Below are 288358 nucleotides of genomic sequence, written 5' to 3' on the forward strand. Positions count from 1 at the left end.
CTGTCGAGCTTGACTCAAGTCAGAACCGAGAGCGTTGCCGAGGGCGAAAGGCTACCCTGCCACTCTCCACATGCCCGCTTGGACTATTGAGCGGACTCGAAATAGAACAAGGGTGTTGGTGATCGGAGGAGGGCCCCTCTGTGTACAGGCTCTCCATACATAGGCCGAACCGTCGAGGATAATAACATCATATCTAAGGAGAAAAACTTAAAATTCGGCATGACTTAGCTCTCTCGTCGCCGCCTAGGCGTCCTTCGCTCCAACGGGCAGCGCTGCTTTCTCCGCAGGAGCTGTGACGATGATGAACTGCTAGGCCTTCCACTGGACCCGATTCTCACAATTGCGCCCCCTACCTGGCGCGCCAAAGATGTCGCTGGGAAACGACACCTATGGGATCATTGGAATCCCTACTACGGTTGCGGGGCGCGGGGATCGTGAGAAGAAAAGGACTAGGAGATAGCACCAAGGGGATTTACCCAGGTTCGGGCCGCAAAGATGTGTAAAACCCTATGATCCTACTTTGGTGGATATATTTAGTGTTCTGGAGATCTTGAACTAGCTCTAGGTGCTGCTAGGTTCGAAAGAGCCGAATCCTTCTCCAGTGCGCCATGGGCCTCCTTTTATAGACGAAAGGGGCTGCCACAGTGGCACACAGGAGGTAGAAAGTGCTACAGTGCTATGAGCTTATCGCTGGTATTACAGGACAAAGTGCATTTAATGTGAGGCTTAGGTGTCCCTTCACTTTATCAGGGATGGGAGCGAGGCCTGTCCCATCTGTCACCGCTCCTCCTTGCTTCGACACGCGCCCTGGCCAGCGATGCATGCGGTGCCATGTAAGCAGGCCAGCAGTTGAGGTGGCGCGATGGTGGAGCCTCCATGAAGGGTTGCATGTTGCCACGCAGGTGCCTTCCCAGTTGGTTGGGTCTGCAGCTGCATGCGAATGGCGACGGAGACTTGGCTGGCGCGGGCCTGGCAGTGGCCCTGCTGGCGCGCTTGGCGAGGGCCTTGCCAGGTGGCCCGGCAAGGCCCTTGCCATGGTGCACTGGCATCCCCGGCAAGGATCTTGCAGGGGGTCTTGTGTGTTCCTTCGGTGAGGATCTTGGTGAGGATTGTTGCCTTCCTATCCTCATTTGATCTTGACTATTCTATGTCTTCACAAAGATCTGCATGCCACCACGGAGGTGCCTCCCGAGCCTTGTCCCAATGCGTTTGTCCAGCATTGGGGGGCTCAAAGGTGGCTCACTCAGCTGGTGTGGGCGAGCTGCCCCGGCAAGGGTCTTGCCGGGGTAGCTGAGGCTTCCCCGGCAAGGGTCCTTGCCGAGGGAACCTGCTTCATCCATCTGATCTTTGTGGCCTTGTTCCCTGTCGTTGTTTTGTTTGTCTTATGCCTTCAGCTTCTCTCGGGCTTCCCTTTCCTTCCCTAATATGCGTAGTTGTGGCGGGTGGCTCTGACTTCCCGTGCACAAGTAAAGGGGTCAAAAGGAGAGCCCCTACTTTTGTACACCAACAAACTGTTATACACTACATTCTTCAGATGAGTTATTTGACTCCAACTATAATCTATTTAAGAATCAGAATTGTCAAGTATTTGCTAGATTTGTTGGTACTAACTACATGATTGGTCCTCCAGTGAAGAAAATCTGGGTGCCTAAAAGTGTTTATCTTCAGGTGAATGTCCTCATGACACCACTGAAGAAAAGGAACAACCCCTGGGCAAATTCTTCACCTAGATCAAAGTCGTCAAATGGATGCAGACCAACTCATGCTCGTACTAACACTTTGTTGCAGGGAAACAAACAACGTTCCGATGAATATCTGCATTATTCCTCAAATGACTATGTGCACAAAACTGCTAAGAATTTATGTGCATATTCTTATGAGTACTATACTCCTACTGTGAAGACAAATGCATATTCTTCAACGCCTAAGTTCTCTAGCAATGCTTTGTGCTACATTGCTCTAACCACCCATTCAGATGTGGGTGGTCAAGAAGAAGACCTAGTCTCTTCTACAGGGTCAGGTCTTTAGACATAATGAATGTCTGATGAATTTGCTAAAGACCTGACATAATGCTTGTTGGGATGCAAGATAATCATGATGAAATGAATTCTTCATTTCACACATCCCTATGCCGCTTGTTATATGCTTATTGATGAAATTCATTGACGAAATTGATCATCATATTCTTCAACTGACGTGTATGAATTTGTAAGTTAAACTAATTCTTCTGTAGGATGATTCTCCAAAAGCTACTGAATGGGTTCTAGAGAGTGGTTGCACCAATCACATGACTGGTGACACCAATGCTCCCCTTACCCTGTCTCATCTCGAGCATATTATCACCTACACTAACAAAGGAAAAAAGCAAGTTACTGGGTCTAGGTAAGGTCGCTATCTCAAAGGATTGACACATGGAAAAGGTGATGCTTGTCGAGCACCTAGGATACAACCTCATGTGTGTCTCAATGCTTTGTGATCTTGATATGATTGCCATCTTTCGCAAATATAGATGCATTGTGCTAATGGAATCTGACAAGTCCAAAGTCTTCGAAGGCTTTTGGAGAGATGATTTGTATATTGTAGATTTCTCTCTAGGTCCTCAACCGGCCACATGTCTATTGGAAAAAGCTTCAGAGTGCTGGCTATGGCATCGATGACTTGGACATGCTGGCATGAGGTATTTGATCACACTCACAAGAAGAAGCATATCATTGGCGTCGAGGGCATCAAATTCGTTAAAGATCACTTTTGAAGTACTTGTGAGGCTGGAAAGGTAACTAGATCGAAGCAATCCGCAAAAGACAATCATGACCACTACTCATCCCTTTGAATTACTTTATATGGATCTCTTTGGTCCGACTCATTATACCATGCTAACCAATGCAGCATCATTCTACAGATTCATCATAGTTAATGATTATTCTCGTTACACCTGGGTGCATATCATTACCTTCAAGACTGAAGTGCAGGGTGTCTTCAATTGGTTCACAAATTGAGCCATGACGAATGATGATCTCAAGATCAAGCACATCATAAGCGACAATGGCACCAAGTTCAAGAACACAGGCCTCGATGACTATCTTGACAAACTTTGTATCACTCATGAGCTATCTGCTCCATGTACTCCTCAGTGGAATGGAATTGTTGAGCGCAAGAACATGTCAGTCATTTAGATGGCTCTCACTATGCTTGATGAATACAAGACTTCTCGTTGATGGTGGCCTGAAGCAATTGACACTACTTGTCACATCACCAATCAGGTATATCTTCACAAATTCCTCAAGAAGACTTCATATGAGCTCCTCACTGATAAGAAACCCAATGTAAGTTATTTCAAATTCTTCGATGCTAAATGCTGGATTAGAGATCCACATCACAACTCCAAATTTGCACCAAAAGCACATGATGGTTTTATGCTTGGTTACGTAAAGGACTCTTACACCTACAGAGTCTTCAACACCTATCACAACAAGGTTGTTGAAACTTTAGATGTGCAGTTCGATGAAACTAATGGCTCACAAAGAGAGCACCTGCCTCCCGTGATAGATGACATGCTTCCCGAGGAATCCATCAAGCTGATGGGCACTAATGAAATTGTGCCAAGTGAAGAAATAGCTGAAGAAGAAGTGATCATTTCCTCTCATGAAGAAACTGTTGATCCTGGAGAAAATGACTCTTCAGGCAAATGCTCAACCTCAACAAGTCCCTCGTCCAGCCCATCCACTAGTAGCGAGTAAAGTGCAGATTGAGAAGATCCTTGACAACATCAATGCACCTGGTCCTCTCACTCACTCAAGAGCTTCACATTTAGCTAACTTTTGTGGGCATTTTGCATTTGTCGCTATCATAGAGCCCACCAAAGTTGACGAACCATTTCTGGAGCCTGAATGGATTCAAGTAATGTAAGAAGAATTGCAACAATTCGAGCTCGACAATGTGTAGGAGCTTGTGAATCATCCTGATCCACGCAAGCACAATGTCGTCGGCACTAAGTGGATCTACCGCAACAAGCAAGACAAAAATGGCCAAGTCATAAGGAATAAGGCCCATATTGTAGCACAAGGCTACAAACAGGTTGAAGGTATTGATTTTGATGAAACATATGCACCTCTTGCTAGGCTTGAAGCTATTCGTATATTGCTTGCATATGCTAAGGATCACAATATTCTCTTATATCCAATGGATGTGAAAAGTGCATTCCTCAATGGTAAGCTTGAGGAAGAAGTATATGTTGCTCAACCACCAGGTTTTGAGGATCCAAAGCATCCTGTCATCGTCTTCAGAGTGAACAAGGCTCTCTATGGACTCAAGCAAGCCCCATGGTCTCGGTATGATACTCTAAAGGAATTCCTGAAGAAAAATGTTTCAAACCCGGTTCACTTGACCCTACTCTTTTCACATAGTCTTATTTAACTATGTGTATCTAGGCCAGATATTATGCTCAACATTTGCATGTGTGCCCGATTTGAAGCGACATCGAAGGAATCACACCCACCAGGTTGTGAAATGAATTCTTTGATATTTACCTCACACACCAACGCTTGGATTATGGTATCCCAAGGGCTCATCTTTTGATCTAGCTGGATTTTCTAATTATGATTACGCCGGAGATCATGTGGATCGCAAGCCTACATCAGGCACATGCCATTTCCTCGGACGATCTCTTGTGTGTTGGTCCTCAAAGAAGCAGACCACTGTTGCTCTTTCCATAGACAAGGCTAAGTACATTGCTGCTAGCGCCTACTGCTCATAGTTGCTATGGATGAAGCAAACCCTCAAGGATTATGGTGTCAACGTGAAGAAATTCCTTCCCTTCTGTGATAGTGTGAGTGCTATCAAGATCGCCCACAACCTAGTGGAACATTGCAAGATGAAGCATATTTAGATTCGTCATCACTTTCTTCATGATCATGTGCTGAAGGGAGACATTGGCATCGACCACATGAAGACTAAAGACCTACTTGCCAATATCTTCTTTAAGCCCTTGGATGCAAAAATACTCTGCAAGTTGCGATTTGAGCTAAACATCCTAGAATTTTCAAATGTCCTCTAAAGTGGACACACATCCTAACGCTTATGCATGTTTGATGACTTTGATGCGCAACACACGAAGTAACATTTTTCTTCAGTCAATGAAGACTAACCATCTAAGTGTGAAGAAATTAATGAAGAACTTGACTCTCAAAACCCTATGACAATAATACGCGGTGTTTGTAGTCATCGTAGTTCTTATACGGTGGGTAACGCCACCACCTCTTTATGACATTCTTCAAATTTGAGTTTTTCGTCATTTTCTATTTCGTCAAACTTTTCAAATTCGTCATTTGAGGTTATTCTTCACTACCATTTATTTGTGTTTCGGTTTGAGCTTTTCAAGTCCTCAACAACATCGACATATTGCTAATTCTTCAATTTGATTTCTTCATCTATGTGGATGTGATCGGACCCTCTCCCCTCTATGTTAAGCTCAACCCACTTTGTTCACAAATTCTTCACTATGTCCTTGACAGCTAAAGAAATTGTGAACACATTTTAAAATCTCAAAAAGTTTTTTGGCGGTTGCCATGGTAACTTCATCTCGTGCTTCACACGCGTAGATAAGTGTGTGAAAATACATGTGTGATTCATGTCACCGAGATGTGAATAGTCAGGGGCTTATCCATCCAAATTCTAAATCTTCGGACCACTCAGTTTTCACTGCGGCCATAAATAACTATGACCCCGTCAACACTACTTTGCTTCACCTCTCAGCTCTCGTCACTCTCAAACCTCAAACCCTAGCGCCACCGCTGGATCTCATTGCTACCGGAGAAGAAGAGCTTCACTGCCTCGATTTCTTTGTTGCCGTACTCACACCGGACGCAGATTTCTTCACCTCTGTCGCCGCCGTAGACGTCTTCCGTCTCCAAGTTAGGGCACAAAAGATCTGAACTAATGATTTCCTTCGTCTCGTCGTCCAATTCAACGAGTTCATCACTAGGGTAATTAAATGCTAATTTTACCACCCCATTTGTTCTTCACTCTACTCAAAAATCTTCAAGTGCTATTTTCTTACCAGTCTTTCAATTCTTCAGCATTTTCCATTTGGCCAGTCCTATGTATTTCTACTAACTTATCACTACTACAAAAAATGTTGTTACGGGCGCACCTATTTTTGCTATTAATGGCGCACCCATGGTGCGCCACTATTATCATGCCACTAGTAACAAATAGTAATGGCGCACCTCTGGTGCGCCATTAGTAATCCAGATAGTAGTGGCGCACCACCTGGTGCGCCATTACTAACCATACATGTGCGCCACTGGTATGATGAACAAGTGCGCTACTGGTAAGATGAATAGGTGCGCCACTAGTAAGATGAACAAGTGCGCCACTGCTAAAATTTTGAAATCTAGATCTAGATTTGGGCTGGGTTTTTTTGCAATGTTTTTCGAATTTTGTTCTGGATCTGGTACGTTCTTTGTGCCAGGGAGCTCCACATGTGGCTGGAAGTAGAGGAGGGAGGAGAGAGGATAGGAGGAAAGGAGGAAGGAGGAGGGAGGAGAGAGGAGAGAGGGAGGGGGAGGAGGAGGGGGGAGAGACCGTGAGGAGGAGGGAGGAGGGAGGAGGAGGAGGAGGTCGTCGGAGAGCTTTGAGGAGGAGGAGGAGGTCACCGGAGAGGAGGAGGAGGAGGAGGTCGCCGGAGAGCCGTGAGGAGGAGGGAGGAGGAGGTCGTCAGAGAGCTGTGAGGTGGAGGGAGGGGTATGGAGGAGGGGAGGAGGAATAAGAGGTACATAGAAAAGGGAAGAAGTGATGGAGGGGAGGAGGAAGAGGAAGAAGAGGTAATATATATAGTGGTTGTGGCGTTACAGACTTAGTAGTGGCGCACCATGGGTGTGGTGCGCCATTACTAGTTTTGAAATTTCAAAACTAGTAATGGCGCACCACACCCATGGTGCGCCACTACTAACTTTGTTTATTTTTTTGAATTTGGAAGGCAGGAAAATTACTAATGGCACACCACACCTACGGTGCGCCACAACTAAATTTTTTTCGATTTTTTTGCCTCCAGATCTTAAAACAATCGTAACTTTTTTTTCTGTTATGTTTTTGAGGATTCTAGAAAATCGATAATGAGCCGTGCCCGTCAAATTCGGATGTAACTTTTTGAGTAGATGATTTTTCATATAAAAAACTTTTTAATCAGAGGTCGTATGCAAAAGTTACGGCCATTTTACCGAAACACGGCGGCCTTTTGCAAAAAAAATCGAAATTCATGTTTGTTAATTTTCCTAACAACTAGAACACATAACACATGGGCATCTATTTTTTTGATTTTTTTGGAATATTTTATCATTTTCTTTTTTTTTCAAAACCTAAAAGGCGAGCCACAGGGGGGGTTGTGTTATTGTGTGTCCGACGTTAGTAATGGCACACCCTCCCTGGTGCGCCATTACTAACCTCACACACACACGCAGGCACACCCCCACCAGACATAGCAATGCCGCAGCACACCTAGGTGCGCCACTCCTATGTAGCATAGCAGTGGTGCACCTAGGTGTGGTGCGCCATTGCTATGTCTGGTGGGGGAGGGATGGACCCAAAAAAAATAGCAATGGCGCACTGCTCATGTGGTGCGCCATTAGTAAAAACATAGCAATGGTGCACCTGATTCTGGTGCGCCACTGCTATATAGCAGTGGCACACCCCCATCATGGTGCGCCATTAATGTCCATATTAGCTATAGCCGTTTTTCCAGTAGTGTATGCTCAACTACTAGATTCCTCAATTGTGCAATTGCTTCAATCTTTACAACTCTGAAACATAGGTCAAGAACACTTAGTGAATTACATCAAGATGATAAGGGTCAATTTCCTCAACTGGTATATTTTTTGAAGTACCTGAGAACGCATGTGACTCTTCCCTATTTCCTCGCAACTATACTCTATTCACAGGTACATGCCGACAAATCTCTAGGTTCTCATCAAATTAATTCATTTGTAGCATTGCTTGAGAAAAACCTTCAAAGATCTTCAGAGTCCTTACGTGTTCAAAACCCTCAGTTCAAGAAAATGGTTGAAGGAAAGGGGCCTCAGAAAGGAGGCAAGATGAAAGAGGAACACAATGCTTTCGAGATTCTTGATGAATTATATGCAGGGTACTGCATACCAGATGAAAATATTCATGGCCCTGAGACTAAGAAGCAGCGCAAAACAGGAACACAGAAAATCAAGAGATACTGGATGTACGAGTGGAGAGATTACAGATATTTCAGTTCCAAATACATGAAGGTTATTTCTATCAAACCTCTATGCAAGAGGCCACCGCTTGCTGAAGGACAGGTTGCTGATCGCACAAGTGTGTGCAAGGGTGAAGAACTCCCCCCAGGAATGGGCCAAGTATCAAGCTAAACTGGCTAAGCAGGTCTAGAAAGACGTTGAATAATTCAACAAAGCTATAAAGGCTTCAAATGAAGCTGCTGCTAGTAGTAGTGGCAGTGCAAGTGCTCCCAAGCAGGCTATGCAAAAGAAGCCTGCTACAAAGCACAAGCCATCTGTTCCAAAGCCTCAGTGACCCAGCCGACAGCCTCAAAGGTCTCAGCACCCAAGATTGCAAAATCTTCAGTGCCTCCTCCTGCTTCAAGTTCCCCAATGGCAGCAGCAAGAGATTCAACATCGGTAGTGCACACATGTTGCTAGTGCACTGAGGGCTTTTCAACAACCTCAATTGCTGCATCAAGTGCCTCAGCTAGTGCGTAACCATCTTCCTGAATGCCCAAGATGAAGCAAAAGTTTACTGCTTGTCGTGGAACTAGGACAAGCCCCAAAATCAAGGCCATTGTGCCTCAGGTTGACAAACTAGGGCTGGCTGACGAAGATGAGCTCGCGGAGTTCCTTAGAAGGAAACAAGAGCAAGCTGCAGTTGCTAAAAATTCTTTAGTTCCAATGTAGTTGGACCCAAGAAGCTCGTGGATTTCATTGACATCTGGTGCACCAAGCCAGATACTCCACTTGATGATTTTAATTTGCCTTCGGGCCCAAGCCATGTGCTTTCTCCATTTGTCTTGGATGAGAAGCACAAAATTGCACAAGCAAAGCTAGTGAGGAAACAACAAATCTAAAAAGAGAAGTAGTTGTGTAAGAACATGCTCTCTATAACTTCTCAACAGCTTGTGACTTCATAGTCCGAGATTCAGCACCTGTCTGAAGAGTTTCAATGACAGTCAAATCACTTCTGTGGTGTGCGTGACAGGTTCATCACTGCAACCAACAAGGTTGTTGAAGAGCACAATCAGTGTGAGGTAGCCAATTTTGGCATGCCACCACCCTTGAGTTCTTCAGCTCCTCGTCCCTCTACTACACAGACTAGTGAGATTGCACCTTCATATCCTCCACAAGAGACTGCCAGACCAACTAAAGAAGTTGTGCCTGAAGAAACTGCCAGGGCGACTGCATCAGTCGTTCCTAAAGAAATTGAACCATCAAGTTCCACAGCAGCAGCGCCACCAATGACTTTATCTTTGAAAATAATCACCCTTTCTTCTACATCAGAAGTGAAGAAGACCAATGCTGCTGAGAAAGAAGCTAGAAAGAGAAAAGCTTGCTGCCTGTTACTCCAGCTAAACTGCCTGCCTTGTAAAGGTAGCTCAATCAAACCCAAATGACTGATAGCCTCATTGGAAATCAACATCTCATTGGCATCCCCTCCTAGTCTACTTCTATTAGAAGGAACCCTGATCAAGTTGAAATCACCCATAATAGTCAAGTCTATATCTACATGCATGTGAATGTTGTAAAAACCAATTGATGAACTCCAGTTTATCTTCATGCACAGAAGGACCATATATGTTGGAAAGAATCGAAGATTAATTAGACTGTAAGCTAGTGAACTGTAGTGAAAGTGAGAATCTGTTTTGGGAGATCACTTCCCCCTCACAAAGGAAACCATTCCGAGCCACAAGTAATCAACCAGAGGACCCAACAGAAGGGAGGAAAGAAAATTTATTTATTCTAGGAGGACCAAACTTTCTGATATAAGCAATATCAAATATGTGTCTTTTTATCTCTTGCAAATATAAAATTGAACATGCACTCTCCTCAATTTTCTGTCCTAGTGCAGGCCATTTATCTTCAGAATTGATTACTCTATTACTCTAGTTCAGTATATTCCATTTTTATTTGTGTTATTCATAGAAAAACATGAGCAGAAACAACTCCTGGCTAGGTTCCATCACCTGACTCCCATGTATGTGACATAACAAGTAGCATAAGTAAGACTCATCATTATCCAACATGGTCCAGTAATAGACATCCATCATATAACAGTGCTTACAAAATATAGAGTACCAAGCATTACAGAGCATACCATTACAAGCAGAAGATTTGTAGCATGGGTTACACTTAGAAGTGCTCCTCCCTAAAACATGGAGATGGCATGCACTACAAGAAAAACCACTTATGTGATAATATGTGTTTGTCATAGTAGGTCATGTTTTCTGTCATGCATGTACATCCATGACGATTTTACGACAGGAGCAAGATAATCATACATGTGCTGTCGTAGAAGTGTTCAGTGACAATACCAAAATTATCATCACGAAAGTGTCCACTTCCATGACGATAAATGGCACGTCATGGAAGTGCTTTCGTCAAGGGTAACCGACACGTGGCATCCATCGTAACGGGTCACAAGCTATCAGGTTCCGGTTTGGATCCGATAAACTGTTAACAGCCCGGACCAGTGGGGATTTTCCACATGTAAAATTCCCAATAGCCAGAGGAACCATGCGTCGGCACAGAGTTGGGACAAATGCCATCCACTCATTGGACGGGAGGCGCCTATGATATGTCAACAGATTGGATGGGCCAGCAGAGGCCCATTCAAGTAAAAAGGCTGGGCCGTTTGACTTGCTCAAAAGGTAGTGGCCGGCCCACAAAAGCGTGTTAACGGCCTATTCGCATATAGCCCATTTACATCCCGTTATGACCTATCAGAATTAGGCCCAGTAGCATTACCTGGGCCGTCTAATATGATTCGAGCCCATTGTAACTTCCGGCCCATGTATGGCCCATGACGTCTTTCAGCCCAAAAGAGGCCCTTTGTAACTCTGGGCCCATTAAAGCCCAGTGGTGAAACTGGCCCATAATGAATATTGTATCGCTTTTATACCCATTAACGGCCCATTATTCCGTTTGGGCCATTTCTAGCCCGTGTTACCCACTACTGCAAGATGTTGCTAACGCGACACTAGGATCAGAGACCCTTCGAGAAACTGTGTGCGATGCAATAATCACAAACGATGGTGTAAGAGAACCATCTAAAATGTGCAAAATGTTTGTGATGACGGATGCATCAAACACGGTTCAGATTTTAGTTGTGTGTGTGATGAAGGGCATACAGTTGATCCAGCAGAACTGTTTGCGATGAGGAAGAACAACAGAAATGGGCATCCATATCAATGTGTGTGCAATATATGGCATATAGTTCCCTCCGATGAACTGTGTGCTATTAGGGAATGCAACAGAAACGGTCAGCCAGATCAAGGTCCGTGTGATATATGGCATATGGTTCACTCGGACAAACTGTTTTCGATTAGGCAAGAGAACGGAAATGGTTCATCTTAACAAGAACTGTGTGATATGCAACATTTGCAATCAGCCAAAAGAACACAAACGATTTGTGTGAACTAGATGTGTGTGATACGCATCAAACAGCCCACTCGGATGAACTGATTAGGATGAGAAATTATAACACAGACGGTTACTAAAGTATGTTTGTGTGTGATTCTGTTCATACAAAAAACTTTGAATAATGTAAACTATTTGCTTGCGGTGGCTAGGAGTATCACACACGATGCGTCTGCGAGTAATCGTGTGCAATGATTAGTAAGTTACAGATAATGAACAGTCGCAAGGGTGATATGCTGATCATGGAGTCCGAGAAGACCGTCATCGGAAGGCCGTCGGCTCAACTTTTTAGCATATATTTTATTATAATTGTATGCATAAGTAGGCCGTCAGTGTTTTGTGCATTGCCGCATGCAGCATTTTAAATTATCCTGAACATGTAAGACATTTATTAACCGTTGCAATTGTAAACTTGCCTCAACGGTGAGTAGAGCGCACACCGGGACGCCACGGACCCGCAAAAAAATAAAAAAAAAACAGGGACGCCACGGCGAGCAACCACGTGGTCAACCTTGTGGCACCCCGTGGGAGACGCGATGGTGCATCCATAGGACACGATGGTGATATCATGACCGTGTGTGATAGTGGGCAGACATGTACACGTACATCATAGAACAAGGGCTCAAGTTTCGGGCTTCCGATGCATGGCATACGGTTGATCCAAAGGAACTGTTTGCGATGAGACAGAACAACAGAAACGGGGCTTTGTGGGCCGAGAACCATCAATAAATTTTGACTTTGTTTCTCCTAACATTGCAAATTACAACGCAATAAGTAATTGCAAATCTGTTCACACAGATCCAACTAATATGTGTTCACACTGATAAAACTAATACATGTTCACATTTAGTACTGGGCTACAAAACTACCCACTCAAAAATTACTTCACAGTTCCTATCCTCATCACCTACAAAACTGGTCTTTCCTGTCAAGTTGTGCCGCCATGACCAGTAGGAGGAGTTTTGGGTGGGCATATAACCAGGTAGCAAAGACTAAGGCTGCGGAAGCACTAGAGAAGTCCCGCCACGAAGCGGCAACCGCAGCAGAGATGTCCCGGCACGCCGCGGAGCCCTCGAATGAGCTCTCACGGGCACGCGAGGGCTCTCACAAGCGCACTCGCCGCATCAGCGATCACGATGAGCTGGCGTTGCTGAAGTCCTTGGCCGGCGACGATGACATTCTCGCTGGCCTCATTAAGTAGCAGGAGCTGGTTGACAGCTTGACGAAGCTGCTCGAGATCAGCGATGTCTCGGTTGACAAGGAGACCAGCCTCGTCAAGCAACTCATGGGTGACAATGCGAAGCTCCTCAAGGCACTCACCAAGAAGGAGGAGGAGGCCGCCGGCTGGAAGATGCTGCATGAGCAGAGCAGTGCCTCGGGGATGACGCTAATAGCTGTCGTCGAGGAACTGATGGGTGACTTGAGGAAGATCCGGATCGAGCGCGATCTAGAGGTAGAGGAATTCGTGGCTTCTTTCAAGAAAGGCGTGAGGAACTAAGGAAGGAGCTGGAGGATGTCATCACCCGACGATCCATTGAAGAGTAGATACAGTAGCGATCTAGATTGTTGTCTATGATTTCCTTCTTCTCTTGCCCCCGTGTCTTCCGAACTTTGCCGCATGTGGCATTTAAAATTATCTAGAATATGTAAGAAAATTATTATCTGCGCCATTGTAAATTTGTCGTTGTGCTATCTGTTTCCATTTTATTTGTCATCGTATTATCCGTTGCCCTGTGTGGCAATTTAAATTAGGCCGGAATATGGGTTGAAAACACGAACAACGCAAGTGTTGCCATGGGATCACAACCAAACACCCTCCGTCCACCCCTAAAAAAACCTCCGTCCAGGCGCTTTAATTAACCCATTAATGGCGAAGTTTTGAGCAAGGCAGGCTACGGATGTTGCATGGAGGTCAAAGTGCTCGCTTCCCGGTGAGAATGGCGGCCTTGCTGGTCACACGTGTCCTGTCGAGCCTTCAAAGTGGACAGGATGCATGCATCCTCTCGAGCCTGCACGATGGACTACTCGCACGCGTCCCGTCGAGCCTGCACGGCGGACTTCTCGTGCCCACCCCGTCTAATCAAACAGCGGCACGCACGCCATTGAGTATGGTTAAAAATTGACATGGTTCATATGATACAACCGTTTGTGATATTAGCGTGTTAGCTTATTGTTTGAAAAAGGACTTCGTTGGCTACTACTGTGCGCACCTCTTCTCAAACTGAACGATTTTTTTACCATGGCATATATGTGCCATGTCATGAAACCATGCCAAGTTGCATGTTTTTTGGGTGAGTTTTTGATTTACTAGGATTTAAAAACCGAGATTCTCAATGTTTCAGGACGACAACAAGTTTGTAATTCATTCCCATTCCTTAAATGAGACCTAAGCAAGCAAGCAATGACACATGTACGATTTCCCACCCATTTTGTGCTTGGAGTTCAAATTTGAATTATGGACTACATTTAATGCGTACAAATCTTAATTAGTAAAATATACAATGGCCAAACGAACCCTAAACATGCACCCCAAGGACACATGTATGTGTTTTCTAGCCATTTTGGTGCATTGGAGCATGTATTTGTAGTTCGAGTTTGAATTATGGACATTAAATGCCTAGAAAACTCAACTAATGAATAAAAAGGGTTAAAGGAACCTCGAATAATTACAACGTTCAGCGCGAATCTCCCGTTGTTCAATACGTGTTACATATAGAAAAAAATATGAGTCTAGAAGAGGGAGCGATTATCGTTCGGCCCACAAGGGGACACGTTTCCCTATCCAAACCACGAGGGTTCTTGCGACAGGCTCCGGTTTGTAAGAGGTTTGTAATAAAGCTTGGCCCAAATTGGCAATGTTTTTATCACGACATATATGTGCCATGACGTTGCACCATGCCACCTTTATTGACTTTCTGGTGAGTTTTAGATTTATGGGGATTTATAAACCGAGATTCCAAATGTTTGAGGACGATCCAAGACGCCGGTCAGGTTGTAATTCGTTCACATTCCTTGCATGGGACCTAAACATGCACCCAAGGACACATGCATGTATAACTGTTCAAGCCATTTTGGTGAACTGGAGCATGTATTTGTACTTCAGATTTGAATTATGGACATTAAATGCCTAGGAAACTCAATTAGTGTATAAACAGGCCAAACAAACTCTGAATAATTTTAAATTTCAGCATGGATATCATGTCATTCCATGTTGCCCATAAAAGAAAATACAAGGCGAAAAGAGGGAGCGACTACGTTTCACCACAAGGGGAAAACATTTCCCTATCGGAACCATCAGGCTTCCTTGAGAAGCTCCGGTTTGTAATAAAGCTTGGCCCAAATTGGCAATGTTTTTACCATGACATATATGTGCCATGACGTGACACCATGCCAACTTTGATGCCTTTCTGGTGAGTTTTGGATATTATGGGGATTTAAAACCCGATATTCCAAATGTTTGAGGACGAGCCAGGACGCAGATACGACTGTAATTCGTTCCCTTTCCTGGCATGGGACGTAATTAAACATGCACCCAAGGACACATGCATGTACAATTTTTCTAGCCATTTTGGTGGACTTGAGCATGTATTTGTAGTTCAGATTTGAATTATGGACATTGAATGCCTAGGAAACTCAATTAGTGTATAAAAAGGCCAAATGAACTCTGAATAAGTTTAAATTTCAGCATGGATATCATGTAGTTCCATGTTGCCCGTAGAAGAAAATACAAGGCGAAAAGAGGCCGTGATTATGTTTTGACAAGAAGGGGAACATGTTTCCCTATCAGAACCACAAGGCTTGTTGTTGAGAGAAGCTCCGTTTTGTAAGAGGTTTGTAATAAACCTTGGCCCAAATTGGCAATGTTTTTACCACGACATATATATGCCATGACGTGCCACCATGCCACGTTTGATGACTTTCTGGTGAGTTTTGGATTTTATGGGGATTTAAAACCCGAGAATCCAAATGTTTGAGGACAAGCCAAGATGCTGGCACGGTTGTAATTCGTTCCCATTCCTTGCATGAGACCTATTTTTGTAGCCATTTTCGTGAACTTGAGCATGTATTTGTAGTTCAGATTTAAATTATGGACATTAAATGCCTAGGAAACCCAATTAGTGTATAAGAAAGCCAAACGAACCATGAATAAGTTTAAATTTCAGCATGGATATCATGTAGTTCCATGTTACCAGTAGAAGAAAATACAAGGCGAAAAGAGGTCGTGATTACGTTTCGAAAACAAGGGGAACACGTTTCCCTATCGGCACCACAAGGCTTCTTGTTGAGAGAAGCTCTGATTTGTAAGAGGTTTGTAATAAACCTTGGCCCAAACTGGCAATGTTTTTACCATGACATATACGTGGCATGACGTGACACCATGCCACCTTTGATGACTTTCTGCTGAGTTTTGGATTTTATGGGGATTTAAAACCCGAGATTTCAAATGTTTGAGGATGAGCCAGGAGGCTGGTACGGTTGTAATTCGTTCCCATTCCTGGCATGGGACCTATTTTTCTAGCCATTTTGGTGAACTTGAGCATGTATTTGAAGTTCATATTTGAATTATGGACATTAAATGCCTAGGAAACTCAATTAGTGTAAAAAAAGGCCAAACAAACCATGAATAAGTTTAAATTTCAGCATGGATATCATGTAGTTCCATGTTTCCCGTAGAAGAAAATACAAGGTGAAAGGAGGCCGTGATTACGTTTCGACAAGAAGGGCAACACGTTTCCCTATCGGAACCACAAGGCCTCTTGTTGAGAGAAGCTCCGGTTTGTAAGAGGTTTGTAATTAAGGTTGGCCCAAATTGGAAATGTTTTTACCATGACATATATGTGCCATGATGTGACACCATGCCACCTTTGATGACTTTCTGGCGAGTTTTGGATTTTATGGGGATTTAAAACCCAAGTTTCCAAATGTTTGAGGACGAGCCAGGACACCGATCGGTTGTAATTCGTTCCCATTCCTGGCATGGGACCTAATGAAACATGCACCCAAGGACACACGCATGTACAATTTTCTTGCCATTTTGGTGAACTTGAGCATGTATTTGTAGTTTAGATTTAGTTTATGGACATTAAATGCCTAGGAAACGAAATTAGTGTATAAAAAGGCCAAACAAACACTGAATAATTTTAAATTTTAGCATGGATATCATGTCATTCCATGTTGCCCATAAAAGAAAATACAAGGCAAAAAGAGGGAGCGACTACGTTTCACCACAAGGGGAAAACATTTCCCTATCAGAACCATCAGGCTTCCTTGAGAAGCTCCGGTTTGTAATAAAGCTTGGCCCAAATTGGCAATGTTTTTACCATGACATATATGTGCCATGACGTGACACCATGCCACCTTTGATGACTTTCTGGTGAGTTTTGGATTTTATGGGGATTTAAAACCCAGTATTCCAAATGTTTGAGGACGAGCCAGGACGCAGATACGACTGTAATTCGTTCCCTTTCCTGGCATGGGACGTAATTAAACATGCACCCAAGGACACATGCATGTACAATTTTTCTAGCCATTTTGGTGGACTTGAGCATGTATTTGTAGTTGAGATTTGAATTATGGACATTAAATGCCTAGGAAACTCAATTAGTGTATAAAAAGGCCAAATGAACTCTGAATAAGTTTAAATTTCAGCATGGATATCATGTAGTTCCATGTTGCCCGTACAAGAAAATAAAAGGCGAAAAGAGGCCGTGATTACGTTTTGACAAGAAGGGGCACATGTTTCCCTCTCAGAACCACAAGGCTTGTTGTTGAGAGAAGCTCTGGTTTGTAAGAGGTTTGTAATAAACCTTGGCCCAAATTGGCAATGTTTTTACCACGACATATATATGCCATGACATGCCACCATGCCACCTTTGATGACTTTCTGGTGAGTTTTGGATTTTATGGGGATTTAAAACCCGAGAATCCAAATGTTTGAGGACAAGCCAAGATGCTGGCACGGTTGTAATTCGTTCCCATTCCTTGCATGAGACCTATTTTTGTAGCCATTTTCGTGAACTTGAGCATGTATTTGTAGTTCAGATTTAAATTATGGACATTAAATGCCTAGGAAACCCAATTAGTCTATAAGAAGGCCAAACGAACCATGAACAAGTTTAAATTTCAGCATGGATATCATGTAGTTCCATGTTACTCGTAGAAGAAAATACAAGGCGAAAAGAGGTCGTGATTACGTTTCGAAAACAAGGGGAACACGTTTCCCTATCGGCACCACAAGGCTTCTTGTTGAGAGAAGCTCTGATTTGTAAGAGGTTTGTAATAAACCTTGGCCCAAACTGGCAATGTTTTTACCATGACATATATGTGGCATGACGTGACACCATGCCACCTTTGATGACTTTCTGCTGAGTTTTGGATTTTATGGGGATTTAAAATCCGAGATTTCAAATGTTTGAGGATGAGCCAGGAGGCCGGTACGGTTGTAATTCGTTCCCATTCCTGGCATGGGACCTATTTTTCTAGCCATTTTGGTGAACTTGAGCATGTATTTGTAGTTCATATTTGAATTATGGACATTAAATGCCTAGGAAACTCAATTAGTGTATAAAAAGGCCAAACAAACCATGAATAAGTTTAAATTTCAGCATGGATATCATGTAGTTCCATGTTTCCCGTAGAAGAAAATACAAGGTGAAAGGAGGCCGTGATTATGTTTCGACAAGAAGGGGAACACGTTTCCCTATCGGAACCACAAGGCCTCTTGTTGAGTGAAGCTCCGGTTTATAAGAGGTTTGTAATTAAGGTTGGCCCAAATTGGCAATGTTTTTACCATGACATATATGTGCCATGACGTGACACCATGCCACCTTTGATGACTTTCTGGTGAGTTTTGGATTTTATGGGGATTTAAAACCCAAGTTTTCAAATGTTTGAGGACGAGCCAGGACACCGATACGGTTGTAATTCGTTCCCATTCCTGGCATGGGACCTAATGAAACATGCACCCAAGGACACACGCATGTACAATTTTCTAGCCATTTTGGTGAACTTGAGCATGTATTTGTAGTTTAGATTTGGTTTATGGACATTGAATGCCTAGGAAATGAAATTAGTGTATCAAAAGGCCAAACAAACACTGAATAAGTTTAAAATTCATCATGGATACCATGTAGTTCCATGTTTCCCATAGAAGAAAATACAAGGCGAAAAGAGGCCGTGATTACGTTTCGACAACAAGGGGAACACGTTTCCCTATCGAAACCACAAATCTTCTTGTTGGGAGAAGCTCCAATTTGTAAGAGGTTCGTAATAAAGCTTGGCCCAAATTGGACAAGTTTTTACAACGACATATATATGCCATGACGTGACACCATGCCTTCGAAAGAGATTGTCCATTTTGCACAGAAGTGCATCCGGTTTTTGCCTTAACCCTCTCAACTTTTTAGAACATGCGATGCGGGTGAAATGATGATATCATGCCAACTTTCAACCTTTTCAGAGTTCATTTGAAGTGCTTTTCAATTTCTGGGTCATTTAGCTCAAAAAATCAGTAAATGCATGAAAAATACCAAATGAAGTCAGAAAGGGTCGAAAATTGATGATGTGGCTTTGAATGGTGCATTTTGAACACACAAAAAGTCTGGAGGTCAAATAAGTTCAAAAAAGTGAAATCCCTTTATAACAGATGAATTTTCGTTCGAAACCCTGATACTTCAAAAGAGATTGTCCATTTTGCACATGAAGTGCATCTAGTTTTTGTCGTAACCCTCTCAACTTTTTAGAACATGCTATGTGGGTGAAATGATGATACCATGCCAACTTTCTATCTTTTCAAAGTTCATTTGAGGTCTGTACTAAAGCTTGGCCCAAATTGGGAAATGTTTTTACCATGACAAATATGCGCCATGACGTGACACCATGCCAACTTTCATGACGTGACACCATGCCAACTTTCATGTATAATTTTTCTAGCCATTTTGGTGAACTGGAGCATGTATTTGAAGTTCAGATTTGAATTATGGACATTAAATGCCTAGGAAACTCAATTAGTGTATAAAAAGGCCAAATGAAAGCCGTGTGCCTACCAAACCGTGGCCAATGCCGCCCGCGGTCTGAGTCGTGCATTCTGATTGGCCAGAACACAAACCCCACGGATCGTACGTCTGCACCGTTGGATGCTCCCAGATCAAACGGGAACCTTCAACCCTTTTGACAGCACATGTAATACATGGGTAAGCACTATGCGCATGTGTCATCTAGATCACGCTTCCGTCTCTTGTACGTTTTCTAAATAGGCTACCATTTCCTGCCACACCTCTCATCGGTTTTCCGCCTCTTCTCCCATCGGTTTCCCGCTACCAGTGTCAGTGCTCATTGAAGGCTAGGCGATGACACACCAGCCATCGCAGACAGTTTCTAAAAGAAAAAATGTGCATGATAGGAGTGAGTAGGTCCCATAGGGTGACCAACATGAGCAAAATGGTGCAGGTACGGGCTTAACCGTGTGCGATGCAAGTGCACTATAAAATCAGCACGACTGCGCAAGCGCGAGAAAATGGTGGAGGTACTGGTATAACCGTGTGTGATGCAAGTGCAGTGTGAAATCACCACAACTGCGCAAGTGCGAGCAAAATGGTGCATGTACTGGCTTAACCGTGTGGGATGCAAGTGCGCTGTAAAATCACCAGGACTGCACAAGCGCGAGCAAAATGGTGCATGTACTGGCTTAACCGTGTGCGATGCAAGTGCGCTGTAAAATAACCATGACTGCGCAAGTGCGAGAAAATGGTGGAGGTACTGGTTTAACCGTGTGCGATGCAAGTGCAGTGTGAAATCACCACGACTGTGCGACCGCGAGCAAAATGGTGCAGGTACTGGCTTAACAGTGTGCGATGCAAGTGCGCTGTAAAGTCACCATGACTGGGCAAGCTAAAGGAGGGTGAGTTTATTTAGAAATTAGGACGAACTGTGTGCGATAGACCAGCTATCTAGAAATATAAAAACAAACTACCCACGTTGAGTGTTACAAAAAATGGCGGTTCTGCCACTTTTTGTTATTATCATACATGAATATTCTTATTGGACCGTGTGTGATCTTGGCCACTCCTGCCCCGCATCAATTCCTTTACCCAAATTTTAGTAGCCGCAGTACATCAACCGTCACCCACACTCCTCCAGCACCGACCTTATAGTAAAATTGCAGTAGTCGAGGCATTTGAACCGTCACCCTCCCTCGTCCACCACCATCTTCGCCCACCTTTACTAAAAAAATTAGTAGCCACGGCGTTTCCTCAAAAACCACAACCCCCACCACCACAGTCCCCCACCTGCCCCCCTCCCCATGAAACCCTAGCTTGCGGCCACCGCCGGCGCCGCCGCCAACCCATGTCAATCTGTCGTTCCTCCTAGCTTAGATAATAAAGTTCAGGTTACCTAGCGATTTCCATACCATCGCCCCACTCCCCAGAGTTTTTAGATGAGGCATGCGGTGTCCCTTCCCGCCAGATCCACATCCCCTACTCAAGAATCTGATAGCCTAAGCTCGACCACGTATCCTGGGGCGCCCAACAAGCATTCGGCCAAGAAGTGGTTTATCATGGACTCTTTGTCGGACGTTTGCGAGGTGGCCGTCGTTCGCCCCGACCTGTCGATCCCGGAGCAACACGTCACCGTGGAAGCCAGCGAAGACGTTGACTACATTGCCATTTCAAAGGCTTCATGTCAGCGGGCTTGCCTATTACAGTATCTCGAGAAAGCTGGCTACGACATCAAGCTCGTCGACAGCGACGGCTTCACGCGGGCCATGTCACAGGTTACGTGGTCCATCCCAAACCCCTCTAGTTCAATCGCAGTCGATCTCTTCGACGGCCCTGCCGCTGATCTCCTCCGCCAAGCGATCAAGGATTTGCGATCCATATACGCCATTGAGCCCATTTTGTCATTTCTGAAGGACACATTCTACGGCGGCGGCTTGGAATCCTCAATTGCCAAGTTAGATCTCATCGACGACGACCACGACCATGAGGAGGGCACCCACAAAGCTTCTTCCACCATGGGTCTGTGCTCTTCCAACTGGAAGGATCCTATCCATGAAATGTCAGTCAACATCCTATCAGGAAATCTTACCTTTTCTAGCTTACCAACCTGTAACCTTTGTTGTAGTAGCATTTGCCGTGCGGTGCTATAACTGTGCCGTGTTTAATTATTTCAGTTATGCAAAAATGTATTGTTCAATAGGGCTATGTGATGTTTAAGTATGAATTGTCCACTTTAGTTTCATGAATGGCTACATTTGGTTCTTTATAGTGAGTAGATGCCTTGTTTATCTGTGTTAGGTTGTTTGGTTGGTTGAAGTGAGCATTTTTCCAGTTATCGAGCCGATGCCTTGTTTATATGTATTTTGTCTTAGTTTGGTTGGAGTGAGCATTTGTCCAGTTATCATGAAAATGCCTTGTATATTGGTTGTTAGGTTGGTTTTTTAGCATTTGTCCAGTTTTCAAGAAGATGCATTGTTTATCTGTATTTGCTTGATAGGTTAGTTCAGTGAGCATTTGTCCAGTTTTCAAGCATATGCCCTGTTTATCTATATTTGCTTGTTAGGTTGGTTCTAGTGAGACTCTGTTCAGTTTTCAATGGCTATATTTGGTTGATATACTAATCATTTATGCCTTGTTTATTTCAGTCATTCACAATGTGTTGTTCGTTATGTGCAAGTCGGAACTGTGCCGCTCGACTGCATAAAAACTAGTTTGAATGGCTATATTTGGTTCCAGTTATGCCTGGTGTAGTTAACACATGCCCTTTCTTTCAATTTTACACATTTATCCAGTGATGTTTAATCATTACCTATGTTCTATTCATTTTCAACAATACCAGTTTAATTGCAATATTTGATGGCTGTTAAGCCTGCTGTCGGTAACATTGCCTTCCATTTTATATATGCTTTAATAGCATGCTGAAACCAAGACATTCAAGCTATCATTTGGAGATGATATTGTTTACCTTTGCTATATTTGTTTGATGTTAAGGTTGACGTACTTATCATGCCTTTCCACTACTTATGCAGGACAACAACGGGAGTGGCCTCCATTTTAGGCCGAGGTTAGCTTCATCCCTCGCTTGTACTCCCCTGTCGTTCCATAATGTAGTGCATATAGATCCAGGCCTGGACACTTGTTAGTTTCTGATATTGACTTGTTGCTTGTAGGTACATATGCCCTTGGCAAGGATCCACGCATAGACCCTTTTTGCGTATGGGGCAATGAGATATTCATGAACAAGCATCAAGTGAGGAAATTGATAAGGATTATTAGCAAAAAGATATGAATGGTGGCAAGAAAAATATTTGTTTATGCTCTATCCAACACAACAGTGAGCTATAGGATCGTAACCAGAAACTCTGCAGCCTTCTCTTTTTACTGCACATAATAGTTGTTAGACAACAATGTCTGAATCTTTTTCGTTCACAGTGGTTCCTGAAGCAGTTCACTCAAGATTACCTCGCAAAGTACATGATTGGTAGACACACAATGAAGATTAAAGTCGTAATGAACACAGTGAAGGATGGACGGGCAGCCATGACAAGGGGTGGGCCTAGAGTCGTGCGCGCATTACACATGGAGGAGGGAACAATATGGGCATTCTGCTTCCGCTTCTCCAGCAACCAGAATGTCTTTCGCCTCTCTCTTTATAGTCTTTAATACAATCGTGGTTCATCATTCTTTACTTGGTGCTTCTGTAGTTCTTCAGTATATGTACATGTGCATTGAATTATGCATTCGTGGTTGAACCAATATATGTAATAGACCTGGTTGGATATGAAATAAGTGATTGCCTACTTTAAAATTCAAAAGGTGATTTTAAATTAGGTATTGACTAGGGATTAATTATGGATTACACTGCACACGGTTTGCAAAAGTGAAACATCTGCGATAGATGTGGAGATTAGACACGTTTCTAGGATCCACTACATGTGCACTCAGTCTCCACCACACACACGATCAGCCAGGAAAAAACATGTGCGATCAATCTCCACTACACACACGATCAGCCAAGAAAAAACGTGTGCAATTAACAATAGCATCGCACACAGTTCTTTCTTATTAATTGTTTGCGATAGTCACCTTATCACACACGCTTCAAAATTATTGACTGTTTGTGATGTTGTGCGCATCGCAAACGTTTGGTACTTCTTGGATTAACTATGTGGGTTGTACATACTAACAAAAACGTATTCCTTGGATGGACTATGTGGAATGTAGATAAGAATGGAAACATTTAGCGGGGGCTGACTGTGTGGGATGTACTTATGACCAGAAAGATTTTGCCTGTATAATTGTATTTTTTGTTAGCACTACTGTACGTATAACCGTATTTGCTCGCTCGCCAGACGCACACGACCTCATTTTGCCGAGCATGTGTGCCAGGAGGGCAAATCCCCGACGGTTTCTGGGTCGTGTGGGAAGGGGCCCCCTATCGCCCACACTCACTTGGCGACCGTTCCAAATGCCACCGCGGGAAGGGGCTTAAAACCATTGTATAGCACCGACGCGTACTAGTGACCTTTCGGCCTTATGAGGGCCCATTTATTCTTGGGCCCATTTCCAGCATTTGATTACTTATGGTCCGTTACTAGCCTATTCCGCTTGTGGGCGAAAATCAGCCCGTAGTTACAGTCGACTGTTTGTGGCCTGTTAACCTTTCGGGATGTTTGCATAGCGTCGTCAAATACGGCCCATTAACGACCCGTGATGCCTATCGATAGAATTAAGCCTGCTATACATTTCAGCCTATTAACGACATGTTATGGTCGGAACATAAACAGACAATTTCCACTCTAGCCCGTTTATGACCCATTTTGCGGACCATTATTGGTCTACGAATAGTACGGCCCATGTTTGGCCAATCGCTCAGACGGTCCGTAGAAGGCCCATTGACTATACGACCCGTAGAAGGCCCATTGATTATACAACCCGTAGAAGGCCCATGGATCCTACGGCCCGTAGGAGGCCCGTGGTCACTACAGCAGGTAGAAGGACCATGGTTTGCCCATGGTTATTGTGGCCTAGTCATAAAAAATAGGTTATAATGGCCACTAGAAACACGGAAAAAGAACTACAGTGACTACAAGCAAACAACTAAACAAGACAATAAGGAAATAAATAAGCAAGCAACTAACGCTAGGCTATTATGGCTATTACATGTATTACATCCACTAGTCATCAATGTTCACAACCAGTGCAAATATAGGGAACAAAGCAGCATATTACATACACAGGTCGTCTGAATTGGCCACCAGTGCAAATAAACACTACAACAAGACAATTCCATAACTGAAACAACTTCAGAAGAGCTCAAGAAACGTTATCCTGGTTACCCACCATGCTAGCAATAAGCTTAGCAAGTTTATTAGCTTTCTCCTGTTTGGCGCTAAAATCTTCCAATGCTTGCTGTGGCACCCGAAAGTATGGATCTGAATTCTCTAGGGACTTCCGCGGTCCTTCGACTTCTTGTCGCAGCACAACTGATCGATGTCTTTCAGCTTGTAGTCGAGACTCAAGAAACTGAACTGATTCAGACAGTGAGTTCTAAGAGCTTGTGCCAAAAGTATGGCCAGTAACTCGAACACTACACCAAGACAGGACTTTGGGGTTGTCTCACTGTCTTCAAGATAGTTTTCCTTAGCAGTTTTATCAGTTATGTTGGATACCAACAAGGATGTCTCACTATCTTGAACCTTATCTGCATTACTTCCTTTACCATTGCTTGATAAGGTACTCTTCCCCAATATTCTGCCAGCATTCTAAAAGAAGAAACAAGCAGACACATAACAGGTTTAGCATGTAGTATATGAAACTCCTTTTGGTGAACTAGTTCAGTAGTAAGGTGGACATAATTAAATTACCAAGTCTTCTATTGCCAAGTAGTACATAATAAAATCATCAAACAACCATATATCTATGTCCTATGGTCACTGCATTGTCTTGCCAAATAAAAATAGAGACACGGTTCAAATCATATCAATTCAAGAAAAAGCAACATTGAAAGAATACAAAGTGTGGGAAACTATACGGCACAACAAGATTTTAGATGGGTACCACGGGTATACATGTCAACAACACTATTGGCTCTGTTGTGATGCCAGTAATGTGCATGATATGAGCAGTCAACTGTATACACAATTGAAATTAAACTCAACATAGCTATTTAGAAGAGCAAACCTGTTAAAGAAACATGCTTAAACATACATATTGGGCCATTGGAGTTTTGATTGGATCCTTCAATTTAACAATAAGTCTGTATGAGTAAATACAATGATACAAGAGCAAAGTAGTATGCACCATAGCAACGGAATCTTAAATGAGAACAGTTGTTCTTCAGGTTTAAGCACTTGTTCTACATGAATAGAGTACATTAAGACATAGGCATATAATACTTAAAATAAAAAATGAGCTCATAGACCTTACAACATTCTTGGTTCGGGACCAGTACAAAACAAGGCTTTCCCAGTCATCATCAGTAAATGTGTCTCAGGAGAACGTAAAGGAATTTGATGAGTTTCTTTGCCAGTGAAGTATGTTTTCTTTAGGTAATTTCGATACTTCCACCAAGCATTCGTGAAGATAGTAGAGGTATTAGCACAGGTTACCTCATCCTCAGTCCCCAAATCGGTCCTTCTCTATAGAGAAAAATGGGAACATTTGATGTATTATAACCAGCATGGAGGTAGAATGTATGGGACAAAGCAAAGTAATTTCCATGAATAACATTACTTACACATAACTCCTGGATGAACACCTGCAACTGGCATTTTCCTTCATCTTCAGTATAATATTTCCATGATGGGAAGATATGCACATAGGATTTAAGATGAAATGCTATAGATGCTAAACTATGAATGGCTGGTTGTGCTTCATCCACAGGAATAGGTGTACTGATTTGTGGAGTTGGGGTTCGCCGTGGTAGTACTGACGCTTTGGGCACTGGAGCTGCCTTACTAACTGCTCTTGTTTGGGAGCTCTGTGGTGGAAATGGTGCTGTGTCAACTGGAACTGGGTTACTATCTGCTGGGGTTGGGGTTAGATTGGGTAAAGCTGGTTCTTTGTCCATCACAGTAGGGGTGCAATTTGCAGGAGTCTGGCTTATGTGTGGTAGGGATGGTTCTCGTGCATGTACAACCAGGGTGCTATCTCCACCAGGAGGTAGCACTGTTTTATTTGAAGACCGTGTTTCTACTATGCTAGATACTGCCATCACCCGCTCCAGTTTGAATGGCCGATAAACAAGAAAAGTAGTTGAATGTACAGACCTTGTATGAGAGACAGATGCAATGTGGAAAAAAGAGGGCATGAAATGGTTCAATGTATATTGTTTAACTAAAGAGGATAGCATGACATAATTTCACATATATGATGTCTATCTAAACTGGATATCATAGCATGACATAATTCAAAGATATGATGACTAACTAAACAGGATGGCATGAGATAATTATATAATATATTTAGTAAACATGTTTGCATGACATAATTCACATACATGTTATCTAAGTAATCAGGAACACATGATTTAATTCACATATGTGATTTATATACTAAGCAAAGGGCATTCACATATATGATGTCTGAACTAAGAATATGGTGTTGAATATTGTGTATATGATGTCTAAACTATGTAATGCAAGACACGATATGGATGATATGAGTAGTATAACCATGCCAAGTTAGAGCATACACCTTGCTGGGGGAATAGGACTGGTCATCTGTCTCTGAATCCATCTCTGAGGAGCTATTAGGACCCAGCAAGAGATCTGCTTCGACAGGTAGCACTATTTGCTCTAAAGACCTTGTTTTCACTCCAGATTTGTCAATCACCCACTCAAATGGCTGATTCACAGGAAGAGTAGTTAAATGTACAAACATTGTCAACAAATGGAAATGTAATGAAGAAAAAGATTGGCACTATATCATTCAAATATATGATGCCTGGTTAAACAGGATTGGCATTGCATATTTCACATATATTTTGGCTGTCTAAAAGAGATGAGATTGCATAATTCACATATATGATATAGAAACTAAACATGTGGCACTAGAGAATATATCTAAACTAAGTAGATGACATATATGATGTCGAAAGTAGGCACTGCAAGGCAACATATGCATGATATGACCAACATCATCATGCCAAGTTAGTGTTCTTGCACACACACACACCCTCAACACCCAAGCCCTTCCTGTACCTACCCACGGAACACCTCATCTACAAGGCTGCAGCATGTGTCCCCTCTCCCACCAGTGCCTACATGCCCAGCACGAAGCCGAAGCCGCCATGGCCGAAAGCTCCCGAGCTACCGGGCCTTGCTCATGCCGCCGTTGCTGCACCCACGCGCGCAAGCACCCAGCCAGTTTCTACACCCCGCCGCATCTTTGCATCCACAAGGTCGCTGCCTTACTGATCACACATCAACGGCGGCGAGTAGCACCATTCATTCATTGAAAAAAAGGATTTGCCGTTCATTCTGTTCAAATCGAGCAGACCCGCTACTTTGTCACAGACACTACATCTTCAATCCCTACACCAATGAATTCATCCTGGTGTATCTCGATGATATCCTGGTTTTTCTCCAAGAATAGAGAGGATCATGCTAAACATTTGCGATTGGTGCTCGACAAGCTCACAGAGCATCAATTCTACGCAAAATTCTCTATGTTTGAATTCTGGCTTGATGAAGTTCTTTACATTGGATCACAATCATGCCATCTAACTGCTAATTTTATATCCATGCCATGATATGTTTTGTAGTGAGTGAAACAATCTTGCAAACATGCCTACTCAAATATGTTTTGCCATGCCTTGTTATTTCACCAAGTCTGAAACTGCTTATATGACTTTCCATTTTTCTTCGATGCTATCAACTTATCTCTGTGTTTCTAGAACATGTTAAGTGAGGGAGTTTTGTCAAGTGCATCTAGTACAAGCCTGCATGCTCATATTTGCCATGAAAAGTTCTTGTTCCATGTAGTTTGCTAGCTCTAAACATTGCATCATGAATCTGTTTCCTGTCATGTCCAGTATTTTTATTAAGTTTGTAAAACTGTTATCATTTGCCTTTTTGCCATGCTGTTTTGATGATGATCTAGTGAGTTTTAGAAATATATCAATAATCATGTTTTGTAATCCATGTTATGGACTCCTATTGCATGTTTAAGTTGTGCATCATAACTAAGTGTTGCATCTAAAGTACCATGTTGTTGTTATGGTCAGTTTTGCATTGCATATTGTTTTGCTCACTGTGTGAGTTCCGTGCATACGTCTTCGATGATCTTTATATAGATTTAAACCAAAATCTTCCAATCTTTCCAGTGGAATGTTTGGTTTACCAAGATTCTACCCATATCCATTTTGTCTTCACTGTTTCCTTCCCGTTGACGTATCCCTTGTTCCGGTAGGACCGTAGCTCTGTGCATAACGATACTCATATGCATTCATGATAGAGTTGCATGAAGTATATGTTCTTGCCATAACTTGTTTCTTTATTGTAAGCTTGTGCTTCTTTTGGGTAGTTTCAAGAGACGAGTTTGGGTCCGAGGCCCTTGTCGAGTATGTTCACGAGGACCAAGGTTTCAATACCTTTGAGGACAATCCTGGCAAGATGACCATTACCCCCGATATCACTACTATCTTTTCTTGCTAGTTGTTCATTGCTATCGCTATGTCGCGCTACTCGCCACTTGTTTATCAAGCCCCCCATGTTGCCATGAAAAACCTCTAACCCACCTTCATGGATTTCTTTGCCTCTTGCATATCTTCTGGACTGAGAAATAGAACACCGCTTTTCTTTGGAGTTGTTTTAGGAGTTGGCTTAGGAAGTGTCCAATTGTTATCATTAGTCAACATATTATTCAATAGCAATTTATCTTGATCGACTGTTCTTTCCCTGAAAACACAAACAACACAACTATCCAAGTGGTCCTTGGAAGCATCGGTTAGTCCATTATAAAAGATATCAAGTATTTCACTTTTCTTAAGAGGATGATCAGGCAAAGCATTAAGTAATCGGAGAAGCCTCCCCCAAGCTTGTGGGAGACTCTCTTCTTCAATTTGCACAAAATTATATATTTCCCTCAAGGAAGCTTGTTTCTTACGAGCATGGAAATATTTAGCAGAGAAGTAATAAGTCATATCCTGGGGACTACGCACACAACCAGGATCAAGAGAATTAAACCAAGTTTTAGCATCACCCTTTGGCCAGAACGGAAATATCTTAAGGATATAGTAGTAGCGAGATTTCTCATCATTGGTGAACAGGGTGGCTATATCATTTAACTTAGTACGATGTGCCAACACAGTTTCAGATTCACAGCCATAGAAAGGATCAGATTCAACCAAAGTAATTCAGGATCGACAGAGAAAATTATAATCCTTATCAGTAAGAAAGATAGGTGAAGTAGCAAAAGGAGGGTCATATTTCATTCAAGCATTCAGAGATTTCTGTTTTAGTTTAGCCAATAACTTCTTAAGATCAGATCTATCATTGCAAGCAAGAAAATCTATAGCAGTTTCTTCAGCCATAACATAACCCTCAGGAACAACAGGCAATTCATATTTAGGGGGAGAACCTTCATCATCACTATTTTCAATAATATCAGTTTCAAGAATTTCATTCTCTCTAACCCTAGCAAGTTGTTCATCAAGATATTCACCTAATGGCACAGTAATACCAAGCATAGAAGTAGTTTCATCATAAGTATCATGCATACTAGAACTGGCATCATCAATAACATGCGACATATCAGAATTAATGGCAGAAGCAGGTTTAGGTGTCGCAAGTTTACTCAAAACATAAGGAGAATCAAGTGCAGAGCTAGATGGCAGTTCCTTACCTCCCCCACATAGTTGAGGGATAAATCTTAGTTATTTCATCTTTCAAGTTCTTCATAGTGACCTACAGATATAAATCCCAAGTGGCTCAACGAATAGAGCTATGCTCCCCGGCAACGGCGCCAGAAAATAGTCTTGATAACCCACAAGTATAGAGGATCGCAACAGTTTTCAAGGGTAGAGTATTCAACCCAAATTTATTGATTCGACACAATGGGAGCCAAAGAATATTCTCAAGTATTAGGAGTTGAGTTGTGAATTCAACCACACCTGGATAACTTAGTATCTGCAGCAAAGTATTTAGTAGCAAAGTAATATGGAAGTAATGATAAAAGTAGCAAAAGTAATAGTAGCAGTTTTGTAGTAATTGTAACAGCAGCAACGGTAAAGTAACTAAGCAAAGATCAATATGTGAAAAGCTCGTAGGCATTGGATCAGTGATGGATAATTATGTCGGATGCGATTCCTCGTGTTATAGTTATAACATAGGGTGACACAAAACTAGCTCCAGTTCATCAATGTAATGTAGGCATTTATTCCGAATATAGTCAAACGTGCTTATGGAAAAGAACATGCATGACATCTTTTGTCCTACCCTCCCGTGGCAGTGGGGTCCTAATGGAAACTAAGGGATATTAAGGCCTCCTTTTAATAGAGTACCGGACCAAAGCATTAACACTTAGTGAATACATGAACTCCTCAAACTACGGTCATCACCGAGAAGTATCCCGATTATTGTCACTTCGGGGTTGTCGGATCATAACACATAATAGGAGACTGTACACTTGCAAGATAGGATCAAGAACTCACATATATTCATGAAAACATAATAGGTTCAGATATGAAATCATGGCACTCGGGCCCTAGTGACAAGCATTAAGCATAGCAAAGTCATAGCAACATCAATCTCAGAACATGTGGATACTAGGGATCAAACCCTAACAAAACAAACTTGATTACATGGTAAATCTCATCCAACCCATCACCGTCCAGCAAGCCTACGATGGAATTACTCATGCATGGAGGTGAGCATCATGAAATTGGTGATGGAGGATGGTTGATGATGACGACGACAGCGAATCCCCCTCTCCAGAGCCCTGAACGGACTCCAGATCAGCCCTCCCGAGAGAGTTTAGGGCTTGGCAGCGGCTTCGTATCTTAAAACATGATGAATCTTTCTCTCTGATTTTTTCTCCACGAGCGTGAATATATGGAGTTGGAGTTGAGGTCGGTGGAGGTCCAGGGGGCCCTCGAGGCAGGGGCGCGCCCCCCACCACCATGGATAGGGTGTGGGCCCCCCTAGTGCTGATTCTTTCGCCAGTGTTTTTATTAATTCCAAAAAGTTGCTCCGTGGATTTTCAGGTCATTCCGAGAACTTTTATTTCTGCACAAAAATAACACCATGGTAGTTCTGCTGAAAACAACGTCAGTCCGGGTTAGTTCCATTTAAATCATGCAAGTTAGAGTCCAAAACAAGGGCAAAAGTGTTTGGAAAAGTAGATACGACGGAGACGTATCAACTCACCCAAGCTTAAACCTTTGCTTGTCCTCAAGCAATTCAGTTGACAAACTGAAAGTGATAAAGAAAAACTTTTACAAACTTTGTTTGCTCTTGTTGTTGTAAATGTGTAAAGCCAGCATTCAAGTTTTCAGCAAAGATTATGAACTAACCATATTCACAATAACACTTAGGTCTCATGTTTACTCATATCAATGGCATAATCAACTAGCGAGCAATAATAATAGAACTCAGATGACAACACTTTCTCAAAACAATCATAATATGATACAACAAGATGTTATCTCACTAGCCCTTTCCGAGACTGCAAAACATAAATGCAAAGCACCTTTAAAGATCAAGGACTGACTAAACATTGTAATTCATCGTAAAAGAGATCCAGTCATAGTCATACCCAATATAAATTATTAGTAATGCATGCAAATGACAGCGGTGCTCTCCAGCGGGTGCTTTTTAATAACAAGGCGATGACTCAACATAAAAGTAAATAGATAGGCCCTTCGCAGAGGGAAGAAGGGATTTTTAGAGGTGCTAGATCTCGATTTTGAAATAGAGATAAATAACATTTTGAGCGGTATACTTTCACTGTCAACATAACAACTAAGAGATCTCGATATCTTCCATGCTACACACATTATAGGCGGTTCCCAAACAGAATGGTAAAGTATATACTCCCCCATCACCAACGAACATCAACCCATGGCTTGCCCGAAACAACGGGTGCCCCCAACTAACAACAATCCTGGGGGAGTTTTGTTTGCAATTATTTTGATTTGATTTGAGCATGGGACTGGGCATCTCGGTAACCAGCCATTTTCTCTTGAATGAGGAGCAGAGTCCACTCCTCTTGAGAATAACCCGCCTAACATGGAAGATATAGACAGCCCTAGTTGATACATGAGCTGTTCGAGCATACAAAACAGAATTTCATTTGAAGGTTTAGAGTTTGGCACATACAAATTTACTTGGAACGACAGGTAGATACTGCATATATGAAGGTATGGTGGACTCATATGGAATAAATTTGGGGTTTATGGAGTCTGGATGCACTAGCAATATTCCTGCTTAGTACAGGTGAAGGCTAGTAAGAGACTGGGGAGCGACCAACTAGAGAGCGACAACAGTCATGAACATGTATTAAAATTGATCAACACTGAGTGCAAGCATGAGTAGGATATAATCCACCATGAACATAAATATCGTGAAGGCTATGTTGATTTTGTTTCAACTACATGCGTGAACATGTGCCAAGTCAAGTCACTCGAATCATTAAAAGGAGGATACCACCCTATCATACCACATCACAACCATTTTAATAGCATGTTGGCACGCAAGGTAAACCATTATAAGCTCCTAGCTAATTAAGCATGGCATAAGCAACTATAATCTCTAATTGTCATTGCAAACATGTTCATTCATAATAGGCTGAATCAGGAACGATGAACTAATCATATTTACAAAAACAAGAGAGATTTGGTTCATACCAGCTTATGTCATCTCAATCAGTCTATCATATATCGTCATTATTGCCTTTCACATGCATGACCGAACGGTGTGGATAATAATAATAGTGCACATGCATTGGACTAAGCTAGAATCTGCAAGCATTCAATTCAAGGGAGAAGACAAGGTAATATGGTCTTCTCCTCTCGACCCCCAAAGGAAAGAAAAGAAATAAAACTATTTACACGGGAAAGCTCCCAACAAGCAAAAGAACGAGAAATCTTTTTTGGTTTTCTTTTAATTACTACTACTACAGGCATGAAAAGTAAACTAGCTAAAAGCTACAGCTAATTTTTTCTTTTTTCTTAAGGTTATTCAAACACACAAGAAGAAAGCTAGAAAAAGAAAATAAACTAGCATGGATAGTACAATAAAAAAGTATGAGCACCGACAACTAGAATGAGTGTGTGAACATGAATGTAATGTCGGTGAGAAATACGTACTCCCCCACCCTTAGGCTTTTGGCCTAAGTTGGTCTATGCCCATGGATGGCCTGGCGGATACCCGAAGTTGTAACTGGGGTCGTACTGAGATGCAGCAGCCATTGCATCATGAACTGCAGCTTGGAGGCGAGCTGCCTCCGTCCTCCTCTCGTACTCGTTCGCCTCCTCCCTGGTTATAATGTATCTTCTTTTTGCCTGATAGTAAAAGAAAGTAGGAGCAGGGAGAGTGATATGGACAGCGCGACGTCTATCAAAAATTAGTTGATACTGGAGGATTTGTTCATTCCTCTCAAGAAAATGATGGTTGACCATGGCATTGTAATCTAAATAAGCGGGAGGCAACTCCCTATCATTTTCATGTGCGGGTATACCAAGATAATTAGCCACACGGGTCGCATAAATCCCTCCAAACAAGTCTCCATCTAAACCATTATTATGCAACCTACGTGTAACAATTGCCCCCAAGTTATATTGTATATCACCTAATACAATACTCTTGAGAAGACAAAGATCCGGAACACACATGTGACAAGCTTCATCTTTACCGTTAATGCATCTACCTATGAAGGGAGAAAAATAATGTATAGCAGGAAAATGAATGCTCCCTATGGTAGGTTGTGCTATTTCTCTAGATTCTCCCACAGTGATACTAGCAAGAAAGTCTTTATATTCAGATTTACGAGGTTCATTAACACTGCCCCACTACGGGAGTTTACAAGCGGTAGTAAAATATTCTAGGTCCATGGTATATGATTTATCATAAAGATCAAACATGACATTTTGAGAATTGCGTGAAGATGTAAATTTAAACCTTCTCACAAAGGAATCAGTTAAACGGTAGTATTGAGGGCACTTATCTTGCATGAAGTCCTCAAGATCGGCATTACGCACATATGGATCAAATTCATCCTTGATGCCTTCTCTGACCATAAACTCCTATGACGGCCATTCACAAGGCTGCACGTGAGCTTCCCTCGGTGGTTCATCGTCCTGCTCACGTATTGCGAGCCTAGGTGCTTGCTTACTTGAAGAACCACCTTGGTACATTTTCCTGGACATATTTCTTCCTCTGAAAAATTTCTGAAATTTTTACTAACTCAAAATAAACGTGAACCAAACTCAAAAAAATTGATACTAACTACTCCTACAAGTGCCTAGGGACTATATCATGCATCAGAACTACTTGGGACCATATAAATTTGACATGCAAGCTCAAGAACAGGGTCACCTAGGCAGCAAAAATTTGCAATGAATAAAGAACTAGAACAAAAACTAATTGGACCATTGGAGGAGTCACATACCAAAGAACAATCCCCCAAAACAGTTTTGTGAATGGAGCTTTGAGCAAGGAGATCGAAAATGGAAACAAAATGAGCTAGAACTCCTGCTTGAGCTGGATAGTGATTTTTTGGGAGGAAGAAGAAGTGCATGGGCGCAGGAATAAGTGGAGGGGGGCCACCATGGGCCCGCGAGGCAGGGGGCCGCGCCCAGGGGTGTAGGGCGCGCGCCTGACCCTCGTGGCCAGGTGCCAGCTCCCTCTGATGTGTTCACAGTGCCAGATATTCTCAAATATTCCAAAAAAACATACTAAATTTTCAGGGCATTTGGAGAACTTGTATTTTTGGGATATTTTTTTATTGCATGGATAATTCAGTAAACAGACATAAAATACTATTTTTACTTTAATTAATATAAATAACAAAAAGTAAAAGGAGGTTACAGAAGGTTGTGTCTTCTAACTTCATCCATCTCATGCTCATCAAAAGGAATCCACTAACAAGGTTGATCAAGTCTTGTTAACAAACTCATTCCGAATAACATTGAACCGGAGAAATTTCGAATAACACTATGTTACCTCAACGGGGATATGCACATCTGCAATAATAGGAATATCATATTTCTTCTTGACAGTAGGAAGAGGAAATTCAAAACCTCCAATGATAATTGATGGAATTTTTCCAATAGAATTGATACTATGAACTTGAGGTTGTTTCCTCAGAAAGTGTATCGTATGCTCATTACCATTAACATGAAAAGTGACATTGCCTTTGTTGCAATCAATAACAGCCCCTACAGTATTTAAAAAGGGTCTACCTGTCAGGAACCCGATCCTATGCCACACTGATCTAGCATGTAACACCTCATATCACTTTGCGGCCTCACGCACGGTATTCCCACGGGTGTCGTCTTACCAGGCCCGGGACCGTTTGCGCCTTTTGGCTCACGTATATGATAGTGTCGCTAGCATCCATATGACAAAGAACCCGGCCTGACATGGCTAGTCGTAAACCCAAGGTGGAACTAACTTACAAGGACAGACATACATGACCTAGCAACAAACGTGTCGGTCATCAGTGAGTGAATCCAGGCTGTAGCAACTAGGTTAGCAGGACTCCGGTAAACCGGCTGTAGCAGGCTAACAGGACTTAGGTAGACACCACGTGACATTTCCCCGAAGGAACAGACACAGGAACAAAGAAGGACACATGTCGGCCAGCCTATGTGTTCCGGAGCAGTAGCAAGCTACCAAGGCTCAATGGAAGCACTAGGAGACATTTCCCGGTAAGAGAGGCTACTAAGGATAAACAACTAGATAGTCAGATCCCACACATACCAAGCATTTCAATAACATACACACAATATGCTCGATATGTGCAAATACAACATGGCATCACAACATGACTCTACAACTCAAGTATTTTATTCAATAGGCTCCGAGGAGAGAGATATTACAAACATGGGTCTCATGACCTAACATTCAGAGCATAAAAGTCAAAGCACAAACGGAAGCTCAACATGTCTGAGTACAGACATCTTCAAATGAAAAAGGCTGAGAAGCCTGACTATCTACCGGATCCTGCCGAGGGCACAAGATCGTAGTTGAGGTAACAAGCTAAACGCCGAAGTCCACGCGGAACTACTAGTGAGATTGAAGTCTCTCTGCAAAAACATAAAATAGGCAAACGTGAGTACAAATGTACCCAACAAGACTTACATCAGAACTAACTACATATGCATCATTATCAACAAACGGGATGGTGGAGTTTAACTGCAGCAAGCCAGCTTTGACTCGGTGGCTATCCTGAACTATGACTGCATGTAACTCTTTTGAGGTGGCGCACACGAGTCCACATATTCACCATAGCAATACACCACTATGGACCCGCTCCCGTCTTCCTATGAGAAAGCCATCCATAGGACTCACGCTTATGTTGCGTATTTTAGAGTATCCACTTTCACTTGTCTATGAACTGCATAGGCAACCCAGAGGTCCTTTACCACGGATGCGGCTATTCGAATAGATTATTTACAACCCTACATGGGTGTACTTCTTCACACATGCTCTCACTACTTACCGTCGTTTACACGACATGTACTCGGCAACCTTCAAGCGGAAGCTCAACGAGGGTGTCGGCCACGGCCTACCTAAACACTCAAGTCTCTAGTCCAGGTATATCGCCTATTCAGGTTCCATCCGCAAGGAGTTCGGCCGAGGTTTCCACATACGGCCCCGAACAATGTGTGCAGGGTTCCCGAGACACCAAACGGGCGCCCGGTACACCGTGCCACGTGCCTACGGCATCACAGCCCACCCCTCGGGTCAGCGCTGCACACGGCCTCCACCATACTACAAACACCAGAAACTACTTGCAACACCTGGATAGAGGACAAGGGTGGTTAAGAAGCTGAGAGGGTTAATTACGGATCCTAATGAGTGGTAGTAGCTATTCATGGATCACAAAAACAGAACTCAGTTCCTGAGGACGGCTTCAACGAGACAACCCACCATGTACTCCTACATGGCCTCTCACCGCTACCTTTACCAAATTGTGTTCACACACTTAGCTCACATAGTAAGACATGTTCATCACTGTTCCAATTCATTCCCGATGAATCAGACCTGACTCAACTCTAAGCAGTAGTAGGCATGACAACAAGCATGAATGAGTAGGCACATCAGGGTTCAAACAACTCCTACTCATGCTAGTGGGTTTCATCTATTTACTGTGGCAATGACAGGTCATGCAGAGGAAAAGGGGTTCATCTACCGCAACAAGTAATACATGAGTCGTTGTTGTCCTAATGCAGTAAAAGAGAGCAGGAGCGAGGGAGTGGATTGTATCGAAATGAACAAGGGAGTTTTGCTTGCCTGGCACTTTTGATGATATTATAGTTCTTCATCGGTGTCATTGATCACATCATCGAAACATACGTCTACTGAAGGGGAACAACCGCCGGCAAACAAGAGAGAACACAATGAATGCAATGCGACAATATGATGCATGATCATGACATGGCAATATGCTATGATTTGAGCTAATGCAACTAAAACCAGAAGGGTTAGAGTTATTTTGAACCCAAGGTTCAAGTTCAAAATCAAATGATGAACTTATAAAGTGTATTATCATGTTTTGACCTAAACAGCAAGGTTAAATTGCTTTATCATGCATGAAACAAGTATAGATGGATATAGGATTTTTCTGGTCATTTTTCATATACAAATTATTTCATTTTGAGTTATAGATTAATTTCTATGAATTTTTGAAGTTTTGGGCATTTTCTGGAATTTCCTGAGTTAAGTTAAATCAAGAAAATGACTTACTGTGTCATCCTTGCATCAGCAGGTCAACAGGTTCTTGACTTGGGAGGTGGCCTTGTTAATATTTTGTTGCCAATTGGGCTTGTATGCTACCTGAGTTGGCTGCCGGGTATGAGCCTTCTGCACTGGCTGCATTTCCTTTCTGGGCTCAAACTTGCGCTTGTGATCGTTATGGGCAGACTTATTATCTGATACAAGCTTGTGTTCCCTTTCAGCAATGAAAGCCTTGTTCACCAGGGTTTGGAAATCTGGGAAATCGAACACACTGAGAGCACAAAGAAGTTGCGGGTTTAATCCACCAAGAAACATGTCCATCTTTCTTTCCTCAGTGGCCACGTCATATTGAGAGTAACATGACAGGTGATTGAATTTCTGCAAATATTCTCCCACAGACTGACTTCCTTGGAGGAGCGCGAGAAATTCACGCTTATTAGTCTTCATAATTCCCGTAGGGATGTGATATTTTCGGAATCGCTCCTTGAATCTTGACCAGGTAATTTCTTCATTAGCAGTCCCCGTGGCTCTTTCATTTTTGCACCATATGGCAGCAGCGCCTTCAAGATACTGTGTTTCAAATGGAACCTTATCCCCTTCATCAGTTCGAGCAACCTCAAGCTTCTTTTCCATAGTTCTCAGCCAATCATCTGCATCCAAGGGATCAATGGTCTGACTGAAACTGGGAGCCTTAGTCCTTTGAAAATCAGATAATTTGGAGTGATGGCCGGGCTGATTTCCATTCTGTCCAACTATAGCTTGAATACTTCTGAATATTTCCATCAGATCATTATTTCGTCTTTCCTCGAACATACGCATAATTTGCTCGATGGAGGGCGGATTTGCCGGTGGAGGCGGTGGTGGAATGTACGGCTCGGGTGACTATCCTGCCTGTTGTGCGGAACGCCGAATAGGAGAACCCTCGCGAACGTTGCTACTGCAGCCTCCCCGCGTCATCCTAATATGATTTTTCCCAAGTCAACGCAACCAAGGTGAGAAGCATACAAAATAAACTGGGGAGAAGCCAGCAACAAAAATCCGAGTAAAACCTAAAAGGCAAAGAAAATACGGTGAATAAAATAAAGTCCAGCATAATTATACATAGACTCTTACGTGAAATATAACAACATGCCAGGTCCAACTACCCTCATACATGAAACGAAACATCATGACTCGTACGACTACAGCCATACTCCATCCTGACGACTGCGAATACTTGGAAGATCTCCTCCTGTGCTGGTGCTGCGGGGTCCTCTACTAAAGCGGACTCGGATCCTGAATTGACGGGGTTAACTGAGACCTCCGGGTTAAAAGTGACACGACGATGCTGCCTCGAGGGCTCTCCCTCTGGGGCAGGTGGAGGGTGAATCATCGGGGCTACAGGAGTGGCGAGGAGTGAAACCCACTCAGGAGGAGCTCTAAGTGGACTCAAAGTTGCGGTGCCCCGAGCTACTCGGAGGAGTAACTGGGGAAACAGGGGATCTAGAACTAGCAGGAATATAGGGAGTAAATCCTACAGATGGTGGAGTAGTGGCTGATCTAGCAGAGACTAAAGCAGAGGCTAAAGCGGTACGGGCACGACTCAGCTCATGAGCCAGCTCGTAGATCAGAAGATAGCTAGCAGTGATATAGCGAGAAAGGTGTCTAGCAACACTATAAGACTTTGGATCAATGACAGGGAAACGGACACGACGATTATCGTGGAGAGAAGGATAGTAATGGAAACCTGGGTGGTTCTGCATCCGGTTCTTGTTGTAGCGGAGCTCAACAAGTACCTCGAATGCAGCAAACTGGACAGCCTAAGAAGTGGTAGAAGCATAGCCGCTTCGAGAGGTATGAGTGTAAGAGCTGGAATCGAAACTGGTGCACAGAGTAACCACGGCGTGATACTCATACACTGAGTCAGCTAGGCGCTCCCGGTACACACCATAGGCTAGATCGTCTCCGTGGGGGTACAGCTGACGCCACATGTTACGAAGGAGATGCGGTGACGTGTACGGCATCAGCTGCAACTGGCACGGATACAGCACCGGAGCCATCTACATTCATAACCATTAGCAAGTTAGCATAAAAATGAAATCAATGCATGCAATGCAACAACCATCTACAAAAGTTACCAGCTCTTAGCTACAACTCGTATCTAATGTCTAGTTAACTTGGCTTAGTCTAGCGTGGCCTGCAGTCAGCGCGGCTCTGATACCAAGCATTGTGGCACCCTGGCTCAGAGCGACCGGTTTACCTTGCATTGCCAGCCCAGAGACCATGTCTCTAGCAACACACAACAACTTGGTAGAGAAAAACAACCGCTTTATTCATGCTAGCGGAGCATAGTTTATATTACAACAGTTAGCGAGGCCAAGCGGCACACACTGTGCGGCTGAACAATATGTACATTATTTAGTGAACATAAAGGGGGCCTTGATCATCACAACTACGCGGCAGCGGAACAACGTCGTAGCGGAACTCCATAGCATAGGGACACCGATGTGGACACGATCTAGACTCGGACAGCACTCCTTTCCAATGGGACTTTCCTGAAATCTGGCATGACACGCCAAGCCAGTACATTGAATGTACTTGCAAGCTCACAACAAGCATAAACATAATGACAAACGATATCATGATATTTAACAAATTAATAACAATGCAACAGTATATCCAACATGCTGTGAATATGCTCAACTGGTACTCGTCCCATGGACTGGCTTACCGAACATGATCATTTCCAGACCACAAACATGATAATCTCATAAGAAACTCGTGATCCTTACGGTGATCACAACCCGACCAATACATGGCCCATGATCCTTACGGTGATCACAACCCGACCAACACGTGGCCCGTGATCCTTACGGCGATCACAACCCGACCAATACATGGCCCGTGATCCTTACGGCGATCACAACCCGACCAACACATGGCCTAACTCAACACGATGGCCTTACTGTCATCCTGAGTTCAAACTTAGTGTGCAAATTTATTAAGTGTTGCCCCATGGTGTACCCTACTTTCGAGCGTGTCCGTAACCATGGACTCGGCTATCAATAGATTAATACACTCTATACATGTTAGTACACTGTACCCACACTATGGAACCCCATGGCCTCGCACTCCCATTTGGGTGGACCAACGGCATTCTGACGAAACTATTTCATTGTCATGACACTCTCCCGGCCACTCCGACTCAGTCCGCATCGGGCTAGTCCTGGGTGGCCCTATGTCTACCTCCAGACACCTCGACCACCGTCGTGACCATGATCCACTCGGGGACCCGGTACCAAAACTTAACTTCACAACGGGCTCACAAGGTTATGCCTGCCTACCGGGCCAGGGTACAGCATGCCCATAACCTTCCCTAGATGGAGGCACCGACCAGAGGCACGACAATGAAACGCAATAAGGCCGTCCCATACCGGCAAATGTGGTTGCATCGGAAAAGACTTGTTTCAGCGGCACCATGACCCGGTCAACAACATATTCAAGTTGAGTTACTTATCAGGTTCAACTTAAAGTGAAAATAACCGGTGTCATAATGCCATGCTATGCATCACTTAACACATGCATCACATAACCATGCAAATAACTAAATCCACTACGCTCCCATGGAGCCATCATCAACTCAAAATACTTCTCTGGTTAAGATCAAACCTCACTTAAACCAGAATTATTTCTAGCAATCTCATCATTTTTCATCATGCAAGAATAATAATTAAACTAATTATTAAACTCCATGACCATATCATTTATTCATTACTCACAACTAAGTTCTTCTTAGCTTATCAACAAGATTTACTTCAAACTTTCTGTAAATCAAGCATTTTAACATGAAAATCATCTAACAGAATATAATTATCATATAAATAATTTAAATGCATGAATAATCATAAGTTCAAGTAGGAAAAACACAAATATAGAAACGGCACTATGAAAATGTTGTTGTGGCTTGCCTTACTGCTGATGAGGTTCAGAAAGCTCCTGGTGATCCTCAAGACAAGCTTGCTCTTCTGAAAATAATCAAAACCACAAAAATAAAACATCAAGAAACCTTCTGAAAATTACCAGAAAATCTATACAGCAAGGAAAAATCCCATCTTTTGGTTGTTGTTAGAGTTTTGGACAAAGAACACAATGCAAAAAGAATCAATGCATTTGGACTTATAGATAAAAAGTTATGTCCATTTGAAGTTTCCTTGATTTTAAATGAATTTGAAATAAAAATAATCAAACTGGGGGGTGACGTCGAAGGCGTAAACACGCAGGGCGCCACCACTCATACCGCTTCGCGCACGTAATGAGTGGCTGACTAGCCCTGATAGTCAGGCCAGAGGGAGGGGAGAGGGAAACAGAGGGAGGCAGCGCTTCGCCTGAGCACACGCCGGCGACGAGGCTTATTGGGGTCAAACGAGAGGGGGGAATCGAAGGAGAAGAAGGTTGCGCACCTGCCCGTACCTATAGCGTAGCTAGAGGTGACCGAACGGCGTCAGAATTGTTTCTCCAGTGGAGGTAGAGGGCGGAGGTCGCCGGAGATGAAGACGACGGCGGCTCGGGGCGGCTCCAGGGGCTCCAGTGGGGTGGGATGGCCCCACCGAAGAGTGGCGGAGGCCCTGGTAGGGTTGCCCTGGCCTGGCAGGAGTCAGTGCTGCGGGGACAACCCGGGGGGGATCGCCGGCGAGCTCGGCTTCGGGATGGCAGCCCGCGGCCTGCCCGGCCGGGCTGCGGCTTCTACGGGCTCATGGAGGGTGTGGGAGTGGCTGCGGGTGCTCCAATAGGCTGGGGGTGGCCTCTTTTATTGGCGGGCGGCAAGGAGGGTTCGGGCTCCGCCGGAGGACACCTGTCCACAGTGCCCGGTGACGAAGGGCGCCAGAGAGAGAGGGAAGACGGCGGAGGTCACGCAGGAACTGTTGGCAGGCGCGGACGAGCACAAGAGCGAGGGGGAAAGCGACGAGCACAGTGCGCCGCACACTGTGCCGTTGGCCGGACCATGCCCTTGCTCGCTGCGGCGAGCTCCGGCATCGGCGAGCGCCAGGGGGAGTTAAGGGGGTGGAGACGAGGATGGTGGCGAGGCGTGGCATGCTTAGGCCGACTGGGCAGCGAGCACTCCCTCAACAGAGTGCTGGGCGGCACGCAGAGCGCGTGTTTTGCATGCAGCACGCCCGGATGAACGCGGTCACCACATGAACCGTGACATCAGGACACCCTAAGCGCTAACCAAGATGTCTGGCGTGTAGTCCTTAGTAGATTGAAGTCTTACCACGGTTTGGCTTGGATCCAGGTGCAGTAGTAATGAATTTGTACTACTGGCAAGTTTATGGACAGTAACTTTGGAGTTTTACTGTGGTCAAACCATTGGGAGTTAAGGGCTGAGCTTTGGGGTTTTACTTACACTTACTAAGATAAATAGGCACGGGAAAAACCAGCTACAATGGAGATAGTAAAAAGGTAGTTGCTGTAGAAACTACCATTTCTGTCCAGAAATGATTTTATTTTCTGTAGACAAAATATTCCAAAGAGTGGTGCAATATTTTTGCTCAGAAAGGTGACCTAGGGTCCAAAGAATAATTGGGATTTTTCTCAGGATTTTTGGGGCAAGAAAAATTAGGGTTGCTTTGGAGCATAAAGGGCTAGCTAGGGTTTTAGAGGGAAAAATGAATATTTTTCATTTAAGAAAAATATTCCAAGCAATATTTTGAGATGATCCCGAGGTGAAATGATGGTGTTCAGGAGGAGAGGGAACACTTGGGTGAAAATCAAGGGGTACCCAAGTGGTTAAGTCCAAATGAAATGATTCAAAACTTCAAATTCAAAACTAACTCAACTGAAAACCAGGGAAAGAAAAGAGGGCAAAAACCAGGCTGTCACACCACCTCCTGGCTGCCCTCTCTCTTTGCCACTAAGGCCCGTGAGGCCCAATAGCTTCGGGGGGGGGGGTCTGGTAACCACCGGTACTCTGGTTATATCCGAAACTTCTCCGGAACACTTCCGGTCTCCGAATATAGTCATCCAATATATCAATATTTATGTCCCGACCATTTCGAGACTCCTCGTCATGTGTGTGATCATATCCGGGACTCCGAACAATCTTCGGTACAACATATCACATAAACTCATAATACCAATCGTCATCGAACGTTAAGCATGCGGACCCTACGGGTTTGATAACTATGTAGACATGACCGAGACACGTCTCCGGTCAATAACCAACGGCGGAACCTAGATGATCATATCGGTTCCTACATATTCTATGAAGATCTTTACCGGTCAAACCGCATAACAACATACATTGTTCCCTTTGTCATCGGTATGTTACATGCCCGAGATTCGATCGTCGGTATCTCAATACCTAGTTCAATCTCATTACCGGCAAGTCTCTTTAATCGTTCCATAATACTTCATCCCGCAACTAACTCATTAGTCACAATTCTTGCAAGGCTTATAGTGATGAGTATTACCGAGAGGGCCCAGAGATACCTCTCCTAAACACAGAGTGACAAATCCTAATCTCGATCTATGCCAACCCAACAAACACCTTCGGAGACACCTATAGAGAACCTTTATAATCACCCATTTACATTGTGATGTTTGGTAGCACACAAAGTGTTCCTCCGATATTTGGGAGTTGCATAATCTCATAGTCTGAGGAACTTTGTATAAGTCATGAAGAAAGTAGTAGCAATGAAACTAATATGATCATAATGCTAATCTAACGGATGGGTCATGTCCATCACATCATTCTCCTAATGATGTTATCCCGTTCATCAAATGACAACACATGTCTATGGTTAGGAAACATAACCATCTTTGATTAACGAGCTAGTCAAGTAGAGGCATACTAGGGACTATATGTTTTGTCTATGTATTCACACTAGCACTAAGTTTCCGGTTAATACAATTCTAGCATGAATAATAAAAAATTATCATGAATTAAGGAAATAAATAATAACTTTATTATTGCCTCTAGGGCATATTTCCTTCAAAGTGAATAGAGTAACTGACATTGGTTGCAAACCAAGCAGTTAACTAAACACGTCACAGTAACAAGTAGTTCAAAGGCAGGAGGAGTAAGGACTTACAACATCGGCTTGATCTGGTGTGCTCATGCCCTTCATCTTGCTGGTGTGGCAATCCTAGAAGATTTTCACTGCATTCGGTTCAGGTACTTTTTGGTCTGCACGGGCTTTCATGTGTATTTGGAACAAGTCAATATAGACGATAATATGTCACAGAAAAAAGAAGGAAGTAGCAGCCATTTACAAGAGCCTCGTAGTGTGTAATATAGCTAGGAGATCCTATTGTCTGTTGGAATTTCACTTTAGAACGGTTGGTCTTGTTATTCAAACAGTTAGCCTAGAAGAAGAAACACTTGTAAGGCACATACGTAAATACAAGTTCAGTATGTGATCTGATCAAATACATATACCGTACCTAATACTTTGGATCAGACCAGTGTTTAACAAGGGTTGTCCAGCCTTCGTCTGTAATATATTCCACTCGAGATGTTTGGGTGATTTCATTGTTAGCCTTGCCTTCAAAGTGAGTTTTTCTAAGGTGATACTGATACTGTCGCAGAGCAGACTGAAAAACACGAGTGCATGCTTATTTAGTTGCATCATCTTTCGGATCCAACTTGAACCTCATCTGTTGAAAAAAGAATGTGAGTCTTGTTAGGAAGAAGCTAGAAAGTATGGGACAGAGCAAGACAATATTACAAATTGTGATGAATAACATTACTTACGGATAAATGGTCAAGGAAGGTGTTCAACTCGGTATCGTCTTTCTCATTCCTGTACTAGATTCACGCTCGAAGGATACGTGCATGACACCTAACGACAACAGCTGCCTCTGATACTAACTTGGCTGACTATGTAGCATCACGTGGCCTTTTTAAACATGCCTCAAATGGATCTCTATTATTCCTCCTTTAGATTTTGTTAATCTGTCAAGCATTATCCCTGATGTCTGTTTCCGCTTGCGCCGTGGTGCTAGTTCAACAATGAATATGGAAAGTCTAAGTGCATATCAAATTGTGAGAGTACATATAAAGGAGCATGCAACTGCAACTTGACTCAGTCAGGTACCGTCTTGGTGTTGATGCTCATGAGATTCATCTGATCTTGCCAAGTCCTGTTGTGTCAGCAGTGCTTTGGAAGTAGTGTTGGGTGTGAAGGCAGCTTGGAAACTGGCCATTTGCGGAGCAAACAAACGAGTAACTCATTGAGATGCTGGTACAGTTGAAGTGGATGCTGCAGCTGGTGGAGCGGGTGATACTTTGTTTGTAGATTTAGCCGGTGGACTTGGAGCTTCTACTGCACTATAAGTACCAGCAGAATCTCGAGGGCATATCCTTTTCTGTTGCACCTAATGAGTAACAGCATTCCCTACTATATTGTTTTCCTTGCTCTTTTTGACTTTGCCATGTCAAGCCGTACCCACAACACAAAAGAATAAAATCGCTCTTCAGAACTCATTGATGCATGATACAGAAAAGCAATACTTTGATGTAAGACAACCGTATGAGGATGGAATGTAAGAAAAACAGGACGGTGTGACATATTCACAGCTACGATGTGTAAACTAAGCGGAAGGATTTTCAAGAAAAAAGAATTTATGCAAGCTAGACACCATATGAAAGATGCAACTAATATCACTCTGCCAGGTTAAAAGTGTCTTGTCATAAGTGGCATTTCAAAAAATTAGAAGCAGTACAACCTAAAAATCAGTGCAAGATGCAACCACTATCAAACTGCCATGTTAAAAGCATCCGATCATGAGTGACTGATGCGGGATACACAACAACAGTACTTTGATGTAAGAACATGGTATGATAGATAGATGCAGTGTATTCTAGACACAGAAAGGCATGTCATATGCACATGTATAACGTATATACTCAGCATGTGCAATTTAATCAAAATTGAAGAAATACAGGCTAGACAACATATGCAACATGAAACCAATTATCACACTGTCAACTTAGAGCAAGCACCTGCGATGGTGGAGTATGGGAGATGGACTCATCATGTAGACTTGGGACTTCAAGTGCATTAGCAGTAGAAGTGGCAAATCTAGAGAGTCTCTATTTGCGTCGGTCCGGAGGGCCACCTACATCCCCTAACTTACTCTTTTCCTTCCTCTTTTCTAATATTGCCTTATGAAGTCAAAACCACAAGAATATGAATAAAATTAGCTCTGCAAAACTGGTTGATGCATGATACAAATGGACACTACTTTGATGTAAGGCAAGCGTAGGATAGGAGGATGGAATATATAGAAAAAAAGACAGCATTGCATATTCACAGGTATGATAGGAGGACGAAATATATTCACAGGTAGGATAGGAGGATGGAATATATGAAAAATAGTAAGTAGGAGGCATTTCAACAAAATTAGAAGAAATGAAAGCTAGGCACCATATGAACATGCAACCAATATCACCCTATCAGGTAAAAAGTGTCTCGTCGTAAGTGGCATTTCAAGAAATTAGAAGCAGTACAAGCTAGAAGACAATGCAAGATGCAACCTACATCACACTCCCAAGTTAAATGTGTCTTATGGGTAAGTGATTGTTGCAGGTATAAGTTGTAAGCTACGCAGATGCAATTCAACAAAATCAGAAGCAATACAAACTAGATATCAAACGGAACACGCAACCACATATAATAGTTCCAAGTTAGAGCAGGGTAAATGTTTTCATTAAGTCATGCTTCACTTATAGCCATTATTTTTTACCTTTGAATATATCATTGTGATTGAAGTGACCAAGCCAAGAAAAGGAAAACCGGCGAGTCATTTGCTTCCCCAACTGTTAATGAGAGCCAAAATCTTCCATAGGGTAACCCAGAAATTCCAATTTCTCAAACAAATTTGGATGACCCACAGCCGGCTCAGGAGCCAATTTTAACTGATAAGCCGCCAATGGTTGAAGAAAATCTTATTGGTGATCAAGCCCGGCAAGACGAGCCAGCGGACCATCTTCAGCCGCCAAGCCTGACTCATGCTTCAAGTACTCATCAAGAAGCTGAAAATGTTGACCAGGCGATAGTTGATACTAAAGTGGTTATTACTGGACTAGGTCACGGTAGTACAGATACCTCAACTAGTTTGACCAAGATCCCAACCAAGGATGAGTCGGCTTGTGAAGACAAGGGTAAATCAAAACTGGAGTTGCATGGCTTTGAATCTATGACCAGTGAAGAGCTTCATCATGAGTTCTTGACCCGGCTATCTGAAAGTCGTGACATGGAAGCAAACATAGTCAATATGTTGAACAAAAAGCATGAGGTATGAACTGAACTCTCCATGGTCATACTTATATGCATGTATGCTTAGCCCCAAAGTGTTACACATAGTTATTCATAAGCATATTTAAGACCTATATGTAAAATCTTACAAACTTGGATGTGTAGCCCCCAAGGGTCGGGTTATCATATGAATGATAAGTTGGTTTTTCCAAATATAAGTCCTTAGTGATGTTGAATAGAAGAAATACCATGTAGCCCCCAAGGGCCGGCTGGACTTCATCAGATGAGTCAGGTCTTCCAAAGAGATACATTTTTTTTGAAAAAAGCGAGCTGTAGCCCCCAAGGGCCGGCTCATCTTCATGAGAGGAGTCGGTTCTCTGAATATATCCTTTGAAGAATTTTTTTTGATACGCATTAGCCCCCAAGGGTCAAGTAGTTTGCTTGCAGCTGCTTGAGACTTTAGATTAGGTTTAATTGGCCTTCCATAGCCCCTAAGTGTCGAGTTGTGCATCTTGACAGCTCTAGACTTTAGTGTCTTGTATCTGAATAACTTATCTTTTTTTTATGAGACTTTGAATACAACTGAGTCCCGGTTAACTGGCTTGAGATTTTTTTGGATGTAGAACAAACTTTGTGGATCAAGGCAGAGTCAAGCCTGCAATCATGTGTGTAAGAGTTGGAAGAGGTAAAGGCGGCTTTTGAAAAGGAAAGAGCCACCTTCGAGACCGAAAAATCCGCCTTGCTCAAGCATGCTAAGGATGCTGAAGGCAAATGGAAACCAGTGGGTGAAGTTTAAAGCGCCATATTTCACAAATGATTGAAGGCATATTTGGTGAGTTACTTCGTCAAGATAACTTTGTGAACCAGGAAAACAAACTTCCTGACGACTCATACTTATGAATAACCCTCTTGACTTCTTGTGGTTTGAAATATTTTTAGGTAACAGGAGTCACAACCTTCGTCAAAATAACTGGGTGAAGCTGAAGGCCATTTATCCATTCCTAGAAAAACTATATTCTGGATTTTTTTACTATAATAGCTGTGACAGGTGGAGAAGAGCTGCCACGATTCATAAGAGATGTATTGAAGATGTTGTCCAATGTCCCAAAGCAAACTGAAGAACTGAAGTGTCGGCATTCTGAGATCGGGGTACCCAGATCTGCCTGCCTGCGGCCCATAGCATGGCTTCCTCAATGGCCCGGTACGGCCTCGTGGCCCCGGCCTCATGAGCGGGACGGCGTCAAGTCCTCCAAAGGAGCAGCCTCCCCAAGTTTCCTCTCGATGAGCGGATATTTCTATGCACGTACCCAGCCTGACGAGGCTGCGATGACGTGAGCCATGACGACAAAGGCCAGGCGGGCGCCAGCGGGTGCAGAGGAGGTAGATTCCCATTCGGTGCTAAGGAAGAAAGGACAAACGTAGGTTCCCGAGGAATCTCCCAAAGATTTCCATTCTGGTGCAACAAGGACAAGACCACAAGCTCAGTAGGGCAGATGTCACCGTCGACCCCACCGCGGCATCATGACCAGGAGCTTTGCAGGCGAAGACCACCTTTTGTCAGGATTAGATGTCCTTCTTGTCCCCTTTCAAATTGGCTGATTGTGGGATCCCTTCCCACCTAAGTTTTGAGGGAAGAGGACCGAGACAACTATAAATATAGGTTAGCCACCATTGTAGGGAGGGTTGTTCCACTATCACAACTAGAGCCCTCGTGAGGTAGCTCATACACTATACAAGTTCATCCTCAGCCTCCTCGTGAGGCCAATCCACCACAAAGCATGAGTAGGGTTTTGCACCGCGAGGTGGCTTGAACCTGGGTAAACTACCGTGTTCATCTTATTTCCCGCTTGCACAAGCTCGACAATGCTAGGCTGTGGGGTGGTGGCGAGCTTGAGACTTGAGGTAGTTGAGGTTTTTGCACATGCCCCAGAGTTTGAACCTTCTTCAGTCTGCGGAGCCCTGAAACCGACATTTGGCGCGCCAAGTAGGGGCGTGTCGAAGCTTCGTATCTCCAATGACCGTCCTCTGCCCTCACCTCGTGGTTCCCATGGCGGACGCCGTTCCACCGACTTGGCCGTCGGACACCTACGGGTGTGTCGCGGGTCATCTGGCATTCACCCCCAGCCTGCGCCAGGTGTAGTGGCCGGAGAGGTTCAGGCCGGCACTGCCCCCACCATACACGGTGCTGCGGACCCCAAGGAGTTTCTCCAGCTGTATGCGCAGGCCATCCAAGCGGCAGGTGGCGACGCCAAGGCCATGGTGAACTGGCTCCCAAAAGCCCTCATGGAGATGCTGCGCTCCTGGTTACGCGGCCTCCCGGAGGCCTTGGTGTCTTCCTAGGAGGAGCTTCGCAGCCGATTCATCAAGCGCTTTGCGGCACCGACGCCCCACGAAGTCACGTGCATCATTGGCAGGTCACGAGCGCTTGCTTCTGGCCACCACATCAAGCACCACTTCCGTTGGGCAGGCTCTACTCGACTGCAGCATTAGGCTCCTCAAGGTCATGCGAGAGCAGTGTCCGACATTACCTTCGACTTCAGAGATCATCCCAAGACCACTATGGCCGCGGGAGCGCTTCCTATGCTATGCACGCCCACCATCAGCAACGTCGCGGTCACCAAGACCCTCATCAACGGTGGCACCGGCCTAAACGTCCTCTCCGTGGAGATGTTTGACCTACGACCAGCTCGCGCCCACCAAGCCCTTCTTGGTGGTGGTCAAGGGCTCAGCCACTCCCCTAGGGAAGATACGCTTCCCTGTCACCTTCGGCAAGCGTGACAATTACCGCATCGAGCTCATCGACTTTGACTTCGTCCGCATCGGCCTCCCGTACAATGCCATCTTGGGGTATCCAGTCCTCGCCAAGTTCATGGCGGCGACCCAATTGGGCTACAACGTCATCAAGATGCCGGGCAGCGGAGGCATCATCACGGTGGTCGGAGACACAAAGGACGCGCTCCGGGCCCTCAAGCTCGCCTACAAGGCTACGGCGGCTTGGTGCCTTGACGCCCGGGATGCCCTGGCATGTTTGGAGGCCGCTCCCGCGGAGAAAAAACAGTGGTCTATCAAGATTGGGCCGAGACAAAGCAGGTGCATGTCGATGGCGGGGCTTGGGCCCCACCTTCACCATAGGCGCATGCCTCCCCCGAGACTAGGATGAGGCGTTGGTTGGCTTCCTGAGGGCCAACAGAGACGTATTTGCATGGGAACCATCCGACTTGGTTGGTGTCTTGAGGGAGGTGATTAAGCACCACTTGATGGTATGCCCTGGTGCGTGCTCGATGAAGCAAAATGCACGACGTCAAGCATAAGAGAAGCAAGCGTTCATCATCCAAGAGGTCTGCAGGCTGCAAGAGGCCAGTGTAATTCGGGAAGTACGACTCCCGGATTGATTGGCGAACCCAATGGTCGTTCCCAAGAAGGGGGGGAGGAGTGCATGTGCGTCGACTTTACGAGCCTCAACAAGACCTGCCCTCAGGACCCCTTCCCTCTCCCGCACATTGACCAGACCGTGGACTCCACCGCCGAGGGCGATCTATTGTGGTTCTTGGATGCTTTTTTGGGATATCATGAAATCAAGATGGCGATAGGGGACTTCGGGCAGACAACCTTCATCTCCCCATGCGGCGTGTACTGCTACACCTGCATGCCCTTCGGGCTGCGGAATGCCGGGATGACCTTCCAATGGCTGATACGAATCGCGTTGGCAGCTGGGGAGAAATGCGAAGGCCTACGTCGACAACATCGTGTTCTCGCCCGAGAGGCGAGGACCCTGATCGAAGACCTGGAGGAGACGTTCGCCAACCTGGACAAGGTGAACCTAAGGCTCAATCCGGAGAAATGCGTATTTGGGGTTCCATCCGGCAAGCTGCTGGGTTTCTTGGTGTCGCACATGGGAATTCAGACTAACCCCGAGAAAATCAAGGCAATAGAAAGGATGAGCCTGCCTTAGACCCTCAAAGAGATGCAGAAGCTCGCGGATTGCGTGACCTCCTTGGGGCGCTTTATCTCAAAGCTTGGCAAACACACCCTCCCTTTCTTAAAGTTGATGAAGAGGAAGGACCCTTTTGAGTGGACCTCAGAAGCTGAAGTGGCCTTCGAAGACCTCAAGAGATTCCTCATGGGCCCGCCTGTCATGGTGGCACCTTGTCATCGTGAGCCACTAGTGCTCTACCTAGTAGTTATCCCCCACCCAGCTAGCACATTAGTCGTGGCGGTCCGAGAGGAGCACGCCGGTGCGAGCGCGAAGCAGGGCAACCTGCGAGGGGTCACACAACCTTCGCTGCCTCAGGACAGTGCTCCTCAAGATCTCGCTGCTCCAGCAGCCTGCGGGTCTCCCGAGTCCCTCGCGCCCCACGCAGAGCAAGGCATCATCGACGCCTCGTCCCTCGTCGAGCGTCTGGTGTAATTCGTCAGCACAGTGCTGTGGGATGCGCGTGCGCTATCCCATGCAGCAGAAGCTCCTTCTCGCGCTCCTCGTCGCCTCAAGAAAGTTGCGTCATTATTTTTAGGGGCACTCCATCAGGGCTGTCTCTGTGTACCCCCTGGAGAAGGTGCTATGCAGCTCCAACGCCAATGGGAGGGTTGCAGAGTGGAACATCAAGCTACATGCCTTCCAGCTGGAGTTTAGCACAACCAGGGTCATCAAGGGTGCGGCCCTTGCTGATTTTGTGGCGGAATGGAGGGACGCTCCCGACTGGGGGCTTGATGAGGGACAATCCTCAAGCCTGGCGATAAGTCACCCAATGGTTGGATCATGCACTTCAACGGTGCCTTCGCGCGGCAGGGCACGGGGGCTAGAGTCATACTCATCTCACCAACCAAGGACAAGCTCTACTATGCCGTGCAACTTTGCTTCTAGCATGGCGAGAAGGTCTTCAACAACATCACAGAGTACGAAGTCTTAATTGCTCGTCTTAGGGCCGCGGCCACCCTAGGGGTCAAGCGCCTCACCATCAAGGGCGATTCCTAGCTCCTTGTCAACTTCTCCAACAAGGAGTAAAAGCCAAAGGACGAGCACATGGAGGCTTACCTGGAAGAGGTATGTAAAATCAAAAAACACTTCCTAAGCTTGGAATTGCAGATGTCCCACGCGACACGAACAAGGAAGCAAACAACATTGCCAATAGGGTGCCGCAAGCCTCAGAAGCGTGGCGTATTAGAGGAAAGGCTCTTCAAGCCATCAGCGGCACCTTCAGCCGCAGGCCCGGTGCTGCTTTGAGAGTAGCAGCCACCGGCCCCGCCCTCAGGTGCTCCAGCCTGTGGCCCGACCTCCGGAGCACGCCTGCTTTTGGCGCTGGAACCTCAAGCAGGCTGCTCGACTGAGGAGTTCAAGGCGTACTTGCTCCGCGGAGCCTTACCAGAGAAGGAGGAGGACGCAGAACGTGTGGTTCGTCAGGCCACCACTTATTTCTTATAGGACGGTGAGCTATAACGAATGCGCCCCAACGATGTCTCGATGCAGTGCATATCCGAGGAGCAAGTGCGCGAGCTGCTGGCCGACATCCACAGTGGAGATTGCAGAAGCCACTCCTCGTCGCGCACCCTCATGGGCAAGGTGTTCCACAGCGGTTCCTACTGGCCTATGGTGCTCAACGACGCCACCGAGCTGCTGCGATCCTGTGAGGCCTGCCAGTTCCACACCAAGTAGATTCACCAGGCCGCGCAAGGTCTCCAGAACATCCTGCTTTCATGGCCCTTTGCGGTCTAGGTGTTGGATATCCTGGGCCCGTTTCCTCACACAGCCCGTGGATACCGCTACCTCTACATCACCTTAGACAAGTTCACCAAGTGGGCGGAGGGGGAGCCTGTGCGCACCATCCCTGTTGGCTCAGTCATGAAGTTCATCAAGGGCCTCGTGAGATGTTTTGGTGTCCCCAACCATATCATTACTAACAATGGCTCCTAGTTCAAAAGCAACCTTTTCAGGACATATTGTACCAACCTTGGAACGCAGATATGCTATGCTTCTATGGTGCACCCATGGAGCAATGGCCAGGCTGAGCGCGCCAACGCGGAGGTCCTGAGGGGCCTCAAGACAAGGAGCTTCAAGAAGAAGCTTGAAGCTTGTGGAACGGTTTGGGTCGATGAGCTTCAGTCGGTGTTGTGGTCCATCCGCACCACCACGACTAAGCCCACCGGCGAGACCCCGTTCTTCCTCGTCTACGGGGCTGAGGCGGTCCTCCCGCATGAGATCAAGCATCGCTCCCTACGATTCATGGCATTTGATGAGGCGCGTCAGGATGCCTCACTGGGGACATATCTCGTGCTCGGGGAGGAGGCATGCTGCCGAGCCTCGCCGCGTGGCAAGGTACCAGCAGGCGCTGCGGTGTTACCATTGTCGCAACTTCCGCTCCCGGACTCTCAAGGTGGGAGACCTCATCTTGTGGTGGGTCCTCTCCAGGGAGGGCCTCCACAAGATCTCGCCCATGTGGGAGGGCCTGTTCAGGATCGACCGCGTCTCCAGGACCGGCGCCGTACTCCTGGAGACGCAGTACGGGGTCCTCATCCAGAATGCCTGGAACATCCAGCATCTCCGCAAGTTCTACCCATGACACTCTCACGTAATATTGAGTGGGGCTGTAGACGCCCCGGAGTCTCCTGGTGCGTCGCTCCTCGACCCCACGAGGGCTCCCACATGATACGTCTCCAACGTATCTATAATTTTTGATTGTGTCATTCTATTATATTATCTGTTTTGGATGGTTTGTATGCATTATTATGCTATTTTATTTTTGGGACTAACTTATTAACTTAGAGCCTAGTGCGAGTTTGTATTTTTCCTTGTTTTTGAGTTTCACAGAAAAGGAATACCAGACGGAGCCCAAACGGAATAAAACTTCATGATGATTTCTCGTAGACCCGAAGACACCCAGAGGACTTGGAGCCGAAGCCCGAAGAGCCACGAGGCAGCAGCAAGGGTGGAGGGCGCGCCCTAGGGGGGCACCCCTGCATTTTGGCCCCCTCGGGGATCCCCTGACCTACCTCTTCGTCCTATATATTCACATATATTCTAGAACCCTCTGAAGCATCCACAAAAATACTTTTCACCTCCGCAGGTCTCTGACCTTGTTAGATCCCATTTGGAGGCTTTTCCGGTACTCTGCCGGAGGGGGATTCGATCATGGAGGGCTTCTACATCAACTCTAATACCCTACCGATGAAGAGTGAGTAGTTTACCTCAGACCTACGGGTCCATAGCTAGTAGCTAGATGGCTTCTTCTCTCTCTTTGATTCTCAATACCACATTCTCCTTGATGTTCTTGGAGATCTATCCAATGTAATATTCTTTTGCGGTATGTTTGTCAAGATCCGATGAATTGTGGATTTATGATCAGATTATCTATGAATATTATTTGTACCTTTTCTGCATTCTTATATGCATGATTTGATATCTTTGTATTTCTCTTTGAATTATCGATTTGATTTGGCCAACTAGATTGGTTTTTCTCGCAATGGGAGAGGTGCTTAGCTTTGGGTTCAATCTTGCGTGATTTCACCCAGTGACAAAGTAGGGGTAGCGAGACACGTATTGAATTGTTACCATCGAGGATTAATTGATGAGTTTTCATCATATTGCTTGAGTTAATTCATCTACATCATGTCATCTTACTTAAGGCGTTACTCTATTCTTTATGAACTTAATACTCTAGATGCATGCTGGATAGCGGTCGATGTGTGGAGTAATAGAAGTAGATGCAGGCAGGAGTCGGTCTACTTGACACGAATGTGATGCCTATATTTCATAATCATTGCCTTGGATATCATCATAACTTTGTACTTATCTATAAATTGCTCAGCAGTAATTTTTTCACTCATCATATTATTTGCCTTCATGAGAGAAGCCTCTACTGAAACCTATGGCCCCCAGGTCTATTTTCCATCATACTTGTTTCCGATCTACTATTTTGCAATATTTTATTTTCACATCTATAAACCAAAAAACCCCAAATATTTACTTACCTTTTTATTTCTATCTATCTCTATCAGATTTCACCTTTGCAATTGACCATGAAGGGATTGAAAAAACCTTTATCACGTTGGGTGCAAGTGTTTGATTGTTTGTGCAGGTGCATCGATTGGGGACTTGCTTGTACCTCCTACTGGATTGATACCTTGGTTCTCTAACCGAGGGAAATACTTATCTCTACTTTGCTGCATCACCCTTTCCTCTTCAAGGGAAAAACCAACCAACCTCAAGAAGTAGAAGGAAAAATTTCTGGCGCCGTTGCCGGTGAGGTCTACATCAAGCCTACCAAGTACCCATCATAAATTCTCATCTCTTGCATTACATTATTCGCCATTTGCCTCTTGTTTTCCTCTCTCCCACTTATAAAACGATTTTAAAAAAGACAAAAAGATTTGGCTTTTAATTCATCCTTTTTCCGTTCATCTTTTTGTTCGCCTTTTGTTTGCTCGCAGGTTAGATTGCTTTCTTTGTCACGATGACTTAAGCAAACACCAAGTTCTGTGAGTTTTCCAATACCAATAACAATGATTTTATTAGTACTCCGATTGCTCCTGCCACTAGTGCGGAGTCTTATGAAATTAATGCCACTTTGTTGAATCTTGTTACGAAAGAACAATTTTCTGGCGTTCATAGTGAAGATGCCGCATCCCAACTAAACACTTTCATTGAATTGTGATAAGACACTAAGTACCAAAAGTTGCAGTTTTTAACTTCTTTAAGTTGGAGTGGAGTTTAGGCACAAGTTTATCAATTGCAATACATATCAAGGAAGCATGCAAAGAGTATATGAGCAGAGGAAAGTAAAGCATGCAACTTGCAAGAATGTAAAGGGAAGGGACTGGAGGATTCAAACACAATTTGGAGACATGGTGGTTTTTGAGCCGTGGTTCCGATAGGTGGTGCTATCGTACATCCACGTTGATGGAGACTCCAACCCACGAAGGAAAGGTTGCGCGAGTCCACGGAGGGCTCCACCCACGGTCCACGAAGAAGCAACCTTGTCTATCCCACCATGGTCGTCGCCCACGAAGGACTTGCCTCACTAGCGGTAGATCTTCACGAAGTAGGCGATCTCCTTGACCTTACAAACTCCTTGGTTCAACTCCACAATCTTGTTGGAGGCTCCCAAGTGACACCTAGCCAATCTAGGAGACACCACTCTCCAAGAAGTAACAAATGGTGTGTTGATGATGAACTCCTTGCTCTTGTGCTTCAAATGATAGTCTCCCCAATACTCAACTCTCTCTCACAGGATTTGGATTTGGTGGAAAGAAGATTTGAGTGGAAAGCAACTTGGGGAAGGCTAGAGATCAAGATTCATATGGTAGGAATGGAATATCTTGGCCTCAACTCATGAGTACGTGGTTCTCTCTCAGAAAATGGATGCTGGAAGTGTAGGTTCGTTCTGATGGCTCTCTCCACGAATGAAGAGGAGGTGGAGGGGTATATATAGCCTCCACACAAAATCTAACCGTTACACACAACTTGCCAAACTCGGTGGGACCGAATTGGTAAAATCGGTCAGACCGATTCAGCAAATCTAGTGACCATTAGGATTTTTGGTGGGATCGATATGCAACTTAGTAGGAACGATATGGTTAGGGTTAGGTCTTAACGTAATCTCGGTGAGACCGATTACACAAACTCGGTGGGACCAATTTTTGTAATAAGCTAACCAGAGAGTTGGTTAGGCAAACTCGGTGAGACCGATTACACAAACTCGGTAGGACCAATTTTGGTAATAAGTTAACCAGAGAGTTTGCATTGTAATCTCGGTAGTACCGATTACTCAAACTCGGTGGAACCGATTTTGGTAATGGACATACACAGAGAGATTACAATCCCATCTCGGTGAGACTGAGATCCCTATCGGTGTAACCGATTTGCCTAGGGTTTGTGGCCGTAGCTAAGACATCTGAACTCGGTGGTGCCGGATGGAAAGAATCAGTGGGGCCGAGTTAGACTTTGGGTTTAGAACATATGTGGATGTGAGAAGATAGTTGAAGGCTTTGGAGCATATCATTAAGCACTTGAGCAAGCAAGCCATTAAGCAACACCTCATCCCCTCTTGATAGTATTGGCTTTTCCTATAGACTCAATGTGATCTTGGATCACTAAAATAGAAAATGCGGAGTCTTGATCTTGGAGCTTGAGCCAATCCTTTGTCCTTAGCATCTTGAAGAGGTTCCACATCCTCTAGTCCATGCCACTCCATTGTTGAACTTGTCTAAAACATACTAGGTAAAAGTGTTAGTCCAACAAGGGATATGTTGACATTAATTACCAAAATCACCCAGGGAGCACTTGTGCTTTCAATCTCCACCTTTTGGTAATTGATGACAACATACATCAAAGCTTTAGATAAAGATATAGAGAATAGTGAGTAAAGCTTTGGAAAGACATGTAACAAGCATAGGCTCCCCCTACATGTATACAATCATGTGAATATGGAATATAGAAGCATGTGAGAACATAACCATGACAGAGTAGGCAATGTGTTACATGTATCTTGGCTATATGCATCAGAGCAAATGATGTGAATATGGAAAATGTACCTTCATGCTCATGAGTCCTTCTTGCAAACAATATGTACATCAACAAGAATTCCTCATACACGTGATTGTGATGCATATACTTACCTTTTGGTCTTGAGTTGGCTTAGGATGGAATGAACCTGCGTAAACAACTTTAGATAACACAGATACACCTACTAGCCAGAGCAAACAGAAGAAACCACAAGAGTACCAAGACTGGGATGGCATGTAGAGAGTGAGTACTGAGTACCACATTGGATATAGACATGTCCCCAAAGGTAAAGATGTGCAATGAATTTAAAGAACTTCTTTCCCTTAGATGTCTTGCTCCCCCTGAATCTAGCATGGGATACTGGGAGAAGATAGGGAACGAAAAATCAGAGCAAAATGCAAAATCAGAGCTCAAAGAAACAAATGAACAAAGCTAATGCAAATGAGCACATATGAACATGTCTTTCCCCTCAATAAGACATGTGGCATCTCTCCTCATGAACACCAAGCATCTGGGATCCTTGAGGATTACTCTCTTGTTGAGTATTCTCTCCTCTTGGAGATATCTCTCCCCCTGTTGAAGTATATCTCTCTCCCCCTATTGAAGTGATTAAGCTTTGATGTGATCTCTCGCTCCCCCTTTGACATCAATTTCCAAGAAGGGCCTTCTGGAATTTGTCGTGAATGGGTTTGGTCCTTGAGTCATAGCACAAAGCAATGATAAAAATGTGATGCTTGTAGAGGACAAGATTCATTGAGTGGAGCTGGATCAAAAGTAATGCAGGAATAAATGGAAAAGTGTTTTTCCTGTTGTGAAATCGGTGGCACCGAGTTGGATGCTTTGGTTGCACCGAATGATTTCGGTTGGACCGAAGACAAGAAACCGGTGTGACCGAGTTCATCACAGAGAGAACACTTGTCACCTCAGCTCACTAGACAAGTAAGATCTCACAAGGATTTCCAAGAAATTAACTGAAAGATTTGCAATGAATTGGATGCAGGGAATGCAGAACAAATAGAAAAGAAAAGAAATCTAGACGAAGTTTTTTTTGAAAGGGGAAACAAATATGCATGAGACAAATGCAAGAGCACAGAAAAGAACACGAGAGAACTTCATCTAGAATTGGTCGGCGACAAGGTCACCTATGTTAGAGTATATTGACTTAGGAGTCAAGTGAGATCACTTGATCATAGGTCATACTCATCGTTTAAGCTCAAAATGGGGTTACCATTTTTCGTTTAAGCATCTTGATGTATTCACATCTTGTCGAGTTGCTTTGACTCATGACTTGGAGTAAAGCTTCTCTAAGATGGAATAACATACCTTGGGTGGTGGTGTTGATCGTGATCATGTAGTTGAACTTGTGTGGGTTGCTCAAGGTTGATGTAGCTCATCAAGAGTTGGGAGCACCATTTGGAATTTGAGTTAATCTACCTACATGGGTTAGTTTTTGCAAGGAAGAGCACTTGTGTATCCAAAATGACAATCATGAAACCCAACATAGAATTTGTCAAAGGATATGTTTGAATGGTTCCGTGCTTCCTTGTCTTCAACCACCATTGTGTAGAGACTTGGTGATGTAGAGATTGCTCAAGATGTGAGTGAGTTGCAATCTCATGGAATTAGATTCATCCAAGTACCTACATGGGTTAGATAACATGAAACATGCAAATATATCCAAGACATAAGAGTTTTCATCGTAAAAGAAATATCAAGGATTAGTCATAAGATCATGTCTTGCATGTATCCAATGGAGTTCCTACTCCAAGTTTGAAGCATCAATGATGTTCAATTCACCTCTTAACCTGCAAAACACTCTCTCATCAAGTGGTTTAGTGAATATATCCGCTAATTGCTTTTCGGTGCGAACATGCTTAAGATTAATGTCACCCTTAGTAACATGATCTCGAATGAAATGATGACGAACTTCAATATGCTTAGTTCGAGAGTGTTGCTCGGGATTGTGAGCAATCTTGATAGCACTTTCATTGTCACAAAGTAATGGAACATGTTTCACATATATCCCATAGTCTTTAAGATTTTGGGTCATCCAAAGTAATTGAGCACAACATGAACCAGCGGTAATGTATTCTGCTTCGGCGGTGGATAAGGATACCGAGTTTTGTTTCTTGGAAGACCAAGACACAAGAGATCTACCAAGAAATTGACAAGTACCTGAAGTGGATTTTCTATCAACCTTGTCACCGGCATAGTCCGAGTTGGAGTAGCCAACAAGATTTAAAGAGGCCCTCTTAGGATACCAAATGCCAAAATTTGGTGTATGGATTAAGTATCTCACTATCCTTTTCATGGCCTTAAGATGACATTCTCTAGGAGCAGCTTGATATCGAGCACACATGCACACACTTAGCATGATATCGGGATGTGAAGCACATAGATACAACAATGAACCAATCATAGAGCGATAAACCTTTTGATCGACCGGTTCACCATCTTTGGTCAAATCAAGATGTCCACTAGTAGGCATGGGTGTAGTCATACCTTTGCATTCTTGCATATTGAACTTATTGAATAAGTCCTTTGTGTACTTCGTTTGAGAGACAAAGGTACCTTCCTTAGTTTGCTTGATTTGCAAACCAAGAAAGAATTTGAGTTCACTCATCATAGACATCTCAAACTTCTCCGACATTAGCTTTCCAAACTTTTCACTAGAATGAGGGTTAGTAGAACCAAATATAATATCATCAACATAGATTTGGCACACAAATAGTTCTCCATTAACCCTTTTAGTAAAAAGAGTAGAATCTATTTTTCCAATTTCAAAGCCTTTTTCAATAAGGAACTTGGTCAAGCATTTATACCACGCTCTAGGAGCTTGTTTAAGACCATAAAGAGCTTTGTGAAGTTTGTAAACATGATTAGGTTTCTTAGGATTAACAAAGCCAGGAGGTTGTTTAACATAAACTTCCTCCTCTATTTCACCATTTAGAAAAGCACTTTTAATGTCCATTTGGTACAAGGTGATATCATGGTGATTAGCATAGGCAAGTAGGATGCGAATGGACTCAAATCTAGCAACGGGAGCATAAGTCTCACCATAGTCCATATCTTCGACTTGTGTGTAGCCTTGGGCGACGAGACATGCTTTGTTGCGAACTACTTGTCCATGTTCATCTTGCTCGTTGCGAAACACCCATTTGGTACCGATGATGTTGTGGTTGTTGTCAGGCTTCTCAACCAATGTCCACACTTGATTTCTCTCAAAGTTGTGTAGCTCTTCATGCTTCTTCAACCTTCATAGGTTCAATGCTAGAGATGAATGAATAGTGTTCACAAAAGTTAGCTAAACGAGTTTTAGAGCGAGTGATTCTCCCGGTTTGGATATCATTGTAAATTTGCTCGACGGGATGATATTTAGCAATTCTTGCTCGAACTCGTGTCAGCTTTTTCTTGGGTCTTGGTTGAGCATCTTCTTCATCTTGTTCTTCTTCTTGGCCTTCTTCATTGTTGGCGTTGTCGTTCTCTTGTCGTGGTGGAGAAGGAGGTTGTTAACGTTCATCTTGGTGCACTTCCTCGTTTTCTTCATCTTGGTGTGTCCCACTTGTGGATGCTTCCGTATCAACTCTTGGTTCACCTTGTCTTGAGGTAGAAGCTTCCACTTGGATGGACGAGGTACTATCCTTCACCTCCGTTGGACGAATCTTGCCAATATACAAGTCTTGGATTGCTTCCCAGGGGTCTTTGTCTCCTACATCAATTGGAAATTGCTCTAATTGCGAGCCATTAGATTCATCAAACTTCACATCTACCGTCTCTTCAACCTTTCGGGTGAAATTGTTGTAGACACGGTATGTGTGAGAGTTTGAGCCATAACCAAGTAGGAAACCCTCGTGAGACTTAGGAGAAAAGTTAGAACGATGATGCTTATCAAGAATGTAGCACTTTGAGCCGAATACTCGAAAGTATCCAACTTGGGGTTTGTTACCGGTTAGAAGTTCATATGCCGTCTTGGCGAGTAGCTTGTGAAGATACAAGCAATTTGTTGAATGACAAGCTGTCTCAACCGCTTTCGCCCAAAAGTGCTTCGGCGTATTGTACTCATCAAGCATCATTCTCGCCATTTCGATGAGCGTCCGGTTCTTCCTCTCAACAAATCCATTTTGTTGAGGTGTGTACGTAGCCGAGAACTCGTGTGAAATCCCTTCTTCGTCAAGAAAGGTGTCCACATTTGAGTTCTTGAACTCCGTTTCGTTGTCGCTGCGAACCATCTTGATCTTCACTTCAAATTGATTTTGGGCCTTCCTAGCGAAGTTTTTGAAGATCTTTTGGACCTACGATTTATTATTGAGAAAGAACACCCACGTAAATCTTGAAAAATCATCAACTATAACTAGACCAAAAGAATTTCCACCGAGACTCTTGTAGGCGTTGGGACCAAAGAGATCCATGTGAAGTAGCTCGAGTGGCCTCCTTGTGGTCATGATGTTCTTCACGGGATGCCTTCCTCCAACCTGTTTACCTGCCTGACAAGCGCTGCAAAGTCTATCCTTATCAAATATGACATCATTAACTCCAAGGATATGATTTCCTTTAATAAGCTTGTCAAGGTTTCACATGCCAACATGACCTAATCGTCTATGCCATAACCAACCTTTAGAGGATTTAGCAATAAAGAAAGTTCTAGGTTGAGCCTTTTTAGTGAAATCAACAATGTATAGATCACCTCTATGCACACCGATAAAGACCATTTTATGATTATCTCTATGAAACACTTGGCAATCTACTTCAGTAAATAGGACATTGAAACTGAAATCAGCAAGTCTAGATACTGAAAGTAAGTTGTAGCCAAGAGATTCAACGAGCATGACATTTTGTATGGAGTTATCATGTGATAAGGCCACCTTACCGAGACCAACCACCTTACCCATTGAGTTTTCACTGAAGGTGACATACTTTCAAGGACCATCGTTTTTAGCAAGCTCATGAAACATGTCTTTATCTCCGGTCATGTGATCGGTATATCCACTATCAAGAACCCATTCCTTTCCTCCGGCCATATATCCCCGAAGATTTGCCATAAGACCAAAGTGTCTCATTGCATCATCAAGATCGAAGTCACTATCATCATCCTCATCATAGTATCCATGTTCAACATCGTCATGTGGTGGATCAAATCCTAGAGAGGGTGATTCGTTAGAGTGAGTTTTACAATGATCTTGCTTATGAATTTTTATAGCTTCGGAAATAATATCACTAATAATTCCAACATCTCCTTTGACACGCATAAGGTTGGTAAGCTCAAATAGACAATCACCGAAAATAGGATCACTAGAATTCATCTTACTCAAGGCAATAGACTTATGGAGAATTTCATCAAGATTTTTCAAGGAATAATTTGGAAAGCGTTCCTCAAGAAATTTCCATATGGTGTAGGCACACTTAAGAGTAGGCAAACATCCAATCAAGTTTCTAGGCAATCTTCTAATGATAAGTTCAACAGTTCTAAGATTGCAAATCATGTCAATTGACTCATCAAGGGTAGGATGCATAGGATCAACATGAGGTGCACAAGGGCTAGCAATGTACTTGTTCAAATGATATTGATTGAAAATCACAAGCATCTCATTTTTCCACTCATGAATATACTCTCCATCAAGTACAGGCACTCTATGTCTAAGACTCCCAATAGTGGGCTCATCCATCTTCCTCCAATGGTGTTTAAAGCAAAGCAATGGAGACCAAAATCTCTGATACCAATTGAAAGGATCGAGAAGAGGTGTCTAGAGGGGGGGGTGATTAGACACTAAGTACCAAAAGTTGCAGTTTTTAACTTCTTTAAGTTGGAGTGGAGTTTAGGCACAAGTTTATCAATTACAATACTTATCAAGCAAGCATGCAAAGAGTATATGAGCAACGGAAAGTAAAGCATGCAACTTGCAAGAATGTAAAGGGAAGGGATTGGAGGATTCAAACGCAATTTGGAGACACGGTGATTTTTGAGCCATGGTTCCGATAGGTGGTGCTATCGTACATCCACGTTGATGGAGACTTCAACCCACAAAGGGTAACGGTTGCGCGAGTCCACGGAGGGCTCCACCCACGAAGGGTCCACGAAGAAGCAACCTTGTTTATCCCACCATGGCTGTCGGCCATGAAGGACTTGCCTCACTAGCGGTAGATCTTAACGAGGTAGGCGATCTCCTTGCCCTTACAAACTCCTTGGTTCAACTCCACAATCTTGTTGGAGGCTCGCAAGTGACACCTAGCCAATCTAGGAGACACCACTCTCCAAGAAGTAAAAAATGGTGTGTTGATGATGAACTCCTTGCTCTTGTGCTTCAAATGATAGTCTCCCGAACACTCAACTCTATCTCACAGGATGTGGATTTGGTGGAAAGAAGATTTGAGTGGAAATCAACTTGGGGAAGGCTAGAGATCAAGATTCATATGGTAGGAATGGAATATCTTGGCCTCAACACATGAGTAGGTGGTTCTATCTCAGAAAATGGATGCTGGAAGTGTAGGTTCGTTCTGATGGCTCTCTCCACGAATGAATAGGAGGTGGAGGGGTATATATAGCCTCCACACAAAATCTAACCGTTACACACAACTTGCCAAACTCGGTGGGACCGAATTGGTAAACTCGGTCAGACCGATTCAGCAAATCTAGTGACCGTTAGGATTTTCAGTGGGACCGACATGCAACTCGGTTGGACCGATATGGTTAGGGTTAGGGATTAACTAATCTCGGTGAGACCTATTACACAAACTAGGTGGGACCGATTTTGGTAATAAGCTAACCAGAGAGTTGGTCAGGCAAACTCGGTGAGACCGATTACACAAACTCTATAGGACCGATTTTGCTAATAAGTTAACCAGAGAGTTTGCATTGTAATCTCGGTAGTACCGATTACTCAAACTCGGTGGAACCGATTTTGGTAATGGACATACACAGAGAGATTACAATCCCATCTCGGTGAGACCGAGATCCCTATTGGTGTAACCGATTTGCCTAGGGTTTGTGGCAGTGGCTAAGACATCTGAAGTCGGTGGCCCCGGATGGAAAGAATCGGTGGGGCCGAGTTAGACTTTGGGTTTAGAACATATGTGGATGTGAGAAGGTAGTTGAAGAACTTGAGCAAGCAAGCCATTAAGCAACACCTCATCCCCTCTTGATAGTATTGGCTTTTCCTATAGACTCAATGTGATCTTGGATCACTAAAATAGAAAATGCAGAGTCTTGATCTTGGAGCTTGAGCCAATCCTTTGTCCTTAGCATCTTGAAGAGGTTCCACATCCTCTAGTCCATGCCACTCCATTGTTGAACTTGTCTGAAACATACTAGGTAAAAGTGTTAGTCCAACAAGAGATATGTTGACATTAATTACCAAAAGCACCCAGGGAGCACTTGTTCTTTCAGATGTGGATAATGATATTGTTAAATTGAAGTTATTTCTGTTTTCACTACGAGATCGTGCTAAAACTTGGTTTTCATCTTTGCCTAAAAATAGTATTGATTCATGGAATAAGTGTAAAGATGCTTTTATTTCCAAGTATTTTGCTCCCTCTAAGATCATCTCCCTTTGGAACGATATAATAAATTTCAAGCAACTTTATCATGAACATGTTGCACATTCTTGGGAGTGGAAGAAATTGATGATAAGGGTTAAGTTTATTGATGATTATACAAAACAATTATGCCGGATTGAATTTTGCTTCTAGAAATCTTTTAGATTCAACCGTGGGAGGCACTTTTATGGAAATCACATTAGGAGAAGTTACTAAACTCCTAGATAGTATTATGGCTAATTATTCTCAATGGCACACCGAAAGATCTTCTACTAGTAAAAAAGTGCATGCGATTGAAGAAATTAATGTTTTGAGTGGAAAGATAGATGAGCTTATGAAATTCTTTGCTAATAAGAGTGCTCCTATTGATCCTAATGATATGCCTTTGTCCACTTTGATTGAGAATAATAATGAATCTATGGATGTGAATTTTGTTTGTAGGAACAATTTTGGTAATAACTCCTATAGAGGTAATTTCAACTCTAGGTCGTTTCGTAGCAATTCCCCTAATAATTATGGTAATTCCTACAACATTTTTTATGGAAATTATAATAAGATTTGCTCTGATATTGAGAACAATATTAAAGAATTTATTAGTTCGCAAAAGAATTTCAATGCTATGGTTGAAGAAAAAATACTTAAGGTTGTTGATTTGGCTAGGAACATGATAGAATTTCTCTTGAGATTGATTCTTTGAAAGTTAGATCTATTCCACACAAGCATGATATTAATGAGTCTCTAAAATCTATAAGAACTTCTCTTGATTAATGTAAAGAAAGAACCTCTAGGATGCGTGCGAAGAGAGATTGGTTTCTAAAAGCGTGTTCTTCTAGTTTTTGTGAAAATAATGGCGAACATATTAACGTTATTGATGTGACTCCTATTGAATCTTTGTTTTATAATATAAGATAAAGACGGGACTGGAGATGAGTCAACTTTAGTTAAAAGGCATTCCAATGATTCAGAGTTTATAGATCTTGATGCAAAAATTGATAAAAGTGGGATTGGAGAGGTCAAAAGTTTAAGTAGGAATGAACCCACTCTTTTGGATTTCAAGGATTTTAATTATGATAATTGTTCTTTGATAGATTGTATTTCCTTGTTGTAATCCATGTTGAATTCTCCTCATGCTTATAATCAAAATAAAGCTTTTATAAACATATTGTTGATGCTATGATGAAATCTTTTGAAGAAAAACATGAGTTGGAAGTTTCTATTCCTAGAAAGCTTTATAATGAGTGGGAACTTACTATTAAGATTAAGCAAAGTAAAAAAACAAGCAAAAACAGCAACTGGCACTGGGCACTATGTCAATAGGTTAGTCCCAAAAAATGATATAAAGTTGCTATAAACTGATTGTAAAACATCCAAGAATGATAATATAACAACATGGAACAATCAAAATTAAATATACGTTGGAGACGTATCAGTATCCCCAAGCTTAATTCATGCTCGTCCTCAACTAGGTAAATGATAAAAACAATTTTTTTCTGATCTGGAATGTTGACTATCATGTTCATCACATATTCTTTTCTTTTGTAGCATGGACATTTGGACTTTTATATGATTCGAAGAAATAGTCTAGTTTTGACAAGAAGATTTCAATACTCAAGCATATCAACAAGCAACCATGTCTTTCCAAATATCAACACTAAAGAAAGTTATCCCTGACCCATTATGCTCAATCATTGATCCATTCATGAAACACACTCGCATATTAGCTACACCCAATGCTCAAGTACCATCATAGTGCCCCTTAATTGGTGATCTATAAGAGAAGATGGAGACTCAAATAAAAACTAAAAAATGCATAAAGTAAATAGAAATACCCTTTGCAGAAAGAAGTAGGGATTTGTAGAGGTGCCAGAGCTCAAAGCGAAAAAGATAGAGGATAAAACATTTTGGGTGGCATGCTTTTCCCGTCAACGAAAACGATCGAGTAGTTCCCAATACTTTCCATGCTAGATATATCACAGGCAGTTCCCAAACAGAAAATAAATTTTATTCGTTTTTCCACCATACTTTCACATTTCACGGCTAGCCGTATCCACGGGTGCCTTCCATACCAACACTTTCCATGGAATTTATTATTTGACAACATAAAGTAAATTCATTTTTCATTTCGGGACTTTGCATACCTAATACCTTTGTCTTACTCTCGTGCAATTACAAGTAAATAAACAATCATCTCGAGAATAAATATCTAGCTTGAAAAAATATCAGCCACCCCCTACTGTTTCATGAGCGGTACGAGCACACAAAAAGGAATTTTATTTTGAAAATTAGAGATGGCACATACAAATTTGCTTAGAACGACTCGGAAATACCGCATATAGGTAGGTATGGTGGGCAGATGGCACAAGTGGGTTTAAGGATTTTGGATGCAGAAGTAATAATCATATTTAGTACAAGTGAAGGCTAGCAAAAATTGAGAAGCAACCAACCAAGAAACGAAAAATCTCATAAGCGAGCATTAAGCATAACTAACACCGAATAATGCACCACAAGTAGGATGTAATTTCATTGCATAACTCTTGACTTTCGTGCTTGCATAGGGAATCACAAACCTTAACACCAATATTCTTACTAAAGCATAATTACTGATCAACATGACTCACATATCACTATCATCATATCTCAAAACTATTACAAAAAATAAAGTTTATTTTGTCCAATGATCTTCATGAAAGTTTTTATTATATCCCTCTTGAATATCTATCACTTTGGGACTAATTTCATATGTTGCTTTTGATAGCTCAAACAAATCTAAGTGTAGAACATGAGCATAACAAATTTCTTCTCTCAAAATAATATAAGTGAAGCATGAGAGAATTTCTTCAAAAATTACTAACTCTCAAATAAATATAAGTGAATTATGAGAGCATTTCTTCAAAAATAATAAAGCACACCGTGCTCAAAAAGATATAAGTGAAGCACTAGAGTAATTGCATAGCACAAAATTTTTAAGTGAAGCATACAGAGCAATTCTAACAAATCATAGAATAATTTTGGATCTCTCAAATAGGTGTGTTAAGCAAGGAAACATGAAACAAAGAAAAACAAGCAATGACTAATACAAGACGCTCCAAGAAAAACTCATGATATGTGATGAATAAAAATATAACTCCAAGTAAAATACCGATGGTCGTTAGAAGAAAGAGGGGATGCCACTCGGGGCATCCCCAAGCTTAGTTGCTTGATCCTCTTTAGATAATAATTTGGGGTGCCATGGGGCATCCCCAAGCTTAGGCTCTTCTTACTCCTTATTCTTCATCCATCGTGATCTCACCCAAAACTTGAAAACTCCAATCACACGAAACTCAACAAAACCTTTGTGAGATCTATTAGTATAACAAAGAAAATCACTACTCTAAGTACTGTTGCAAGCTCATTCACATTTTATTTTTGCATTATATCTACTATATTCCAACTTTACCATGGCTTATACCCTCCAATACAAACCATAAATTCATCAAAATAAGCACAACGCAAAGAAAACATAATTCGTCCAGAACAGAACAGTTTGTAGCAATCTGAAAACTTCGAATACTTTTGTAACTCCGAAAATTCTAAAACATTAGGACAACGTGGGAAATTTGTATATCAATCTTGTGTAAAAAATTCAGGACTTCATCGCTCTTCTATGATTTTTTATAATTCTATGACTGGCACACAAAGTTTCTGTTTTTCAACAAGATCAAATCAACTATCACCCAACATGATCCCAAAGGCTTTGCTTGGCACTAACACTAATTAAAACATTAAAAACACAATCATAATGGTAGAATAATTGTTCAAACACTCAAGAACAAGAAAAATACAAAAATAAATTTTATTCATTAGGTTGCCTCCCAACAAGCGTTATCGTTTTATGCCCCTAGCTAGGCATAATGCATAGATTCAAGTGTTGTCATTTGAAGTTCTAGTTCCATAGGATGCCCTCATGATTGATTCATATGGTGACATAATTCTTGTTCTAGGGAATTGTTCAATACCCTTGTAGCGCCCAAGATGCGATTATATCCCAATCACGTGATGAACTCATGATTGGGGCATAACCGCATTTCGAGCGCATAGCAAGGTGGATATCATTACAACATACTATGTATTGAATAGATGAGAATACAAGATAAAGGATTACACTCGCCACAAGCTACAACATGAATACAACAGTTCATCAATACATAGCAATCATCATACAAAAGAACAGGATCCGTGTAACATCCCAAATTTTCAATTTGGAATGTTATACACTAGATCATCATTGCATATCATATTTTTATTTGCTTTTGGCCTGATCCTAGAAATTCTACACAACTCAAGGACCCTCGGAGAGAGTTGGGGATTTCGTTATTTCCATATTTGAGTTTTTCTCAAATTTTGAGAATAGGATCATTTGATTTTATTTATTTTATCTTCAATTATTTCTATTATAAAAATATGAGAGAGGGAATAAAATGACTTCCCAAAAATAAAGAAATATTGAGGATTCAATAAAAAAATTAAATAAGATTTTATTTCGGAGTTTTTGGCTATTTTATTTGAATTTAGGAAAAAATGCACGTTTTCCAAAATTGCATTTTAGGGCCAAGAAAATGTTCATCTCGTTCTAAATATTTTATTTAGACGGTGAAAATTTATTTTGGCATTTTTAGATTTCTATTTATTTTTCTAGGATTTATTTTCTATTCGGCGGAATTGTTTGAAAAAAAACTACTGCGCGCACGACTGGGCCGAAGGCCCAGCCGAGCCGGCCCAGCCGCCGCCGTCTCCCGCTCCGGATCGGGACCGAAGTCCCGATCGCCGCCGCCGCCCAGTCCGGGAGGGCCACGCCGCAACCGCCCCCTCCCGCAAGGCACCGCCGCCCCCCCTTTAAATACCGACCCGGGCCCCCCCAGGAGCCCCACAACTGGAGCCGTCGCCACCGCAAGCCGCCTGCCCCGCCGCCATCGCCAGGAGCCACCGTCGCCCCCAGTCGCCGCCCCCGCCGCCGCCAGTCGCCGCCGCCCCGCCACCCCACGCCGCCCGCCGCCACCCGAAGCCCCGCTGGAGCCGCCGGACTTCGCCGGAGCCCCAATGAGGTAGCCTCCCACCGTCGCCCCGGTTTTCTAAGAAAACCGATTCAGTTTATTTTAGAAAACCCTAGGTTTTATTTTTTTAGATTGGTTTATTTTTATTTTTTTTGGTATATTTATTTAGCAAGCATTCGCTCATTCGTTCGTTACGGACGAGTTCACCGTTTAGTTTCAGTTAACGAATGTCCGTTCATTAAACTGTTCGTTAGTTTTTCTTTTTCTCAGATTTTCTGCGATTATTTCTGATTGCGATTTCTGATTCGATTTTCGTTCTAGTATAACTTTACGCTCATTTATCGGAATCAGGCGATTCAAGAGCCTAGAGTTTTGTCTCGAAACCCTCTTTCTGTTTAACCAACTCAAACAAGTTTTTGCTTCTGTAAAATTTGACTTAGGTCCAGATTAGTAAACGATGCTTGTTTCTTTCGCCGTTTGACTTTCGTTGCTTCGTTTGATTTGATTCTTTTTGCAAACCAGAGTTCTTAAGTTGAACTTTCTGGTTAGTTATCTTATTTGAGTTTTACTCGTGCATTAGATGAGTACTTATTGTATGCTTGTTTGTTTGCGATAGAGTACTCAGAGTGCACCGCTTGCTACTTTGAATCTCTAGGTTTCACGGATCATCAGCAAGGCAAGTAACATTTTGATCATACCTCTTTACTACCCAGTTTTATTGCATTAGATCAAATCCTCAAACAATTGCATGATTAGGATCTGATTAATATGTGGGTTTTGGGAAGTAGATGAGGTAGTACCTATTACCTGTTTTATTATCAAACCCTTGGGAGTTACTTCTACGTTTGCTTATTATGCCATGCTATGCTAGTAGACGTGGATTGGGTGAGTGTATCCATGACAGATGTGAGATTGTTATTTAATGGTTTACTTAAGGTGGCAACTTAAACACACATCTGGGTGGATTGAGGCACTTGGGTATTCCAGCGATTGCCTGTTTTTCTTTATGGACCGCCACCCAGGCTCAAAGGGATCATGAGATTTTTCATGCTAGAAACTTCCGTGTGCAGCCACAAGCTACTATGGGCTCTTGAATAGTTGATTAAGTCGTGTGAACTCTTACAGTGGTAGACTAGCAGATGTAGGGGATGTAGGTTGGTACTGTCTACCCGATCATAAGGTGCAAACGCTTCTGAAAGACTATGTCTCGGTCATCCGTTTTTCAAACACCATGTAGTGCGAGAAATCCAACGGAGGAGATCGAGTCTTGTGGGGAGAAGTGTGCAAACCTCTGCAGAGTGTATAAACTAATCATGGTTAGTCGTGTCCCCGGTTATGGACGTTTTGAGTATCTAGTACTTGGATTATCATGTGAATCTCATTATGTTACTTCAATTAATTTTGTTGGGTTTAATGATGATGTTTAATTAGGATTGAGAGGATGTCTATCTTCTTAATGTTTAACAACCACCATGATAGTTAAATAAAATTTATTCCTTTGCAGTAGGGAAAGATTGGCTTTCTGCAAAACTGTAACCATAGAGCTTTCCACCAGCCATATATGCATGTAGTATAGCATATTATTTCATTACTCTCTATGTGTTACATTGCCAGCATATTCCATGTGCTGACCCGTTTCGGGCTGCAACATTCATGTTGCAGACTTTTCAGACGATGAGTAAGGAGCCTTAGGTCGTGGTCTTATACTCAGTGATGCCGTTGGAGTTGATGGACTCACTTATCTTCCAAGCCTTCCGATGCTATCGTTATTAGATGGCCTTAAGCCATTTTTATTGTAATAAGTTCTCTTTTGAGACATTCGATGTAATAAGTGTGTGATTGCTACTCTGTTATAAATCCTTCAAGTATTGTGCGTGTCAGCATTACTGATCCAGGGATGACACTAAAGCACAGAGATCAGACTGTTTGAGGTCTGGTCGCTACAAGATGTTATCAGAGCACACGCTGACTGTAGGACACGACCACTAAGCTAAAAGTCCTAGATCACTACTCACTCTTCTCATTTCTGACTCCTCATCTTTTCTACTCTTTTAGGATGGCGGATGCAAGGAACAAGTTCACGCAACCGGATGAATATACACCCTTTGGACACCACCTGAAGGAAGTCACTAGGTACCGGAACATCAGAGTACCAAGCTTCACCGGGACCTACATCGCCACTTTACCAGAAGAGGAGTGTTGGATGATTCAAGTTCAAGTTCCAGGAAGGACGTTCATGGTCGTCACTGAGCCCATAGAGTTTTCCTTTGATGCACCAACCTGGAGTCTAGGAAAGAGCATGGCAGCCCACATCACCATGGGACGCATTGGAGAAGTTTACCAAAAGGATCTCAAGGATACTATCTACCAGATTTGTGGGCGCCGAGATGAGCAATGGGAGATGATCAGTACCAGGAAGGATAGATCAATTGCAGCTTTCATCCAGGAGTTAAACCAGCACATTCGACGCCAGGAGAACCAGATGTGCGCATGCATGATAGATCTGAAGAAGGCTATGACCAAGATCATGGAACTGGAGGAAGAACTCAAGTCTACACGCGATGGATATGAGGAGGAAATAGCAATTTCATGGAGAAGAACGATGATCTGAAGAAGAAGCTGAAGGTATTCATGGGATTCCCCGCGACTGGAGGAGAAGACGATGATTGCACTTGTCCAAAGAACTACATCATCATCGACGACACTGACTCAGACCCAGACGATAGCGACGATCACTATGTTGATGAAGCTGAAGCAGATATCATGGAGTCTTCATCGGAGCAGTTTTTCTAAACGACCACCATAACAGTAGTAGTATTCCCCCATGTATCTAGCATAGTCCGAGCACTTTTATATCGATAGTTAGACCGTTGTATGCCCTTGTTTGATTGAATGAAGTGATTTTGTTTGCATTTGTCTCATGTGCATATGGGTAGTGTTTTCTCTCTGGACCTCATTCTATTCTATTTTCTCATCTTTTCTAAACCCTCAGATGCCTCCGAGACGTGATAATAGATTTGCTTTTCCACCGGAGCTCACTTAGTTGATCCAGCAGCAGAATGCGTTGATGCAGTTACTAGTCCAGAATCAGAATCAGGGGAACAACAACAACAACAACAACAACAACAATCCACCACCTCCACCACCTGTCGATCACCTAACCTGTTTCCTCAGACTGAATCTGCCGGTGTTCTCCAGTAGCACCAAGCCGATAGTTGCAGATGATCGGCTCCGCAAAACAGGAAGGGAGTTGACCACTGCAGGATGCACAGATGCGGAAAAGGTGCGTTTTTCCGCACATCAGCTTGATGGACCTCTAGCATCATGGTGGGAGAATTTCACAGCCACTTATCCTATCGACACTGTCACATGGGATCAGTTTCAGCAGGCTTTCCGTACTACCCATGTTTTAGCAGGAGCTATGGCCATGAAGAAGCGTGAGTTTCGCAATTTGCGCCAAGGAGGATGTACAGTAGGCCAGTATGTGGATGACTTTAGTAAGTTAGCACGTTATGCCCCAGATGACGTTGCTACAGATGTAGCTAAGCAGGAGAAGTTTCTGGAAGGATTGAATGATGAGCTGAGCATGCAGTTGATGGTAGCAACCTTCAACAACTACTAGGAGTTGGTAGATCATGCTCTCATGATTGAAGGGAAGCAGCAACAGATTGAAAACCGCAAGAGGAAGTATGGACAAGGGAAGTACAATTCTGGAGCTCAGCTGAAGCCATGTTTTACCCTGAAATCGGGAGGACATTTTTAGCATACCCATGGAGGAGGGAGTTCGCACAATCATAATGGCCCCAAGAATGGTAATGGGAATGGAGGAAGCAACGGCCAGAACCGTACCACCCCATCAACCCCAGCCAAGAGAAGACCTGAGCCAAGTCACTTGCTATAAGTGTCAGAAGACTGGACATTATGCCAATGAATGTCCTGAAGCCCAGAATGGAAATGGCAATGGAAGCTCTGGGAAGAAGCCGAACCCTTTCAATAGGGGACAGGTGAACCACGTTAACGTGGTGGAGGTTGAAGCCCAGCAAGATGCAGTAATAGGTAAGTTTTTGGTTAAGTCATTTACTGCACTCATTCTTTTTTATACTAGTGCATCGCATTCATACATATCAAGGGGATTTGTGGATAAGTATAAACTGCCAACCCAAGCCCTTAGGTCAGCCATGTTAGTAACCTCGCCTGGAGCGGAGTATATGGCTAGTTTATGGTGTGATCAGTTACCATTAAGGATTGGTAACTACGTGTTTCCCTCGGACCTAATAGTATTGGAATCGCAAGGATTGGATGTGATATTAGGCATGGATTGCTTATCGAATTATGGAGGGAACATTGAATGCGCCAGTAAGTCGATTTTGCTTACCACCCCAGAAGGAAGAAGGATCAAGTATGTATCCCACATGTACCGAAGAGGACTCAAGTAAATTCCTTATCAGGAGTTGTACAGGAGGAAGTACCCGTGGTGAAGGATTTCCCTGACGTATTTCCAGAGGAGTTGCCAGGCATGCTACCGGATAGACACATTGAGTTTTTGATTGAGCTTTTGCCAGGCACAGGGCCAATATCTAAGAGACCATACAGGATGCCCGCAGAAGATTTGGAGGAGATTAAGAAGCAGATTAAGGAGTTACTGTATAAAGGCTATATTCGCCCAAGTTCTTCACATTAGGGATCACCAGTGCTTCTAGTGGAGAAGAAGGATGGATCATTGAGGATGGTTGTTGATTATCGAGGATTGAATGAAGTGACCATCAAGAACAAGTACCCACTACCGATGATGAATGATCTGTTTGATCGATTGCAAGGAGCTAAGGTATTTTCCAAGATCGATTTGCGATCAGGATACCATCAATTGAAGATTCGAGAGCAGGATATACCTAATACGGCTTTTACCACCAGGTATGGGTTGTACGAGTATACTGTTATGTCATTTGGTCTGACTAACGCACCTGCATATTTCATGAACATGATGAACAAGGTGTTTATGGAGTTTCTGGATAAGTTCGTTGTGGTGTTCATTGATGATATTTTGGTCTACTCAAAGAATGAAGAAGAGCATAAGGAGCATTTGTGTTTGGTATTGGAGAAGCTCAGAGAACATCAGTTATACGCCAAGTTTAGCAAATGTGAGTTTTGGTTGAAGGAAGTTGGATTCCTCGGACACGTTATATCCGGAGAAGGAATAGCAGTAGACCCCACCAAGGTTGTCACTGTGACAAACTGGGAAGCCCCAACAACAGTTGGAGAGATCCGGAGTTTTCTTGGACTCGCAGGATACAACCGGAGATTCATTGAAAATTTCTCGAAAATTGAGAAGCCCATGACGGAGTTGTTGAAGAAGGATACCAAGTTCAAATGGACTAAAGAATGTGAGGCCAGTTTCCAGGAGTTGAAGAAACATTTGGTTACATCGCTAGTGTTGATTCTGCCAGATCAGCGCAAGGATTATGAGGTGTATTGTGACGCTTCACGTCGAGGACTTGGAGTAGTGCTTATGTAGGAGGGAAGAGTTGTTTCGTATGCCTCACGACGGCTTAAGCCCCATGAGTTGAATTATGCTACACATGATTTGGAGTTATCAGCCGTAGTGCATGCATTGAAGACTTGGAGACATTTTCTCATTGGAGACCATTGTGAGGTGTACACGGATCACAAGAGTTTGAAGTATATTTTCAAGCAGAAGGAGCTGAATCTCAGGCAAAGGAGATGGTTGGAGCTCATCAAGGATTATGATACGAGACCGCATTATCACCCCGGAAAAGCTAATGTAGTAGCCGATGCGTTGAGCCGCAAGAGCCATGTCAACACACTCTTGACCGGAGAATTACCGAAGGACTTAGCCGAGGACCATCGTGAGCTATGTTTGGAGATAGTTCCTAGAGGCTATGTAGCATCATTGGAGATTCAGTCTACTTTGATGGATAAGATCAGAGAAGCTTAGAAGACTGACAAGGAGATTGCCTCTATAAAGGAGAAGATGAGCAAAGGAAGAGCTAAAGCATTTCATGAGGATGATCACGATACCTTATGGTTTGAGGACCGTGTTTATGTGCCTAATGACCTGGAGATCAGGAAGTTGATTCTGCAAGAGGCCCATGATTCACCGTATTCGATTCACCCAGGAAATACCAAGATGTATTTGGATTTGAAGGACACATTCTGGTGGACAGGAATGAAGAACGATATTGCGGAGTATGTAGCAGTTTGTGATGTATGTTAGAGAGTGAAAGCAGAGCATCAGAAGCCAGCATGATTGTTACAGCCATTGCCGATACCCGAATGGAAGTGGGATAAACTAGGCATGAATTTTATCACTGGATTGCCTAGAACTCGTTCAGGCTATGACTCGATTTGGGTTGTAGTCAATCATTTGATGAAGGTAGCTCATTTCATCCCCGTGAAGATCACTTACACACCAGTGCTAAGTTGGCTAAGATATACATGACCAGGATCGTATGTCTGCATGGAGTTCCGAGGAGCATTGTATCAGATAGAGGAACCCAGTTTACCTCAAAGTTTTGGAATCAGTTGCACGAAACTTTGGGTACCAGGCTAGAGTTCAGTACAGCCTTTCATCCCAGACAGATGGACAGACCGAGAGAGTCAATTAGATTTTGGAGGATATGCTGAGAGCTTGTGCGCTAGATTATGGATCTAGTTGGGACGACAATTTGCCTTATGCAGAGTTCTCTTACAACAACATTTATCAATCCAGTTTGAAGATGGCCCCTTTCGAAGCCTTGCACGGAAGGAGGTGCAGGACCCCATTGTCGTGGGATGAAGTTGGAGACCGCCAGTTGTTTGGACTAGATTTGATTAAGGAGTCTGAACAGAAGGTGAAGTTGATTCGCGATAGGCTCAAGGTAGCCCAGTCTAGGCAGAAGAGCTATGCAGATTCAAAACTCAAGGAGACAGTTTACGAAGTCGGAGACCGAGTTTATCTTCATGTGTCCCTACTTCGAGGAGTTAAGTGCTTTGGAGTTAAGGGAAAGTTAGCGCCACGTTTTGTAGGACCATACAAAGTTTTGGAGCGTATGGGAGAAGTTGCTTACAAGTTGGAATTGCCCGAAGGATTGTCGGGAGTTCACGATGTGTTCCACGTTTCCAAGTTGAAGAAGTGCCACACAGAGATGGCTAATATACCGCTGAGAGATACAATGCCGCTAGAAGCAATTCAGTTGGATAGTGATTTGACCTACGAGGAGAAACCAGTCAAGATTCTTGAGTATGCCAGCCGAGTCACCCGCAGCAAGGTTATCAAGTTTTGCAAAGTTCAATGGATCCACCATACCGATGATGAAGCCACCTGGGAGCGAGAGGAAGATCTGCTGAAGGACCACCCTCACCTATTTTCTAGCCAACCCGAATCTCGAGGGCGAGATTCATCTTAAGGGGGGTAGGTTTGTAACATCCCAAATTTTCAATTTGGAATGTTATACACTAGATCATCATTGCATATCATTTTTTTATTTGCTTTTGGCCTGATCCTAGAAATTCTACACAACTCAAGGACCCTCGGAGAGAGTTGGGATTTCGTTATTTTCATATTTGAGTTTTTCTCAAATTTTGAGAATAGGATCATTTGATTTTATTTATTTTATCTTCAATTATTTCAATTCTAAAAATATGAGAGAGGGAACAAAATGACTTTCCCAAAAATAAAGAAATATTGAGGATTTAATAAAAAAATCAAATAAGATTTTATTTCAGAGTTTTTGGCTATTTTATTTGAATTTAGGAAAAATTGCACGTTTTTCAAAACTGCATTTTAGGGCAGGGAAAATGTTCATCTCGTTCTAAATATTTTATTTAGATGGTGAAAATTTATTTTGGCATTTTTAGTTTTTTATTTATTTTTCTAGGATTTATTTTCTGTTCGGCGGAATTGTTTAAAAAAAACTACCGCGCGCCCGACTGGGCCGAAGGCCCAACCGCCGCTGGCGTCTCCTGCTCCGGATCGGGACCAGAGTCCCGATCGCCGCCGCCCCCGAGTCCGGGAGGGCCACGCCGCCACCGCCCCCTCCCGCAAGCCACCGGCGCCCCCCTTTAAATACCGACTCGGGGCCCCCCTGGGGCCCCACAGCTGGAGCCGCCGCCACCGCAAGCCACCTGCCCCGCCGCCTTGCGCCACCGCCGCCAGGAGCCACCGCCGCCGCCAGGAGCCGCCGTCGCCGACGCCCGTCGCCGCCACCCCACACCGCCCGCCTGCACCCGAAGCCCGGCCGGAGCCGCCGGACTTCGCCGGAGCCCCGACGAGGTAGCCTCCCGCCGCCGACCCGGTTTTCTAAGAAAAGCGATTCGGCTTTTTTGAAAACCCTAGGTTTTATTTTTTTAGATCAGTTTATTTTTATTTTTATCGGTATATTTATTTAGCGAGCGTTCGCTCGTTCGTTCGTTTTAACAGACGAGTTCACCGTTTAGTTTCAGTTAACGAACGTCCGCTCGTTAAACTGTTCAACAATTTTTATTTTTCTCAGATTTTCCATGATTATTTCTGATCGTGATTTCTGATCCGATTTTCGTTCTAGTATAACTTTTCGCTCGTTTATCAGAATCAGACGATTCAAGCACCTAGAGTTTCGTCTCGAAACCCTCTTTCCATTTAACCAACTGAAACAAGTTTTTGCTTCTGTAAAATTTGACTTAGGTCCATATTAGTAAACAAAGCTTGTTTCTTTCGCCGTTTGACTTTCGTTGCTTCGTTTGATTTCATTATTTTTGCAAACCGGAGTTCTTAAGTTGAACTTTCTGGTTAGTTCTCTTATTTGAGTTTTACCCGTGCATTAGATGAGTACTTATTGTATGCTTGTTTGTTTGCGATAGAGTACCCGGAGTGCGCCGCTTGCTACTTTGAATCTCTAGGTTTCACGGATCATCAGCAAGGCAAGTAACATTTTGATCATACCTCTTTACTACCCAGTTTTATTGCATTAGATCAAATCCTCAAACAATTGCATGATTAGGATCTGATTAATATGTGGATTTTGGGAAGTAGATGAGGTAGTACCTATTACCTATTTTATTATCAAACCCTTGAGAGTTACTTTTGCGTTTGCTTATTATGCCATGCTATGCTAGTAGACGTGGATTGGGTGAGTGTATCCATGACAGATGTGAGATTGTTATTTAATGGTTTACTTAAGGTGGCAACTTAAACACACATCTGGGTGGATTGAGGCACCTGGGTATTCCAGTGATTGCCTATTTTTCTTTATGGACGGCCACCCAGGCTCAAAGGGTCATGAGATTTTTCATGCTAGAAACTTCCGTGTGCAACCACAAGCTACTATGGGCTCTAGCGTAGTTGATTAAGTCGTGTGAACTCTTACAGTCGTAGACTAGTAGATGTAGGTTGGTACTGTCTACCCGATCGTAAGGTACAAACAATTCTGAAAGACTATGTCTCGGTCATCCGTTTCTCGAACACCATGTAGTGCGAGAAATCCGACAGAGGAGATCGAGTCTTGTGGGGAAAAGTGGGCAAACCTCTGCAGAGTGTATAAACTAATCATGGTTAGCCGTGCCCCGGTTATGGACGTTTTGAGTATCTAGTACTTGGATTATCATGTGAATCTCATCATGTTACTTTAATTAATTTTGTTGGGTTTAATAATGATGTTTAATTGGGATTGAGAGGATGTCTATCTTCTCAATGCTTAACAACCACCATGATAGTTAAATAAAATTTATTCCTTTGCAGTAGGGAGAAATTGGCTTTATGCAAAACTGTAACCATAGAGCTTTCCACCCGCCATATATGCATGTGGTATAGCATATTCTTTCATTACTCTCTATGTGTTACATTGCCAGCATATTCCATGTGCTGACCCGTTTTCGGGCTGCGACATTCATGTTGCAGACTTTTCAGACGACGAGTAAGGAGCCTTAGGTCGTGGTCTTATACTCAGTGATGCCGTTGGAGTTGATGGACTCACTTATCTTCCAAGCCTTCCGCTGTTATCGTTATTAGATGGCCTTAAGCCATTTTTATTGTAATAAGTTCTCTTTGGAGACATTCGATGTAATAAGTGTGTGATTGCTACTCTTTTATAAATCCTTCAAGTACTGTGCGTGTCAGCATTACTGATCCAGGGATGACACTAAAGCACAGTGATCAGACTGTTTGAGGTCTGGTCGCTACAATCCGACTACAGCTGGAAACAAACGAAAAAGAAGAATGACATCCACCCTGCTAATCCCAGGCTCCTGACTTGGAACCTATCCCTTGATCGAAGAAGAAGTAGAAGAACTCCAAAACAAGCAAGCATCGCTCTCACATCAGGTCATCACATTACCTGTACCTGCAACTATTTTTGTAGTACTCTGTGAGACACGAGGACACAACAATCCCATTACCATGGGTATCAAAACTAGCAAAGCTTAATGGGTATGAAATGGATAAGTGCTGAGGTTGCAGCAAGCACTAAGCATTGTATGGTGGCTGTCTTACGAGTACAAGAATAAGAAGAGAAACAACGCATAATTGTCGCAATCTAGTAATGATCAAGAAGTGATCATGAACTAATTATGAGTCAATCATAACCCCACTGTGTTCTCTTCTCGAACTTCCTCGAAAAGAAACAGTCACGGTTACACACTGGGTTGGTGTATTTTATTTCAGATCTGGTGTCAAGTTCTCTACAACTGGATATTATAAATTTCCAATCTGCCACATAATCACGGGCGCCACTCTTGAAGAGATTAAACTCTTTAGGGGTGCCCCAACTTAGTCCATCACAAACTCTCACGAACCGCGAGGGCAAATCTCTATCTCGGGACAACCCGATCAAACTTGGAATCCCTGTGAACAAGACATTTCGACAATGGTAAAACAAAACCAGCAAGACCTCCGACGTGCTGGCACCTTGATAGGAGTCGTGCGTACCTCGTCTTAGGCCACGATCAGATTGCCCAAACTTCCGGTAGGCTAATCCAGAGTTTCCCTGGTGGCCACCGGCGGTTGGCAGGTTTGTACCAACACTCATGAGGAGCACTGACCTGAGTTGTTGATTAAGAGTCCTCACGTGCTAGCCGGTCCCTATGCAAATTTTAGTTGTTATTAGGCAAATGGTAAAACCAAAGTTGGACCTTTCTAGAAGATTTTTATTCAAAGCAAATTGTCAAGGGGGGCCCATAAACCCCGATCGTGTAAGGAATGCAAATCAAAGAACATAACACCGGAAAGAAGCAAACAACATGGTAAACCAACAAGCATAATCATGGCATGATGCACAATCAATATGATGCATGTCATGTTTAATGATTCATGGCATGGCAAAGGGCAACAAACAATTCTACAAACTAAGTGGAGCTCAATATGCTACGAGTTGCATATTGACGAAACAACACATTCAATTATTTAGTTCACTCCCGTTTATGTTACTCATCAATATTAAACGTTAGTTAAAATGGCAAGAGGTGAAGCAAAATTAAACTACACATCTAGGCAAGTTTAACCGAGGCCGGAACAACAAACAATAATTCCGAAAAGTCCCCATATGCAATTTTTGAATTTGGTAATGTTCTGCCCTAAACCATATTTTAGAGTTGTTAAACATATAAAATAAGTGCACCATGTTAATCTATGCATTTTCTACCCCATTTACATATAAAGTTTAATTAATTTAGGGCTACGGTTATTTAGTTATGAAATAAATCATTTTAGCGTGTTATTTATGCAAGTTAAATGCAAACAACAATTTAAAAAGTTTAAACATGGATGAAAGTTGCATATAATGAAACTAGATGAAAATCTGACCAAGTTACATATAAGGTTTGTTTTAATACTATGATGCATGCAGTGGATATTTAGCAAATTCGTCCAGGAAATAATGGCAGTTTTCTGTAATTATGCATGCAATGGATATTTAGCAAATTCGTCCAGGAAAAAAACGTCCACAGGCTGAAACCTGAACTGGCCCAACAATGCATCAGAGAGAGGCAGTGGCGGGCACTAGGTCACCATGGGCCAAGGCCCGAGTCGGTGGAGAAGGCAGGCCAGTGGGGCGAGGAGGCAAGGCGCACTGGGCCAAGGGCGCGGCGCTGGGCCTTGACGGCTTGCATCCCAGGCGGTCGACGAAGGATGCAGGGGAGGTCAAGGTGTCGCTCGCTCGTTACTAAGGGCCAGTTCTTTCGACTCGATTCTGAAGAATCACTGCCTGGAAAATCACAATTGCAAAAGAACTCATCGCTTCTCCAGGAATCGTCTAGAATCACCCACAATCGGCAGTGTATTTCAGAATCGAGCAAACTTGACGATTCTGGCGATTCCCTCAAAGCAAAACGATTCAGTTTTATCAAATACCCCTATTCAATGTAGAAATTACCCCCAATATGCCACTCAGGCCAGCCGACCGACAGAGGCCCAGCCCAAAGTACTTGTCGATCCCCCCCAGTCGCTCGTCCCCGTCGCTCATCCCCATCCCCGTTCGACCTAGGGTTGGCGCCGCCAGCCGGATTCCCCGCCCCGAAATCATCAGTTCCGTTGCCGATGGTCCTCTGCAGCGCATCCCTGTCCAATCCACAGCCACCCCCGACCCCTCGGCGCCGGCAGCAGGAGGCGAACCGGCTTCCCCGCCCCGACCCAACCGCCCTGCAGTAGGAGGAGCCGGCGTCGACCGAGCCCACTTCGCCGATGTTGGTGAGCTCCTCTCTACCTTTCTCCCCTTCTCTCTGTCATATCTCTAACTCATACAACAATCACAGGTTAGAATCACAGAAAAGAACTGGGCAGACAATTCTGTGGGCAGATGATTCTCCTAGCAGTTTCCCAGAATCACGATTCTGGAGAATCATGAGGCCAAAAGAACTGGTCTTAAAGAACTGAAACAACAGCAGGTTCGATGGCGAAGCAGAAGACGGCGACACGAGAGGTTCTGGCGAAGGGGTCGGCGGGAACCGGTCGGAACGGGTGGATCGAGTCGTCCGGCGGCGAACGGAGCTCGGGCGCTAGGTTCGGCCATCCATGGCTACGGGGTCTTGTGGCAGGAGGCATGTGCAGCAACGGTGAGGCAGGGGATGGAACTGCCGGTGCAAAGGACTTGGCGCAGCGACGAGGACCTGGCGGATCCGGTGAGGAGTCGAATGAGGAGGTCGGGGATGGGGCGTCGGGGCGGGATCCAGTGTAGAGGAGGTCACAAGCGAGGCAGAGGGAGGCGGACGAAGCTGGCGTCCATGGCGGGCTCCCTGTAACAGAAAGAGCAGGAGAGATAGAGAGAGATGTGAGAGAAAGAGGGGGAAAATAGAGGAAAAGAGAGAAGGGCGGAGGGGCAGCCTGGCCTGCTGGTGGCTGCCGGCAGGCAGAGCTGAGGGGAGGTGCGGAGAGGCGGCAACGCTGCGACGTCTGGATCTCTTGTCCATGGCAGCGGTGGCAGGAACGTCACATGCAAGGAGAGGCGCTGGGGGCTGCTCTGACAAGATTTGGGAGGAGGCCGAGGAGCAACCTCCTCGCACGGCTGCGGGAGTTGGTTGCCGGCAGGGTCGATGACGGCTGGCGTTCTGGAGGCGCGGGCGACGAGGTCGAGGAGGCGAACGGTTGATGGTAGTCTTGGCGCAAGCAGAGGGCTTGGGCGATTCGGTGTGGCGTGGCTGGCTTCGGGTGCAGGAGAGGAGCAAGGCAGGCAGGGGCTTGTCGCGCAGGTGGTTGGCGAAGAAGGCAGGGAGGAGGCGTGGGCGGCAGAAATTAAGGGAGGTGGTCGGACTCGGAGGCAGGGTGGAGTGGATCGGCAGATGTGGAGAGGTGGTTGGCTCGGGATGATCCTGAGGAAGATGATGGCGGCTGCGGAATGGAAGGCTGGGACATCTCCCTAGATTTTAGGGTTTTGTCTGGTTATATAGCAGGTGAATTAGCTTAGACTAGCCACAGTGGGAGTAACTTCAGCAGTAACATCGAGTCCAACTCAGCTAATTTTCTTATGTGGCAGTGAGTTAATGAGGAGAGATGTAGTTATAGTAACTTAACTAGTTACTGTAACATCACATGTCCCAATGCAATATGAGTCTATAACCTAATAAATGAAGCTTTGCATGTTACCACACTTATGTTACTACCCATTGTGAAGGTAGTAATATAGTCTAGGAATATGTGTATGTTACTAGTGTATGTTACTCACATTGTGGCTAGTCTTAGTTGTTTTCGGTCCCTCCGATCATAATCGGACGACCCAGAATAAATAGGTTAGGAATTCCAAACAATGAACCAAAGATATTTTAGGAATGTTTAGGGATGATACGGACCTATCGGTCATGACTGGTCGGTTCGGGTTCGGGGAAGTTTCAGACGCGGTCAAGGGGTCGATGCACTGTGCAGAGAGAGTTAAACGGTCGGACAAATAAAAGAATGGTTGGTCTGAGAAAGGTCAACAAATGCGAGGAAGAAGCGGCAACTATGAACGGATGCAACTTTTGAAAACATGACGACAATGGAGTGCGATGCGATGCAAATGATGACATGATGAAATGAAACAAGAAAATAAAACACATGACGACACCGAAAACATGGAAGGCATCTGGAGCATTGGTCTCGAGCCGTCACAACACTCCTCCACTTTAAAAGAAATCTTGCCCCAGATCTAGGGATGACAAACGAAAGGGGAACAGGAGAGGTAAAACTAAGTTGCTTCTTTGACAAACTAGTAAAACCAGCAAACCTTGAGAGGTTGCAAAGAGATAAGAATAGAACGAGGAGCAAGCAGGAATTCGAAACCACTCTGGCTAAACAAAATAAACAAAGGGTAAGAGCGAAAGAATTCGGACAACACTCCGGTTGAAAAGACAAGCAAAGAAAAGAACATGAACTCGAAAATGAGATGATACTTGACAAGAGCAACAACACAATGCGTCTAGAAGAAAAGAAAGGATGGAATGAAAAGAACGAAGAAGAGAAAACCATCTCGTACAATTGAACTTAAGGAACATTACTACGAATAAGGGTTGAACAAAGTTGTTGAAAAAAATCAACAACAAAAAGAATAACTTGTTGTGGGCTTATGGAAAGCATCTCAAAATTATGAGGTGGCAACCGGCCCCTAACGGAAACAGTTGATTGGATTGAGATCAACAAGGAGATGAAAACTCCTTTTACTGAGAGAATAGGAGGAAACTTGGATTATCCATAGGCACGGCAATAGCAACATTCCTTCAGGAAGGCTTTAGGTGAAATATAACCCAAATAACTCCAACAAAGAAAGTGCTTGGATGAAAAGATCTCATGACCGAAGAGAAAATGATGGTTTTGAAATATCTCATTTCTGACAAGTTGCGAATCATGAAACACGAACGGAATTGTCAAGAATGACATAACACCACCTCAAAAGATAAGATAGAAAGAATTGCACTTTGGAATGCAAGATGAAGAATGCTTGAGATCCTCCAACAAAATCTTGAAGAACACTGCGAGAATGAATTAAATCCTTGATGAACCACCATGTAGAGCCTCCATGAAGAACTCCGGAAAAGAAAAATGAATAAATTGGGATGGAAAATTTACTTCTCATGAACAAACTCTAATGGAAGGAATTAATCACTTGGATGAAACAAGAATAAGAATTATGTTATGCGTATCCTTCATCAATTTAAATTGATGACAAGTTGCGGATGGCCAAAGGATCGATGGCCCAACTATTCGTTGGAAACCTCGCCAGCGCCAGGGACATCTTTGTTCCTTGCTAGATCTTTACGTTTGGCAGCATCACTTTACACGCTGACCTCACCGATCATTTGGACCAAGTTGAAAACCCCACCTCCGATCACGTAGCCGGTCACCAGAACTTAGAGTTCAGTGCCGGCCCTTGGTGAAGCCCTGCCCCCAAAGAACCCGCTGAGCCCGACGCGTTGACCTTGGATTCAGTGGACACAAAGGGAGCCGACGCCATTCGGGATCTTGCCTTAAAGCCGGATCCCATCGAAGTAGCTAAAGAACATCCCGCCAAATATCCAGGAGGCATGGCCCTAATAGGAATCCCTTCGGTAAACAACCAGTTGGATCGATTCCTCCCTATAGGAATCTTCGTCAGTAGGGCTACGACCTACAACTAGATTGGGCTTAAACCTGACAACAGAGGGATGCACATCCTGCGGATCACTCACCTCGTCGCTACCATCAAAGAAGGGGAAGAGGGATTGCGATCTCCAAAGTTGAAGACGGTTTATACTCGGGTCTCTATACATGAGATGGACACCCATCAACATAGGAGTTCAGACTCGTCTTGTGATACAGGATCCGACCTTGAGTCGGCCCAAACACATACAGGCATGTGTACGAACACTATGGGATCAGATCCAGACATAACCCAGGCGCAGTTCGCCGCTACCGACGCTCCGGACTCACAGCAGATGGGAATGCTAAAAATTCTCCCACCCACCTCCCATGCCGAATAATGTCCGAATTCGGGAAGACCATACGTATAGGACCTGATGTATGTCAAGCAGCAGCCCGAAGAATGGTCCATCCTTACTGGGCCAGATTTCTGTTACTCAGAAACAAGATAACGGACTAACATGACGAATAAATAATTAAAAAAATTTGGGACGCAGGAATCTTAAATGCCCTTGCCCATCGCCGCGTGCAAAACTTCGCTGAATTATTGGACATGGTACGCAAATATTTCACCCTGCAAAGCACCTGGAGGTTGCAGCAAATGTGCAAGGAGTCAATCCCTACCCCGTAGCCCAAGAAAGCACAAACAAAGCGAGCATATCCGAGACGGTCGCCCGAGGCCGAAAAGAAAAATAGACCCAGAACGGTCCTGGATGATTTGCTGGATAAACCATGCCCTATAGACTTGTCCCTGCTTAACGCAAATCCGACTCACAGGGTTCGAGCTTGTTGGGTGGTGAGGCAGGTGGCTAAAACTGGAAAAATATCCTTGGTCTCACACCCCCTGATAGATGATCTACAACGCCATCCCACGATGACAACGTACTGGAAGTTTATGAGACATTCTCTTCAAACAATCAAAGGAAAAGGACTCTTCGAGAACTGGGCCAAGTCTGCCAGGTGACAGTCGCACAGCCAATGGCGGACGTACCTATTACCTTCGAGCAGAAGGACGAGTGATACGTCTCCAACGTATCTTTAATTTTTTATTGTTCCATGCTATTATATTATCTGTTTTGGATGTGCATTATTATGCTATTTTATATTATTTTTGGGACTAACCTATTAACCAAGATCCTAGTGCCATTTTTTGGTTTTCCTTGTTTTTGAGTTTCACAGAAAAGGAATACCAAACGGAATAAAACTTCACGGTGATTTTTCTTGGAACTGAAGACACCCAGAGCACTGGAGTCTAAGCCAAAAGAGCCACGAGGTGGTGGTAAGGGTGGAGGGCGCGCCCTGGGGGGGGGGTGCCCCCTGCCTTGTGGCCTCCTCGTGGATCCCCTAACCTACCTCTTCGTCCTATATAATCACATATATTCCAGAACCCTCAGAAGCATCCACGAAAATTCTTTTCCACCGGCGCAGGTCTCTGACCTCGTTAGATCCTATCTGGAGGCCTTTTTCGGTACTCTGCCGGAAGGGGATTCGATCATGGAGGGCTTCTATATCAACTCTACTGCCCTACCAATGAAGCGTGAGTAGTTTACCTCAGACATACGGGTCCATAGCTAGTAGCTAGATGGCTTCTTCTCTCTCTCTTTAATTCTCAATACCATGTTCTCCTCGATGTTCTTGGAGATCTATCCGATGTAATATTCTTTTGCGGTGTGTTTGTCGAGATGCGATGAATTGTGGATTTATGATCAACTTATCAATGAATATTACTTGAATCTTCTCTGAATTCTTATATACATGATTTGATATCTCTGTATTTCTCTTTGAATTATCAGTTTGGTTTGGCCAACTAGATTGGTTTTTCTTTCAACGGGAGAGGTGCTTAGCTTTGGCTTCAATCTTGCGTGATTTCACCCAGTGACATAGTAGGGGTAGCGAGACACGTATTGAATTGTTTCCATCGAGGATAATATATGGGTTTTTCATCATATTGCTTGAGTTAAGTCTTCTGCATCATGTCATTTTACTTAAGGTGTGACTCCCTTCTTTATGAACTTAATACTCTAGATGCATGCTGGATAGCGGTCGATGTGTGGAGTAATAATAGTAGATGCAGGCAGGAGTCCGTCTACTTGACACAGACGTGATGCCCATATTTCATAATCATTGCCTTGGATATCATCATAACTTTGCGCTTTTCTTTTAATTGCTCAACAGTAATTTGTTCACCCACCATATTATTTGCCTTCATGGAGAAGCCTCTAGTGAAACCTATGGCCCCCGGGTCTATTTTCCATCATACTTGTTTCCGATCTACTATTTTGCAATTTTTTATTTTCAGATCTATAAACCAAAAAAAACAAAAATATTTAGTTACCTTTTTTTTATCTATCTCTATCTGATCTCACCTTTGCAATTGACCGTGAAGGGATTGACAACCCCTTTATCGCGTTGGCTGCAAGTGTTTGATTGTTTATGCAGGTGCATCGATTGGATCTTGCTTGTACCCCCTACTGGATTGATACCTTGGTTCTCTAACTAAGGTAAATACTTATCTCTACTTTGCTGCATCACTGTTTCCTCTTTAAGGGAAAAACCAACGCAAGCTCAAGAAGTAGTAGGAAGAATTTCTGGCACTGTTGCCGGAGAGGTCTATATCAAGCCTACCAAGTACCCAACATAAACTCTGATCTCTTGCATTACATTATTTGCCATTTGACTCCCGTTTTCCTCCCCCCCCCCCCACTTCTAAAACGATTTTCAGAAAAATACAGAAAGATTTGCCTTTTTTATTCACCCTTCTTTCGTTCGTCTTTTCATTTTCCTTTCGTTTCCTCGTTTGCTAGATCGGGTTGTTGTCACCATGTCTAAATCTGAGGAGTTTTTCATAGAAAAAGATAGTAGTAATCTTGAGGAAAATTTTGATGACTTTGCTAGTAATGATCCTCATGAGGAACCTACTATCATGCATACAAAAAAATTCCGCACAGGTAGCGGTAATATTATTGGAAAAGGTGTTATTCATGATTTCTTTACTTGTGTTGGCATGCTACCTACGTTAGGAGGATCTATTCTTAATAAAACTAATAGTCTTGCGGATGCTATAACTTTGCTCATAATTGAACTTGAAAGACAATTTGTTCATATGCACCCTTGCATAAAAGGATTTTTCTAGAGTTCTCTAATATTCAGCATTCTCATGTTAAGCGTGCCGCCACTATATTTTTGGCTCACGAGTTTAGATTTATCATGAAAGAGGCGAGCGAAATTTTTGCTTATTACAAAATTAATGTTGGTTGCCCTCCCATAGAGGAGATCCTTTTTAATCAAGAGAAAATAATAAGATTGCAATCTCCAGATTATGCTGCCTATAATGAAAACTTGAGAAAAAGAGTCCCTACCTAGGTTTTGGTTGATAAGATCTCTGAACTTAATGATAATTTTGCTATACAAAACAACGGTCTAGGGTTCGTGCTAGGAGATAAGCTTATGACTTTTCACCATAGGAAAGCCTATAATGTTGAGTTGATTATAAACTACAAGGGGCCGAAGGAGGATCCTATTCCTCCCAGACTCAATCTTAAGGACCCTTGTCCTATTAAATTTAGCCCTTTTGATTATTTTTTCTTGTCGCAAAGGAAACTTGCCGCTGAAAGAAGGGAGTATGGGATGAGCATGGATGATTTCCCTTATTATTATGCCAATACCTAGATCTACTTGTCGTCAACCTGTGTAGTTGCATGGGATAGCATCCTGAAACTATCGTTGTTTAATAAATAACTTTCAAGCCAAAATTGATAGAAAGTTGCTTACGAAAGAACCACAGTCGGAAAATTTGTATTTGAAGCAAGAACCAAGTGTAATATACTAATGGATTAATCACTCACTGATTTTCATACTTATCCTCCTACCAAGTGACATTTTATCCAGTGAGGTCCAATTCCTTTGCTAATATACTCAAAAAGTCAACCATGCATCATTCTTTAGGAATTCACTCTGCAGCTTCCCATGCTAGTGCAATAGTATCGAAAATCGTGAGAATGATGTGTTAAGCAAATATAAGTAACGCTTCAAAACAAACGCACATGTACACAATTGGCATTACATTACTAGTTTCAATTAATATCAAGCATTTTCTTCTTATTTATATGGATATAGTTTAGAGGCCAAGCACGGTTGATGAAAAGACATTTATCCATGTATGGATATGATGATAATTATTTATTTGCATGTTTTCATCCTCTAATTGTTATTTATTTAAATATTTATTTATTGACCTGCTCTATTTATCGTGTAGATTGATGTTGTTAATTACTAGACCACGAAAGGGTGAGAGACAAAAGTTACTTCACTTGAAGCAATACAAACTGAAAACATCTATTGTAAGTGATATTAGATGGATATTACCTTGCAGAACAATCTAACACAATGAATTTTTTTTGTTTGCATGAATGCAACCTAACCAAGAAAAACCAAGTTGTACTGAAACTTGGACATTTAGTCATCAAGCACAACTTCAAGGGTTGCATTTAAATTCAGACAACCATGTCACATAATTGGAAAAGAGAGATAATATGCATATGGGAACAAATATTACATTAGTAGGTGATGGGAAGAAACTGGGCGCTTCTTATTTCCAAGCTTAGTTATTTCTGAAATTAATTATTAAGACAATAGTTTCTTCTAGAATTTAGAAACAAAAATTTTCTGAAACAATTTTTTATTAAATGAATATCGAGCAATCGAGCAAAATGATAAGAAATGTATTATCTCTTTTTTGATAGTTTACCAATGCATTGCATAATTAATTGTACTTTTTTGCGGAGAAGAGAGTGCTAGTAAAATAAAATAAAATTACAGTAACTAAATGTGTATTACTGTAGCATTTTGATTATTTGTAATAGAAAAAATATATGTATATGCGTTCATTAATCTGCCTGAGTTCTAGAGCTTACTTTTACCAATGCGCTGTTAACGCACACCGTCGATCGAACCCATATGATATGTATAGATATAGTATGAGCTAAGGGGAGGTTGTCGTGTGATTCTGTGATATTTCTCTAGCTTACTTTTTTGGAATTGCCTCAACTGTCGTGGATGTATTAAGATTGTCAGAATCAACATTCAATTAGTAATGTATAATACAGTGTCGGAAAACATGAAACTCTAGCAATAGCTAGACTGGATCATTAAGCAATAAAGACTTGCCCCAATGGCAGTGTTAACATAAAAATAACGGAAGTTGAGAGATAAAAGCTGAGTGGTAGGACTGTCAAGAGTGGCCGCAAGTTAGCGTCTCTAGTCTTCAATTACAAAGACATACAAATCCGACCAGAGCAATATTCAGCCATGCCTCCTCTCACTACCACAATAGCTAGAAAATGTAACTTTATTTAATACTGTACATTAATAGCACAAATGCACATTTAGTATGATAGATTCCAAACGTAGTACATATTCCCCTCTCTAATTCATGTTCAAATTAAGAGATCAGATGAAACCAAGACTGTCAATTGTTCTATACCAATCAGGATACATTTATCGCTAAAAACTATATACATATAGGGGATCATGCGTCCAGACCTAGCTCTCAGCAACAATACAGTTCTCCTTTGTCCGTCACTTTCTTAAAGTTAAGCTGAATTGCTCGTTCCTATCTCTATGTCGCTACAAATGAGAAGACTCCATGTTATCTCATCTTTATCAAGTCGAAAAAGAATGCCATTTAGCATGGAAGGCAGAATCTTCTCGGCATCATTCTTGTGGACGGGTGAATTATGAAGCAAAAGATACAGACTGCAGAGGAAAACTACATGAGAAATGATCAATGGAAAACAATATAATTTGTGTACTATAAGAATTGAAAACACTAAAGAACCAATATACTTCTTATAGTAATATTTCATATCCAAAAAGTAATCGATGATGGGAGCATCCAATGATGATTTAAGAAATATGCCAAAGAATTATCCAACTAATTACTACAATGGGCTTACTGTAAGTATACATCTATATTCAGTTAGAAATTAGGGAGATCTATCGAGAATTATCTAGGTTGTATGGAGTGCATAAGTCTTACAAAGGCCAATTAATTGTCAAAGATCTTAACATCTCAAAAAGTTTAATGCTTCAAAATTCCATCCCTAGAAAGAAAATAATCACAACTTGTACTTAGTAACACACATAAAAAATACAGTCCAGTTAATTTTTCATTTTGACAGAACAATTGATGATCATGCCATTGAGTTATCATATCACTAAAAGGTAGCAGCCAATAAGACCCGCAGAAACCTGTACATCTAGAAGAAAATAGCATCCAAAATTGTATCATAGAAGGGAACTGATACCCAGGCAAAGATCAAGTCTGCCCATGGACACACATACACATGCTCATGTTATATCCATTGGATCGGAGTAGGCTAGTAATCCGGTAAACCTACCTTCTCCAGCGGTTGATGAACTCAAGCCGGAGGCCATCGTGGAGAGGGCGTTGGTGGCGACGGGGATGTGTGGGTAGTGGCGGCGGTGAAGCTTCCCATCGCTTCAGTGCCTCCCTCTGGATCGGATAGGGTTAGGAGTGGGAAACAGTGGCGGTGACGAACCTCGTACCTTGTGCCCTGGTCCCCACCTCCTCTTTATAGCACTGCGCGACAGGGGCCCAGCAGCCTTGCTTGGGCTGGACGCCCCCGATCAGGGCGTGGGTCAAGGGCCCAATGAGCCTCTGGGCCCATTGGAGGAGAGATCAATCTAACATTCTCCCCCTTGATCTCAACATATACTTTTAACTTTATACTTTGAAATAACTCTTTTCAAAGTACTCGTTCCATCACAGATTTGCATGTAGAGCATGTCTCATCATCACGGTTCATTCCCGATAGAATCAACACCTACAACACACTCCTCTGTTTTCAAATAGATTCTTTAACCTTGGGCCCTTTTATTGTCCAGAAATCTTAGAATATACCATAAAGCCCATGTCGATTGTGTGTTCTCCGAACACACTGGGCGGTAAGCCATTAATAAGCAGATCTGCAAATACTTGTCTGTTGCTTTCATGCTCCAAGCATTTCAACATAATTCCGGACTTTCTCCTTAACAACGTATAACTCTGTGTCAATGTGTTTGGCACCACACTTGACTCGTTGTCATAGGAGCGAATTACTTAATGCTTATTGTTGTTGACAACCATTATCAACTCCGGGTACATATGTCCTTAACCTTTTTGCATGTCCCTCAGCCTCATATCATGTTGTACATTATCTTTACATCATATTAACGATAATTGATTCATTCTTTAGAGTTTTTCCACACAAAAACTCCAAGTGTGGAAGTCAGCGACAATTGTGGATTTCGCTGTATATTTCACATGTTCTATTTCTGTATTCACAACCTTTCGAGAACACTTGCTCCTTTTAGCATGAGGCCAATATTTTTGACTCCATTCCAGTGATCTATATCTGGACTGGACATTACCAAAACAACCCGGTTACGTGAACTGTGTCACCGTAATGTTATACTTTTGCATTCATTAAGCTTCCAACAGCTGAAGCATATGGTATCATATTCATTTGGTCTATTTCGTATTGACTTTTGGAACACTAATGTTCCCAAAATCATTACCCTTTACTATAAGAATAAGCTTAGGTTTTCTCGCATGCATACTTTAGAAACTTCCCTTAGCATGACCATGCGACACTCCTAATACCCCTTTTATTCTTTTCTCGGTGAATCTCGATCCTTATAACGAGAGACATTCTACCCAGAACATTCTTTTGAACTTTGAGGACAAGAACTTCTTTTCCTCCTGCAGTCAAATTAACATCACTATTAACAAGTAGAATGTTATCCGCATGTACAGGATTTAGGAAATGAAATTCCCATTCTATAACTTTATACAAACACAATTGTCCTCTCATCTTCTTTAACCCAAAACAACATTTGATTGCTTTAGTCCATAAAAGACTTCTTCGGGCAGTATCCCATGTGTTCTTTACTTTCATCTGATGTAACTCAAATCATAATATCTTTCATCTGATGTAACTCAGATCATGATGTGCTACCAACACTCATTCTAATCTATTCAGTGTAAAACGCACAAAAACCTTTTGATTTTAGTCGTGTTTTACACCTTTACATATTTCCTTTGGAGTCACATTGTCCTTGTAGACTCTTTACAGCCGATTGTTTTGGCTCCATTGGAAATTACTCATGAGTCCCAAACATCATCGGGATTCACCAATTTCATTTCATCTCACATAGTCTCTTATCATTTAGACAAAGAGGTACTTCTCAAAGCTCGATTGAGCACTTTAAATGAGGTGGAATCAACCTCCATTAACATAGACTTTATAGTAATCAGAAGAATCTGAATTTTCTCATTCCTTCAGACCATCTGTGTCTCAGATACTGGCACTTCTTTCATATGGGGTTGTTGTTGCTGTGTCATTGCCAAGAGGCACATTAATTGTATAGTCTTTCATTTCCAAGAGGCAATAGGTTTTACAGGAAACTTTATCACAAGAGCCATGTTTACTCATTCCTCCTTTATAGAGCTAACAACAGGTGTTGTATAGGTCATACGACATGCTCCCCCTCAAATTACTCCATCTTCACTAAGAATGGTGTATCTTTAATCTTTATTATTTGGGTTTATTCTGTTAAAACTTTCTTCTTTATGACACTTTAAGCACCGTCTTAGTATTCCTTAGTATGCTTTCGAAGCGGAATAGAAGTATTTCTTTTCTTTAGGGGTATTATTATGACCGTTGTACTCCCCCAGACGATCACATTCTTCATTTATGGATCACTTTAGATGCATTATGTGCATCACATTATCTAAAGTATAGGGGAGTTTCATCATTCTTAGATAATCTCATATTTCTTTCTCCCCCTCGAAATGTGGCAAGAACTTTTCTGTCACAAATTCGAAAAACCATTCATAACTCTTGAATTAGGGAAACTTTGATTATCTACTTCATTTAACTGATTACTTCATATGTCATGAAGTTATCTGTTAACTGGTATGGGAGTACCTTTTCCTCATTCCATTCCAGAAACTCAATAGAGTTCTTTATCATCAGTACTTTTGCAAGTCGCACTTGCATATCATTCTTATCTTTAGGTTCGTCTGTAACTTTTATTGTCTTCGGATTTATTGAGTCCTTAATGACCGTTACACCTAAGATGTACGATCGATACTAGGAAAGCATAATAGCTACTCCATACTTTTCTCCCAGAGTGGGACACATTAAAGCACATGAGTCATCATGTCTTTCTCCTGTCATACAAGATAAGTCTGAGAAATTTCTGCCGCCATAACGGTTACACAGGGATTTTCCCAGAATTTTCCTGCCATGCGGGTTTTATCATAATCATCTTTTCCCGTCATGCGGGTAATTCCCTGTAAGGGACATAAATGCCAGAATTGGCTCTTTTAACTGAATATTCAATCATCAAATTTAGGAGTAAATCCGAATACTCTTTGACACACATGCTTGATCCGACGTTGGTCAAATTAAACACACATGTTGCTTGTTTCAACTCAAATCGTGTTGGCTGAAAAAATCTTCTTCATAGAGAGTACATGAAAGACATTCGTCAACCAAGACTCTCAATGATCTATCTCTTTTCTTTTGAGGCCATTCTTTTAGAGAGAACATACTCCCTCACGTTATGACCTTTCTTGGTCATCTTTCGGGTCACAAGTACCCAACCATTTACTTTCACGAATGAAGGCATGGAAAATTTTTAGTCTGAGAAAACTTAGCCAATAGTCAACAATAATGAGCATAAAAATAACCCTACGTTGGTCTAGTTAAAAAAATGCACATTAAACTTTTGAAACTTTCTTTTATATTCTAAATCACTGTTGTGATAGAATTAGAATAAACATCACCTTTTTACATTAATTCCACATCACCGTTGGGCAGAAATGAAAAAAAGCATATAACTCATAAATAATGTGATGATAAAATTTCTACTAAGTAACTTTGCTAAGAAAATAATCATCATTATCAACTTTATTGCAACGGAAAACTAGCAATATAAATATCCCAATCTTTATCAAATTCTCTGAAAATTGGTCATTGATACAAAATTTATCAGTGATTTGAACTTTTAACTATAAGACTCATTGAATTATAATATTGTCATCTTCAATGTTGGTCAGAAAATAACAGTACCATAATTAAACTTTAATCAAATATCTTTCTACTGTTATAGCAGAAGCTAGCTGAATTTGATTTCACCCACAAGTGAAAAAACTTCTCTCAAAAACCGTTCTTCCAATTAAATTTTCCTGTTGGTTCCAATTTAATTGGAGGACAAAACTTTTACTATTATTCAGTAGCATCACTTTATACTTTTCTACTCTCTAAACAAATTATCCCATTGGTTCAAATTTGAGTAGAGGAGCAACAATTTAAACTTTTAGTTTAGTTCTATTCACTTTTAAAAGAGCACTTTTATTTTCAATAATAAAACATGATCATGTTATTAACAATGTTGGTCATAAAAATAACATAATCATAATTACTTTAATATGCTCTTTAAATACTTAATTCTATCTAAACTTTTATTTTCTTCGTAAAAGAGTACTATTAATTATTTACGCAGCGGAAAATCATGAATAAAAATTCACCAACTTTTACTCTTTATAGAAACTGTTCTTTGACCGAATAAAAATTCATGAACTTTATATTTTCTATATAAAATTCATGGACATTTTGTTTTCAGAAACTTGTATTTTACTTTTCAGAAACTTTCTATTTTCTGAACAATCAAAAATATCAGAAACTTTTTATTTTACTTTTTAGAGACTTTTTTCTTTTCTATTTTCTATACTGAAAGAAAATAATAATAAAAAATAGTTGCAGGGGAGCCCAGCGCGTGCGGCCGCGGCCTCGGCCCAGCACACCGCACGCGCGCCTGCGGCGGCTGGCGACGGCGCAGCGGCAGCTGCCCCAGGCCTCCACTTTCAGCCCATTAAGGCCCAGCGCGAGCTAGGGTTTGCTCGGGCCGTCGGATCAGATCGGACGGCTATCCGCGATGTTCGGTCGAACAAAACCGCTGCCCCGATCGATCCGATCGTACCCTAGCCAGTTTTCCCCCACGCGCCGTTCTCTCCTCCTTGTCTCTGTCCCGCAGGGGCGAAACGGGGGCAGCGCCCCGGCCGCCCACGCCGGCCGCCGGCGACGGCGTGGACCGGCCACCGCACCGTGCCGTTGCGCTCTTTTTCCTTTCCCTTCACCCTCTTCTTCCTGTGATAGAGAGAGAGATCGGTGCAACGAGGCCTCCTCTACTCCCTCGCTCTCTGCAGTGCTCGCTCTGGCCGTCCATCCACCGCGCGAGAGCGCCGGCCGCCGGCGACGGCATCCACCACCGCGCCACGCGAGCCTGGCCACCATCTCTTCCTTTCCCCCCTCCATTTCACCCATCCCCCACCGCTTCCTGCGATAGAGAGAGACAGAGGCGCGACCTGGGTCCTCCTCTGCTGCTCTGTCAGCTCGAATGGCGGCGGGTTCGGGCTGCCCCGGCCGCCGGCGACGAGGCCAATCAGCAACCGCACCGCGAGTCCCGCCCCTTTCTTTCCAGTTCTCTGCTCACCCCCCGCAGCAATAGAGAGAGAGAGAGAGATCCAGAGACTTTCTGATGCAGCGCCCCTGCTGACCTTTTTGCTGGCGTGCGTGAGCACCTCGAAGGTCAACGCACCACCATCAAACGGCTCGCTGGTGGTGCCCTTTGCCCCATGGGGTGGTTCTTCTTCCCGGATCCTTGGCATGCCGATGCGATTCGGGATCGAGAGGAACGGCGCGGCCATGTGCGGCGGCGCAACATTTCTTTGAGATTTCTTTGCCCTGTCTAGGGTTCTGGGGGAGGGAGGGATCTTTCTTTCTCTGTTTGTTCTTTGTATCGAAAACCTTACCCTAGCCTGGCCTGATACCATTGTTATATCCATTGGATCGGAGTAGGCTAGTAATCCGGTAAACCTACCTTCTCCAGCGGTTGATGAACTCGAGCCGGAGGCCATCATGGAGAGGGCGATGGTGCCGACGGGGATGTGTGGGTAGTGGCGGCGGTGAAGCTTCCCATCGCTTCAGTGCCTCCCTCTGGATCGGATAGGGTTAGGAGTGGGAAATAGTGGCGGTGACGAACCTCGTACCCTGTGCCCTGGTCCCCACCTCCTCTTTATAGCACTGCATGACAGGGGCCCACCAGCCTTGCTTGGGCTGGACGCCCCCGATCAGGGCGTGGGTCAAGGGCCCAATGAGCCGTTGTGCCCATTGGAGGAGAGATCAATCTAACAGCTCAGTCACAAACAGAGGAGTCGGCCTGTGAGAGGAGCTCGAATACATATAGATTGTTGCAATGGAAGTCTCGGGCTCGTACAGTGGAGAAGGATGGTTTAAGTAGAGCGACAACATGTGTACAGGTCAATTACACATACAAAATAATATAGTGGTTACTTATCTAAACTCACAACATTTTACTCATGCCACAGGGAAGAAATCGTCGCATACCTATCAAATTCGGTTATTGTTTCAACTGGAAACATGCAAACAGAGTTCAGAGAAGAGGTATTGTCGCCATAATCCAAATGCATGATTAAAATAAGTGGTATGAATCTAAGATTCATGTTAACTTATAAAATCAGAATATTATTGTTGGAGTGCAACATTATTTCAGTTTACTAAAAACCCAAACATGCTTGATCATTCAGAACTTCTTTGGAATTAAGTTAAAAGTCCAAGTGGATTAATCTTCTTAGGAGATATGACCAAGTATATGTTTCTTTGGAATTAGGTTAAAAGTCCAGGTGGATTAATCTTCTTAGGAGAAATGACCAAGTATATGTGCTATATTTAGTCTTCACTTTAGGTTCTGGATTAAGCCATCTATGCAAGTGAACATACAAAAGACTGGAGAATTTCAAATCAGATACTCTAGTTATCCAAGAATAGCAAGAAATCATGGAAGAAATAACAAATATAAGAGCATGTGCATGGTAGATGGAAACAATGGATATATACATTGATTTCCCAAAAACAAATGATGTGGTTATGTGGCAATAGGAAGATGAATTCTGGGAGGTAGAAACCTATGGAGAGGTGCACAACACCATATGTACATAATCCAAAATTCAAGTCAAACCTGCAGTAGCAGGAAGAGTTATAATGTGATCAATGACACGACCATACTGAAATTGGAGGTAATAATATCATATAAGGATTATAATTCCTACTTGCAAGCTACTTAAAAATAGTATGGTAGTGATTAAGTTTTCTCACATGTTTTTTTACAGTACCTAGTCTAGAGTACTATTTGAAGAAGTAGATATAGTGTCACGCATGTACATTGAACATTCTGCTGCTCATAATGGAACACATACATCTATTAATTTCATAAAACATATTTAGCTGACAAGATTTGGATCATTATCAATGTATATACCTCCCCGCTTTAAATATGCAAATCACTAAAAGGGCATTCTAATATCTTAGGTGACAATATATATATTAGCGTATTTTGTATAAGTTAGCATCTCTAAAATCTAAACACTAGAGCTCCAAAAGAAATATCATATTATCAGGAACGAACCTAGGAAATATGGATTCCATGGTTACATTTGCAGTGAAATTTCAGATGTGTGTTTAACAATAAAAAAACATAGATTTGGATCCCCTTTCAAACATAGTACATGTATGTGCTGTAAACAGAACCTACATACCTCAACTACGCCATACATCTAGCTTAATTTTTGCATGGGCAACAATTTGAAAATCTTACTGCAGATCTGCCAAATATAGATTATACACAATATTATATATACCACTCTACCATGTAGATAACCTAACAATTAGTGTTTACTGGAAGGAATAACATACAATGTCCAAATTCATTAGATATATAGGAATCATCAACTAATTTTGTTGTCTAACAAATGGTTGCATGGGAAGACATCTGTAAAGCTTCCTGCCAACAATTAATGTAAATTGCCTGGTGGGTAGTTGATGAAGATGTAGTTTAATGGAACCTTACTGCATGGTGCCACTCTAGGCGATGCATATCACACCCTAGCTGGTTCTCCTCCGCTCACCAAAATGGATAATCTGACGCACAGAAGCGATGAAGACAGATAAGGAAAAAACTTTTGCTGCTGATGAAACATGATGTATTAAAACGACTTATTAGGGGTTCACAGATGAATTCAATGGGTGGAAGAGGAGGGATTTAACAATGCATGCTTACTTACGATGGGGTGTGGCAGGAATAATGGGAGAAGAACTTGAGTAGGGTTTGGATTGTGAGTTGTTGTGTCACTAGTCCAACGTAATTCCTCAACTTGATGGCCTCAAGTACCAATGTCGGCCTCCTTTCTTCAAACCATTATGCATACACCTGCTCATATGATGCATCAACAATCCTAGATATAAAAACTTGAAATAAGAAGAGAACTAATGCTTGGTTGGGATGTGCATTAAGGAGAGATTGGATTGTAGCACGGATCATAACATTGCAATGAAATACAGAGAAGAGGCCATGGTCTGCATAAATGGAACTCCAAGAATAACAATGCGAGTTCTACATATACACGGATAGAAAAAATACTAATGTTACAACAAGAAATCAAAAACCTATATAGAGCCCTAAAACACAAATTATTAATCCCAGCAAAAAAATACTCCCTCCGCTCGAAAATACTTGTCATCAAAATGGACAAAAAGGAATGTATCTAAAACTAAACTACATCTGGATACATCCCCTTTTATTTATTTTGATGACAAGTATTTCCGGACGAAGGGAGTACAAATTACTAATGCTCTTGTGATTCAACCTTTTCCAAATCAAAAGAACACACATGAATCTAACGGAAAATAGAAATAGACATGGCTACCTCAGATCATCACTATGGTCCTAGATTTGAGAAGTTGATATCAAAAGAGATCTAAAGATTTGGGAGGGAGCGGATTGAGAATATATTGATTGAGTTGCAGCATGAATCGCCGGCAACCTACGATGGAGAACAGAGAGGCAAATGGGGAAGGTTGGGCGTACGACGGCGGTGTACCTCAGGGCGCGGGGCTGCAACTTCTGCTTGCCGGCTATAAATGGGAGCGTCACCAGCCACTGGAGTCATCAACCTAGATAGTGAGACCACATGAATGGAGTCTTCAAGCCTAGGGCATGGAGAGCGGCACAAAGTTAGGAGCGCGTAGTTGACCTTCCGAAATACGAAGTATGTTTTACCCTAGATTAAGCATAGACGCCATATAGACTCCTAACCGTGAAAGAGTGTTTTGATGTCGATTGAATCGTGGAAGCCAAAGAGCTTAAGAATAAATCATGGAGGCTATATAGAGTCCAAGCGTGAAAGGATTATGCAAGTTTTCTAGAAAAAAAAGAAGTTTGGCTGGGTTAATCTAGACCATAAGATTCGGTCCCACCAGATAAACGGCTCGTATTTCTAATTAACGTGGTAATTTCTTGGAAGTGCCTAATTAGTATAGGTATAGATAGATTGAAATATGTCTAGCTAGGGACGTTAAACAATAGCGCTTGTTGGGAGGCAACCCAATTTTATTTTTATTCTTGCTTTTTTGCTCCTGTCTTTCAATAAATTTATCATCTAGCCTCTGGTTAGATGTGTTTTTGTGTTTAAATTAGTATTTGTGCCAAGTAAGACCTTTGGGATGGCTTACGGTGATAGTTGATTTTATCTTGCTGAAAAACAGAAACTTTTGTGTCCAGTAAAATAATTTTCATAATTCACAGAAGTGTTCTTTTGATCTGAAATTATTACACAAGATTTATATACAAAATGTCCAGGTTGTCCTAATTATTTAGAATTTTTGGAGTTAATGAAGTATACAAAGTTGTTTGATTACTATAGACTGTTCTGTTTTTGACAGATTCTGTTTTCTATGTGTTGTTTACTTATTTTGATGAATCTATGGGTAGTATCGGGGGTGTAAACCCTGGAGAAGTTGGAATACATTATATATTGCACCAATATAAATAAAGAATGAGTTCACAACAGTACCAAAAAATGGTGATTTATGTTCTTAAATAACAAATCTCATGAGTTTTCTGTTGAGTTTTGCACTACTAGGGAAAACCCTAGTAGTAGTGCGGGTTTAATGCCCACTAGTAGCGCGGGCAGCCGCACTACTAATAAGGCGGTACAGCTATTACTTAGCAGTAGCGCGTGCGACACGCGCTACTGCTAAGACACATAACGGCATCGCTTGTTCTCTCTGCTGCTAATCTAGCTAGTAGCAGCTTGTTTACTATCCATCGCTACCAGTATTCTTTTTTTATTTTTTTATTTTTAGTGTATTTATATGCCGTTATACAAATTTTGGTACAATACCAATTATGAGGTTTATATCATTATGTCCATAATAGTGTGTCAAATGAAGGTGGATTAGGTTCAAGTGGAGGCAATATGTGGTGCATGTCAAAAGTATATTACTAATCCAAACTTGATCTAGTTTGGACTAGTAGTACTTTCGATGTGCACCACATGTTGCCTCCACCTGAATCTAATCCGCCAGCACAAGCTATTTAATCATCATCATAGTCATTAGCACCAACAATATTTATTTAATCACCACTAACACTAGCTCATAATAATCATCATAGTCATTACCACCAACACTAGCTATTTAATCATCATAGTCATAGTGTAGCACGTCATCATCTTTAAACTCATTTCTAGCTAGCTAATCACTCCTGCTGCTCTCTCTCAGGTAAAATAACATAAAACATGTGTAGCTCTCCTCCTCCATCAAGTTGGAGCATGCAGATGAACTTATCTCTTAATCGTGGGTTGCGCTTCTGCTTGATGCCCTCTAGTACTTGTCTATGCTCCTCCATCACAGATTTGGTCCAGTCTTTCACTATTAAGAATTCATCGCTAATCCTGAATGCACTATAGTGATTTGTAGGATATCTTGGCTGTAAGCTAACAGTACTCATGGTACCTTTAGTCTCGATCTCATAAGGCATAACATTCATCGGGAGTCCCTGTTGAAGAACATCGTATGGTAACATACTTAGCAATGAAGTTTAGCTTAAAAAATCATGTATGGAAAAGATGCACTGAGGACAAATAGTAAAAATCTTACCGTATTTCCTAAATAGATGTGACCGTAGTTCATTATGAAAACTATTGGTCGTAAGTTTTCAGTACTAACATTTCTAAATCCAGGAAGAAAATTTGCCTAGACAGTATCAAGATTCGCAAGCCATGAAACATAATGACTTAGCTCCTCGCAGTTTAGTTCAGCCCCGGGACAGTAGTAGGTCCGGTCTACCAAGCGCTCGACATGTTTGCTTGAACGGAAATAAGTTGACAATAGAAATTAGTTGTCAACTATTTTTGAATAAACAATATCAAAGACATAAATATGGTTGAGAAACTCACATAATGGTATAACTGGAGGTGTCTGCACATCGACCCAGATGTCGGTATTACCTTCAATATCATCTTCCGGATGAATATCAAAGGTGATAACCATATCAGGCTCAAATGCATAAGTCTTGCATAGTGCTCTCCATGTTTTGCATCCAAAATAGGTGTAGTCGTCTGAATTGTATAATTTTGCTTGGAAAATATAACCATGCTCGGTCTTCAAGTAAACTTTCTTTACCTCCATAGTACGACTGAAACCTATCTTATCCAATAAAAAACTCTTGCATGGCAGGGGATACACTAGTATAATAGTAAAAAAAATATAAGTTGAAGCAAATGAAGCAGATGTCATGCTTAATTACGAAAAAAGACTTGTCGTTGTGACTTACTGTATCCACTCGAAGTTCTCGTCCAGCTTGATGCTGAAGCACCTATCATCATCTAGGAAGATTCTGTCGCACAGGCCGCGCTCGTCTTTGCAGTATTTGCAAATACCGAAATCCTTTTCGTCGTCAGACATTTCCTATGTTCATAGTTAAAACATTAAATGAAAATCAATCGAAGACAACTACCAGGATACTCAACACACAAATCTGGGGTACTCGATATTTCCTACATATTCTGGCACAAGTCATGCCAAAATTCACGGAAAAATCTGGCATGACCTTTGCTAAAATAGGACATATCGAGCGCCTGAAATTTGCCGGAACAGAAATGAATCAACACTCCGCCAAAACATAGGCCAGTCAGAGGTGTAACCTGCAAACATGACCGGCCACTTGGGCAAGCACATATCCTATTTGAGCAACACAAGATATACATTTCAAAATATCTTATAGGACTCAAATTAGCATGCATTCAATAAGCAAAAGTGAATCATCTCATGCCTCCGTACATCGTCGAATATTATCACTAATACATCTCAAACAGTATCATACATATAACATCACTAATACAACTAAAACCCTAGCGCACGACGGGTATCAGCGCGGGCGGCCGACACCCACAGAGAAGGAACCATCACGTGATCATAGCTCCAGTGAGATCCCTGGAGAACCTGCCAGGTATTGGAGAACCTGTGCTCCAACGCAAAAAGTAGCGATGGACGTGCGCGTCCTCCTCACTGACACGGTGCCGCACCACCTCTATGGGGTCCTCGAGCCTCTGGACCACCACTGGCCCACGCGACCGCCACCAAAGAAGGTTTGGGGTCAACGACAGGCTGGCTCCTCACCAACCTGCGCCCCCCGGTAGGTAGCGCCTCCCAGTACCACCCCGACAGAGCCTAGTCCCGGGCATGGCCCATCTGGTCAAGTAGGTGTCGTCCTCCGCCGACTCGACGACGAGGATGCGGGATAGGCATCGTCCACGTCGATGCTGGAAAAATTGCTTTAACTAAAAAAATAGCAACAAGTTCTTACTAACTAGTTCTATTAATTCAACTAGTTCTTACTGAAAATAAACTTACTATAAATAAAAATAAACTAGTACCTAATTAGTACCTAGTTCTTACTAACTAATTAGTACCCAGGAACTACTGCCCTAATTACCATATAAGTATCCATTTTTTAACTATGGTTCATACTACCTAATTAAATAGGGTTAATACTAATTGCAATTAACTAACTAGCACTAAAAATAGCCTAGGGTTCATACTAAATAGCACTAAATAGCTAGGGTTCATACTAACACAGAGCAGAGAAGAGGGAAGAGGAGAGTGCTTACAGAGGGCGGGGAGAGAGATGGGGTCGGGGGAGACGGCGACACCGAGGCGCGGTGAGGCGGGGTCGGGGGAGACGACGGTGAGGCGGGGTCGGGGGAGACAGCAGCGAGGCGGGTCGAGGGAGACGGTGTCGAAGAGCGAGGGCAGGGGCTCCGGCAAGGTCGAGGTCGAGGAGGAGGAGGCACAGGCGCGCGACGACGTCGAGGCCAGACTCCGGCGGAGAACGAGGGCGAGGGCGGGGGCTCCGGCAGAGGCGACGAGGGGGAGAAGAGAGAGTGGGGAATTGGGGGAGGAAGCAGAGGAGAGGGAAGCCCGCGCAGGGGGGTTAGGTGAAAATAGCTTTAACAGTAGAGTGGGTTGCAAAAATGCGCTGCTGCTAAAATCTGTAGCAGTAGGGCGCCCTCACAAACTTGCTACTGCTAAGATGGGCCCGTCATGTGGTGTGTTCAAATTTAGCAGTAGCGCCTACCTAAAAGTGCGCTTCTACTAATTTTGTAGTAGTAGCGCAGTTTGTAGAAGGGCGCTACTACTATACCTAGCACGACGGGAACGGTGTGGCAATTATAGTAGTAGTGCCTTTTGTTCATGCCGCGCTACTGCTAAGTGGATAATAGTAGCGCCCTTTATGCCAACGCGCTACTGATAACTAGCAGTAGTGCCTCATTTTAACACGCGCTACTGGTAAGATTCTGTGTATAAGGTTTTCCCTAGTAGTGTTGTGTTGTGAAGTTTTCAAATTTTGGGTAAAGATTTGATGGACTATGGAATAAGGAGAGACAAGAGCCTAAGCTTGGGGATGACCAAGGCACCCCAAGGTAATATTAAAGGACAACCAAGAGCCTAAGCTTGGGGATGCCCCAGAAGGCATCCCCTCTTTCGGTTTTGTTTATCAGTAAGTTTAATTGAGGCTATATTTTTATTCACCACATGATATGTTTTTTCCTTGGAACGTCTTGTATGATATGAGTCTTTGCTTTTTAGTTTGCCACAATCATCCTTGCTGTACACACCTTTTGAGAGGGATATGCAAGAATCATGATTTATTAGAATACTCTATGTGCTTGATACTTCTCCAACATATCTATAATTTTTGATTGCTCCATGCTACTTTATCTACTGTTTTGGACTATATTGGGCTCTATTTCCCACTTTTATATTACTTTTGGGACTAACCTATTAACCAGAGGCCCAGCCCAGAATTGCTGTTTTTTGCCTATTTCAGTGTTTCGAAGAAACGGAATATCAAACGGAGTCCAAACGGAATGAAACCTTCTGGAACGTGATTTTCCAACCGAACGTGATCCAGGAGACTTGGACCCTACTCCAAGCAGTGCCAGAGGCAGTCACGAGGGTGGAGGGCGCGCCCCACCTTGGCGCGCCCCCTACCTCGTGGGCCCCCTGATGCTCCACTGACGTACTCCTTCCTCCTATATATACCTACGTATCCCCGAACAATCAGAACAGGAGCCAAAAACCTAATTCCAGCACCGCAACCTTCTGTATCCACGAGATCCCATCTTGGGGCCTGTTCTGCAGCTCTGCCGGAGGGGGCATCCACCATGGAGGGCTTCTACATCAACACCATAGCCCCTACGATGAAGTGTGAGTAGTTTACTTCAGACCTTCGGGTCCATAGCTAGTAGCTAGATGGCTTCTTCTCTCTTTTTGGATCTCAATACAATGTTCTCCCCATCTCTTGTGGAGATCTATTCGATGTAATCTTCTTTTTGCGGTGTGTTTGTTGAGACCGATGAATTGTGGGTTTATGATCCAGTATTATCTATGGAGAATATTCGATTCTTCTCCGAATTATTTTATGTATGATTGAGTTATGTTTGCAAGTCTCTTCAAATTGTCCTTTTTGGTTTGGCCAACTAGATTGGTAGTTCTTGCAATGAGAGAAGTGCTTAGCTTTGGGTTCAATCTTGCGGTGTCCTTACCCAGTGACAGAAAGGGTTGCAAGACAGGTATTGTATTGTTGCCATCGAGGATAACAAGATGGGGTTTTTATCATATTGCATGAATTTATCCCTCTACATCATGTCATCTTGCTTAAGACGTTACTTTGTTTTTACTTAATACTCTAGATGCATGCTGGATAGCGGTCGATGAGTGGAGTAATAGTAGTAGATGCAGAATTGTTTCGATCTACTTTTTTTGGACGTGATGCCTATATACATGATCATTGCCTAGATATACTCATAACTATGCTCAATTCTGTCAATTGCTCAATAGTAATTTGTTAACCCACCGTAGAATACTTATGCTCTTGAGAGAAGCCACTAGTGAAATCTATGGCCCCCGGGTCTATTCTCATCATATCAATCTCTATCACTTTATTTACTTGCTTTGTTTTTACTTTGCCTTTTACTTTTTACTTTGCATCTATCTATCAAAAAAACCAAAAATATTATTTATCATCTCTATCAGATCTCACTATCGTAAGTGACTATGAAGGGATTGACAACCCCTAATCGCGTTGGTTGCGAGTTGCTATCGTTTTGTGTAGGTACGAGGGACTTGTGCATGGTCTCCTACTGGATTGATACCATGGTTCTCAAAAACTGAGGGAAATACTTACGCTACCTTGCTGCATCATCCTCTCCTCTTCGTGGAAAATCAACGCAGTGCTCAAGAGGTAGCAAGAAGGATTTCTAGCGCCATTGCCGGGGAGGCTCACGCAAGCAAGTCAACTATACCAAGTACCCGTCGCAATCCCTATCTCTCGCATTACATTATTTGCCATTTGCCTCTCGTTTTCCTCTCCCCCACTTCACCCTTGCCGTTTTATTTGCCCTCTCTTTCCCAATCTCCTGCTCTCTTTCCCGTTTTCCTTTTTCCTGTTGCCTTTCTGTTTGCTTGTGTGTTGGATTACTTGTTGCCATGGCGCAATATAATACCAAGTTGTGTGATTTCTCGAAGAACAATAATAATGATTTTCTTAGTACTCCTATTGCTCCTTTTAATAATGATGAGTCTTGTGAAATCAATACCGCTTTGCTGAATCTTGTTATGAAAGATCAATTTGCCGGCCTTCCTAGTGAAGATGCCGCTACTCATCTAAACAATTTTGTTGATTTATGTGATATGCAAAAGAAGAAAGATACGGGTAACAATATAGTCAAATTGAAGTAATTTCCGTTTTCACTTAGAGATCGTGCTAAAGTTTGGTTTTCATCTTTGCCTAAAAATAGTATTGATTATTGGAACAAGTGCAAATATGCTTTTATCTCTAAGTATTTTCCTCCTACTAAGATTATCACTCTTAGGAACGACATCATGAATTTTAAACAACTTGATCATGAGCATGTTGCCCAATCTTGGGAAAGAATGAAATTAATGCTTCGCAATTGCCCTACTCATGGTTTGAATTTATGGATGATTATACAAAAATTTTATGCCGGATTGAATTTTGCTTCTAGAAATCTTTTAGATTCGGCCGCGGGAGGCACTTTTATGGAAATTACGTTAGGAGATGCTACCAAATTGCTTGATAATATTATGACTAATTATTCTCAATGGCACACCGAAAGATCTTCTAGTAAAAAAGTGCATGCTATAGAAGAAATCAATGTTTTGAGTGAAAAGATGGATGAACTTATGAAGATGTTTGCTCCTAAAAATACTCCTCTTGATCCCAATGATATGCCTTTCTCTACTTTGCTTGAGAATAATAATGAATCTATGGATGTGAATTTTGTTGGTAGGAATAGTTTTGGAAACAACGCTTATAGAGGGAATTTTAATCCTAGGCCTTATCCTAGTAATCCTTCTAATAATTATGGAAATTCCTACAACAACTCTTATGGAAATTTTAATAAGATGCCCTCGGAATTTGAGAGTATTGTTAAAGAGTTTATGAATTCACAAAAAAAAATTAAGCTTTGCTTGAAGAGAAATTTCTTAAAGTTGATGATTTGGCTAGGAACGTTGATAGAATTTCTCTTGAAATTGATTCTTTAAAGCTTAGATCTATTCCTCCTAAGCATGATATCAATGAGTCTCTCAAATCCATGAGAATTTCCATTGATGAGTGCAAGGAAAGAACCGCTAGGATGCGTGCTTCCAAAGATTCCTTTATTAAAGCGTGTTCTTCCAATTCCTATGAAAATCAAGATGAAGATCTAAAAGTTATTGATGTGTCCCCCATTAAATATTTGTTTTTCAATATGAATCTTGATGATCTGAATATGATCTTCCTTTACCTAGAAGGCTTCTAAGAATTCGGAGTTTCTAGATCTTGATGATGAATTTGATGATAGTGGGATTGAAATAAATAAAAACCGTGATGTTGCTAAACCCACTATTTTGGATCTCAAGGGATTTAATTATGAAAATTGCTCTTTGGTTGGTTGTATTTCCTTGTTGCAATCCGTGCTAGATTCTCCTCATGCTTATAGTGAAAATAAGGCCTTTACCGAACACATTGTTGATGCCTTGATGCAATTTTATGAAGAAAAACTTGAGTTGAAAGTTTCTATCACTAGAAAACTCTATGATGAGTGGGAACCTACTATTACAATTAAAATTAAATATTTTGAGTTTCATGCTTTGTGTGATTTGGGTGCTAGTGTCTCTACTATTCCCAAAACTTTATGTGATTTGCTAGATTTCCGTGATTTTGATGATTGCTCTCTAAACTTGCATCTTGCGGATTCCACTATTAAAAAGCCTATGGGAAGAATTAATGATGTTCTTATTGTTGAAAATAGGAATTATGTGCCCGTAGATTTTATCGTTCTTGATATAGATTGCAATCCTTCATGTCCTATTATTCTTGCTAGACCTTTCCTTAGAACGATTGGTGCAATTATTGATATGAAGGAAGGGAATATTCGATTCCAATTTACCTTAAAGAAGGGCATGGAACACTTACCTAGAAAGAAAATAAAATTACCATATGAATCTATCATGAGAGTCACTTATGGATTGCCTACCAAAGATGGCAATACCTAAATCTATCTTTGCTTTTATGCCTAGCTAGGGGCGTTAAACGATAGCGCTTGTTGGGAGGCAACCCAATTTTATTTTGTGTTTTTTGTTTTTGCTTCTGTTTAGGAATAAATAATCCATCTAGTCTCTGTTTTTATGTGGTTTTATCTTTTAATTAGTGTTTGTGCCAAGTAGAACCTATAGGATAACCTACGATGATAGTTGATTTGATTCTGCTGAAAAACAGAAACTTTGCGCGCACGAATATAATTTTGTTAAATCACAGGAACGTGCTTTTGCGTTGATTATTTTTGATGCTATTAAATAACCAAATTTGCCAGGACTTCCTAATTTGGTAGAATTTTTAGAGTTCCATAAGTTTGCGTTAGTTACAGATTGCTACAGACTGTTCTCTTTTTGACAGATTCTGTTTTCCGCGTGTTGTTTGCTTATTTTGATGAATCTATGGCTAGTAAAATAGTTTATAAACCATAGATAAGTTGGAATACAGTAGGTTTAACACCAATATAAATAAAGAATGAGTTCATTACAGTACCTTGAAGTAGTCTTTTGTTTTCTTTCTCTAACGGAGCTCACGAGATTTCTGTTGAGTTTTGTGTTGTGAAGTTTTCAAGTTTTGGGTGAATTCTTTTGATGGATTATGGAACAAGGAGTGGCAAGAGCCTAAGCTTGGGGATGCCCATGGCACCCCCAAGATAATCCAAGGACACTAAAAAGTCAAAGCTTGGGGATGCCCCGGAAGGCATCCCCTCTTTCGTCCACTTCCATCGGTAATTTACTTGGAGCTATATTTTTATTCACCACATGATATGTGTTTTGCTTGGAGCGTCTTGTATTATTTGCGTCTTTGCTTGTTAGTTTACCACAATCATCCTTACTGTACACATCTTTTGAGAGATCCATACATGATTTGGAATTTGTTAGAATACTCTATGTGCTTCACTTATATCTTTTGAGCTTGATAGTTTTGCTCATAGTGCTTCACTTATATCTTTTGAGCATGATAATTTTTGTTCTAGTGCTTCACTTATATCTTTTAGAGCATGGTGGTGGATTTTTTTAAAAGAAACTATTGATCTCTCATGCTTCACTTATATTATTTTGAGAGTCATTAATAGCATGGTAATGTGCTTAATGTTAATATACTTAGTGTTCAAGATATGTGAAACTTTCTTTTGAGTGAATTGAATACTAAGATAAGTTTGATGCTTGATAATTGTTTTGAGATATGGAGGTGATAATATCAAAGTCGTGCTAGTTGATAATTGTGAATTTGAGAAATACTTGTGTTGAAGTTTGCAAGTCCCATAGCAGGCACGTATGGTTAAAGTTGTGTAACAAATTTGAAAGATGAAGTGTACCTGGCTTGTGCATCCTTATGAGTGGCGGTCGGGGACGAGCGATGGTCTTTTCCTACCAATCTATCCCCCTAGGAGCATGCGCATAGTACTTGATTTTTGATGGCTTCTAAATTTTTGCAATAAGTATATGAGTTCTTTTGACTAATGTTGAGTCCATGGATTATACGCACTCTCACCTTTCCGCCTTTGCTAGCCTCTTCGGTACCGTGCATTGCCCTTTCTCACATTGAGAGTTGGTGCAAACTTCGCCAGTGCATCCAAACCCCGTGATACGATACACTCTATCACACATAAACCTCCTTATATCCTCCTCAAAACAGCCACCATACCTACCTATCATGGCATTTCCATAGCCATTCCGAGATATATTGCCATGCAACTTCCATCATTATTATTATGACATACATTACTTTTGTCATATTGCCATTGCATGATCATGTAGTTGACATCGTATTTGTGGCAAAGCCACCATGCATTATTTTCCATACATGTCACTCTTGATTCATTGCACCATCCCGGTACATCGCCGGAGGCATTCATATAGAGTCATATTTTGTTCTAAGTTTTGAGTTGTAATTGTTGAGTTGCAAGAAAAATAAAAGTGTGATGATCATCATTATTAGAGCATTGTCCCAAGTGATGAAAGGATGATGGAGACTATGATTCCCCCATAAGTCGGGATGAGACTTCGGACGAAAAATAAAAAAAATAAAAAAAAGAAGAAAAAAGGAGCAAGGCCAAAGAAAAAAAAGGAAGGCCCCCAAAAAAAATGAGAGAAAAAGAGAGAAGGGACAATGCTACTATCCTTTTACCACACTTGTGCTTCAAAGTAGCACCTTGTCCTTCATGTAGTGAGTCTCATATATTGTGCTTCAAAGTAGCACCAAGATCTTCATGATAGTGAGTCTCATAAGTTGTATTTTTATACTAGTGGGAATTTTTCATTATAGAACTTGGCTTGTATATTCCAATGATGGGCTTCCTCAAAATGCCCTAGGTCTTCGTGAGCAAGCGAGTTGGATGCACACCCACTAGTTCTCTTTTGTTGAGCATTCATAGCTCTAAGTGCATCCGTTGATGGCAATCCCTACTCCTCATGTTGACATCAATTGATGGGCATCTCCATAGCCCGTTGATTAGCCTCGTCAATGTGAGACATTCTCCTTTTTTGTCTTCTCCACACAATCCCCATCATCATATTCTATTCCACCCATAGTGCTATATCCATGGCTCACGCTCATGTATTGCGTGAAGGTTGAAAAAGTTTGAGATTATTTGAGTATGAAACAATTGCTTGGCTTGTCATCGGGGGTATAGAAGTTGGGAACATCTTTATGTGACGAAAATGAAGCATAGCCTAACTATATGATTTTGTAGGGATGAACTTTCTTTTGCCATGTTATTTTGAGAAGACATGATTGCTTTGATTAGTATGCTTGAAGTATTCTTATTTTTGTGTCAATATGAACTTTTGTCTTGAATCTTTCGGATCTGAATATTCATATCACAAGTAAGAAGATTTATATTGAAATTATGCCAAAGTATCACTCCGCATCAAAACTTCTTTTTTATCATTTACCTACTCGAGGACGAGCATGAATTAAGCTTGGGGATGCCTGATACGTCTCCAACGTATCTATAGTTTTTGATTGCTCCATGCTACTTTATCTACTGTTTTGGACTATATTGGGCTTTATTTTCCACTTTTATATTACTTCTGGGACTAACCTATTAACCGGAGGCCCAGCCCAGAATTGTTGTTTTTTGCCTATTTCAGTGTTTCGAAGAAACGGAATATCAAACGGAGTCCAAACGGAATGAAACATTCGGGAACGTGATTTTCCAACCGAACGTGATCCAGGAGACTTGGACCCTACTCCAAGCAGTGCCAGAGGCGGTCACAAGGGTGGAGGGCGCTCCCCCCTGGGCGCCCCCCCCTACCTTGTGGGCCCCCTGACGCTCAACCGACGTACTACTTCCTCCTATATATACCTACGTATCCCCGAACGAAAAGAACAGTGGCCAAAAACATAATTCCACCGCTGCAACCTTCTCTATCCACGAGATCCCATCTTGGGGCCTGTTCCGGAGCTCCGCCGGAGGGGGCATCCACCATGGAGAGGTTCTACATCAACACCATAGCCCCTCCGATGAAGTGTGAGTAGTTTACTTTAGACCTTCGGGTCCATAGCTAGTAGCTAGATGGCTTCTTCTCTCTTTTTGGATCTCAATACAATGTTCTCCCCCTCTCTTGTGGAGATCTATTCGATGTAATCTTCTTTTTGCGGTGTGTTTGTTGAGACCGATGAATTGTGGGTTTATGATCCAGTATCATCTATGGAAAATATTTGATTCTTCTCTGAATTCTTTTATGTATGATTGAGTTATCTTTGCAAGTCTCTTCGAATTATAATTTTTGGTTTGGCCAACTAGATTGGTAGTTCTTGCAATGGGAGAAGTGCTTAGCTTTGGGTTCAATCTTGCGGTGTCCTTACCCAGTGACAGAAAGGGTTGCAAGGCACATATTGTATTGTTTCCATCGAGGATAACAAGATGGCTTTTTTATCATATTGCATGAATTTATCCCTCTACATCATGTCATCTTGCTTAAGGTGTTACTCTGTTTTTACTTAATACTCTAGATGCATGCTAGATAGCGGTCGATGAGTGGAGTAATAGTAGTAGATGCAGAATCGTTTCGATCTACTTGTTTTGGACATGATGCCTATATACATGATCATTGCCTAGATATACTCATAACTATGCTCAATTATGTCAATTGCTCAACAGTAATTTGTTCACCCACCGTAGAATACTTATGCTCTTGAGAGAAGCCACTAGTGAAACCTGTGGCCCCCGGGTCTATTTTCATCATATCAATCTCTATCACTTCATTTACTTGCTTTGTTTTTACTTTGCCTTCTACTTTTTACTTCGCATCTATCTATCAAAAAAACAAAAAATATTATTTATCATCTCTATCAGATCTCACTATCGCAAGTGACCGTGAAGGGATTGACAACCCTAACCGCGTTGGTTGCGAGTTGCTATCGTTTTGTGTAGGTACGAGGGACTTGTGCGTGGTATCCTACTGGATTGATACCTTGGTTCTCAAAAACTGAGGGAAATACTTACGCTACTTTGCTGCATCGTCCTCTCCTCTTCGAGGAAAATCAACGCAGTGCTCAAGAGGTAGCAGTGCTTCACTTATATCTTTTGAGCTACGCAATTTTGCTCTAGTCAGAGGTCCTCACACCATGCAAATCCCGATACCCACACTACCAAAAGATAGCATATATGGTCATTATGGCATCCCGAAAACCGCGACACTACTTTCAAGAGTGTTTGGTGATAGTGGTATCCGAGGTACCAATAAATGATATAATCAATAACAGGGACGCCACAGGCCGCATTGCCAAATGGGCTATAGAGCTCCTTCCCTTCGAGATCGTATTCAAACCATGCCTAGCTATTAAATCTCAGGTGTTGGCCGATTTTCTATCCGAATGGACCGAAGCCGAACTCCCCAGGGAATATAATACATATGCACGCTGGACAATGTACTTCGACAGCTCTAAAATGCTAACCAGACTGGGGGCTGTGGTGATCCTAATACCCCCACAGGCGACAATATCCGGTACATTCTACAGCTCATGTAAACGGATTGCAATAACGTAGACAAATATGAGGCACTATTGCATGGTATTAGGATGGCAACGTCGATGGGTGTTCAACGGCTTGAGGTACGAGGAGACTCGAACCTCGCCATCTCCCAGGTCAACGGTGAATTTGATGCCAAAGACCCCAAAATGGTGGCATACAGAAACGCTGTCCTCAAGATGTCAATCCAATTTGAGGGTCAAGAATTCCACCATGTCTCTAGGGACAGTAACCAAGCCATAGATGTCCTTGCCCGGATGGGCGCCAAGTGCGACCCAGTCCCTAAAAATACCTTCCTAGAAAGGCTCTTCAAGCCATCAGTGGTATGGTGGGACGGGGACAGTAGCACCACATGTAACACCCCATATATAACACTTCCCATTTTGGCAATGTATCCAACTTGATCTTCATCTAATTCCATGTGGGTCCTTCTTTTGTTGGCTTCATCTGCTTTGCTTTGTTGATTTACTTGTTGCATTGCCATACTCACCTTTGTCATATTGCATTAATGCCTCTTGTCATTTCGCATTTCATCATGCCCATCATGTGCATTTTCTAACTCATCTTGTTATTGCTTGCTCTATGTGTGACCCATGCATCATCGCCTTCTCCTTTCCTTCTACTTCCTTTTTTTTGCAAGTGCCACATTTCCCTTCTCTATTAATGTTTGTTCATCTTTTCCCAACAAATATTAGACCATGTCATAAACCTCTCTGCAAAATTTCATTCTATTTGGAGTTGTTTTGGTTAGGTTCAAAAATGCCTCAAGTTTGAATTTTATTCAAACTTGTTTTATTTTTCTATCTCTAAAATGTCCAAAGCAATTTTATCAAATTGTGCATATTTCCAGGAGCATGAGGGTATTTTTAAACCTTCAGAATTCTCTCCCTAGCTCCCCCTTCTTTTCCTTCTCTGAAATCTGTTTATTAATAAAAACAGAGAAAAGGGAACTCACCTTTTTTTAACTGGGCGCTGCACTAGAGCCTCACTTGCTCCAGGCGTAGCCCAACAGCGCACCCGCACCAGCCCATCACCGCCAGGCTCTGTTCATCATCCCCTTCATCTCGTATGGCAGAGCATCCACCGGAGCCATGTTGACATCCTTGATGATTTGACGGCCAAAGTAGCTCCGTACGCCCTATAAGATATGCCCCGGTTCCCTAGACCTCCTCGTCCATCCATTCCAACCCTCTCTTCCTCCTATCGCTGTCAAGGTAAGCCGCGCCAAATCCCCCACTATCTTTGCCACGCCATGGCGGAGGAGAGCTCGAGCTCCTCCCCAGCTCGATCAGCGCAATAGCCGCCTTCTTCAACCACAGGAGCGTCGTAGGCGTCCTCTTCATCGACAATCTTGCCCGTGTCCACAAAGGTCCCGGACCTCCTTCCATGATGTCCTTCATCGTCTTCGTATGCCTACTTCACGGACAACACCATCCGTGCCTTCCGTCGTCGCCTCCGCCGCTTCCCCAACCCAAACACTGATGCTTATAGTCCCACGATGGAGACTGTCATGCCCAATATGCGACCCTATCTTAAAGGAACTCGAAGGTCCCACCAAGGATAGAAGCGCATATTGGAGACGCTTTTGCAAGATGGATATCATTACATCGTACCATTACATAATAGTTGGGGATACATCCAAGGGGCATACAAAGCCACACGAATACAACATCATCATACATAAGAGCAACATCCGACTACAGATGAAACACAAACAGAAACTCAAACGACATCCACCCTGCAAGCCCAGGCTGCCGACCTGGAACCAATCCCCTGATCGAAGAAGAAGCAGAAGACGAACTCCAAAACAAGTAAACATCGCTCTCGCGTCATGATCATTGCAATACCTGTACCTGCAACTGTTGTTGTAGTAATCTGTGAGCCACGAGGACTCAGCAATCCCATTACCATGGGTATCAAAACTAGCAAAGCTTAATGGGTAAGGAAGGGGTAAAGTGGTGAGGTTGCAGCGGCGACTAAGCATGATATGGTGGCTAACATACGCAAATAAGAGCGAGAAGAGAAGCAACGGAACGGTCGTGAAGCTAGCAATGATAAAGAAGTGATCCTGAACTCCTACTTACTTCAAACATAACCCCAAAACCGTGTTCACTTTCCCGTACTCCGCTAAAAAGAGACCATCACGGCTACACACGTGGTTGCTGCGTTTTAATTTGAATCTGGTGTCAAGTTCTCTACAACCGGACATTAACAAATTCCCATCTGCCACATAACCGCGGGCACGGCTCTTGAAAGTTTATACCCTGCAGGGGTGTCCCAACTTAGCCCATCACAAGCTCTCACGGTCAACAAAGGATATTCCTTCTCCCAGGAAGACCCGATTAGTCTCGGAATCCCGGTTTACAAGACATTTCGACAATGGTAAAACAAGACCAGCAAAGCCGCCCGATGTGCCGACAAATCCCAATAGGAGTCGCACGTACCTCGTTCTCAGGGCACACTGGATAAGTCAAGCTACGAGTAAAACCAGCCCTCAAGTTTCCTCGAGGTGGCCTCGCAGGTTGCTCGGTTCGGACCAACACTTGAAGGAGCACTGGCCCGGGGGGTGGGGGGGGGGGGTAAATAAAGATGACCCTCGGGCTCCGGAAACCCAAGGGAAAAAGGCTTACGTAGGCAAATGGTAAAACCAAGGTTGGGCCTTGCTGGAGGAGTTTTATTCAAAGCGAACTGTCAAGGGGGTCCCATAAATCACCCAACCGCGTAAGGAACACAAAATCAAGGAACATAACACCGGTATGACTGAAAGTAGGGCGGCAAGAGTGGAACAAAACACCAGACATTAGGCCGAGCCTTCCACCCTTTACCAAGTATATAGGTGCATTAATTAGATAAGAGATATTGTGATATCCCAACATAATCCTGTCCATCATGGAGCAATCTTCAACTTCACCTGCAACTAACAATGCTATAAGAGGGGCCGAGCAGAGCGGTAACATAGCCAAGCAACGGTTTGCTAGGAAGGGTGAAAAGGTTAGAGGCTGACATGGCAATTGGGAGGCTTGAAGAACAAGTGATAGGTAGCACATCATAGCGATAGAACAAAGCAACTAGCATAACAATGATAGTAATGAGATCCAAGGTGACGGTCATCTTGCTTGAAACCCTGCAAGGAAGAAGAATGATTCCATGAAGAAGATGAAGCCACGAAGACGAACCAAGCATAGACGAACGTATCCTCACGATCGCAACGAAACAGGAACTAACGAGAAGGAGCACAACCGGAAAGAAGCAAACAACAAGGTAAACACACAACACATAAACATGACATGATGCACAACCAAGCATGATGCATGACAAATGCTATATGAGGCTACTCATGGCAAGAGATGATGCATACGAGAGCAACGCATCAAAGCAAGTTTAAATGAGGCCGGTAAAAAGATATAACAAATCTGGTAAGTCCTCATATGCAAATTTCGAAATTGGTCCAGACCTGAATAAACCTTATGTTCAAGTTGTTAAACAACAAGTTAAGATGCACCAAGATTATCTACACGAAATTCTAGTCAAATTACATATAAAGTTCATTTAGTTCGGAGCTACGACCATGGCATTGATGCAAAATGCATACAAACATCAAGCAAACACTCTCAAAACATGAATGCAACATGATAACATGAAACTACATGCAAATCTAAGCAAGTTTCATATAGAGCACACTCCTAACGGGGCAACGGTTCAACACATACACATGAAACAAGTTTAAAGGGCAAGCTGTCCAAAACAGCAACTAGGCATCTAGCAAGCATCAAAACAATATGCTACAACATCTCAACGGGAAAACAAAAGGCATGGACATGATATACATGTAAAGCATGACAACAAATGAACACTGAGCTATCTCCACAAATCACTAGAACAAGCTCAAAAGGACATGACAAGATTGCAAAGAATAATAGTTTCACAGACTTAGCAGAAATCACTGGACATGGCAGAAACAACATCAGGTTGCAATGTTTATAGCTATCAAACAACATGCTACAGGAACTTATCATGACAACCAAAGGCATGGAATGCTAACACTAAAGCCAAAGAACAAAACTCCCTTACTGAACTAATTCCAAAGATCAAGAGAAAACATGGTAGCATCCATGCAAACATGGCAAACGATATGACAGATTCAGACATGGCAGGAACAACGACAAGTAGGCGTGTTGGTGAGATTGTACCACTCACCACAAAGCAATACATGGCATGACAAGGTGACCAACAGTAATAAGACATATTTATGAAGCAAAGCATGGCAAGAGCAGATTCATATGGTGCATGGATCACTAGCAAAACACATGGCAAAACTGAACTTAATGTTAAAAGGCTAACATCAACATTATTTAGCAATTTGCGAGCAAGATTACAACAAGCTACAGCATCCTATAAATGCAACCATGGGCATTGATGGATAAAGATCGACATGTGTAACAAAATATCCTTAGTGAACATCTCCAGATTATGCATAAAATGACTTGTAGCAGGAAGTTTACATAGCATCATGATATAGCAGATTCAGCCTAGCAAAACACCAACATCAAGTACCCTACTTCACAAGCTTGATGCACTCACTACAAGACTCAAAAAAATACATGGATTGCACCACTGTAAAGATGGTATGATTTAGCTCAAAACTCATGTAGACATCGAGCTCATAGGATGCACACATAAAATGCAAGGAAAAAGACAACACCAAGTTCTATTAACAGACAATAGTTAACATTATTTAGCACTCTTGCAACGATGATTTGGGCATCAAGATGGATTCAAACAAGCATGGCACAATGTAATGAAATGGAGAGCTTCTCTCGATGAACATTTTTATATATTAAACACGCACAACGGAGCAGCACACATGAAGTTACAAGGTACACAAGATGCATGCATGATGCTGAAATGCACAGGGACTTGGTCATTTTCAGGGAAAAACCCAGAGCAGGCGCACAATAGTAAAAGACGGTCAGAGCGGGACTTCGCGGGTTCTCACCATGGGCTTTGGCCCGGCTTGGAGAGGACGCAGCAGGCCAGCGAGGCTTGGGCCGGAGTTGGGCCTGGGCCGCGGGAAGGTCGGGGCTGCGCTGGACGCGGGGCACACGCGGAGACCACGTGCGGTCAATGCGGCGGCGGATCGGGGCTCCTCCCGATCGGCCATGGCAGCGCCGGCAGCGGAGCTCGGTGGAGGCGGCGGAGGAGGACAGGGGCCGACCGGGGAGGGGCGGATCCGGCCGGGACAACGCGAGGGCGCCGGATCTGGTCGGAGGTTGGCTGGCGGCGAGGGGCACGGGCCGGCAGCAAGGAGCTCGGGCGGCGGACGGGCTCTGCAAGGCGGCAGAGGAGTGAGGTCGAGGCGGTGGGGGCGAATGGCAGCGCAGGGAAGGCGAGGCGGGGCTCGGAAGGAGTGGAGGGGCGACGAGCTTCGGCAACTGACGGCGGACGGACGGCGACGAAGGCGCGCCCGACGATGAGCGAAGGGAGTCGGGTAACACGGGGACTCGGGCGCCCTGGGCTGCGGCGGCGGCTCGGCTCCGGGCGGGCCCGCGATGGGCCTGGTGGGCTGCGCGGTGGCGGGGGAAGGCGCTGGTGAAGTGGCGGCGTGGGATTGGGTGCGGGCATCGGCGGAGCTAACGTGGCGCACTATGATTGGCCGGGCGACGTGGCTGGCGGCGGATGGACGCGTCCGGTGGCGCGAGGAGGAAGAGGACTAGGGTTTGGACTGCAAGATTCCGGGGGGAGGCACATATTTATAGGTAGAGGGAGCTAGGAGAGTCCAAATGAGGTGCAGTTTTCGCCCACACGATCGTGATTGAATGACCGAGAGCATGGAGGGGGTTTGGATGGGCTCATGGTCTGTGGTCAAGAGGGGCTGGGCTGCAAAGAGAGAGGGGTTTTGGGCTACGCGGTTAACCGTTGGGGCATCAAACAACCTCCAAATGGAACGAAATTTAATGGGCGGTCTACCGGTGATATACCAAGGCCACTCGGCAAATCTCGGTCCATTCCGAGAGCATTTTTCTCCCGCTCATGAAACAAGGTCTGAGAGGGCGACGGGCGCGCGCGAGTGTGGTCTGGACTCCGAACGGACCACTCCGAATCCAATTTTTAACTTGCCTCAAACATTGCATCCTGAATCTGTTTTCTGCCATGAACTGTGTTTTCCATTGCCTGAAAAACTGTTAACATTTGCCTTTTTGCCATGTTATTGTAATCATGTTCTAGTGAGTTCTACAAATGGTTTAGTGATCATGTTTCGTAGTGGATGATATGTACTTCAATGCCATGCCTTTTTTTATGCATGGGTGCGGTAGCATATTTAAACTTGCATCCAAGTTGTCATGTTGTTGTTTTCAATAGCTTGCATTGCATTTTGTTTTGTTTGTTATTTACAAACCGTGCATCCGTTTTCGATGATGTTTATATCGTTGTCAACCAAATTCTTCCAATCTATCTAGTGGCATGATTGGTTTGGCAAGAGGTTGCCTAGATCCTTCATGTCATCACCTTTGTCCTTCCATGATCATATCCCTCATACCGATAGTCCCTTAGCTCCGTTTGTCACGTTCTTCATATGCATTCATGATAGAATTGCATGTAGAATATATTCATTGCCCTGCGTTATTTGTTTATTGTATGCTTGTTCTCTCTTGTGGGTAGTACTGGGAGATGAGTTCGACTCCGAGGATGTAGCGCCCAAGATGTAATTCTATCCATGTCGAGTACGTTCACGAGGAGCAAGATTTCGACAACCCTGAGAACATTGCAAGCAAGATGATCATTACCCCTGATATCACTTCTATCTTTGCTTGCTACTTGTTCACTCTATCACTATGTCGGTCTACCTACCACTCCTTTATCAAGCCTCCCATATTGCCATGTCAAACCTCTAACCCACCTGTCCTAGCAAACCGTTGTTTGGCTATGTTACCGCTTTTGCTTAGCCCCTCTTATAGTGTTGCTACTTGCAGGTGCCTGGTAGGTTGTTCCATGTTGGAACATGGATATGTTGGGATATCACAATACCTCTTACTTAATTAATGCATCTATATACATGGTAAAGGGTGGAAGGCTTGGCCTTTTGCTTGGTGTTTTGTTCCACTCTTGCCGCCTTAGTTTCCTCATACCAGTGTTATGTTCCTTGATTTTGTGTTCCTTACGTGGTTGGGGTTATGGGACCCCCTTGACAGTTTGCTTTGAATAACTCCTCCATCAAGGCCCAACATTGGTTTTACCATTTGCTTAACATAACTAAAATTTAAATAGGGGATTTTCTCCGGACCCCTAGTTTCTTAATCAACCCCCCCCCCCCCCGCCCCCGGGCCAGTGCTCCTTCGAGTGTTGGTCTGAAACGGGAAGACCGTGGGGCCATCCCGGGGCAACTCGAGGTCTGGTTTTACTCGTAGGCTGACCTATCTATTGTGTCCTGAGAATGAGATACGTGCGGCTCCTATCGGGATTTGTCGGCACACCGGGAGGTCCTGTTGGACTTGTAACCGGGATTCCGATTCTGATCGGGTTGTTCCGGGAGAAGGAATATCCTTCGTTTATCGTGAGAGCTTGTGATGGGCTAAGTTGGGACACCCCTGCAGGGTATAAACTTTCGAGAGCCATGCCCGCGGTTATGTGGCAGATGGGAATTTGTTAATATCCGGTTGTAGAGAACTTGACACTTCACTTAATGAAAATACACCAACCGCGTGTGTAACCACGATGGTGTCTTTTCGACGAGGTTTGGGAAGAGAACATAGTGGGGTTATGTCTGAACGTAAGTAGTTCAGGATCACTTCTTGATCATTACTAATTTGCGACTGTTGCGTAGTTTCTCATCTTATTCTTGCATTCATAAGCTAGCCACCATACAATGCTTAGTGCTTGCTGCAACTCCACGATACAACCATATACCTTTCCTATGAGCTTAAATAGTCTTGCTATCACGGGTTTTGAGATTACCGAGTCCTCGTGGCTCACCAGATACTACAAACACAGTTGTAGGTACCGACCAGACTGATGCAGGTGATACCACTGAACTCAAGTGGGAGTTCGACGAAGACCTTTGCCGTTACTATGTTTCCTTTTCGGATGATCAGTAGTGGTGCCTAGTTGGGATGATCGGGATTTAGCATTTGGGGTTGCCTTCTTTTCTTTTGGATCCGTCTGCAGTCCGACCTTGTGTGTACTCTAATTGATGTATGAATTATTTGATCATTGTGTGACGTGGCGATTGTAAGCCAACTATGTACTTCCTTGTTCAGTACATGGGATTGTGTGAAGATGACCCTTCTTGAGACCATAAAAAAATGTGGTTATGCCTCTAATTCGTTCCTCGACACATGGGATATATAGCCGCATCTTGGGCCTAACAGAGGACCCTGTCGAGTATGTTCACGAGGAGGAAGGTTTTGGTACCACTGAGGACAATCTAGGCAAGATTATCATTACCCCTGATATCACTACTATCTTTGCTTGCTAGTTGCTTCTAGACATCGCTATGTCACGCTACCTACCACTTGTTTATCAAGCCTCCTAAATTTCCATGTTAAGCCTCTAACCCACCTTCCTAGCAAACTGTTATCTGGCTATGTTACCGCTTGCTCAGCCCCTCTTATATCGTTGCTAGTTGCAGGTGCAGTGCAAGTTGTTCCATATTGAGACATGGATATCTTGGATATCAAAATATCTCTTATTTAATTAATGCATCTATATACTTGGTAAAGGGTGGAAGGCTTGGCCATTTGCTCGATGTTTTGTTCCACTCTTGCCGCCTTAGTTTCCATCATACCGGTGTTATGCTCCTTGATTTTTGCATTCCTAACGCGGTTGGGATTTATGGGCCCCCCTTGACAGTTTGCTTTGAATAAAACTCTTCCAGCAAGGCCCAACTGTGGTTTTACCATTTTCCTAATAACAACTAAAATTTGCATAGGGAGTAATTAACCCGAGGATTCTTAATCAACAACCCAGGCCAGTGCTCCTCATGAGTGTTGGTCCAAAACAGAGCCACTTGCGGTGCCACCCTATCAACTGGGGTTTTTGGTTGCCGTACATAGTGTTCATCCGATCATGGCCTGAGACGAGATACGCGTGGCTCCTATCGGGGTGTCGGCACGTCGGGAGGTCTTGCTGGTTTTGTTTTACCATTGTCGAAATGTCTTGTGCACCGGGATCCTGAGCTTGATCGGGGTGTCCCGAGATGTAGAATTGCCTCCATGGATCACGAGAGCTTATCATGGGCTAAGTTCAGACACCCCTACATTGTTTAAACTTTTGAGAGCCGTGCCCGCGGTTATGTGGCAGATGGGTGTTTTTAATATCTGGTTGTAGTGAACTTGACACTATACTCATTAAAATACACCAACCGTGTGTGTAACTGTGATCATCTCTTTTCGATGAAGTTCGGGAAGAGAACATGGTGGGGTTATGTTCGAACGTTAGTAGCTCAGGATCATTTCTTGATCATTACTAGTTTGCGACCCTTTGTGTAGTTTCTCATCTTATTCTTGTATTCGTAAGTTAGCCACCATACATATGCTTAGAGCTTGCTGCAACCTCACCACTAAACCATGCCATACCTATTTTAAGCTTTGATAGTCTTGACAGAGTGGGTAATAAGATTGTTGAGTCCCTGTGGCTCATAGTATACTACAAACACAATTGCAGGTACCATTGGGTCGGACACATGAGATGCCACTAAGCTTTAGTGGGAGTTCGATGAAGAACATGGTCGGATGTACATCACTTATCCGAATGATCAGTAGTGGTACCCAATAGGGTCGACCGGGACTTACTCAAGGGTGGTTGTCTTTTATTCATTTGTATTCATCCGTAGTCGGACCGTGTGTTCATGTTGAATGATTGTATGAATGTTGCTGATGTTGTGTGATTTGTGGCGTGTGTAAGCCAACAGTTCTCTGTCTATCTTTTCAGTACATGGGTTGTGTAAAGATTAACCACTCTTGCGACCACTCCTGCATGCCTTTATGCCCCTAAGTCGTGCCCCGACATGTGAGGGATATAACTACATGTAGGGCATTACAAGTTGGTAATCAAAGCCATCCCGACATAGGATCCCCTGCTTGATCAAACCACTGACGTTGTTGAGTCTAGAAGAAAAACTATTTTGAGTCTTAGATATATATATATATATATCGGAGAGTAGAAATTCTTTTTACTCCTTATCCCTTCGTCACTCTGGTGAGGACTCCTGACGTAGATGTTTTGACTTCACTCTCCTCTTTTTCAATCAATTTTTGTTTTTGGGATCACGCGGGTATCTTGGGATTGTTGTGATATTATAGTGATGAGAACATTGTTCTTGGTTCCTCCTAACATTTAGGGGTTGTGGTAGTGTCCTGGGGAGTTGATCTCCGAGGTGTTGTCATCACAATTATATTGTTGTAGTTCCGGTATACCAGAGTGCCATGGGAAACCATGACCACGTATAGGGCGATCAGCCGCTTGTGGTTCGGCAAGGGGGATGAGCACATTGCACAAAGAGCGGAGAATGTAGCACAACATGACAGAGACCACATGGGCAATTTTACCCAGGTTCGGGCTGCCGCAAGGCGTAAAACCCTACTTCTGCTTTGGCGGATTGATGGGATGACCGTGGTGGAGATGCAACACTCTAGCCCAGCAGGGTTACCTCGGGGCGAGAGCAGCTATGCGTGTATTAGTATACAAGGTTCTGAATCCTTTCTATGGTTGCGACGGGCCTCCTTTTGTAGATGAAGGGGTCACCGCAGTGGTAGATCCGTCATTGTGCAGTGAGTAGATAGCAAATAGTGCTATCATACCTAACTCTGCAGACAGGGCAGAGTGCATTAAATGCGCCACCTAGTATCACATCATGGCATGCCCGGCAAGCGTTGACGGGCAGTTCGGCCAGCTTCTCTCCTGCGTGCATGACATGTCTCTGGACGGGTGTCATTTGGAGGTGATTCCCATAGGAAGTGGCTGCCATGTGGCAAAAAACAGCCACCTAGTCACTTGGGGGCTTGACACCGCACCGATCAATGACTTGCGTCCCCGCGAGGTGGAGCGGTGGAGCCTTGGCGGGGTAGTTTGCCTTCATGGGGGCCCAGCAGGCCTGCTGGGACAGTCTTGACACTCATCTTCAGGGTAACCTTGACCTCGCCAGGCTCGCCTGCCCGGCAAGGGAAGTTTTCCCTTGGTGGTATGTTGTTTCCTTTGGCTTGACTTGCTCTTCTTGATCTGCTCTCTGACTCCTCAAAGAGCTAATCTCTTTTGCTTGGTCTCATCTTGGATGTTGAAGTCTTGCTCTTAGGACTGTGCACAGTCTGGGCAACAGACCCAGGGTTTGTTGCACCGACATGAGCCCCCGGGCCTGGCCCGAACGCGCTGCCGGGCGTCATCGGGGTAGGCCTTATCCAGTGCACAAGCAAGATGGTAGTAGTTACTTGTACTTTGAGATCTTCTTTGCTTCTTCATTAACCCGAGCCCAGGTCAGTTTCTGGTTCCTTCATGCACCGTGTAACGCCAATTGTAGCAGGGCCACCTTTGTAATGCCCCGTGAATGACTTGAACGCACGGGTGAGTAACTGCCAATTCACTCTTCCCACCACACTCTTATCCTTGGCCACATACGTTGCATGCATTGAGTAGGGTAGGTAATGGAGGCGCATGGTGCGGGAGAGTGCCAAGGTAGGGGTCGGTCTTCATGGATCAATGGAGGATAGCGGCGGTTACCCGCCGAGGGATCAACTCCCAGCCCTAGTCTGTCTATAAAAGAAGGAGTGGGGGAGGAGTGGGAGTGTTCATCCACACACCCTCCCTCCTCCATCATCTGCTTTCTTCTGGTTATGCTGAAAGGGGGAGACCTGGGCCAGGCCCCGGTCTCTATGTTGAATGCTTGTGTCGATGCTTGGGGAGTGAGTCCGGTAAGAGCCCCGAGGATATGCGGCATGCGAGCCGCTCATAGTGCGGGAGGTATCAAGCTTTCCCATTACGGTGGAATGCTTGTTGTCGGTGTCAAAACCGGAGGATCTCAGGTAGGGGGCCTCGAACTGTGCATCTAAGGCTAATGGTAACAGGAGGCGGGGGACACAATGTTTACCCAGGTTCGGGCCCTCTCTATGGAGGTAATACCATACTTCCTACTTGATTGATCTCGATGATATGAGTATTACCAGAGTTGATCTACCATGAGATCGTAGAGGCTAAACCCTAGAAGCTAGCCTATGATTATGATTGTTCTGGTCCTACGGACTAAACCCTCCGGTTTATATAGACACCGGAGGGGGCTAAGGTTACACAGAGTCGGTTACAGAGAAGGAAATCTACATATTCGAATTGCCAAGCTTGCCTTCCACGCAAAGGAGAGTCCCACCCGGACACGGGATGAAGTCTTCAATCTTGTATCTTCATAGTCCAACAGTCCGGCATAAGTACATAGTCCGGCTGTCCGAGGACCCCCTAATCCAGGACTCCCTCAGTAGGCCCTGAATCAGGCTTCAATGACGATGAGTCCGGCGCGCTCCAAGGTAGATTTTGAACACATGAATCGTGTCCGGCTCTGCAAAACAAATTCCATGTACCACAGTAGAGAGCACAATATTCCACAAATCTAATATGCTGACAACTTTTCATAGCGTGGCATCATGCCGCGGCCCGGTCATTATACGAACCATTTTTCTCAACCTGCTGTTGCACGTGTTGCGAGGCGGTTTTATTGGCACGTCTTGTGGAAGCAGAGATCGTGTTCCCCTTATCACGGGATTCTCGTCAATATGGGCATGGGTAACCCAACCGTGCCGTTAGTATGACTCCTGGATTTAAGCAAGTTCCAAACGGCCACGCGGAGGACCTGTCCTTTTCTTTCCATGCCCGATCCTTACCTTCTCCTACCTCAAGTTCCAACACCCAAGGTTCAGTCTAAGCGCTCTGGGCCTTCAACCATGTCCGGATCCAACCTTTAAGGCCAGTGGATGGCCTCTTCCGTCACAGAGGAAGACATCAAGAAGCTTAGGGAGGCTAGGTATCTGACCGCTGAAATCCTTCACAGGTTACCTGCTCAAGGGCAGGTTATCCCCACTCCCGAACCCAACGAGAGTGTTGTATTCGTCTTCCAGTTCCTCCGAGGGATAGGCTTTAGTCTTGATCCTTTCGTTAGAGGGCTCATGTTCTATTACGGGCTAGATTTCATGATCTAGCTCCAGATTCCTTCCTTCAAATCTCGTCATTTATCGTCGTGTGTGAGGCCTTCCTCCGCATTACCCCACACTTCGGCTTATGGCTCAAGACCTTCAATGTGGAGCCGAAGATGATCGATGGGCAACATGAGGAGTGTGGAGGAGCTATAATAAGCAAAGGTGCCGACGCCTTATGGCCAAAGGGTTCCTTCCCGGAGGTGTCCGACCTATCGCAACGGGAGTGGTTTTACATCACAGCACCCCGAGGTAAAAAGTGGGCAGCTGCCCCAGCCTTCCGCTCTACCCCTCCGCCACAACTGGCATCATGGGTCAACAAGGGGCTGGACTGGGGACCAGTTAATGACGTGCTGACATTGCAAAGCCGCATCTGAGATCTCCTCAAGAGGGATATCAGTCTCGTTAAAGTAATTCAAGTAATGTTAGTTCGTCGGGTCCTGCCATGGCAACGCTGATCTCTCCGTATGCGGGAGTTCAACCCAGAAGGACAGCAAACCATTCAACACATCTTCGGTGTGACACTCGAAGGGATGTATCGATTATTCTTTGGATCACGAATAAAGTGTCCGGACACCACCAAGGATGCGGGTCTCAACTGCAACCGTCCAGATACCCAAGTAAGTAACTCCGCGACCGAACATGTTGTCATTATATTTGTCACAACATTATTCTGAAAACTCAACCTCGGCCAGGACTGGATAAGAAAGGCGGAGAGGATCAGGTGTTTGGCCCCTCTTCCCGAAGGCTCGCCGGATCCTATATTAACCAGGATGCTGGCTCGCACACCTTATCAAGTGCCCTCGCGAGAAGACGAGGGGAGGAATAGAGAAGCCAAAAGCGGGCTTCATACATTACACATCCTACCTGGGGGAATTAGTGCCTCCGTATTGGAGGATGATCAGGGAGGTGAATCTCGAATCCTCTCTCCCCACGGGAAGAAAAGGACCGACTCTGAAGACTTGGAAACAGAGGTTTCCAAACGAGGGAAGAAACCTTCACCAGGGGTCCCTGCCCCGCAGGGCATCCTTACCGCACAACGCCCACAAGGGGGCCACCCGTCAACCGAGACGTAAGTGAACAAAGGCACTTTAGTAAATATGCCCTGCTCTTTTCCTGAGAATAACAACTGAGACATATGTTTCGCAGTCCGGCTCATAGCCCTTCTCAACAATGTTCGTTTTCGGGGGATCTTCTTCCGGAGATGATGGAGAGCGAAACGCCTCCTCCTGCTTCCCTGCCTCATGAGGCGGACGACCCTGAGGTGTCATCCCAGAGGATTTCTCCTGATCCGCAAAGGCCAGAAGGTAAGTCTTCGGCCACCCGAAGTCCGGAGTTCTCGGCTCCTAAGGAGACCGACAGAAAAAACCCGGGATTGTCTAGTGTACAACCGGACACATTGATGGGTCTTCTGGAGCAAGCGGCTAACACAAAGGCACATCGTACCTTAATGGGTACGGTGGTTGAGAGGATTTCATCCGCAAAAAGCTGGTTGAATGAAGCTTTCACGAGCCTGCTAAGAGGCTTTAAGGTACGCAAAGTGATATATATACATTGAGGTGGAAAGAATGTTCTGGTCGCAGTTCAGCGCTCCAAAGTGTCCGCTGTTGTTGAATGCGCAAGTCGCCGAGTGGGCCGAGCTCCATAGGTTGACCGGTCTTGCCATGAAGGCTGTCGTGGATCATCTGTGGCCAAAGGAACCGAGCCCGAGTTGTTATTTTGGTTTGGTGCAATGATTTCTTCGTGTTGTGCTGCATATCGACGCTGTTAAGAGGTTGGCGTGCATAGAGGGTGCGCGGATGGCTCTTTCCCGTGTTAAGACATACTGGGCGAGACTGGAGGCCACCGATATTGCAACCGGGGGTCCGCCCGGGGGTCAGGACTCGCCCAAGCACTATTTTGAAGAAGTCCTAGAAGGTGCCCGTTTAATAGAGGCTCAGTTCTCAAACAATACCATGTTCAAGTGACATGTATCTTGATTGTAAAAACAATGCTTTCAACAATAAAGGCTATATTTATACTTTTGCCCGTAAAGTATTGTAGTGCCTCCTGTGCGACCGTTTGTGTATGTATGTATATAACCTGATAGTTTGCAGTCGTCGGCTTCAGCCCCCAATGATGCGGGGGTGTTTGACAAATCACGTAATCACACTTGATCCAATGTCTTGGTCCGTTAAGGAGGTGATAGCGTGGCGAACAAGGCAATCAGACTATATAGCATTAACATTTTAACTTAGCCATATGAGTTTGACGGTGGGGCTACTATATAGCCCCTGGTATGTCCACGCTTATCCGAATACGGTGCGTGTACATACTTGACCGGGAAACTGGTCCTTCGTTAATGCGAAGGAATCGCGAAGATTCCGCTGGTTCGTCGAGTGGTTGACCAGTCTCTCGCTTTATCATGACAGTCACTTTTTGGCTTTCTCTACTGAGGTGCTCATCCAGATGAACCAGGGCACAACTGCAATAGTTCTCCCGGTGCCACCTTAGCCGATAGAGCGGAATGTAAGGGAGCAAAACACGGGAGCTGGTCAAACCCAACTATTGACCAAAGACATGATTCGGAGCTGATGCATATAAGTCCAAACTCACGACGCCAAACACTCCCGAAGGTATTCGGACTTTACAACATATACTGGGCTGCGTACCGCCCTCGATAATGAACCCTGAATTAGTCTGGCATGACGAAAGAGGGGCTGTGGTGAGAGCATAGTTCTCAAAACACATTGGTTGCTGCCCTTGTAACATCTAATTTAGATCGGCGAATAATAAACTTGCCAATACCGCCAAACAAGAGGGTTTGAACCAACAAGAGATGACAAAAAAAGGTTTACACAAGGTCTTAATCTAAAAAGAAACCTTTGAATGGGGCCCTGCTGCACGTCTGCGCCTTTGTCTACGTTGTGCCATATCCTGGAAGGGTGTAACACCATGGTCATCTAAAAAGAAAAAAGGAAAAGCCCAGGTGAAAGACTCTGTTGTGGCCGTGTGGAAAGACGGTTACTCTTAATGAACCATGAGAATTCAATTTCTTGAGTGTAAATAGAATCCAACCAAACTATGGATTCTTTTCGTGCGGGCAGCCCCTAGCACCACATATGGGGGTATAGCCGTTAGTCAAGCTCAGGTTTATTTGGGCTGCTACAAATAGTGGTGCGCCGAACACGTCTAGCCGTGTCCATGGTATTCAATGACCGATTAGTTACTTGGGTTGGCGAGGCCGGTCAGTGGTTTGGCTGCTAGAGTCGCCACATATTCTTCCGCACGCAGGGAGCACTCTGTATTTCCGCTAATTGTGATGACGCCATGTGGACCGGGCATCTTAAGTTTAAGATAAGCGTAATGCAGAAGTGCATTGAAACGAGCGAAGGCCGTTCTTTCGAGTAGTGCATGGTAGCCACTTCAGAATGGAGCGATGTCGAAGATTAGTTCTTCGCTTCAGAAGTTGTCGGGAGAACCGAATACAACCTCTAGTGTTAGAGAGCCCGTGCAGCGGGCCTCTATGCCTGGTATTACTCCTTTAAAGGTAGTATTTCTTTGGCTGATTCTTGACGGGTCTATCCCCATCTTGCGGACAGTGTCCTGATATATTAGATTAAGACTACTGCCACCGTCCCTAAGGACTCGGGTGAGATGGTATCCGTCAATTATTGGGTCGAGCACCAAGGCAGCCGAACCTCCATGTCGGATACTAGTTGGATGATCCCTATGATCGAAGGTGATCGGGCAGGCCGACCATGGGTTGAATTTGGGGGCGACGGGTTCTACAGTGTATACGTCTCGGAGTGCGCGTTTGCGCTTCCTCTTTGGTATGTGGGTTGCGTAGATCATGTTTACTGTTTTGACCTCGAGTGGAAATTTTTTCTATCCCCCAGTGTTCGGCTGGCGAGGTTCATCCTCGTCTTCACTTGGCGGCTCCCTCCCCTTGTGTTCGACGTTTAGCTTGCCGGCCTGCTTGAAGACCCAGCATTCTCTGTTGGTGTGATTTACAGGTTTCTCGTGGGTGCAATGAATCTGACATGATCTGTCTAGAATTTTGTTTAGGCTGTACGATCCATCTCTCCTGCCTTTAGATGGCTTTTTCCATTAACTGGGTCGAGAGCCCCTGAATCCGGCGTTTACCGCCGTGTTGTCTAGGCTGTGTTCATTATTTCGACGCTTGTTTTTATTGCGTTGCGGCTTCCCATTGCCATCCCTGATTTCGGATGTGCCTGGGTCGTTCGTGCCGCTGCGGGCCAACCAACTATCCTCGCCCGCGCAAAAGCGGGTTATAAGGCTTGTTGGGTTGGCATTGTCCTCGGTTTTTCCTGGCCGAGGTGTCTGGCGAGCCATTCGTCCCGGACACTGTGTTTGAAAGCCGCTAAGGCTTCGGCATCCGGGCAGTCGGCAATTTGGTTCTTCTTGGTGAGAAATCTGTTGCAAAGCTTACGGCTGACTCTCCAGGTTGTTGGATTATGTGACTTAAATCATCTGCATCCGGAGGTCGGACATAGGTCCCTTGAAAATTAGCCCTGAAAGCGTCCTCAAGTTCCTCCCAACTTCCAATTGAGTTTTCGGGGAGGCTTTTCAACCAGTGCCGAGCTGGTCCTTTCAACTTGAGGGGCAGGTATTTGTGGCGTGGTGATCGTCTCTGTGAGCCATATGGATGTGAAGAATAAAGTCCTCAATCCAGACTGCAGGGTCTGTTGTTCTATTGTATGCCTCTATGTTTACGAGTTTAAATCCCTCCGGAAATTCATGATCCAGCACCTCATCGGTGAATCACAGGGGGTGCGCGGCACCCCTGTATTTGGATGTGGCGCGGCATGCTTCTGACAGATGTGGTGTTCAGTGTTGATTCCGAGCTGGTATTTGATCAGTATAGTCGTTTTGGTGGCCGTGATGCTGCGTAGGAGCATCCTTCCTGGATCCATAGATGGACTTGGCCATACCGGCTCTTTTGTCCAGGTGGTCACGTAGATCGTGTGCTGACTTGTGTGCGGCGTCATTAGCCACTCTGTCTCGGCCACGGGGTGGTCGGTCCGGCAGACCGGCTGTATTGTTTTTGGGCGGGACGGGCTCTATAGCCTCGTCGTCGAATTCGGGCAGCGGCTCGCGCTTTGGGTAGCTCTTTGTGTGGCGATCGTCACCGTATTTTTCGTCAGTGTCGAGCACTTTGTTCCATCTGTGGTTGAGCGTATCCTGCGCGACCTTAAGCCTTTGCTTCTGCTTCTTCAAGCTCCTCACGGTGGCTATAAGACTTTTGTGGAGGTTCTCTTGTTCCAAGTGCTTTTCCGGGATGATGAGTGCATCGTCGTCCGGACTGTTCTCCTCTTCGGAGACATGTTTATAAGTTTTATCTTCGACATCGCTATGATCGGACAACGGCCCTGGACTATGTTCACCGTCCCCTGGCTCATCCTGCTCCATAGCTGGGTCCATGGGGTCGTTGTTACCTTTGGAGTCGACCGAGGTATTATTCTTTGTTGTGCCATTATCGCTATTTTTGCTGTGGCGGGATTTAGAGCGGCGCCGCTGACGTCGGCGCTTTGGTTGCTTCTCAAGAGGATTATCCTCTATTGCATCCTTCCGTTCCTCACCGTTGTTTTCTTTGGGCGTGTACACCATGTATATATCATATGATGAGGTGGCTATCCAGCGCCCTGTGGGCGGTGGTTGCTGTTTTTCTCCGGCATCGTCATTCATACCGTCGATGTAATCGGAGTCGAAATCAAGCATGTCGGTTGAGTCGTCGACAGTGGCTATTAAGTGGGTGGTGGGTGGGAAACGAATTTCTTCGTTGTCCGCTTCCCACTCAAGCCAGACATAGTTCGGCCAAGAGTGTGCTGACAGGGAGAGAGATTTTAATGATCTTATCACGCCGCCCAAGGGTGAGTGCTGAAAGATATCCGTGGAGCTAAACACCATGACCGGTGCCCAGTCAGGTCCGATGGGCACGGATGCACGCGGTTCGGAGCCCCTGGCCAGAGACGAGTCCGAGGGCCCGAAGACACAGACCTCCTTAGGAGTGGGATCTGTGTTCGGCTCTATCACCGCTGAGTGTGCGGCCTCCGTGGCGGGGTCCATCCACCCGTCTTCGGATGGCACGATCTGCTCCGGATTTAAAGCCAGGGCAGCTGTAGGTGCGATCTCCTGAACACCGTTCGATGGCAGGTCTAGGTCATGCTCATCGCGGTTGTAGGGCGCACCTATGATGGGTTCGAATCCGTCGAAGATCAAGTCTCCGCGGATGTCGGCAGTATAGTTTAGGCTTCCAAACCTGACCTGATGGCGAGGGGCGTAGCTATCGATCTGCTCCAGTTGGCCAAGCGAGTTGGCCCGCAGTGCGAAGCCGCCGAATATGAAGATCTGTCCAGGGAGGAAAACCTCACCCTGGATTCCATCGTTGCGGATGATTGAAGGAGCCATCAAGCCTTACGGTGACGACACGGTGGAACTCTCAATGAAAGCACCAATGTCGGTGTCAAAACCAGAGGATCTCAGGTAGGGGATCTCGAACTGTGTGTCTAAGGCTAATGGTAACAGGAGGCGGGAGACACAATGTTTACCCAGGTTCCGGCCCTCTCTATGGAGGTAATACCCTACTTCCTTCTTGAATGATCTTGATGATATGAGTATTACAAGAGTTGATCTACCACGAGATCGTAGATGCTAAACCCTAGAAGCTAGCCCAAGATTATGATTGTTCTGGTCCTACGGACTAAATCCTCCGATTTATATAGACACCGGAGGGGGCTGGGTTACACAGAGTCGGTTACAGAGAAGGAAATCTACATATCCGAATTGCCAAGCTTGACTTCCACGCAAAGGAGAGTCCTGGACACGGGACAAAGTCTTCAATCTTGTATCTTCATAGTCCAACAGTCTGGCATAAGTACATAGTCCGGCTGTCCGAGGACCCCCTAATCCAGGACTCCCTCACTTGTCTCCTCTGCTCGGGCCGACCGTCTGGTGGGGAGTGCTGGATCTTGCTATGATCTGTTGTGACTTGGCGCCCCTATGCTGGAGACGATGCGTCCTCGGTGCCCTTCTAGGGTGCGGTGCTCGGGGCTTGTGGTAATCCCAGCATTGCTCCCTTGGGTGAAGTTGGGGCGAATGTTTAAGACAACGAAATCTCCCTGCCCCCCGAGGAGGGGAGCGATGCCCCTTGCGCATCTCGGACACTGCCATAGCCTGCTGCTTCTCCGGGGATGTGTTGACTCGCAGAGCCGGCATGCTCCCGGAATGGTGGTGACGAGGAAAAAACGAGGGAAGATGGAGAAGGCGGGTGGCAGGGCGTCAGGTCGGAGTACGATGGCACCGACGCCTTCGTCTCATATTGGCGACCTACCACCTCGTCTTTCCGCCCTTCCCCTCCCTTCCCGGCACCATCATCACCAGCCTTCGGGTTGCCAGGGAGGGGGCCGCTCTCTTGGTGCCTTCGCCCCCTCCAGCAGTCTTCCAGCTGAGCTCCTGCGGTTCTACCCAAGGTGCTCATGCAACGGCTTCTCGCTGGTCCTAGAGGCGGTGACCAGGGCACCGCTGAGCTGCTCCTTCTGCACCTCTCCTTTGCCGCATCGCCACTCTCGATCTTGTCAGGCTGCGCCTGGCAAGCCCCTGACAAGATCGGGTCGGGCGTCTGCTCAGGCACTCCTTCTGCTCTCTTCTCTTCCCACCGCAATACCCGGGGGAGGAGGAACAAGAAAGGGGGATTATGGGGCACTTATCTTTTTTAAATCTAACATGTGTAGGCACTTGCGAAACTTTAGTTCAAATTATGTAATCTCTTTTATCCATGTTTGTGTTCTGTAAGATTTGTACTTGGTGATCAACATATTTAATGAAAAAGACAAGCCTTGTCGGGTACTTGTACACATAACATGTCCATGCAGAGGTGAAATGCCTCTATACATTCAAGAAAACAAGTCTTCCCTGGTAGTCTATCCTGCCGGTACCCTCAATTTGTTGCTGCGGAGTTAGGCCTGCTGGGCACAAATCATAAATAGGGACCAGCCCTCCCCCCCCAAACCTTTCGCCAAAGGCCACTGCAACCATCCAGACAGAAGCAACGTTTGACTCAAAGGATGGGAGCACCTATGTTTCAAAGGTAGCGAGGTTTTTGTATGCACAAGTCTCTACTTACAGAACACGTATGGGTAAGTACGAATTATCTGCTTGCTTACCGGGGATTGCGATGTAGGCTCACCTTCTCTTCTCTCCTTTGGGACCAAATCCCCAGTAAGAGCCTGCAGCTTAGTGCAAATGAAAATGATGCCACATGCGATCTTATCTACATAAACATGATATGCTCAAGATATGCTTATGCAAGCATGCAATTTGTCGGGCCCCCCAGCGCTTCATTTATTTCTCTATTGCTCAGGGTCTGTGCCTGGCTTTGTACAAGGGGTTACATGCAACATCGGCAAGGCATGTACAAAAGGGTTGTTGCCGGGCACGACCCCACAGCTGCACCTTACAGGTATAACTTACGGAGATGCTCAATGTTCCATGAGTTTTGCAACTGAATGCCATCTCCGATCTCTAGACGGACTGCACCAGGTCTGGAGACTCGTACTACCCGATAAGAGCCCTCACACTTCAGCGTCAACTTGTTTGTACCCTTGGTGGACTGACACGCCTAAGGACAAGGTCACCTTCCTCAAAACTCTGGGCATGAACCCTGTGGCTATGATAGCAATGCAGGGCTTGCTGGTAGCGTGCAACACGCATAGCAGCCAGGAGATGGTTCTCCTCGAGTAGCACTGTGTCGTCACGCCGGTGCTGTTCTTGGACTACTTCAACGTACGCAAGCACTCAAGGTGACTTGTAAATGAGTTCCGTGGGGATAACTGCTTCTACCCCATAGACTAGGGAGAAGGGAGTCTGCTCGGTAGCTCGATTTGGTGTCGTTCTGAGGGACCAAAGAACCACCGCCAGCTCGTTGATCCATCGCCTGGCACACTTCTCCAGCTTATCAAATGTCCTTGTCTTGAGTCCTCACAACACTTCAGCATTCTCCCTCTCAGCTTGCCCGTTGCTCCTTGGATGAGCAACAGAGGCGAATGAGATCTTGCTTTCGAGGGCATGAATGTATAGCATGAAGGCGTGTCTCGTGAATTGGGTGCCATTGTCGGTGATGATTCGGTCAGGGACTCCGAAGCGGCACACCAACCCTTTCAAGAACTTGGTAGCTGACTGAGCAATCAACTTTCTCACGTGCTCTACTTCAAGCCACTTTGTAAACTTGTCGATTGCAATGAACAAGAATTCCCCCGGTAGCACGGGGGAAGGGGACCAAGATGTCGAGCCCCCAGGCCGAAAACGACCATGACAAAGGGATTGTCTGAAGAGCTTGGGCAGTCAGATGGATATTCTTGGAATGGAACTGGCAGGCTTCACAGTTGGTGACCAACTCAACTGCATCTTGGAGGGCTGTGGGCCAGTAAAATCCTTGCCGAAAAGCTTTTCCAACCAGAGCTCTCTATCACACTTGGTGACCGACTCAACTGCATGTTGGACGGCTGTGGGCCAGTAAAATCCTGTCGGAAAGCTTTTCCAACAAGAGCTCTCTACCCGATGTGTGAGCCGCACATCACCTTGTGTATCATTGCTAGCAGTTCTTTTCCTTCTTCCCGGCAATGCACTTCAATTTCACACCATTGTGCCTTCTTCTGTACAACGTGTCATCAATGGACTGATACATACTGGCCCTCCGGGCTACTCTTTCAGCTTCTTCTTTCTATTCGGGAAGTTCTCCAGTTTGGAGGAAATGGACTATGTGCAGGGCCCAGGTTGGAGCATGAGGCTCAACAATGAGGACTAGTAGTACCTCCTCCTTCGTGGGGGAGCACTCCTTGACCACGGGGACCGATGGTCTGGCGGGAGGGGGCATCTCAGCAACTAAAAGGGAGTTGTTCCTGCTAAGCTCTCTGCGGGGAACCTCGGGAGGTTCTACCGGGAGAGGCTTGCCGGAGTCTAGTTTCCTCCTCTTTTTGGCCATTGTTGCCAGGGATACGAAGGGCTGAGTCAGATGGAGAACAATAGTCTCAGGTTCCACATGGAGTTTTTGCGCATCACACTTTGAAAGATGATCAGCAACGCTGTTTGGTATGTGCTCTGTTTGCAAACCGTCAAAGCGCTCCTCCAACTTTCTCACTTCCTCAATGTATGCCTCCATCAATGGACTTTGGTAATACTGGTTCACTTGTCTCACCACAAGTTGTGAATCTTCGTGGATGATCAGCTTCTTGATGCCTAGTTCTGTTGCAATCCTGAGCCCGACAAAGTGCCCTTCGTACTCTGCAGTATTGTTGGTAGCCTCCTCCTGGGGAAAATGTATCTGGATGACGGACTTAAGGTGTTCCCAAGTGGGAGAAACGAGAAGCACACCATCCCCTGCAACTTGCATGGAGAAGGCACCATCGAAATACATGATCCATTCCTGTGGCGCTTCCTTGCTGGGAATAACTGTCTCCAATACTTCTTCATTAGGGTTTGGTGTCCATTCTGCAATAAACTCTGTCAGTGCTCTGCTCTGAATAGTTGATGTGCTCTCAAACTACAAACTAAAGTTGGAAAATTCCAAGGCCCACTCCACTATCATGCGGGTGACCTCGGGGTTTCTGAGTGTTCTTTGTAGAAGAAAGCAGGTGACAACTATGATCTCATGTGCTTGGAAGTAGTGGCACAGTTTCCTTGATGCCATGACGAGGCCAAAAATGAAATTTTACATGCCAAAGTACCTTGATCTATACCCCTACAATAGGGAGCTGACGAAGTACACAAGGTGATGTGCCACTTTCTTCCTTGCCGCAACCTTGGGACTGTCTCGGCTGCCTTCCTCTCCCTTGTCTTGAACTACATCTGACCTTGCCTGGGCGTGTTCGCTTTCCTCTCCAGAGGGGACAATGGTTGTGGCTGCCGCTTCATCCACTTCCCGCTGCGCCACTAGTGCTGCACTAACCACTTGATTAGTTTCCACTAAGTATAGCTACAATGGCTCTTGCGGTTTGGAGCAACCAAAGTGGGCACAGAGGAAAGATAGGTTTTCAAATCTTGTAGTGCAGCATCCGCCTCCAGGGTCCACTCCACAAGTCCCGCCTTCTTCAAGATTTTGAAGAATGGCAAAGCGCTTGGTAGACTTGGAAATAAACCTGCTAACCGCGGCAACACACAGTTAAACACCGCACATCCTTAACTATCTTGGGTGCTTGAATCTGCTCGATAGCCCTGATCTTGTCGGGGTTGGCCTCTAGTCCCCGATGGGACACAAAGAAGCCAAGTAGCTTGTCGGAAGGAATGCCAAACATGCACTTCTCTGGGTTCAGCTTCAAGTTGATCTTGAGAAAATTAGTGAAGGTTTCTTCCAAATCCTGATTGAGAGTTGATCTGTCCTTGGTCTTGACCACAATGTCATCCATGTAAGCTTCAATGTTTCTGTGTAGCTGGGACTCAAGCCAATCTGGACTGCCCTTATAAAAGTGGATCCAATGCTCATCAATCCTAAGGGCATCCGTAGAAAGCATTACGTGCCACATGGGCTGATGAACGCCGTCTTCTCTCCGTCCTCCTTAGACATAAAGATCTGATGGTATCCAGAATATGCATCCAGGAAAGAAAGCAGGTCACACCTGGAGGTGGAATCCACAAAACGGTCGATGCACGACAAGGGAATGGGTCCTTCGGGCACGCCTTGTTTTGATCTGCAAAATCTATGCAAAGCCTCCATTTCCATTAGCCTTGCATACCACCACAGGATTTGCTAACCAAATTGATGCAGTACTCCTCTGACCAGACTATCTACCTCAAGTTTCTTGATCTCCTCGGCAATGAATTGCTGCCGCTCCAAAGCTTGCTTCCAGACCTTATGTTTGACGGGTCAGGCATGTGGGTAGACAGCAAGGAGGTGCTCGATTACCTTACTATGAAAACCAATCAAGATTTGAATGGCGGCTCTCCACTCATCCATCCAATCGGTTGCTGCAGGAAATCTCAACAGCAGCTGGGCCCGCGCCATGGCCTCAAAAGCGGTGCTTGGCATGGATGATGACGTAGACTGTAACGTTAGTTGGCTCCTAATGGTGCCAGTAGTAGCTGCACCGTGTTCTCATCATCATGATCCAGCTGCCTGAATGGCGTGGTGACGAGGTGGAGGCGCTTGACGGCTAGCAGCCCCTTTGGCGCGTCAACTGTGTCAGCTCGTCCTGGGGGTGGCGCACGCCTTGCGGCAACACCCGCAGTGGGAGCGGCCGAAGAGTCGCAATTCGCCCCAGAGCGAGTGCCACCGCTACAGCTGTGCCCCACGGCCGGGCGAGGACATGCAGACGGAATGATATCTCTACCCGTACCTCATGGAGCATGGCCACTAGGACGCTGTTGGTGCTTTCCTTCTCCAGTGCCTCCCGCCCTCGCTTCGGCCGCAGGGGAGGTGGTAACGATGCTGCCTGCGTCGGCCACATCCCCTACAACGTCCATATCTCCATGCGTCCCTGCAGCCCCCGCGGTGTTGGCGGCCGCGTGCGACGGGGCCTTCGAAGTGGATGGATGGGCTGTGGCACCGGGCTTCTTCTTGGGCGCCATGGGCGATGGAGCCGTCGCTGAAGAAAACAATATGAAGATGACGCGCTGTGTTCGCTTCTCGGGTTCGTGAAAGCGCAGGCCCCTACCTGGCACACCAGAGATGTCGTGGGAAACCACGGCCACCTATGGGTCCATCAGCTCCTTGTGGTTCAGCAGGGGGGATGAGCACATTGCACAAAGAGCAGAAAAAGTAGCACAACACGACAAAGATCACACGAGTAGTTTTACCCAGGTCCTGGCCGCCGCGAGGCGTAAAACCCTACTCATGCTTTGATGGATTGATGGGAGGACCATGGTGGAGACGCGACACTCTAGTCCAGGACAGTTACCTTGGGGCAACAGCCCGACAAGGGAGGTTTTGCCTTGGTGGTATCTTGTTTCCTTTGGCTTCACTTGGTCTTCTTGATCTGCTATCTGACTCCTTGAAGAGCTGATCTCTTTTGCTTGGTCTGGTCTTGGATGTTGCTTTCTTGCTCTTAGGCCTATGCATAGTCTGGACAACTTACCCAGGGTGTGTTGCACCAACACAGAGTTCGCCGACATCGAAACGCTGCTATACTTTTCATGGTGGCAAACAGTGTCATGACTTTTCCCCAGTATTGGAGGAGATAGCATGGATGATCCTCCATGTCTTGTATCGTAGTGTGTTCGAAGGTCTGAGGTACATGATTTTCGAGGTTTTCCTGGTTATGTGTTGATGAATGGATATAGTTGGAGTGTAGGATTTGTTAGTTGTGTGCGATATTTGTGCCTCCCCATATCCCCAACACCAGATAGCGTAACCAAAATTTTTTGGGAGTTGTTATGTGGGAATTCAAATAGTTGCCTAGGATATCCTTCCAACAAATGCATGAGGGGTTATGTATTTGTTTCTGGCTGATTCTGTAAGACAAATCTTTGTTTTGTTTTGAGTTGTGGTATTCGAGTTGCTTCGATGTCAAATGTTGATCCTTCGTAAATGGTGTTATCATGTTTCTATGGGAGTGCTAATCCTTCTTGATCATCAAGATTGTCATGTCAATTTTTTCCAACCGGTGCACTTCTCTTCAAGTTATTCCATATGAGCACTATTGAGAAGCCTGAGGATTTGTTCATTCCATTCATCCCAAGTTTCCTTTGTTTTTCCCACCCTTCCACCCTTTTTCTTCTTGGAGCCGGAATTCTTAATCAAGTATGCTTTCTATTCATGCAAAGTCTCTCAATCCTTCTCCTTTAACGTTCTTATCCAGTGATTTCTCATGAAGATGCTTAGGAACTTCAAGTTCAACATTCTTTGTTCTCATTTTCTTCCCCAATCAACTAAATGCATGCTTTCAGTGTTGAGCATATCCCTTTCCTTGTTTCAAATGTTTTCTCATGCCAGTGGACCTCTTAATCATTCACCTCTCGCTTTCCATTTGTTCCGGAGTGCTGAAGATATCTCGGAAGATGCCTTTCCAAGATCGATTACAAATTATTTTCATTGTTGGCTCAACCTCTTCGCTTTTCATCCTCCCACGACGTCTAAACAATTCATGGTGGTGTTTCTCAGCGTCATTCTAAGCTTTGAAGATTGAAGAATAATTTCTCTTAAATTTTGATCGTTTCTCTTGAAGATTCATGGTTCTAGCTTCATACCATCCTCACAATTGTATTCGATTGTGGGAATTATTTTCACCCATCCGACGCATTTCAGGAGTTACTTTCCTTTCTCGATCATCCGAAGGCCATCTTTTCTGAATATTACTCATTCTCAGCTTTGAGCTCTCGTTCTCCAAATCTTATCGGTGCATTGTTCAAAGTATTCTCTAGTGAGCTGGTGATCTCTTTGTTATCTTCTATCTAAATTCCCTCAAGTAACTTCGCTCATTTTCCAATTCCTCCCGGCGATTCGTTCTCTTTTCCTCGCTTGTTCCAAATTCTTACCCATGGTTCGTTGAAAACCTTCCCAAGTTGGCGCTATATCTCTCTTTAATCTCTTCAAAGAATAAGTAGCATGCCTATCCGTTGCATGTCATCAATTTAAGTTGATGAAGGGTAAGTATGACACAATTCTTAATCTTGTTTGATGAAGGTGATTTGATTCCTTCTTATGGAGTTTGTTCAGATGAGGAAGTAATTCTCGATTACAAGTTGTTCATCTTTCCAGAGTTCTCAACTAACTCAATTATCTCGTCGGAACCTCCATCTAAATCATTGCAAGGCTTAAATCTTATTCTTTTCATCCTTCACTTCTTTCTCATCATTCTTTTATTACCGGAGTTCTCACGAAGGCTAATCATGGTGGTTCATCAAAGGTTTCATTCATCCTTGAAATGTTCGTCAAGATTTTGTTGGAGGACCTGAAGTATTTTTCATTGTGCATTCCGAAGTGCAATCCTTTCTTCCTTATCTTTTGAGGTGGTGTTATGTCATTCTTGACAATTTCCCTTCGTGTTTCAAGGTTCACAACTTGTTAAGAATGAGATATTTAAACCCATCATTTTCTCTTCTTTCAAGAGATCCTTTGCAACCTATCAATCTCTTCATTGGACTTATCTTGGGTTATATTTCACCTAAAGCCTTACCCAAGGAATGTGGCTATTATGGTGCTTATCAATGATCCAAGTTATATCTTTATCATCTTGGTGGAAGAAGTTTCTCATCTCTTTGGTGTTCTCAATCAAATTAATTGATTCCGTTAGTGGCAGGTATTCACCTCATAAGTTTGATATGTTTTCCATAAGGCCACAAGAAGCATATATTTTGCTTGTTGATTCTTCCAAAAACTCCGTCCAACCCTTTGTCGTGGGGAACCACAGCCACCTATGGGGCTACGAGCCCCTTTCTGGTTTGGCGGGGGGATGGCAGATTGCACAAAGAGCGGAGGAGCGTGAGGCAGCACGACAGAGATTACACGGGTAATTTTTACCCAGGTTCGGGCCGCCACGAGGCATAAAAACCTACCCCTGCTTTGGTGGATTGATGGTGGATGGTGGTGGAAAAGCGCATCGCAATTGCCCGGCAGGGTTGCCTTGGGACGAGAGTGACTATGTGTAACGCCCCGGATCCGATGCGCCAGGTGTCCTTCAGTTATTCGTCGTCGTTGCCATGTCATTTGCTTGCGTGTTGCATTTTTCCATGTCATCATCTGCATTTCATCTGCATGTTTTTAAAAACTTGCATCCATTCGGGTTCTCCCAGTTCTCTCCGTTGTCCGTTCGGAGTCCGGACCTCTCGCGCGCGCCCGTTGCCCCTCTCAGACCTTGTTTTCATGTGCAGGTGTTAAACGTTCTCGGAATGGACCGAGTCTTACCAAGCGGCCTTGGTATAGCACCGGTAGACCGCCTGTCAAGTTTCGTGCCATTTAGAGTTCGTTTGATACTCCAACGGTTAACCGGGTAACCGTAAAACCCCCTCTCTATTTGCAGCCCAACACCCCTTCCAAACTGGCCCAAAACCCAGCAAACTCCCCTCCATGCTGTTGGTCGTTCGATCACGATCGCGTGGCCGAAAACCGCTCCTCATTTGGACTCTCCTAGCTCCCTCTACCTATAAAAACGTCCTCCCCGTCCATTTTCGCTGATGTTTTCCCCCGAAACCCTAGCCTCCTCTTCCTTCCGCCGACGGACATGTCCAATCCGGCCGGACATGTCCACCGCCACCTCACTCCGACCAATCGGGCGTCGCCACGTCAGCCCCGCCGCCGCTCCCCTCCACTCACATTGCGCCACGTCACCGCCGCCTGCGCCCACATCACCGCCGCCGCCCGGGGCCCAGATCCGGCCCGCCCTGGGGCCGAACCGGGCTGCGCCGGGCCCGTCCTCCGCCGCCGTGCGCGCTCGGGCACCTCCCGGCTACGCTGACTTCGCGCCGTTGCCGGCGACCAGCTCCGGCGACCGGAGCGCCCCGCCGCCGCCGCTCGAGCGCCGCCCACTCCTCCGCCGCCCCGTCCCGCGCGCCGAGCGCCGACGCCCCCACCTCGCCCCGCGCCGGCGTCACTCCGCCGCCTCGCCGACCGGGACGTGCCTCCTCGACCTCCTCACCGACGAGCGCCGCCGTGCCGCGCCCGGCCTCGCCCCGAGCTCCGGCTCCTCGCCCTCGCCTTCGGTCGCCGCTCGGAACGGATCGGGAGGAGCCCCGTCCTGTTTTTTTTCAGTAAAATGACCAAGTCCCTGACATTTTCATGCCATGTTCATCGCATCATATCTCCGTGCATACTACTCCATTTCGTGCTTGTAATATGTCAAATTGTTCGACTCAATAAGTACTTCATTTGATTCCATTGCATCATGTTCATTTGAGCTCATCTTTATGCCTGAATCCTCGTTGCAAGAGTGCTTCATGATGTTGTCTGCTATCTGTTAACAGAACATGCTCATTTGTCATTTTTGCCATGATTGATGTGTGCATCCTATGAGGTTGATGTCTACATGTTTTTTGAACATGTCCTCCCGGCTGCGCCGCCATCCGCCGCCTTCGCGCCGTTGCCGGCGACCAGCTCCGGCGACCGGAGCGCCCCGCTGTCGCCGCTCGAGCGCCGCCTGCTCCTTCGCCGCCCTGTCCCGCACGCCGAGCGCCGACGCCCCCGCCTCGCCCCGCGCCGGTGTCCCTTCGCCGCTTCGCCGGCCGGGACGCGCCTCCTCGACCTCCTCGCCGGCCGGCGCCGCCGTGCCGCGCCCGGCCTCGCCCCGAGCTCCGGCTCCTCGCCCTCGCCTCCATTCGCCGCTCGGATCGTATCGGGAGGAGCCCCGATCCATCCCTCGCCCGCATGGGCCATGCCCTCCCGAGTGGGCCGGCCTCATCCGCAGCGCAGTCCAGCCGCGCCACCGTCCTGGGCTGAGCCCAATGGTGAGAGCCCGCCTAAATCCTGCCGAGCACACCCTAGTAATCTAGCGCCTGTCCTGTTTTTTTCAGTAAAATGACCAAGTCCCTGACATTTTCATGCCATGTTCATCGCATCATATATCCATGCATACTGCTCCATTTCATGCGTGTAATATGTCAAATTGTTCGTCTCAATGAGTAATTCATTTCATTCCAGTGCATCATGTTCATTTCAGCTCATCTTGATGCCTGAATCCTCGTCGCAAGAGTGCTTCATGATGTTGTCTGCTGTTTGTTAACAGAACATGCTCATTTGTCATTTTTTCCATGATTGATGTGTGCATCCTATGAGGTTGATGTCTACATGTGTTTTGAACTATGCCATGTCTTCTTTACAGAGGTGCTTACCATGTATTTTTGTGATCAATGTGGTGACTAGCACAAGCATGCAAACTAGGCTTCGTGATGTTGCTGATTTCAGTCCCTGTTCTGCTGTTATTTTCATGCCGTGTAAACTTGATGCTACAGAGAGATCCATGCTTATTTTGAGGTACTTCAGTAAGGATGTTTTGAACATATTGTTATTATTTAGCCATTCATGCCCTTGTTTGAAATTATGGAGTAGTCTAGCATGTCTTTTACTTGCTCTACTTTTGCTACAAAATGTTTCCTGGCAGATTGTTTACATGTTATTCAATTTTGCCAAGGTTGTTGTAGTTGATCCTTGCATGCTATGAACTTGTTCTTGCCTTGGTTTGTTTCATAAACATGTCTTCTTGCTGATGCTATGCTTATCTTGTCATGCAATGATTTGTGGTGAGTGAATCAAGCTTTTTAAGTAGGGTACTTGCTGTTGCTGTTTTGCTAGGCTGAATCTGTTATTTCGTGATGCTATGTAAACCTGCTTCTACAAATCATTCTATGCATAATCTGGAGATGTTCACTAAGGGTGTTTTGTTCTACATGTTATGCTCTATCCATCCATGCCCCTGCTTGCAATTATAGCCTGCTGTAGCTTGTTGTAATCTTGCTCCAAAGTTGCTAAATAATGTTGCTGTCAGCCTGTTAACATTAAGTTCAGTTGTTTCCATGATTGTTGCTAGTGATCCATGTACCCTATGAACTTGCTATTGCCATGCTTAGCTTCACAAATATGTCTTCTTACTGTTGGTTGCCTTGCCATGCCATGTATTGCTCTGTGGTGAGTGGTGCAAGCTCACCAACATGCCTACTTATTATTGTTCCTGCCATGTAAGAATCTGTATTATAACTTGCTATGTTTACATGGGTGCCATCATATCTTCTGATCCTTTTTATCTCTTGGTCAGTAAGGGACTCTTGTTCTATGCAATTAGTAGATTCATCCCATGCCTTTGTTTGCCATGATAATTTCCTGTAACATGTTGTTTGATAGCTCTAAACATTGCAACCTGATGTTATTTTCTGCAAAGTCTGAACTGTTATTATTTGCAATCTTGCCATGTGTGTTTGAGCATGTTCTAGTGATTTCTGGAGGTAGCTCAGTGTTCATGTCTTGTTATGCTTTACCTGTGCATCATGCCCATGCCTTTTGTTTTCATGTTGAGATGCTGTAGCATGCTGTTTTGATGCTTGCAATATGCCTAGTTGATGTTTTGGACAGCTTGTCCTTTAAACTTGTATAGATTTGAGTGTTCATGTCTTGTTTAAACTTGTATAAACTTGTATAAACTTGTATAGATGCTGTAGCATGTTGAACCGTTGCTCCGTTTTGAGTGTGCTCTATATGAAACTTGCTTGATTTTGCATGTAGTTTCATATTATCATGTTGCATCCATGTTTTGAGGTGTTTGCTTGATGTTTGTATGCATTGTGCATCAATGCCATGTTTAACTTGTTTCGCTCATATCTTCGAGGCCGTAGCTCCAAATCTAATGAACTTCATATGTAACTTGACTAGAATCTCGTGTAGATCATCTTGGTGCATTTTAACTTGCTGTTTAACAACTTGAACATAAGGTTTATTCAGATCTGGACCAATTTCGAAATTTGCATATGAGGACTTACCGGAATTGTTATATATTGTTCCCGGCCTCATTTAAACTTGCCTTGATGTGTTGCTCTTGTTTGTCTCATCTCTTGCCATGAGTAGCTTCATCTAGCCTTGTCATGCATCATGCTTGTTATGCATCATGCCTTGTTCATGTGTGGTGCGTTTACTATGTTGTGTGCTTCTTCTCCATAGTTCCCGTTTCGTTGCGATCGTGAGGATTCGTTCGTCTACGCTTGGTTCGTCTTCGTGGCTTCATCTTCTTCATGGACTCGTTCTTCTTCCTAGCGGGATTTCAGGCAAGATGACTGCTACCCTGGATCTCACTACTATAATTGCTATGCTATTTGCTTTGTTCTATTGCTATGTTGCGTTACCTATCTTTTGCTCATCAAGCCTCCCAAATTTCCATGAACCTCTAACCTTTGACACCCTTCCTAGCAAACCATTGCTTGGCTATGTTACCGCTTTGCTCAGCCCTCTTATAGTGTTGCTAGTTGCAGGTGAAGTTGAAGATTGCTCCATGGTGGACAGGATTATGTTGGGATATCACAATATCTCTTATTTAATTAATGCATCTATATATTTGGTAAAGGGTGGAAGGCTCGGCCTTATGCCTGGTGTTTTGTTCCACTCTTGCCGCCCTAGTTTCCGTCATACCGGTGTTATGTTCCTGGATTTTGCGTTCCTTACGCGGTTGGGTGATTTATGGGACCCCCTTGACAGTTCGCTTTGAATAAAACTCCTCCAGCAAGGCCCAACATTGGTTTTACCATTTGCCTCACCACCACCTACATTTCCCTTGGGAGTAATTAACCCGAGGGTCATCTTTATTATAGCCCCCCCGGGCCAATGCTTGTCTAAGTGTTGGTCTGAACCAGAGGCACTTGCAGCGCCACCTCGGGGAAACTCGAGGTCTGGTTTTAGTTGTACGTAGTGTTCATCCGGTGTTGCCCTGAGAACGAGATATGTGCAGCTCCTATCGGGATTGTCGGCGCATCGAGCGGTCTTGCTGGTCTTGTTTTACCATTGTCGAAATGTCTTGTAAACCGGGATTCCGAGTCTGATCGGGTCTTCCTGGGAGAAGGTATATCCTTCGTTGATCGCGAGAGCTTATCATGGGCTAAGTTGGGACACCCCTGCAGGGTATAATCTTTCGAAAGTTGTGCCTGCGGTTATAGGCAGATGGGAATTTGTTAATGTCTGGTTGTAGATAACTTGACACCAGATACGAATTAAAATGCATCAACCGCGTGTGTAGCCGTGATGGTCTCTTCTCGGCGGAGTCCGGGAAGTGAACACGGTTTCTGGGTTATGTTTGACATAAGTAGGAGTTCAGGATCACTTCTTGATCATTGCTAGCTTCACAACCGTTCCTTTTGCTCTCTTCTTGCTCTTATTTGCGTATGTTAGCCACCATATATGCTTAGTTGCTGCTGCAACCTCACCACTTTACCCCTTCCTTTCCCTTTAAGCTTTGCTATTCTTGATACCCATGGTAATGGGATTGCTGAGTCCTCGTGGCTCACAGATTACTACAACAACAGTTGCAGGTACAGGTTATGCGATGATCATGACGCAAGAGCGATGTTTGCTTGTTTTGGAGTTCTTCTTCTGCTTCTTCTTCGATCAGGGGATAGGTTCCAGGTCGGCAGCCTGGGCTAGCAGGGTGGATGTCGTTTGAATTTCTGTTTGTGTTTCATCCGTAGTCGGGTGTGGCTCTTATGTAAGATGATGTTGTATTCGTGTGGCATTGTATGCCTCTTGTATGTATCCCCATCTATTATGTAATGTTGATGTAATGATATCCACCTTGCAAAAGCATTTCAATATGCGGGTCTATCCTTGGTGGGACCATCGAGTTCCTTTTGGATAGGGTCGCATATTGGGCGTGACACTATGCGCGTACGAGTGGACAAGGTTTGAATCCTTTCTAAGGTTGCCATGGGCCTCCTTTTATAGATCAAGGGGTCACGATAGTGGCAAATCAGTCATTATGGACTGACTAGATAGCGAACTGTGCTATCATACCTAACTCTGCAGGCTGACAGAGCGCATTAATGCGCCGCTCAATGTCACATAATAGCTTGCCCGACAGGCTCTTCCGGGGTGTTTCCCAACTTGGCGCCTGCTTGCTCGATACGTCGTAGGACGGGTGTCGCTTGTAGGTATTTTCTGTAGGAGGTGGCTGCCATGTGGCATTTAGCAACCACGTAGTCACCTTGGAGCTTGACACCATACTAATCGACGACGTACGTTGTGGTGAGGTGGTGCAGTGAAGTGGTTCGTAATCGCTGGTCCCCTTAGGCCTGCCAGGATGATTCAGAGGAGGCTCGCTTCCAGGGAAAACCTTGTCTCCGCCAGGCTCGCCTGCCTGGCAGGGGAGGTTTTTCCCTTAGTAATATCTGGCCCCTCGGGCTACTCTTGGTCTTCTTGATCTTTGCTTGGATCCCTTAAGGGAATCGATCCATCTTGCTTGAGTTGGTCAGGATGTTGTGAACTTGTCCTCGTGTGTGTGCACAGTCTAGGAAACGGACCCAGGGTGTGTTGCACCGACAGAAGCCCCCGGGCCTGGCATGATCGCGCCACTAGGCTTCGTCGGGGCAGGCCCTAGCTAGTGCACATGCAAGAGTGCCGAGGCGACTTCGTTTATTGAGTTATTATTTGCTTCTTCATTATCTTGAGGCCGGGCCAGTTTCCGGTTTTTCCACATGCCATGCTGAACGTTACGAAGAAAACTAGATCATGGCTCACGGACTGCCCACGCCCCATGATCACGGGGCAAAAAACTTCCACCCACTTTCCCTTCGCCCTTTGGATGCCCACCACGTGTCCTGCAAGCATTGCGTTGGGTAGGTGGTGGATGCAGAGGGGGCGGAAATGTGTGCCATGGCCGAAGACCGGGCGCCACTCATTGGCGCAGAAGGTCGGCTCTGATTCCCTGGGCCGTTGCAGGTGCAGGGAAGCCGTATTGGAGGAGCGGGGCAGTTGCCTTCTGAAAGAAAGGCCAACCTCCCGGCCTCGCTCTGCTATTAAAGGAGATAGGAGTGATGGTCTTATTCACACACCTTGCATCTTCCTTTCTTCAAATTCTTCCCCGCTTGTCATGACGAGAGGGCGAGGGCTCGGTGGCACCCCAGTGACGGCGATGAGAGCCTCTGCTCGACATCGTCTTCCTCCTCCTTCTGAGAGTGCAGGGATGGAACCCACTGCGAGAGGAGGAGGGAGGGGACGAGGCCGAGGCCATCGGGGAGCCCGGGGAGGAGGAGGGAGGGGACGAGGCCGAAGCTGTCGAGGTGCCCGGGGAGGAGGAGGGTGAGGTGGCGCCCAGACTGCTCCTCCACCAGAGGCCCCTCCTCTGTTGGAAGGCCACGTCGAAGATCAGCCTCTGGAGTTCTTCATCAGGCTGTACAAGACCCCACATGGCCGCCTCTGTCTTCGCACTCCCTTTGGGAGGGTGATGGAACTCGAGAAACCACGCGCGTTGAAGCTGCACATGAGGGGCTGCAGGAACGACATCATTCATGTTGACGTAGACTTCCCCTCCCCTCACGTTATGTACTTTGGCCGAGGCTGGAAGACCTTTGCCCGCACCCACAGCTTGTAGGAAGGGCATGTCCTCCATTTTAAGTTAATTGAGGACGGCTTCCCACTGGTACGAGTCGATGCTATACAAACGGTTTTAAACTCCTTTCCACCACGACATTTGGACCGTCACCTAGTGAGTGTGGGCGATTAGGGGGTCCTTCCCACACGACCCAGAAACCGTCGGGGATAGGCCCTCCTGGGACACCGAATGAGTTCGTGTGCGATTGGGTGACCCACGGAAACCCAATCATTTATGCAGGTATGTACATCCCACATGACGAATCCCAGAAAACATTTTCGTAGGTATGTATATCCCACACGGTGAATCCCAGAAAAACATTTCCGTAGGTATGTATATCACACATAGTCATTCCAAGGAATACATTTCCGTTCTTATGTACATCCCACAGAGTGAATCCAAGGAAACGTTTCCATTCGTATGTACATCCCACAAAGGTTTATGTATAGGCTCATGTGTGATACATGTAACTATCACACACGCTCTGCCTTGGTTAACCGTTTGCTTTTATCAACTACATCACACATGATTTGATGAGGAAAACTATGTGGCATTGGGCTATCCATCACAAGAGTTTTTACTGCTAGAACCGTTTGCAAAGTTCCATGACCCATTTAGCAGGTTTATTAGTTTACAATTAAGAATTCTAGTATTACGCTGTCGGATTTCGGGTTTCGGCAGACCCTTGATGTTTGAACTCTGGGGTGCGCACGAAGATCTTTCCCCTACCAACTCATGTCTCGAAGCCTCGCAAGGAATCTAGGCTAGAAAGAAGAACACACAAGGGACACGATGTTTATACTAGTTAAGGCCACCATTGTGGTGTAATACCCTACTCCAGTGTGTGGTGTGGTGGATTGCCTCAGGGGCTGATGATGAACAATACAAAGGGAGAACAGCCTCACGAGGGGCTGTTCTTGGGCTGGTGCGATGAACTGCTTGGGTGAGTTCAGTCGCCTCTCTCTCTCTAGTCTACCCAAAACCTCGATGCCTACTCTGTGGTGGCTAGTTCTATTTATAGAGGGAGGCCTTGGGTCTCTTCCCAAATAATGAGCGGGAAGGGCGCCAACAATTGGCCATTTTGAAGGGGAACATCTAGTACACTTATCCTGACTAAAGTTGGTCTTCGACCGCCAAAGACTCTGATGGTGACGCCGTCCTAGGCTCCACGATGACCTCCATCCTGCCGTTCTGCTGGTCTTGGTCTTGTTGCACCGAAACGGTAACCTTTGCCTGATGCCTTGGCTTGTGCTTGCCCCCTTTGCACCAAAGGGGAAAGAAGGACACTCTGTAGGTCGGCGCCCGCCTGGTCTCGATCGTCATGGCTTGCATTAGGGCACCTCGCGAGGTACCCTGCCTTGATCTCTCTGCCTCCTTGCGAGCCTGCCTAATGAGGCTGCTCCTAAGGAAGCTTCCTGTCATCCGCCCTGTGAGGCCTAGCCCCTCACGAGGGTCTTGAGCTTGAGCTGATGAAGCTGGGCTACACTAGGCCTCCGCTTGAGCCACGCCGCAGGCCGCAGGCAGGCAAGTCTGGGGTCCCCCGTTCCCAAAACACTGACAGTAGCCCCCGGGCCCAAGGCGCGGCCAGACTTGGCCTAGCAGAGAAGCGAAGGGGCAAGTGCGAAGCGCCATGGGCCCCAATAGCCCGTGGCCTCGGGCGCCGCGTGGCGATTGATTGGACGTGGGCGTCCCCGCTTCCCCACAACGCCTCGGCAACCGCATGACTTGACAAGTCCCTGCATGCAAAAATGGGTCATGATTACCTGCGATCATGGTGACCGATGGTTGGCCTCCTCCGGCTATAAGTACGGAACGACGCGAGCCCTTCCAGTCCATCTCTCCCTACTCCGCCTCTTCTTCTTCACCTCTCCCCCTTGACTCATCGCGCCCCATGGCACCCACGAAGAGGTTTTCGACCGTGGAGAAGGGGAAGGCCCACCGGGAGGGGCCTGACTCTCCTCCAGCCAAGTGCGGCCGGGGCCGCCCCCGCAAGCATCCCGCGACTCCCCCGAAGACTACCCGAGGCCTCGGCGGAGGCCGCTTGATCGGTGGGGGGAGATGCACCATAGCCGCGCGGCCTCCCTGCACACGATTCCATTCTGCGGAGGTGCTGCCGGAGTTCGTCGTCTGGTTGGAGGATCCGGCCGGTACTTGGCTTCAGCTCCCTCGCTTCTTCGCCGGCGAGCTGCCAACTGGTGCCACGAGCGGGCTCTGGCACCAGGCGGATGGCTGCTGCAGCAGGGCCTCTTGGGTGGCGGTGGAAGTTTCCGTTGCCGGGAACATGGCGTTGACTCGCTGCTGGCAGACGTTTGTGCTGGGTGCTGCCCCGAAGGTAATGACGACGGTCGTCCGCTCATCCTCGGCGACGGCAACGGCGAAGGCGAGGTCGGGCGTGTGCTTGGCGGCACCCGCAGCTCTTCAAGCTTTGGCGACTCTGCTTCCGATGGCAGCTCCTCCAGTGGCGACCGTGACCAGACTCCGCGCTGTCGTGCTCGCTTCGAGGGGGAAGGTGGATCGTCCCACCGTCGTGCCCAGGTGAAGCTTGAAGAGGAGATCGCCTGAGCTTCGGAAGATGACACAAATCTTCTTCCTGCTGTAGACGGCCGGGCCGTGCCTATTTTGCCTTATCTGCATAGAGAGAGAAGCATGGAGCCCCGCGGGGGTATTCTAGACTATTGCTTTTCATTATCATGCTATTCCTTCTATCTTTGTGCCATGCTATGGTGCTGCATGCTCACGCGTAGGAACAACTTGGCTCGGTAGGAGGGACTCGTAGCGGCGCCAGCCTCGGGAGGCTTCAGCCGGAGGCCTTGTCACGGGTCTTTGAGGCCTGTAAGGAGAAACTTGTCGGAGGGTCAGGTTTCAGCCCCCGGCCGCGGGGAGGGCAAGCTTGAGCCCGGTGTTCGCGTCGTGATGCCCGGGGGGCATTGACTGGGAGGAGTGCTCCCTCTGCGAACCTAGGCCGAGGAACCTCGCGAAATTAAACCAGACGATGCTCGTGAGGGTGCCCGTGCAGCCTCCCTCGCGAGGGTCACGAAAGGAAAGTAGGTTCAAGCAAAGGGTAAAGACGCAAAGCACAGGCTAGGCGCCACACAACACTGAAAGCAACTCCAACTAAAGCTTCGAATAAAGAAGAACTAACCAACTGCAGAAAGCAAATGTAAAGCCGCGTCCGGCACCTAATCTAGTCTTTGACGTCTTCTCACCAGCGCGGAGCTAAGTGCTGCCACTGGGCGTGGGCGGGAGCCCCGATGCCCAGTGGAGGCACTACGGAGACTCCGGGGCATGTACGGCCCCACTCATTATTATGTGAGAGTGTAACGGGTGGCGAGCTTCATAGGCATTGGCCTTCTTCACAGGCACCGGGCCTTTTCTTGAGGGGGGAGCGAGCTTCACAGGCATTGGCCTTCTTCACAGGCACCAGGACTTTTCCCAAAAGCGGCAAGCTTCACAGGCATTGGCCTTCTTCACAGGCTCCGGGCCTTTTCGTTAGGCACTGGGCCTCTCTCAGGAGTAGAACCTCCGGAGATGTTGAATGTTCCATGCGTTCGGGATGGGCACCCCCTCCCGGGTCTCCAAGCATGCGGAGCCGGGCCTGGAAACATGAACAACCTTGAATGGGCCCTCCCACATGGGAGAGAGCTTGTGCAGCCCCTCCCTGGAGAGGACCCGTATGAGCACGAGGTCCCCTACCTCAAGAGTTCTGGGGCGGATGTTGCAGCAGTGGTATCGTCGCAGCGCCTGTTGATATCTTGCCGCCCGCAGCGCGGCCTCTCGACGGCATTACTCCCCCAGCACGAGATCCGTCCCCCGCATGGCGTCCTGCTGTACCTTGTCGAACGCCAGGACCCGCACGGAACGATGCCTGACCTTGTGAGGGAGGACTGCTTCAGCTCCCTAGATGAGGAGGAACGGGGTTTTGCCAGTCGACTTGGTTGCAGTTGTGCGGATAGACCATAGCATAGACTGGAGCTCGTCGTACCAGCCCTTGCCGCAGGCCTCCAGCTTATTCTTGAAGGTCCTAGTTTGAGGCCCTTTAGGACCTCCGTGTTGGCTTGCTCAGCCTGGCCGTTGCTCCGGGGGTGTGCTACCTAAGCGTAGCATATCTGCGTTCCAAGGTTAGCACAGTACGTTCTGAAGAGATTGCTGGTGAATTGCGAACCGTTGTCGGTGATGATGCAGTTAGGCACCCCGAATCGGCTCACGAGGCCCCTAATGAACTTGACTGCGAAGTCCGCTTGGATGGTGTGGACAGCTTCCATCTCAGCCCACTTGGTGAACTTGTCCACGACAACATAGAGGTAGCGATAGCCCCCTGGCGCCCGAGGGAATGGGCCCAGAATATCCTGCCCCCAAACCACGAATGGCCATGAGAGGGGTATGGTCTGCAGGCCCTGAGCCGGCTAATGGATCTGCTTGGCGTGGAATTGGCAGGCTTCACAAGCCTTCACCAGCACGATGGCGTCGTTGAGTGTTGTGGGCCAGTAGAACCCACTACGGAACGCCTTGCCAACGAGGGTTCGTGATGATGAGTGGTGCCCACAGTCTCCACCGTGTATGTCTGCCAACAGCTCCTTCCCTTGCTCCGTGGAAATGCAATGTGAGGACCCGTCGTTTGGTCTCTTCCAGTAGAGCTCTCCGTCCTTGATGTAGTAGGCCGTGGCCTACCGCGCCACACGCTCCGCGTCCTCCTCCTTCTCCGGCAGGGTCCCTTGCGACAAGTAGTCCTTGAACTCTGCGGTCCAACATCCTTCCTGAGGTTCAAGTGCCAGGAGCAAGCGTGCCCCTGAGGCCGGGCCGCATGCCGGGGCTCCCGAGGCAGGCAGCTGAGGGAGCTCCTCCCTAGGTTGTGCCATGCTTGATAGTGATGGTGCTGCCGAGGGTTTGAAGAGTCGCTCCTCGAAGATGCCAGGCTCTTGAGGCAGCCGCCTAGACGCCCTCTTGGTGATGTCATCAGCCTCTTGATTGGTACCGCGAGGCACATGCTACAACTCCAGCCCCCAGAACTATTTCTCCATCCTGCAAACCTCCGCGAGATAGGCCTCCATGTGCTCGTCCTTCGGCTCGTATACTTTGTTGGAGAAGTTGACGAGGAGTTGCGAATCGCCCTTGATGATGAGGTGCTTTACTCCCAAGGCGACTGCAGCTTTCAAGCCTGCTATCAGGCCTTCATATTCTGCTATGTTGTTGGAGAGCTTTTCTCCGTGCTGGAAGCAGAGTTGCACGACGTAGTAGAGCTTGTCCTGAGTAGGAGATACGAGCACTGCGCCAGCCCCCACGCCATGTCGGGAGAATGCCCCATCGAAGTACATGACCCAGCCATCCGGTGCCTCGCTTCCCGGGGAAAGCGACCGGTCCTCGCCTGCCTTGAGGCCCGGTGCCTCTGCCCATTCTGCCAAGAAATATGCAAGTGCATTTCCCTTGATGACTCTAGTCGTGCTGAATTCCAGCTGAAGCACTTGCAGTTCAATGTTCCATTCGGCGACTCTTCTAGCTGAGTTGGGGCTCCTGAGTACCCTTTCCAAGGGTTATGCTGCGACGACCTTGATGGGATGGCCTTGGAAGTAGTGCCGCAGCTTGCGCGAAGCCACCAACAGCACGAGGAGGAGTTTTTAGGGCATGGGTTACCGCGCCCTTGCGTCCCGTAGCACCGTGCTGACGATGTACACAGGGTGCTCGACGAGGTTGAGGGTGCTGGCGCAGCTCGCGTCCTCCGGAGGTTGAGGTGCCTCCTGAAACGACGGAGCCCCCAGCGCTTGGTCGCTTGGAGAGGCCTCCTCCGCTCCGGGTGTGCTCCCCTGCTGAGGTTGATCCTTTTCGGCTGCGGTCGCGGTCTTCGTGAGGCTTTCTTGGCTTTGCTCTACTTCGGCCTAGGCGGTGGCTGCGGCCTTGGTCCGGAGCTCCTCTCTAACCGCCACCAGGGCTGCGCTGGCGGAGTAGGGGGTGGCCGCAAGGTAGAGCACCAGGGGCTCCCAAGGGCGCGGAGCTACCATCACCGGAGGGCTGGTAAGGTACCTCTTGAGATCTTGGAATGCCTTGTCGGCCTCTTCAGTCCATTCGAAGGGGCCCTTCTTCTTCATCAGCTTGAAGAAGGGCAGTGCTCGCTCCCCCATCTTGGAGATGAAACGTCCTAGCACGGTTACACGCCCGGTGAGCTTCTGCATTTCTCTGAGGGTCTTCGGTGGGCTCATGTCTTCGACTGCCTTGACCTTCTCTGGGTTGGTCTCGATGCCCCTGTGGGACATGAGGAAGCCCAGGAGCTGGCCCGAGGGGACTCCGAACACGCACTTCTCCGGATTGAGCCACAAGTCCACTTCACTGAAGCTCGCGAAGGTTTCTTCCAAGTCCTGTATCAGGGTTTTTGCCTCCCGAGACTTCACCACAATGCCATCGACGTAAGCTTTAGCGTTCCTCCTGAGCTACCGGCCCAAGGCAATGTGCATCAGCCGCTGAAAGCTCGCGCCTACATTGCGCAACCCAAATGGCATGCAGGTATAGCAGTACACTCCACACGGGGTCACGAAAGCCGTTTTTTCCACGTCTTCTACTGCCGTCTTGATTTGGTGATAGCCCGAGAAGGCATCTAGGAAGCACAATAGGTCACACCCAATGGTGGAGTCGACGATCTGGTCGATGCGAGGGAGCGGAAATGGATCCTGCGGGCAGGCCATGTTGAGGTTGGTGAAGTCGACACACATGCGTTCCTTTCCTCCCTTTTTCGGCACGACAACCAGGTTAGCCAACCAATCTGGGTAGCGGACCTCGCGAATAACCCCTGCCGCCTCTAGCTTGCAGGTCTCTTGGATCATGAAAGCTTGCTTTTCAGTGGACTGCCGCCTTGCCTTCTGCTTCACGGGGCGCACGTTGGGGCACACGTTGAGATGATGCTCAAACACACCCCTTGGGACCCCTGCTAGTTGATCAGGTTCCCATGCGAACACCTTCTTGTTTGCGTGCAGGAACTTCACCAAGGCCTCCTCCTGCTCGGGTTCGAGGTTGGCACCTATGGTGAAGGTGGCGCTAGTGGATCCGTCCTCGTCGACCAGTACCTGCTTGGTCTCCGCCTTGTCTTGGGTGAATAGCTGCTTCTTCTTAGTCGGTGCAGCCCCCTTGGGCTCAAGGGCGTAGCTGGCGGGCTGCGCTACTGCGGCCGTCTTGAAAGCAAGCTTGAGCGCCTGCAGTACATCCCTCGTGTCTCCGGACACGGTAAGGACGCCGCTGCTCCCGGGCATCTTGATGAGGTTGTACGCCGGGTGAGTTGCTGCCATGAACTGGGCCAAGGCTGGGTAGCCGAGGATGGATCAGCTCCGTGCGGAAGTTGTCGTGAGTGCTGAAGGTCACTGGGAGGCGGATCTATCCCAAGGAGCCAGTGGAGCCGCCTCCGACACCCGAGAAGGGCCTGCTGGCCTGAAGCCGCTCTAGCGGCGCGTGGAGGAGGCTGAAGGCCTCCACCGAGAGCACGTTCAGGCCGGCACCACCATCGATGAGGGTTCTGGTGACGGCCACTTGGTAGATGGTGGGGGTGCATAGCATTCGGAGCGCGCTCGAACAAGCGGGGTTGGAGAGGTGATCATCCGAGCTGAATGTCAGATCGGCCTTGGGCGCCACCCTGCTCGGGGGGGGGGGGGCTTCTCGGCGCTTGAAGGCGGCACCGATCTGGCAGGCGAACGGCTTGACATGGCGGCTCAAAGGTGGTGCCTGTGAGCCGCCTAGGAGAGCTGCGACGACCGGGGGCACTGGCGCAGCATAGTGGGCGAGGAAGAGGCCGCGCAGCTCCTCCCAGGAGGCCACAGGAGCCGTTGGCAGGTGGAGCAGCCACATGCGCGGAACGCCGGTGAGGGCCATGGGGAACCAGTTAGCCTTGATCTTGTCATCGCCCCCGGCATTGAGGATGGCCTCCTCGTATGCCAGCAGGAAAGCCACGGATCCGTCGCGCTGTTGTAGCGCGACAGCATCTCTGGCTTGAACTTGCACGGCCACTGCACCTGCCGCAAGGCGGGGGCCAAGGCTCGGAGCCCCCTGGCCCTAGTGCTGGCGTCGGCAGCCGGAGCGGGCAGCGCGTTGTCCGCCATGAGGGCGAAGTGCGGTGTTGATGGCGAGCGGGTCAACGGAAGGGAGAACTTCGGCGCACCCCTACCTGGCGCGCCAAATGTCGGATTTCAGGTTCTGGCAGACCCTTGAGGTTCAAACTCTGGGGTGCACACGAAGATCTTTCCCCTACCAACTCACGTCTCAAAGCCTCGCAAGGAATCTAGGCTAGAAAGAAGAACACACAAGGGACACGAGGTTTATACTGGTTCAGGACACACTTGTGGTGTAATACCCTACTCCAGTGTGTGGTCTGGTGGATTGCCTCAGGGGCTGATGATGAACAATACAAAGGGAGAACAACCTCGCGAGGGGCTGTTCTTGGGCTGGTGCGATGTGCTGCTTGGGTGAGTTCAGTCGCCTCTCTCTCTCTAGTCTACCCAAAAACTCGATGCCTACTTTGTGGTGGCTAGCTCTATTTATAGAGGGAGGCCCTGGGCCTCTTCCCAAATAATGAGCGGGAAGGGCGCCAACAATTGGCCATTTTGAAGGGGAACATCTAGTACACTTATCCTGACTAAAGTTGGTCTTCGACCGCCAAAGACTCTGACGGTGACGCCGTCCCGGGTTCCACGATGACCTCCATCCAGCCGTTCAGCTGGTCTTGGTCTTGTTGCACCGAAACGGTAACCTTTGCGTGATGCCTTGGCCTGTGCTTGCCCCCTTTGCACTAAGGGGGAAACAAGGACACTGCGCAGGCCGGCGCTCGCCTGGCGCCCGCCTGGTCTCGATCGTCATGGCTTGCATCAGGGCACCTCGCGAGGTACACTGCCTTGATCTCTCCGCCTCCTTGCGAGCCCGCCTGATGAGGCTGCCCTTGAGGAAGCTTCCTATCATCCTCCCAACGAGGCCTGGTGTTGTAGGGTCAAACCCTAGGAAGGATCTTTTCACTCTTGGAGGGGGAAAAGGAGGAAAAACTCAAGAACACCAAGAACACCAAGAACAAAATCTCTCAAACAAACCAAGTATCACATCCACTAGAGTGGCACACATAAGATCCACATGATTACAAGATCAATACAAGGAGAGTAGCACTTGGTAAAATTCTTCCCACTATGTGAGGTCTTGATGATCTTCTCCAAGAGGAGGCCTTGATAATCATATGGATTCTTCCCAAGATGGGGGCTTGAGCTCCTAGGAGGAGGGGATACAATGAGCAAAGGCTCAAAATGTGTAGTCTAATCTTTGCTAACCTTCCAAATGACCTAGGGGTGCACTTATATAGTCTTGGGGTGAAACTAGGAAAAAAGAGGGGGATACAAGGCCAAAAAGGCCATCAACATGCGGTTGGACGAAGGGGGCCGGGCACCCGGGCAACTTGGGCCGGGCACCCAGGCTGCTCAGGGGCCGGCTGTCCTGTGGCCGGGCACCCGGGGGTGGTGCTGGAGAAGGCCGGGCGAGGCGGCCGGGCACCCGGGGGCCAAGTCCCGGGCACCCGGGGAGGGGCGCTGGAGATGGCCGGGCGGCTCGGCCGGGCACCCGGGGCCTCAAGCCCGGGCACCCGGGGAAGAGCCCAGCGGCTGGGGCAGCAATGGCCGGGCACCCAGCTAGCCTAGGCTCGGGCACCCGGGGGCGCGGCTGTAGGTGGCCAGGGGCCTCGGCACCCGGGGGCTGCAGGGGCCGGGCACCCAGGGGCTGCAGGAGCCGGGCACCCGGTGCGTCCAGGGAGTTGGCCCCTTCCCTCTTTCTTCATCCTTCTCGTTCTCTTCTTCCTTCTCTTCCTTCCCTTGCCTCGAGGTCACTTGAGTCTCCGTCCTCTCCTTCTCACCATTGTCTTCTTGGTACCTAAGCATGCACAATGTTTCCGATGACGGTAGAATCCAACTCTCATGTGAAACCGAGCAAAACTCGAAGAGGAGAGAATCAACCTCGTTCTCCATGGCACGTGCACGTGCTCGTGTCATTGGTCCACTTGGAGATTGCATTGGTGATGGAGTGTCGGTGCGACTAGTCGATGGATGCTCCGCATCATCTTCCCCCCCCCCCCTTGGGGGTGATCCGTCCACTGATCGTGCTCTTCATCACCATGGTACTTGGCCATGTCTTTGACGTTGAAGATGTCACTAACGTTGTACTTGTCGCGTGGGATGTCGACCTTGTAGGCGTTGTTGTTGTAGCGTGCGATCACCTTGAATGGGCCGTCGGCTCGTGGTAGTAGCTTGGACTTGCGTTCGTTGGGGAAGCGGTCTTTGCGGAGATGTATCCATACTTGATCACCCGGTTGGAACACCATCTGAGACTTGTTGATGTTGAGCTTGGCGGAGAGGCGTTGAACTTGGCGCTCGATCGTGGAACGTGTTTCTTCATGCATCTTCTTGAGGTAGGCGGCTCTTGTACTTGCATCCATGTTTGCTCGTTCTTGAAGCGGTAGAGGAAGGATGTCCAATGGCGACAAAGGGTTGAAACCGTAGACGACCTCGAAGGGGGACTTGCCGGTTGTAGAGTGTCTTGCACGATTGTAGGCGTACTCGGCGATTGGTAGGCACTCCTCCCACTCCTTGATGTTCTTCTTGATCAACACACGTAGGAGAGTCGCAAGCGTCCGGTTGGTGACTTTTGGCCATCGGTTTGAGGATGATATTCCGAGGAGAATAGTAGCTTGATCCCGAGCTTGGCGCATAGTGTCTTCCAAAAGTAGCTTAAGAACTTGACGTCTCGATCCGACACAATTGTCTTTGGCACGCCGTGCAACCTCAAGATTTCCCTACAAAAGAGATTGGCAACATGTGAAGCATCGTCTATCTTATTGCATGGGATAAAATGAGCCATTTTAGAGAAACGGTCCACAACAACAAAAACCGAATCCTTGCCATTTTGAGTTCTAGGTAATCCAAGCACAAAATCCATGCTAATGTCTTCCCAAGGTTGATGTGGGATAGGTAAAGGCATATGTAAACCATGGGATTGAGAGTGTGACTTAGCTTTGCAACATGTAGAGCACCGGTTGGTGAAGCGGGCAACATCGCGAAACATCTTGGGCCAATAATAGTTCTTGGAGAGCGTGGCGAAAGTCTTGTCGCGTCCAAAGTGTCCCATGAGTCCACCTCCATGAGCCTCTTGCAAAAGGAGCAAACGAAAGAGAGGACTTGGGAATGCATAGTTTGTTAGCTCTCATAAGGTAACCATCTTTGATATAATATCGTTCCCAAGAAGTATGCGTCACACACTTAGCGTAAGGAGTAGCAAAAGTCACATCACCCTCATACAAATCTTTGATATGATCAAATCCTATGACATTCAATTCAAGTTGAGTAAGTAACATGCATTTGCGGGAAAGGGCATCCGCCACCATGTTTTCTTTGCCCTTAATGTACTTGATCACATAGGGAAAAGATTCAATGAATTCACTCCATTTAGCATGCCGTTTATTCAACTTGGTTTGACCTTTGAGGTATTTAAGTGTTTCATGATCGGTATGTATGACAAACTCATGCGGTCTAAGGTAATGCTCCCACACATGTAACACACGCACTAAAGCAAACAATTCTTTGTCATAGATGGGATAGTTAAGTTGAGCACCGGAAAGTTTTTCACTAAAATAAGCAATAGCTCGTTTTTCTTGCATCAAAACTCCACCAATTCCGGTACCACTTGCATCGCAATGAACCTCAAAAGTTTTGTCAAAGTTGGGTAAAGCAAGAATCGGAGCATGTGTAAGCAAAGATTTGAGCTCATCAAAAGCGGTTGATTGCAAAGGTCCCCAAACAAAAGGAGCATTCTTCTTGCTCAAAGCGTGCAAAGGAGCGGCGATAGTGCTAAAATCTTTCACAAAGCGACGATAAAAACCCGCAAGACCAAGAAAACTTCGCACTTGTTGCAAATTGGTGGGTTGGGGCCAATTTTTAATTGCTTCAATTTTAGTTTCATCAACATGGACACCCTTGGAAGAGACAACAAAACCCAAGAAAACCACTTTGTCAACACCAAATGTGCACTTTTTCATGTTGGCATAAAGACTTTCCTTGCGAAGTGTTTGCAAAACAGCCCTAACATGATTAAGATGCTCTTTCATGGTTTTGCTAAACACAAGAATATCATCGAAGTAAACCACAACAAAGACTCCAATATAAGGGCGAAGTACATGATGCATGAGACGCACGAAAGTACCGGGAGCTTCCGATAAACCCATAGGCATGACTAACCATTCATATAAGCCAAATTTGGTTTTGAAAGCAGTTTTCCATTCATCACCCTCTTGTATGCGGATTTGATAATAGCCACTTTTAAGATCAATTTTTGAGAAAAAGTTGGCTCCACTAAGTTCATCAAGCATATCATCTAAGCGAGGAATGGGATGCCTATAGCGAACGGTAATAGCATTTATGGGTCTACAATCGGAACACAAGCGAAAACTACCATCTTGCTTGGGCACAAGTATAACGGGAACGGCACAAGGGCTTAAGCTTTCACGTACATGACCGTTGTCGATTAGTTGTTGTACTTGCCGTTGAATCTCCTTTGTCTCTTCGGGGTTGACGCGGTAGGGAGCCTTGTTTGGAAGAGGAGCTCCGGGGATGAGGTCGATTCGATGCTCAATGCCTCGAAGAGGAGGGAGACCCGGAGGTAGCTCATCGGGGAAAACATCTTGAAATTCCTGCAAAAGAGATTGAAACACCAAAGGTAGCTCATGAGCGGTGTTAGTTTTTGGTTCTCCATCCTTGCACACAAGGACAAAGTGCATCACACTCGATGGGTTCTCACACACTTCTCTCATCTCACTTTTTGTGGCAAATAGTATGAGGTTTTTCTCTCTAGGCGAAGAGGCGCTCAAGTTTGGCTTGTGGCTCTCACTCACGTTTGGGTGGCTCACTTTCTCACTCTTCTCTCCATGGTGGGTGGCTTGCTTGTCGGCTATCACTTGACTAGGAGACATAGGTCGTAGCACATATTCCTTCCCTTTCATCTTGAAGCTATAGTGATTGGTACGCCCATTGTGGATAACACCACGGTCGAATTGCCATGGTCGACCAAGAAGGAGGTGGCAAACGGTCATTGGGACCACATCACACTCCAAAGTGTCCTCATATGCACCAATTTTGAAGGAGACTTGGACCGTATGCTCAACTCGGATAGTGCCGGAGTCACTTAGCCATTGAACCTTGTAAGGGTGCGGATGCTTCCTCTTGACCAATTGAAGCTTGGAGCATAGTTCTTCACTCGCCAAATTGTGGCAACTACCTCCATCGATGATGACCTTGACGGACCTTCCATTGATGTCGGCTTTGGTGTGGAAGATGTGGCACCGTTGGTCTTCTTCTTGGTGGTGTTGAAGCGTCGAGACCTTGGAGACCACGAGAGAGGGACTTGAATCATTGTCACAAAAGACTTGGTCATCTTCATCTTCATTCACGCGCCGGTGCATGGCCACGTGCTCAATGGCTTCCATTTCTTCTTCACTCATTGAGTCATATGTGCCGTCATCGTTGAAGATCATCGTTCGCTTGTTGGTGCATTGGAAGGACTTGTGGCCTCGGCCGCCACATGTGAAGCACTTGATTGAACTTGTCTTGATGGGATCATCGGGAGGCACCAAAGATGAAGGGGTCTTGGATTTGTAGGTGCTTGCCGGAGGACGAGTCGAGGAAGGTGCCACTTGCTTGTAACTTGACTTGTCGCCGGTACTTGGTGATGCTCGAGTTGATGTAGGAGGTGCCGAAGTCGCGGGCGCTTGAGAGTTGATGTAGGTCTTGGACGAGTACTTGGCGTATTTGAAGTCATCTTGCACTTGTCGCTCGGCCTTGGTCGCTTGATGAACTAGCTCAAGAAGGTTGGAGTATGGTTGGAAGTCGGCGATCCGCTTGATTGGGTGGTTGAGGCCATTCAAGAAGCGTGCCATTGTTTGCTCGTCATCTTCCTTGACATTGGCTCGTATCATGGCAATCTCCATTTCTTGGTAGTATTCTTCCACCGTCTTGGTGCCTTGCTTGAGGAGTTGCAACTTCTTGAAAAGATCTCGAGTGTAGTGAGTAGGCACAAAGCGGGCTCTCATGACTTCCTTCATAGCTTCCCAAGTTGTGATTGGTGGTTCGCCTCTTGTATGTCGTCGCTCGATCACTTGTTCCCACCAAATGAGGACGTAGTCTTGGAACTCGAGGGAGGCCATTGCTATCTTCTTTTCTTCATCGTAGTTGTGGAGGCGAAAAATCTTGTCCACCTTCAATGCCCAAGAGAGATATTCTTCGGGATCATTGCTTCCGGAGAACTTTGGCATGGTGAACTTGAGCTTGCCGTAGCAGAGTTCTTCATCTTGATAGCGGTTGTGATATCGCTCTTGCCTTGGAAAGTCCTCAAATGCTCATTCCTCATGATGTCGCTCTTGGCGTGGAGGAGGGTCTTGAAGCACCTATTCCACTTGGTGTCACTCTTGTCTTGGAGGAGGGCGAGGAATGTGCGCTTGGTTGCGCCTTTCTTGTTGTTCTTCGCGTCGGGCGGCTTCTTCTTGTATCTCGCGTCGAAGAGCTTCCTCTTGTTCTCGCACTTGGCGGTTGCGGACTTCAACGGCTCTAGTGGCCTCGCGTAGAGCTTGTTGTGCTTCACGGTCGAGGGCTTGTGCTTCATGTTGCTCTTGTGCTTGTCGAAGTGCATCATCGTCTTGAGGGGCTTGAAGTGGTACTTGTGGAGGTATTTGCTCTTGCTCCATTGCTTCATGAGGGACTTGGTGTCGCATCCGTTCACGTGCTCGAACTCGGTCTTGTAATCCATTGCCATGGAATGGATTTTCTTGAGCTTGGTGAGCTTGATGATGATCACGTCGAGGAGGGCGAGCTCGTGGTGGACTTGCATCATAAGAGGAGTAGTCCGAAGATTGCCGACTTGTACGGTGACTTGAGTGGAGCCGTCTTGAAGAAGCCGATGAGGAAGACGGGCGTCGAACGATCATGTTGCGGAGCTCTTCCATTTGTGTGTTGAATTTGTCGTCGATGTTTTGACGAAGGTCGGAGGCGAGTTGTTCGAAGCGTTGACCCAATGCGACGTTTTCTTGATGAAGCGCTCGTTGCGCGATGAAGAAGTGGTTCTTGGAGACATATCCGGAATCATCACCTTGCTCCTCGAAAAGTGGGTTCGACGACGCGCTTGGCCTATCCATCATAACCAAGTGGGGTGAGTAGGAAAGTGAGAGAACAATACCAAAGTTACCTTCTCCGAGGATTGAAGATGTAACAAGTGTCACTCAATGTAATGCCACAATAGGAGAATTGGAACCGGGTTTGTTTCTCACACCTACAAGTAAGAGGCTTATGGAGTAGCTCGGTTAGGATGGTGGCAAAAATTTCAAGCAAATGTTAGTCAAGATATCGATAAGGTTGAGAAGGTTCACAAAAATGCAAGTAAAGCAAATAGATCAAACCCAACGGTATCACTAGGTACACACGCACGGAAGATAGATGGGATCCGCACAACCAAGGGGTGAGCTCAAAATGTGCAACCACGGAAAATGCTCTTGTTGTGCGAATGCTCGAGAGACACTAGCTCGATTGCTCAAATGGGCAAGATACGCTTGTGCACCTACCTATGAGAGAACCGTGCCGTCTTCAATCCCAACTATGGTATGTATGCGATGACCAAGATGATATAGGTATGCAAATGGCTCACTCTATTGCTTACAAGCTCTTTGTTGCTCCTCTTTTGCTTAAAAGCTTTTTTTCTTTTTTCTATGCTTGATGCTCGAGCCGAGTAAGATATGAGACAAGTATGTATGATATGCACGGGAGAGACTTATGGCACTAAGATGATAACACGATCACTACGGTGCACAATAGCGTGGCCCGACAATTCTCAACTTGCTAGTCTCAATGGGTAAGCGACGCAAAGTGGCTCGGGCTATCAATGCAAAAGCAAGGTAAGGAGTAAGTGTCGTCGAGGTTACCGTCCTTCTTACGGTTAGCGATGAAGATGACTCCGAGTCGTGATGGTGACGAAGATGTCACACGCTCCTAAGTAGCCGAAACACCTTAGGAAACGCAAATGGCAACACAAAATCGGTCAAATGCGGAAGGTGGGTATTTTTGTGATGATTTTTTGGATGGGGGTTAATGGTGGTGGTAGTGGGATGAGTGGATGGGGGATGTCAAGGGCTTCTAAACGAGCTAAAGAACACGAAAAACGGGCTTGGGAGGTGGAAGTTATGGCCAAAATGGTGTTGGTAGTGGGCTGATTTCGGGGGGTGCGGGCACCCGGGGTGTGAGGTGCGGGTGCCCGGGGGTAGCTGGGCGCGGTGCGGGTGCCCGGTGGTTCGAGGTGCGGGCACCCGGTGGTGGCCGATTTGGGCGGAAATTTTGGGGGAAAGGCCAAATTCGGTGGATTTCGTGGTGGGAAGGGTGGGGATTGTTGGGGAGGGGCTAGATCCACTTGCCAAACATCAAATCCATGGACCAAAACAACCAAATCTCACAAGATCCAACAAATTGCAAGAAAAATTTTTGGGGCTATTTTTGTGGGGATTTTCGGATTTGGACGAAAAACAACAAAATCAAGCTAGCAAATGGGGGGATGGGACTCCAAGATGTGAATAAACCTTGCTCATGATACCAAGATGTTGTAGGGTCAAACCCTAGGAAGGATCTTTTCACTCTTGGAGGGGGAAAAGGAGGAAAAACTCAAGAACACCAAGAACACCAAGAAAAAATCTCTCAAACAAACCAAGTATCACATCAACTAGAGTGGCACACATAAGATCCACATGATTACAAGATCAATACAAGGAGAGTAGCACTTGGTAAAATTCTTCCCACTATGTGAGGTCTTGATGATCTTCTCCAAGAGGAGGCCTTGATAATCCTATGGATTCTTCCCAAGATGGGGGCTTGAGCTCCTAGGAGGAGGGGATACAATGAGCAAAGGCTCAAAATGTGTAGTCTAATCTTTGCTAACCTTCCAAATGACCTAGGGGGTGCACTTATATAGTCTTGGGATGAAACTAGGCAAAAAGAGGGGGATACAAGGCCAAAAAGGCCATCAACGTGCGGTTGGACGAAGGGGGTCGGGCACCCGGGCTGCTCAGGGGCCGACTGGCCTATGGCCGGGTACCCGGGGCCCAAGTGCCCGGCACCCGGGGGTGGTGCTGGAGAAGGCCGGGCACCTGGGGGCCAAGTCCCGGGCACCCGGGGAGGGGCGCTGGAGATGGCCGAGCGGCTCGGCCGGGCACCTGGGGCCTCAAGCCCGGGCACCCGGGGAAGAGCCCGGCGGCTGGTGCAGCAAGGGCCGGGCACCCGGCCAGCCTAGGCCCGGGCACCCGGGGGCGCGGCTGTAGGTGGCCAGGGGCCTGGGAACCCGGGGGCTGTCGGGGCCAGGCACCCGGTGCATCCAGGGAGTTGGCCCCTTCTCCTGTTTCTTCATCCTTCTCATTCTCTTCTTCCTTCTCTTCCTTCCCTTGCCTCGAGGTCACTTGAGTCTCCGTCCTCTCCTTCTCACCATTGTATTCTTGGTACCTAAGCATGCACAATGTTTCCGATGATGGTAGAATCCAACTCTCATGTGAAACCGAGCGAAACTCGAAGAGGAGAGAATCAACCTCGTTCTCGATGGCGCATGCACGTGCTCGTGTCATTGGTCCACTTGGAGCTTGCGTTGGTGATGGAGTGTTGGTGCGAGTAGTCGAGGGATGCTCCGCATCACCTGGCCTCTCGCGAGGGTCTTGAGCTTGAGCTGATGAAGCTGGGCTGCACTGGGCCTCCGCTTGAGCCACGCCGCACGCAGGAAAGTCTGGGGACCCCCATTCCCAGAACGCTGACATACGCAAATTCACATTTCATATCGAACAACTGTTTGCCAATTTCATATCAGGCACATAGATATATTTTAACATCACAGTACGATAGCTACCGGAAAACAGCAATGTACAACATATAGATAGTTCAACTTCATAAGAACAATATTAGAACAATATTTTCAGTTCCCTAAACGAGATCATCCAGGCTCGTGTTATCCACCTCTGCTTTCAGTTCAATAAGAACCTGTTTTGCACTGGCCAACTAGGAAAGTGCCTCCTCCTTCACCAACACCCTCTTAGCAAAGTCTGATTTAAAAAAATCTGAGCTTCTTCTCCACCTTCCTCTTTTTATCCCGCATCTTCAAATATTCTTCAACGTTGACAACACTATCTCTAAGCCTACCTCTATTCTCTTCCTGATACATGCTCCAGAGCTTTGCTAGGCACATCCTCAAAGACCGTGGCCACTATTGATCAACCGACTCCAAGTAAGAACACTTCCATTCATCCTATAATATTTAAAACTAGGTCAGTAACAATTGTAGGGAAAATGGGTTTACAGCAACATAGAAAATCACCAACACTTATTTTGAAAAACTGAAGAAATAGGTTAATTATGACATATCTTCTCAAAAAGCTCAATGTGCAAATGAATTAATTGCTACTGACACAACAACCAAATTCTGAAACATCAGAAGCTATAATTAACTACAACAATGGTACAAGTTCTTACTCATGTACTATAAATAACAAATACATTTTAAGAGGAAGGTAAATGTAACTGCAACAACATAGCGACAGTGTTTGGATGACAGCAAATTGATACTAACAGGTGTGTACATGCACAAATTTAGTAACACGGAACTAATAGTACTAAGGCGTCCACTATGTATGCCAAAACCGGTGTAAAGACAACTGTTGCTACATCTCGCACCGGTGCCCTGCAGTGCGAGCCGATGCAGCGGAAAAAATCAAGGACCCGAATGCGGGTACCGTGACTTGCATGGAGTTAGTACAGTGGACACGTAGTACATTGGTTTTTGGAGGGGGAACTTGTGTCCGTCCGCTTCTCGTTCGACGACGAGCACCGCGCTTACAACTTGATGGGTTGCCGCGATGTATAATAGCATCGGTTCGCCCGTGTTGGGCGCGGCCAGGACCGGATTTGTTACCAGTATGGCTTTTATTTCCGCGAGTCTGGTCGTGGCGGCATCCGTCCACTCGAAGTGGTCGGTGCGCCGCAGGAGGCGATAGAGGGGTAATGCCTTTTCTCCTAAGCGGGAGATAAAGCGGCTTAGAGCCGCCATGCATCCTTTCCGTTTTTATATTTGTTTGAGGTCCTTTGGGGTATCCAATTGTGAGAGAGCTCGGATCTTGGCTGGGTTTGCTTCAATTCCTCTACCGGATACGATGAAGCCCAAGAGCTTTTCGGTTGGTACGCCGAAAACGCTTTTTTCCGGGTTGAGCTTAATGGCATATGTTCGGAGATTGTCGAACGTGAGCCTCAAGTCTTCTACTAGAGTATCGACGTGTTTTGTTTTGACGACCACATCATCTACGTATGCTTCAACTGTTTTGCCGATCTGGTTGGCCAGACATGTCTGAATCATGCGCTGATATGTTGCGCCGGCGTTTTTGAGCCCGAAGGGCATCATGTTGAAGCAAAATGTGCCGTATGGGGTGATGAATGCCGTTGCGGCTTGGTATGACTCTGGCATCTTGATTTGATGGTAGCCAGAGTATGCATCGAGGAAACAGAATGAGTCGTGCCCTGCGGTGGCGTCGATGATTTGATCATTTCGGGGGAATGGGAAAGGGTCCTTTGGACAGGCCTTGTTTAGGTCTTTGAAATCGACACATAGGTGCCAAGATTTGTCCTTCTTTGGTACCATCAACAGGTTTGCTAGCGATTCCGGATGTTTTATGTCTCTGATGAATCCGGCTTCCAGCAGTTATGCTAGCTCCTCTCCCATGGCTTGTCTCTTGGGTTCGGAAAACGTCGTAGGGTCTGCTTGACGGGTTTAAACCCTTTTAGGATGTTCAGGCTGTGCTCGGCCAGCCTGCGTGGGATTCCTGGCATATCCGAGGGGTGCTAGGCGAAAATGTCCCAATTTTCTCGCAGGAAGTCTCTGAGTGCGGCGTCTACATTGGGTTTTAATTGTGCCCTGATGGAGGCCGTTTTTGTAGGGTCCGTTGGATGGACTTGGAATTTGATTATTTCGTCCGCTGGTTTAAAAGAGGTGGACTTGGATCTCTTGTCTAGTATCACATCGTCCCTACCCACCGTAGAGCGCAACGCCGTTAATTCCTCGGCCGCTAGGGCCTCAGATAATGCCTCCAGGGCCAGTGCGGCTGTCTTGTTTTCAGCGCGGAGCGCTATGTCCGGATCACTTGTGAGAGTGATGATTCCGTTGAGTCCGGGCATTTGAGCTTCATGTACTCGTAATGGGGTATGGCTTGGAAAATTGTAAATGCTTCTCGCCCTAGCAGAGCGTGGTATCCGCTGCTGAACGGGGCCACTTGAAATGTGACCTCCTCGGATCTGTAATAGTCCGGTGTGCCGAACACCACATCCAGTGTGATTTTTCCTGAACAGCACGCTTCCGGCTTGGGATTATTCCCCTAAAAGTTGTGTTGCTTCGCTCAATGCGGCTGCAGTCAATTTCCATTTTTCGCAGGGTTTCCTCGTAGATGAGGTTGAGTCCGCTGCCACCATCCATGAGTACCTTTGTAAGTTGGAAGCCGTCCACTATCGGACTGAGGACCAATGCAGCTGGTGCTCGGGCTGTCCGGAATTTAGGTTCGTCACTGGCATTAAAGGTGATAGCCGTGTCACTCCATGGGTTTATTATTGCTACTTGGTAGACTTCGGCAAGGTTGCGGAGCATTCGTTTCCTTGCATTGTTTGATGTGAAGGTCTCAAAGACTGTCGACACCGTACTGGGGAGGTATTCTTCGGGTGCTGGAGTTAAAAGCTCCTCGCCACTTCTGGCCACCTGCCGTAGTATCCAACATGCTCTGAGGCTGTGCGTTGGTGTGGCTTTCCCTGAATTATGAATTTTACAGGGTCCATTGAGCCATCCTTCCAGTACGGTCCCGTACCATGTAGAGGGTTTTTGTTTTTCGATGTTTGGCTCAGATGCCTGGCGATAATGCGCCCCTTTGTTTCGGACTCGTGTTATATTCGGGGCCGGATTGTCCCAGAGTTTATCTTTGGTTTTCCGAACGCTTTCAGTCGCACAGTACTTTCGTACTATGGATGTCAAGTCGGCGAATCGCGTAATTTCGCGGTGACTTATGGCGTTGAGGATTCCGATGTCCGTGCAGTTGTTATAGAAGAGTGAAATTGCTTCTTTCTCACGGCAGTCCTTTATCCTGTTCATAACCAGGAGGAATCTGGCCCAGTAGTGGTGTACTGTTTCTCCGAACTCTTGCCGTATTAGGGATAAATCCCCTATAGTTGGGTGGGCGGGTGGAGTTAAATCCGGAACCCTGCCCGATGTAAGATTCAGGGGCCGAGCGGTTTCCGAATTCGGAAGCTTGCTTTCTTGGATATTATTCAATGAATCGGGCCTGCTGCCTGACTTTAGGTTCAGGCTTTGGGCGACACCCTCCCCACCGCGGGTATCCGGCTTGGAGGGATCGGGAATCCGGACGCATCTGGTCCTTAGGGCGGGCGAAGATTCGCCACATTGTTCTTCCACCACTTCGATGTGATGGGTGATCTGGGAGAGTCAATCTCTCTCTGATCGGGTTTAAGCCCAATCTGGTCGTAATCAGTAGCGATTCCCAGGGCTGCGATGCGATCCAAGAGCTCGTTCAGGGAGAAGAGCTCCATCGGATCTAACTGCTCGGCAAGCTCCGAGCTGATGTGAAGATTGCTTTCGATGGCCCGAGAGGTCATCGTTGGCGCGACGGCCGGACTGGCGGTCATCCAAAACCTGCCTAGCTGGAGAGTTTGGCCGACAGCCAAAGCTCCTTTAGCAACGACGCCGTATTTAAAGACGTGATGCGGCATCCTTCCTGATGGTGACGACACAGCGGAACTCTCAATGAAAGCACCAATGTCGGTGTCAAAACCGGCGGATCTCGGGTAGGGGGTCCCGAACTGTGCGTCTAGGCGGATGGTAACAGGAGACAAGGGACACGATGTTTTTACCCAGGTTCGAGCCCTCTCGATGGAGGTACAACCCTACTCCTGCTATATTAATATTGATGATATGGGTAGTACAAGAGTAGATCTACCACGAGATCGGAGTGGCTAAACCCTAGAAGCTAGCCTATGGTATGATTGTTGTTCGTCCTACGGACTAAAACTCTCCGGTTTATATAGACACCGGAGAGGGCTAGGGTTACACAGAGTCGGTTACAATGGGGAGGAGATCTTCGTATCGTATCGCCAAGCTTGCCTTCCACCCCAAGGAAAGTCCCATCCAGACACGGGATGGAGTCTTCAATCTTGTATCTTCATAGTCCGGGAGTCCGGCCAAAGGTCTTAGTCCGGCCATCCAGACACCCCCTAATCCAGGACTCCCTCAGTCGCACCCTTGATGTCCTTGGTGGTGTTGTACTCCAGCTGGAATGCCTGTAGCTCAATGTTCCACTCTGTGATCCTTCTTGAAGCGTTAGGGCTCTGGAGTACCCTCTCCAGTGGGTAGGCTGAGATGACCTTGATGGGGTGGCCCTGGAATTAGTGGCGCAGCTTCCGGGAGGTGATGAGGAGCGCGAGCAAGAGCTTGTGCGGCATGGGGTAGCATGCCCATGCCTCCCGTAGCACCAGGCTGACGAAGTAGACCGGATGCTCGACGAGGGAGGAGGCGTTGGCGAGGTCTTGTATCTCTTGAGAGTGCTGACCTTCAGGAGTCTTCTTGTTTGCCGCATCAGCTGCGGCCTCAGAGGCCCTGCCTACTGGGGGTCGGCTGGGGCCTAAGGAGTGATGTTGTTCGGTGGTGCAGTTGAGGCCTCAGGAGAACCATCCTGGGGCTGCAGCGGCTTGTGCGGCACTGAGGCGCCCCACCATAGGACCTCGGTTGGGCACTCTTCTCTTAGCGCCACTAGAGCGGCGCTAGCGAAGTGAGGCGTGGCAGCCAAATAGAGCACCAAGGGCTCAAGGGGGCGTGGTGCCACCATCACCGATGGGCTCATGAGGTATCTCTAGAGGTCTTGGAAAGTTGCGTCAGCTTCAGGGGTGCGCTCGAACGGCCCTTTCCTTTTACTCAACTTGAAGAATGGGTGGGCACGTTCCCCTAACTTGGAGATGATGCACCCTAGTGAGGTCACGCAGCCCGCTTGATTCTGCATCTTCATAAGGGTTTTTGGCGGGCTCATGTCTTCTATGGCCTTGACTTTCTCTGAGTTCGCCTCGAGTCCTCTATGTGACACCAGGAAACCCAGCAGCTTGCCGGAGGGGACGCGAAACACACGCTTCTCAGGGTTGAGCCACAGGTCCACCTTGCGCAGGCTGGCAAATGTTTCCTCCAGGTCCCCGACCAGGGTCCTTGCCTCCCGAGACTTTACTACTATGTCATTGATGTAAGCCTCAGCGTTCCTCCCGAGCTATTGACCTAGAGCGATATGCATTAGGCGTTGAAAGGTGGCTCCAGCATTACGCAGTCCGAACGACATGCAGGTGTAGCAGTACACCCCGCACGGGGTCAGGAACGCCGTTTTCTCCACATCTTGCACAACCATGTTGATCTGGTGGTACCCCAAGAAGGCATCCAAAAAGCACAGAAGATCACACTCGGCGGTGGAGTCGACGATCTGATCGATGCGCGGGAGCTGGAAGGCGTCCTGAGGGCAAGCCTTGTTGAGGTTGCTGAAGTCGACGCACATGCGCTCCTTCCCACCCTTCTTGGGGACAATGACCGGGTTTGCTAGCCAGTCGAGTATCACACGTCCCAAATGACACCGGCATCCTGCAGCTTGTGGGTCTCTTGGACGATGAACACTTGCTTCTCTATGGACTGCCGCCGTGCCTTCTACTTCATGGGGTGCACGTTTGGGCACACCCTCAGGTGGTGCTCGATTATCCCCCTCGGGATTCCAACCAGGTCCTTGGGCTCCCATGCGAACACATCCTTGTTGGCGCGCAAGAAGTTGACCGACGCCTTTTCCTGGTCTAGAGAGAGGCCGACACCTATGGTGAAGGTGGCGCCCGACGCTCCGTCTTCATCAACTGGTTCTTGTTTCAGCCCTGCTTGATCTTGAGAAAACAACTGCTTCTTCTTGGCCGGCGCAGCCCCCAGGGCCTCCGGGGCTCCTTTCTCACTTGACTACGTGGCCGCCGCGGTCTTGAAGGTAAGCTTGAGGCCCAGTAGTGCGTCTTTGGTGTCCCCTGCCACCGTGAGGATGCCGCTGCTCCCCGGCATCTTCATGCGGTCGTAGGCTGGGTGAGTTGCTGCCATGAACTTGGCTAGGGCTGGGTACCCGAGGATGGCATTGTACGGGAGGCCGATCCGGGTAATGCCGAAGTCGATAAGCTCGGTGCGGTAGTTGTCGCGGGTCCCAAAGGTGACAGGGAGGCGTTTTGCCCCAGGGAGCTGGTGGAGCCGTCATCGACCCGGAGAAGGGCTTGGTAGGGTGGAGCCGACCATAAGGCATGTGAAGCAGGCCGAATGCCTCCACAGAGAGCATATTGAGGCTGGCTCCTCCATCGATGCGGGTCTTGGTGACTGACACATTGCAGATGGTGGGGGTGCAGAGCATCAGGAGCGCGCCTACGCCCGCTGTGGAAGCGGGTGGTCCTACGAATCGAAGGTGAGGTCGGCCTTGTCGGCGTTATGGGAACGGGGGTCCCCAGACTTGCCTGCCCGCGGCCTGCAGCGTGGCTCACTAGCGGCCCAGTACGGCCCGTCTTCATCAACCCAAGTTCAAGACCCTCGCGAGGGGCCAAGCCTCGCGGGGCGGGCGCCACAAGGCCTCCTCGGGGGCGGCCTCACTAGGCAGGCTCACGAGGAGCCGGAGAGATCAAGGCGAGGAGTACCTCGCGAGGTGCTCATGACGCAAGCCATGACGATCAAGACCAGGCGGGCGCCAGCCACGCAGTGTCCTCATTTCCTCTTTGGTGCAAAGGGAGCAAGCGCAGGCGCGGAGTACCGAGGCATCAAGCAAAGGTTTCCATATCGGTGCAATGAGACCGAGACCAGTAGGACGACAGGATGGAGGTCACCGTGGAGCCCAAGACGGCGTCATCGCCAGTGCCTTTGGCAGTTAAGGACCACCTTTAGTCAGGATAGCTTGTACTAGCTGTCCCCTTTCAAAATGGCCATTGTTGGCTCCCTTGCCGCTCAATATTTGGGAAGAGGACCAGGGCCTCTATAAATAGAGATAGCCACCACAATAGGAAGGGATCGGATCCTGGCTAGGCCGAACATCCACGCACCACCACAAGAACACCCTTCGCGAGGCTGTTCTTCCTCTGTACTGTTCATCGTCAGCCCAAGAGGCAATCCACCACACCACACACTGGATTAGGGTATTACACCACAACAGTGGCCCGAACCAGTATAAACCTTGTGTCTCTCGTGTTGTTCATCGTGCTAGCTTAGATTCACGGCGAGGTTGTGGGCGTGCTTCGGTAGGGTGAAGATCTTCGTGCGCACCCCAGAGTTTGAACCTTAAGGGTTTTGCCGGAAACCAATATCCAAGATTTGGCGCACCAGGTAGGGGTGCACCGGAGCTCTCCCTTCCGTTGGCTCGCTCTCCACCAACACCGCGTTTCGCCCTCATGGCGGACAACGCGCCTCTGGCTCCGGCGGCCGATGCCAGCGCTGGGGCCAGGGGGCTCCGAGCCTTGGCCCCTGCCTTGCGGCAGGTGCAGTGGCCGCACAAGTTCAAGCCAGAGATGTCGCCGTGCTACGACAGCGCGTCGGATCCGCTGGCTTTCCTGATGGCATACGAGGAGGCCGTCCTCCAGGCCGGAGGCGATGACAAGGTAATGGCCAACTGGTTTCCCATGGCCCTCACCGGCGTCCCGCGCGTTTGGCTGCTCAACCTGCCGACATCTTCTGTGGCCTCCTGGTAGGAGTTGCGCAACCTCTTCCTCGCCCACTACGCTTCGTCAGCGCCCCCGGTCGTCGCAGCTCTCCTGGGTGGCTCACAAGTGCCACCCTCAGACCACAAGGCCAAGCCATTCTTCCGCCAGATCGGCGCCGCTCTCGCACAACAAGGAGCTCCTTCGGGTTGGGCGGCACCCAAAGCCGACCTGACCTTCAACTCGGACGATCACCCCGTGAACGCCGCCTGCTCGGGTGCGCTCCCAATGCTTTGCACGCCCACCATCTGCCAGTTGGCCGTGAGCAAGACCCTCATCGAGGGCGGCGCTGACCTCAACGTGCTTTCGGTGGAGGCCTTCTCAGGCGTCAGAGGCAGTTCCTCCAGCTCCCTGGGGCAGATCCGCCTTCATGTGAATTTCGGCACCCACGACAACTTCCGCACGGAGCTGGTCAACTTCAACATTGCCCACATCGGCCTCCCGTACAACGCCATCCTCTGGTACCCCGCCTTGGCTCAGTTCATGGCAGCAACCGATCCGGCCTACAACCTCATGAAGATGCCCGGGAGAAGCGGCGTCCTCACCGTAGCCGAAGATACCAAGGATGATCTGCTGGCGCTCAAGCTCGCTGTCGGTGTCAAAACTGGCGGATCTCGGGTAGGGGGTCCTAAACTGTGCGTCTAAGGCTAATGGTAATAGGAGGCGGGGGACACAATGTTTACCCAGGTTCGGACCCTCTCTATGGAGGTAATACCCTACTTCCTGCTTGATTGATCTTGATAATATGAGTATTACAAGAGTTGATCTACCACGAGATCGTAGAGGCTAAACCCTAGAAGCTAGCCTATGATTATGATTGTTCTGGTCCTACGAACTAAACCCTCCGGTTTATATAGACACCGGAGGGGGCTAGGGTTACACAGAGTCGGTTACAGAGAAGGAAATCTACATATCCGAATTGCCAAGCTTGCCTTCCATGCAAAGGAGAGTCCCACCGGGACACGGGACGAAGTCTTCAATCTTGTATCTTCATAGTCCAACAGTCCGACATAAGTACATAGTCTGGCTGTTCGAGGACCCCCTAATCCAGGACTCCCTCAGTAGCCCCTGAACTGGGCTTCATTGACGATGAGTCCGGCGCGCAAATTGTCTTCGACATTGCAAGGAGGGTTCCTTCTCCGAATACTCCAACGTAGATTTTGAACACACGAATCGTGTCTGGCTCTGCAAAACAAATTCCACGTACCACCGTAGAGAGCACAATATTCGACAAATCTAATCTGCTGACAACTTTTCATAGCGTGGCATCACGCCGCAGCCCGGTCATTATACGAACCATTTTTCTCAACCCGCTGTTGCACGTCTTGCGAGGCGGTTTTATTGGCATGTCTTGTCGAAGTAGAGATCGTGTTCCCCTTATCATGATATTCTAATCAATACGGGTGTGGGTAACCCAACCGTGCCGTTAGTATGACTCCTCGGTTTTAGGCAAGTTCCAAATGGCCACGCGGAGGATGCTTGATATTCACCCTCTTTATGAAGAGGTCAAGGCCTGTCCTTTTCTTTCCACGCCTGATCCTTACTTTCACCTACATCGAGTTCCAGCACCCAAGGTTCAGTCTAAGTGCTCCGGGCCTTCAACCATGTCTGGATCCAACCTTCAGGGCCGGTGGATGGCCTCTTCCGTCACAGAGGAGGACATCAAGAGGCTTAAGGAGGCTAGGTATCTGACCGCCAAAATCCTTCACAGGTTACCTACTCAAGGGCAGGTTATCCCCACTCCCGAACCCAACGAGAGTGTTGTATTCGTCTCCCACTTCCTCCGAGGGCTAGGCTTTCGTATTGACCCCTTCGTTAGAGGGCTCATGTTCTATTACGGGCTAGATTTTCATGATCTAGCTCCAGATTCCTTCCTTCAAATCTCATTGTTATCGTCGTGTGTGAGGACTTCCTCCGCATTACCCCACACTTCGTCTTATGGCTCAAGACCTTCAATGTGAAGCCGAAGATGATCGACGGGCAACATGCGGAGTGCGGAGGTGCTATAATAAGGAAAGGTGCCGACGCATTATGGACAAAGGGTTCCTTCCCGGAGGTGTACGACCTATGGCAATGGGAGTGGTTTTACATCACAGAACCCTGAGGTAAAAAGTGGGCAGCCTCCCCAGCCTTTCGCTCTGCCCCTCCACCACAACTGGCATCATGGTCAACAAGGGGCTGGACTAGGGACCAGTTAATGACGTGCTGACATTGCAAAGCCGCATCCGAGATCTCCTCAAGAGGGATGTTAGTCTCGTTAAAAGTAATTCAAGTAATGTTAGTTCGTGGGTCCTACCATGCCAATGTTGATCTATCCGTATGTGGGAGTTCAACCCAGAAGGACCGCGAACCATTCAACACTTCTTCAGCGTAACACTCGAAGGGATGTATCAATTATTCTTCGGATCACGAATAAAGTGTCCGGATACCACCGAGGATGCGGGTCTCAACTGCAACAGTCTAGATACCCAAGTAAATAACTCCGCGACCGAACATGCTGTCATTATATTTATCACAACATTATTCTAAAAAATCAACCTCGGCCAGGACTGGATAAGAAAGGCGGAGAGGATCAGGTGTTCTGCCCCTCTTCCCGAAGGCTCGCCGGATCCTGTACTAACCAGGATGCTGGCTCACGCACCTTATCAAGTGCCCTCAGGAGAAGACGAGGGGAGGAATAGAGAAGCCAAAAGCGGGCTTCATACGTTACGCATCCTACCCAGGGGAATTAGTGCCTCCGTATTGGAGGATGATCGGGGAGGTGAATCTAGAATCCCCTCTCCGCACGGGAAGAAAAGGACCGCCTCTGAAGACTTGGAAACGGAGGTTTCCAAACGAGGGAAGAAACCTTCACCAGGGGGCCCTGTCCCGGAGTGCATCCTTACTACACAGCGCCCAGAAGGGGGCCAGCGGTCAACCGAGCCGTAAGTGAACAAAGGTACTTTAGTAAATACGCCCTGCTCTTTTCCTGAGAATACCAACCGAGACATATGTTTTGCACTCTGGCTCATAGCCCTTCTCAACAATGTTCGTCTTCGGGGGATCTTCTTCCGGAGATGATGGAGAGCGAAATGCCTTCTCCTGCTTCCCCACCTCATGAGGCGGACGGCCATTAGGTGTCGTCACGGAGGATTTCTGTTGATCCATAAAAGCCAGAAGGTAACTCTTCAGCCGCCCGAAGTCCGGAGTTCTCGGCTCCTAAGGAGACCAACAGAAAAAACCCGGGATTGTCCGGTGTACAACCAGACATATTGATGGGTCTTCTGGAGCAAGAGGCTAACTCAGTGGCACATCGTACCTTAACGGGTAGGTGGTTGAGAGGATTTCATCCGCAAAAAGCGGGTTGAATGAAGCTTTCACGAGCCTGCTAAGAGGCTTTGAGGTAAGCAAAGTGATATTTTTTGACCATACAGCACACACAAGGTGTACTTTGTATAGATAGTATCCCCTGAGACTCTGGTTGCTGTCCAGACAACGCGAGTAGAGGATCATAGCCTTAGGTAATGATCGAGCTGTTTTTGTGCGCACGCGGCTGCAGATCCGGCGGCTGACCGGACTGCTGAATTTGCCAAATTAAGGCGGCAACTTGACGTGGCGGATGCAGACATCCCACTTGTAAACAAGCGGCTTGACGAGGCACAAGGTATGTATATTCGGGTGGTCAGCAAATATTAAGAAGAGCATGATGCTAGTATCTATAGTATGCTTTGACTGCAGATGTAGCTGCCGTCGTGGAGACCCTTCGGGCAGAACTTGCCCGAGCCAAGGAGCAAGCCAGGAGAAGTGATGCGGCTGCCTTGTAGGCAGCCGAGGAATTAAAAGCCGAACAGGCTGCTCATCGCCAAAGTGAGGATAAAATAGCCAACATGGCTATTGAGCTACAAAATGCCGCCAGCCGATATGAGCTTCTCAAAAGGGAAAAGCAAACAAAAACGGCTGACTTGGAGAAGGCCGTGCAAGAAGCAAAGGAAACTTGCTCTGAAATCAGAGGGACTCGGGAGGAGCTTCGGCAAGCCGGTGATATCGCGGGTGGGAAGCCCTTTTTATTGCGAACGAAGTTCAGCAATCTGAAAGATGCCCCTCTTGATCAATTGTGGAGCTCTGCAGACGCATACTTGGATTTAGCAAAGAGTGCTGCTGATGCGACAGAGTACTTCAAGGATCGGAAAGATCGTGAGGTGGAAAGATTGTTCTGGTCGCAGTTCAGTGCTCCAAAGCGTCCGCTGCTGTTGAATGAGCAAATCGCCGAGTGGGCCGAGCTCCATAGGTTGACCGGGCTTGCCATGACCGGCCGAAGGAACCTAGCACGGGTAGTTATTTTGGTTGGTGCAACAATTTCTTCGTGTCGTGCTGCATATCGATGCTGTTAATAGGTCGGCGTGCATAGAGGGTGCGCGGATGGCTCTCGCCCGTGTTAAGACATATTGGGCGAGGATGGAGGCCACCGATATTGCAACCAGGGGTCCACCCGGGGCTCAGGACTAGCCCGAGCACTATTTTGAAGAAGTCCTAGAAGGTGCCCATTTAATAGAGGCTCAGTGCTCAAAGAATATAATGTTCCAGTGGCATGTATCTTGATTGTAAAAACAATGCTTTTGACAATAAAGGCTATATTTATACTTTTGCCCATAGAATATTGTAGTGCCTCCGTGCGGACATTTGTGTATGTATGTATATAGCCTGAAAGTTTGCAGTCGTCGGCTTCAGCCCCCATGCATATGATGCGGGGGTGTTCGGCAAAGAGCGTAATCACACTTGTTCCAACGTCTTGGTCCGTTAAGGAGGTGATAGCGTGGTGAACAAGGCAATTGGACTATATAGCTTTAACACTTTCACTTAGCCATAAGAGTTTGGCGGTGGGGCTACTATATAGCCCCCGGTATGTCCGTGCTTATCCGAATACGGTGCGTGTACATACGTGAGCGGGAAACCGGTCCTTCATTAATGCGGAGGAATTGCGAAGATTCCGCTGGGTCGTCGAGTGGTTGACCAGTCTCTCACTTTCTCATGACAGTCAGTTTTCGGCTTTCTCTACTGAGGTGCTCATCCAGATGAACCAGGGCACAATCACAGTATTTCTCCCTGTGCCACCTTAGCCGATAGAGCGGAACACAAGGTAGCAAAACACGGGAGCCGGGCAAACCCAACTATTGACCAAAGACATGATTCGAAGCTGATGCATATAAGGCCAAACTCGCGACGCCGAACACTCCCGAAGGTATTCGGACTTTACAACATATACTGGGCTGCGTACCGCCCTCGATAATGAACCCTGAATTTCTAGGTATGTGCATTAGTCTGGCATGACGAAAGAGCGACTGTGGTGAGAGCATAGTTCTCAAAACACATTGGTTGCTGCCCTTGTAACGTCTATTTTAGATCGGCGAATAATAAACTTGCCAATAACGCCGACCAAGAGGGTTTGAACCAACAAGAGATGAAAAAAAATGTTTACATAGGCTCTTAATCTAAAAAGAAACCTTTGAACGGGGCCCTACTGCACGTCTGCGCCTTTGTCTACGTTGTGCCATATCCTAGAAGGGTGTAGCACCATGGTCATCTGAAAAGAAAAAAGGAAAAGCCCAGGTGAAAGACTCTGGTGTGACCGTGCGGAAAGTTGGTTACTCTTAAAGAACCATGAGAATTCAATTTCTTGAGTGTAAATAGAATCCAGCCGAACTATGGATTCTTTTCATGCGGGCAACCCCTAGCACCTCATATGGGGGTATAGCCGTTAGTCAAGCTCAGGTTTATCTGGGCTGGTACAAATAGTGGTGCGTGGAACATGTCTAGCCGTGTTCGTGGTCTTCGACGACCGATTAGTTACTTGGGTTGGCGAGGCCGGTCAGTGCTTCGGCTGCTAGAGCCGCCACATATTCTTCCACACGCAGGGAGCGCTCTGTATTTCTGCTAATTGTGATGACGCCACGTGGACCGGGCATCTTAAGTCTAAGATAAGCATAATGTAGAACTGCATTGAAACGAGCGAAGGTCGTTCTTCTGAGTAGTGCATGGTAGCCGCTTTGGAATGGAGCGATGTCGAAGATTAGTTCTTCGCTTCAGAAGTTGTCAGGAGAACTGAATACAACCTATAATGTTAGAGAGCCTGTGCAGCGGGCCTCTACGCCTGGTATTACTCCTATGAAGGTAGTATTGCTTTGGCTGATTCTTGACGGGTCTATCCCCATCTTGCAGACAGTGTCCTTATATATCAGATTAAGACTACTGCCACCGTCCATGAGGACTGGGGGGAGATGGTATCCGTCAATTTTTGGGTCGAGCACCAAGGCAGCTGAACCTCCATGCCGGATACTAGTCGGATGATCCCTGCAATCGAAGGTGATCGGGTAGGACGACCATGGGTTGAATTTGGGGGCGATGGGTTCTACAACATATACGTCTCGGAGTGCGCGTTTGCACTTCCTCTTTGGTATGTGGGTTGCGTAGATCATGTTCACTGTTTTGACCTCTGGTGGAAATTTTTTCTGTCCCCCAGTGTTCGGCTGGCGACGTTCGTCCTCGTCTTCACTTGGCGGCTCCCTCCCCTTGTGTTCGGCCTTTAGCTTTCCGGCCTGCTTGAAGACCCAGCATTCTCTGTTGGTGATTCGCAGGTTTCTTGGGGGTGCCATGAATCTGACATGATCTGTCTAGAATTTTGTTTAGGCTGGACGGTCCATCTCTTCTGCCTTTAGATGGCTTTTTCCGTTGACCGGGTCGAGAGCCCCTGAATCCGGTGTTTACCGCCGTGTTGTCTGGGTTGTCTTCATTATTTCGATGCTTGTTTTTATTGCGTCATGGCTTCCCAGTGCCGTCCCTGATTTCGGATGTGCCTGGGTCGCTGGTGCCGCTGCGGGCCAACCAACTGTCCTCGCCCGCGCAAAAGCGGGTCATAAGGCTTGTTAGGGCTGCCACTGTCCTCAGTTTTTCCTAGCCGAGGTGTCTAGTGAGCCATTCATCCCGGACACTTTGTTTGAAAGGCACTAAGGCTTCGGCATCTGGGCAGTCGACGATTTGGTTCTTCTTGGTGAGAAATCTGTTCCAAAGCTTACGGGCTGTCTCTCCGGGTTGTTGGATTATGTGATTTAATTTGTCTGCATCCGGAGGTCGGACATAGGTTCCTTGAAAATTAGCCCTGAAAGCATCCTCAAGTTCCTCCCAACTTCCAATTGAGTTTTCGGGGAGGCTTTTCAACCAGTGCGGAGCTGGTCCTTTCAACTTCAAGGGCAGGTATTTGATGGCGTGGAGATCGTCTCCGCGAGCCATATGGATGTGAAGAATAAAGTCCTCAATCCAGACTGCAAGGTCTGTCATTCCGTCGTATGCCTCTATGTTTACGGGTTTAAATCCCTCTGGAAATTCATGATTCAGCACCTCATCGGTGAAGCACAGGGGGTGCGCGTCACCCCTGTATTTGGATGTGGCGCAACATGCTTCCGAGGATGTGGTGTTCGGTGTTGATCTGAGCTGGTATTCGATCCAAATAGTCATTTTGGTGGCCGTGATGCTGCGTAGGAGCATGCTTCCTAGATCCATAGATGGACCTGGCCATACTGGCTCTTTTGTCCAGGTGCTCATGTAGATTGTGTGCTGACTTGTGTGCGGCATCATTAGCTGCTCTGTCTCAGCCACGGGGTGGTTGGTCCGGCAGATCGGCCATATTGTTTTTTGGCGGTATGGGCTCTATAGCCTCGTCGTAGAATTCGGGCAACAACTTGCGCTTTGGGTAGCACTTTGTGTGGCGATCACCATTGTATTTTTCGTCAGTGTCGAGCACTTTGTTCCATCTGTGGTTGAGCGTATCTGTTGCAGCCTTAAGCCTTTGTTTCTGCTTCTTCAAGCTCCTCGCGGTGGCGATAAGCCTTTTGTGGAGGTTCTCTTATTCCAAGTGCTTTTCCGGGATGATGAGTACATCGTCGTCCGGACTGTTCTCCTCTCCGGAGACAGGTTTATAAGTTTTATCTTCGGCATCGCTGTGATCGGACAGCGGCCCCGGACTATGTTTGTCGTCCCCTGGCTCATCCTGCACCATAGCTGGGTCCATGGGGTTGTCGTTACCTTTGGAGTCGACCGGGGTATTATCTTTCTTGTGTCGTTATCACTGTTTTTGCTGTGGCAGGATTTAGAGTGGCGCCGCTGATGTCGGCGCTTTGGTTGCTTCTCAAGAGGATTATCCTCTGTTGCACCCTTCCATTCCTCGCCGTTGTTTTCTTTGGGCGTGTCCACCATGTATATATCATATGATGAGGTGGCTATCCAGTGCCCTATGGGCGGTGGTTGCTGTTTTTCTCCGGCATCGTCATTCATACCGTCGATGTCTTCGGAGTCGAAATCAAGCATGTCGGTTGAGTCATCGACATTGGCTATTAAGTGGGTGGTGGGTGGGAAACGAATTTCTTCGTCGTATGCTTCCCACTCAAGCCGGACATAGTTCAGCCAAGAGTCTCTTGACAGGGAGAGAGATTTTAATGAGCTTAGCACGCCGCCCAAGGGTGAGTGCTGAAAGATATCCACGGAGCTAAACTCCATGACCGGTGCCCAGTCAGGTCCGATGGGCATGGATGCACGTGATTTGGAGCCCCTGGTTGGAGACGAGCCCAAGGGCCCAAAGACACATACCACCTTAGGAGTGGGATCTGTGTTCGGCTCTATCGCTGCTGAGTGTGCGGCCTCTGTGGAGGGGTCCATCCACCCATCCTCGGATGGCACGATCTACTCTGGATTTAAAGCTAGGACAGCTATAGGTGCGATCTCCTGAACACCGTTCGATGGCAGATCTAGGTCATGCTCATCGCGACTGTAGGGCGCACCTATGATTAGTTCGAATCCGTCGAAGATCAAGTCTCCGCGGATGTCAGCAGTGTAGTTCAGGCTTCCAAACCTGACCTGATGGCCAGGGGCGTAGCTATCGATCTGCTCCAGATGGCCAAGCAAGTTGGCCCGCAGTGCGAAGCTGCCGAATACGAAGATCTGTCCGGGGAGGAAAACCTCACCCTGGATTGCATTGTTGCGGATGATTGAAGGATCCATCAAGCCTTACAACAACGACACAGTGGAACTCTCAATGAAAGCACCAATGTCGGTGTCAAAACCGGCGGATCTCGGGTAGGGGGTCCCGAACTGTGCGTCTAAGGATAATGGTAATAGGAGCCGGGGAACACAATGTTTACCCAGGTTCGGGATCTCTCTATGGAGGTAATACCCTACTTCCTGCTTGATTGATCTTGATGATATGAGTATTACAAGAGTTGATCTATCATGAGATCGTAGAGGCTAAACCCTAGAAGCTAGCCTATGATTATGATTGTTCTGGTCCTACGGACTAAACCCTCTGGTTTATGTAGACACCGGAGGGGGATAGGGTTAAACAGAGTCGGTTACAGAGAAGGAAATCTACATATCTGAATTGCCAAGCTTGCCTTCCACGCAAAGGAGAGTCCCACCTGGACACGGGACGAAGTCTTCAATCTTGTATCTTCATAGTCCAACAGTCCGGCATAAGTACATAGTCCGGCTGTCTGAGGACCCCCTAATCCAGGACTCCGTCGCTGGCCCTCAAGACAGCCGCAACAGCGCAGCCTGCCGGCGCAGACACCCCCAAGACCAAGAAGGCCTCACAAAGACCAAGGCCTCGGCAGATGGAGACCAGCCTCAACGGAAGACGCCCCTAGGGATGAAGAGGCCACACCGGGCGGCCTGGTGCTGGAGGCTCCGTTGATTCAGGAGGAACCTAACCCTCAGGAGGGCACGGACCTCGTCAGCACACCCACCCTCGTCGATCATCCGGTGTATTTCGTCAGCAAAATGTTGTGGGATGCAAGGGCACGATACCCCATGCCTCAGAAGCTCTTGCTTGCACTGCTGGTGGCCTCGCGTAAGCTATAGCACTACTTTCAAGGTCACCCCATTAAGGTCGTCTAGGCCTACCCATTGGAAAGGGTACTCAGGAGTCCCAGCTCTGCTGCAAGGGTCGCCGAGTGGAACATTGAGCTGCAAGCGTTTCAGTTGGAATTCAACACAACCAGGGTCGTCTAGGGAGCCGTAATTGCAGATTTTGTGGCAGAATGGACAGAGGCGCCAGGGCTCGAAGCAGGCGAAGATCGGTCACTTTCCGCATGAAGTGAGGCACCAGATGGCTGGGTCATGTACTTCGACGGAGAATTCTCGCGGCACGGCACGGGGGCTGGCGCGGTGCTTTATCCCCCACTCAGGATAAGTTCTATTATGCTGTGCAGCTCTGCTTCCAGCATGGCGAGAAGGTCTCCAACAACATAGCAGAATACGAGGGCCTCATAGCAGGCTTGAAGGCCGCAACAGCTCTGGGGGTGAAGCACCTCATCATCAAGGGTGATTCATAGCTCCTCGTCAACTTCTCCAACAAGGTGTACGAGCCGAAGGACGAGCACATGGAGGTGTATCTTGCGGAGGTGCGCGGGATGGACAAGCAGTTTTGGGGGCTGGAGTTGCAGCAAGTACCCCGCGACACCAACCAGGAGGCTGATGACATCACCAAGAGGGCATCCAGACGGCTGCCGCAGGAGCCTGGCATTTTTGAGGAGCGGATCTTCAAGCCATCAGCGGCACCGTCACTGACAAGCACGGCTCAACCTCGGGAGGAACTCCCTCAGCCACCTGCCACAAGAGCCCCGACTTGTGGCCCGACCTCAGGAGCACGTTACTCTTGGTGCTGGAGCCTCAGGAGGGATGCTGGAATACAGAATTCAAGGACTACCTGATCCGAGGGATGCTACCAGAGAAAGAGGAGGACGCGGAATGCGTGGCCCGGCAGGCCACGGCCTACTGCATCCAAGACGGAGAGCTCTACCGAAAGCGGCCAAATGATGTTTGCCCGCGTTGCATCTCTAGGGAACAGGGGAAGGAGTTGCTGGCTGACATACACGGTGGAGATTGTGGACACCACTCGTCATCACGGACCCTCGTCGGCAAGGCGTTTCGTAGCGGGTTCTACTGGCCTACGGCACTCAACGACGCAATCGAGTTGGTGAAGGCCTGCGAAGCTTGCCAATTCCATGCCAAGCAGATCCACCAGCCAGCTCAGGGCCTGCTGTCACACCCTGATTTTCATGCCACAACACTTAAGCTAATAAATCATGATAAATTGTGGTTTGACAAAAACTTTTGAGTGTTTTGGTCTTTCCTTGATTTGGTTTTTGTCTGTTGTTTGCTAGTGCTCTAAAAATGAAATAAATCGTCCAACTCTTATACTCCTTCTCCTTGATCCGAAAACGTTGCCCAATGATCATGCCATGTGTGCAGGACATAAAAATGATTTCTTGTAAAAATATTTTGGCCAAATAGTATTTTCAAATATTAGTTTTTCCAAAACCCCCTGAATTGAGATTTGCACTGCAAGTACTTAATTAAGGCAGTAAAAATCTTTTCAAAAATATATTTGACTCCTATTAGATATAGGACACCCAGAAACCATAAAAATATAATTTTAAAAGTTATTTTCCTATTTTATTTAAAGGCCTTTTTCTTAAGTCCAGAAATGGTCTTTAATAGGTTAAAATTATTTTAAAGCTTCAAAAATATTTGAGAAAAATCAGGGAAACTCAGTGGACATATATTTTTCATATATAAGTGTTTCAGCACATGGTCATGTTCAAAATATTGGTCAAATCCATCAAAAACCATTTCTGGATATTTTAAGCTTTTGAAATATTTACAAAGGAAATATTCTCAAAAAATTCCAAGAAAATTCGAGCATGTCACATATGACATGTTTGATGATGTTGACAAGTATCATGTCAGGGAGAATAGCATAACCCCATGAAATCCCCTCAAAACCATTTCTGTCCATTTTGAAGTTTGAGCAACTTTACATTGCCAAACATGTCCAAATGTTCTCAAACCTTGTGAACATGCTCAAATGGTCTAATCATTCAACTAGACCAAATGGCACAAGTTGGAGAAAATGTTATATTGATCAAAGTGCCCCAAAACCCTTCCTGTCTAGAACCAAATTTGAACAACTCTACATTGGCAACTTTCTCCTTTTGATCTGAACTTTTGTTGACATGGTCAGACCCTCAAATGATGACACTACACCAAGTGGTGCATCAAGGAGACTAGATTTGCATGGCTAAATCTTGGAAAGTCCATTTCTGTTGATTTCTAGGGTTTACCAAAGTTGCATTGTCAACTTTCTTCAAATGAGCTCCAACTTGGTGATCATCCTCATTTCTATATTACACTTGATCCTGTTAATCTTCATATCATTTGGAATCCATTTGCTTGCCCAAACCACCATCAAACACCTTCTGGCAGGAACTTAAAATGCATGTTTGGTCCATTTCCACTAATCTCCATGAGCTCAACTTTTTCCCACAACCCCATCTGGTCCTCCTCTAACCCCTGCATCTTTCCCTACCCGAGGAGCCATGATGATGAGGGTGAAAAGCTCTTTTTCCCTCTCTGGACAACACCATTTCTCTCTCTCTCAACCTCCCTCCACAATCCAGTGGATCCCCAGGGCATCCAATGCCATTGTCACATTGTTTACTCCCTCCTGTAGCTGCCAGACACAAGTGGGCGTGTGAGGACGCGAGAAAAAGCCACGGGTGCCGGCCATTTGCGCGCTCTGGAGCCGGGGAAGCCATAAGAAAAAAATACTTACTGGTCATGGTGGACAAGTTCACCAAATGGATAGAAGCCAAACCAGTTAAAACGGCTGAATCCGGACTGTGATAGACTTCATATCCGGGGTCGTACACCGATACGGTGTCCCCCACAGCATCATCACTGATATTTGCTCAAAATTCACAGCTGATGAAGTGAAAACTTGGTGCAGCAAAATGGGCATTAAGCTCGACTACGCTTCCGTCTACCACCCCCAAACAAACGGCCAGGTCGAACGGGCAAACGGTCTCATCATGAGCAGCATCAAAACCAGACTAATGCGATCTTTAACAGAATCGGATACGCACTGGGTAGAGGAGCTCGACTCCGTACTCTGGGGGCTATGGACCACACCGAATCGCACCACCGGATATACACCATTTTTTATGGTGTACGGTGCGGAAGCAGTACTACCCTGCGACATAATACATGATTCACCACACGCACGCATGTATGAAGAGAAGGAAGCTGAGTTAGATCGGCAGGATAACTTGGATGCCCTGGAGGAGGAGTGCGATGTCACAAAAGCCCGTTCTGCATTGTATCAGCAGCAGGCTCGACGATATCAAAGCAGAGAAGTGCGGGCCAAAACTTACAATATTGGTGAGCTCGTTCTATGCCTATCGGAGAAGAAGAAGGACAAACTCAAACCCAAGTGGGAAGGTCCCTTCGTCATTGACAAAGTTCTCACCGGAGGAGCATACCGTTTACGTAATGCATCCGATAACAGACTCGAGACGAACCCATGGAACGGGGCCAGACTCCGGAGATTCTACGCCTAACACCGAACTCAGTGTTCGTCTCCTTACCCCTCCTTTTTAATTACGCTCCACCCTTTTTCTCTCCTTTCTCGACCCTTTTTTCTCTTCACACAAAGTATTTAATATAGTGCGGACTCCCGGATCACTCCGGCCGTACTATGCGTGGAAGCTATACCTGGGGGCTTCCTATTCGGAAGCTAGACATAATTACTTTAAATGGCTTTTTGCCCATCGCATATGCGTTATTTTCCCATATGTGCCTTTTCTTCACCATTATATGCATCGATAGGACCTAAGATGTGGCCAAGCTGGGTTGCCTGGCTCTTGTGTTTATGCCCTACGTTCCCGTTAATTCGGCTAGGGCATAGGGGGAGCACCTCTGCGATTGTTACTGCCGGTTCAGCCGGATGTGTACCTCAGACTGGGTGAAGCCGAAAGCTAGTTTCCTTAAGAGAATATTCGATCGGTGAACAAAAAAACCAAGACGTTTTGTATCCTGCGCCATCGGTCGCAGTCCGGACATGTGCTTCGACACATGCATACCCAGGGAAAGGAACCCCTAACGGAACTATTCTCCCTGGAAGATGTTTCTTGCTATCCATGTAATACAACGTAACTAGTTGGGTACTTGTCTGTTCAAGCACTTATGACCGCTACGCCTAGTCTCCACGCATACCCTGGTTTTTGTATAACTGAGCGGGTATTCGTACACACCCCGGACTGTAGGATCCGGGGGCTGAAGCGAAAAGGTCCGCCATGACAAATAATTTTAATCCGACTAGGGACTACTTATGCAAATTAAATTACACAGTCACTGGGACTGACTATATTCCTCCTCTATACCATCTAACATGCTATCTAGCCTACAATCCTATTGAGAATACTTAGCGGCTAACACTACCTAGTCATATACCAGACTCACGGGAATTTCTTGCCCATCGGGCCCCGCCGGTCCTACTTCGGCCATATGGTTTGGGTCCAGCTTGGTGTAGCGCGTCTTCACCATCGCCCAGGCTTCTCTTGAACCTTGCCGGCAGGCTGATATCTTCCACAGACAGAAGCGCCGCCAGGCTCCTTGAAGCAGGTACGTAAGCTCCCCCATGCCATTCGGCAGGAGGCTTGATGGCCACAAGGCCTGAGCAACACCATGCATCACCCGTCGAGTGCGCTCGTGCAACTGCAAAAGTTCTTGCAGCAAATCACTTGCAGATGCGGGCATCTCCTGTTCAGGGTGACCCGTTAACATTCCTGCAAGATAAATCCTTTCAACATACTTCCTCGCCGAACTATCATACAGTTCGTTTGAGCACATACCATATATGCCGTGCCGAAGCCTTTTGTTCTCCTTCACGGAGTCCGCCAGTTGAGTACGGAAGTCCTTTAATTCCACGTCCAGCCGAATATTGGCATCTTGTAGCTTGTTCTTCTCTTGCATCACTTGCGTAAGGATGCGCTCGCTAGCCTTTAGTTGCCTTTTGAGATGCGATTCGTCATCTGTTACGCCCTCCGGATTCACCCCGGGATTGTCTGCGGAATTTTCTGTTAGACTAATCACACCAGCCATTTACTAACTGGTACATCTGCGTACAATTGAGACAAATACTACCAGAGGGGAGCTTCTGGGATTCCTCTAACTGAGAAACCGCGTCCATCAGCTGGGCCTTACATGTCTCCAGCTCCCGAGCCAATTGTACATTCTTGTCCACAAGGACCTGTGCATATATTGATCCTTCAAACAGTTGTCCCAACTATTCCAAGTCTCAGGGGCTACTCCTATACATACTTATCAAAAAATTCTTACCCGTATATCTTTGGTATACTGGTTCGTCACTTGGGCAAGCCGGCCTCGAGTAGCTCGGACATATGCGTCCGCCGAACTGAAGGCATTAAAAGCCTCTTCGGAAAAGATGTTGTTCCGAAGCACGACCCTCCGACGCCGGTGATTCATGGTGCTCTACACTTCGGAGTTGGTGGCCGAACACATATCTCCATCCTCCGTCGGGGAACTATGCGGTACTAGCCCCGTGTCTGCCTCCGCCCTCGAAGCCGGTTCTGGAAACCGGCTAGTGCAGGCATGATTGGCGGGATCCCCGGATATAGTCCTGTTGTTCCTCTTCCTGCCAGACACAAAGGGCGCTGTCATATTTCAAATTCTATAATCGCAGGACATGTTATTACTTTACCTCTGCAGCGGTGTGTCAACCCTCACTGCCTTCCTCGTGAGCCTGCCCGATCCGGATGGCTGTGGTTGACGAGTCCCTAGGGGCTCGGCCCCTCGCTCCGACCATTGTCTCTGCAAATAGTACGACGCCTCGAGGGTAAATCATAATACCTGAGGTGAGTCCTCTTCGCAAGATAGGATTTTTAGTTCGGCTTACACGCGACGCAGGGAGCAGTCCAGGATAGTCGGCCATAATGGCCACTAAGGCGCCATCCCAACTCGCTTGATCAAATAGCCCGTTGACAAGCTCCACAGTGATATCTGGATCTTCTTTGAGTCCTGGATCTAGGGCCCTTCTGGGGTCCTCTGGTTGCGGGGAGGTGCTGAAGATTCCTTCTACGGCCCTCCTCAGTTCCTGCTCGGAAGCATTGATGTAAGTAATCTTAGCAGAAGGACGCTAAAGTAAGTGAAGCAGGGAAAAGAATGGCAACTTACCCACTCTGGGGGGTTGTACATGGAGAATCCGTCCCGCGTTTTAATGCGAAGGAATTCCTCCTCTTCTCCTTTGTATAAATCGGACAATATCCTTGCCAAATCATTGGCGGAGTTCGGACCCTTACGACCGCAGCGGGTGGCGTCGTCTTCCCTGTTGAAGTGCCACATGGGCTTCCCCCGATATTGAAGCGGTTGCACTCCCTGCCTTATGCATATCGCCATGACCTCGACTATTGTTAGTCCGGATTTGGCTAGTAACTTTATCTTGTTCATCAGGAAGTGTATTTCCCTCGTATCCCCTTCTTGAGGGCCCCGGGGGCGCCAGCTTAGGCGTGCCTTCGGCGGGGCGTTACTGAACTGGGGGAGACCTGTCCGGACTAGATCCGGAAGGGAAACATCATCAATGTAGAACTATTCTGAAAGCCAGTTTTCTGGTGCCTTCTCGGGAGTGCCGGACAGGTATCCGGTCTCGGCAATACGCCATACTTCGGCCCCGCCCACTTGGCATAGGGATTCTCCCTGGGCACAGGGAACAAGGCAAAACAGCGTCCTCCATAAACCGAAGTGAGGTTTGCATCCTAAAAACAGCTCGCAAAGTGCGACGTACCCCGCGATGTGGAGAATGGAGGCAGGGGTGAGGTCATGCAACTGGAGGCCGTAGAACTCCAGGAGCCCGCGAAGAAATGGGTGGATAGGAAACCCGACGCCCCTTAGTAGATGCGGGATGAGGCATACGCGCTCCTCTAGAGATGGGTTTGGGGATCCCTCCGCTTGTTCCCCTCCATCATAAGTAGCTATTCCGGCTCGGGCGGGGACCATGAACGCCGGTGGGAGAAACCCTTGGGTTTGTAGCTTTATCAAATGGCTATGAGGAACTGAACACTCTCCCCAATCCCCCGACTTAGAGCGAGGAGGGCAAGCAGAAGAGCTGCGACGCCCGACCATGTTGGAATGGTTTTTCGCGGAGCGCTCTACGGGATGCTTGCTCGGGGAGAGTGAGTGAGGTTTGGATCTGAGAATCCCCGTTGCTTCAAATAGGCGGTCAGCCCGGAGGATCGAGGGTGTCAAATGCAAAAATGCCTCGGCTCCTCACATTCGCTCGACACGTGGAGGTGGTCATTATTGAGGCACTGAATCCGAGGAGCACAACATTGATTGGAGGCTGGACACTATTCGTCGTAACATGTACTTTGGAGTATTCGGAGATGGAACCCGCCTTGCAATGCCGAAGACAATACTGCATGCCGGACTCATCGTCATTGAAGCCTGGTTTAGGGGCTACTGAGGGAGTCCTGGATTAGGGGGTATCCAGACAGTCGGACTGTGTACAACGTCCGGACTATTGAAGCGTGAAGATACAAGACTCAAGACTTCGGCCCGTGTCCAGATGGGACTCTCCTTGGCGTGGATGGCAAGCTTAGCGATCCGGATATTGTGTTTCCTTTCTTGTAACCGACTCCATGTAAACCCTAGCCGTCTCCGATGTCTATATAAACCGGAGAGGTTGGTCCTTAGAAGGCCGATCACAATTACAATCATACCATCATAGGCTAGCTTCTAGGGTTTAGCCTCTATGATTTCGTGGTAGATCTACTCTTGTACTACCCATATCGTCAATATTAATCAAGCAGGAAGTAGGGTTTACCTCCATCGAGAGGGCCCGAACCTGGGTAAACATCTGTGTCCCTTGCTTCCTGTTACCATCAGCCTTGACGCACAGATCGGGACCCCCTACCCGAGATCCGCCTGTTTTGACACCGACAGTGCGTTGTAGAAATATGCTATAGTAGATGGCTACGCAAAGTTGGTCAGGGTTATGCATGGAAAGAAACAAGTGTGGTTTGACATACTTGCAAATAGCCCCAGTGCGTGCCACTGATGCCCCTGGGAGATGATGATGAACTAGGTCACTACTTGGTGGAGAAGTAGTGTACCGAGGTTTGATAAAAGTGTTGTTTACAGAGACGGATTATATTTAAGATTTGTCGACTGTCCCAACCTTACATGCGCAACCACTCTACCCTTATATGGGAAAGGGCATTATTGATTACCTAGGCCGATACTAGCTTGGAGCCCGCATTACTAGTGAAGAGAGAGTTGTTGGTGCGCTCTCTCGGGACGGGGTCGTGCCAGGTAGCCCGGCCATGACTATTTTCACAGGGCATCGGACACACCGTTGGTACCTCGTGCTTGTGGTATGTGATGAATATGGGAGCGAGGCTCCACAACTTTATGATGTGAAATGTTAGGAACGGGGGTTACTACCAATCGAGTGGACTCCATGTTAGTGTCGTCTAGGGAAAGATAGTGATCGGGTGCTTACCCCGGGTACTTGAAGTACCGCGGGTCGTGGATGACACGGAAGTTCCCCGGATCTTGTGGGTAAAGTGTGCAACCTCTACAGAGTGTAAAACTATTCGAATAGTCGTGTCCACGGTCAAGGACAGTTGGGCGGTGCTGCTTAGACTATGTCCATATGTTTCTGACAAACAACACGGTTTGGTAAATCTGTTGATATGATTCGTGAGGAAGTCTAGATGAGCCTGATAATGAGTCGTTCATAACTCTTTCCTCGATGTTGATGTCTGTAACCTCCTGATTCTTGTTGCAGACACATTCATGTCTTTGACAAATGATGATCATACTTACATGAGAAAAACTAGCTTTCCGCAAAAATGCCAAATTAGCAGTAGAGCCTTGCATAATTGTTCTATTATCACTCTTGGGTTACTTGCGAGTACATTCAAAGTACTAATTGGCTTGCAACTGGTTATTTTATTGGCCAGGCATGAAAGAACAAGATGTGATGAAGAACACTTCGGTGACGAACATGCGAGCTAGGGCGCTTCCCAGTCAGAATGCCTGTAGGGTTAAGGCAGATGGCATGGGTCCAAGTTATCGACAAAGATTTCCGCTGCGATGATATACTCAAGACTTGACCATAATGGTCCTACTTGGGTAAAACGGTATGTATGGATGTAAGACTCTTGTTATTCAGCTTCTGTGTGTTCAGTGAGCATTGATCTTTGGGATCACTATACACGTGCATTCGGTGATTCCGACCTATGAGTCGCGGACCCCACAGAGCTGGTATTAGAGCCCTCCTGACTGTAGGAAGCCTTAGTTAGCATGGTCTTTAGTTAGGGTAAAACTATTCCAAAACTATTACTAGTTTTCAAACCCATCTATACTTCTCTTCCCTTCTCAGTTTTTCGAAAACTAAGATATACTTTCCTCTTCCCCTTCAAAATTTTAAATGGTCGCTAGAATCCTTATGCCCTGACCACGGGACTCCTTGCAATGCTCGTGGGTAAACTAGAAGGAGGACGCCTTGCCAGACACTCACCCACCTCTTCTGAACACAAGATTGGAAACACCACAGCAAGATGATGCCAACAGAAGGTACGCCCTCAAGGAATGAGGACATGAAGACCTAGAGGATGGTGACACCTTTGAAATTGCCCCAGGATTATGCAACCTTGGCCTATGATGACCAGGCCATAGGATATGCAAGGTCATGGTATACATCCCTAGTAGAGCAACCCTGTCCTTATCATTGTTGTGTCGGCAACCACCGGTGGATGAGAACCTCGCCATTTGGTCTGCCTCACTATAGTGAGGAGGAAAACGGTTCTCTTCATCCCCCGCTCTTTGTGATGATACTGGCAACAATGTGTCCGGCAGATTGGACCTCTACTATGCGTTGTTTGTGTCACTACATAAAGGATTGCCTACCTGGTACACTCGATGCCTTAGAAGGCAAGAGGGATCGTCATGATTAAGAAGACAAAAGGAGACCAAGTCAATGCCAGCTACGAGGAGCCACCGTCACCCCATCACTTCAATAGGCGAGAAGTTGTTGAAGGCTCTTCAGGCTCAACCTAGATCGTTTCATCAAGCAACTACAGGAGACGTAGCTGTTGGAAATATGCCCTAGAGGCAATAATAAAAGTGTTATTATTATATTTCTTTGTTCATGATAATAGTCTTTTATTGATGCTATAACTGTATTATCCGGAAATCGTAATACACGTGTGAATACATAGACCACAATATGTCCCTAGTGGGCCTCTAGTTGACTAGCTCGTTGTGATCAACAGATAGTCATGGTTTCCTGGCTATGGACATTGGATGTCGTTGATAACGGGATCACATCATTAGGAGAATGATGTGATGGACAAGACCCAATATTAAGCATAGCACAAGATCGTGTAGTTCGTTTTGCTAGAGCTTTTTCAATGTCAAGTATCTCTTCCTTAGACCATGAGATCGTGTAACTCCCGGATACCGTAAGAGTGCTTTGGGTGTACCAAACGTCACAACGTAACTGGGTGACTATAAAGGTGCATTACAGGTATCTCCGAAAAGTGTCTGTTGGGTTGACACGGATCGAGACTGGGATTTGTCACTCCGTATGACGGAAAGGTATCTCTGGGCCCACTCGGTAATGCATCATCATGATGAGCTCAAGGTGATCAAGTGTTTGATCACGGGATCATGCATTGCGGTACGAGTAAAGTGACTTGCCGGTAACGAGACTGAACGAGGTATTGGGATACTGACGATCGAGTCTCGGGCATGTAATGTACCGATTGACAAAGGGAATTGTATACGGGGTTTGATCGAATCCTCGACATCGTGGTTCATCCGATGACAACATCGAGGAGCATGTGGGAGCCAACATGGGTATCCAGATCCCGCTGTTGGTTATTGACCTGAGGTCGTCTCGGTCATGTCTGTATGTCTCCCGAACCCGTAGGGTCTACACACTTATGGTTCAGTGACGCTAGGGTTATCAGGAAGACAAGTATGTGATTACCGAATGTTGTTCGGAGTCCCGGATGAGATCCCGGACATCACGAGGAGTTCCGGAATGGTCCGGAGGTAAAGATTTATATAAGGAAAGTGGTTAAACGGACACCGGAAAGGTTTGCTCGCATACCGGTATTGTACCGGGGCCACCGGAAGGGTTCCGGGGGTCCACCGGGTGGGGCCACCCCTCCCGGGGGGCCACATGGGCTGTGTGGGAGAGGGAGCCAGCCCCTAGTGGGCTGGGCGCGCCTCCCCACCTAGGCCCATGCGGCTAGGGCAAGGGGAGGGGAAACCCTAAAGGGGGCGCCCCCCTAGCTTGGGGGGCAAGCCTCCCCTCTTTCCCCTCTCCCTTTGGCCGCCGCCCCCCTCTAGGGTTTCCCCTAGAGGGCCGGCCCCCCTAGCCCCTTCCCCTATATATAGAGGGGTGAGGGGAGGGCTGCTACACCCCAACTCAAGGCGCAGCCCCTCCCCTCCCCAACACCTCTCCTCCTCCGTACGTGCTCGGCGAAGCCCTGTCGGAGTACTTCTGCACCAACTACACCATGCCATCGTGCTGCCGTTGGAGCTGTCTTCCTCAACCTCTCCTTCCTCCTTGCTGGATCAAGACGGAGGAGATGTCGCCCGTACCGTACGTGTGTTGAACGCGGAGGTGGTGTCCGTTCAGCACTTGGTCATCGGTGATCCGAATCACGACGAGTACGACTCCATCATCACCATCCCCTTGAACGCTTCCGCACTTGATCTACAAGTGGTATGTAGATGCAAACTCACTCCCTTGACTCGTTGCTTAGATGAACTCATAGATGGATCTTGGTGAAACCGTAGGAAAAATTTTAATTTTCTGCAACGTTCCCCAACAGTGGCATCATGAGCTAGGTCTATGCGTAGTTCTCTTTGCACGAGTAGAACATAATTTTGTTGTGGGCGTAGATCTTGTCAACTTGCTTGCCGCTACTAGTCTTATCTTGCTTCAGCGGTATTGTGGGATGAAGCGGCCCAGACCAACCTTACACGTACGCTTACGTGAGACCGGTTCCACCGACTGACATGCACTAGTTGCATAAGGTGGCTGGCGGGTGTCTGTCTCTCCCACTTTAGTTGGAGCGGATTCGATGAAAAGGGTCCTTATGAAGGATAAATATAAGTTGACAAGATCACGTTGTGGTTATTCGTAGGTAAGAAAACGTTCTTGCTAGAACCCAATTGCAGCCACGTAAAAGATGCAACAACAATTAGAGGACGTCTAACTTGTTTTTGCAGCAATTGTCATGTGATGTGATATGGCCAGAAGTTGTGATGAATGATGAATGATATATTGTGATGTATGAGATCATGTTCTTGTAATAGGAATCACGACTTGCATGTCGATGAGTATGACAACCGGCAGGAGCCATAGGAGTTGTCTTTATTTTGTATGACCTGCGTGTCATTGAAGAACGCCATGTAAACTACTTTACTTTATTTGCTAAACGCGTTAGTCATAGAAGTAGAAGTAGTCGTTGGCGTGACAACTTCATGAAGACACGATGATGGAGATCATGATGATGGAGATCATGGTGTCATGCCGGTGACAAGATGATCATGGAGCCCCGAAGATGAAGATCAAAGGAGCTATATGATATTGGCCATATCATGTCACTACTTTATATAATTGCATGTGATGTTTATTATGTTTATGCATCTTGTTTACTTAGATCGACGGTAGTAAATAAGATGATCCCTTATAACAATTTCAAGAAAGTGTTCCCCCTAACTGTGCACCGTTGCTAAAGTTCGTCGTTTCGAAGCACCACGTGATGATCGGGTGTGATAGATCCTTACATTCACATACAACGGGTGTAAGACAGTTTTACACATGCAAAAACACTTAGGGTTAACTTGACGAGCCTAGCATGTACAGACATGGCCTCGGAACACGGAGACCGAAAGGTCGAACACGAGTCGTATGGAATATACGATCAACATGAGAATGTTCACCGACGATGACTAGTCCGTCTCACGTGATGATCGGACACGGCCTAGTCGACTCGGATCGTGTAACACTTAGATGACTAGAGGGATGTCTAATCTGAGTGGGAGTTCATTCAATAATTTGATTAGATGAACTTAATTATCATGAACTTAGTCTAAAACCTTTTGCAAATATGTCTTGTAGATCAAATGGCCAACGCTCATGTCAACTTGAACTTCAACGCGTTCCTAGAGAAAACCAAGCTGAAAGATGATGGCAGCAACTATACGGACTGGGTCCGGAACCTGAGGATCATCCTCATAGCTGCCAGGAAACAATATGTCCTAGAAGGACCGCTAGGTGACGCTCCTGTCCCAGAGAACCAAGACATTATGAATGCTTGGCAGTCTCGTGCTGATGATTACTCCCTCGTTCAGTGCGGCATGCTTTACAGCTTAGAACCGGGGCTCCAAAAGCGTTTTGAGCATCACGGAGCATATGAGATGTTCGAGGAGCTGAAACTAGTTTTCCAAGCTCATGCCCGGGTCAAGAGATATGACATCTCCGACAAGTTCTATAGTTGTAAGATGGAGGAAAATAGTTCTGTCAGTGAACACATACTCAAGATGTCTAGGTTGCACAACCGTATGACCCAGCTGAATATTAACCTCCCTGATGAGGCAGTCATTGACAGAATCCTTCAGTCGCTCCCACCAAGCTACAAGAGCTTTGTGATGAACTACAATATGCAGGGGATGGTAAAGACCATTCCTGAAGTATTTTCTATGCTGAAGTCAGCAGAGGTTGAAATCAAGAAAGAACATCAAGTGTTGATGGTCAATAAGACCACTAAGTTCAAGAAGGGCAAGGGTAATAAGAACTTCAAGAAGGACGGCAAAGAGGTTGCCGCGCCCGGTAAGCCAGTTGCCGGGAAGAAGTCAAAGAATGGACCCAAGGCTGAGACTGAGTGCTTTTATTGCAAGGAGAAGGGTCACTGGAAGCGGAACTGCCCCAAATACTTAGCGGATAAGAAGGCCGGCAACACTAAAGGTATATTTGATATACATGTAATTGATGTGTACCTTACCAGTACTCGTAGTAACTCCTGGGTATTTGATACCGGTGCCGTTGCTCATATTTGTAACTCACAGCAGGGGCTGCGGAATAAGCGGAGACTGGCAAAGGACGAGGTGACGATGCGCGTCGGGAATGGTTCCAGAGTCGATGTGATCGCCGTCGGCACGCTACCTCTACATTTACCCACGGGATTAGTTTTGAACCTTAATAATTGTTATTTAGTGCCGAGTTTGAGCATGAACATTGTATCTGGATCTCGTTTAATACGAGATGGCTACTCATTTAAGTCTGAGAATAATGGTTGTTCGATTTATATGAGAGATATGTTTTATGGTCATGCTCCGATGGTCAATGGTTTATTCTTAATGAATCTCGAGCGTAATACTACACATATTCATAGCATGAATACCAAAAGATGTAAAGTTGATAACAATAGTCCCACATACTTGTGGCACTGCCGCCTTGGTCACATTGGTGTCAAGCGCATGAAGAAGCTCCATGCTGATGGACTTTTAGAGTCTCTCGATTATGAATCATTTGACACATGCGAACCATGCCTCATGGGCAAGATGACCAAGACTCCGTTCTCCGGAACAATGGAGCGAGCAACCAACTTGTTGGAAATCATACATACCGATGTGTGCGGTCCAATGAGCGTTGAGGCTCGCGGAGGATATCGTTATGTTCTCACTCTCACTGATGACTTAAGTAGATATGGGTATGTCTACTTAATGAAACACAAGTCTGAGACCTTTGAAAAGTTCAAGGAATTTCAGAATGAGGTAGAGAATCAACGTGACCGAAAGATAAAATTCCTATGATCAGATCGTGGAGGAGAATACTTAAGTCACGAATTTGGTACACACTTAAGGAAATGTGGAATCGTTTCACAACTCACGCCACCTGGAACACCTCAGCGTAACGGTGTGTCCGAACGTCGTAATCGCACTCTATTAGATATGGTACGATCTATGATGTCTCTTACCGATTTACCACTATCATTTTGGGGATACGCTCTAGAGACAGCTACATTCACTTTAAATAGGGCACCGTCTAAATCCGTTGAGACGACACCGTATGAATTATGGTTTGGGAAGAAACCTAAGTTGTCGTTTCTAAAAGTTTGGGGATGTGATGCTTATGTCAAGAAACTTCAACCTGAAAAGCTCGAACCCAAGTCGGAAAAATGCGTGTTCATAGGATACCCTAAAGAAACCATTGGGTATACCTTCTACTTAAGATCCGAGGGCAAGATCTTTGTTGCCAAGAATGGATCCTTTCTGGAAAAAGAGTTTCTCTCGAAAGAAGTAAGTGGGAGGAAAGTAGAACTCGATGAAGTACTACCTCTTGAACCGGAAAGTAGTGTAGCCCAGGAAAATGTTCCTGTGATGCCTAAACCAACTGAAGAGGAAAATAATGATGATCAAGGTACTTCAGATCAAGTTGCTACTGAACTTCGTAGGTCCACAAGGACACGTTCTGCACCAGAGTGGTATGGCAACCCTGTCCTGGAAATCATGTTGTTAGACAACGGTGAACCTTCGAACTATGAAGAAGCGATGGCGGGCCCAGATTCCAACAAATGGCTAGAAGCCATGAAATCCGAGATAGAATCCATGTATGAAAACAAAGTATGGACTTTGACTGACTTGCCCGATGATCGGCGAGCGATAGAAAACAAATGGATCTTTAAGAAGAAGACGGACGCGGATGGTAATGTTACCATCTATAAAGCTCGACTTGTCGCTAAGGGTTATCGGCAAGTTCAAGGGATTGACTATGATGAGACTTTCTCTCCCGTGGCGAAGCTTAAGTCCGTCCGAATCATGTTAGCAATTGCCGCATACTATGATTATGAGATATGGCAGATGGACGTCAAAACGGCATTCCTTAACGGTCATCTTAAGGAAGAACTGTATATGATGCAGCCGGAGGGTTTTGTCGATCCTAAGAATGCTAACAAAGTATGCAAGCTCCAGCGATCCATTTATGGGCTGGTGCAAGCATCTCGGAGTTGGAACATTCGCTTTGATGAGATGATCAAAGCGTTTGGGTTTATGCAGACTTATGGAGAAGCCTGCGTTTACAAGAAAGTGAGTGGGAGCTCTGTAGCATTTCTCATATTATATGTAGATGACATACCTTTGATGGGAAATGATATAGAATTCTTGGACAGCATTAAGGCCTACTTGAATAAGTGTTTTTCAATGAAGGACCTTGGAGAAGCTGCTTATATATTAGGCATCAAGATCTATAGAAATAGATCGAGACGCCTCATAGGTCTTTCACAAAGCACATACCTTGATAAAATTTTGAAGAAGTTCAAAATGGATCAGTCCAAGAAGGGGTTCTTGCCTGTATTGCAAGGTGTGAGATTGAGCTCGGCTCAATGCCCGACCACGGCAAAAGATATAGAAGAGATGAGTGTCATCCCCTATGCTTCAGCCATAGGATCTATTATGTATGCCATGCTGTGTACCAGACCTGATGTAAACCTTGCCGTAAGTTTGGTAGGAAGGTACCAAAGTAATCCCGGCAAGGAACACTGGACAGCGGTCAAGAATATCCTGAAGTACCTGAAAAGGACAAAGGACATGTTTCTCGTTTATGGAGGTGACGAAGAGCTCGTCGTAAAGGGTTACGTCGACGCTAGCTTCGACACAGATCTGGATGACTCTAAGTCACAAACCGGATACGTGTATATGTTGAATGGTGGAGCAGTAAGCTGGTGCAGCTGCAAGCAGAGCGTGGTGGCGGGATCTACATGTGAAGCGGAGTACATGGCAGCCTCGGAGGCAGCACATGAAGCTATTTGGGTGAAGGAGTTCATCACCGACCTAGGAGTCATACCCAATGCGTCGGGGCTGATCAAACTTTTCTGTGACAATACTGGAGCTATTGCCCTTGCGAAGGAGCCCAGATTTCACAAGAAGACCAGGCACATCAAGCGTCGTTTCAACTCCATCCGTGAAAATGTTCAAGATGGAGACATAGAAATTTGCAAAGTACATACGGATCTGAATGTCGCAGATCCGTTGACTAAACCTCTCTCGCGAGCAAAACATGATCAGCACCAGAACTCTATGGGTGTTCGATTCATCACAATGTAACTAGATTATTGACTCTAGTGCAAGTGGGAGACTGTTGGAAATATGCCCTAGAGGCAATAATAAAAGTGTTATTATTATATTTCTTTGTTCATGATAATAGTCTTTTATTCATGCTATAACTGTATTATCCGGAAATCGTAATACACGTGTGAATACATAGACCACAATATGTCCCTAGTGAGCCTCTAGTTGACTAGCTCGTTGTGATCAACAGATAGTCATGGTTTCCTGGCTATGGACATTGGATGTCGTTGATAACGGGATCACATCATTAGGAGAATGATGTGATGGACAAGACCCAATATTAAGCATAGCACAAGATCGTGTAGTTCGTTTTGCTAGAGCTTTTTCAATGTCAAGTATCTCTTCCTTAGACCATGAGATCGTGTAACTCCCGGATACCGTAAGAGTGCTTTGGGTGTACCAAACGTCACAACGTAACTGGGTGACTATAAAGGTGCATTACAGGTATCTCCGAAAGTGTCTGTTGGGTTGACACGGATCGAGACTGGGATTTGTCACTCCGTATGACGGAGAGGTATCTCTGGGCCCACTCGGTAATGCATCATCATAATGAGCTCAAGGTGATCAAGTGTTTGATCACGGGATCATGCATTGCGGTACGAGTAAAGTGACTTGCCGGTAACGAGACTGAACGAGGTATTGGGATACCGACGATCGAGTCTCGGGCATGTAACGTACCGATTGACAAAGGGAATTGTATACGGGGTTTGATCGAATCCTCGACATCGTGGTTCATCCGATGACAACATCGAGGAGCATGTGGGAGCCAACATGGGTATCCAGATCCCGCTGTTGGTTATTGACCTGAGGTCGTCTCGGTCATGTCTGCATGTCTCCCGAACCCGTAGGGTCTACACACTTAAGGTTCGGTGACGCTAGGGTTATCAGGAAGACAAGTATGTGATTACCGAATGTTGTTCGGAGTCCCGGATGAGATCCCGGACGTCACGAGGAGTTCCGGAATGGTCCGGAGGTAAAGATTTATATAAGGAAAGTGGTTAAACACCGGAAAGTTTCGGTGGCATACCGGTATTGTACCGGGGCCACCGGAAGGGTTCCGGGGGTCCACCGGGTGGGGCCACCCCTCCCGGGGGGCCACATGGGCTGTGTGGGAGAGGGAGCCAGCCCCTAGTGGGCTGGGCGCGCCTCCCCACCTAGGCCCATGCGGCTAGGGCAAGGGGAGGGGAAACCCTAAAGGGGGGCGCCCCCTAGCTTGGGGGGCAAGCCTCCCCTCTTTCCCCTCTCCCTTTGGCCGCCGCCCCCCTCTAGGGTTTCCCCTAGAGGGCCGGCCCCCTAGCCCCTTCCCCTATATATAGAGGGGTGAGGGGAGGGCTGCTACACCCCAACTCAAGGCGCAGCCCCTCCCCTCCCCAACACCTCTCCTCCTCCGTACGTGCTCGGTGAAGCCCTGTCGGACTACTTCTGCACCAACTACACCACGCCGTCGTGCTGCCGTTGGAGCTGTCTTCCTCAACCTCTCCTTCCTCCTTGCTGGATCAAGACGGAGGAGACGTCGCCCATACCGTACGTGTGTTGAACACGGAGGTGATGTCCATTCAGCACTTGGTCATCGGTGATCCGAATCACGACGAGTACGACTCCATCATCACCATCCCCTTGAACGCTTCCACACTTGATCTACAAGTGGTATGTAGATGCAAACTAACTCCCTTGACTCGTTGCTTAGATGAACTCATAGATGGATCTTGGTGAAACCGTAGGAAACATTTTAATTTTCTGCAACGTTCCCCAACAGTAGCGACACCTGAGGAAAACCCAAAAGACTGCACAAGGCATGGAGCAAAGCACGACTACTGAATCCGAGAAACCCTAGGGTAGGATGAGTCATGTACCCGCTATGCGCAGTCGAGTCCGTACGATGGTTCGAATAGAACTATGATTGAGTGTCGATTGTTTTTATTTGTTTGTGTTTTGATATCAGTCGCCCTTTTTGCCCTAGGCAACTAGTACGCGGCTATATCACCTGCCTTATTTTATTGTTTGTGTTTGGCCCTTTCTGCACCCGTTTGTTTGCACTTGCACTATAGAACCCCCTTTAGGCATCCCCCTCCTCTATGCTACTTTTCCCTCTCATCTCTCTCATCAACTGAAGACCAGCAAGACAAGATGCACCAAGGATTCTGCCTCTGCAACCGACTAGCAATGAAGACTTCTACTACAACCTCCATGACCAAGTGCAACCCCGTAGAATTATGTTTAACCCTCCAGACTAGAAACCCATTCCTAGACCCTTCGAGACTTCACGAGATACTCCAACACGAACCCTTAATCATGTGCTTAATAACAATGCACAACAATGGGTTCATTATGGAACTAGTGGACGTAGTGAACGAGCACATTATCATCCTAAGATAGTACAAGAACTGGTGATGCCATAGGGTGGACCAAATTGAGGATATATGAACAGAGGACAAATGACTTGATGAGTTTATATCAGTGACCTTGAGGAGTTATGGAGACTTTGGTAGATCACGAGGCTTCCATGTTGGCAGATGAACTTGGTGGGATCAGTTAATAGAATAACATAACTTTCAATGCCCCTGACTAAAATGGATTTAATAGGACAATTATGATCGCAAGCTGAAATTCTTGGAAGTATAAGGATTTGACTTAGCCAGGGGATATTGATAAGAGATAGTTGATATTACGATAATGATTTGGGGAAAAGTGTAGAAATTCTCGTTGGACATGAGATTAGGATTTAATTAAGTGATTCTAGTTGAATAGTTGCTGAGTATGTCTACATGGTTCGGAGTAAATTGGATTTAGATTAATGATCTCGATCATGATACCATGTTTCTCGGTGGACTATAAAACTAGGAGATTGGATTAATTGTCGGAGTTGATTTAGGGATCTAAATACGCCTGACTTTGGAGTTTACTAGACCATGGTAATGGAAATTGGTGGACTGACTATAGTAAGGCTAGACCTTTTCAAGGATTCAATAGTTATAGGATATTAGAAGATTTTGTGGAACACCATACAGATTGAATTTGTAGAACTACCAGATCATGTAGTGATTCATGTAGTTAATGGGTTGTTGAAGTTGATTCATAGGATGGAAACAAGATCTTGGAGTGGCTTACGACGTGTTTCCTTAGGATAGAGATGCTTTATCTTAGACCTTGGAAGAATAGGTTGAGCACTTGGATTGTCACGTTCAAGCTTAGCAGCTTGTATATTCTACCCATGGATTTTTAGGGGTAGACATACATATGAGTTAGGGGGTTGTAGACATATATGATTTTGTTAGACCTCCTCTCAAGAGTCATGAGGAATAGTAATACATGAGTAATGATTGGAGCTGACCTACACAAGTTGGTACTTTCGGTGGAATAAGGTGATCTATTTGTAGGACTAGATAGAACAATTGGCATCTCAGGAACTGTGCTCAAGGATGGGATGATAAACATTCACTCGCACACTAGAATCCTTGAAACCCTTACGTCTTACCAAGCCACATCATGGTCAGATCATGACCTTGGGCTTGACTCTAGGTCGAGAAGACCCTGACCAATACTCAACCGTGACCACCACCGATACCCCAACCTATACCCTATGTACCACGTGGGCAACTCTTCACGGAGTACTCGAACCAGGTGGATGTCATCGTTATTTGATGACATACTTGTCTACCCAAAGACGGAGGAAGAACTGTTCAGCTGGTCAGGGGATTTCTGAAGACTGCCATGTCAAGGAGGAAGAACTATACCAACCACCATCATCAAGAAGTGAACTTCCTCGTCGAAGACCAAGTGTATCTCCAAGCCACTTCTCTCCAAGGAACCCATCATTTCCATGTCAAAGGGAAGCTCACACCAAGATTTATCGGCCTTCTCCAAGATCACTATAAGACGAAGAGAAAACGGCTACCAGCTAGGATTACCACCTGAGTCACCCACTGTGCACAACATTTTTCCACATGACACCACTCCGAAAATGTTTCTGACTTTCTAACTAGTCCGATCTCTACAAGGACATCGATCACCGAGCCTTCAACCTCTAGCCTGATCCAACCTGACCTAACACGAAAGACACCTTAGCAACCTGGATCAACCGAGAGCGTCATACACGAAGCTACAACACCAGGTACTTCAAGATTCAATGGAGCGCCACATGGAAGCAGGAGCATTATGAGGACATGAAGACTGCCCCGCATCTAAGTTCCTTATTCCTTTCCACGCCTAGTTTGGGAATCTCGGGGACGAGATTCTTGTAAGAGGGGGTAGGTCTGTCACACCCTGATTTTCATGCCACAACACTTAAGATAATAAATCATGATAAATTGTGGTTTGACAAAAACTTTTGAGTGTTTTGGTCTTTGCTTGATTTGATCTTTGTCTATTGTTTACTAGTTCTCTAAAAATCAAATAAATCCTCCAACTCTTATACTGCTTCTCCTTGATCCGAAAACCTTGCCCAATAATCATGCCATGTGTGTAGGACATAAAAATGATTTCTTGTAAAAATATTTTGGCCAAATAGTATTTTCAAAAATTAGTTTTTCCAAAAACCCCTGAATTGAGATTTGCACTGCAAGTACTTAATTAAGGGCAGTAAAAATCTTTCCAAAAATATATTTGACTCCTATTAGATATAGGACACCCAGAAACCATCAAAATATAATTTTAAAATTTATTTTCCTATTTTATTGAAAGGCCTTTTTCTTAAGTACAGAAATGGTCTTTAATAGGTTAAAATTATTTTAAAGCTTCAAAAATATTTGAGAAAAATCAGGGAAACTCAGTGGACTTATATTTTTTCATATATAAGAGTTTCAGCACATGGTCATGTTCAAAATATTGGTCAAATCCCTCAAAAACCATTTCTGGATATTTCAAGCTTTTGAAATATTTACAAAGGAAATATTCTCCAAAAATTCCAAGAAAATTCGAGCATGTCACATATGACATGTTTGATGATCTTGACAAGTATCATGTCATGGAGAATAGTATAACCCCATGAAATCCCCTCAAAACCATTTCTGTTCATTTTGAAGTTTGAGCAACTTTACATTGCCAAACATGTCCAAATGTTCTCAAACCTTGTGAACATGCTCAAATGGTCTAATCATTCATCTAGACCAAATGGCACAAGTTGTTGAAATGTTATATTGATCAAAGTGCCCCAAAACCCTTCGTGTCCAGAACCAAATTTGAACAACTCTACATTGGCAACTTTCTCCTTTTGATCTCAACTTTTGTGGACATGTTCAGGACCTCAAATGATGACACTACACCAAGTGGTGCATCAAGGAGAATAGATTTGCATGCCTAAATCTTGGAAAGTCCATTTCTGTTGATTTCTAGGGTTTACCAAAGTTGCATTGTCAACTTTCTTCAAATGAGCTCCAACTTGGTGATCAACCTCATTTCTATATTACACTTGATCCTGTTAATCTTCATATCATTTGGAATCCATTTTCTTTCCCAAACCACCATCAAACACCTTCTGGCAGAAACTTAAAATGCATGTTTTGTCCATTTCCACTAATCTCCATGAGCTCAACTTTTTCCCACAGCCCCATATGGTCCTCCTCTAACCCCTGCATCTTTCCCTGCCCGAGGAGCCATGACGATGGGGGGAAAAGCTCTTTTTCCCTCTCTGGACAGCACCATTTCTCTCTCTCTCAACCTCCCTCCTCACTCCGATGGATCCCCAGGGCATCCAATGCCATTGTCACATTGTTTACTCCCCCTGCAGCTGCCAAACACAAGTGGGCGCGTGAGGACGCGAGAATAAGCCGCAGGTGCCGGCCATTTGCGCGCTCTCAAGCACGTCAGCATGCTCCCGAGTGTTGACGCCACGCCCCCCACCACCTCAAACCTCACCCTCATGCCAGTCGAGGTGCCTCGATGTCCGCAACACGCCACCATGCTGGCCCCCTCCTCTCTCCCTCTCGCTCGCCTCCAGCAGCACGCGCGCCAGAGCCGCCCGAGAGCCCCAATGGGTAAGCCCACACGTGCGGTGCTCTGCCACTCCCCTGCTCTCCCTCTCCTCCTCCCTTGACTTGGACCACGCCCACGAGCGCCGTAGACAGCCCCTCCGCCTCCCTCCTGGCCTCCCGAGCCGTTGCCGTGGCCACCCGTGTGCCGCGTCCACGGTGAGCCACGAGTCGGCTACATAAGGCCACCCCGAGCCCTCTCTCTACTCCTTTGGCTATATCTCTCCCCCATCAACCTCCCGGACAAGCTCTCTCTCCCCCTAGTGCTCTCCTTGCCTCTCCATCGCCGCCATGGTCGCCGTCGGCCTCCACACGGCTTCGGCAAACCCGAAGCCTCCCCGCCCCTCCTTTGGCCACCAGTAGCACCGCAGATGACCGGCGGAGCTCTCCCCCTCCTTTTCTCCTGCTCTGGTGCCCCATTGCTCCGCAACCATCTTCCCCCAAAGCCCCGTCCACTGGCGTCAAGTCCACCATTGTCTCGGTCCTCCCCAGCCAGCGTGAGGCCCATGGATGGGTGCGTCTCGGCCTCCCAAGTCCGTCGGTATGCCGAACGTCGCCGGGGACGTCCGGAGTCACCGGGAAGAGCGGCGGCGCCGTTCGGACTTGCTCCCTCTGTCTCCCGTCGCGTTGCATGGGAGGTTGGAGATGGACCTGCAGGCAGGCCCCGCTCGTCAGTGGCCCAGCCTCCAGGCCACGCTGGCAAGTGGAAGCTTATTCCAGTAAAACCGCCTCCGATGTGGCCCTTGCGCGCATGCGGCCGAGCCACTGGGACGGCCCAGTGGCGCCCTGCTGCTAAACCTCGCCAAGTGCACGCCGCCGCCGCCCAGATCCGTCCAGTTTCGGTAAATCCTTTATCTTTTTCTTTTAAAGTGAACTTCAGAAATCCATAAACAATTAAAATAGTATCCAAATTTGATGAATCAAATTTCTACCAACTCCATAAATCAAGGTCTATTTAATGGGGCAAATTGAACATTTTTGTTGTCCTTGGTTTTCACTGGATCCTTTAAAAAGGTCATTTATCCACATAAGTCCACTTCAAAAACCCATATTATATTCATTTCAACTCCAAATCCAGTGAAACCAATTTCTAAATGTTTCTAAAATCATGCCTAATTTAATGAGTGCTTTTACTCATTTTTGTAAAAAGGCATTCTGTAGACAACTTGCAGGTCCATTAAATCCCTTGTTTCCAACATATTGAAATGTTAAGAAATATACACTTATCCAATTCCACTGAAATCACTTTGGTCATTCCCCATATGAACAAGGGCATCCTAGAAAAGTCCAACTCAAATGTTTAGAGCACTTTTATTTTCTGCCTTGTTGTGTTGCTTACTATAATTGTTTCCAACGTTAGTTGACGAAGTAGACGAAATACTTGGAGAAGGACCAGAAGATTTGAAGACTCTGATGAACCAGGCAAGCAGCCCTTTGACCATGATGAACCATTTTACATCATAATAGCATTTTCGTTCCTTCACTGAGCGCATGTTATACCTTGAATGGCAACCTTGCTAGGCTTGCCTCCGTTGCATACTCCATTGATACTTGCATAGTTCATGACTCTACCCTTGCTAGAGTTGTGTTGGTGGGTTGTAGAAATATGCTATAGTAGATGGCTACGCAAAGTGGGTCAGGGTTATGCATGGAAAGAAACAAGTGTGGTTTGACATACTTGCAAACAGCCCCAGTGGGTGCCACTGATGCCCCTGGGAGATTATGATGAACTAGGTCACTACTTGGTGGAGAAGTAGTGTAACGAGGTTTGATAAAAGTGTTGTTTACATAGACGGATTAGATTTAAGATTTGTCGACTGTCCCAACCTTACATGTGCAACCACTCTACCCTTATATGGGAAAGGGCATTATTGATTACCTAGGACAATACTAGCTTGGAGCCCGCATTACTAGCGACGGGAGAGTTGTTGGTGCGCTCTCTCGGGGGCATTATTGATTACCTAGGACGATACTAGCTTGGAGCCCGCATTACTAGCGACGGGAGAGTTGTTTGTGCGCTCTCTCGGGACGGGGTCGTGCCAGGTAGGGCGGCCATTACTGTTTTCACAGGGCACCAGACACACCGTTGGTACCCCGTGCTTGTGGTATGTGATGAATATGGGAGCGAGGCTCCACAACTTTATGATGTACAATGTTAGGCACGGGGGTTAATACTCATAGTGGACTCCATGTTAGTGTCGTCTAGGGAAAGATAGTGATCGGGTGCTTACCCCGGGTACTTGAGGTACCACGGGTCGTGGATGACACGGAAGTTCACCGGATCTTGTGGGTAAAGTGTGCAACCTCTGCAGAGTGTAAAACTATTTGAATAGCCGTGTCCACGGTCAAGGACAGTTGGGCGGTGCTGCTTAGACCATGTCCATATGTTTTTGACAAACACCACGGTTTGGTAAATATGTTGATATGATTCGTGAGGAAGTCACGATGAGCCTGATAATGAGTCGTTCATAACTCTTTCCTCGATGTTGATATCTGTAACATCCTGATTCTTGTTGAAGACACATTCATCTCGTTGACAAATGATGATCGTACTTGCATGAGAAAAACTGGCTTTCCGCGAAAATGCCAAATTAGCAGTAGAGCCTTGCATAATTATTCTGTTATCACTCTTGGGTTGCTTGCGAGTACATTCAAAGGACTCACTGGCTTGCCACTGGTTATTTTATTGGCCAGGCATGAAAGAATTGGATGTGATGAAGAACACTTCGGTGACGAACATGCGAGCTAGGACGCTTCCCAGTCAGAATGCCTCTAGGGTTAAGGCAAATGGCATGGGTCCAAGTTATCGACGAAGATTTCCGCTGCGATTATATACTCAAGACTTGACCATAATGGTCCTACTTGTGTAAAACGGTATGTATGGATGTAAGACTCTTGTTATTCAGCTTATGTCTGTTCAGTGAGCATTGATCTCTGGGATCATTGTACACGTGCATTCGGTGATTCCGACCTATGAGTCGGGGACCCCACACCTGCAGGACATCCCACTCTCGTGGTCGTTCGCGGCCTGGGGGCTGGATAGCTTGGGCCCGATCCCTCGAGCGCCTGGGGGCTACTGCTACCTCTACATTGCCATCGACAAGTTCACCAAGTGGGCGGAGGTGGAAGCCATCCACACCATCCCAGCTGGTTCTGCAGTCAAGTTCATCAAGGGCCTTGTGAGCCGATTCGGGGTCCGTAATCGCATCATCACCGACAACCGTTCGCAGTTCACCAGCAATCTCTTCAAAACATATTACGCTAACCTTGCAACATAGATATGCTACGCTTCGGTGGCACACCCCCGGAGTAACCGCCAGGCCGAACGTGCCAATGCAGAGGTCCTGAAAGGCCTCAAAACCAGGACCTTCAAGAAAAAGCTGGAGGCCTGTGGCAGGGGCTGGTACGATGAGCTCCAGTCCCTGCTGTGGTCCATCCACACTACCACCACCAAGTCGACTGGCGAGACCCCGCTCTTCCTCTTATACGGAGCAGAGGCGGTCCTCCCACACGAGGTCAGGCGTCGCTTCGGGCAGGTCCTAGCGTTTGATGAAGAGCAATAAGACACCATGCGGGGGACGGACCTCATGCCGGGGGAGGAGAACCGTCGAGAAGCCGCACTACGAGCAGCAAGATACCAGCAGGCGCTGCGGTGGTATCATTGCCGCAACATCCGACCCAGGACTCTCAAGGTATGTGACCTCGTACTCAGGCGGGTGCTCTCCAGGGAAGGGCTGCATAAGCTCTCGCCCATGTAGGAGGGCCCGTTCAAGGTTGTCCATGTTTCCATACCTGGCGCCGCGCGCCTGGAGACTCAGGAGGGGGTGCCCATACAAAACGCTTGGAACATTCAGCACCTCCGGAAGTTCTACCCTTGAAAAAAGGCCCAGTGCCTGTGAAGAAGGCCTGGTGCCCGTGAAGCTCGCCACCCCAACAAAGGCCCGGTGCCTATGAAGAAGGCCCAGTTCCTGTGAAGCTCGCCGCCCATGACACTCTCACGTAATAATGAGTTGGGGCTGTACACGTTCCGGAGTCTCCGGAGTGCCGCCCTTGGGCCTCAGGGGCTCCCGCCCACGCCCAGTGGCAGCACTTATCTCCGCGCTGGTGAGAAGACGTCGAAGACTAGACTAGGTGCCGGACGTGGCTTTTCATTTGCTTTCCGCAGTTGGCTTGTTCTCCCTTGTTTGAACCTTTATTGTAGTTGCTTCTAGTGGTGTTTGCCGTCTTCGGCCCCTGTTCTCTGTTTTCGGCTTTTGTTTGTCTCTCTCTCTCTCTCTCTCTCTCTCTCTCTCTCTCTCTCTCTCTCTCCCTCCGTCTCTATCTCTCTCCCGCAAACCTCGCGAGGGGGCTGCGCGAGCGCCCTCGTGAGCCCTTTCTTGCCTGGTTTTCGCGAGGCTCCCACGTTCAAGTTCACAACGGGAGCACCCCTCCCGGTCCATGCCCCTCGAGCATCGCGACGCAGAGCACCGGGCCATAGCCGGCGACCCTCGCGACTAAGGTTCGGAAATGATCCCCCCAACTGATTTTGCATCTCTTAAGGCGCCCGGCGAGGCCTCAAGTAGGCACCTCGCGAGGTGGAAACTACCGCAAACACCCCAAGCTAAGTTGTTCCTATGCGCAGGCACATAACCATGACACCATCACATAGCACATTGACAATGAGAATAACACGATAATTAGGGGATCATAGTCAGTTGCACGCCCCAGGAGGCTCCATACTTCTCTCTCTCAATGCAGGAAAGGAGAAAAACAAAATAAAAACAGCGCACAACTCGCGAGAAGGGATTTGCGTCATCCTCCTGAGCTCAGTCGAACTCTGCCTCGCGCTTCACCGGGGCGCGGTGATGGGATGACCCACTACCACCCTCGAAGCGGGCACGGCGGCGTGGTGGCTGGTCGCAGCCACCGCTGGAGGAGCTGTCGCCGGAGGAGGAGCCGCTGAAGCTCGGCGAGCTGCGGTCGCCGCAGGGAGCAGGTTCGCATTCGCCCCTGTCACGTCCATCGCCAAGGCTGAGCACCTCGTCGCTGTCATCGTCTTCAGGGCAGAACCCAGCACGGTGGCCGTCTTCCCCGAACACCCTCACGTAGAGGGTCGCATCGTCGTCGTACTTGAAGTGGAGGGTGCACCACCGGCCCAGGCGACGCGCGTGGGAAAACGTCTACCAGCCACGGGCCAGGGCCACGTTCCCAGCAACGGAGATCTCTACCACGACCCAGGAGGCCCTGCTGCAGGAGTCGTTCGCCTGCAGCCAGAGCCCGCTAGGGCCAGCGGCCGGCAATACGTCGACGAAGAAGTGAGGGAGCAGAGCAAGTTGCCTGCCGGGTGGTCCGACCACACAACAAACTCCGGCAGCACCTCCGCCGAATGGAAGCGCGGATGGGGAGGCCGCGCAGCCACGACACACCTTCCTCCAGCGACTGGGCTGCCTCGATATGGGCGGCGACCACCACATGAAGGGCCACCACCGCATCCACGAGGAGCCGCGATGGGACTCGCATGATGCTTGCGGGGGCGGCCACGAACGCGCTTGGGCGGAGGAGAGCCAGGTCCTTCCTGGCGAGCCTTCCCCTTCTCCGCGACCGAGAACCTCTTCACGGGCGCCATGGGACGCTGCAAGCAACCAGAGTGAGGAAGGAGAAGAAGCAGGCGGAGCAAGAAGAGATGGACAACAGGGGCTTCCGCTCCTTCCCATTTATAGCCCAAGGGAGACCAACCGTCGGCCTCCACGGTCACAGGTAATGATGACTCTTTTTGCATGCAGCAGGGACTCGTCAAATCGAGTAGTTGTCGAGTCAGCATGGGGAAGCGAAGACACCCACATCCAATCAACCGCCACGCGGCGACCAAGGCCGCAGGCTGTTGGTGCCTGCGGCGCTCTGCACTATCCCTTTGGCTTTGCTGCTAAGACATGTCCGAGCACACCTTGGGATCGGGGGCTACTGTCGGTGTTCTGGGAATGGGGGTCCCCAGACTTGCCTGCCTGCGGCCTGCAGCGTGGCTCACCAGTGGCCCAGTATGGCCCGTCTGCATCAACCCAAGTTCAGGACCCTCGCAAGGGGCCAAGCCTCTCGGGGCGGGCGACACAAGGCCTCCTCAGGGGCGGCCTCACCAGGCAGGCTCACGAGGAAGCGGAGAGATCAAGGCTAGGAGTACCTCACGAGATGCACATGACGCAAGCCATGATGATCAAGACCAGGTGGGCGCCAGGCGGGCGCCAGCTACGTAGTGTCCTCATTTCATCTTTGGTGCAAAGGGGGCAAGCGCAGGCACGGAGTACCGAGGCATCAAGCAAAGGTTTCCATATCGGGGCAACGAGACCAAGACCAGCAAGATGGCAGGATGGCAGGACGGAGGTCACCATGGAGCCCAAGACGGCGTCATCGCCAGTGCCTTTGGCAGTCGAAGACCACCTTTAGTCAGGATAGCTTGTAATAGCTGTCCCCTTTCAAAATGGCCGTTGTTGGCTCCCTTCCAGCTCAATATTTGGGAAGAGGACCAGGTCCTCTATAAATAGAGATAGCCACCACAGTAGGAAGGGATCGGATCCTGGCTAGGCAGAACATCCACGCACCACCACAAGAACACCCCTCGCAAGGTTGTTCTTCCTCTGTATTGTTCATCATCCGCCCAAGAGGCAATCCACCACACCACACACTGGATTAGGGTATTACACCACAATGGTGGGCCGAACCAGTATAAACCTTGTGTCTCTCATGTTGTTCATCGTGCAGCTTAGATTCGCGGCGAGGTTGTGGGCGTGCTTCGATAGGGAGAAGATCTTCGTGCGCACCCCAGAGTTCAAACCTTAAGGGTTTTGCCGGAACCCAATATCAGATAGGCCTTGGGCGCCGCCCAGCCCGGGGGAGGACCCGGCTACGCGTAGGCGGCACCCACTTGGTGGAAGAACTGCTTGACATGGCAGCCCGATGGTGGCGCTTATGAGCCACCGAGGAGGGCTGCGACGGTGGGGGGCGCTGGCGCCACGAAGTGCATGATGAAGAAGCCGCGTAACTCCTCCCAGGAGGCCACATGAGACTCTGGCAAGTTGAGCAACCAGGTGTGTTGCACACCCACGAGGGCCATGGGGAGCCAGTTGGCATGACCTTGTCGTCCCCACCCGCTGAACAAACTTCCTCCTCGTACGGTTGTAGGAAGCCAACCGGATCTGTCGTGCCGTCGTAGCGGGGCGGCAACTCTGGCTCGAACTTGGGTGGCCACTGCACCCGCCGTAGGGCGGGGGTTAAAGCCCGGAGGCCCATGGCTTCCCCCAAGGTGCGCGACGATCCAGTGGACAGTGGAGCGGCTACCATGGGAGCCGGCAGCGAAGCGCAGTGAACGAAGTGGCGGATCTTCGATGCACCCCTACCTGGCACGCCAAATGTCGGATTTCAGGTTTCGCAAATGTCGGCGTTCTGGGAATGGGGGTCCCCAGACTTGACTGCCTTCGGTCTACAGCGTGGCTTAGCAGTGGCCCAGTACGGCCCGTCTTCATCAACAAACACTCAAGACCCTCGCGAGGGGACAAGCCTCGCGAGGCGGACAACACAAGGCCTCCTCAGGGGCGGCCTCACCAGGCAAGCTCGCAAGGAGACGGAGAGATCAAGGCAAGGGGTACCTCGCGAGGTGCTCATGACACAAGCCATGACGATCAAGACCAGGCGGGTGCTAGCGTACGTAGTGTCCTCGTTTCCTCTTTGGTGCAAAGGGGGCATGCGCAGGCGTGGAGTACCGAGGCATCAAGCAAAGGTTTCCATATCGGTGCAATGAGACCAAGACCAGCAGAGCGGCAGGACGAAGGTCACCGTGGAGCCCAAGACATCATCATCACCAGAGCCTTTGGTAGTCGAAGACCACCATTAGTCAGCATAGCTTGTACTAGCTGCCCCCTTTCAAAATGGCCGTTGTTGGCTCCCTTCCCGCTCAATATTTGGGAAGAGGACCAGGGCCACTATAAATAGAGATAGCCACACACAGTAGAGGTGATCTCATCTAGTTCTGACTTAGAGCCAACAGATACGGAGAAATTCCTCTCCAAGCGCACCACCACAAGGACACCTCTCACGAGGTTGTTCTTCCTCTATACTGTTCATCATTAGCCCAAGAGGCAATCCACCACCACACACAGGAGTAGGGTATTGCACCACAACGGTGGCCCGAACCTGTATAAATCTTGTGTCTCTTGTGTTGTTTATCGTGCTAGCTTAGATTTGCGGCGAGGTTTTGGGGCGTGTATCGATAGGAAGAAGATCTTTGTGCGCACCCTAGAGTTCGAACCTTAAGGGTTTTGCTGGAACCCGATATCTCAAATTTGGCGCGCCAGGTAGGGGTGCGCCGAAATCTTTTCTCCGCTAATCTGTGACCCATCGCTTCGTCGCATCCATGTCAAATGCTCGCCGAGCTCGCGCCGAGCGCCGGGCTGCTCTCGCCGCCCGCGTCGCCCAGACGTCTCCCGTCGGTGGGCCCCCTCGTCATTCTCTGTCTCCTTCCACCAACGCCGCCACCGGCCCGGTGGGGAACGAGCAGCAAGCATCTTCGCTGCACCCCTCGGTGCGGCGGGAAGGCCGCACCGCCGCTCCGTCGCTGACTCCAGCTGGTTCGTCGTCTCACGCTCGTCGCGCCCCCACGGACGCGCAAGCCGCGTTGCTCCTGGCACGTGAGCTCTTGCACTACTGCCCCATTGACGACCTCCACGAGGAGTGGCTCGCTCGCATCACCGAGCTCGTCAGTGCCGTAGGGGCTCCCCTGCGCCGTCCCCCTCATTGTCTCGCCCTCCGTCCTGCATGGGCGACGCGGCTCAGGGGGTGTCCACCTCCTCCCCAAGAAGGCGCTCTGACTCCAAGGCGCGCGGCTCCTGGACATTACCCACCACGTCCGGCGCCAGCACGACAAGAAAGGAGCTGCCAAGAAATCCCTCAGCCTCAAGAAGGCACACACGTGCTCCCCGCTCCAGCACATCAAGACCGCATCCCTGCGCCAGCACACCAAGACCCCGTGCTGCCCCTAGCAGCGGCACGCGGGAACCATCAAGAGCAAGCCCCGCGTCCGCCAAAAGCTCTGGTGGCAACCGCAGGTTGCCGTGCCTTCACCATCGAGCTATGCAGTGTTGCCTGGCCAGGCAAGTTCAAGCCAGATCTACCTCCTCGCTACGACGGCACTGCCGACCCCGCAGAGTTCCTGCAGCTCTACGAGCTAGGCATTGAGGCGGACAATGGAGATGAAAAGGTCATGGAAAACTGGTTCCTCATGGTGCTCAAGGATGGTGCCCGCACCTGGCTCCTGAACCTGCCTCCCGGGTCGATCTCCTCTTGGGATGAGATGCGCAGCCGTTTCATCACCAACTCCCAGGGCATTCGCGACCGTCCTCCAGCCATGGGTGACCTGCGCCGCATCAAGCAGCAGCCTGGAGAGACCCTGTAGAAGTACATCCAGCGCTTCAATAGCGCCCGCCTCAAGATCCCTGAGGGAGTCCTGGACTAGGGGGTGTCCGGATAGCCGAACTATCATCATCGGCCGGACTCCAAGACTATGAAGATACAAGATTGAAGACTTCATCCCGTGTCGGGATGGGACTTTCCTTGGCGTGGGAGGCAAGCTTGGCGATACGGATATGTAGATCTCCTACCATTGTAACCGACTCTGTGTAACCCTAGCCCTCTCCGGTGTCTATATAAACCGGATGGCTTTAGTCCGTAGGACGAACAACAATCATACCATAGGCTAGTTTCTAGGGTTTAGCCTCCTTGATCTCGTGGTAGATCTACTCTTGTAATACCCACATCATCAATATCAATCAAGCAGGACGTAGGGTTTTACCTCCATCAAGAGGGCCCGAACCTGGGTAAAACATCGTGTCCCTTGTCTCCTGTTACCATCCGCCTAGACGCACAGTTCGGGACCCCCTACCCGAGATCCGCCGGTTTTGACACCGACATTGGTGCTTTCATTGAGAGTTCCTCTGTGTCGTCACCGATAGGCTCGATGGCTTCTTCGATCATCAACAACGACGCAGTCCAGGGTGAGACCTTCCTCCCCGGACAGATCTTCGTATTCGGCGGCTTTGCACTGCGGGCCAATTCGCTTGGCCATCTGGAGCAGATCGAAAGCTACGCCCCTGGCCGTCAGGTCAGATTTGGAAGTTTGAACTTCACGGCTGACATCCGCGGGGACTTGATCTTCGATGGATTCGAGCCACAGCCGAGCGCGCCGCACTGTCACGACGGGCATGACTTAGCTCTGCAGCCGGACAGTAACCTGGAGGCCGCACACGAGTCCGCTCCGATCTTCAATTCGGAGCCGGCTGCGCAGATCGAGGACGGGTGGCTAGACACCGCCTCGGGGGCTGCAACCTCTACGGCAATAGAGCCGAACACTGACCTAGTCCCTCATGAAGCTCGTGACTCCGAGGTGCCGGATTCCTCGCCGGACTCCGAACCTCCCGCGCCCCCTCCAATCGAATCCGATTGGGCGCCGATCATGGAGTTCACCGCTGCGGACATCTTTCAACACTCACCTTTCCGCGACATCTTGAGTTCGCTAAAGTATCTCTCGTTATCAGGAGAGCCCTGGCCGGACTGCGGTCAGGACGGTTGGGATACGGACGACGAAGAAATTCAAAGCCCACCCACCACCCACTTGGTAGCCACTATCGACGATCTAACCGACATGCTAGACTTCGACTCCGAAGACATCGACGGTATGAACGACGATGCCGGAGACGACCAAGAACCAGCGCCTACTGGGCACTGGAAAGCCACCTCATCATATGACATATACATGGTGGATACACCAAAAGGAAGCGACGACGAGGAACAACGGGACGTGGCGAAGGACAACTCTCCCAACAAACAACCAAAATGGCGACGCAAGCGCCGCCCGAAGTCCCGCCTCGATAACAACGGCACCCATACTGACCCAGCCTTAGAGCAGGGTGAAGCAGTGGACGATGAACATGCCACCAAGCAGCCATCCAAACAGGATGGATTGGACAAGCAACCCATCCCCAGCGAAAAAGGCGATCTCACGCCCGACAAACTATCGGAGCATAAGAACCTTCATAAAAGGCTCGTTGCCGCTGCAAGAAGTCTGAAGAAGCAAAAGCGGAAGCTCAAAACAGCGGAGGACACACTCAGAATGAGATGGAGCAAAGTACTCAATACCGCAGATAAATACGGCAATAGTCAACAGGCGAAGAGCTACCCGAAGCGCAAGTTGTTGCCCGAATTTGACGAGGAGGCTGTAGAGCCCCCACAGTCAAAAAACAAAGACGCCGCCTGGCCGGATAGACGACCAGATGACAGGCTAAGAGCGGCAAGGGGCGCCGCACACAAGCCGGCATACGATCCACATAAAGATCCTCGCAAAAAAGATGGACCGATTAGGTCCATCTATGGGCCAAAAAAGAAGACTCCAGGGAGCAATACAACCCGCCGAGTGTTTGAAGACAACGACACACCTAAATACAGGGGCGCCGCACACCCACTATGTTTCACCGATGAGGTACTGGACCATGAATTTCCAGCGGGATTCAAACCCGTCAACATAGAGGCATATGACGGAACAACAGACCCCGGAGTCTGGATTGAGGATTATATCCTACACATACATATGGCCAGAGGAGACGATCTCCATGCCATAAAATAGCTACCCCTCAAGCTCAAAGGGCCAGCTCGGCATTGGCTCAAAAGCCTCCTAGAAAATACCATTGGAAGTTGGGAAGAGCTTGAGGATGCGTTTCGAGCAAATTTTCAGGGGACTTATGTCCGCCCTACGGATGCAGACGATTTAAGTCACATAACTCAACAGCCCGGAGAGTCAGCACGAAAATTCTGGAACAGGTTCCTCACCAAAAAGAACCAAATAGTCGATTGTCCGGCGCCGAAGCCTTGGCAGCCTTTAAGCACAACATCCGAGACGAATGGCTCGCCAGACACCTCAGCCAGGAAAAACCAAGAACAATGGTCACACTAACAAGCCTCATGACCCGCTTTTGCGCGGGGGAAGACAGCTGGCTGGCTAGATGCAGCACCAGCGACCCGAGTACATTCGAAGTCAGGGATGGAAATGGGAAATCACGACGCAGAAAAGATCAGCGCCGGAATAAGGAAAATGTCCCAAATAGCACGGCGGATTCAAAAGCTCTCGGCCGAATAATAAAACACTGCCCCTCAAGGACAATAGTGACGAGCTATCCAACCTAAACAAAATTTTGGATAGGATATGTCAAATACATAGTACCCCCGGTAAGCCTACAAACCATACCCACAGAGATTGTTGGGTCTTCAAGCAGTCCGGCCGACTTAACGCCGAACGCAAGGGGTCCGACACACCAAGCGAAGACGACGAACCCCACAAGCAGCACGCCGGAAAACAGAAGACTTTCCCACTAGAAGTCAAAACAGTGAACTCACTTCATGTGATAACACGGAAACATAGTGCGGCACCTGCTATACCAGGACACCGTCCGCAGAATGGGGATAGACCCTACCGAAATTCACCATAGCAGCACTTCCTTCAAAGGAGTGACGCCTGGCCTTTAAGCCAAATGTACAGGCTCTGTACTACTAGAGGTCGTGTTCAGTTCATCCGACAACCTCCGTCGCGAAAAGCTCATTTTCCATATCGCCCCATTCAAAAGTAGCTATCAAGCACTACTGGGACGCGAAGCATTCGCCCGCTTTAACGCAATACCGCATTACGCGTCTCTTACGCTTAAAATGCCTGGTCCATACGGCATAATCTCAGCAAAGGGTAAATCTGAGTGTTCCTCGACCACGGAAACGTGAGACTACGTTGACAGCCGCACACTAATCCGACCTTGCTGGTCAAAGCCCTAAAAACAGGTCATTCAGACCTTGGACACGGTTAGGCGAGTCCGGCATAAATAAACAAGGGGCTTCACCGCCGCATACCCCTTTACAAGGGGCTGCACGTATAAACAATGAGAGCCAATAAAGCTCAAATTCATCATACTTTATTTTAACTACACCTTTTGCACGATATTTTTCCAAACTAAGTTCTTCTCCTTTACAGATGAAGCACGTGCTACACCCGTCCAGGATACAGCACAACGGAGACACAGGCGCAGACGTGCAGCAGGGACCCGTTACAAGGATTCTTTTCAGATTAAGACCCTGCGTAAACCTTTCTTACTGTCTCTTGTTGATACACATCCCCCGGTTTCTTACCATAACCGAGGAGGAGGCTGGCGTTTTGGCATCGGCCGCGTCAGAAGTTCCCGCCCGTACCTGGACACTAGGGGCTTAGGGCATTGTTCTGCCCGGTATCATAAAGACCGAACACCTCAGGGAGTGTTCGGCGTCTCGAGTTAGGCCTTATATGCATCAGCTCCGAATCATGTCTTTGGTCAAATGTTGGGTTTGCCCGGCTCCTGTGTTTTGCTGCCTTACGTTCCGCTCCATCGGCTAACGCGGCACCAGGAGAACTACTGCGATTGTGCCCCGGTTCGGCCGGGCGAGCACCTCAGTAGAGAAAGCCGAAAACTGACTGTCATGATATAGCGAGAGACTGGTCAACCACTCGATCGACTACTGGATTGTTTAGAATTCCTCCGCTTTGACGAAGGACCGCTTCCCGGTCAGGCACATACGCGCCCCGAGTTCGGAGAAGCGCGGTGCCTCTAGGGGCTATATAGTAGCCCCACCTTCGAGCTCCTATGGCTAAGTGAAAGTGATAAAGCATTATAGTCCGGTTGCCTAGTTTGCTACGCTATCACCTCCTTCAAAGGACCAAGACGTTGGATTAAGTGTGAAAAAGCGCTTTTCTTTTTGCAAACACCCCCGCACCATGTGCGTGGGGGCTGAAGCCAAAGACTGCCATCTTTCAGGTTATACATACACGGCCGCACAGGAGATAGTTCAATACTTGAACGCACAAGTATAAAAAGCTATTGCATTATAAACATGATCTCACAAATCATACACGTCATTTGAACATAACATCTTTCGAGCACTGCGACTCTATTAAACGAGCGCCCTGCAGGACTTCCTCAAAATAGTGCTCGGCGGGTAATCGGCCTTTGTCCGAACCCCGGGATGCAACAGCGGTGGCATCCATCTCCGCCCAGTATGTCTTAACACGGGCGAGAGCCATCCGTGCACCTTCTATGCATGCCGACCGCTTCATCGCCTCGATATGCGGCACCGCCCCAAGGAATCGCTGCAACAAGCCAAAATAACTCTCAGGCTTGGGCCTTTCCGGCCACAGATGAGCGACCACATCCGTCATGGCAAGTCCGGACAATCTATTCAGCTCAGCCCACTCAGCCAGCCGATCAGTCAACGGAAGTGGACGCTCCGGACTATGGAATTGAGACCAGAAAAGCTCTTCCATTTCGTGATCCTTCTGGCTTCGGAAGTGCACGACCGCGTCCGCCGCACTCGCCGCCAAATCCAGATAAGGATCCTCCGCACCACACAATTGGCCCAACTGAGCATACTTCGGATCCGTGAACTTCCTACGCAGCAGAAAGGGCTTTCCAGCCGCAATATCTCCGGCCTGACGCAGTTCCTCCTTCATAGCCCGCATCGCACTACGGGCATCCTTAGCTTCGGCAGCGGCCTTCTTCAGGTCCTCTTGCTCCGCTCGGCGTTCTCTTTCAAGAACCTCATAGCGGTCGGTAGCATCTTTTAATTTCATGGCCATTCCGGCCATCTCCTCCCTGCTTCGGCAGTGAGTAGCCTTTTCGGCTTTTAGCTCTTCCGCTGCCTTCGAGGCAGCCGCATCACTTTTCCTGGCTTGCTCCTTGGCTCGAGCAAGCTCTGCTCGAAGGTCTTCCACAGCAGCGGCACCATCTGCATCAAGCATACAAATTGTAAGGAACGGGCATCAGCTCCCTTACTAGGTGACCGCGGAGCAACCACCTACCTTGTGACTCGTTAAGTCGTTTATTGACTAGCGCGATGTCCGCATCCGCAACGTCGAGTTGCCGCTTCAGCTCGGCAACTCCATCAGTCCGGCTGGCCACCGAACGTTCCGCCACCTGCATAGGAAAGGCGACATCCTATAACTGAGATTATGATCCTCGGCACGCTGTCGCTTTCGACAGCATACCAAGTCTCAGGGGCTACTATCTATACAGGGTGCACTCCATGTGCAAAACTGTCAAAAGGTATGTCATTTTTTGCGTACCTCAAACCCCGTCAGCAAACTTCTGACGGCCTCATACAACCCGCTCTCGGCGGATGAGATCCTTTCAATCACCATATTCATTAATGTGCGGTGATCTTATGAGATAGAAGCCCTCTTGAGCAAATCCTGCAGCTCCACCGACCGTACTCCAGTGGGTGCCGAACTCCCCGGCCCCGCCGGACTCGGGGAGACCCTCCGTGACGACACCTCAGGTTCGTTCGCCTCGCCCGACGGGGCGGCAGATGGAGGCGTCTCGCTCTCCATCATCTCCGGACGAAGGTCCCCCGAAGATGAGCTCTGCTGAGATGAGCTGAGATCCGAACTACAAGGTGAAAACTTCGGTTACCCTTAGAAATAAAATAGGGGTATCCCCAATTACAGAATTCCCCCTTTTTACTTACAGCTCGCTGGAGGGCTGATTCCTCTGGGGAGACTGTGCGGTCGGGGCTCTCCTCTACACAGGACCTTCCGGTGCGGATTTCTTTCCCCGCTTTGAGGCCTTGGCCTCCGGGTCTTCGAAAGCGGTCCTCTTCTCCCCCTGGAAGGAGGGATTCTCGATTCCCCCCTTACTAAAAGCCTCCTTGGCAAAGGAGGTAGTTCCCCTCTGCCCCCTTAGCCCTCCTCTGAAGGTGCAACCTCCAACATTTTGATTAACACGGGATCCGGCGTGGTCTCAGGGAGGGGGGCCGGACACCGTATAAGTTTTGCTTGCGCTATCCACTCCTGTCCAAGGGATAGCTGGTTAAAAGGCAAAACCCATGATAAATAAATGGACAATATGTCCGGACACAGGGCTACTTACTTGAGTATCCGGGCGATTGCAGCTTAGGCCAGCATCCTCGGTCAAGTCCGGACGCATCTCTTGCGATCCGAAGAACAGTTTGTACATCTCCACAGGCGTCAAACCCATGAAGTGTTGGAGAGCTCGTGGCCCCTCCGGATTAAATTCCCACGGGCGGAGGGGGCGACGTTTGCAGGGCAGAAGGCGCCGAATCAGCATAACCTGTGCCACTACGACCAGATTGATCTCCCTTTCTTGGAGGCCTCGAATCCGGTCCTGCAACAGGGGTACGTCTTTGGACGGCCCCCACTCAAGCCCCTTGTTGACCCATGATGTCAGCCATTGTGGAGGGCCCGGGCGAAAGACGAGCGGCAGCCTCTGCCTGCTGCCCCTGGGAGCGGTGATATAGAACCACTCCTGTTGCCACAAGCCGAGCTCCTCCTGAAAAGAGCCCTCGGGCCATGGAGCATCGGCCCTCTTGCTTATAACCGCCCCACCGCACTCTGCCTGACGCCCCTCAATCATCTTCGGCTCCACGTTGAAGGTTTTGAGCCACAAGCCGAAGTGAGGGGTAGTGCGGAGGAAGGCTTCGCAGACGACAATGAATGATGAGATGTGGAGGATGGACTCCGGAGCCAAGTCATGGAATTCCAGCCCATAGTAAAACATGAGCCCCCTCACGAAGGGATCCATCGGGAAGCCTAAACCCCGACGGAGGTGAGACACGAACACGACGCTCTCGCCGGGCTCGGGAGTAGGAATAACTTGCCCTCGGGCAGGCAACCTATGCGAAATCTCGTAGGTTAAGTACCTGGCGTCTCTCAGCTTTAGCACGTCCTCCTCCGTGGGCATCCACCGGCCTCGTAGGTCGGAGCCGGACATTGTCGAAGGTCGAAAGTACCCGAATCTGGAGCCCTGGGTGTTGGAACTCGGGGCGAGGGGCGGATTCGATTGAGGATTGAAGAAAAAGAACGGGCCTTGGTCTCATTATAAAGAGGGAGAATACCAAGAGCCGTCCCCGTGACCGTTTGGAACCCGCCTTCGATAGAGGGGGCATGGCAACGGGCGCGGTTGGGTTACCCACGTCCGTATTGATGAGAATCCCGGAATAAGGGGAACACGATCTCTGCTTCGACAAGACGTGCCAAGGAAACCGCTTCGCTAAACACGCTGAGGTGGTACAATAAAAACGATTCGAGTAAAGGCTTGGTAGTGGTGTGACGTCACGCCACCAAATACGTCAGCAGATTGAACTTGTGTAAATATCATTCTCTCTACGGTGGTATGTGGAATTTATTTTGCAAAGCCGGACACTATCCCGGTGTTCACAATCTTCTATAAATTATTCGGAGAAGGAACCCGCCTTGCAATGCCGAAGACAACATGCACGCCGGACTCATCGTCATTGAAGCCTGGTTCAGGGGCTACTGAGGGAGTCCTGGACTAGGGGGTGTCCGGATAGCCGAACTATCATCATCGGCCGGACTCCAAGACTATGAAGATACAAGATTGAAGACTTCGTCCCGTGTCCGGATGGGACTTTCCTTGGCGTGGGAGGCAAGCTTGGCGATACGGATATGTAGATCTCCTACCACTGTAACCGACTATGTGTAAACCTAGCCCTCTCCGGTGTCTATATAAACCGGATGGCTTTAGTCCGTAGGACGAACAACAATCATACCATAGGCTAGCTTCTAGGGTTTAGCCTCCTTGATCTCGTGGTAGATCTACTCTTGTAATACCCACATCATCAATATCAATCAAGCCGGACGTAGGGTTTTACCTCCATCAAGAGGGCCCGAACCTGGGTAAAACATCGTGTCCCTTGTCTCCTGTTACCATCCGCCTAGATGCACAGTTCGGGACCCCCTACCCGAGATCCGCCGGTTTTGACACCGACAATCCCCAAGGTGAGTTAGCAGGCCATCATCTCAGCAATTTCTGATGGTGTTCATGACGTAAAGATGAAGGAGGAGCTCGCCATCCATGAGGACCTGTGCACATCTCTGGAGCTGTTCAACCTAGTGACCAAGTGTGCAAGAGCTGAGGAGGGACGCCTCTCCCTCCTCGAGTTTCCAACTGCTAACCCAGAAGAGAAGAAGGCCAAGGCCAAGGACGTGAAGCGCAAAGGAGCAGCCATGCTCACAGCTGAACTAGACACGAAGGACGGCAGGGACCAGCCGGAGTCATCTATGGGTTGCCGATTATGCGCCTACCACAACCCCTACACCCACAACACCAACGAATGCCAGGAGCTCAGAGCCGTTTGAGAAGGATGCATCGGTTGATGCCCCGAGCGCAACGGCTGGGGCTACGGCCGAGGAGGAGGAAGAGGTGGAGGACGATGGGATGACTGAGGCCCTCGCCAGGAGTGGCGTGACCGACCTCGTGAGTATCGCTGGCAAGACTAGCCTCGCGAGGGAGCTTGGAGGGATCAGCCTCGCGAGGATTGCCCGGAGGGCAACGCAGGCCTTCCTCCTCAACTGCCACCGCCAAGGAGGAATGACGACCACCACCAGGATGAGGGGGCTGGGGGCTTCCAGGAGCCACGTGCTATCTCTTGCATTTTGGGCGGTGCCCAGGCCCCAGCCTCTCAGCGCATCTTCAAGTAGTTTGCTCGCAAGGTGAATGCAGTCCTCCCCAAGCTCGAGGCCACGCGCCCGCTCAGATGGTCAACGCGTGCCATCACTCTCAGCTCAGCAGATCAACTCAAGTGTGTGGCTATAGCCAGCGTCCTCCCAATGCTTTGTTCCCTAGTTATCAGCAACGTGCAAGTTACCAGGACCCTCATCGATGGCGGCACAGGGCTCAACGTTTTGTCCGTTGAGATGTTCAACAACCTTCAAGTGCCATATGATCAACTTCAGCATACCAAGCCTTTCTCGGGAATTACAGACGGCTCCACCACCCCGATACGACAGGTCCGCCTCCCTATCACTTTCGGGTAGCGCAACAATTACCGTACCGAGCTCATCGACTTCGACGTTGCCCACATTCGCCTGCCATACAATGCCATCCTCGGGTATCCAGCCCTGTCCAAGTTCATGGCGGTGACCCACCATGGTTACAACATCCTCAAGATGCCAGGAAGCGGCGGAATCGTCATAGTCCGCTGCGAAGAGAAGGATGCGGTGTGCTCCCTCGAGCGCGCCTTCCAGGATGCATCAATTGAGGACCAAAACAACAAAAGCGAGAACCCTCCTAGGGTAGTTCCCAAGAAGAAGAAGACATCGCCCAACTCAAGGCCTCAGGAGGTTGGCATCTCAGGAGGTGTCGCATCAGGATCCATGCCCGTGCAAGGAGTGCCTCCCTCCATCGCATAGGAAGGTGCGCCTGGTGCCCTCCTCGGGCAGGGCTCGGGGGCTCTCTTCTGGAGGGCCTCAGGCTTTGCCAAGATCACGAGGGAGGCGATCAGGCACCACTTAGAGGCATGCTTCACAACATGTTTCCCTCAAGAAGGCATGGGGCAAGGAAGGCCCAACCCTCAAGAGTTCATCACCAAGACCACTCAGGAGCTTCAGGAATCAAGAGTCATACACGGGGCTCGCCGCCTGCTTGGCGTAGCTCCCCATCCAGGCAAGGATGGCGGGCTGCACGTCTGCATTGACTACCCAGGGCTCAGTCGACCCGCGTCTCAGGAGCGCCTCTGGCATTTGCGCGTGGGACATTGCGAGGGTCCACTGCACAGCTACATTCGCATGCCTTTTGGCCTGCCGAACACAACAGCCACTCACTAGCGCCATCTGCGGAGCATTCTGGTGGCTCAGGAGGCCAGGTACCACGCAATCCTGGCGGAGATGGAGATGGCCCTCGAGGAACCGCATGGGCCCCCAGAGCCTCCTGAGGCTTAGGGCTCCGGTAGCTCATGAGGACCGGCTTCTTCTCTTTGCACCTTCAGCTACTCCAGCACCCCTTCTACAATGGTACCAGGTGACATCTTTTGAAGTTCATTTCAGCTAGGAGCACCCTTAGGGCTGCATCATTCCCAGGCCACACGGGTCCGTCCCTGTGGCGTGTATCCCTTTTTCTTATGTCTGTAGCTCACCTTGTTGGGGGTGACCCTCGGGCTGCATCATCCCCAAGCCGCTTGGGCTAGACCCAGTGGCATGTATCCCTCCTGCATTTATCTAAGTTGACTTGCCTTTCAAGCTTAACCTGCTTGTGATTATTGCCTGCTCGATTGACACCTGCCTCTGAAGCTTCTTACCCCGGCACGGAGCTTGCGCAAGGGTCCGTCCCTGCAACATTGACAAATCTGAGCATCCGAGCTCTGGCCCGCGGCAGCCCTGCAAGCATCACCTCACCAGGCCCTCAGTGCCCTCACCACTCTCTCGGAGCAACCAATGGCCAGTCGGCAATCATAAAGTCAACTCCATCTCTTCTCGTGTTGGTTTGCAGGAACCTCTTGACGTCAACAGCGGGTGGCGCCATGAGTTCCATCTCACTTTCCCGCGCGATCCGCTTGCGCGTTAAAAGGGGGGCTCCTGAGCATCGCGACTGAGGATATCTTATTGGCTCTCCAGCCCTCACCCCTGGCCTTGTCCACGGCATCGCTACCTGGCATACCAGCGGCGGCTGAGCTCGCTCGAGAGCAGGGACCTGAGGACGTAGAGCATGAAGGAGAGTGAGGGTAAGAGAGGGGATGCTCGTGAAGGCCTAACCCAGCTACATCCTAGCTGCCGACGCCAAAGTCTGGCGCAACCCGAAGGAGCGGCTCCATGTTTTCGAGATAAGTTTCGCGCCTGGAGCAGCTAATTGACATGACCCTAAATCTCCACTTAATGTGGCTCTATGACGGTGATGCTGCCTCCCTTTCTCACCTTTCGGCAGCTGCTTGAGTGCTAAAGGGGACCTCTTGAGCATCGCGCCTCAGGGGCTCTTACTGGACCCTGGGCCGCTAACCTCCTGGCCTTGACCACGGCATCGCGACCTGGCATACCAACGGCAGCTAAAGCCTGCTTGGGGACCGGGACCTATCTGCGTAGAGCACCAAGTTGTCGTGAGGCTAGAAAGGGGAACCAAGCCGGGACAGAACAAGCATTTTCATCGCTTCATAATAAGGATAATATCAACAAAAGACATCGCGGACCCTCTACATGCCCCCACGGGTTGTTTTCTCGATTCCTCGCAGGGAACAAAAGACGCGAGTCCTAAGGAGCTGTAACTTCACGCGCTTCCATGGTCAACGCCATCATCAACAGTGGGCCACGGAAGGCCGACGCCAACCCCATCCAGATCAGCTGCGCCGGCAGCCTGACGCGGCCACCTTGCACCGGGCACGACGCGAGCTCGTGGGCACATAGCTGTCGTCGCTCGTCTCTGGAGTCACGAAGAGCTTGGGAGAGCCGCTGGCCTCCCAAGCATCGCCGCTGCTGCCAGAGGAGCCGTTGGGGAAGCGGGTGGCAGGCCTAGCCCTTGCCACGTCGATGTCCCGGCTGCCTCCTCTAGGGCAGCACTCCAGCCGGCGGCCTTCTGCATCGAAGACCTTGAAGAGCATGAAGGAGGCGTCGTCGTATTTGAAATGAATCACGAGGGCACCCCCTATTCGGCAGACCCGGGCGATCTCGCCCCAGCCTTGGGTCATGAAGACCTTCCCTGGAGCGACGACTTCAACCTTCGCTCTGGTCGCCGGAGCACCGCAGTCGGCGTGCTGCAGCCAAAGCTCGAGGGGCCGCCTCGGCGGAATCTTAAAGGCAAATAATGGAGGGAAGCGGATCCAGGAGCTTGGAGGCACCGCGGCATAGAGCACGAGCTCGCGAGAGGAGTCTGTGATGTGGACTCCAGGAGCAACGACACGCACCGCCAGAGCTCGTCGGCCTAGCCGGTGGCGCGGACGGCGTCGCTCGTCATCTCCTTCTGCAGGGACCTCGGCCTGGGCGTACAGGGGTAATGAGAACCCAGGAGGTGGCCGCTTGCAAAAGGGCCTCGTCATCTCCAGTCTCGCAACCTCGTCGCGACAGCGCGGGACCGGCCGTTTCTTCAGCGGGAGCGAGTGAGGCCCCTCCCAGGGATCATTTCCTTTCTCTGTGGCTGAGAACAGGCGGATTGGTGACATTGGTGTCAAGAATGGAGGCGGAGCGAGGGAGAAGAAGCAAGCGGAGCGAGAAGAGATGGACAACGGGGACTCTCTCCCCTCCGTACTTATAGCCCAAGGGAGGCCAACCGCCGGCCTGCACGATCACAGGTAATGATGACTGTTTTTGCATGCAGTAGGGACTCGTCAAATCGAGCGGTTATCGAGGCAGCATGGGGAAGTGGAGATGCCCATGTCCAATCAACTACCACGCAATGACCAAGGCCGCGGGCTGTTGGGGCCCGGTGCTCCGCACTTGCCCGTTGGCTTTGCTGCTAAGCCAAGTCCGAGCGTGCCTTGGGCCCGGGGCTACTGTCGGTGTTCTGGGAACGGGGGTCCCCAGACTTGCCTACTCGCGGCCAACAGCGTGGCTCAGCAGTGGCCCAGTACGGCCCGTCTTCATCAACAAATGCGCAAGACCCTCGCAAGGGGCCAAGCCTTGCGGGGCGGACGACACAAGGCCTCCTTAGATGCAGCCTAAGCAGGCAAGCTCCTGAGGAGGCGGACATATCAAGGCAAGGGGTACCTCACGAGGTGCTCATGACGCAAGCCATGACGATCAAGACTAGGCGGGCGCCAACCTGTGCAGTGTCTTGATTTCCTCTTTGGTGCAAAGGGGGCAAGCGCAGGCGCGGAGTACCGAGGCATCAAGCAAAGGTTTCCATATCGGTGCCATGAGACCTAGACCAGCAGACCGGCAGGACGGAGGTCACCATGGAGCCTAAGACAGCGTCATCACCAGAGCCTTTGGCAGTCGAAGACCACCTTTAGTGAGTATAGCTTGTACTAGCTGTCCTCTTTCAAAATGGTCGTTGTTGGCTCCCTTCCCGCTCAATATTTGGGAAGAGGACCAGGGCCACTATAAATAGAGATAGCCACCACGGTAGAGGAGATCTCATCTAGTTCTCACCTAGAGCAAACAGAGACGGAGCAATTCCTCTCCAAGCGCACCACCACAAGAACACCTCTCGCAAGGTTGTCCTTCCTCTATACTGTTCATCATCAGCCCAAGAGGCAATCCACCATCACACACAGGAGTAGGGTATTACACCACAACGGTGGCCCAAACCTGTATAAATCTTTTGTCTCTTGTGTTGTTCATCGTGCTAGCTTAGTTTCGCGGTGAGGTTTTGGGGCGTGTATCGGTAGGGAGAAGATCTTTGTGTGCACCCTAGAGTTCGAACCTTGATGGTTTTGCCTGAACCCGATATCCGACAGCAAACCCTTGAGAGGTTCGAACTTTGGGGTGCGTGCGAAGATCTCACTCTCCCCAGTCTGCCGACTCGCGAATGTCACAACCCAGCGCATCGAGCTCGAAGGAAATGGGACACGGCAATTTACCCAGGTTCGGGCCACCTTGCGGTGTAAAACCCTGCTCCTGCTTTGTGGTAGATTTGCCTCGAGGGGCTGAGGATGAACTAGTACAGTGGCGAACAACCTCAGGAGGTGTGTTCTTGGGCTCAAGTGAGCTGGTGAGGGTGGAGTGGATGTCGTTCCTTTTCCTCCATGGTGGTGGCTAGGTCCTATTTATAGTGACCTTGGTCCTCTTTTCGAATGGAGGCGGGAAGGGATCCACAACGGCCAAATTTGAAGGGATACAACAAGTACATCTATCCTGACTAAAGTGGTCTTCGCCTACAAAAGCCTCTGGTCGGGACGCTGCGGTGCGCTCAGTGATGACCTCCGTCCTGCCACCCTGGAGGTCTTAGTCTTGTTGCACGAGAATAGACACCTTTGGCTGCTTCCTCGGGACTCTCCGCCTGCTGCTTGCCTTCTTTGTACCAAAGAGGAAACTAGTACACTGCGCCCGCTTGGCGCCCACCTGGCCTCAATTATCATGGCTCACGTCACCTGAACCACACGAGGTGAGCCTTGCATATAAATCCACCTCGCGAGGCTTGGCCCCTCGCGAAGGTCTTGGGTTGTCCATGTCAAAACTGGGCCGTACGAGGCCGTTAGTGGAGCCATGCCGCAGGCCGCAGGCAGGCAAGTCTAGGTAGCCCCGTATCCAGAACGCCGACAGGCACATTACACAAAGAGCGGAGGAGCATGAGACATCATGATAGAGATCACACGGGCATTTTTTACCCAGGTACGGGCCGCCGCGAGGCGTAAAACCCTACTGCTACTTTGGTGGATTGATGGTGGATGGTGGTGGAAAAGCGCAGTGCTCTTGCCCTACTGGGTTGCCTTGGGACGAGAACGACTACGCGCGTACGAGTGTACGAGCTCCGAATCCTTTCTATGGTTGCCATGGGCCTCCTTTTATAGATCAAGGGGTCACCATAGTGGCAAATCAGTCATTATGCACTGATCAGATAGCAAAAAGTGCTATCATACCTAACTCTGCAGGCTGACAGAGTGCATCAAATGTGCCACTTAATGTCACATCACAGCTTGCCCAACAGGCTCTTCTTGGCCATTTCGCCATCTTGGCGCCTGCTTGCTTGACACGTTGCAGGACGGGTGCCGCTGGTAGGTATTTTCTGTAGGAGGTAGCTGCCATGTGGCATTTAGCAGCCACTTAGTCACCTTGGAGCTTGACACTGCACTGATCAACGATGTATGTAGTGGTGAGGTGGTGTGGTGAAGTGGTTCGTCTTTGCTGGTCTTGGCAGGCCTGCCGGAATGATTCAGGGGAGGCTAGCTTGTGGGGAAAACCTTGTCTCCACCAGGCTCGCTTGCCCGGCAGGGGAGGGTTTTCTCTTAGTAATATCTTGCCCCTCGGGCTAGTCTTGGCCTTCTTGATCTATGCTTGGATCCCTTAAGGGAATTGATCCATCTTGCTTGAGTTGGTCAGGATACTGTGAACTTGTACTCGTGCCTGTGCGCCGTCTGGGCAACGGACCTAGGGTTTGTTGCACTGACACCCTTCTTCTTAAGGTTACTCTCCAAGTCATCATTGTGGTGAACAATATTATGTTCTTCTCCGTTCATTTTATTCCATTCTTTCTTCCTTTCGGAGGCATTATGTTGTTTCTCTCATCAAATATCATCTCATCTTGTCAAGATTATGCTAAATTCCTTCCATGTTCAATCGGAGTGCTGGCCAAATTCTGTCAATCTTGTTCCATGCTATCTCGTTGTACCATTGCGGTTTCATATTTTTCTAGTTTATCAAGCTTGTCTTTCATGTCTTTCAATTGATAAGCTTCTCACAATGTTCCTTGTTCCTCTTTGCTAACGGAGTGTTTGCAATCTCGTTCATCTCCGTTGAATTCGTTCTTTCAATTTGGTTAACCTCTCAGTGTTTGTGGATTCACTCATTTGTCGAAGAAGAAACTTCGTTTTACCTCATCCTCTTCCTCTTCCGTTTCATTCCTAGATCTCGGGAAGAAATCCTTTTGTAGTGGAGGAGAGTTGAAACACCCCATATGTAGCACTTCCCATTTTGGCAATGTATCCAATTTGATCTTCATGTAATTCCATGTGGGTCCTTCTTTTGTTGGCTTCATTTGCTTTGCTTACTTGTTGCATTGCCATACTCACCTTTGTCATATTGCATTAGTGCCTCTTGTCATTTTGCATTTCATCATGCCCATCATGTGCATTTTGTTATGCATCTTGGCATTGCTTGATCTATGTGTGACCCATGCATCATCACACCACTAGGGAAAACCTTATGTACAGAAACTTACTAGTAGCGGGGCTAAAAAGAAGCACTACTACAATTTACACTAGCACGTGTGAATAAATGCGCTGCAACAAAGTTTGTAGCAGTAGCGCGTCTCGCGAAAGAAGTGCTACTACTATAATTCCCCTACTGTTCTCGACAGGCTAGCAATAGTAGTAGCATGCTTAGGAAAAGCGCGCTGCTGCTAAGACTATTGTAGTAGCGTGTTTTACGCAGAAAGCGTTACTTCTAAGGAAAGGAAAATAAAATGAAAAACACATAGAAAACTAAAATGAAAGAAATAGAAAAAGGGGAAGGAAGAAAAGGAAATGTGAATGAAGATAAATGAAAAAGAAAAAGAAAGGAGAAAGGTGTAGCAGTAGCGGGCTTTCTGGACATGTGCTATAACTATCTTAGCTGTAGCGCTTGTTGCCATGCAGCGCTATAGCTAATTTAGCTATAGCTAACATAGCAGTAGCGCTTTTCCTGGGACGAGCTACTGCTACTTTTAACTTAACCATGTGTGGTTCTTCTTCCCCGCGGCCACTTCCCCTAATTTGAACTCGCGCGTCTGCTGTCCCACCATCGTCGCCTGGCCGCCGCGTGCGCTCTCCCATTGCGCTCCGCACGCCGTCGATGCTGCCCCCAACCTCGACCTCGATGCCACCCCCCAACCCCGACCTCGACGCCCCCCTACATCGCCGCCCTCCGCCGTACGCTTGCCGTCCTGACCCCGACCCCGTCCCCGACCTCGACGCTGCGTGCCTCTCTCCCTAACTCCGCCAGCGCTCAAGGTGAGCACGCCCTCCTCCTCCTCCTCCGCTTCCTCTGCCTAGCTAGGGTTCTTAGGGTTAAATTTTAGAGTTCATCTAATTAGTTAGGGTTCATCTAATTAGATGCTAATTAGGGAAATAGTTGTTAAATAGAATTAGTTTTAGAGTTGATTAAATTAGTTAGGGTTCAATTTTAGAGCTCATCAAATTAGTTCGGGTTAAATTTTAGAGTTCATCAAATTAGTTAGGGTTCATTAAATTTTTAGAGTTCATCAAATTACTTAGGGTTAAATTTTAGAGTTCATCTAACTAGTTTTTTTGCTGTTTTTTCATAAGTGTTTAATAGAATTAGTAAGAAAATTAATAGAACTACTTGAACTAGTTTATTTTTAGTCAGAACTAGTTGAATTAATAGAACTAATTTATTTTTAGTAAGAAAATTAATAGAACTAGTTGAACTAGTTTAGTTTTAGTAAAGACTTGTTTATTTTTATTTATAGTAAGTTCTTAATTGAACTAGTTTAATTAATACAACTATTTTATTTTTAGTACGAAAATTAATTGAACAAGCAATTATTCCCGCATCGACGTCGATGATGCCTATCCCGCATCCTCGTCGTCGACTCGGTGGAGGAGGCCTGCTTGATCAGAGGGGCCATGTCCGAGACTGGGCTCCGCCGGATTGGTACTGGGATGTGCTACTTGCCGGATGGCGCAGCTTGGTGAGGAGCCAGCCCGTCGTTGACCCGAACCCTCTTTGGTGGCGGTCGCATGGGCCAGTGATGGTGCGGAGGCTTGAGGACCCCGTGGAGGTGGTACGTCACCATGTTAGCGAGGAGGACAAGCACGTCCATCGCTACATGGTTGCGTTGGAGGGCAGGTTCTCCAATACCTGGCAGGTTCTTCAGGGATCTCACTGGAGCTATGATCCTGTGATGGTTACTTATCTTTGGGTGTCCATCGCCCGGGCCGATACCCGTTGTTTGCTAGGGTTTTAACTGTATTAGTGAGGTTAAATGTATGAGACTATTCAAGATGTATTAGTGATAATATTCGACAATGTACGGACGCAAGAGATGATTTAGTTTTGCTTATCGAATGCATGCTAATTTGAATACTAATTTACTTTATAATTTAGTTTTTCTTATTGAATGCTCAAATTGGAGAACTACTCCTATTTTGTATGATCAAATTGGAGAGCACTATTTTGAATACTATTTTGTTTTTGCAGCCAAATCTCCATGTCGTCGCCGCCGTCATCCCCGTCACAGGCCCCCTCCGACATCAAGGTGAGACTAGCCAAATCTCCATGTCAATATGAGTCCTATAAGATATTTTGAAATGTTTTTGTTCATATTTTCAACCATTGAAATGCAATGACCATCAAGTTTGAATGCAATGACGATCAAGTTTGAATGCAAATAGGATATGTGCTTGCCCAAGTGGCCATGTTTGCAGGTAAGACCTCCGAGTGGCCTATGTTCTGCCGGAGTGTTGATGAATTTCCATTCCGGCAAGTTTCAGGTGCTCGATATGTCCTTTTTTAGCAAAGGTCATGCCGGATTTTTCCGTGAATTTTTGCATGACTTGTGCTAGAATATGTAAGAAATATCGAGTGGCCTGGATTTTCTAGAAAGATAATTAAATGACATTTCAGGTTGACTTTAAGTCTATCAAGGCTCCATACATGACAATCAAAAAATGAGTGAGGGAGAAAGTCTGCACCATATATGAGAGAGGAAGAAACCCGCCTCTTGTCGTGGGGGTCGTTTCTCTTTCTTCTCCTTGTGCAAGACCTTTGTTAGGCACTAGGGGAAGGAGGAGTAATGACCATCACCGACGGTTGAAAATCAGTGAGGGAGTGTGTCCACCATATATGAGAGAAGAAGAATGCTGACTGTTGTCGTGGGGGTCGCTTCTCCTTCATTCCTGTGTGCTAGACATTTTGGTTTACTGCACTCAGGGACGAAGGGAGGAGCGACCATCACAAACGGCCGAATATATTGAATTTTAGAAGTTTAATCTTTGAATTATGAACATAGGAAATGTCGTCGGACAAAAGTCTCGTGGAGTGCTCCTGGTGCTGCGACAACCGGGGTTTCTACGACACGCCTCACTTGGTAGAAGGTCGGCGCTTCAGCATTAAGCTCTAGGAGGCCTTCGATGTTGAAATGGTATGCTACGACGCAAAGTGTTTTTTCGTAATTAAGCTCGACTTCTACTACTTCAACGTGTAATTTTTGTCTTTTACAATTTGACTAGCTTATCCCATGCCATCCAAGATGCTATGTCTTGGAGAGGATGTATTTTGAAGATCATGAGAGTATGGGAACAAAGAAAATTAACCTTAGGACCCATCGTGGTGTCACATCCCTAGTTCTGGTCTGCCTAGTGCTAGCATCTGATGTTGCATCATGTTTAAATCTCCCAGAAAGTTGAAGTGGGGATGATAGAACCCCCAGCAGCCCCCCTTAAACCAACTAGGGTTTACTAAAATCTTTCTCAATGGATATGAAATGCCCTTCTAAAATGTTCATAATCTTTGCCTTGGTCGAGAACCTCTAAGAAAAATGGTGCACACTTTTCTAGGACAACAGAGGGTCACTGAATTAAATCATATAGTAATTGCATTTGGGCATTTAAATGCTATAAAATATTTTAAATGCTCAAATAATCACAAGCTGAAGTGTTTGCTGTTGGAAATATTCCAAATAGTGGCATTGAACAGTTTCATGATTTTTGAAAATGCCATGGCATTTTTAATAAAGCCAAAAATAATTACACAAAATAGAAAGAATTAGTGAAACAGAAAAAGGAGAAGACCTACCTGGGCCGTCTTACCTGTTGCCGGCCCAGCCTAGCAGCAACCCAGCCCACCAGCACCTCAAGGTTGTCTTCCACCTCAGGCAGCTGCGTGGCAGCAGCACATCGACCGCGACCACGTCTCCTCGCCACCTCCTGCTTCTCCCTCGCGCCTGGAGATGCCCAGAGACCCCCTGACCTCTATCTCTCTCTCTCTCCCAGTACCTCTCCCCATCCTCTAGCTCTCTCCCTCGCACCACCCGAGCACCACCGTCACTGCCGCTTGCCATTGCCATGATCACAGCCACTGCCTCGCCTCCCCAAGCTGTCCACGAGCTCTGCCTCGACCCCTCTCCCTCCTGAACAAGCCAGGTGACGCCAGAAGCCCCATAGTGCCGTCCTCGACATCATCTTCAACCTCAGGCGCCGCCGATCATCCTCGCCGATTCGTCGTCCTCAGCACGCCCCCGGCCACACTGAGCATCGCTTTGTGCTCTACGTGAGCCCTGCCGTCTTTCCCCTCTCTTCTCGCTGTCGAACACGTCCCCTAGCCGTGTTTTCCCCAGAGTCAAAAGCTTCTGCCAACCGGCCATGTCACTATCGTCGCTGTAGCCGCTCAGGCTCGAAGCCAAGCGCGTTTCCATGCTCAGTAAATCTCCAGGAGCACGTAGAGGCCACCCGTTGCTCCTGCCGGGCACCATAGCGACGTTTGCATCATCGCCCGAACTCCGGCCGCCGCCGTGAGCTTGATTCTGGCGAGCTCGGCTGACCTCAACCCCTCCCATTTTCGTAGATGGATGCGGCCAAGCACCCGCAACGCGTAGATGCCCTCCGCCATGCGAATGGTGGTCGGAATAGAAACTACGACGAGCCACCGCCGTCCTGTAAGTTCGCCGGCGACTTGATCCGGCGATGCCGATGTGGCGTGATTAGATTAGGTTCAATCCACCCACTAACGACCACCACAGTCACTGATGGTGGACCCTGCCATGTTAATTAACCACGTAAACCCCTGTTTAGCTTTAACCTAACCACAGTGGCCCCACGCGTCAGCTTTAACCAAGGTGACATGGTCGTTGACTTGGCCCACACGTCAGTGACCCTAGCCAGCACCGTGACACTGACCAATGGGACCCACTGGTCAGGTTTGACCCAGGGCAGCCCCATTGACCCTGCTGACGTCACCCTGATGAAATGCTGACATAGTTAATCATTTTCTGGATTTAGAATAATTCAGAAAATTCCAAAAAATAGTCTAAACTTAAAAAATTCATAGAAATTCAACCATAACTCCAAATGATATAAATTATATATGAAAAATGATTAGAAAAATCCAAGCTATCCACCTGTACTGGTTTCATGCATGTAAGAACAACTTATAGTTGCTGTTCAGGTAAAATCATATAAATGGCATTTGAATATCCACATATGGAGTTTGAATTTGAATCCTGGATTCAAACCAACTTCATTTAACGTGTTGCTAGATGCATTAGCTCAAATCACATCATATTGCCATGTCATGATCATGCATCATATTGTCCATTGCATTGATTGTGTTCTTCCTTGTTTGCCGGTTTTTGTCCTCTCTTAGTATACGTGGTTTCGATGATGAGTTCCATGTCACCGATGAAGAGTTATATCATCTTTAGAAGTGCCAAGCAAGCAAAACCCCCTTGTTCATTGCCATAAAATCCCACCCTCTCGCCCCTGCTCTATTTTACTACATTAGGACATCAACGATTCATTTGTTACATTCTACGGTAGTTGAACCCGTGTTCCTCTGCATGACCTGTCATCGCCACAGTAAATAGATCAAACCCACTAGTATGAGTAGGAGTTGTTTGAGCCCTGATGTGCCTACTCATTCATGCTTGTTTGTCATGCCTGCTACTGCTTAGATTTGAGTCAGGTATGAATCATCGGGGATGAGTTGGAATTGTGATGAACATGTCCTACTGTGTGTGAGCTAAGTGTATGAACACGATTTGGTAAAGGTAGCGGTGAGAGGCCATGCAGGAGTACATGGTGGGTTGTCTCATGGAAGCCATCCTCAGGAACGGAGTTCTGTGTTTGTGATCCATGAAACAGCTACTACCATGCATTGGGCCCTGAAATATGACCCCGCTCGACTTCCTAACCACCCTAGTCCTTTGTCCAGGAGTTGCAAGTAGTTTCTTGTGTTTGTAGTATGCTAGAGGCCGTGCGCAACACTGACCCAAGGGGTGGGCTGTGATGCGGTAGGCACATGGCCGGGTATGCTGGGCACCCGTTTGGTGTCGCGGAACCCTGTACACATCGTTCGGGGCTGTATGTGGAAAGCTCGGGCGGACTCCCTGCGGATGGAACCTGAATAGGCGATAAACCTAGACTAGAGACTTCAGTCTTTAGGTAGGTCATTGTCTACACCCACGTCGGCTTTCGCTTGAAGACTGCCGAGCACATGTCGTGTGCAGATGCTAAGTGGTGGAAACATGTGTGAAGAAGTACACCCTTGAAGGGTTATAAATGATCTATTCGAATAGCCGCGTCCACGGTAAAGGACCTATGGGTTGCCTAAACAGTTCATAGACAAGTGAAAGGGATACTCTAAAATATGCAAGATAAGCATGAGTGCTATGGAGGGCGTTCTCGTGGTGAGACGGGAGCGGATCCATAGTGGTGTATTGATATGGTGAATATGTGGACTCGTGTGCGCCATCTCAAAAGAGTTACTTGTCGTCGTAGTTCAGGATAGCCACCGAGTCAAAGTTGGCTTGATGTAGTTAAACACCACCATCCCCTTTGTTGATAATGATGCATATGTAGTTAGTTCTGATGTAAGTCTTGCTGGGTACATTTGTACTCACGTTTGCTTAATTTATGTTTTGCAGAGAGACTTCAGTCTCGCTAGTAGTTCCGCGTGGACTTTGACGTTTAGCTTGTTACCTCAACTACGATCTTGTGCCCTCAGCAGGATCTGGTAGATAGTCAGGCTTCGCAGCCCTTTTTCATTTGTAGGTGTTTGTAGTCAGACATGTTAAGCTTTCGCTTGTGCTTGACTTGTATGCTCTTAATGTTGGGTCATGATACCCATGTTTGTAATATCTCACTCCTCGGAGCCTATTGAATAAATACTTGAGTCATAGAGTTATGTTGTGATGCCATGTTGTATTTGCACATATCAAGCATATTGTGTGTATGTTATTGGAATGCTTGGTATGTGTGGGATCTGACTGTCTAATTGTTTATCCTTGGTAGCCTCTCTTACCGGGAATGTCTCCTAGTGCTTCCACTGAACCATGGTAGCTTGCTACTGCTCCGGAACACTTAGGGTGGCCGACATGTGTCCTTCTTTGTTCCTATGTCTGTCCCTTTGGGGAAATGTCATGCGGTGATCATTTAAGTCCTGGTAGCTTGCTACAACATGGGATTCATTCGTTGTTGATCGACACGTTCCTTGCTGGGTCATGTATGTCTGTTCCTATAAGTTAGCGCCACTTTGGGTTCGCGACTAGCCATGTCAGCCCGGGTTCTTTGTCATATGGATGCTAGTGACACTATCATATACATGACGCAAAAGGCGCAAACGGTCCCGGGCCTGGTAACGTGACACTCGTGAGAATAGTGTGCATGAGGCCGCAAAGTGATATGAGGTGTTACATGCTAGATCGGTCTGGCATAGGATCGGGTCCTGACAGCTTTGGTATTGGAGCCTGACTGCATATAGGATTACCAAGACAAACTGGTCAAAGGTGAGTCTATAAACTCTTTAGTTATATAAGGGAATTGATTGTGGATGGGAACATAAGGCTCTTTTTACTCCTTATACCTTATGCCTTCTGATCCGAGTCATCTTATCTTTGCTACGGGGTTGAGGAACTAGGCTTTCTCTTCTTTCTATCAGGATCACGTGTTACTAATCTGTAGACCTATAAGATTGATGAGTTCAAGCCTCAGTTCAGTTCCTACTATTCTATGTATTGACAGTTGACCCCGGAACCTTGGTATTATGATGATCGAGTGGTTAGCCACCTTTTGGTAGGATGTCTCAATTCTTTTCGAGCATTTACAGCCGTTATGTTGTCCGAGTCATCCCATGTTTCTAAAATAGTCTGATGCATTTGCAACTCCCTTTCTTACCATTCCAAAGTTCCCTTGTGCCAGATCAACCACACTAACTAGTGTGTTGAGGTACTTTATTGCCTCGACGTATATGTTGGAGTTAATATTATGACCCTAGGTGTCCTAGGGTATCACCTAGTAATCTAGCCATGTTCCGTGTTTCCGGTGTGATGATTCTGGCCATTATTCTCGAAAGCATCCCGTGATGCCATTTAGTTAGTAGGTATTCCATTCCTGGGTTTTTGAACCCGGGATGCATCCTACCTACTTCATGTTGATAGTGTTTGCTGGTTCCTTAGGTTATTAGTAACCTTTGCATTAGTCCTTGAGGTCCGTGGTATTTTCTTCTCCCAAAAACAATGAACTGCTTATGGCGGAAGTTCCTTGCTGAACCGAAAGATCACAACCAGAGTGCTCTTGACGAGTTCTTGATTCTATGTTGTGACTCTGCTAGTTCTACCTTCTCCGGATGGGTTATCTGGAAGAAATATGTTGAACTTGTTCGACATGCTAATCCATGAATCTACAACTCAGATCGTATGTTCCTTTGAGTTGTTCCTCTTTAGTTGTCTTCTGACCTTCGTCTATCAATTCATAGTCAGGAGTAGTCGTGTACTCGTGTTCATCGATGCCTGTTATTCTTGTGGTACGTCAAGCCATTCTATTCGGAATGACTAGGAGAAACAAACTCCAGTACCTCATCCATATCCAGGATTGGGTCAAAGAAGTTTTACTACGCATATCAAAATGCCAATCCAGCTTTTGTTCTGTTCTACCTTCGAGTATTACTATCTTGATATCAAGAATATCAAGGAATTGCACACCACTCTATGAACTCTTGATACAGTGATACTTCTCGCCCTCATTATTTATTCCTCGGTTCCGTGTTATCGCAACCAAAATGCTGACAAGTGAATCGCGATGTGTGAAATTAATACTCCTAGAAACCCCGTTGCTTAGTAGTTAAAGCACAATAATCTCATTCTTAGCATGTTGGTCCGAATCACCATTATAAGATTGATCGTGCTACCTAGTACACCTTCCTGGTGCACTCCTTGATCGATGAGCTAGGATTTTGTCAAATCCTCGCTCATTTGATCATATCGTCTTGCCCTGAAAAGCAAGGTTGTTCTCGAGCTTAGTAACATATCGGTGGTTTGTGATTTTCTGAATATCTTCTCGGAAGTATCACCAGTTCGTCACCTGACCGCTATGTTGAGTTCGTGATCAAGTTGGTTTCTTGTAACCACCCCTTCTCCAAGAATCTGTGTTGTGAGCTAGTTGGTTAAGCTGAACAACAAAGCGGTTGTATTCCGCAGATCAAAATGCAATCAAGCTTTTGGTCCGTTCTACCCTGAACTGTTACCATCTACACGTCAGGATCGTCATGAGAATTGCACTATCTCGTAGGAATTCTTGATGCAGTGACACTTCTTGCCATCATTGTTCATCCCTCGGTTTCCATGTTATTGTAACCGGAATGCCGACAAGTGAATTGTGGTGTGTGCAATCAATACTCCTAGCAACTCTGTTGCTTGGTAGTTAAATGGACAATAACCTCATTCCTAGCGTGTTGATTATTGAATCATCACCCTAAGGTTGATAGTGCTACCTAGTCCTTATCTCCTGGTGCACTCTTCAGTCAATGAGTTAGGATTGTGTCAATCCCTCGCTCTTTGATCATATCGTCTTGCCCTGTAAAGAAAGATTATTCTCGAGCTTAGTAACATACTGGTGGTTCGTGATTTTCTGAATATCTTCTCAGAAGTATCACCAGGTCATCACCTGACCGCTATGTTGATTTCGTGATCAAGTTGGTTTTCTTCTAAACCACACTTTCTCCAAGAATCTGTGTTCCCTAAGCTAGTTGGTTAAGCTAAACAACAACTTGGAGATTTGGAAGATAAAAGCTTGACCGACTCAGTTCATTTTAAGGGATATCCTTGTGCGTGTGTGTTGAAGAAAGATGATATCTTCATTGATTGATCCCTGTGGTCAATTGTTGAATCTATTATCTTACCCAATCTTTGATTTGTGTACGGGATATCGCCAAACCAAATCAGAACCAATGATATTCATAATGTTGTCTTACTCGTGGTTGTTTTCCTTGAGCATACACCATTATATGTTTCGGGTCTAACCGATGCTATCACCTTGTTCACATAATTGTGTAATTCCACTTATATGGAAACCTGGATGAATTTTTGTCGAGCCCATCAGCAACATTGTTATGTTCTCCATGATTTGTGTTGAACATCCAACTAGTATTGGAAACTTTATAAGCATTATCTTCATGTCCCGTTCATGAAGCATATGCTTGGATGAAAGGAGCGAATTTGTCTAATCCACGTGCACTTGATGTAAGTTGCCGCCGTGGATCCGAGGACTGTTTTGCTTCCTCTGGAATCGTCCTAGGTTGGTCATGCACATGTGCGAGGAAATCTATGGTTTGGTAGGTTGGCCGCCTCCATTATATATGTGTTCCTAGCACACCAAGCCACTGATTGACTTGTCCAAGGAAGAGAAGTCTTTGCTTGGAGTCTAATCCATCGACTTGCGTAAAGACTTTGATATCCTCAATGAGGGTTCCCCACCTAAACTCGGTAGTGTTTTATTCTAAGAATGCTATGTGGTCATGCTTGTCTGGGACAACGTGTTCACATGTGTGTAGCAGACCCAGCTGATGTTTTGGAGCTTGTTATTGTAGCTCATTTCCCGAGAATCTCGCAACGTCATCTCATCGATTTGCATTGCAAACTTTCATTTTTCTTTCTAGACTTGATGAGTCTGTAATATTCTGACACCAACCAGATTTGAATTTCAGGCAAATATGATGGTTGGAACGTGTCCCAAGAACTATAATATTGGTCTCTCTATAACCGGTAACGTAGATGTTGTGGCAACCCCACCTAGCCGGAAGGCCAGTTATTGTAGTATCTTCATTCAGTAATTTAGCCACCTCCCCATAAGGATCTCGTAGAATTTATTCCAGTACTTGTTCCTTATGGATTTTTGTGTCCCGAAGTCCGACCTTTTATTTGATGTTCTAGATATCAAACCATATCTATGAATAGATTACGCTAGCACATCAAGGAGAACATTCGAAGCGGGGTGCTAAATGTCTCTCGGTCGATCATCCCAATTTTGTCTCCTTGTCCTCGCTAAGGTGAAATCTAAGAAAGTGTTATCTTCCTTTGCATCTACATCCTCCACCAATATCCATCATGGTGGTATGTTGTGTTGCCAGGATCCTTGTCTTGGATATTGGTAAAACCTTGATGAATATGGAAATGCTCAAGTTCTTGAGAGCACGCACAAACACTAGGTGTTATCATCGCCACTAACTGGGATTGCTCTTAGTTTCCTCGGTTATGCTATAACCTTTCAAACAGTGGAATCACTCTCTACTGCTGAGCTTCTCCCCAGTTACTAGCATCATTCCCAGCATTTGTATTTCGCTCCCAGCTTGCACCGCCATTGTGCCACCCTACCATGGACTACCCTTCTCAGTAATTACTGATCAGGATCATTTCCAAGTGGTCCTACCATGGGTTCTATCCATCTCCAATGATAAGCAAAGTCATCCATTGCGTTGTCTTCAACAAGGTAATCCACATCATCCATTCTAGTCTGGGTACGCCATTCCTTCGAACTCGTCAAACGATCATATGGGAATTACCTCAGGCTGGTATAGAGAATTCTATTGATCTCTATATCAAAAGTAATTCCTTTTGCCACTTAAGGGATAATTCCACGAGTCACCTCCTCTAAGATGTCTCGTTATGGTATCATGGCAACTCAACTCCTTGCTACATTGACAACCGACCACCACCTCCTGAAGTGTGGAATTGTTGTCTACCTAGTGAACCTCCGTCATCTGTTTCACTCCATCCCTTTAGATGTATGCTTCGTGTCACAGCTCGAGAGAGGTTTTAATGCCTCACTCCATGAGTTGATTCTGAATTGTTCGATCATCGATAAGATCAATCCTTCTAGAGTTTTCCTTTTCCTCCCGTTGTCATGTTGATTGAAGTTCCTGGAGCAAGACAACGAGAGAAAGATGGTGATTGAATCAACGCCATTATGCAGTGCAACCAGGATCGTGAAGATTGTGTTAGTTTGCATCCCCCTTCATCTTACTCTATGCTTGAATATCGGGACGAGATTCTTGTTTAGTGGGGGTGAGTTGTCACATCCCTAGTTCTGGTCTGCCTAGTGCTAGCATCTGATGTTGCATCATGTTTAAATCTCCCAGAAAGTTGAAGTGGGGATGACAGAACCCCCAGCAACCCCCGTAAACCAACTACGGTTTACTAAAATCTTTCTCAATGAACCTGAAATGCCCTTCTAAAATGTTCATCATCTTTGCCTTGGTCTAGAATGTCCGACAAAAATGGTGCACACTTTTCTAGGACAACAGAGGGTCACTGAACTAAATCATATATTATTTGCATTTGGGAATTTAGATGCTATAAAATATTTTAAATGCTCAAATAATCACAAACTGAAATGTTTGCTGTTGGAAATATTCCAAACAGTGGCATTGAACAGTTTCATGATTTTTGAAAATGCCCTGGCATATTCTAATAAAGCCAAAAACAATTATAGAAATTAAAAATAGAAATAATTAGGGAAGCAGAAAAAGGAGAAGACCTACCTGTGCCGTCTTACCTGTTACCGGCCCAGCCTAGCAGCAGCCCAGCCCACCAGCGCCTCCAGGTTGTCTTCAACCTCACGCAGCTGCGTGGCAGCAGCACATCGACTGCGGCCACGTCTCTTCGCCACCTCCTGCTTCTCCCTCGCGCTTGGAGACGCCCAAAGACCGACCCGACCTCTCTCTCTCTCTCTCCTAGTACCTCTCCCCTCCTTTGGCTCTCTCCCTCGTACCTCCTGAGCACCGCCATCGCCGGCGCTCGCCATTGCCATGATCACAGCCACTGCCTCGCCTCTCCAAGTTGTCCACGAGCTCCGCCTCGACCCCTCTCCCACCTCGACAAGCCAGGTGATGCCAGAAGCCCCGTGGTGCCGTCCTCGACATCATCTTCAACCTCAGGTGACGCCGATCGCCCTTGCCGATTCATCGTCATCAGCACGCCCCCGGCTACCCCGAGCATCGCTTCGTGATCGACGTGAGCCCAGCCATCTTTCCCCTCTCTTCTCGCTGCTGAACGCGTCCCCTAGCCGTGTTTTCCCCCGGAGCCGAAAGCTTCTGCCCGCCGGCCATGTCACTGCCGTTGCTGCAGCTGCTCAGGCTCAAAGCCAAGCACGTTTCCGTGCTTAGTAAAGCTCCAGGAGCATGTAGAGGCCACCCATTGCTCCTGCCGTGCACCATAGCAACGTTTGCATCATCGCCCGAACTCTGGCTGCCGCCGTGAGCTTGATTCCGGCGAGCTCGGCTGACCTCAACCCCTCCCATTTGCGTAGATGGATGCGTCCAAGCACCTGCAATGCGTAGACGCCCTCCGCCATGCGAATGGTCGCCGAAATAGAAACTTCGACGAGCCACCGCCGTCCTGTAAGGTCGCCGGTGACTTGATCCGGTGACGCCGACGTGGCGTGATTAGATTAGGTCTAATCCACCCACTAACTACCACCTCAGTCACTGATAGTGGACCCTGCCATGTTAATTAACCAAAGGGGTAAACCCCTGTTTAGCTTTCGACAAACCACAGTGGCCCCATGCGTCAGCTTTGACCAACCTGACGTGGCCGTTGACTGGGCCCACACATCAGCGACCCTAGCCAGCACCGTGACACTAACTAGTGGGACCCACTGGTCAGGTTTGACCCAGGGCAGCCCTGTTGGCCCTGCTGACATTACCCTGACGCAATGCTGACGCAGTTAATCATTTTCTGGATTTAAAAAAATTCAGAAAATTCTAGAAAATAGTCTAAACTTGAAAAATTCATAGAATTCAACCATAACTCCAAATGAAATAAATTATATATGAAAAATGATCAAAAAAATCCAATCTATCCATCTGTACTTGTTTCATGTATGTTAGAACAACTTATAATTGCTGTTTAGGAAAAATCATATAAATGGCATTTGAATATCCACATATGGAGTTTGAATTTGAATCCTAGATTCAAACCAACTTCACTTAACCTGTTGCTAGATGCATTAGCTCAAATCACATCATATTGCCATGTCATGATCATGCGTCATATTATGCATTGCATTGATTGTGTTCTTCCTTGTTTGCCAGTATTTGTCCCCTCTCTGTAGACGTGATTTCGACAATGAGTTCGATGACACCAATGAAGAGTTATATCATCTTCAGATGTGCCAGGCAAGAAAAAAACCCTTGTTCATTCCTATAGAATCCTGCTCTCTCACCCCTTCTCTCTTTTACTGCATTAGGACAACAACAATTCATCTGTTACATGCTGTGGTAGTTGAACCCCTGTTCCTCTGCATGACCTGTCATTGCCACAGTAAATAGATGAAGCCCACTACTATGAGTAGGATTTGTTTAAGCCCGGATGTGCCTACTCATTCATGCTTGTTTGTCATGCCTACTACTGCTTAGAGTTGAGTCAGGTCTGATTCATCGGGGATGAGTTGGAATGGTGATGAACATGTCCTACTGTGTGTGAGCTAAGTGTATGAACACGATTTGGTAAAGGTAGCGGTGAGAGGCCATGTAGGAGTACATGGTGGGTTGTCTCATTGAAGCCGTCCTCAGGAACCGAGTTCTGTGTTTGTGATCCATGGAACAGCTACTACCATGCATTGGGCCCTGAAATATGACCCCGCTCGACTTCTTAACCACCCTAGTCCTTTGTCTAGGAGTTGCAAGTTGTTTCTGGTGTTTGTATTATGCTGGAGGCCGTGCACAGCGCTAACCCGAGGGGTGTGCTGTGATGCGGTAGGCACGTGGCCGGGTATGGCGGGTGCCCGTTTGGTGTCGTGGAACCCTGTACACATCGTTCGGAGCCGTATGTGGAAATCTCGGTCTGACTCCCTGCGGACGCAACCTGAATAGGCGATAAACCTGGACTAGAGACTTGAGTGTTTAGGTAGGTCGTGGTGTACACCCACGCCTGCTTTCGCTTGAAGTTTGCCGAGCATATGTCATGTGTAGGCACTAAGTGGTGGAAACATGTGTGAAGAAGTACACCCCTATAGGGTTGTAAATGATCTATTCGAATAGCCGCATCCACAGTAAAGGACCTCTGGGTTGCCTATATACAGTTCATAGACAAGTGAAAGTGGATACTCTAAAATACGCAAGATAAGCGTGAGTGCTATGGATGGCATTTTCGTTGGGAGACAGGATCCATAGTGGTGTATTGATATGGTGAATATGTGGACTCGCGTGCGCCATCTCAAAAGAGTTACTTGCAGTCGTAGTTCAGGATAGCCACCGAGTCAAAGCTGGCTTGATGCAGTTAAACACCACCATCCCCTTTGTTGATAATGATGCATATGTATTTAGTTCTGATGTAAGTCTTGCAGGGTACATTTGTAGTCACGTTTGCTTAATTTATGTTTTGCAGAGAGACTTCAGTGTCGCTAGTAGTTCCACGTGGACTTCGGTGTTTAGCTTCTTACCTCAGCTACGATCTTGTGCCCTTGGTAGGATCTGGTAGATAGTCAGGCTTCTCAACCCTTTTTCATTTGTAGTTGTCTGTACTCAGACATGTTAAGCTTCCGCTTGTGCTTGACTTGTATGCTCTGAATGTTGGGTCATGAGACCCATGTTTGTAATATCTCGCTCCTCGGAGCCTATTGAATAAATACTTGAGTCATAGAGTTATGTTGTGATGCCATGTTGTATTTGCACATATCGAGCATATTGTGTGTATGTTATTGGAATGCTTGGTATGTGTGGGATATGACTATCTAGTTGTTTATCCTTGGTAGCCTCTCTTAGTAGGAAATGTCTCAAGTGCTTCCACTGAGCCATGGTAGCTTGCTACTACTCCGGAACACTTAGGTTGGCCGGCATGTGTCCGTCTTCGTTCCTGTGTTTGTCCCTTCGGGGAAATGTCACGCGGTGATCCTTTAAGTCCTTGTAGCTTGCTACGACTTGGGATTCATTCATTGTTGATCGACAAGTTCGTTGCTGGGTCATGTATGCATGTCCCTGTATGTTAGCGCCCCTTTGGGTTCATGACTAGCCATGTCAGCCTGGGTTCTTTGTCATATGCATGCTAGCGACACTATCACATACGTGTGCCAAAAGGCGCAAATGGTCCCAGGCCTGGTAAGGCGACACCCGTGGGAATACCGTGCGTGAGGCCGCAAACACTATAAAAAAAGACACATTCGTGACATATTGGGTCGAACGAAAGTTTTTCTTGTCATACTTATGACACTTCTATGACGATAATTGTGAAAAAACCCGGTATCATCATAGATGTGGTGGGATCCTACTTCTATGACAAAAAATCATGACAGAAAATGGGTTTTTTGTCCTGGGAGGGACGGGGACGCAGATGCATGACATTCTTTGGGCCGTCCATGACAGAAAAAACCATGGTCGAAGAGAGGGCGAGGAAAATTTCAGGGAGTTCCCGGTTAAGGTGGGTGGTCGGGGGCCGAGCGATGCACATTTCTCTCGTACACATACGCGCGTGTGTGTGAGGCATTGGATCTAACTGAACTCGAGTGAGGCGTTGGGCTCTAACTGATCCCGAGCGATTGCACTACAGGCTACGCGTTACTGAACTCGATCGATCGATCGATGGCTGTTAACTGAACCCGATCGAGCGATTCATTCGCTACTGCTGCTAACTGAAGCCGATCGATGCTACCTCTGGATGAACAGTGAGCGTTGCCGGGGGGGTGGATGAACAGTGAGCGGTGGGGCTGGATGCAGGACCCTCTGGAGTTGCCTCTAGATGAACAGGACCCCGATCGATCTAGCCGGTTGGGGCTGGATGAACAGGACCTCGTGGAGGGCTAGATGAACACGACGACCCCGTGGAGGGCTGGATGAATAGTAGACGGTGAGGGGGTGCCCGTGGAGGGGTGGTTGAACAGTAGCCGGTGGAGTAGCACGCGGTGGAGGCTAGATGAACAGGAGCCCGTGGAGGTTGGAGGAGGTCGACGGTAGCCCGTGGAAGCTGGAGGAGGTCGACGGTGGAGATAAATAGTATCCTGTGGAGTCCCGTTTTGTGGTACGCCACACCCCTCCCGATGAACAAGACACCCGTTTCGACCGTAGCGCTCCAACACAAGTCCGTTTTGTCCGTTTTGCGGTATACCACACCCCTCTCGATCAACAGGACCCCCGTTTCGACCGTAGGAGGTCCGTTTCCTCCTTTTTGCATTACACCAGACCCCTCCCGATGAACAGGATCCTGTTTCGAACATGGCCAGTGGAACACAAGGCTGTTTCCTCCGTTCTGCTATACACCAGGCCTCGATTCCATCGCCTGTTCCGACCAAGCCCTCTCGATGAACACGACGATGCATTCCATTCTGACCCAGTTGGTTGGCTCCTCATGAACACGACGATGACGTTGTTTCTCCGTTCCGCCCCAGCCATGTACACGAGCCCTGGCCGTACGTATGCGCAAGTAGGTGTTCGAGACCCCGCCCGTATGTACACATGCGTGGCCGTATTTTCTTTCTTGCACACTGGCCGTTGTACGTACATGTACATGCTACGTGCGCGCCTATACTACGACATGTACGCACCTCTACTACGACACGTGTGCGCCTCTACTACGACACGTGCGCGCCTTTACATCCACCAGTATGTACGTACACGTTTCTGACCAGAATGACAATGCTACGTATGCTTCGACTAGGTGGGTCCCGACTGTCAGGCACTTCCTTGGATGCAAAGATGTAGATGGTGGGTCCTAGCAGTCAGGAGGCGAATCGCTTTTTTTGGACGCACTTCCTTGCGTGCAAAGATGTAGCTGGTGGGTCCAAGCAATCAGGGGGGCGAATCATTTTTTTGCCTGGACGCACTTCCTTGCATGCGAAGGTGTAGCTGGTGGGTCCTAGTAGTCAGGGGGAAACGTGTTTTTCACGAAATACGGTGGTCCGTCCGGTGGGTCCCTGCTGTCAGGTGGAGGAATAATTATTTTGCACTTAATAAGGAGGCACTTCCTTGCGGCTGCCATGGACCCAGCTGTCAGCCTCTCCACGTATAGTACTCATTCGATGGAAGTCGGCCATTGACCACATTGACCATGCCGCGCTGAGAGCACCACAGCGGTGGACGACAGCGAGGCCTAGGAAGGGGACGACGCGGAGCCGGGGAAGACACGACAGTGGATGCCCACGCGTAAAGGAGTATGAGGGTTCACTCGTTCGGCTGCGGTGTGAGGCTGCCGTCGCCGCAGAATAACAGGGGGTGTTGGTGAGTGGAGGGATGGCCTGGCTAGCGGCGGGAGTAGTAGGGGGTGGTGAGGCCTCCACTGCATCACAACCGGCCATGGGAGGTAGGAGCAAGCGGCACGACCGGCGCTGCATTGGACGGCTGGAGCAAGAAGACCAGAGGTTGAAGAAGCACGATGGCCGTTGGATGGACATCGTACGGTCATTGTAGCTAGAATTGTTCATATTGACTAAGTTGACAAAGCCCTCCGTCCCCATCAACTTAGTGGGCCCACAAGTCTGCCTCCCACCAAGGTGGGTCACAGCTAGCAGGGGGAGTATTCATTTTTTTCTGCTTAATAAGGAGGCACTTTCGATGGGTCCGAGCTGACAGCGGGGGGAACATTTTTTTTCCTGAAATACGGTGACCCGTCAGGTGGGTCCCAGTAGTTAGGGGGGGAATGTTTTTTTCACAAAATACAGTGGCCCGTCTAGTGGGTCCCTGCTGTCAGGTGGAGGAATCATTATTTTCCGCGTAATAAGGAGGCACTTCCTTCCTGCGGCCGTGGACCCAGCTGTCAGCCTCTCCACATACAGTGTACTTCCGATGGAAGTTGTTCCTTGACCACGTTGACCACACCGCGTTCCGTTGCATGCATGTGTCCATGGGCGTGGTGCGTCCCCACTGTCAGCCTCTTACGTGCAGTCATCTTCCGATGACTCTCGGTAGTTGACCATGTTGACCACACCGTGCCGAGCGCACCAAGGCCGGTGGACGACGGCGAGGCCCCAGACTGAACAACCCGGAGATGGGGAAGACGGGGTAGTGGTGTCGCAGATGGAGAGGAGTGGGAAACTTGACTGGTTCTGGTGCACGGCAGCACAACCATGGTGCCGCCCACAGGAGATAGGAGCAAGAACAGAGGTTGAAGAAGGAGCACGGCTTTTGGATTAACATCCAACGGCCCAGCTACTAGAATCATTTGTTGATTAAGTTGACAAAGCCGTGCGTACACGTCTGCTTAGTAGGCCCACAAGTCATCCACCAAATCTGACGGGTCCCAGCTGTCAACGGGATGAATACTTTTTTTCGCAAAATAAGGAGGCACTTCCTTCCGTGCAAAGATACAGCCGGTGGGTCCCAGCTGTTAGGTGGAGGAAACATTTTTTCCAGCTTAATAAGGAGGAACTTTCCTTGCTTGCGACCATGGACCTCGTGGGTCCCAGCCACCAGGCTCTTCACGTACAGTTCCCTTCCGATGACTCCCGTTTGTTGACCATGCCGCAGCGAGTGCAGCGAGGCGGTGGATGACGGTGAGGCCCCGGACGGGAACGACTCGGAGATGGGAAGACGCGGAAGTGGAGTCGCATATTGAGAGGAGGAGAAGGGTTATAACTGGTTCTGTTGCGGCATGGGGCTGCAGTCTGTGGAGAATAACAGGAGGTGTCGAGGGGTGAAGGGATAGCCTGGCCGGCGGTGGGGTAGCGCTTTGCAGCGATGTGTGCTAAGCAGAGCCGCTAGCCGCCGGAGGCCGGACCGGGCGGTCCCGGTGACGCTGGAGGAAGAAGACGAGAGATTGGAGGTGCATGCCGGTCGTTGGATATAAATCCAATGGCTCTGGATGTCACAATCATTTGTTGACCAAGTTGACAATGTCCTACATAGGCTTCGACCTATTGGCCCGCATGTCAGCCTGCAAAAATGTGGCATATATTTTACCCATGTTTTCTAGAATGTACAGTCCATTTACTGGGCTGCGTGAACAAATAATTTCACGACAATCATGCCCATTTATATTTTCTAAGAAATCCCAGCCCATTTGCACTTCCTTGAAATACACGAATTAGCTGGGCTCGTTATATATATAATGTTATGTTAGAAGGAGCAATCAAAGAATAAACCAGAGAGGCACATTATATATATATATATAATTAAAAAATTAGCGATTTATAGCTCAAAATAAAAATGAGTGCGTTATTACTAAATTGGTCCTTAAAATCTTCGCAAGCTTTTTTACGCAATCACCAGGATTTTCCTTGCCTGTGAGTCAAAAACAACCAGGATTTTCCTGGCCAACTTCCGTTAAACATTTACTCTTATAAGTTAATAACACGTGGGATGTTTTGATAATGTATATATAAGTCCCTATAAAATATACGATAATAGTAATAATATAAATATATATAATATGGTTAGAAGGGAAAACATAAATTGGACACAACATTATATATAGATAAATAGAACAGAGACCTGCATTTTATTAAAAAATACATTGGGTTGCCGATCTTTAAGAAAAAGCCCATAGGCCGGTATGAACCTCAAAAAATAAGTTGAAACCACTGTCTCCGTATGTCGTGGGCTACGCGTGTTAAAATACAAAACCTAGGCCTAGCTGATACTTGTTGCCCTCTGGAAAAAATGATACCAGATCCCCGGACGAACTGGATTAAAGAGGGGGCCGGTGGCACGACTGAAGAAGCACATCAGGAGCGATTTTTTTCTTCAGTGGATAGCTCTTGATAGCATTTTTTACTTGCCTCTCCACCATACAACTTGTATTTTTAGCCTCCCAGTCCGTCGTGGTGGACCAGCAGCCCATTTGCTGGGCGGGCCAACCTACATAAACCAGCACTCGATTTTTCATCAAGCCCCAAAAAACAACGCAGTACTATGTTTGTTTTGAGGTCGAAAACATTACGACAGGGGTTGAGCGGGGGAGAGGGGAAGACAGAGTAATAAAAGGATTAAAAAGAGCTGATGCGCCATTGCTACCCTAACAAAGCAGGTGCAATTCTTCTCGAGAAGAAGGTGTGTCGTTGACACCCACACATCACATACCCCATAGTTGGCATACTGACAAGTTCACACACAAATACAACGCAAAAGGTAAACATTCGTATCAAACTCAGGTTCACAGGACATGTTCATATTTGTAGCCAACATTCACTATCAACAACTCAAAAGATTCATATATACACAAGCTCCGCATATCTATGCATCCAAATGATTCATAGATCACATGACAATATTCATACATAATTCAGAAAAAGATTCAGATATACACATGTTCAGTATGTTTATGCATCCAAATGATTGAGATCACAGCCAATGTGATCCACGGACAAACTTTAGTTACCTAGGGTAAAAACTGGTAAATGGTGTTCAGTCGTAGGTACTTCTTGCTAAAATTAGTTCTTGTATGAGTAAACTTTCGAGTACATAAGAGGCAGCACAGACAATCTGAACTTTGCTTGTAGGTTTATCCTCAAATAGTGGCCCCGTGCCAAGCGAGGTTTGAGCAACTTGGCCACTACTTTCATCCAACTAGTTTACTGTCTCATGTTGGTCCTGTAGCTCACCATAATTCTACATTGCAGACCAGAAAGGAGGTGGTTGAGAAAATGAACCACCGAAATTTTTTGTGCAGTTCAACTGAAATGGAGCATCCCTGGTGTGCAGACTGATTAAGTGCCATATAAATATACGCGTCAACCAACTTGTCTAGAATCTTTAGACTCCATGCCACACAGTTCGCTACCATATCTGCCAATAACCAAAAGGCACAAGTTGGGACCAAAGACTGGACTGTGTTCTTCTGGGCTATGCGCCAAGCAATATTTTTGTCGTTCACTCTCCTAATACTTGGGAGTTTGACATCTAGTTGACGCCAGTTGATACTCGAATGAATATATAGGCACTTCTTGTCAACATCGATGCTTGTCTAAGTGAACTTTGGAGTACATGGCAGCAGCATAAGTATCTGTCCATCTGATCATTTTGTGCAGTTATACTGAAATCACCTAATGCAATGATTTGCCTGCGAGTTTAGGCTCCAAGTTACTCCTTTATAAAATCGGCAAACAGTAGCACAATACCAAATTATCAATACATGACAAGCACAATAATCAGGATAAAGACTAGTACCAACCTGTGTGAGGTAGCATATGAATTACTATTTCCTTTGACTGGAAGCTGAGATAAGCGAAGCGATTGACAGCGAAGGAAGAAAGCAAGCCGAGATTAGCGACTGATAGGAAAGGATGGAAGCTGTCGAGGCAATGAAGCACCCAAAGTTTTTGTGCAGTTCCACCAAAATCGAGCATCCCTGTTGGCACATATACTGAGAGAGTGAGATTACTGTAATAGTGAGACTAGTTGATGAAACATACACTAACAAATAGAAGCACCCTCATTATCTTAATGTGTAAAGTTAGCAACATAGTAGTCTTGCTTAAAGAGAGGTATTAGTTTATTTAATTAGTGCCAATTAGCTCAACACTCAAAGCATTGCCATTTATCATAGGTTGCAAAACTTTAACGTGCAAAGATAAAGGAGTTTCTCATGACAGTAGCACGATAAAAATAGAGATGACGACAAACTAATATGGATGAAGGCCTTAGGCCCGTACCAACCTGAGAAAAAAAGCTTATTCATGTAGTCCCATAAGAGATGATAAAGCACTCACTGGAATCACACAATAGTATATATATTTTTGTGCACTTCAAATGTATGGTTGAAATCACTCTTGTTTACCAGTGCTGAGATTATATCGAAAGATTATCAAGAACTTCCAGCAGAGTTAAAGCACTGGCTGGGATACAGTTCATTGTATTGTCTTGTATAGTTCCACTAAAATGTATGATTGGCACAACATGATCCATGTTTGCACAAGTAGGAACAAGGTGAAACCTTCATTAGCTTAGTGAGAAAGGATAGGAAGACATTAGCATATTACTCAAATAGTAGCATCAAATTCATGATGGACAATACGCAAAACATTTCCTCATTGAACCAATGGCAATAAATTGACATGCAAAACAATAGCACTATTATGTCATGACACTAATAATATTCCCTCCCTGCTCCACCACATGATTCACCTCCATAGACAAACATACACACGTCATGATTCAGCATAGGGTCCTACTAAACATTTGTTTAACTCCGACAGGAAAATTAGGCATCAATAAATTAGTGGTACTTAAGTACTCCTAATTAATTAAGTGAGACCGCAGAAGTGGAAGGGCTCCCTGGAGGATCGTCTCACATGTAAGGTAGTCATTGCCGGAGCCCTTGAATGGCCTCGACTGAGGCCTCTGGATTCAGCAAGATCGCCTTGGCACTGTTTATTCTTCTTCCTCTTCCTCTTCATGCTCTGTTTCTCTTTCTCCTCACCAGTTGGTGAAACCAAGTACATGATTGGCCTTCTAATTCAGAATTGGTTTTGTAGTGAGGGAGTACAAGTGTACTAGTAAAGAATAGCATTATTTTCTCATGGCAGTCGGAAAATAGAGATGAACACATGCATTAAATATCATTCTTACCTAAAGGAAGGTTATGGCGCCAATATGGATGATGAGGATTCGAACACAGATCTCCCTTTGTGCAGTTCCACCAAAATGAACCAACTGTTCCATTCTGACATTCTAGTTAAACAGCACAAAAGTCACTTCTTTTAAGAAGAGTTTTGTGCAGTGCACCAAAAGGTCACAATAGCAACCAGGTGAATTGGATATCCCTGTTTGCACAAAAAGGAACAGAGGAAACAGTCAGAAACTCAAACAATTACAGGAAAAAACATTTGGCTAAACTTGTCATGGCTCATACCAGTGGCATGGTTTCATTTTTACCAGGGACATTAGATTAAGAACATCTAAATATTTGGTATAAGGGCATGGGACAGTGGGTGCACCAGCAGTCCAGCACCATGTACGTAAACAGGGGCATAAAGTGGTGATTCATAGTTTGTTGCCCTGAGACACAAACATCCAAGAAACATATCTGGGTTGGTCCCATTTTTGTTCAATCTAGCCACCTACTCCTATGTGTGGATAGAAAATCTAGTCCTGGTCATACCACTGTGTACAGCGTTACCCCTATATTTCCCTTTTCGACCAAGAGACCAGTTGGATGACCAGTCTGTACTACTTTCACCCCCTTTCCTTCCTGTTTGTACCATGTCTGATGTACATACTAAATTCCCCCACCCCCACTTTATTTCTTGTTTGAACCAAGTACTCCCTTCGTCCGGAATTACTTGTCATCAAAATGGATGTGTCTACAACTAAAATACATCTAGATACATCCATTTCAATGACAAGTATTTTCGGACGGAGGGAGTACAAGATTCGACTCATTGAAGTAGCTTTACCTCTAACAATAGAAGAAGAAAATAGGTGACGTTGGACCATCCGATCGAGAGGGGCTGAGTGGTAGAAAATGATGCACATGCAGCGACGTAGCGAGCTGGGGAAATAGAGCTAAGGCGGTTTTGAACGAAGATATACCTGAAGGTCATCGGGATGTGGATAGGTGGGCGGCGGGAGGCATGATCCGCCCACAGGCAACGACGAAGGGATAGGAGGACCTCCCACGCTGGCGCTCAGCCAGAGATAACGGTGCGACCAACAGTGGGTCTCCTCCCTCGCTGTCGACGATAGACTAAATGCTACCCCTCCTCCCCTTCACCGACAGAGGGGGATACGTCCGGAACTATAACCAGCGGTGAGGATAGAAAGACAGTGTTTTTTGAATGGAGAAAGACTGTGTTACTACCCTTATCTTGTTTAGATCTATAGAGGATGAGAGTGTGTGAATAGAGCAACCCTAGCAAGCAAGCGCGGAGGCTCCGGGCTATATATATGTAGTGGGGTAGTTTTCCTTTTTCACTCCATCAAAACAATCGTTTAAAATTGTGTACTACTACATGCCAGGTCGCGTTTTTTAGTTGTTGATTGTTTTTTGAGATAGCTACCTGCTTGTTCCAAGTGGTGTTACGGTGTGCCAGGTCGCACTTTGTATCGTTCAAGTCTGGTACTACAAGTCCCTCCATTAAATGAACAACCACCCCCTCGTAAAAATTGTGAACAACCCCACGGCTAAAATTAGCGGAAACGTGGGTTGCACCAACATGCATTATTATTTATATTTTCTACTCCCTCCGTTCCTAAATATAAGTCTTTTTTATTAGCCAGACCTAAGACAAGAATTCTTTTATTAGCAGTGAACCCCACATGTCATAGACACAAAAATTGTGGCAAGATTCCCTTAGGCAAGCCAAAGTGTGTCTACCAATTTGAGCAACTCAAGTTAGGCAAGTGCGGCAAGTATGGGAATAATAATGTGGCAACATAAGAAAAACATAGTCACAATCCAAACAGTCCCGTAATTTTTTGTGACATGCATGAAAATTTGGTTAGTTAAATTTATAGTCAAAATTTGGCAAGGTGCATCAAATCAACACATGCAAGTATCAAAACGAAAGTCACGGCATGCATGAATGCGTTGTACTCCCTCCGTTTCCAAATATAAGTCTTTTTAGAGATTGCAACAAGGGACTACATACGAAGCAGAATATGTCAACATACATCCGTATGTTGTAGTCCATTTGAAATGTGTAAAAAGACTTATATCGAGTGCAGTGCTTTGATGTGTCGCGTCAACTCGTACAAGACCGAGAAATTTGATTACTAGAATGCCCTCTCCCTCGCAGACTGAGCTCCGATGCCTTAACTGCACCTGCCTTTGGCAGCATGACAGGAGGGCCAACAACCTGTTGGGCACACCTATCATAGACGCAAAGGCAGGAGCAGTAAGTAGAAGCTTTTGCTACACGCTATCCCTCCCGCACGAGGTGGATGGACATGCAGTAGTGGATTCGATACTGTAGAAGTAGGAGTAACATCATTGTTCGTCTTCTTGAAGAGGCGAAGAGCCAAGCGCAACCTGAACGTGGCAGTTGCGAACGCTCACGTGTTGTGATGCCTTGGAGCATGCATATAGGAGTAGTAGCCAGGCTCTTGCATGAGGCAAAATTGCTATTTGAGCCCGCTATTGTAGTACTAGTACTTTCTACTCCCTTCGTCTAGGTGAGTATGTCGTTGAATTTATATCTAAGCTTCCTTCATTGAATTGTTGAACAATTAAACTCCATCATCCATTCGTTGATACTCATTCTGCATAGGTCCACGTGCTTAGCACCGTTTCCTCCTGGTGTCACCAATGCTTATTTGCTAATTAATAGCATTGCATGCAATGAACTAGCCACTGCAAGTCATTAAGACCATGCACACCTCTCATCTCTTATTGGTTGATATGTCAAGAAACAAGAAACAAGGTAGAAGTTAATGCACCACGCCTAAGTGCTTTGGGACTATTTGGTTTTCGTAAGATGACTTAGACTAGCCACAGTGGGAGTAACTTCAGCAGTAACATCGAGTCCAACTCAGCAGATTTGCTTATGTGGCAGTGAGTTAATGAGGAGAGATGTAGTTATAGTAACTTAGCTAGTTACTGTAACATCACATGCCCCAATGCAATATGAGTCTATAACCTAATAAATGAAGCTTTGCATGTTACCACACTTATGTTACTACCCACTATGAAGGCAGTAACAAAGTCTAGGGATATGCGTATGTTACTCACCATTGTGGCTAGTCTTACACACCTAGATTGAGGGAGTAGTATAGCCCTGTAAACCGGAAAGGAGTATTTGCCTTTCTAGAGATTTGAACAAGTGACTAGACTACACCGCGTGCAGTACTCCCTCCCTTCCGGTTTATAGGGCTCAAATCTCAAATCTCATGAACCAAGGCATTTTGCAATTGGAGGAATGTATCTCGTACTTTACAAAGCTACCCTAATTAAACTCATGCATTAATTATGTAGTTCTCTCATTTTCCTCTCTGCCTTGGTCGCGGTGCACAAGTATTGAGAACTCCTATATGACTAGCTGCTCTATCTACATGCGGGACATTTCAAAGCATCCGGGCCCGCGTGCCATCCACCAAATCACAGCGAGGTGCTACAGTCAAGACTCACCTGTCACCCCGATGTGGCCTTCATGACCCGTCATATCACAAAACCCACACCTTTACCAGCAGTGGTAAGGTGGCCTCCAAGTTGGACAGGACGAAGCAACCATCATTTCAATGAAGCGCTCGTTCAAGCCCTTTCTTCCCTTTCTTGAAGAAAACCTCACTCCAGGCTACTCACTTATGCCATTTTTCTTCTGTACCGATGAAGGAAAGATGGGCGAATCAGTTATGCTGCTATATTTTCATTCCAAGAATCTTCTTTTTGCGAAGCACCGACCGATTCTCACATCCTATTCTTTTCTCGTTTTCATTGCGATTGTGGTTTCCTTTCGATTGGTTTTTGTTTGTCAGTTCATTGATGGATCCTGGAGCACTAGCAAAGAGTTGCCGGTGGACAACCCACTGGAGACAGCGATCTCCAGGAAGCGAGCACCGACAAACGAGTTGACCAGGTTGGCGGGCCAACCCATGGAGATGAAGAACTCCAAGAAACAAGCACTGGCCAAAGAGTTGACGACGTTGGTGGACGAACTCCTCAAAGAAAGTTGGAAGAACAGCAAGGGGTCCACCGTGCCTACCCTAGGAACTCTAATGGCCACCTATGCGAGGCTCAAGGCCGAGTTTGAGGAGATAGTCACTGTTGAGAAGCGGTATTCCCCTGGCAAGGTGATGGCCCCCATCGAGGACGGGGAGATGGCCCCAGAGGGATGAGATCCCCCGGTGAGCTGCACAAGGTAAAAAATAATGGCTTTACAATAGTTGTGGTTTTTGATTATTTGCAATGTTCTTGCTAATATGTTAGGGTTGTGCAGGTGCCGGTGGACGTCCTTGATGATTCAGATGTCGCAGCCCGTCCTGTTGGCATTGCCCCTGAGATCGATTCCGATGCCGCTGTCCATCCTGTGGACTTCGCCCCAGAGATCAATTCTGATGTCGCGATCAGTCCTATGGACATCGCCCCAGAGATCGATTCCCATGCCGCTGTCCGTGCTGTGGTCATTGCCCGAGAGATCGATGATAAGAAATAGTTGGTCGCGCTAATCCTTCAGGGTAGTTTGCATTGCCCTATGTTTAATTACCAGAACGATGCGTGTTATCAAACCATCTTAGTGCTAGTGCACTGTCTTGTGTGGGCGGTACTTGCTACTTTTGTTTGATAGTGAATCATGCGAACCCTCTCCGAGTTATGGAAACAGATGTATCCTCACCATCTTTTGATGTAATATATGGCATGCTTAGATGTAAGTTTGAACTGTTTATCATATCAACGGGGCTTGTTTGATGATTCTTGGTGTTAGTAGGCTAGCTACTGTGTGAGCTATAGTACTTGCAAAACACTCACCAAAGAGAAATGTTGGGGCTGATGAGCTCGTGGTACGCTTATACTTATCCATCATCGATCGACCAATAGCCCTAGCTCCAAAAATTGTAGGCTTAGCGATCGAACAGAAAATAGTCGACACAGATACATCCAGGCCTCATTTGGTTCATAGGGTAGGAAAATTGTAGCAAAGTACAGAGACGTACAACACAAACTCATAGCAGTGCAGAGACGTACTCCCTTCGTTCCAAAATAGATGACCTAGGCGGCCTAGTTTGGCCTAGTGGGTTTCAGTGATATGACGTGGTATAGTGCCGTCCAGTCTTTGCGTGTGGTAGCAGTATAGCGGGTACAGTAAGTTTTCTTGAAGAAGCGGAATTCAGTGAAGTCATGATGGTTCCTTCATCCGAACAACTTACGGTGGGAAAGGTTGGGCCTGCGATACGACCGGGGTAGACCAAGATAATTTTGTGCATGGCAGGTGGACCAGGATGGTCGACGTCCCACATGTCGGCGAATGAAAGTATTCTTTCCGATATAGAGGACGAGCAACAAGTATTCATTGTTTATTTTTTATGAAAGCTATTGTCTCCACTGTTACGATGGAGGAGTGTGAAAAACGATAGCCCAGTGAACTTGGCATGTGCACCACTCCCTCCTTCCTCATGTAATGCTACCATACTGTTGACTATAAGGTTACAACTTTTTCTCATTTTCTCTCTATCTATTTCCTCTCAAATGTTTTTTATCTTTCTTTTTTTAGACACAATTGTTTGTTATGCCTTTTTTAGAATTATTATTTTTATACCTAGAGCACGTGTAGAGATGGGATCTTGTGGAGCCCACTCCTTGACTTTGTCAATGCCTCTCTCTCCTCCACATAAGCGGGCTTAGGCCTTGTACAATGGGAGATGCTTAGGAAAATAAACCAGGATTCTCTTAAGCACCAGTGCCTATTTCTACAGGATAGACGCTTAGTTAAGCGTTTATCCTGTACAAGTAAGCACCGGTGCTTAACGAAAGCCTGGTTTATTTCTCTAAGCATCTTCCCTAAGCATCTCCCATTGTACAAGGCCTTATAGCCTAGTTTTTTAGTACTTTCTATGCATGCATGCGGCGGGCAGCTGGCGTCTTGAGGGGCAGGGTGGTTAGAGCGGGCTCCGGAAGTGGTCCGGACTCCACCATGGCCCACCTCACATTATCACCATATATTTCTTGGAGTCCATGAGCGGCGGGCAGGCGATCTCTTCTCCCTCCCCCGTTTCTCTCTTCTCAGCCGACGCCCGCCGAGTGATTAGATTTCGGCTATCAATGGTTTATGCAATTACAGTCCCACATGTCAGTGAAATTGCAAGACAACGCGTGTCCCCTCTGGTGAGCGGCGTGCGAGCCGGACTGTCGTGGGTGTGACACGTACGAGTCGTAAGTGTGACACCTTTTCCTTTAGAACTTGCGAAGCATAACATTTTCACGCAATCGATCGATAGAAATCCAGAACAAAATGACGAGGTCGGTGCTTTCGCTTGTTAGGTGGGCTAGTTCGAGTGATATGACGTGTTACAGTGCCGTCCACTTGCTCCATTTTTATGTAAGCAAGAGTTTACACTCTTACACGGGAGGAGTGCGAAACACCGCGGATCTGATTTTGATCAAGGGATAACTGTTCCATCCCAAATAATGGAGGACTATTACTGCTTATAGCATGATAGTTAGGACATCTCTAGTGCTGACCCACAAATTTACACCGGCATTTGTCTGAGGACACTGATGGATGCCATCCAATGCTGGCCGCATACCTTTCGACAACTATATGAACTAACCGGACGAAATTCGTGCAAACAAAGCAAATTTCAAATTAACCGAATGAACATTTCGAAAACTTTTCCTACAAACTGGACGAAATTCATTACATATTTCGCACAAAGCGTACTAAAACCTACTGTAAACCTAATCTAAACAATCGCCAACGCCCGACCACCATGTCCGGCCATGAGCCCGAGAAAGATGGCCATTGCATTTGCCTCCTCCTTATCAGCCTCGATAACCTCCACCTCCGAAGCACAAGGTTCTGAAGATTTCCGCCTCCACGTCGCCGTCAAGCGGCTAATCGGCCGCCGATGTTTACCCCACCAAGCTTGGCGTCGACTGAGTGGAGTAGCGGTGGCCTTCCTGGGACCAGAGCGGCGGCGACCTACCATGTACTACTCTTCCTTGCTGTCGGCTGTGCCCGCGCACGCGTGCCGGCTTCATGGTCGTGGCGGTGGAGGGCGGCTGGGGGGGTGCCGGCGATCTCCTTCGTTTGCTCCTGCGACAGTACGTTGAAGAGAGCTTTGGAGCGTGCCCGGAGCGGAGCTGCCGATGTCTTTGGTCTGCTCCTACAACAATATGTCCAAGAGAGCTTCGAAGCACCAGGAGGCCATGGTTGGAGTGGTTCCGATAGAAGGAAGGGACCGGAGGAGAATAAGTGTGGGTCTTTGTCTATGGCTGGGAGTTGGGGCTCAAGTTAATATAGCAGGCGAATGGTAATGAGCCGCGGCAGACGGATGGACAACTGGCGCCAGAGTAGGTTCGTCGAGCGTGAATGAGGACGCTGCTTCAGTGACTTAACTGCAAATTCATTGGGTTACTGACATGTGGGCCCAACAGGCATCTGGCCCGCATGTCAGTGACACACCAATTGCACCTACAGTTAAGTCCGGTGAATGTGGCATTGATGTTCTAGAGAGACGGTGACCGTTTTAGGCGGGAAGGGCGCACTAGCGATGGAAGGGGTTTCGGTGTGCAGTGGCACTAAGATCAGTCGCTCACGATAGTACATACTCCGTACCATACTACCATAGTACCCTCTCTAGCTAGGCTGTTTTATAGATTGTCGTTGTGATGGACGATATACATGAGCAAGGCGCTCCGAGTATGACCGTTGGTGTTGAGCCAGGAGATTACATGCTCAGCATTCACGTAGGCATCCATCAAATGTCTAAACAATAATGTCAGGCACCGCCGGCGCGCGCAGGTGATGGGCTCACCGTTTGCGTTGCGCCATGAGCAGGACTTTGATTTAGAGGGCGACGTGCATGCATTAGCACGCTTTGACAGCATGAGCGTGAGTGTCTGACGCGAAGTATTTCATTTTTATTTGGCTGACAAGGGTGCGTTGCAGCGACGAGTCCGTGGTTTGATTCCCCACATACGCGTAATTTTGGTTTTTACAGTATTTCTTTCTCCATTGACATGTAGGCCCGCGTAGATAGATAAAGAACACGAGCTGATGAGGCGCATGCGGACTGTTTGACTTGTCAACTAGACAAATACGGAGCTATACGCTGAGCCAGTGACCGTATAATCACCATATCTCATATACAACGATCAAAGTGAGCTATCAAGACAAGTTTGATGACCGCCAATACTCGGTAATAAATGACTAGGATTGAAGGGGAATCCAAATTTCCTTCATCTACTGTCCTTGAGCTCTTGACAAACCAATGCACTATACGGTTGTCCGGCCACTCCACCTAAGAGCTCTCACCAGGCGTCGTTCATGCCACCGCGCCGCACACTAACCGGTAAGGCAGCGATGGCATCCCGCCGCACCAAGTTCCTTGCCGCCCACGACCGCACACAAAATGGTAGGGAAGCGATGGCATCCCGCCATGCCGAGTTCATCGCCGCTCGCGACCTCACAACTATGTGGGAGGAATTTGAAGATGCCAAGGAGGAATGGGCGGTAGAGCAAGAGGCAGCCAAAGACGCACAGAGGGAGCGGAAAAAGTCAGAAAGCACTCAAGAAAATAGAGGCTCGCCGTTGCAAGAAATAAAAGGACGCACGCACTGCTGCGGAGAGGTCGGCGGAGATCCAAGCACGGTTGGGTGTCGCCGACAAAGCCGGGAAGGAGAACGACGGGGTCTGGCCAGCATATGAGAAGTAGTAGTACTAGTTAGTGTGTGTTTCTGTGTAATACGAGCATGTACCAGTACTACTAGTTACTACTGTAGTTTTTAGAGCAAATTACCAGTACATTAGCCTAGACTAAATGGAAAAATTCCTATCCTATGCATCAAATGGCATCTCTTTCTCTATAGGAATTGAGATGCATGTCATCTCACTTCCTATGATTTTCATATTCCTATAAAATTCCTATCCTATGAACGAAAGGAGGCCTCTGTTGGAGTAACTACTGTAGCTAGCAGTACTGCTGGTATAGTAGTTTTCTTCAAGAAGCGGAATTCAACGAAGTCATGATGGTTCCTTCGTCCGAGCAACTTCAAAGTGGGAAGTGGGCATGTGATTTGATAGCTCATTAGTCATTGTTACTGCGGCGCAACGACCGGGGTGACTCTCCCTTGGAGTTCTGCGTGCATGGCCAGTGGACCAGGATGATCGACGTCCCACATGTTGGCGAACGGAAGTATTCTTTCCGATATCGAGGAGCAAGGAAACCGCGTGGTATAGTATCACTGCTGATTGGTTCTCAAAAAAATAGTATCACTACTGATTTATAATTATTTTTTATTTCTGATGAATGCTAGCATTTCAACTCTTATGACAAAGAGTGCCAAACACGGCACGTGCTGGATGTCCCACACGCCAGCGAAAGGAGTGGGACATGAACAGTGTAGTAGAGCCCAGTGTAAAAAAATAGCGTGGTAGAGCGTCTCCACTTCTTCCACTTCTGGGTCGGAGACCACACGTAGTAGTACTTATTGGTATGAACGATACAAAGTGCGACCTGGAGAGAAAGACACGTCTAGTTAAATGACGAGGATTGAAGGGGAATCCAAATTTCCTTCATCTTCTGTCCTTGAGCTCTTGACAAACCAATGCACTATACGGTTGTCCAGCCACTCCACCCCAGAGCTCTCACCAGGCGTCGTTCATGACACCGCGCCGCACACTAACCGGTAAGGCAGCGATGGCATCCCACCGTGCTGAGTTCCTCGCCGCCCACGACCGCACACAAAATGGTAGGGAAGTGATGGCATCCCGCCGTGCCGAGTTCATCGCCGCTCGCGACCTCACAACTATGTGGGAGGAATTTGAAGATGCCAAGGACGAATGGGTGGTAGAGCAAGAGGCGGCCAAAGCCGCACAGAGGGAGCGGAAAAGTCAGAAAGCACTCAAGAAAAGGGAGGCCCGCCGCCGCAAGAAAGAAAAGGACGCAGCGTTGCCGCGGAGAGGTCGGCGGAGATCCAAGCACGGTGGGGTGTCGCCGACAAAGCCGGGAAGGAGAACGACGGCGTGTGGCCAGCATGTGAGAAGTAGTAGTACTAGTAGTTAGTGTGTGTTTCTGTGTAATACGAGCATGTACGAGTACTACTAGTTACTACTGTACTTTTTAGAGCAAATTACCAGTACATTAGCCTAGACTAAATGGAAAAATTCCTATCCTATGCATCAAATGGCATCTCTTTCTCTATAGGAATTGAGATGCATGTCATCTCACTTCCTGTGATTTTCATATTCCTATAAAATTCCTATCCTATGAACGAAAGGAGGCCTCTGTTGGAGTAACTACTGTAGCTAGCAGTACTGCTGGTATAGCAGTTTTCTTCAAGAAGCGGAATTCAACGAAGTCATGATGGTTCCTTTGTCCTAGCAACTTCAAAGTGGGAAGTGGGCCTGTGATTTGACGGCTCATTAGTCATTGTTACTATGGCGTGACGACCGGGGCGACTCTCCCTTGCAGTTCTACGTGCATGGCAAGTGGACCAGGATGGTTGACGTCCCACATGTTGGCGAACGGAATTATTCTTTCCGATATCAAGGAGCAAGGAAACCGCGTGGTATAGTCTCACTTCTGATTGGTTCTAAAAAAATAGTATCACTGCTGATTTATAATTATTTTTTATTTCTGATGAATGCTAGCATTTCGACTCTTACGACGAAGAGTGCCAAACACGACACGTGCTGGATGTCCCACACGTCAGCGAAAGGAGTGGGACATGAACAACGTGGTAGAGCCCAGCGTAAAAAAATAGCGTGGTAGAGCGTCTCCACTTCTTCCACTTCTGGGTCGGAGACCACACGTAGTAGTACTTATTGGTATGAACGATACAAAGTGCGACCTGGAGAGAAAGACACGTCTAGTTAAATGACGAGGATTGAAGGGGAATCCAAATTTCCTTCATCTTCTGTCCTTGAGCTCTTGACAAACCAATGCACTATATGGTTGTCCGGCCACTCCACCCCAGAGCTCTCACCAGGCGTCGTTCATGCCACCGCGCCGCACACTAACCGGTAAGGCAGCGATGGCATCCCACCGTGCTGAGTTCCTCGCCGCCCACGACCGCACACAAAATGGTAGGGAAGTGATGGCATCCCGCCGTGCCGAGTTCATCGCCGCTCGCGACCTCACAACTATGTGGGAGGAATTTGAAGATGCCAAGGACGAATGGGTGGTAGAGCAAGAGGCAGCCAAAGCCGCACAGAGGGAGCGGAAAAGTCAGAAAGCACTCAAGAAAAGGGAGGCCCGCCGCCGCAAGAAAGAAAAGGACGCAGCGTTGCCGCGGAGAGGTCGGCGGAGATCCAAGCACGATGGGGTGTCGCCGACAAAGCCAGGAAGGAGAACGACGGCGTGTGGCCAGCATGTGAGAAGTAGTAGTACTAGTAGTTAGTGTGTGTTTCTGTGTAATACAAGCATGTACGAGTACTACTAGTTACTACTGTACTTTTTAGAGCAAATTACCAGTACATTAGCCTAGACTAAATGGAAAAATTCCTATCCTATGCATCAAATGGCATCTCTTTCTCTATAGGAATTGAGATGCATGTCATCTCACTTCCTATGATTTTCATATTCCTATAAAATTCCTATCCTATGAACGAAAGGAGGCCTCTGTTGGAGTAACTACTGTAGCTAGCAGTACTGCTGGTATAGCAGTTTTCTTCAAGAAGCGGAATTCAACGAAGTCATGATGGTTCCTTTGTCCTAGCAACTTCAAAGTGGGAAGTGGGCCTGTGATTTGACGGCTCATTAGTCATTGTTACTATGGCGTGACGACCGGGGCGACTCTCCCTTGCAGTTCTACGTGCATGGCAAGTGGACCAGGATGGTTGACGTCCCACATGTTGGCGAACGGAAGTATTCTTTCCGATATCAAGGAGCAAGGAAACCGCGTGGTATAGTCTCACTTCTGATTGGTTCTAAAAAAATAGTATCACTGCTGATTTATAATTATTTTTTATTTCTGATGAATGCTAGCATTTCGACTCTTACGACGAAGAGTGCCAAACACGACACGTGCTGGATGTCCCACACGTCAGCGAAAGGAGTGGGACATGAACAACGTGGTAGAGCCCAGCGTAAAAAAATAGCGTGGTAGAGCCCAGCGTAAAAAACAGCGTGGTGGAGCGTCTCCACTTCTTCCACTTCTGGGTCGAAGACCACACGTAGTAGTACTTAGTGTTATGAACGATACAAACTGTGACCTGGAGAGAAAGACATGTCTAGTTGGAAGGTCTCGAGGCATACACGTAAACAAATATAAAAGTTAATATGTGCCTCCAACTAATGTAGTAGTAGTAGAGTACTTAGGCACGTACTCCATAACATCACCGTGCATTGCACGTACAACATTTAGTGGTAGTACGTAGTAAGAGACAAATGTCGCCCAAGAGTTCCCTTCTTGACCTACTTTTGGGTGTTTGGTAGAGTGTATGGAGGGTGCATGAGTCCACACTAGTTTAGCACAAATACACTAGAAGCTTGCATGAAGAGGGAACAACTATGCTGAGACGAGAACGCAACCAAACACACCCTATATGCCATGCATGTTCATACCATTTGTGCCTTTCTACTTCACTTACTACGCTACATTACTCTGGTTCATACGTCCACTCCTGTGTACATGTCCGTCTCGTAGTTCCAGTCCCACGTGTTCTTCATATAGATGGAACGATCCTTGCATAACATGTGCACCTTGATGTTAGATGTCTCGCGTGTTGGCAAAAGGATGAACAATGCTCACGTAAAAAAATAGAGTGGAAGAACATAGATTCCCGACGACCGAGAAGGAGCAAGGAACCTCATGGTGGAGCGTCGGCACTCATAATATTTAATATTATTCAGTGATATAAAATCAACCAATCATCTCCCTAGTGGACTGGAAGAGTACGAAACACGGCAGCCCAGTGTAGTTACATCATACTAGTACATGGCTAACCCACGCTATCACCATATTTCTTTGCTTCCGTGCGACACCTAACTCTAGTAATCCAGCAGCCTGTATCACTTCTCCCTCCTGGTCTCTATCAAAGTGCGGCAGGCTGGCATTTTTGCCGTCTATTGAGGTCGGTTAACTCATCACCTATTAGCGACATGCCAAGAGCATTCTAAAAAAATTCGTTTCACGTTCCGTTTTCAAAAAGAAAAAAAACTTTCACGTACGAATTTGACTGTATGCTTCGAGCAACTTGCATGTCCTATACTGCTCCTGTTTGATACTCTAACTTAGCTAGAGGTTAGACTAACTCGCGACTAACCATGAACTAACTGTAGCCAAAGAGGTGTTTGGGTGACAGGGTTAGATTGACAATAAATGCACTTGATGGAGAGAGAAAAGTGATTTTTCAGTGGTCCCAATGAGAACTATCTCCAGTTAGCACCTCTTGGATGGGATAGTTTTCTTTGGTGGGTTCAGTGCAACTTTCTCCAATTTAAACCCTCATTCTTGGATACTTTAGGGATATTTGAGTCCCAACTAGCTCAAACTAACTCTAACCCATGGATCCAAACAGGGCCTATGGCCAGTCTCGACGTGGAGCAGTCGCGTGCATCGGGAAGCGGCGCTCTCTCGGCCATCACGCCACTTCAAAGCTAGCGCCAGTGAGAGGTCGCCTCCTCTCTGGTCGGGCACTAATGCGGCACTGACGCTCCAGGGCGACGCTGACCATTTCACGCGGGAAGCGCGTGCTGGCAAGAGAGTATAGGTTTTGAACCATGTCAGGTGTAGTACTGGTAGTTTGCAAAATACTCAATTATTGCACTCAGTTTCCTAAGAAATTTTGGTAAAGAACATTACTCCACAACCCTCTTCCCTTCTCCTTCCTCTTCCACCACCCGCGCACGTCCGTGGGAAGCGACCGGCCAACCCTTATATAGGAGTGCTAGCACAAAAAGATGCATGCATGACCACTAAAGTTTCCATATTAAAGCGCCGCTCCGGTGGGAGTATGGCGTATGTTGTTACCTTCAGTCGGGCCATGGCTACCGGGCGACAAAGAAGAGGCGGCAGGAGGGGAATGAATGCAACTACTGTTTGGGTTAGCCTTCCGGCTTAAATAAATATGCAGCATCACGTGTACCCGCGGGTGCACAAATTGTAACATACGTGTCTGCTTAAGTGGGCGTCACGTAACTGGTGGGTGTGTGTGAGAGAGAGATTCTGAGAGACAGAGTGTGTGTGTGCGACTCTACTCTTTGGACATGTACTCAACCTTTTGCATCGGGATATAAGTATAATGGTATTTACTTTAGCTAGTGATTTACGTGGCCATGTTAACGTGGTTGTGTCAAAAAAATGTCACTTCCTGCTCATGATTTGTGTTATATAATTACAAGCAAGATACTCGTGCATTGCACGGAACATCAATATGCATTTTTTTACAAAACACCTATTGTGATTGACCCATGCAGGAGTAATCCCATGTGAAAAACTAATGATATCTCGAGAATTTTATCAAAAAACTGGTATCTCGAGAATGTCATCGAAAAAATTAAAGATGAGAGATAAGGCGAGGAGGAGTGGAGCGTGGTGGTGACTGGTGGTCGGAATGGGCGGAGGCATGAAGATGGACGGCGCTGGCAGGCAGCAGCGGCCACCATGCTAGATTGTTCCAGAGACTTCCTTTTTTAATTGCTGAGTAATGAGGTTGTGGGAGATAAGGATGTGGAGATATGTGCGGGTATCTTTTGTAAAATTATCATAGTTTGCTTTCTATCCATCAGATATAGATCATATGGTCTGTATTACAAGATGGCAGGCACACCATCATCGCCAACTCATTTTTTTATAAGGGTACATATGATTAGTTTGCTGACTACTAAAGTAAAGTGGAATTTGTCCATGTTATGCAAGTAAATTAAGGTGATTGTTTATCATACGAGTAAGGTTGGATGAAGGGTGGTAGGAACAAATGCTCCGTCTAGAGCATGTTTGTGTGAGATGGAGTATTAGTGTGTGTGGGGTGTGTGTGTGTGGGGTGTGTGTGAGAGAGAGAGAGAGAGAGAGATGGAGTCTTAGTGCGTGTGTGTGAGAGAGAGATGGAGTCCTAGTGTGTGTCTGTGGGGGGTAGGGGTGTGCGTGCGTGCGTGCGTGCGCGTGCGTGCGCGCGCGTGTGTGTGTGTGTGTGTGTGTGAGAGAGAGAGAGAGAGAGTGATAGATAGAGAGAGAGATGGAGTCTTAGTGTGTATGTGGGGGGTGCGTGCGTGCGTGTTTGTGTGTGTGTGTGTCGCGGGGTCCTTTGTGGTGGATGTAATTTAAGTGTGCATGGCTTCATCATAGAGAGGTGATGTGTATGGCATAGGCCACCAACGGTGGGGTGCGAGAGAGAAAATGCCCGTAGAGAGGGAAGAGAAGGTGTGTGCGCGTGAGAGAAGTCGACATCGAGAGAACGTGTTTGTTTGAGAGACACCGAGGAAGACTACTATATACCGATGGTGCATGTAGGCGGGAATTAAACAAAGGGATGGTCTTGTTGGTTTCGGTGATATAGGGGAAGAGTGAGAGGCGGGGGGGGGGGGGGTTGCTAGAAGGAGATTCTTAATTGTGAGTGTGTGTGTTTTACCCATCCAGGCGGAAGTTATGTGCACACAAGAGGAGAACGATTCGATGTGGCATTAGGATTGAGGGTAATTAACTACATATGGAGACATAGAGACCTTGAACATGCATGTGTGAGAGGTATACATGTATACGTGGGATGTGTGTGTGTGCGCGCGCATGACCGAGATAAAAGAAAGAAGACATGAGTCATAAGATCAATGACATGGGAGAGACGGATCGGTATGACAATATGCATGCATGTCAGAATGCAGGGAAGCATGCCCAATGATTGAGCATGTGTTTTTGTCTTTAAGAGATACTGGCGTGGGCTGGAGCATGCATCTATGGCGAGCAGAGGGAGTGAGGCACAACGATTCTGCAAAAGAGATCAACCTATAAATGCATATGTATGGAGAGACATATATAGTGTGGGCGATAGGAAGCAAGACTCCGTGCAAGAAAGAAATGTTGACGGAGAAACTATAGATAGATATAGTGATGGAGATGCTAGCTAGAGGGACATCCACTAGTTTGGGTGTTGGAGATGACCGCCGGGTGGTTCAGAGGGTGAAGCTATATATGTGTGTGAGAGGGCACTTGACTGCATGTAGAGAGAAACATATGTAGTGTGCGTGATAGGAATCAAGAGTGAGGGCGAGAAAGAAGGTTGATGGAGAAACAGATAAATAGAAAGATAAAGATGCTAGCTAGTGTGCATTAGAGATAGGAGTCGAGTGGATCAGAAGGCTGAGTTATGTGTGTGGGTGGGAGAGAGATAGAGAGAGGGTGCATGTGAGTCACATACAAACAGATATCAGAGAGAAATGAGATCCCGAGAGACGAAGTTTTGTGTCTTGCGAGAGAGAAATATATTTCACAATGAGAGTGATAGCTAGATAGACATATGAGGGAACGCAAGATAAATCAAGGGAGAGAGAGTGTGTGTGAGCGGCATACAAGAGAACAATGGAGAAATATGAGACCCTGCGAGACAGAGTTTGTGTTTGTGTGTGAGAAAAAGATATTTAGGAGGAAGGGTCGTAGGTTCTCATATCTAAGGAGCGAAAGACAACTCTGTATGAGGGGTGTGCGAGTGGCACACATGGGAATAGTAGAGAGAAATGAAACCCTGGGAGACAAAGTTTTGTGTTTGTGTGAGAGAAAGGAGATTCCACATGGAGAATCATAGTTCGAGATACATAGCAGGGAGCGAGATATACTTAGAGAGAGATAGAGTGATGAAGGTCGAGGGAGAGAATACCGTCAGTGTGTTACGAAGATAAAAGATCATTGTCGACATACAAATAGCACGAGAGATACCTGAGAGACGATGAACGTATACATGTCCAGAGAGATAGTCCAATATAAGCATGAGTGATAGCTATATGAGACGAATATTTGGATTAAAGGGTTCAAATATTTAAACTGGAGATCACGACATCGATAATATCATAACGCAAATTGGTGTAGCAAACATGCATATTCATTTGAATTTGGGCACACGTGTAATGTTATATAGTCTGTCAATATTGGTGATCCATAGATTCTTTAATTACAAACAGTGCATGGTTTATATGCAATCTTTCCCTAATAATAAAGCACGGATTGACTCCGTGGGTTCACCATCACAATGCGCTTCTTCCCGTGATTTTACGCTTTCAGTTTGAATTTAAAACATATTCGAGGTGGTACTAATCTATCTATATATCCTACTTGTAAGTCAAAGACGCTCATCGACTTGCAACAGCGATTGGGCCGGCCCACCAGTAATCGCCGAACGCAAGGGGTGACCTCAGCGTCGCCAGGATCTCGTGCGCTGCGAGGACGCTAGGGCTATAGGGTTTCCTTCGCTAGGTGATGACTACTTTGACCGGTCAAGGGAAAATATCCTTCGTGTAGCACTCCACGCACTCCATGTAGTGCCTTTTTTGTTTCCTTATTGAGCCACGTAGTCACGAACGAGAAAATTGCACAGGCTCAGGGCACAACTAGAGTAAATCTTTGAGAATAACTCTCCTCTCGTTCACTATGGCAAGAAAAAAAATTAGACGCGCGGGCGTATAATCTAATCACTTGCCACACATCCAAAAACCAATTTATGCATGTTCTAATTTTATGTGATTTTGCCTTCTAAAAAATGCCATGTAGTTTTTAAAATCGTTCATGAATTTTAGAATGTTTATGTGTTTTAACAATATTGTTCATATATCAAAATAATGCTCACACCAATTGAAAATGTTCACCTTTTCTCAAATGAAATTGTTCATGTAATTCTAAAAAGTGTTCACATGCTTACAAATATTTTGTAATTAAAAAAATTCATGCTCTTTAAAAAAGTCCATGTGATTTAAAAAGTATTTATGAATTTAAAAAATCATGTCAATGCATTTTGAAATCAAATAAGCAATTTAAAAGTGAATGGGTGTATGAGAGATGGTGTATGTACTAGGTGCAGGCCGTAGCTCGGGAAGGGCACGTCCAGCTCGATGAGATTAGTTCTGAACTGTTAGACATTCACTTGCGATGATGTTGTTCAATGGCAAGTGTGTGTGGGTTTAGCGTTTAGGTAGTGGCCGTGACCATCACCTTGTGATTGGCCACGTTCCGAGACATTGCGATTAGGTGGACACCGCGACAATGGTTGGCAGGAAAGAGGATAAGCGACAACACGGATATGGGCAATGTTGAAATATACAAGGTGAACCTGTGGAGGGATCTTAAATTGTGCTTCTATTATACTAGAAGCATGCATTTCTTTTTCTTACATTGCAACGCACGGGCATGTCTGCTATTAATGTCTAAACGGGATTACATTATATGTTGCGTGTGTGAAACACATTATACATGTTTGAGAAGTAGAAAAAACCCCGCATGAAACACACATTAATTGGAGACAGTTAGCGAGGAATGCGTACATTGGATTTCAACATAAAGTGGTTTCAAATATTTAAAAATCAAAATTGATGGATACAACATTATGAATCTAAGATCTTGCCATTTGTAAACCATATTTATGTATACATGCTGTTGCGCTTTTGAAAGTATATATAAAAAAATGATGTATATAGAATTTAATTCCAATTAAAAATGGATCCCGCCCGGAAAAAAATTGAACACAAACGGGATTCGAATTGAGTTGGCATGGTAAACATGCACTCTGCAAAATTTGAACGAAGCAGGGAAAGTCGCAGTAACCGCCCAAAACCAAAATCTGCGAGATGGAAATTACTACTGCCTATCCCTGCCACGCAAAGCCTATCTGCTAGATTTCTATAGGTTTCGATAGGGGTAGGTTTGTAATTTCACCCAAACGTGACGTAACCGCCTCTCACCCGGACTCATACACCGTGGGTGCCAAAACACAGTGTGTCTTTGGCCAAAACCGACTCCCTCCCCGATTCATATTCATACACGATGGGCGCAAAAAACAAACTCTCGGCAGCAAATATTCGGTGTATGCGAAATTACCGTCCTATCCCCAACCGACAAATATTTCTGTGATGTAGTAGAAATTTGAAACGGGGGCTAATTTTGTAAATTTCCTCGCATTTGAGACAAGCGCGCCCTGAATACATGGTTCCTCCCTTCCTCTCTACCTCCCTTTTCCCAATTCGTACTGCGTGGGCGCCAAAACACCCTCTCCACCCCACCCTCCCCCGTCCGCCGCTGTCCGCCACCCCATCCACCGCCGTCCTCCTCCACCATGCCAGAGCTGATACCCCGCCGCCGCCGTCCATTACAAGAGATCTACCTCTCTCATCCACGGCTTCGGACCGGGATCCTTGCATCCCGTCCTCTCGCTTCATCCCTGCTGCCGTCCACCTTGCCGATGCTGCTCCTACGACTGTCTCGTCCACCGCCCCCCGCCGCCACCGTCTACCCTCCTAGATCTGCTTCCACGCCGCCGACAGCCATCGCTACCGCAGCACCGTCAAATCCTCAGCAGATGCATACACGGCGCCGCACCAGAGGCGATACTCTTTCATATCTGCTCAACTTATTTATCGGAGCAAGAAAGTAGATCGCCACTGCTTTACTCTGATGTCTTGTCTTGGTTGCAAAGTTGCCTTTGTTCGGTTTGCACCTCCAGATCCGCCATGGAACGCTCAACACTATACTCCCAATGCTTATGGTTTTCCCCTTTTATATTCCTCACTAGTTAAATCACAGGAGACTAAATTCCAAAATTGGGTCAGTCGATTTTTCAGAGCTCGCCGGAGTTCGCCGGTGCGAACGTAGGGGCTCGGGTGGTTGTGGGGCCTCGCTGAACGAAGAAAACTCGACACAGGTGGGGGTTGGGGCGGGGGTGGGGGTGGGGGTGGCGGAGGAACACAAGCGGTGGGGGTCGATGGTCCGGCCGGCGGCCCGTGCGGTGTTCTGTATGGGAAGAATCAAATACGAGGAAGAAGAAGGGTTAGGAGACGTAGGATCTTCATCCAACCGCCTGAAATGGTTAAGAGACAGCTGGGAGTTGCATTCTTTATGCGCTCTGGTTCATCATGTGTGGGCAGTGCGCAACCAACATTTTATTATCCAAAATCTGCTTGCTCTTCTTTACCATGTTCCTCTTCCCTTCTTCTTTAATATGTACTCTCTCCGTTCCTAAATACAAGTCTTTGTATAGATTCCACCATGGACTACAGATGGAGCAAAATGAGTGAATCTACACTCTAAAATGTATCTGGATACATCTGTATGTGATCCATAGTGGAAATCTCTACCAAGACTTATATTGTGGAATGGAGGGATTATGATAGTAGTACAGTATGTTCCTTGTACTGAAGATGAGCAGGGACATTTGTCGTGTAGAGGTCTATACAGTCGGTTGTGATGGACACTTTGAGCCTCTTTGATTCATAGGATTTTTTAAACATAGGAATAGGATTTGTAGTGGCCTGCCCACTTGAATCCTATAAGAATAGCAAGGAAATGCGGGGAGTTGTGTCGCCTTTGAGAGTTACACTGATATTAACAGTACCACACCTTCACTTGAAGAGAGCTGGTATCCGAGGCCTTTCTAGCCGTACCGGCAATACTAGCACATATATTCCAGCAAGTTCCAGTTTGCTGATTTTACTCTGATGCTTAAGGTTTTCCCGTTATATCTACACTATGATCTGTGTAGCTGCTTTGTGTCGCACTAGAAGCAGTCCACTCTTGAAGCTAAACACTGCAATGACTTACAAAATTGGCACCAAGGCATTGAGTGCCATTCTGGATGCAATGAAACTCATACGCTCCCCACCTATTGACTCTTGTTTAGAATATGATCCTAATGACTCTTGCTCAAAATTGCCACATATAGAGAGACAACATGGAATTGCATTTCTTTGGGCGCTGTGATTGATCATGAGTGGGAAACCAACATTGTATGCAATGAAGCGAAACCTCAAGAATATGCTTCCTCTTCTGTTCTTTAACATGTTCCTCTTTGTTTATTCTGTATTTAGTACGTACAGTATGTTCCTTGTCAGGAAGGGGCGCAGGGACATCTACAGCCAACAGCTGATAGAGCTGGCCTGTACGTGATCAATAGGCTTTCAATTACTAGCGGCAATACAACACCATATTTTCAAGCCAATTCCACTTTCCCGATTTATATATCGTGGTTATGGTGTACCCCTGTTATGTACACTATTATCTGCCTAGTTGCTGTGTGCTCTTGTTATTATGGTTTGGCAATAAACTCTCTATACAATATATTATGAACCTATCATCTTCCAACTGTCCTTACTTCTGGAGCCTATTTTTCCGTGTACTTGTGCCTTATTATATAAATTCACGCACCATATTACAGCACACATGAGCTCTCTCATCAGAATCCAGTGATAGCACAAAAGTGTTTACAGGAGCGCCCCTATATTAGAATATCATCTGCATTACAAAGATAATCTCACAACTATTTATGTTTTCATGGTTCTCAGATATTATACCCAATTACAATGAATATTAGAATCCACGCATCAGAAGAATATTGTGGAACACTGCAATGACTTACAAAATTTGCACCAAGGCATTGAGTGCCATTCTGGATGCAATGAAACTCATATGCTCCCCACCTGTTGATTCTTGTTCAGAATATCATCCTAATGACTATTCTAACCTCGAGGATTCAAAGGCAGATGGCCTGTCCTATTCACCCATCAAGGTGCCTGTTCTAATTTGGCAAGGTTTTATTGATTGCGCATATCTTACATATGTTATCTTGCATATCTTCTAATTTGTTGCACCGCCATCTGCTTAGTTTACTCATCATATAACTCGAGATGCCATGCCCATCCATTATCAATACATATTCCATCTGTCATCATCCCATGTTTTCCACTCAAATGTTGTTCTTGTGCATCAGACATCAAAAAGGAAGAGGGTGATTGCCGAACCTGAAGGAGCACCAGCAAAGTCCTTGAAAAACATGGTGGTGCCGGAGAAATCAGACATCACCCCACTTATATTGGTTGTACAACCAGTGACACAAAACGTAGGACCGACTCCAGCAGACTGTACCCATACTTCACTGGCCACACCACTAGGCCCACCACACATGACCTGCACTCCAGCAAAAGGTATACCGATTTCATTTGCCATAGCACCAGCCATACCACAGAAAAATCCCACTCCAGCAAAAAGTACAGCAAGTCCACCGGCCGAAGACCTATCCCAACTGCAGAGACGGCCAATTCCTGCAGATTGGAAACCCATTCCATTTATTCCCAGTTTAAAAGACAATGCTTTCAATGTTGTGAGGGACTACATGTATATATTCCCATCATGGGAAGATTATAGTGAAGACAAACGCCATTTTCACTACTTCCTGTCCAACTTACATGTAAGTGCTATTATCCATGGTTATTATTTTCCTGTTTTCTGCTGATTGAACACATCAATGATTTACATTACATAGTTGTAACAAGGCGATGGTCAATCTGGATAGTCTTGACGAGCAAAGCTTGCTTGTGCTTTTAAAGGAAGCATTGTAGCAGTATCAGTGTTACCTGAGGAAATCACACTTTGATGGCAAGTCTATAAACGAATTTCCGGTGAAGTCTCCTGTGCTAAATTTAGAAGACATTGAATGGAAAAACCTTGTTATGCATAGGTCTTGTTCCCAGGAAGAGGTACTGTCTATGAAATCACATGACAATTTCAACTTCTACTTTTCCGCATGTGCCTTACAGATCTTTTTTGCGGGAAATATACTCGAAGAAGAATTCGAAAAGAAGGACAGGATATCGCAAAGATGCATCCCGCTGCTTTGCTCTTGTTAGTACCTGTTGTCCTTTATCACTGTACTTGCATACATACCTGGTTCTTTATGTGATAGCACTATGCATGATAGCTTGCTTATCAATTGTTTGTTCCAAATTACCTAATCTGTAAGAATGGTTACATTAGTGTAGAATATATCCAATGCCAATGAATTTTTTTAGCTCTGCATTGTTCTTGTAAGTACATGCTGTCCTTTATCAGTGTACTTATATTGACAGGTAGTTGTTCATGTACTATCACTCTGCAGCTTATTTTCCTTTGCCCTCCATTTTCTACTCATCAGATCTATATTTACTCTTACCATAAGGTTGGTACTGAAGAAGTTTAGCTGTGCATTGATCTTGGTTGTGCCTCTTTCCAGTATCGCTGCACATACATTTATAGCTACTTGGTTACGTAGCATCACTCTTCATCTTATCTTAAATATTCTCCATTTTTTCGTATATTATCACATCTATATTTACTCTTAACAAAATGTAGAATAAAGGCAATGCTTATGAAGAAGATTCGATGGTAAACTTCTTGAATTGCCCCCCCATTAGCATGGACAAGGGCTTTATAGAGCCTGTCTTCAGCAGTAATGTAAGTTTGTCCTTCTCAAGCCTTCAAACTTTGTTCTGTATATTTGGTTAGGCATGACTGCAACAGCTGTTTATTTTTGGTGTTTGAATCAAATTGCATGTTTAAAGTTTATTATGTAGTTCATAAACAAAAGTTTGTCCTTCTCAATTAAAGTTTTAAGTTGTACAACCAAGTTCCTTCTTCATACCATGTAAATTAAACTATACAGAGCAAGTGATGTTCTTTTGCTCTGCATGTATGCATCTGTTCTTCATCCGTAATCCAGTGGTGTGGTGAACCTACCCACCATAGCACAATGTCATATTCTGCAATGTCTTAACTATGAACAATGTCATATCATTCTACTATTATTTAAACCGTCTCTTTATATGCCAATCTAAAATGGTATAAATTGACATCACACTAACCATTGATACTTATGGTTTCTTGATCTGTAATCCAGTGGTGTCGTGAAGCTGACAACTCCTTCACAATGTCATTTCCTACCATGTCTTGACCTAAACAATACCATATTGTGTTAATGCAATTTTAAACTGTGTCACTTTGTTTGTCGGTAAGAAATGTGATGAATTGTCAGCACTGATACTTTTATGTGCAAAACCAGTCATTTGTCTGCTTGTTTATCTTTCAGAGTGAGGAAGATACAACTGTTGAACAAGCGCAGTCTCATCATCTTGCTCAGCTGCTTGCACTGCAGCTCCCCAGCAAGGCTAACCTTTCTTGAACTCTATTGAAGTGTTGTTATTTTTGTATATTATTTTGTCAGCGTGTTTATTTGCACTAGTGGTGATCTTTGATGGCCAGTGTATGTAATCTGCTGTCTGCTTGTGCTTTAGTATCGTAGTGGCGAACTTTGATGCCCAGTGGATGTAATATGCCGTAATTTCTTTATTGCATAGTCTAGGTTTTTTCTTATTCAAGATGCTATAGTTATTTTACTGTATATATATCCTGTCTTCGTAGTAAACCGGCCAAACCGTAATTACGGTACATAATCGAGCCATCATGCAATCACGATGTATGATCCGCATCATGGGCCCCGTCATCCTGGTTCGTTAAAAGGCCAAAAGTAAACTGGCCCACTAGTAGATTCGGGCCTTTAATAGGCTGAGTAACCCCCGGCCTTCGTTTCGCAAGAAAACTCAATGGGCTTTTAGGAGGATGAGAAGTAGGTTGGGCCTGAAACGTGCCGAACAGCTCACGGGCCGGCAGCAGCCCAAAATGGACCCCGACCCATGATTGTGCGAATCAAATCACGTGATTTTAACAGGCCAAAATTGTCTCGGTCCTTGTTTGGCCCAATCAGATATCGGTTGCGAGCAGGCCGGATGCAAATCAGGCCATAGTTAGGCCCAACTATATGACGGGCCTTTAACAGGCCGAAATTAATATAGGGCCAAAATGTTAAACATGCCCTTAATAGGCCGAAACTAATATCAGGCCAAATTACTAAATGGGCCTTTAACAAGTGGGCCCAAAAGCATAGCGTCCAATTGATGGGCCGAATCTGATATGGGCCATAATTTAGCCCAAAGCCTCTTAAAGGGTCGGACCTGATCTAGGCCATAATTTGGCCCAGGATGTGGTAGGCTTTAAGGGTCCCGGGTCTCATATGGGCCATTATTAGGCCCGGAACGTGGCAGACCATTAATGGTCCGGATCAAATATGGGCCGACATTTGGCCCAAAACATGGCAGCCTGTCAATGGGTCGGCCTACTTGGGTCCTCAAAATCTTGTGGGCCTACAACTGGGCCGGCATTAATGTCGGCAAAATCTCATGGGCCTTTAGCTGGGCCGGCCCATTATGATCCGCAAGAATATTGTGGGCCTTTACCTGGGCCGGCCCATTATGGCAAACAAAAATCTTGTGGGCCTTTACCTGGGCCGGCCCATTATGGCCCGCAAAATCTTGTAGGATTTTAGCTGGGCCAGCCCATTATGGTCCACAAAATCTCGTGGGGCTTTAGCTAGGCTGGCCCATTATGGTTCGCAAAATCTTGTGGGCCTTTAGTTGGGCCGGCCCATTTAAACTTGATGGGCCGGTCCACGTGTCAACATATCATAGGCGCGTCTCGCCCATTAGATGAGTGACACCTGTGCCATCGCGGACCTGACACGTGTCACCTCCAGCCAATGATGATTTTACACGTGGAAAATCCCCATTGGTCGGGGCTGTTAATTGGTTATCAGATCCAAAACCCTACCCGATAGCTTAAACGCGTTCCGTTACGGTGGATGCCATGTGTCGGTCACCCTTGACGAAAGCACTTTTGTGACGCACGATTTATTGTCATGGAAGTGGACGCTTCCGTGATGATAATTTTGGTAATGTCATGGAACACTTCTATGATAGCACAGGTATGACTATCTTGATTCTGTCATCAAATCGTCATGGATGTACATGCATGACAAAAAACGCGACCTACTATGACAAACATGTATCATCACGGAAGTGTACTTTTTTATAGTGAAAGTGATATGAGGTGTTACATGCTAGATCGGTGTGGCATAGGATCGGGGTCCTGACACATGGTATGGATATTGAGGTAAATCTATACAATTCTAAGAGCGTATGCCATTTTGGTTGCCCCGATTGGGAAGCACTTTGCAAGATGTATGATTTTCAAGAGGGTATGCTTGTCACCATGGATCTTGGTGATCCTGACATCGAGAAATTTTTTTTGGACATTTGGGTCCTTCTTGATATGCTTCCAATTCTACTGCTATGTGAGTTTATCAAAGATAGTTATTAAGTAATTTATATAGTTTATTTCAAAATAGTTGGCAACTTATTTCCATTGACAACTTATTTGCATTGTTCGAAGAATGTGCGGAAGATGGTAGATAGAACCTACTACACTGATGGCTCTAAGTTAACTTATTAGGAGAAAAATCATCTGGTTGCATTTTGTACTGACCTTGAGAATTACAATATGTATTATCAAACTCCTCCACATTATGGTCAATATGTGCCACTAGTGCACGTGTTAAACTATGCTAACATCCATGGAGATGTCATGGTAAGATTTTTAGTATTATGACATTTGTGCATCTTTTGAAACGGGGAACGGTGGGCCGTCCCTCGATCCAGATTCATCGACCCAGAATCAGATTCGGAAACAAGGGTCGATTCGGTAAGATTCGGTGCAGATTCGGCATTTCCGCAGCCGGATCGTCGATTCAGGTTCGGCGCCTCGATAGTCTTTGTTCTTGTATTGATCGAGTAAGCAAAAGGTCAGCCATATCAATCACGAACTCCTTGTTTTACTCTCTGCCCCGTTCTTTTCCACTCCTCTAAATAACTCCTCGTTCTGCTCTCCAATTACTCCATGGCTGCTAATAGATTTTCCATTGGGAAGGAGATGATTTATTTTAGTCTTCATGGGTCGATGATGCAGCTAGTTGCTCCTAGCCCAGCCAGTTCCATGTATAAGTACTCCCTCAGTCCCTCGTTCCATGGTACCGTACTGGATTCACGTTCCTCGTTCCATGGTACCGTACCGGATTCATCGTACCAGAATTGAGTGGATCAAGTCTCCACTTTAGAAAAATCATTCTTGAGATGTATACCCCCGTTGTACCCTATTTTTTCCAACCTCCGACTCTCGTCCCCCTTCTCGTTCCTCGTTCCCACCATACCGGATACATGGAAACTATGTGCTTGACCTTGGAAGCGAGCTCAAATCTCCCACCTTTGGTGGAGTGCAGCTTCCTTTTGCTCGCAGGCCACACACATGCTCGCGTCACCTCATGTTGCCTCAACACGCACGCACGCCCGCATCTCCAAATGCCCGGACTTGCCTCGCGCCGCCGTTCTCGCTTCCCTGCTCACCGCAGACGCAATGGTCGGAGCTGAGCTTCTGCTCGAGCACCGCTCAGACCTGCTCCACCCTAATCCGCATGCCATACACACCCCCGCAGGGTCCCGCGCAACCGCTACCGCCTCTAGGGCCCTACCATCACCGAGCTGGTCATCGCTGGCGTCGTCGTCGCCATCGGCTCCGTCCATGGTGTGTCCAAGGCAAGGCCGGGACTTGACTGGTTCATAATGCCCTAAGCCTACCCCAGTCAACAAGTCGTAGCA

General features: G+C 46.7%; 1 long non-coding RNA gene across 2 annotated transcripts; it reads right to left on the reverse strand.

Moving 5' to 3' along the window:
- Window positions 1–93242: 93242 nt before the first annotated feature.
- On the reverse strand, window positions 93243–103181 carry LOC123092110 (uncharacterized). 2 transcript variants are annotated; one of them, XR_006444247.1, is made up of 5 exons: window positions 103114–103181; window positions 102935–103043; window positions 102119–102264; window positions 94308–101975; window positions 93243–93663 (listed from the first exon to the last, which is right to left on the reverse strand). It is a non-coding gene; the product is annotated as an uncharacterized lncRNA (long non-coding RNA). The 2 variants fall into 2 exon arrangements; XR_006444248.1 differs by having other exon boundaries at window positions 102935–103179.
- Window positions 103182–288358: the final 185177 nt, after the last annotated feature.

This window comes from Triticum aestivum, chromosome 4B (genome assembly GCF_018294505.1).
Source record: "Triticum aestivum cultivar Chinese Spring chromosome 4B, IWGSC CS RefSeq v2.1, whole genome shotgun sequence".
NCBI lineage: Eukaryota > Viridiplantae > Streptophyta > Magnoliopsida > Poales > Poaceae > Triticum > Triticum aestivum.